General features: G+C 45.2%; 4 protein-coding genes and 1 pseudogene across 7 annotated transcripts; 3 read left to right on the top strand and 2 right to left on the bottom strand.

The window, feature by feature from the left end:
- The first annotated feature begins 11956 nt into the window (after positions 1 to 11956).
- Positions 11957 to 181483, top strand: LDLRAD4 (low density lipoprotein receptor class A domain containing 4). Its single transcript, XM_043443878.1, is given in 8 exon segments — positions 11957 to 12092; positions 45915 to 46012; positions 117915 to 118365; positions 127335 to 127475; positions 161887 to 162041; positions 173898 to 173948; positions 175265 to 175733; positions 175736 to 181483. Coding segments are annotated over 6 exon segments (915 nt in total). The 5' UTR covers positions 11957 to 12092; positions 45915 to 46012; positions 117915 to 118325; the 3' UTR covers positions 175795 to 181483.
- LOC122425469 lies at positions 156628 to 157326 on the bottom strand (annotated as a pseudogene).
- Positions 181484 to 183771: 2288 nt separating the features above from the next.
- Positions 183772 to 198119, bottom strand: FAM210A (family with sequence similarity 210 member A). Of its 2 annotated transcripts, XR_006264858.1 has the most exons (5): positions 197983 to 198119; positions 191934 to 192450; positions 188264 to 188375; positions 185883 to 186180; positions 183772 to 184331 (listed from the first exon to the last, which is right to left on the bottom strand). XR_006264858.1 is itself a non-coding variant. In XM_043443879.1 (4 exons), exons 2-4 carry the CDS (start codon positions 192407 to 192409, stop codon positions 185947 to 185949), a joined length of 822 nt encoding a protein of 273 aa, XP_043299814.1. In that variant the 5' UTR covers positions 192410 to 192450; positions 197983 to 198119; the 3' UTR covers positions 183772 to 185946. The 2 variants fall into 2 exon arrangements, 1 of the variants encoding a protein (XP_043299814.1); XM_043443879.1 differs by having other exon boundaries at positions 183772 to 186180.
- RNMT (RNA guanine-7 methyltransferase) lies at positions 192104 to 222294 on the top strand. Of its 3 annotated transcripts, none has more exons than XM_043443875.1 (11): positions 192104 to 192234; positions 202992 to 203446; positions 205590 to 205725; positions 208349 to 208474; positions 211018 to 211133; positions 212191 to 212372; positions 212852 to 213016; positions 216413 to 216530; positions 217748 to 217849; positions 218876 to 218909; positions 221970 to 222294. In XM_043443875.1, the coding sequence occupies exons 2-11, from the start codon at positions 203033 to 203035 to the stop codon at positions 222005 to 222007; spliced, it is 1431 nt and encodes a 476-aa protein (XP_043299810.1). In that variant the 5' UTR covers positions 192104 to 192234; positions 202992 to 203032; the 3' UTR covers positions 222008 to 222294. The 3 variants fall into 3 exon arrangements, with proteins under 3 accessions (XP_043299810.1, XP_043299809.1, XP_043299811.1); XM_043443874.1 differs by lacking the exon at positions 192104 to 192234 and adding an exon at positions 198171 to 198299; XM_043443876.1 differs by lacking the exon at positions 192104 to 192234 and adding an exon at positions 198999 to 199054.
- An 8346-nt stretch (positions 222295 to 230640) lies between these two features.
- On the top strand, positions 230641 to 239665 carry MC5R (melanocortin 5 receptor). The gene is made up of 2 exons (XM_043443877.1): positions 230641 to 235404; positions 236354 to 239665. Exon 2 carries the CDS (start codon positions 236379 to 236381, stop codon positions 237354 to 237356), a length of 978 nt encoding a protein of 325 aa, XP_043299812.1. The 5' UTR covers positions 230641 to 235404; positions 236354 to 236378; the 3' UTR covers positions 237357 to 239665.
- The last annotated feature ends 15321 nt before the right edge of the window (positions 239666 to 254986 follow it).

Genomic DNA, 254986 nt, shown 5'->3' with positions numbered 1-254986 from the left:
TGATGGAATTCCAGTTGAGCTCTTTCAGATCCTAAAAGATGCTGTGAAAGTGTTGCACTCAGTATGCCAGCAAAGATGGGAAACTCACCAGTAGCCACAGGACTGGGAAAGGTCTGTTTTCATTCCAATGCCAAAGAATGTACAAACTACTGCACAATTGCATTCATTTCACACGCTAGCAAAGGAATGCTCAAAATTCTCCAAGCTAGGCTTCAACAGTAACTGAACCGAGAACTTCCAGATGCTCAAGCTGGATTTAGAAAAGGCAGAGGAACCAGAGATCAAATTGCTAGCATTTGTTGGATCATAGAAAAAGCAAGAGAATTCCAGAAAGCCATCTACTTCTGCTTCATTGACTATGCTAAAGCCTTTGACTGTGTGGATCACAACAAACTGGAAAATTCTTAGAGACGGAAATACCCTATCACCTTACCTGTTTCCTCAGAAACCTGTATGCAGGTCAAGAAGCAACAGTTAGAACTAGACATGGAACAATGGGGTTCCAAATTGGGAAAGGAATACATTGTCATTCTGCTTATTTAACTTACATGCAGAGTACATCATGCAAAATGCTGGGCTGGATGACTCACAAACTGGAATCAAGGTTGCCGGGAGAAATATCAATAACCGCAGATATGCAGATGGCAGCACCCTTACAGCAGAAAGCGAAGAAGAACTAAAGAGCCTCTTGATGAAGGTGAAGGAGGAGAGTGAAAGAGCTGGCTTAAAACTCAACATTCAAAAAACAAAGATCATGGCATCTGGTCCCATCACTTCATGGCAAATAAGTAAACAACGGAAACAGTGACAGACTTTATTTTCTTAGGCTCGAAAATCACTGCAGATGGTGACTGCAGCCATGAAATTAAAAGATGCTTGCTCCTTGGAAGAAAAGCTATGACAAACTTAACATATTAAAAAGCAGAGACATTACTTTGCTGACAAAGGTCCGTCTAGTCAAAGCTATGGTTTTTCCAGTAGTCATGTACAGACAAGAGTTGGACCATAAAGATAGCTGAATGCTGAAGAATTGATGCTTTCAACTGTGGTGTTGGAGAAGACTTTTGAGAGTCCCCGGGACTGCAAGGAGATCCAACCAGTCAATCCTAAACGAAATCAATCCTGAATATTCATTGGAAGGACTGAAGCTGAAGCTCCAATACTATGGCCATCCGATGGGAAGAGCCGACTCATTGGAAAAGACTCTGATGCTGGGAAAGATTGAAGGCAGGAAGAGAAGGCGATGACAGAGAACTAGATGGTTGGATGCCATCACTGACTCAATGGACATGAGTTTGAGCAAGGTCCTGGAGATAGTGAAGGACAGGGAAGCTTGATGCGCCATAGTCCATGGGGTTGCAAAAAGCTGGACACAACTGAGTGACTGAACAACAACAAAGTAGACATCTGAAAATGAGAAAATGCAAATGAAAACAAGAATGAAATACTATTTTTTTAACCCATGAGACTGAAAATTAAAATGCATCCCTACATCACTGGTGAGTGTGAATTGCTCGAAATTGGTGTGAGAAATGCAAATTGTAGCAATAGAAAGATACTTTTTAAAAAAAAATTAAAACTCATTAAATTGACAAAAAGGAAATGAGAAACATCCTTACATTGCTGGTAGGAGTGCAACTGCTTAAACGTTGGGATGTAAAATAATGGCTAAAAATTAAAGTCTTTTGGCCCAGAAATCAACCTCTGTGAGTCTATTTTTAGTCTTATCTGGGAGTCTAAAAAAGAAAACACCATTTTGTATAGCTATATGTATGTATACATATACATGTATGTATGTACGTTAATACCATGTAAGAGATGGAAATACAGTATCCTGAAAACATCATACTGTGAGATGCTCTGGAGGTTAAAAGCCATGTTGGGAGAGGCTGCAGAGGGTGTGGCGCCAGCTGGCGAGCAGGAAACGTCCATACACCTGGGTCATCCTGGCTGAGTGCTCCCCAGAGTCCTGGCCCATGCTAATGTGCACAAAACAGTGTTTTAGTTCCTTTGTTATACAGTAATGTTGGTTTCTATAGGGAAAAAAGCCTCATTCCACTATTCCCTCACATCATTGAGTTCCTTTTTTATAGAACACATTAAGGTACTTTACTTTTAGGGTGTTTTTTAACCAAAAATCTATCTACTAATAGAGTCAAAGAAGCAATTTATATTAGGATACAATATACGTTTTATGTAAACGTATATTGTATATTATGTATAAATGTATATTATGTATATTAGGATAAAACTTATGTTTTATGTAAAAAGCATTGTAGTATTGATATTTGGGAAAAAAACTCATAATCAGAAGCAACAATCTTCTTTTTGTAAAATAAGCTACATTGTGTAGAATTTGGTAGGCAGTGCATTGTGATTGCTTTGTTTTTATTCCTTTTACATGTTTTAAAACTTTGACAGCAAAGCTTTACTAATAGTGCTGAAGAGATGTTTTTCCTGCTTACTTGGCAATGTTTGTCTCTGAATTTAAAAAAAAATGGCAAAAGTTGCAGTTACATTTGTTCTCCTCTCTCCTCTGATCCTTACTCTGTTTCTTTTTTTCCTCCTTCCCTCTCTTCATGCCCAAGAATGAGGATTTTTCCTCCTTCCCTCTCTTCATGCCCAAGAATAGAGGATGTCTCGGGCGCCTTTGTCACCCTGCGGGTGTTTAGGTATTGCACATCTTCAGGTTCTCCAGGCACTCACATGGCTTGCAGATTCTGGACTACACACTCAAGAACTGTGCCTCTGAGTTGGGCTTTCTCCTCTTTTCCCGTACCATGGTCATCATCATCTTTGCCACTGTTATGTTTTATGCCAAGAAAGGCACAAACAAGACTCACTTTATTAGCATCCCTGCAGCCTTCTGGTATACCATTGTCACCATGACCACACTTGAGTGAGTGCAGACCCTGTGTGGGGAGCTGCCCAGTCAGTCAATTACACTCATCTTTTCTGTAAAATTTAAAAAGGTTAGTCAATGATCTTTCTCTATTTGAGCTCCCGTCTGTCATCTGTGGGCTTCCCTGATGGCTCAGATGGTAAAGAATTTGCCTGCAATGCAGCAGACCTGGGTTCAATCCCTGGGTCAGGAAGATTCCCTCGAGAAGGGAATGGCAACCCACTCCAGTATTCTTGCCTAGAGAATCCCATGGACAGAGGAGCCTGGTGGACTACAGTCCATGGTGTAGCAGAGTCGGACACGACTGAGTGATTAACACTTTCACACTTTCTCTGTCATCTGTAAAAAGTGAGGGAGGTGGATTAATTTCCAAATCCCTTCCACCTCTGATAATGCCTGATTTTCCCTGTCAGGATACTTGGGTTCCAGGATGGTCTTAGCTGCACTGTTTCTGTTGAAATTTTTTCCCTCTGGGCCAGTTCTCCCCTCTGCAAAATGAGAAATGATGACCCCTTCAGCATGCAGATGGGCTTCCCTGGTGGCTCAGTTGGTAAAGTGTCTGCCTGCAACATGGGCGACCTGGGTTTGATCCCTGGGTCAGGAAGATCCCCTGAAGAAGGAAATGGAAACCAACTCCAGTATTCTTGCCTGGAAAATCTCATGGACAGAGGAGCCTAGTAGGCTACAGTCCGTGGGGTTGCAAAGAGTCGGACAAGACTGAGCGACTTCACTTTCTTTCTTTCTTTTCTCTGCTTCCCTATAATCCATCAACCAGCATTCTCATCTGCCAGCAGCAGGACTTGAAGCCCCACTCTCAGTGCGAGGGGATTTTGCTGCACGTTCTCAGTGCCAGAGAAAGAAATAGGCTTGGACACAGATGGGGGGCCTGGGCACAGGAACACAGCTGGGGCCCAGCAGACATGCCCCTTCTGTGGACTGGACATCCAGTTGTGTCCACATCCTTCAACTCACACGTAAGCTCTGTGGGAGTAAGTGTCACCCCTGTGGTGAGTAGGGTGGGAGGGGAAGGTCTCCAGCAAGCAGGCATGATGAAAGATTGTCTAAAGAGGAGGTGAGGTTGCCAGTAGCAGGGCACACAGACAGCCACTAAAAATCCAATTCCATCAAATTTCTGCTTAGAACAGAAGCAGCCAAAAATTGAAGATGAACAAACCTTAAGACCCAGCAGTCCCATTCTAAATGTGTGTACTGAGTGTCTAAACACTGAGAAAAAGTCTTACACCTCTGTATGGAGACGTAAGCAAAGATGGTCATGTTGCAATGGAGTAAGAGTGGGGAAGATGGGAACTCTAAATGTCCTCAAGAAGAGAAGATCTAGTCACATAGTGCAACACTATTACCAGTTAAATGAACTAAAACTACGTGTCAACTTGAATAAATTTTGACTGTGTAATGAGTGAAAAGGTCAAATGTACCATGTAATAACATTTATATAAAGTTTAGAAACACACAAAGTGATATAAGTATGTATATGGTCTCAGAGTATGTTCATATGCAGCATAGATATAAAAGCCTGGATGCAGAGGAACGTTCTCGTGTCTGGAGACAATTTTCTGTTTACACATCAGTCGACTTGCAGGAGAGGCCCTGCCTGCCTTGTGTTCTGCTGTCTTTAGAAGAATGTTCCTGTGGGCCAGACTTGGGAGATGACCAAGACTAAAGTGTACATAGGTGGTTTCAGCAGCAATTCAGTTATTTTATTGGTTTTAACTGCTTTTTCATCTAGTAACATGATGCTACGTGTGTGTGTGTGAGGAGAAAGTGATGCCCCTGCGTTAGAGAAACCAGCATGGGCGGCCACTGTGAGCAACTGACTTTTAGCCATGGCATGGCAGGAGGACCCGGTTCAGGCCCACGAACACAGTGGTTGCGTGGTTTGACACACTACATATATGTGAGACAGGTTTGCTTTTAAGGATGAAATTAGTATTAATATGTAACTTCTGGTAGAGGTATCTCTGTGCTCAGTAGCTGGCAGCCCACACAGAATTATTTTAACATAATTGACCTATTTCTTCATCTTGTACATCAGAGACTTTCACCAGAATTCCCAACTTCTACTTTGATTTCCCACTGATACTTGGATATCCTATAAATAATATGCCATCAGCCACTCAGCCTCAGCCTACCAGTCACTCTGTCCTGGGTGCTCACAGGACTGAGGCCTCATAAGGGCAGCTGCTCACACCCAGTGATGGCTGGAACATGGGGAAGTTAGCTCAAGAATCTTTCCAAGCAGTTTACTGATGCCTGAGAGGTCAGAAGGAGGGCTTAACTTAGTTAACCTTGTTTCCCATTAATTTCTCTCCTTGGATTAAACTCTGCGGTCATTTAAAACCATTCATTATGGCTTTAATATACATTTCCCTAAGAAGTAGAGACATCACTTTGCCACCAAAGGTCTGTATGGTCAAAGCTATGGTTTTTCTAGTAGTCATGTACAGATGTGAGAGTTGGACCATAAAGAAGGCTGACCACCAAAGAACTGATGCTTTCGAATTGTGGTGCTGGAGAAGACACTTGAGAGTCCCTTGGACACCAAGGAGATCAAACCAGTCAAACCTAAAGGAAATCAATCATGAATATTCATTGGAAGGACTGACGCTAAAGCTGAAGCTCCAATACTTTGGCCACCTGACGGGAAAAAACCCTGATGCTAGGAAAGATTGAAGGCAGAAGAAGGTGGTGACAGAGGATGAGATGGTTGGATGGCATCACTAGCTCAGTGGACATGAATCTGAGCAAACTCTGGAAGATAGTGAAGAACAGGGAATCCTGGTGTGCTACAGTCCATGGAATCACACAGAGTCAGACACTACTGAGCGACTGAACAACAAAAATGAGTGAGTACCTTTTCATGTGTTTGCTGGCTATTTCGTATCTTCTTTTGTAAAGGACCTTTTCAAGCAGTTTGATTGTTTTGGGGGAACACCTTTCCTAAAGAAGCTAGATTGGGAGGGTATTGTTCTCCACAAACAGTTGACCTCTGGCTGGGGGGCAGAGATACCCTGGCCCATGGCTCTGTATCATCAGGGTTGGATCACAAAAGCAGAACCTTAGAAAGGGGTATGGAGCCGAGATTTACTACAGGCAGTAGTGAGCAGCGTACTAAATGGCATTGATTTGGGTCCGGGCAGTATGACTGAATGTGAAGGGGTGGGTGGGGGGCAGACTGGTACTCACAGGCCCCCTGGGCCCACAGAGCAAACAAACCCCATCCATCTTTTGTCCCTTCAGCCTAAATGACCCAGGTGACCAGCAGAAGATGCTGGCATCCTTCTGCACGGGGCTGTGCATGCACCCCCGACCCAAGACAAGGGGACAGGATGAGAAGAGAGCAGGTCAGGGGTATGAAGCTACTGTGTACCTGGACGCCACATCCTCAGGAGTTTCCGCCACTGCTTAACGCCTCCTTCCACGTCACCCACAACTCTCTCTCTGGCATTTCTAACGTGTCTGAGAAAGACTAAAGAAAACAATTCAGGTGATAAATATATTAATGTTTCATGAAGCAGACCTTTCAACCTGCAAAGTGGGGCAGACGGCAAGAAGCTTTCTCAGGAGTAGAGAACGAAGACGAGACAGAGAGGAAGCCTGCGAGGGCCTGGGCCCATGTAGCCTGCTTGTAGGGCGAGAAGGCCCAGAGCTGGCTGTGGTCCGAGGACTGCTGGCTGGATGCCCTGCGTTTCTGGTCAAACGAGCACTGACATGAAAGTCATCTACGTTTCGGTGTGCTGATGGGAACCCCACGAGTAGCTCCATCTTGGGGCCAGAAAGTTATTTCAACACCTGGAACTCGAGGAAGGGAATTCCAGGGAGCACAGACCCCACCGCCTGTGGCTAAGCTGACCCAGTCCAAAGTCAGAGAGCCTGTCCCTGCTGGCAAGGATGAGAAAGGGTGAAGGAAGCTGATATTTACTGAGGATATTTTGGGCCAGGTTCTGTGTTGAATGCAACTCACTAACTGTTTGTACACAGCTGACTGACCATGTGTCGGAAAGCAGTGGGCGAGGGTGGGGCTGCAGTGGCCACTTTTCACCCAGCTGCTGGTCACTGCAGCAGAGAACAGGCACCAAACCAGGAGGAGTCAGCCCACCCTGAGGGGCTCTGCTGAATGTGGGGAAGTGGGTGGGGGCCACTTGGGCACCAAAGGAGGCAGAGATGTGAAGAGCTGTGGTCTCAACAGACAGAGGAGACTGGACTTTACCACTGGCAGGAGTTGCATCCTTTTGATAACTGATGTACAGAAACCATACATCTAAGTGTGGATGGACAGTCTTTGAGGTGACCGTTTACATCTTTTCTGCTATATTTTTCCTTTTCTTCTCCCTGCTTCCCTTCAAGGAGAGAGAGCAGATGTTTTTCATTTGGCCCAAGGAAAGTATTGCACAAGGCTAGAAGCAGAGGTTGCCTGCAGAATATTTTCCTTCTTGTCTTTGGTGATTTTGAATCTGTACCCCTAGAGCAAGGAGTGAAGTTTGAAGGTCCTGGAACAGTGGGGGGCAGCCAAATCCCAGAGTAGGTGTTTGCATGGAGGTGGTGTTGTGTCGCCAACCCACCACAGATCACATGAGGTGGGAATTGTCTCCATTTTACAGACCAGACACTGAGACGGTTTGATGGTGCAGATGGCATGAGGAAGCATGCCTATGACGCCGCCAAGACACACGGGACAGAGGCCTCCCTCCTGGCACTGAGTTCATCCTGTCCTTTCCCTGTATACCTGTCCGAATGGGGGTGCTTACTTCCGAGCAGAGTTGCCCTCTATCAAACTTCTCTTGATCCTTTTCCATTTGGGGTGGATCTTTTTGGATGGTTTAAGTTTCATTCAAATGTTATACGTGACAGTTAAATAACTGAATTGTTTCACACTCATCTTGTGGTTCGTTCGGGCCCTCAGAATCTTTTTTTTTTAAATCATTTTTAAAATCATGTTTACACTTCTGTCTTTGTCTCCTCAGATGACTGACCTTCTTCTGTGGACTAAATATGGCTGAGATTTAATGGACACCAGATAAACTGCAGTGGATTTATACTGAAAAAGATTGTTTCCTACATCTCATTCCTCGAAATCATTTTCAGTTGATTTCCACCCAGTTTAGTGAGGTTTTACCTCTGTATTATTTACTCGTCCATCACAATACGAGACTCCATTCATTCCTTTGATCTCTCTGGAGCCCTTTGTGAATGTCAAGTAGACTTACATGCTCCGCTGTTTGGAACAGAATGAAGTCCTGCTCTCTTGGCCTCTGCCTGGGCCCTCAAAGTGAAGGTGAGAGGTCACTGACCACCAGGTGAGCTGACGGATGGTCGGGTCATGCTAGATTTACAGAGGACAAACATGTCTGATGCCTCTGGTTCTGTCCTTGCTGTGACGAGTGTGTGTGTGCAGGGCTGTGGGAGGAAGCAGTTAAAATGCAGAACATGTACAAGGACAGAGTTCCTCCCCTAGCTACTCTTTAGAAATAGAGATCTGCAGTTTCTAGTGATAACTGAGGGAAGACTGCAAGAAAAGGGAAAGCAAGATGAACTAAGATTCTCATAAAAGGTAAAGCTAAGGGCAAGATTTAAAATTCAGGTCTCAAGAGGATGAAATCATATACACGGAAATGATCCACAAGTGAAATATTGCACAATAGGAGAACAAACTGTTTCCTGTTCTTGGAAAAAACATTTTCCTCACTGCCCATGGACAGTGTCAGGTTTAGAAGGAAAATGCCATTCCTCTGTTGACCTCAGAAGGGCAAGACCAGTTTCTACAACCCCACAGCTGTTGTTAACATGGAACATTTAACAAGCTAGCAAGTAGATGCTTGTCAGATTCAGATTACCTCTATTAAACACGTCTCAGCTCAATGGCATTTAAAGAGGTTTCCCCCGGCAATCAGAGTCTAAACTGTCCCACAGGTGTAGACGGAGGTCCTCCATCGGGACTTGCTAGGAGCTGGGCTGAGCTGAGCCAAGGGATGTCAGCTCGCCAGCAGGTGGCAGTGTGGTTCAGCTCCTGAACTGTGCCTACCAAGATTTTCACTCACCTCTTTGCGGTCTCATCCTCTGCTGGCAGAGGATGTGATGGTTGGATAGCATCACTGATTCAATGGACATGAACTCGGGTGAACTCCAGGGGATGGCGAGGGACAGGGAAGCTGGTATGCTGCAGTCCATGAGGTCGCAAAGTGTTGGACACGACTTAGCAACAACTTTGAACAACTTTGTGGTCTAGAGACAAGTTAATCTTTCATAGCCTCAACTTTCTTAACTGTAAAATGGGGATGTTCTAGCTGCCACAGTTCCCCTGAAGATTAAATTAGATAATCTATGTGAAGTTCCTAGTACAGGGCTTGGCACATGGCTTCCAATAACTGGCAGTTAATGTTAAACGGCTGAATTGAACTGAACTGAACTGAACTGAATGTTAAACAGTATCACCTATGAGCACTGATCAGCTTCTACCCGGAAGTTACCATCTTGGTTGAGGACTGCTGAGGACTTTTTAAAGGAAGTTGAATTAAGCTAACATTTCACTAACTATAAAGTCACTGGTCAATTATTGTAGATTTCAAAAGATTCCTTTCTCTGATATTATGAAGTATGAGCTGGTCAACTTTTGGCAGGGGGTGGAGACATTGAAAATGAGCTGTTCTAATTAGCTACCCCTCTGTTAGACCCTGCCTGAAATCCCAGGTTGGTATATTTTGATATGTCCACAGGGTTTAACTTTGGCAGTTGTTGTTCAGTCACTAAGTCATGTCTAACTCTTTGTGATACCATGGATTGCAGCATGCCAGGATTCCTTATCCTTCACTGTCTTCACTTCACGGAGTTTGCTCAAACTCATGTCCCTTGAGTTGGTGATGCCATCCAACCATCTCATCCTCTGTTGGTCCCCTTCTCCTTCTGCCCTCAGTCTTTTCCAGCATTAGGTCTTTTCCAATGAGTCAGTTCTTTGTATCAGGTGGCCAAAAGACTGGAGCTTCAGCTTCAGCATCAGTCCTTCCAATGAATATTAAGGGTTGATTTCTTTAAGGATTGACTAGTTTGATCTCCTTGCTGTCCAAGGGATTCTCAAGAGATTTCTGCAGCAACTACAGCTCGAAAGTCTCAATTCTTCAGGGCTCAGCCTTCTTTATGGTCCAACTTTCACATCTGTACATGACTACCAGAAAAACCATGGCTTTGACTATATGGACCTTTGTTGGTAAAGTGATGTCTCTGCTTTTTAATATGCTGTCTAGGTTCATCATAGCTTTTCTTCCAAGGAGCAAGCATCTTTTAATTTTATGGTTGCAGTCACCATATACAGTGATTTTGGAATCCAAGAAAATAAATTCTGCCACAGTCTCCATTGTTTCTCCATCTATTTGCCATAAAGTGATGGAACCAGATGCCATGATCTTAGTTTTCTGAATGTTGAGTTTTAAGCCAGCTTTTTCACTCTCCTCTTTCACCTTCATCAAGAGGCTCTTTAGTTCCTCTTTACTTTCTGCCATAAGGGTGATATCATCTGTGCATCTGAGGTTATTGATAATTCTCCTGGCAATCTTGATTCCAGCTTGTGCTTCATCCAGTCTGGCATTTCGCATGATGTACTCTGCATAGAAGTTAAATAAGCAGAGTGACAATATACAGCCTTGACGTACTCCTATCCCAATTTGGAACCAGTCTGTTGTTCCATGTCTAGTTCTAACTGTTGCTTCTTGACCTGCACACAGGTTTCTGAGGAGGCAGGTAAGGTGGTCCGGTATTCCTATCCCTTTAAGAATTCTCCACAGTTTGTTGTGATCTACAAAGTCAAAGGCTTTCGTGTAGGTCAATGAAGCAGAAGTAGATGTTTTTCTGGAATTCCCTTGCTTTTCCTATGATCCAGCAGATGTTGGCAATTTGATCTCTGGTTCCTCTGCCTTTTCTAAATCCAGCTTGAACATCTGGAAGTTCTCAGTTCATGTACTGTTGAAGCCTAGCTTGGAGAATTTTGAGCATTACTTTGCTAGCGTGTGAAATGAATGCAATTGTGCAGTAGTTTGTACATTCTTTGGCATTGCCCATCTTTGGGATTGGAATGAAAACGGACCTTTCCCAGTCCTGTGGCCACTGCTGAGTTTTCTAAATTTGCCAGTATATTGATTGCAGCTCTTTCACAGCATCATCTTTTAGGATTTGAAACAGCTCAGCTGGAATTCCATCACCTCCACTAGCTTAGTTCCTAATAATGTTTCCTAAGGCCCACTTGACTTCACAGTCCAGGATGTCTGACTCTAGGTGAGTGGCTAATTTTGGTGGCTGTAATAAAGCTGGGTTAAAATGCCCCGGTGCTGTGGCAATAACCAAATCTCGGTCAAACATGGGTCAGGTTAGTGGGTGTGAAAGCTGGTACTTCTGAAAGACAGCACCTATGCTGTCCGCACTCAGGTGGAGTTCAAGTCCCAAAGGCCTTCAGAGGAGGAGAAATGTAGGCCCTCCAAGGAGAAAGGGTTGCCGTGGGAAGAATCCATCTGACCTTCCTGTCTGCGAACGGGTCGACCGGGGGAACAGGAGGATTTATCAGCCCTAGAAGGGTCCTGCAGCCCTGCTGTGCGTCTGGGCCTGTGTGGGGTAACAGGTTACCAAGGGCGTGCGCGGCCCCCGCCGCCGTCTCCGGCTCCGGGATGGAGTTCCCCGTCCGGCCGGCGGTGGGCGCGCGCCCCGGCAGGCCGAGGCGAGCCTCGTGCGCAGCCGGGGGTCCCGCGGCCTGGCCGCCAGCTCTCCCTGCTCTGTGGCCGCGGTCCGCGGAGGTCCGCACTGCCCGCTCGGGGTCCGGACGGCCCACCCCGCCCCCGCCCCGCCTGGCCGCCGCCGGTCCCGCTTGGAGGGGGATGGGGAGGGTGGAGAGGCCGGCGGACCGCGAGGCAGACGCGGCCGCGGCGAGCGGGCCGGCGGGAGACAGACGGCGCGGAGGCGGAGACGGCACTGTCTCCCGCTTCCCCGCCCGGCGTTGCGGACCGGCCAGCGAGGCCGGGGATCCTCTGCGGATCGGGGAGGAGCCGCCGCCGCCAGGCCGACTGCGCGTCCCGGGAGCGTTGAAGGGGGCGGGGAACGCGGGGAGCCCGGGCCGATCCGGGCCCTTAAAGCATCCCGCCCTCCCCCGTCGACCCCGGGCGCTCGCCGCCTCACTCCAAAGCCGCGGCCGCAGGTAAAGGCTGACCGGGTGCTGCGGCGTCCGGCGAAGTTCGGGGCGGGGGCGCGGGCGGGAGGACGGGACGCTGGAACGGGATGTCCTCGATCCCCGCCGTCGGCGCCCTCTCCAGGGTCGCGCTGGGCACTGCGGCGCCCGGCGCTCCCGGGGGCGGGCGCGGGACGGCGGCCCCCACCGAGCCGTCGGCTTCCTGGTGCCCCACGCGGTTGTGCGCCGCCGCGGCGCGGTGCGGGAGGCGGGGTCCGCGGGCAGGTTGTGCGGGACCTGCCCGAGTTTGCGGGGTGGGAGGACCCTGGACCCCGCGCTTCAGGGTGTTGCGCGCGCTGCGCTGGGCAGGGGCTGCAGGGGCTCCCGCTGGTCCGGGCGCCGCTGGCCCTTAGACTGCGCCCCGAGCCCGAAAAAAAAGCGGGCGTGGGCAGGATTTCTGTGACCCTCGCGGAGGAATAAACAGGAAGCGACGAGCACCCAGCCCGGCCGCCCCGCTTTGTCGTGCGGTCTGCGGGGCGCCGTGCGCGGGATGCCTCCCGGGACCTCGCCGGCTGCCTGGGGGCTGGGCGCGCCGGGTAAGCTGGGTGCTGGGCCGCTCGCCGTGCCGGCCCCCAGGGCATCAGCTTGGGTTTAAACTTTTTTCCTAATTGGAAAAGGAGGAGGCTTCCGATGAGGCGGGGGGCGAGGGGGTTTAGGAAGACAACGAGGACCGCGACAGGTGGGGGGCACCTGGAGAAGGTAGGGGTTCGGGGCCGCTTGCCGAGTGAACCTGGGCGGGTTGGCACAGCCGGAAACTCACCAGGCGAGGAGTGTCCGTGAGTGCGGTGGATTCAATAGATTAAGTTTTGTTTTCCCCGTAGACTCTTTTAATTAGTTGAAATTGGATATTTTTGATTTGCTTATTTCTCTTCCTCTGTGTCCCATCTATTTTCTTCTCTTTCTCTCTTATTACTTTGGCAGCTTCACATCTCTGGACCCCTGGCTGTAGTTCGGTGCTGTGTTCTAAATGTGGGTTATGACTGTGATGAGTATTTTTGGATGCCCTACTGTGTGTGGGCATTTTGGGACGAGGGAAGTGAGCTGCACGGAGCTGGTCCCTGGAGCTGCTGTTAATAGGCTTCTTGCAGTGGAGGTGGCTGGCCTGAAGATTGGTGCATCTCTTCCTTTAAAAGGAAGATTCCTTTGAAAATGGCTCTTCTGCCTGTTGGGCTGACCCTAAGGGTGATCTCCAGTCCGTGTCCCCTGGAGTGGCACAATGGTCCTGGTGACCCTGCACGGAGAAACTGCCAGGGGTGTCCAGTTAGGTCTACGTTTTCATAGGAGAGTTTATTCTTTCTAGGGCTTATGCTGTGTGTGCTGTCTCCTCTGCACAGCTGCCCTTGGACTCTGCACAGTAATATTGGAACATGTTCTTTATGTTCAGTAAAGGGTCGTAATGTCAAATTTGAGTCACTCCATGGGCGAAGGAGTGGATCTTATCCATGTACATGTATTGAATTATAATATTTGGTTTCCTGTCAACCCTTGGATGGGCGCCCTTTAATGGTCCTTGCAAAGAAGTGCTTTTTGGAACATGGGGTATATTCCTCATGATCTTTTAGAGCTTAATTCTTTTAAGAGCTTCCCTTTGCTATTGACATTGAACACACTGTTAGCAAAGAAGTGCTTTTTGAAACATGGGGTATATTCCTCATGATCTTTTAGAGCTTAATTATTTTAAGAGCTTCCCTTTGCTATTGACATTGAACACACTGTTAGGAAGTTCGGCTGAGACTGTAAATGCCAGTGAGGGATTTGCTGCTGCAGACTTGGAGCTGCCTTCCTCCCTTGTTTTAAAAGCCGCCCACCCCTTGCCCCCGCCCCCAATTTCTTCATATTTTGCTGTTACCCTGGAAGAGTCTTGGCTGTTGGTAGAGTCTTCTAGTTGGTGGAGGATTGTATTTACGATGGAGAAAACTGTCCCCAGCAGGCTTTTAGGGCTGTCTCTCGAATCCTCTCTGGGGCTATTTGCATGACTACGGTCTTGCAGAGGAACCTGGCCTGTGGCCCCTGTTTACTAAAGGATTTCGTGCCAATTTGGTGGCCTATCATTTGAGAGTCAGAGTCTCCCGCCCCCACTTGCCAGAGTATATACATACACAGACAAATTTCATTACCCCCCAACTCCCCCGCCCCCCACCCCCCAGATTGCTGACAGTGCTCTAAGAATAGTTTTCTTGCCTGGCCCTGAGAGCAGTATCCACCTGCCAGCAGAGGTGTTTACAGTCCTGGGCTGCAGTCACGGTTGACTTAGCGGCCTGGCAGAGTGGCCAGTGGCTCATGGGATGCGATCAGCTGTTCCTTGGGGCTGCTGGAGGGGCACCTCCCAGCCGGACAGGGGAGCCTAGGGAAGTGACAGTGACTTAGCATCCTGGGCTCTGTGGTTCCTGGCCTGTGGTCCAGCAGAGACCCCTGAACTTGTCTAGATTCCTGTGCAGTCACCCTCATGGTCTGGGCAGGAGGTACTCAGGGCGTGGGGCATGGTCAGTGGCACCCGTGACTGCTGGGTCTTCCTGGTGGCCCTTGCAAGTTTCTTTTCATCTTTCTTCTGTGTCTGGGCTTATGGTTTCTGTGAGGTGTCTGTTCTTTGAGGTGAGAGTTAATACAGAAGAAAGAAATGAAATGATCTTTCCATGTTAAGCTGGACAATTTTTAGAAACAATTGATGCACTTCATATGGATTATGGCTGTTAAATGTGAGCAGTGCAGAATGGTGTGGAGTGCCCCCCAGTGGCCCTCTGTCCCTGCTTCCACCCCCTACTTTTAGAGATTTCAGGACATTCTCCCGAAAGCCAGTCTTCTGATGTCAGAGTGACTTTCTGCCTTCATGGTATGTGTTAGTCTGGAGTTATACTGTGACCTTGTACCCTGGGTGTGAAAGAAAGTAAAGCTTCAGTTTTTAATAGCAATGTATAGCTTCTGCCTCCATCTGAAACTTTAGGCCATGAGACTTGCCACATCTTAGGGAAATTTTGGTGACATTATTAGTTTCATTTTTAGGCAAGTCAAGTAGGGGACACAAGTGAGCACCTGTATTAATTGCTGTAGAAATAATTGGGTTTGTAATTCAAAGTAATACTGTTTTTCTCGCTACCATAGGAGGATGTGAAAATAATGCTTGTGTTGTGTCCTATCCATGTGATTTGAGTATGCATTGCTTTTCTTTGAATTTCCACTAAAAATGGTACTTTGGCCTTTTAAGCTGTTTTTGTAAGAACTTTTCTTTCCCCCAAGCTTGTTTTCCAGATAAGTCTTGGAAATTACGAATAACATAGCTATAATTTCTCCCTTGATTGGCAGCGGAGAGCTTTCCCGGACAAAAATAAGGCTGCTCTGTGCCAAATGGTTGACTTTTCTAGAATAAAAACTCTAAAGGGTTTGCAGAGAGTCCTGGTTAATATATTGGCATTCCCAGAACCCACTAAAACCCGGCAGCCTGCCAGACACCACTTAATGAGGACGCGGAGTGTCTGGCTCAAATCCCCAAGAGCAGAAGCGGGTGGGGGCTGCTGTCCACACCCTTTATTCATTTTTAATGACCGTCCTTTTGTTTTGCAGATTTTGTTCTGCACCCCTCAAGACCCACAGCCGTGGTGCCGCCCCTCCCCCATTAATTTATCCGCTCGTTCACTTGGCATTGGAAAAGTGTGGAGACTTTCAAGGTTAAGGATCCTGGTGAGGGATCCTTTCTGTTTGCGGGAGTTCTTTTGTGGTTGGCTTTCTGTTTTCTCATTCTTCCTCCCACCCCCCAAACCCGGTCTTTATTTTGGAAGAGGAAGAGAGAAAAGGAACAGAAAAGGAGATGACAACTTTTTTTTTTAATAATGCTTTATTGTCTCCTGGAAAAGCGAAGCGTTTATAAAACTTTAAGTTTGTCAGACAGTTTATATGACAGTGCAAGTTGGTGCTTGCCAAGCTCCAGACAGATTGCTAATGTTACATGACAGGGGAAAAGAAATTACCGCTGTCTGCGAGCGGTGGGCGGGTCCGGGCACCGGGAGCCTGCAGGCTCTGCAGTGCGTGGGGTGCGTGGGGTGCGTGGGGGTGCGTGAACAGCCTCCGCCCGCTGCCTGGAATTCTTCGACTCTCTTTGGAAGGAAGAAGGGTGTGTCTCTTGCTTTTATTTTCGGCAGGGCTGCAGGGCGGCAGGAGCCAGGGAGCAGCTCTGTATTTTTTCTGACCCGGTGACGCTTTGCCTCGCGGGCACCTCCGGGCCGCACGACTTTCCTCCTTCGCATCAGGGGACATGATTCCTCATCTTCCTCCCGGGGTCCAGCTTCCGATGACACTGAACTGCGTTCTTAGCCGCTCAGGTCCTCAGGTGTCTCGAAGCCAGGTTTACGGCTGCATTGTTTCTGCAGCTGCAGACGTTGAGAATCGGTTGCCTGAGATAAGGTTGGGAGCTGCCGCGGGGAGGGGGCTGGTGGCACTCCTTAGGCACAGTGTACTTTCATCCCTGGCATGTGGAGAGTCAGCTGGCAGCGTGACAGGTGTAATGAACTTAATGGACTTGCTCTAGTTGTTGGTGGGGACACTGCTCGTATTACAAAGCCAGCTCCTAAGTCGGGACTCTGCCAAAGGACTCGCAGGACCTTCTCTGTGCAGACGGGATCCAAGGCCTGGCCTGGCTGAGAACTGGGTGCGTGTGAGCCACACGGTCCCTAAATGCACCCAGACTTTCTCTTCAAAGGAAGGCTGCTCTGTCTAATCTCCCCACCCCTATCCTTCTATCCATATGGTGGGGTGTGGCCCTGCTCCTGGGATTGCAGAGTGCAGGCTCCCAGTGCTGCCTCCTTGGTTCCCCAGGAATGGCTGGACCCCTGGTGGCTGGTCAGTGGCCCTGGGGCCAGCAGCCTCTGCACAGAGTTGAGAGGGAATTTCCAGAGTGAAATCCCCTGTTCTGAAGGCGGGAGGCCAGGCTGTGCTTGGAAGGGCTCCCGCGGCCAGGGGTCAAAGTGGTGGGGGAGGCAGCAGCGCCTCGGTGCCAAGCCGTCCTTAGCGTCCTGAGAGCTCCTGTTAGCTGATTTCATCCCCTAGCAGCCCTAGGATATGGGCACTGCCATCCCTCAACCCCCCACAGGCACACAGGCAGCAAGAAGGCCTGAGATGCTGGAGTGAAGAAACGCTGTGCCTTCTTTGGGGACCAGTCTTGGCAGTCGGAGTGGAGCAGGGCCCAGTGCTCCTCCTTCCTGCCTGCCTTCCTCCATGGATCCAACTCACGCCTCTCCTCCTAGCCTCACTCTTCTTTCTTTTTTAAAAAAATATTTCTTATTTATTTATTTGGCTGCACCAGGTCTTAGTTGTGGCAGGTGGGATCTGGTTCCCTGATTGATTGCATTGGAGCGTGGAGTCCTAGCCACTGGACCAACCGGGATGTCCCTCCCCACCCCTCATCTGTAATCCCAGCTCCTATGCCTGTCCTCCTGTGGTCACAGCCTCAGCTTTGAGAGTTGGGGTTGGGTGGGGCTCCCATGGGACTGCCTCTCTGATGTTCTCTGGCTGGGTTTGTTGGGGGCTGGTCCTATTTTCCTGGCCCCCAAAGCCTTCGGGCTGGGCTGAGGTGGCCCAGGCCCTCCCTGTGCAGCAGAACTCAGCCAGTCCCCAAATGTGGGGTGAAGCAAAAAGATAATCACAGCTCTCAGATTCTCTGTCGTGCCTTGTGGGGGGTTGGGTTAATCAACCACACGTGTCTGCATGCAGTTCTTGTGTCCATCCTGGATAGACCCAAGTGTTTGAGCTTATGGGGCCTGAAGTGAGACCCCAGGAGGTGCGGGTGTCTGGAGCCTGTAGGATGACCCCCAGCCCTTGGTAGACTTTTCCGAGGCCGAAGGCAGGACTAGACCTTTTATACCCCTGAGTGGCTGGGTGGTACTGTTCCCCACGAAGGTACTGTGGTGCCCACAAGCTGTGGGCGCTGTTGGGCCTCAGTCTAGTGTGGTCCCTGGGCTGGGGGTGGATGGGTATCCGTTTGTGGTGGAGGCCACGCCTGTCTGGAGGAGTTCCTGTCTGTTCCTCCTGTCAGGTGGTGGGGGGCCCAAGGGCCCTAGACCAGACTCCACACTTTGTTTGAACCTGACTTTTTATTCCAGAGATTCTTTCAGGCCTGCCTGAAATCAGTGTCACAGACCTAGTCTCTGAAATCCGTTTTTTTCCCTGATTAAAAAACAAGAAGAAAATAAAAATGACTAAAATTACCTATAACTCCACTACCTGTAAAGATGACCTCTATTAACAGTTTTGTAGATTCTTTCCAGGCTTATTTATTGATTATAAAATCATGCTCGAACTTACATACTTTTTATAAACTTTAACATTCTGTCCTGAACATATTTTCATGTAATTTAAATATTCTCCAAAAATACCACTGCTGGTGAGTATTAAATTCCACCCTGTGGTTATATTGTTATTTTCTTAAGCCTGTTTTGGGACACTGAGTCTGCTGGCAGTTTTCCGTATTATAAATAATTCTGCACCAGACATTCCGGTTACATTCCGGTTACATCCTCTGGACAGATGCCTCAAGGAGGAGCTGGTGAGTGTGAGAACTTTCAGAGGGGCCCCCAGAAAGGATGGGACACTGCACACGGACATGGGGGTGACTGCAGCCTTGCCAGTGCTGAATATAGTTTTAAAAAAAGATCTTTGCAAGTTTGGCAATGAAATGGTATGTTTAAATTCTCCATCCTATCATCCTGTTGTGAAAAATCAGTGTAACATCCGGTGACCCACAGGTGAAGAGAGTTTGCTGTCATCAGGGCTTTGCTGTGGGCAGATGCGGTGATGTTAGTGGGTGCTCCACACAGGGGGATAAAACCTTTGTACTATTTTAAATTCGAATTAAACTTAGGCAGACAGGTTAAGGGCAGTAAACAATCTAATAATACATTTTAAAGAGAAAATTAGGGATTTTATGGCCAAAGACCATGTCTGATCTTTCCCTGCCCCCCCTCACCCTAACCGGGGCGGGGGGGGGGCAGTGTGGACTTGGGGGTGGAGGGAGGAGGCCAGGGCCGGGGTGGCTCCGTTAGCAGGTGCCTGAGGACCTGAGTGACGTCCCCCTCAGTCATCCCATTCGCTCTCAGCCCTTGCCTTCCGAGATCAGACTCTTCCTTGGTCTTTCCCCCAAGGATGCCAGCATGAAACTCATCTTCTTACTGTTTCACTTCATGGCTGATGCTAGACCTCTGGCCTGGGTGTCCTCTGTGGGGTTGGGGGCCTCGCCGTGGCCCCTCTTGCTACACTTCTGTAGATTTCTGCTTCTAGCCAAGGCTGGAGCCCGTCCTGAGTGCAGACTCCAGAGGGTGTCAGTGCTCTGGAAGCCCCAGACAAGGGAAACCATCTCAGTACGTCGCAGTTAACTGAAGCCCGTTTTGTTTTCCTCCAAAGGCAGCCTGTTTGGTTGAAAGGTTGGGACCAGCTGGAGGGAGCAAGTCATGACACCTGCGTCTTGGGGTAATTGGGCCCCAGCGAGCTTGTTCTGGTCTCAGGCACCTTTGTGCAGTGGTGTGGGGGCAGGTGTGGGTGCTTGGGAGTGCTGGCAGGTGAGCCCAGTGAGCGGAGAGCAAAGGCCACAGGCCCACGGGGCGCTGATGCTCTAGTGAGTGACTGCGGCCCTCTGGGCGCAGCCTGTGGGAGCCCCCTTGGCTGTTGTCTTGCCTGCTTGGCACCCCCACCCCCACCCTGCTGGCCACGTGGGCAGCCACACCCCACTTTCCAGGTGGAAACGTACCCTGGACAAGGCCTGGGGAGGGGGGCAGATGAGGCCTTGGAGATGTAGCGAGCCAGAGGACCCCAGGAAGTGAGAGGGCTAGCTGGTGGCCACCCTGCTCTCTGACTGTTGGGGGTGGGGGTGGCTGGGGGAGCAGCCCTGTGGGGTCTTGAGGACCAGCAGTTAGTACCAGCAGTTCGCTGACCAGGCTGATGGTCCCTGTGTGTGGGGCTGGCTGCTCCTCAGTTGGAAAGGAAGGCCTTTTGGACAGAATTCAGCGTGATTTCAAGGGTGGCTAAGTTGGGCGGCTTGGCTGGGTGATTGTATTTCTGTGACTTGGGATCTTAAGATAAACACTGAAGCCTTCAGAACTGAGCTTCCATCGTACTGGCATTTAAATATGAGCACCAGTCTTTTACTGCCAAACCAGAGGTCCTGGGATTTATTTATTTTCATCTGAAGAGTAATGTAAAAATAGTAAGTATATACACACAGTGTCAGTTAGGTAGTAAATTTAGTCCAGAGAAATGATAGCCTTTGTTTCCGATAAGTGAAGCTGGCCCCTCTGTGGCTTGGAGCATATGTTATTTGATGGACTCCCTTGTGCTGAGCATGGAGCGTGAACGTTCACCCTTTTCCTGTTCTGACGTGGCTCACTTTCTGGAGTTTAGGAATCGGGACTCACTTATGTGCCTGAGCGAGCGGCTTCCGCGGAGGCCCCCGGGCTCCAGTGTGGGCCGGAGCCGCTCGAGGGACGCATCACCGCATAGTATGGAAGGAAGTTTGGTGGTGAGGAGGTTGCTTTCCTCTGCTGCCGGCCATGCCCTTGCCCTTCCCTGAAACAGCCGTCTGCCTGCTTCTTAGGTTCGAAGGGGATCAAACGAGGTATAAAGCTCACGCAGACCAGCTGGGAGAGTCCAGCCTCGGTGAGCCTCGATGAAGCGCGGCTGCTTCCAGTGAACCGAATATCTGGAGCACGCACGCAGCCTGTGCGGTGGGGATCCCGCTCCTGCCCCCGGACCAGAGACCCAGGAGCCTGAGTCTGGGCACCGGAAGCGGCCGCTGTGACCACGCTCCGGGTCTGAGCCGTTAGTCTGGGAGGAGCGTGTACCGGGGGCAGGGGCGAGGCTTCTGGCTTGCAGCTCTGACCGCTGGCCGCCGCACGCGCCCTCCCTCTCCTCTGCTCCGTGGGGCCCCGCGATGTCTGAGCGCTTGGTCTGCACCGGACAACGGGGGGAGACTTCAGGGAGAGGCTGGCTTTAGGCTGGGAGGTGGCCGGACAGTGGTTTGCAGGGCGAATGGAAGGGAGAGGGGCCTCTGTCCCAGGCCTCCGGAACCCTGTGCTCTGAGTCCGGACGGCGCAGACCGGAGCGTGACCTCCGTGCGCTGTGAGCACGGGCTCCGCTCTCACGGTCACGTGTGTGGGTTATAGGTCAGTTCGCTTGTGCAGTGTGTGCTGCCCACTCTTGCTCACAGCGGGATGTGTGTGAACACTGTTGGCCGTGGGACCGCATGTCCAGGCAGCTGTGGCAGGAGGGCAGGTCCACAGTGACTGCGTGGCTCCTGCATTTCCGGCTCTGCCGCACCTGGTGGAGGGGGAGAGCACAGGGAAACACTAGCGGAGCAAGCCTGGGTCGGATCCTGCCAGCGCAGAATGTGTGTGGGTCGAGCTTCAAGGGTCAGATCCAGTCTGCCTGGATGGTGGACGGCGTTGCTGGGGAGGGGACACAGGTGCTGGGAGGAAGTGGCAGTTGATCCGTGACGTGACCTGCATGGTAGAGGGAGGAGGGGGGCTCAGGGGACGAGTATGAGTGGAGGTGGGACTCGGAGGCAGGAGGCACGGTCCTTGTTGGAGGTGGAGAGTTCGGTGGTTCTAACTTCATGGCGCTGGGTGGAGGTCTGCAGACTGAGTCTCTTGCGGAGCTTCTGCCCATCTTTGCTGAAAACCAAATCAACCAGCAGTGATGGTAAAATGGGGCTGTGGGGACACCTGCCTTCCACTTGTTTTCACACCTGGTTGTTTGCCCTGGAGGCTCTGTCCCCAACTCAGGGCTCCAAGACTTGGAACTTGTTCACGTTTCACAAAATGCTTAAATGTTCGTACTCCAAACAGCTCATACCAGGGAGTTAGGCTTGTCACTTTCACGTGGTGACAGTAGTGGCTTCTGTTTGCAAAACACTTGTAACTTTTTCAAGCTCTTCGAAAACAGTATTTAATCTCATGATCCGTGGCTTTAAGGAACAAATAATGAGATGTACGTGGAAATGTAATTAATTTCTAATGCAGCTGTTAGCTGAATATGGGATTCAGATCACAGTTTATTTTAATGTACAAAACCTGATGGGAAGAGGCGCCCTCCAGTCATCTAGGCCTCACGGTGGGTGGTTTTCTGAAGGAACCCAGGCTTTGCAGCTTGCTGTCTGGACAGGCATAATTTTGGGGGGTTAGGGCAAATGCTAGTCAAATTCAGAAGCACAAGGCAACTTGAGGGCTGATCTGAATGGTCATTTCCCTGTGGTTGTGCAGAAAGAGATGTGGGGTGCGGCAGGGTCCGTGGGACAGTGCTCTCACCACCCTTGTTAGAGGACGCTGTGCCGGCAGCCCTCTGTGGCACTTAAATCACAGCAGGTCCTGGCACACCTGGAGTATCACCTAGTGGTCACGATGGAGCTGACGTCCCCCTGTTTGTCCTGTGTCCTTCAGACCGGCTGGTTTTCCCCTTGTGGCTTGGATGCTGTCTTGGTGTCTGTCTGTTCAGCTGTGGGTGTGGGTTACTGCCGGTCTGCCTCCCCTTTTAACAAAGGAGTGTTTGAGCCACTGGGGGTGGGGGGGCCCTGTCTGGTGACATCAGGCTGCCCCAGCTCTCACGGTGCCTGGCCACCCCTGCACCTCGACCTTGGCAGCTCCTCCTCCTTGGGTTCTCCTCTTCTGTGGCCACCATGTGTCCCTTCGCCTTCTTGGGCCACGAACAGAGTCAGGCTTGCTCTGCGGCATTCTGCTGTCTCCTTTGCAGGCCCCAGAGGTGCTGTTTCTCCCCAAGTCCAGGTGTGTCCTGAGCTGGTGATGGAGGCAGAGGCCAAAGGGTCCCTTGTGTCCCCTGCTTGGGCATCCACTAAACCGCCAGTGTGGGCTAGGTGTCCCTTGGAGGTTTTGGTGCAAAGGAAGTGCTTTCTGCCCTCTTGGGCTGTGGATCAGTACCTATCTTGGAGGGTCAGTGGCATTTGGGGGTGGCCCGACCCTGAAGGGCAGTGTGGGGAAATGGTCCCTCCTTGCTGAGCAGAGTGCTTGTCTTCTGTGTTGCTGGGATGTTCCCTGCTGTTGTTGGAGTGGGGACTATGGCAAGGAGGGGCAGGTGATCGGTGAGCTGGTGGGGGGACCGAGCACCCCTTACCTGAGCTTCCTTCCTGTGGTTCTTTGTCACTGGCAAGGTTTTATTGACAGCCTCCTCATGATGAGACGTGGTTGGGTACTCGGTGACATGGCCTGGGGGTCTGGCCGTGTCTGAGAGGCCTGGCCCTCTGTCAGTGGGGAAGGTTTCTGACTACTGAGCCTCCCACCCACGCCTGGAAAGCATAGAATTCCGTTGCGTGGATTGAAATGGGCTCTGTATTTACATGGAGGCCTTCGCCCCTGACTCCACACTCAGGCCTGACTGGCCAGTGGTCCTCCCCAAGCCTGTGACTAGAGCCGTGTCCTGATCCCCTCTCTCCGCCCAGTGATTCAGACACACAGCCAGGAGCTCCCTGGGGCTCCCCCTCCCCCCTGAGGGGCTTGTTCTGCCTTCAGAATCTGCCCTACATCTGGTCACTTGTCTCCGTCACCAGTAGCTTGTGTGTGTCCCTCCCCTGGGCTCATGCAGGGGTCTCTGACCAGCCACTCACCTCCCTTCCCCATAGTCTGGTTTCAGCCCAGTGGCTGAGTGAACCAGGCCTGGTGATTGGGCTGCTGTGCCCAGCCTGGGGGCATGACTGCTGTCCTCTGGGGCTCCCCACTGTCCAGCTCCACCCCCGAGGCTTTGTGGTTGCTACTGAGACCTCTCCCCAGGGCTGTGCGTCCGTCACTCACTTCACTCAGGCCTCGGTTGGGTGTCCTGCCCAGAGCCTGTCCCCGTTTCCTCCGCTGCCCGGGACAGCGAGCATAGGACCTGGGGAGCACAGGACCCAGGGGGCATAGGCCGGAGCCAGGATGCAGCAGGACAGCCACTCCTGGGGTGGGGGAGGGGTGGGGTGCTGGGGGTCCCACCACAGTCCCCAGGGGTCAGGCCAGGCCTCTGCATGAACAGACGGTACTACCTATCAGAAAGGCTGAAGCAGACAGCCCAGGCTAGGGCCCGAGGGGGGGCTGGCACAGCTCAACTCTACACCACCCCGCCTCACCCCCAGGTGTTTCCTCATCTACATTAACTTTCATTTGACTGTTTTCCCTCCAATGACCTGCTCTTGCCCTTTCTCCCCCTCTCCCAGTTTAACCCACTTGCCAAATAAACTGCTGGTGAATGAAAAATTATCTGTTTCAGGCAAATCCAACTGTGGAAGATCATCAGATTTGTTAGTGTTCTTAAAATCATCATAGGTAGAGATTTTTCCCTTTAGACCAAGTGTCTGTTATAACCTTGGTTCTCAGCTGTTTTCTTCTGTCCTTGGGATCAGGAAAAGTTCAAAGTAGAGAAAGTTACGACCTGTGAGTCATTTTCCCATCTTGTTAAAGAAGACTAAGCCCTGAACAGATCCCTGGGAGCTTGACTCATCCTCCAGACACCTCACTGTGCTTTTGTTCTGGTGTTAGATTCGTCTTCTTGAGTTGTGTGGCCTCCCAGGCGGCACTAGCAGTAAAGAACCCACTTGTCAACACAGGAGACACAAGAGACCCCGGTTTGATCCCTGAGTTGGGAAGCTCCCCTGGGGGAGGGCATGGCATCCCACTCCAGTGTACTTGCCTGGAGAATCCCATGGACAGAGGAGTGTGGTGGGCTGTAGTCCATAGGGTCATAAAGAGTCAGACACAACTGAAGTGACTTAGCACACACAGCAAACCTTAGTTTCAAATGCATGAGGATATGAAAATTACTGAGTGGGACAAGGAAAAAACTTGAATAAGACAAATTCCAGTTAGTGGCAAGTAACACAGTGATTCATTTCCAGTGATGGATTTCAGCCTGTGTGTTGTGTCACAGACACTAGGGGTGTTTGCGGGTGAGGTGGGAGTCTCCCTATGTCCGGGGGACACATGTGTGGTCCTGCCCCCTCCAGCGGTGGCGGGCTGTCTCAGGGCTGAGTTCCACTCTGCCTCCATCAGAAGTCTGTTGGAACGAGGCAGGCACTGCACTTCCCTGGAGAATACCTGCAGGGGATGGGCCAGGACCTTAAGTATGGACGTCTCCAGCATGGCCCAAGGATGATTTTTGAAATCCTGTCTTTTTACCCTTTCCTTGTGTGCTACAGTGATCACTTTTATAACAAGAAAATCACCAGTGAACTTGATTTCTTCAGGCCATGGAACAAAAAGTCAGTTTCTGAAAAACTGTGGAAGACAACGTGATATGTGTCTGTTTTTAAGCATCATGGAAGCAGGAAGGAGTTGCTATGGTGAGGTTTACCCTGCACGGAGAGCTGTGCCCCGAGCGTCCCATGTACACAGACTTTCTCCTCAGATGTGGAACCAGTCACACGCAGGATCACGATTCCGTCTTTTTCCCTCAAATTGCCATTTGACTTTGAGCTAAAAGCATGAACAATCCTGCATGCTCTCTGCAGCCTCTGCCTCTCAGTCTGAGGTCACCTGGGGTTGCCTGTGAGCCCACCTTGCATGTTGTCTGAGGCTCCACCCTTGCCCACTGAGAGCAGACTGTTCAGAAAGCTGGCCCAGGGACCTTCAATTTCCACATCCATGTGTTTCTGCAGCCTTGTGTTGGAATGTGTGCGGGTTCTCTGATGCCCTCGTCTGAACCACTTGCAGAAATCCATGGTCACATGTCCGTAAGGTGTTCCCTTCAGTCTGTCCATGGTGCAGAACACAGATGCTGCAGCCCCTCTGTGTGACTGGCCACTGTTGACCTGCTGGCGTAGGTATAGGAGTGGGTGCAGTTCTGTGAAGAAACGTGGCCCATGGAGATGGAATCCCCATTTCTGTTGGCGTCTCGAGCTGGGCTGGAGAGCCACTGTGCTAGGGGCTGTCTTCTCCCAGTGTGGCGTTAGGCCAGCTTGTTCGGAGGCCCCGGTACTCTGCACCTCTGACATCCTGTTAGTCACACTTGGAAATGAGAACATTTGGACTTAACCTTGGGGCTTCCCAGGTAGCATTAGTGGTAAAGAACCCGCCTGCCAATGCAGGAGATATAAGAGATGTGGGTTCAGTCCCCGGGTCGGGAAGATCCCCTGGGGGAGAAAGTGGCAACCCACTCCCATATTCTTGCCTGGAGAATCCTATGGACAGAGGAACCTGGTGGGCTACAGTCCATGGGGTCGAAAAGAGTCGGACATGACCGAAGCGACTTAGCACGCATGTGCTTAGCCTTAGGATTGAACATTCCTGCAGGTAGGTCACAAATGATGTCAAGATTTTAAAAGTTAGGTTACCTACTGAGGAAACCAGATCTGAAAGAGACACGTGCACCCCAGTGTTCATCGCAGCACTGTTTATAATAGCCAGGACATGGAAGCAACCTAGATGCCCGTCAGCAGATGAATGGATAAGGAAGCTGTGGTACATATACACCATGGAATATTACTCAGCCGTTAAAAAGAATTCATTTGAATTTGTTCTAATGAGATAGATGAAACTGGAGCCCATTATACAGAGTGAAGTAAGCCAGAAAGATGAAGAACATTACAGCATACTAACACATATATATGGAATTTAGAAAGATGGTAATGATAACCCTATATGCAAAACAGAAAAAGAGACACAGAAGTACAGAACAGACTTTTGAACTCTGTGGGAGAAGGTGAGGGTGGGATGTTTCGAAAGAACAACATGTATATTATCTATGGTGAAACAGATCACCAGCCCAGGTGGGATGCATGAGACAAGTGCTCGGGCCTGGGGCACTGGGAAGACCCAAAGAAATCGGGTGGAGAGGGAGGTGGGAGGAGGGATCGGGATGGGGAATACGTGTAACTCCATGGCTGATTCATGTCAATGTATGACAAAACCCACTGAAATGTTGTAATTAGCCTCCAACTAATAAAAAAAAAATAAAATAAAAGTTAGGTTACCTTTGTTCCTGAAAGTTTATAATGTCTTTTTATCTACAGGTTCTTAATGATTTTTCCTAACAGCAACTGCTTATTCATTGATGGTAGACCAAGGAGGAGAAAGACCCAGGCAAACCCAGGTCTCCAAACACATCCATTCCTACCACACAGGCTTTCAGGTTCCAACCTGGGCAGCTTTTTAGTTGCCAGGAGGTAGTGAGAATTATGGGTTGTGTTTTCAGGGTGGCTGCAGGGTTTTAAAATCCACATCCCCGCTCCTTTGTACGATTATGCTTCAGCTTTTTAAAACAAACTTTCTATTAGTGCCATTGCAGTGACTGTGTTTACACAGAGTCCTCCTGCCCTTCACCCAGCTTCCCTGACTTTGGTGCCGCATCAAAAGAAACACCGCATCAGCTCACGGTGACTGCATCCCAGGTGCAATGCACACAGACTTGCTGGGTCTCACCACTGCTCCTACTAAACCCTCTCTGTTTCCAGTGCTTAGTCATTCAGTCGTGTCCCACTCTTTTTGACGCCATGGGCTCTAGCCCGCCAGGGTCCTCTATCCATGGGATTTCTCCAGGCAAGAATACTGGAGTGGGTTGCCATTTCCTACTCCAGAGGATCTTCCCAACCCAGGGGTCTAACCAGGGTCTCCTGCATTGCAGGCAGATTCTTTACTGTCTGAGTCACCAGGGAAGCCTAGAGCCAGTCCTGTATTTGTGTTGCATTCAGCCACTGCTATGTTTATTCTCCTGCTTATCTTCATCCTCTTATTATGGTAAAATTTCAAATGATGAACGTAGAGAAGAGCAGAGCATCTGAGGTGGTTCCCTTTCTCGACTGTGACCAGCCTGTGGCTCGCTCGCTCCTGTCCCCACTGGAACTCACCTCCTGCTGATGAGCCGACCTTGAGCAGTGCCTGCGGCCTCAGCGGTGCCCTTCCCACGTGTGCCTGGGGGCCCTGTGAGGTCCCTAAGGATCTGATGCTCTGCAGTTGCTCCTGTAACACCCTGAAGCGAGAACCGGGTTGGGTCTTTTCTTGCCGCCTTCCACAGTTTCCAGGAAAAGTGCCCTGAGTGGGAAGTCGAGCAGAAGGGTTTGCGGGCAGGTGCCCTCACTCCAGGACCCTCGCCACACTCAGTTCATGTTTCTTATTCAGCCTGAGCCCCTCCAGCTCTGCCTGACCTCTGAACAGAGCCTGACTTCTGTGTCCACCTTCTCCAGGTGCTTAGATGTCCCTGATCCAACATGCCCCTCTCCCTCCAAGAGCTGTCTGTGGGTGCTTTTCCCCAGTCATGGCTGGTACCTAACACAGACATCCCCCCAGGGTGTTCTCTGGCACTTGTTAGTTGAGTGAGTGAATGAACCACCAGCATATGCTAGTAAGCTGCTTTGCCCCAAGGTGGGGATAGCTAGATAGGTTTCAGTGTTGGTCCCTTGGGGTTATTACATTTTAAGATGTTACAGTTGCTTCACTGAGTTGTGGAGCTTCAGGCTGTGGAGGAGGTGGGGTGCTTTTCTTACTGGTCTTCAAGTTAAGTTAGTGTTTGTATGAAAACTTAACCCTGGTGATCAAATAAGGGAAATTGAAAAGAATGCTTCCTCTGGGCTTCCCTGGAAATGGGACCGTCTGAGGGGACATGGGTCTTCCAGCGGGAACCGTGTGTGTGGATGGAGTAAGTCTACTCCCCGTGAATGAAGCTTGATGAAACCTGATGTGATTGCTGAAGCTCAGCTGCAGATGTGCGTTCGTCCCCCTGTGGCTGTTTACTGTGCTGGGGACCCCGGCAGCACCCCAGCCCTGTGCCGGCCGGAGGACTGGCCTCGGGAGGCCTGTGGCGCCCACCTTGCACTTCTGCAGACCCTGGCGGTGTTGCAGCTGTGGGCGGAAACTCGGCCTGGTGGGTCCCGGCGATGAGGCCCGGCCTTTTCCCTCAATCATCTGAAGCATCAGGACTGGATGCAGCATCGCGGGTGGATGCTGACGCCTGTGTGTGCTCCTGTCACACTGTCCTCGGGACTCAGTCCACACCCTGCAGGGCAGAGCCTGGGGTGATGGTGAGGCGTGTGGCAACCACTGAGTCATGTGGAGACAGAAGCTGCGATGCGGGGGCTGGTGTGTGAGTCAGCCTGGGGGCGCTCTGGAAGGAAGGGTCTGCGGGGGGCCGTCCTTGCTCCTGGCACCCTCTCTGTGCAGTTGCATCAGGCTCTTCTGTTGATTTTGTATCTTGGCATTTTGCTCACTTTCTAAACTGCTGCCTGGGCTGTTAGCACTTGCCTCTTAATGGGGTCCTGGGGACGGAGGGACCAGCCGGCATCTCCCCAGGGGCCCTGGGCTTGAACCCTTGGACAGCAGCAAGTCTGTGGGGTGGCTGTGAGCAGGGTCCCACCCGCCTCAATCATCTCCAGTGGCCTGGCACCTGCAGGCACTTCTCTAGGGAGCTGGATGAGCTGGGGTGTGCCCTGGCACACAGCAGGGAGCCTCTCTCCTCAATGGAAAGTCACGAGAGGGGCTGCCTGGGTGGGGAGCCTGGGTATCACACCTGTGCTGCAGTGCACCTGCTGGGGTGAGAAAGTTGCTGAGACACACAGCTGTTTGCCATGTGTACTTACTTGGAAACATCGCCCATAGATCTCAGAGCTGTTTGTTGTGTTTTCCTTAAACATTTCTCTTGTCAGAATGATGAGAAAATTGCCTGTGTGGGAACTCAGAAGTGCAAATTTGTTAATACCTCCTTTGACGACGGTTTGTGTTCAGAGCAGTTTATGAACTGTCACAAGTCACTTCCCGTTAAAAGTGCTGCCGCCAAGTGGGGAGGGGGGTGGTGGGGGGACCTGCCGAGCAGGCCCGGAGGCCCAGTGGGCACAGGCCGCTAAGGGTCTTCAGCCGGTGAATTAAATGGTAAAGGGTGAGGTGGCCCGGTTCCTGTGGAAAAGCTGTTTTGGAAGTCTTCTCCCTTTTAGCAATCCCCAGAAGCCTGGTGTGAAGGTGCTAGCTGATGTAGCCCTTCTTTTGACGGCCAGAGAGGGTCCCTCGGCGGCCTTTGCTCCTTTATGGCCCCGTTCGTCAGCTTGGCCTCCTGGTGGTGGACTTGCTCCAACCCACACCACCTGTCTGTCCATGGCAGGCAACTGCAGGATGGTGTTCTGGGGTCCAGAGTGCAGCCTGGGCCCTCGATTTGTGAGAAATCAGCCACTGCATGGGGTGTTTTCTAGCACAGGTTCTCCATGGAGGTGATTTTCCCCACAGGCCACACCTGACAGTGTGGGGAAGACATCTTTGGTTGTCGTAAATGGGAGGCAGGGGTGGGGCTGGTGTTGGGTGGGTAGAGACCAGGGAGCCTACAGCTGTCCTCCAGGGCAGGGATAGTCACCCAGCCCTAGGTGTCAGCACTGCTGAGGCCAGGAGCCTTGCCGCAGATGACAAGTGACGACAGTGGGTCACAGTTAGCACATATGCCAGGTGGGCAGCTGCTGGCAAGACGTGAAAGCTCCGGTGTCTGCTGCTATTCCTTGTTGTTCACTTAATATCCAGAAAAGAAACTCCATTGTCCCAAACCATCTTTTGCTTTTATTTTAAAATTTCTTATATAATTTTTAAAGGGTACACTCCATTTATAGTTATTATAAAATACTGGCTGTGTTCCTTGTGCTATAAATACATCCTTGTAGCCAGTAGTTTTTACCTCCCACCCCCACCCCTATGTTGCCCCTGATAACAGACCACTAGTTTGTTTTCTGTATCGGTGATCCTGCTTTTTTTTTTGTTATATTCACTCGTTTGTTGTATTTTTTAGATTTCACATGTGAGGTCATATAGTGTTTGTCTTCCTCTGTCTGACTTCAAACAGATGTTTAAACATGAAGAGGGACATTCAGGATATGGACTTGTCCGTTGTGCCCTGAAGGTTAAATTCTTTCTCACAGTTGCCTTTCCTTTCTTTTAATAGGTCTCTCAAAAGCATTTGTGATCTAATTACACCTTATAGAAGTCTGCTGTTGATACATTTGTTGTTCATTAATTCAGTGTTTAGGCCAATCGTCTTTCCTTCTGGCCTTTTTCTGAGGCTGTGGTTTGGTCTCTCGAGAGAAGTGTTCCTCTTTCCTTAGCTGGCTGGGCACAGTGGTGTTCCAAGGCGGGCAGAGAAAGGACTGGGCCAGAACAGTGGCCTTTTGACCTTTACACTGTAACACAAGGTCCCGGAAAATGCCCTCTGAAGGAGACTCATAATTTGTGCAGAAAGGGCAGGTCTGTGGTGTTCACCTCCAGACAGACCCAGGACCCTGGAAGGGTAGCAGTTCCTCATTTTATCCTCAGATCAGGATGACCGCGTGTTCCTGAAACTCGCTGCTGTTTTCCTGGAGAGCTTGTGTTACACAATCCTGTAACATCTCCTTCAACGAAAGAGTTTGCATAGTCTATGGCAACTTCCTACTTTCTGACTATTGGGTAAAATGAAGTTTAGTTGTGAATGTCCCACAGTTGTAGCTCTGAGTAAGGGCCTTGGTAAAAGGAGTTGCAAGCCTTAGTATGTTCTGTGTATCCTATGTCGTTACATGCTTTTCATTCATTTTTTCCCCAGTGTTTCTTTATTGTTTTCTGACTTTATATCTACATTATCTTTATTATCTATTTATATCAACCTTCTTTCTATCAATCATCTCTGTCATCTTTATCTGTCATTTATTTCTGTCCACTTATCCTGTCTGTGTGCCGCTCACACAACTCAAGGGGTGTTCATTCTGTCTTCCCTTCTAAGAGAAAAGGCTATACTTTATTTTCAGATACCTCCTAAGAGCACATGCTGATTTTGATCAAAGGTCACTGGTTGGCTGTTGAGTGGCCCCTGCTGCCTCAGCTTCTTTCAAGCCCAACAGCAGACAAGTCCTCCTAGCTGGCGGCCCTTGATACCTGTGTATGGGCATGTCCTCAGTTCTTCTTTGCCCAGGACCCTGGCTGGGTGATAAAGTTTTACATCAACTTGACCACATTTGTTCACAGCTGGGGTGTAGGGGTGCATGATGCAAGGCAGATGCGAGGTTCTCCGTGTAGCATCTTGGACTTCAGCTGAATATTTGCTGCTGCTGTTCTTTCTCCAACGATTTCTTTCCCTCTGCGAAGATGTCTTTCTCTCCAGGACTTGCTCTGTTTTTTTTTTTTTTTTTGACCTTCTTTCTCAGTGCACAGGAGTGGTCACCTGCCCACTGGCGTGAAGTCCCTCTGTCTTGTCACTTGACTGAGGAGAGCCCTTCATCTGTGGATGGAATCTCCCTGGGGACCAGGAGCTCATCACCTTGAACACAGCCCCTTCGAGGCCCGTGTGGACAGGGTGAAATGTACCCGTGCTTCCGAGTAGGCTGGCCTTCCTTCCACGTGGGCCATTTGCAGGCACCTCTGAGGCCACAATGGGCCTCCTCTTCCAGGCCAGACAGCTGATCCTCCCCTGAGCTGTGAGGGAAGGACCCAGGTTGAAGACTGGACAGCTTCCTCACTCCCTGGAGCCACATCCTCAGAGTGGGCGTTGCTGCTCTTTAAAGAGAGAATATTCAGAACATGAGACACACCTGAATTTAATGAGTATAAAAACATTCTGTAAAGATAGAAATGAATATGTATTTATCATTGTTCAATTACACAGTGTCCTTCATGAGTGTAGCTAATTAAGAATGGAGATCCAACCAGTCCATCCTAAAGGAGATCAATCCTGGGTGTTCATTGGAAGGACTGCTGTTGAAGCTGAAACTCCAATACTTTGGCCACCTGATGCGAAGACCTGACTCATTTGAAAAGACCTTGGTGCTGGGAAAGATTGAGGGCAGGAGGAGAAGGGGACGACAGAGGATGAGATGGTTGAATGGCATCACCGACTCAATGGACATGAGTTTGGGTAAACTCCGGGAGTTGGTGATGGACGGGGAGGCCTGGCGTGCTGCGGTTCATGGGGTTGCAAAGAGTCAGACACGACTGAGTGACTGAACTGAACTGAATTAAGAATGGACCTTTCTGTGCATATCCTGAGTCCAATAACTTGGGTAAATGACACTCTTAGGCAGAGAAGCCTTTAACACTTGTTTTGTATTAGACCTTGTGCTGTTTCCTTTCTATTAAAAATTGGGGTGAGCATTAAGCATCGTTTCATACTTTTCTCTGCAGATGGCTACATTTGGATTGTGTGAAGTAATTTCTCTTAAGCCTTTCTCTTCGTCCAATGAATCTGGATTGATTGCTGTTTATAAAGCTTCTCAAGATCCTTGCTGGAGACTGTAGCTGGAGAAGGCACAGGAGTGCCTTTCACACCTGTGCTGTTGTAGAAAAGCATTTAAAGTAAAATCTTCCTGAATCGGGAGCATCCCAAGGTAGCTTGTAACAGAATTTGAGGCAGACATTGGCAGAGTTGTCTGTACAGTGATGTAAAAGCCCTCTTTTCCTGACCTAAAACTGGGTCCCGAAGCCAGAAACAGACTTCTCCTGGCTCTGCCTCCTCCTCCCTGATCCTCTGATCCATCTCGGGGCCATTGAGTCCTGTGGTTGTACTTCAGAGTATTCTCTCACTGGCCATTTCCGTTCTTACTCGTAGTTACTGCGTTTGATTCCCGGTGTTTCTTGCTTGGATTCTGCAGCAGCGTGGGGACAGACTGCTGTGCCTTTGACCTTTGGTTTTTCCTCCCCTACCCTTGTGTCTTTTATGTGCTTTAGAGAGAGGGTCTCAGACTTCAGTGTGTGTAAGAGTCATTGGGAGGGCTCCTTAAAATGCAGTTTATGAGCTGTCAGGTGTTCTCATATGTTCCCTGGTCTGGGACTCCAGAACGACTCGCAGCTGGCCACGTGATCCCAGTGACCTGACCTGAGACTCTGTCTCCTGGCCCCCTCCCACTGCTCCCCATGGTACCCTGTTTCTCTGGCATCACCCAACAGACCTCGCCCTTCCTGGCCCCTCTGCCTGGAGGCTGCCCTTGTCGTCTGCTACATGGCTGGGTATCTCCCGGAGAGGAGAGTACTCCTCTGGGCACATCTTCAGCTGCTGGAAGGTGTAGCAGGAATGAGCTTCTTGGGAAATGACACACTTGGGGCAGGGCAGGCCTTTGCTCTGCTTCTCCAGAGCAGTTGCATCATTGGGAAAGGTAAGAGGGCCTCCGTCAGTCGTTTGGGGGACGGCTTGTGTACCTGCTCAGTTGTGGGTTCTGCGGCGGCCCCCCTGGGCAGGGTGGCCTGGTGTCAGCCTTGCTCAGCTGCCCAGGGCCCCCATCTCCTCCAGCTTCTGACCGCCAAGCTGCCTGCCTCCCTCCCTCCCTCACATAGGTCTGTTTCATTTGGGTTTAAATCTTGGTTTCCAAATGTCAGTAATGTTCAAGAATTACTTAGGGGGCTTGTTCAAATGCAGATTCCTAGATCCCACCCCCAGATAGTCTGACCTGGGGAGCTGAGACCTGCCGGGTGCCCAGGAGGCCTGATCTAGGCCCCAGCGAGTGGCCCTTGCGCAGACCCGCCCCTTTCTTCCTTAGAACCCAGAAGCACAAAAGCCTGCTTTGCTACAAAGAGACTGGAGAGGCTCTCTGAAGGCAGGACGTTTGCTCTGTTCTTCTGCTCAGATAGTCTTGGGGACAAGTGCCTGCCGCAAACGGAAAAGAGACTCTAGTTTTCGCCTTTGTTGTGTCCAGTGGCCGAGAGAGGTGAGGTGGAGTCACCTCATCTTCCATGTCCCGCTGAGGTCTTGGTGAGAATCTGCAGGGTGTCCATGGCAAGGGGGAGGCAAATAGCAGCTCCTCAAGCTGCAGTTCCCAGTCATGGAAGTCATGGCTTCTGGAATAGCAGTCTTCAGTTATACCTGTACTTGCAAAGAGCCCCAACAATTAAATGTATTTGAAACATTTTCTGCATGTGATTATGTAGAGTCATGCACTTTCATTTATTTGATTTTTTTTTTTTTTTTTTGCTGTGGTGTGTCTTTGTTGCTGCTCATTGGCTTTTTCTTTTTTTTTCCCCCCCACTGGCTTTTTCTAGTTGGTGAGTAGTGGCTACTCTCTAGCTGCTGTGGTTGGGCTTCTCATCGCAGTGGCTTCTCTTGTTGCAGAGCACGAGCTTCAGTAGTTGTAGTACATGGGCTTACTTGTCCCATGGCATGTGGGATCTTCCCAAACCAGGGATTGAACCCGTGTCCCCTGTATTGGCAGGTGGATTTTTATACAATGAACCACCAGGAAAGTCCATGGACTTTTAAATTATCAAGGAATGCTTGTTACTTTTGAAAACTGTACTTGCAGTCCCTGGAAGCATGTGTGTGTGTGTGCGTGCGCGCGTACACGCGCGCACACGCGGCCTTGCCACACGGCTGTCACCAAAAGGCGCTCTGTCTCTCTTATTTGGAGGCAGCAGCACTGGGTCTACCCCATCACACAGGATGGGATTTGAGAGGAACAAGGACAGTTTTCTGAGGATCGTAAGAGTTTCCAAGGCTGGCCTACGCATGATAATTCACTTTCTAAAAACAACCTGTGCAGCTCGCGTGCCTCTGACGCTGCTTCTGTGCTTAGACCTGGCTCCTGCTGTCTGCAGCTCGAGACGAGCACCCTCCCTTGACACTCGGTGCCCCTCAGCCTCGGCCCCTTCTTCCTTGGGGTCGGCTCTGGGGAGGTTGGGGTCAGGTCCCCCCTACCCCTTGCGAGTGGCAGTGTCCTGCGGCTGTGCTGGGGCCCCAGGAACGGCTTGCCTTGGACTGTGAGTCACTCTCCCTTATTAAGCATTAAAGTGTAGTTGATTTACAATATTGTGTTAGTTTCAGATGTACAGCATAGTCTTTTGGTTTTTTGTTTGTTTGTCTTTGCAGATTATTTTCCATAGAGGTTCTTACAAGACTGTGGCTTTAATTCCCCTTGCTATATAGTAAATCCTTGTTGTCTACCTACTTTTTGTATAGTATGTAACAAATTTATGGTTATCAAAGGGAAAGGGGAACTGTGGAAGGGACAGATGAGGAGTACGAGATACAAACTAACTGTCCTTTCTGAGCTTGGGTTTAGGTCAGGTGCAGATCAGGGCATTCTTTCCTCAGACTTTGTATTCTTTTTTTTTTTTTTCTCTTCTGACTCTTGCGACCCCATGGACTGTAGCCTGCCAGCCTCCTCTGTTTGTGGGATTTTCCAGGCAAGAATACTGGAGTGGGTTGCCATTTCCTTCTCCAGACTTTGTATTCTTATACTTTTCAAGCTGAGCCCACTGCCACGGTGATTTCTGTCATCTTCTTTGTCAGTGGCAGGGTGTTCTGTGGCTCTGTGAACAGACTGCAGGCCGGGATGGCTCCCCACCCTTCCACTCAGTCTGTTCCTCTCCTTGTGCCCCAGTCTCCTCCAGGTGGGGGCATCTGGTCCCTTCCTCTGGCTTTCTGCTCCTGCCTCGGCTTTTCTCCCTTCCTCTCCCCTCCCCCTCCTGGTCCTGGCACCACTGTAACCGGGAAGGTGGCTGATTGTTTTTTGTATTAGGTCTTTTGGTTGTAATAATTTCCCTTCTCACAAAAATTCCAGTTATTTGAATTTTCCAACTGTTCGGGCTCTGGCTAAGTGGGGCTTAATTTCATCTGAGGATCTGAAAACTTGGTGCTTATCGACTATACTGTTGAAGATGCTGAGGAAGGGAGATATTTTGATAAGTCAGTGGATGCAAAATATTATGCTTTCAAAATGACTCTTCCTTCTGGTCCTTCGAGGCTGAAGCATCCTGCCCACATCGCATTCTGCCCTGGGCTTCATTCTCTGTGACTAGCCTTGTGGGCTGAAGTCACTTCCTGATCTGTCTCCCCTCTCTTTATCTGTATCATTCATCTTAGCTTTTACTGCTTTGTTAAAGGCAAAAGTAATGCACAGAGTGTAACTCTAAAATGTTTGGAAGCTATGCAGTATTGTAAACCTGTATAAATTCTTAACAAAGTTAGTGGTTTGGAAGGATTTTCGGGAGAACTCCATCTAAAAGGTAGTAAATTCCTTAAAATAACTGAACTTCGGCTTATAACAAGGTCATTGTTTGGCAGCATTCATGTTTTTAAAGCTTTCCAGAACTTGGAGGAGGAAATTATTCTCAGACAATGTAGTGATTGAAAAATAAAACTAATAAATTAACATTTTCATTGTTTGCCAATGATCGATTTCCTTTCTTCCAATGTTTTACCCCACATTCTGAATAAATTAAACCATGTGAAGAACTAGAAGATTAGCTTTACTTTTTTTTCTGGTTGAAATTGGTTTTGCAGAAGTGGAAATTTGGCAGCAAGTATGGAAACTAGCAAATCAGTTTACAGTGTTCTCTGCTTTCTTTAATGAAACCTGAAAGAATGAGGAAAGACTCCATGGCGTCAAACAAGAGAAGACTAAATTGTGTATGTTTTCTGAAATTTTATTTTTACCCTTAATTATTCAGTAGCATGTAGAACAATATGTCCAGACTCTAGTTGGCTAGTAGTTGCCTCCCAGTGTGTAGAATTTCAACTTCAGTAGTTATTTTTTGCTGATTTCATGGAGATGTTGGGAAATATATTTTCTAAGAATAGTCTAAAATGAAGAGGAATGTGGTAATTTAAGAAAAAACTGTGACCTAATGGCATATAAGCAGTTGGCTGATGTCCAACCAAGATGTTGACCTCTAATGAACTTGACCTCTAATGAGGTGGTGGAACCATGGATGTATTTTCAGTTAAAATGACTAATTAACATGGGATTGTTGACAGCATCTGTATTTCTTTCACATGAAGTGGGGCAGATGGATGTTTCTTTGAACAATGGTTTCCTCATCAATATACGTTTTCCAGCCTGCTGCAGCTCTCGTGAGCGCATCTGATGGAACATGGCTTGCGTATAGTATATCCGAGTTGCAGTGTCAGATAAACAACATGTTTTATTGACTTTTAAATAACATGTCTCTCTTCATCCTTGGACAGTTTATAGGTTTCTACACCGGGCCTGGTCCTGCCTTTGAGTTGATCTCCCTGTGTTCTTTCACTCCCTCACTTGGGTGCTGATCTCCCCTTTGCCCAGGTGGCCCTTCCATTACCCCAATGGTGGCTCCTGTCACCTGAAGCCAACGTGAACATGCTGCAGTGTTACCTGAATACCTGCTGTCAAGAAAGTGCTCTCTGCTGAGGGGTCTGCTGATAGACTTAAATGTTGAGAATTCCATGAGGCATAGTCAAGACTAAAATGATCTTGAATTTAGTTTGCTTCTTCATGCTGGTTTGGATACCTTTAGGATTTCCTGTATCTCTGGTTGCTATGGCAGAGGCTCAGCATCTGTGTGAATAAAGGTGGGGAGAAGCCCACAGGATGATGGCTCCCAGGCCCCCACTACTTAGTCCACTGATGGAGACTGTGGCCACCACTGAGGGTGAAAGAGTCTGGTTTTGCCTCTTCCCATGGCTTCAGCATCTGGCACAGGGCCCAGGTGTTGGAGTCTGGAAGCCCATGTGGAATGAAAGCTCCTCCTTCCGCTTGAGTCAAAGCCAGTCACTGCGAATGTGCAGAAGCCCTGGGCCCACCACCTCTCTGACCTTGTTTCTGGGACCTTTGCCCATGTTCACTGTGTCCAGCACCTGTCCTTATTCTGGAACCTACCCCAAGAAACTCCTGTCAAATCCTGGCCTCCTTCCAGACTCAGGGGGATGTGCTGGCTCACCCTGTCTGCTGGCACAGGTGCCTCCATGGCACCTGCGGGCTGGATGCTGGTCCAGGGGTCAGGGGTTCGGGTGGGCTTGGATGCTCTTGGGTTGCTGCCTCCTGCCTCCAGTCTCTTCCCAGTGTTGAGTGTTCACTTCCTCCCAGGACCAGGCACTTGGCTAGTAGGAACAGCTCTCTACCAAGAACTGGGTCTCTATTGGATGTTAACTATTAATATAGGTTGGTAAAAAACTGAGGACAGTTTTCATCTTTGGCTTCTGAAAACTGGTCTTGACATTGATGGGCTTGCTCGTGTCTGTCCTGCTTCCCCTGTTACATTTTGGGTTTTCAGGGAACTAACAACCTAGGTCCTCCTTATTTTCTGAAAGTACATGGCAGGAAGTTTGGGATGTTATAACGGGTCTTCAAAATGCCGCTGCTTCTCCAGCCTGCGTTGAACCTGTGCGCTTGCCCGCCCTCCCCCAGCCTTTGAGGGTCAGGACTTTGGCACCCACACGGCCCATAGCATCTGCATTTGAATGTGAGTGAGGCTGCTGCATGGAGGTCACTGGATGAGAGGCCCTTCCAGGAGGCCTCATCCACCGACAGGGAGGCTCTGAGGCAGAGAAGGGCCTTGATGTCCTGCAGTCCTCATCACACTTGGGGATCTTTTCTGGAGGCGTCGGGCTTTGCCTTTTTTCCCTCCCTTGAGTTTGGAAATCAAGCTGCTGAGGCTGGGGTGCCAACCTACGAACTGCCCCCAGGAACAAGGGGATGAAGGGCCAAAGGCAGGAAGATGAACGGTTTGGGTGGAAACAGGACTCAGACCCTTCTCCTTTCAATTTCTTATGCTGTGACCTCTACTCCAGCACACTTTGTGATCTTAAAGATCTGTAAAGTGAAAATTGGAAAAAGTCTGCATTTGAGGGGGTCCGCTGCTCAAAGTCATTGTTCAAGGGTCAGGTCAGTTGTAGCAGTAAACTCCCCACCTTGGACCAGAACACCACTTAAAAGAAGCCAGTATCTTTTTTGATGTTTCCTTAAGGTGCTTTTACTAGTTTTGCCAAAAACTCATGTTCTCCTCAGTTCAGTCCTCAGTTTGGGTCGACTCTTTGCCACCCAATGGACTGTAATATGCCAGGCTTCCCTGTCCATCACCAATTCCTGGAGTTTGCTCAAACTCAAGTCCATCAAGTTGGTGATCCATCCAACCATCTCATCCTCTGTCCCCTTCTCCTCCTGCCTTCAGTTTTCCCCAGCATCAGGGTCTTTTCTAATGAGTCGGGTCTTTGCATCAGGAGGCCAAAGGATTGGAGTTTCAGCTTCAGCATCAGTCCTTCCAATGAATATTCAGGACTAATTTCCTTTAGAATTGACTGGTTTGATCTTGCAATCCAAGGGACTCTCAGAGTCTTCTCCAGCTCCACAGTTCAAAAGCACCCATTCTTCTACGCTTAGCTTTCTTTATAATCCAACTCTTACATCCATACATGACTGCTGGAAAAACCATAGCTTTCACTATACGAACCTTTGTCGATAATACCTCTGCTTTTTAATAGACTGTCTAGGTTTGTGTGTTGCTGCTAGATTTGAAACATTACATCTCTGTCTAGGCCCCAGAAGCTTCCATCTTAATGGCCTTTAAGCCTTGGCTGCACGTCAGCAAATACGTGCGCACCTACGTGTGCGTCATATGCATGCGCGCGCCCTTGTGTGCGTGCGTGCTTTCCTGAGTGCCTGCGTACGTACTGTGTGCGTGCCTGTGTGCACGTCTCAGAAGCTCAGCCCGGCCGCCATGTTGGCTGTTGCGCGACCTCGCAGTACAGCGGTGCCCCGCGGCTCTTTGGCCTGGTTTCCTCACAGGTGGTTCTGGCCTGTGTAAAGTTGAACGAAGGAGCTTCTGAATGTTGCGGCCCCAGACAGTCAGGCCAGAGCAGAGTGGAAAACTGTCCGGTTTCCTGTCAGGCCAGAGGCCGTTCACTTGGCGAGGCCCGACCTTCCTCAGGAGTTGGTGTTGGCCGTGGGCCCGGCCTGTGCAGGGGCCACCTGGGCTGGACTTGTCGGTGGTGGCAGTGGGCGATGAGCTGCACCACCCTGGGCCATTTGCGCTGGAACAGCTCAGCCCCGGGGAGAAGGCGACCATCGCTGGGTCCTGGCACCGGAAACCTGGTCCTGCGTCAGTTCGTCCAGCTGCCCGTGGGCTCCTCTGCGGCCCGAGCAGCTGGGAAAGGAGTAGTCTTCTGCTTCCCTAGTCCCTCCGTAACGAGCCCGCAGCTACTGCTGATGGCGAAACACTGCCCACGCACGGGAGTCGTCCTGTTCTCAGGGGCCTCTGTTCCAGAGGACCCGCTGCCAGGCCTCATACCAGCCTCAGCCTTCCATTACGTTAAAGAGAATTCACCGAGGTTGTGCAAGTTAAGAATGGCTGTGGCTCTGCATTCACCGGTTGCCCAGTGGTTAAGAATTCATCTTCCAACGCAGAGGATGCCTGTTCAATCCCTAGTGAGGGGGTACGAAGATCCCATATGTGCGAGGGCAGCTAATTCCGTGTGCCGCAATGAATGGTACCCGCACACAGCAGTGAAGATCCCACATGCTGCAACTAACGCCTGACCCAGCCAAACAGATATTAAAAAGGACATGGCCCGTTCCTCGATTTCTCCCATGACCTGAACCTTGTGCCCTTCTGTGCGCCCTTCATGTACGAGGGGCCCCCGGCGGCCTGCTCCTCTGCAGGGCTGCCTAAGCCCTGCTTTGCACCGGCTCCTCGCGCCTCCAGCCGCAGCCTCTGATTGCTAAAAATCAGAGGTCAGGAGGTGGACCCATCCTCAGGTGCTCAGCATCGGGGGTGGTTCAGGAGGACCGCTGCCAGACCTTGTGTGAGCACCTGTGCTTATTAATTCTCTTGAGTGAACCGCCCCTCCCGAGGCTTAGTTTCCTGGGTTGGGGCATGTTATTCATTCTCAGCCTTCTTTCTCCGAAGCATTGAGCTTGGTGTGGAGCTGTGCTTTGTGGGAAGAAGGAAAAGACCTGCACTTATAGAGCTCAGGGTGGAGGGAGCTGGGTGTGTTCTGTCTTCTGGGCCTGGTACTTCCTCTGCCTGAGTGGGGAGGATGGTTTGGTAACCCCTCGAGTTCCCTGCTGTGGGTCACTGGCTATTTTCACATGTAGAAATAAGCCCAAGAGAGCTAGTTATGCTGAGAAGTGATGAGTTTATTGAAATTCTCTGCCTTGTTTGTCATGGAACTGGTGTTTTGAGTTTTTCTTGGCTTTAGTGTGCGCAGTCTGCTGCCTAAGAGGTTGAGCACCAGGGATAAATCTTGGAAATAATTTTCAGATTTATTGAGTGGTTTATGAGGGAGTAAGAATATATAATAAGATCCTGAATATAGATTTTGGAAGAGTATGGTGTGTTTCTGTGATGAAAGAAGTTTTAATTTTGTACTTTCTTTAGTAATTTAACTGACTTGAATGTTTTAAAATCTCTCGTTTTTATACTAGTCCTTTCAAAATGTAAAATAGATACAACTTGAGTAACAATATTCTTTGTAATAAAAAAACTAATTTTAATCTTAAGGATAGAAACTGGATGATTTATGCATTCAACTTTTAAACAGCTTAATGTCTTGCTTAAAAATTACAAATCATTGTTAAAATGATGATCTTAAAATCAGTTAAAAAATGATCTTAAAGAACCTTTGAAGTAGGTTGTCAGGAAGTTGACAGTAGCATTTTGTTTCAGATTTAGAGTCAGGGCATTTGACCTACACAGGTTTTTCCATTTTGGTTGGGAATGAATATGTATACAAATGGAAAGTTAAGAATGATTCTGACTTTGGAAATTTTCTTAGGGATTTTGTGTTGTTGTTGTTTAACATTCAGCTAATAGCTACATGCCCAAGAATTGGCAAGGATATTTGGCAAAAGTGGTAACTGTGGAGAAGAACTACTAAGCAGTGACTCAGGTTCACAGGTAAAATGACATAACCAGTCCCAAAGAAATTGTCCATTCATCATTTGGAGATAAGACAAGATGCTCAGTGTCTTCCACCTATTTTGAAATTAATTTTGAGGCTCAGTTCTGCTTTGAAGGATTGCACAAATTCTATTGCTTTGGCCTTATTGTAGTAACCGGAGATTGACAAATCATAGCCCTTTTAATTTGGCTTACAGTTAGTCCCCTATATAAAAATGAGTTTCATTCTGAGAGCATACTCTCTAAGTCTCATTTGTTTGTAAGTCCAATGAAGTTAGCCTAGGTCCCCACCAATTAGCTATATAGAACTGTACTGTAATAGGTTTACAATACTTTTCGCACAAGTAATATACAAAAAACAAGCACAAAAACAAAACATTTTAAATCTTACAGTACGGTACCTTGAAGAGTACAGTAGTACATTACAACAGCTAGCATACAGAGGCTGGCATCGAGTGAAAGGGCAACAAGAGTTACTGGCTGGAGGGAGATGGTAGAGCTGAAGGATCATTGGCAATGGGAGATGGAGGGCAAGCTGCAGTTTCACACCTGATGTTGCTGGAACGCGAACTTGAAGGTTTTTATGTAGGGGACTTAACTCTATTTTTAAAAAAATGTTAAGGGCCTCCCATGTACTACATATTCTTCACAAGCATGATGATACCAGGGTGATGGTGATTTGCATTCTTGCCCACAGAAAGCTCATACTCAAATAGGAGAAATGAGTTTTTGTTTATGGACGGATGAGGCAGGTATGGAGAGCTGTTTTGATGTGGTAGTGTGTGCATTTAACATATGCATGTATTATAGACTCCTGTGTTTAATTAGCAAATTAAATATATTTACTGTTGCTGCAAAACAAATGACTGTAAACTTAATAGCTTAAATTGACACCCGCATATAATTTCATGATTTCCATTGGTTGGGAGTCTGGGAATGGCTGCTTAGCTGGTTTTATACTAAGGATCTCAGAGGTTGCAAACAAGCTTCAGCCTAGCTGTGTTCTCTTCTGGAGGTGTGAGTGGGGCAAGAATCCACTTCTAAACTCATTTAAGTGAACAGGATTCGATCCCTTGTAGCTGTAGGTCTGATGTTCCTGTTTCTTTGCTGGTTGTCAGCTGGCGACTGTCCTCAGTGCCTAGAGGCCCCTGTGGTTCCTTGCTGTGTGGCCCCTTCACAGGCCCTTCAGAGATGATTATGCACTTCTTGAGAGCTGCAAAGGGAGTCCCTCACTTTCTATTAATAGTAGGCTGACATGGAGTCTTAAATAGTGAAACCAGTTCAAGGGAATGACATCTCATTGCTTTTGTCATGTTCTGTTGGTTAGAAGCAAGTCACAGATTCTTCCAACACTTATGAGGAGGGAATTATGCAAAGGTGTGACCTCACTGGCAGTCACCTTAGAATTGTATCCACCGTATACATTTCTGGTTATTCCACTGACTTGTGTTCCCAGGAAATCAGCATTTGAATCCCAGGAAGACTGACAGGAGCAGTCTCAGTTGAGGAATAAAACCATCTTCAGGAAAGTCAGAAGTTGGTTGTTTTCTTCTCTCAGTGAGTAGAAGGCAGGAGGGAGTGTCTGTAGGTTCACAGTATTGGTAGGAAGGAGTTACATAAAAATAGAGGGGTATTTGGCTTGTGTGTTCAGGGTGAATGTCCACAGGAATCTCACAGGGTCCTTTGGCTGGATACAGTCATTTTTTATTTGAATGTCTTAGTCTTGACTGATCACTCAGGAGTGACATATGGCAGGAACATGCTTCAGGGGGCAGGTCTCCTGCTGCAGCACACAAGCTAGACAGATGGTGGCTTATTCACCCTTGGACAGGAATGTAATCCCACACGTTGGCAGGCTGGGTGCTGAGAGGTGCCTGTGCCATTTGAGACAGAGCTGACTGAGTTGACCTGGAACTGCTTTGTCAGGCATTAGGTAGTCACCTGATGTGACCTGGAATGGTGTGAAGGACAGTGTGCTCATCAAACTGGGAGGAGGATGCTGGTGACAGATCGTGTGAACTGAAACTAGACAGTCAGGAGTCTGTCCTACCAGCAGGGTGGAGGGCAGAGGTGAAGACAGCCTTGCAGACCCAGATCTTGAAAGTAAGCACTTTAGCTAGGTCTAAGCATGGGTCATTGTTGCTTCCACAAAATTAAACGTGTTTCAGGGGAGGAAAAACGTGCAATCTGTTTCCTTCACAATTAAGGATTAGTGATCAGTGTGGATGACAGATACTTTGGGTTCATAAGCTACAGCCATATTTAGGATCTCTGCAGTTAAAACCTAGTCCAATAGAGATGTTGTCTATTATATATGTTTGCCACCCATCATTGAAGAAAAGGCCTGTGACTTTGACGAAACAAGTCTGTGTCCTTTGATTGGAGACTGAGAGCCTGGTCGCCCTGTGGCTGCTGAAGAGCTGTTTGGGGGAGTTTATCCCCAGTTCATGCCGTGTACCCCAGATTGTGTGCTGGGGGCTTCTCTCTTCCTTCTCTCTATTATTTGATGCTAGTTTTATTCATTTTGGTGTTTGTGCCTTTTATTGTGACAGTCCTCTAGTATTTTTTAAAATATATTTAAAAAATAATTTTATTTACTTCTGGCTGTGCTGGGTCTTTGTTGCTACGCAGGCTTTTCTCTAGTTTCAGCGAGCAGGGCCTGTTCTCGAGTTGCATTGCATGGGCTTCTCATTGAGGGGGGTTTCTCTTGTTGTGGAGCATGTGTTCTAGGGTGCACGGGCTTCAGTAGTTGTGGCATGTGGGCCAGTAGTTGTGGCTCCCAGGCTTTAGAGCTCGGGCTCAATAGTTGTGGCGGGTGCATGGCCTTAGTTGGTCCGTGGCACGTGGGATCTTCCTGGGTCAGGGATTGAACCCATGTCTCCTGCATTGGCAGGCGGATTCTTTACCAGTTAGTCCCAGGGAAGCCTCTAAATGGGCATCTTTTAAAAAAAATTTATTTGGCTGCCTTGAGTCTCAGTTGTGGCACGTGGGATCTTGGTTGCAGTGCGTAGACTCTCTAGTTGTGGCAGGCAGGCTCCAGAGTATGGGAGCTCAGTAGTTGCATTGTGCAGGCTTAGTTGCTCTGCAGCATGTGGGACCTTAGTTCCCTGACCAGAGATTAAGCCCGTGTCCCCTGCATTGAACGGCAGCTTCTTAACCACTGGACCACCAGGGAAGTCCTCTCTAATATTTTTTGGAATTTGGGGAAGGGGATGGTTCACTAAGGGAAGCCAAGAAATGTTTCACTGGAATTCTTTATTTTTCCTTTCAGCAGTTCAAGCTCCATGTCGGTAACATCAAAGTGCTCTCTCCTCATTGGACTGTTTTCAGGAACTGACATCAGTTTTCATATAGCTTATGCTTAAAAAGGTGAGTAGAGCTTGAGACTCTTCTCTTTGATACTGTTTGTGAAGCAGAGCTTGCTACACTACTGACTGTTATGAGATGGTGTCCCTCTCAAGAATGTGGTCCCAACTCCGAGGTACAAAAACTATTAATATCTTCCCAGTGTAACTGGGATTGAAGGAAAGTTGCATGGTATCAGATTAAATGGGACTTTTTCTTTTTTAATACCCAAGTATTACCAAGTATTATTCACAGTGGGCTGTGAATGTATATAGAATGTTTCTAGATTTACTAGAATATCTGAAGAAAAATAATAATCTTGCTATTCAATTTGTCTTTATTGCTCCGCCTGAGCATTTAATACCCAGATGTTTAAAAACATTTAAGATTGGTGAGAAGTGGGATTTTTTCTTTCTCATTCTGAATTCTTTGTTTTGCTTGGTTTCCAACTTTGTAAAATGGAAGTAATACTGGGATTGCTGTGGGACGTGAGGAGCCACCGTGCTTCCTATGGCACCTGGCGTGTAGTGCACTCAAAACGGCTACTGTAGCAGCCAGTGGGCAGGTTTTCCTTTCTCTGTGTTGATGTGATCTGTACCATAATGGGATGTTGGCCTCCTAATCTGCTGTGTTTGTTCCAGTGTTACTTCTTAAGGGCGGGGTATGAGTGGCCTGACCTTGGTGCATCTGGAAGTAGGGGCTTAGATGCCTCCTCAGAGCCAGCCCTCATGGGGGACAGTCAGTGAAGGTACTGGGGAGAGGGGACTGTGGTGCCAGGAGCAGCCTACCTGCCTTAGTCTGCCTCTTCACCTTTGTGTGCCTCTGTTTCATCAACTCTTAAGTATTTTAATGATTCATCTTCTCCCTAGTTCCCAAGCTGTGGAGAACTTCAAATGAAGAAATATGAGACTCTTTAGGAAAGTAAAAAAATTCTATAAAACATAAGATTTTTTTCCCCCTAAATTTTTATGTGCCAGGCATGACTCATTGTTTATGCCGTATTCCTTACTAGAATGTAAGCTTTCGAAGGGCAAGAATTTCCCTCCCTTCCACTTGTTTTTTCCTCCAGGACTGGAAGTGGTGCCTGCTAGCTTGGAGTAGTTCAGTGAGCCTTTTGTCAGATGGAATGATTGATGGAGAGGCTCTCAGAGCTCATGCAAGCCTTCTTATTCATGGTGGTTGTTGGAAGTAGATGAGGCAATTGGAGAATCGGGAAGGATTTAGTGTGCTTCCTTACTGAGGCACACAGACCCTTCGATTTACATGGACTTTTCACAAGTTGGAAGCTTCCTGAAATTGAAGGTGCTCAGAAGCATGCTGTACTTAACAGACACTCTGAGTCAGTGTGGCTTGCAGTTCCTATGTAGTTCTTTGCTGAGTGGATTTCACCATCAGGGATCTGCAAACATGGAGCCCATTTGGTAGTCTCTCCCAGGGCAGGGTACGCTTCCATAGGGGCACTCAGGCCAAGGGCCTTGTGGGTGGTCAGTCACCGATGGAGCACTTCTTGTTCCTGAAGTTCTCATTACCTGCCAGGGCAGTGTGATGTTGGCAAATCCCTTACCTTCCCTGACATGGGGAGTGTTGCTGAGGTGCACTGTTTTTCTTCTACAATGTGGCACACTGACCACCAGCCTGAGGTGGAACATCGCAGCTCATTTCCAGCAGAGCCGTAGAGGGTGTGGGCACAGTGTAGTTTCTTGTTGTCATCTCAGATGTAGGCCTCTTTGACTTCACCCACCAAAACCTGAAACTGTTTTTAAGTAGAATTTTGCTGGGTAACTGAACACACCACTGGACTGATTCCCTAAGGAGTGTGATTCTGTGATTGATTTACAGAATTTTGACAGAAGTAGAAATAATTCTTGCAAACTACATAAGTACCCAGTTCTCTCCCATATATGGAGTTACCTCATTCTGTCAGCTATTTTAAGCAACTTTCAGAATTGGTAATGGAAAACTTTTTCTTGACTACATTACTGTATATGGATTTTAATTAAAAGTAAAGCTGTATTGCTCCTTCTGACTACGACAGGAGTTAAGAGCAGATTCCCATCTGCAGAGCTGCATGTTGCCTGGTGCAGTGTGGCAGCAGGTTGGTGCAGTGCAGGTCATTTTTAGGCACATACTTGGATTCTGAGGTGGTGTAAGAGCTTTTATCCCTAAGATAGGTTCTCACAGCTGACTGTTCTGGAGTTTATTCTTGCTCTGTCACTTGTAAAATTCTGTCCCTTGAAGCTCACAGCTGGACTGGGACACATTCCTGCATGCTGATGGAATGGACTGGTGGCATTACCACAGTGCTCTGTCTGCTGGGCTGGGAAGGCCCAGGGAGGTCTGGGCTTTTCATTAACTACAAAATGTGCTTGTTTTACTGTACAGTGCAATTTTTTGGACTTGGTTTTAGAATCAGGTTGAGCTCCCATGTCTGGGTTGTTATTAAACGTGTTTTAAAATTTAGACCTCCTTGATAAATCTGAACACAGGTGCCTCTTTGCCATATCACGTCTATAAGGTATAGTTGGAAACACGACCTTTGGCCCAAATTCTGTGCTTGCTGCTTTCACTCACTTTGTTACTCTGGGAAACCCTAACCTCCTCTGGGTCTAAGGTCTTCTCATCTTTATGTAGGATATTAATTGTTTTGTGGAATTACTGTGAAGATGCTTAATTCAGCATTCAGTGCATAGTCAGAGCTCGATGAAACGTCAGCTCTTGTTTTTCATCCAAATGCTAGCTCTTACCCAAGGACCATGGCTGTTTGGGTCAGAGAAAGAGAGTGGAGGTGGATCTTCCCATTCAATTTCAGGAGTAAGAGGTGTGCTGAAGAGTTCCATGAGGTGTCTTGCTGGAGTCAGGAGGGTGAAGTGCTGAAGCCCTGGCTGAGGACAGAGCTGCTGGGATGGGGGTGAACAGGTCATGAATTGCAGCTTCTTGTACCTTCTCCTGTCCTCTTCATGAGACGTAGACATGGTCAGCTTTCAGCACTGAGTGGATTGTGCTGAGTGGAATGTGAAGTGGATGATGAGGACCAGGGAGCCAAGTGGAAGTTCCAGTGTGAGATGTGTGGTCCCAGTGGGGAGGTGCTCCAGCAGTCAGAACATGACTGTAGATACAGGTGATGCAGCCTTACCTGAGCTTCTGTTTTTGTGTTACATTTAAACTTTCAGGCTACATCAGAGAAGATGAGTAGTGTTGGGAGAAGCATCACCTCCGAGTACAGGTCTCTGCTGTTCACACTGTCTGAAGGAATGCTTACTTTCTCCAGATGTGTTTTTGCCAGTGTCCAGTAAAACAGATTAAACTGTGGAAGGTTTATGCTGGGGGTTCCCTAACTTGAAGGAGGATTTAAACTCTGCCTCACAGTTAGGTTGGGGTCATTCAGAAGCTGCACCAAGATGTCCTGGCACTGTGAGAAGCCAGGCAGTGTTGGCCGTCAGGTTGGGGTCATTCGGTGCCTCTCTGGCCTTCGAGGTTGTCATCAGGGGAGGTGACACCAAGATTCCCAGTCGGGGGTGCGTGTCCTGGGACAGATCCCAGGTAGACTTGGTCCAGGGTCCCTCTTGGCTTGTGAGAGTTTCCTGGTTCTCCAGGTCTCATTCAGGCTCTCCCACCTTCTGTGTTCTTCCTTCCTCCCTACCCGCCCTCCCCCCGCCAAGCCATGTGTGCAGCATCAGGGGACTCAGATTTGAGTCCCATCTCACTGCTTTCCCCTCATTCTTCCACTTTAAGGTGAAGAGTGGCATGGAGAAAAGCTACTAGAGTTCATCAAGGGCATCAGGGATGCTTTATGGTAAGGAGGAAGACCCAGCAAGGCAAAGGGGAAGGCCAGCAGGCAGACACCACTTCTAGAAACTGGGAGGAGAGTCCTGTTGCTTCAGCCATCTCTGCCTGTGGCCTGGGAGATTGAGCATTTACTCTGCCTGGGCATTGGGTGCTGTTCTTGTGTTGTTAAACTAGACTGTTTTCTCATCAAGTAGACATTCAGAGACACTTAGAAAAACACCTTTATGTTTCTTGTTAAATCAAAACACACAACAACCTCGTCAGTCGATGCCTAGCACAGTGTCAAACTGCTAAAAAGCTAGCAAATGTTACACCTAAATTTTTTGTGGGGGAGGTAAAGGTGGGGGGGGGTGTGGAGGAGAGTATAAAAATAAATCTTTTAGAGAATCTGGGTTGCTTGGTGGCATGTGTATTTTTCCATGGTGGAGGAGGTTAGAAATAGCATTACTTTTTATGGGTTTCTCAGCAGCAGCTCAAAGATTTGGCTTTGTGGGCTTGGTCTGTGTGTGTGGGTGAGGCGGCTCCAGCAGCCTTGCAGGGTAGAGGCAGTGCCTGTCTGTCTGCACCCCCCACCAACCCGCCTGCCTGCCCCCCCTCCCACCTCCCCCCGCAGCTATCACCCGGGTGAACAGTGCTCATGTGTGAATGTGATCTCCAAGGTTAGGCTATTGTGGGGACCTGCCTGTGGCAGCAGATGCCGCTGGAGCAGATGGAGCCTCAGCGGTTCCACAGAGTCACACGGGTGCTTGTGCGAGGGTAGGTGCCAGGCGTGGGTGCTGTGATCTGGGAGACATCCTCTGGGGTTGCTGTGTGTCTGCTGGCTGGACCTCCTGGTCCCTGTGAGCTGGCCTCTCCTTTGAGTCTTTTTTTTTTCCTTTTTTTAGGTCCCAGGCTTTCCTTTGAGTCTTAATCTCAGCGGGGTGGGGAGGCCACTCCTTCAGAAGGGGCCCTCAGGGATTTTTGAAATTTGTTAGTTATGTAATTCTTACAGATGGAGGTGGGTCTCCCAGTGTTTCTCAGGGTCAATGCAGGAAGGAAATGGAAAGAGGTAGCCACTGGGACAGAGATTTTTAACCCCAGGGGACCCAGGAATTTGAGTTCTTTGAAATTGTGCCTGTTACTGTAGAGAAGGCCAGGGCTTTGATGGGATTCTCAGTAAGATTTTGATCTCCGTAAAGGTGAGGTAAAGTTCAGTTAACTTGGAAAAGTCATTTTGGAAATGTGGTGAGTGTGGGGAGAGGAGGTGTTGGCAGGATGTCCGCTTATAAGTTATGTGGCAACACAAGAGGGGACCTGCATCTGCTGGGGTTTTTCTTTGTGGGCTTTTTTCTTGAATTTTCTGTAACATTGTATTGGGAGTGGTTCCTGCCAAAGGCCAGTTGCCAGTGCTTGATTACCTTTGCAAGGTTGGCACTTGGGAGGGGGCCTGGCTGCTTGCACATTTTTGGGGGTCTGTGACTTCATCCTGACATTAAAAAAAAAACCACAAAAAACTTTTACTGATTTTTTTTTTTTTCCTTTCTTGGCTGTGCTGGGTCTTTGCTGCTGCACGTGGGCTTTCTCTAGTTGCAGTGGGCAGGGACAACTCTCTAGTTGCAGTGTGTGGGCTTTTCATTGTGCTGGCTTCTCTTGTGGAGCACATGCAGGCTTCAGTAGGTGTGCCTCCCGGCTCTGGAGCATGGGCTCAGTAGTTGTGGCACACAGGCTTAGTTGCCCCTTGGCATCTGGGATCTTTCCGAACCAGGGATTGAACCTGTGTTCCCTGTGTTGCAAGGTGGATTCTTAACCACTGTACTACCAGGGAAGCCCCTCAGTCTGACATTTAATCAGCAGTTTTCCCCTCTTTCGCTGGGTCTGTTGTACCATGTTCTCTACAGTTTTTCTGGAGACTCTCAGGGGTGATTATGATAGGCCAGCAGCTGTCAGAGGGCATGGAGGAAACCTTAGGCGACAGGTACTTCACCTGCACTTCCACTGCTCGCCGTAGCTTTGGCACTGCTCAGAGGTGCCCGCTTCTGCATGTTTTTTCTGAGTGGCCAGTCACCTTGAGGGGACAGGATCACTGGGGAATCATGCCGATGACTTGCAAACACAAAGTGTTACAGCTGCCCTAGGACAAGGTGGGTGAGAGTGCCTCAGCCAGGATGGGAGTGGTACCCATGCTGCCTGGGCCGCACTGTCCACTGGGAGCAGAAGTGTTTGTGTGGAGTCTGTGAGTGGAGCTGGAGGAGCCAGGAATGTTACTTGGGCACCTCTCTTCCAGAGCAGAATGTCGGGGTGCCCTGGAGCCAGGGCAAATTAGAGCAGGCAGGACTTGTCCCAAACATGACCTGCTTCTGTGCTTGCTTTTTAAAAGTTCCACAGCTGCTACTTGAGATGGAAGTTCTATTCTGTTGTCATAGTTTACCTGAGCAGTTACATTCTGAGAATAATAATGATGTAGGCTCTCTTGAGTTCTCTGCGTGAGTTGATTCCCGAATGCCCAGGGCAGTGACTGGGCAGGCAGTTCTGCTTCCCTGGTGCCAGTCGGGCAGCTGCCATGCCCTGTCACCTCACTCCTCATCTCTTTGTTACCCCTGTGGACTTTGTAAAGATAAGGGAATCTGCTCAGGTTCTTAAGTCATTTGAGAAAAGTTGTTTTAAGGGTCCGGGTGGGTATGGGAAGTATTTTTTAGTGCTTTGCAAGATATGAGAGTGCTTTCGAGTTGTCATTAAGAACTTGTTACCACTTAGTATTGTGGTATTTAAGTCAGTTACCGAATTTTTGATCTTTAGCTGGTTTTCAAACATTCTTCTGCTCCCTTTTTTCAAAAAATATGGTAGAAAATATATAACAGTTTGAAACACTGTGCACTGCTAGTGGTAATGAGAAATGGTCGTGCTACTGGGGAAAACAGTATGTTTTAACCACTTTAAAGTGTATAGTTGAGTGGCGTTCACACATTCACATAGTTGTGCAGCTCCATCCTCAGAATTGTCTTCATCTTGAAAACCTTGAGCTCTGTTTCCATCAACCACTGACTGCTTTCCCCGACCCCAGCCCCTAGCATCCAGTGTTCTGCTCTTTGGCTCTAGGAACTTGACTGCTGTAGATCTGGTACTGGTGGGATCATGGAGTATTTGTCATTTTGTGACTGGTTCACTTCACTTAGCATAGTGTTCTCAAGGCTCATGTTACTGCAAGTGTCAGAATTTCATTCCTTTTAAAGACTGAATAATATTCTATGGTATGTATAGAGCACATTTTGTTCATCTGTTTGTCGATGGACGCTTGGGTAGCTTCCGTCTTTTGACTGTTGGAAATAGTGCTTCTGTGACCATAAACACCTCTTCAAGTCCTTGCTTTCAGTTCTTTGGGTATCCTCATTTAAAAATAAAGTCCCCAAATTATTTTTTCCAAAATTTATTTTTAAAAGCACACTCTCAATTAGATGCTATTGTTATGAAATTGCTAAGTTGTGTCCGACTTTGCCATCCTATGGACTGCAGCACTCTAGGCTTCCCTGTCCTTTGCTGTCTCCTGGAGTTTGCGCAAACTCATGTCCATTGAGTTGGTAAATCCATCCAACCGTCTCATTCTCTGTCACCTCCTTCTCTTCCTGCCCTGAATCTTTACCAGCATCAGGGTCTTTTCCAAAGAATCGGCTCTTTGCATCAGGTAGCCAAAGTATTAGAGCTTTGGTTTCAGCATCAGTCCTTCCATTGAATATTTGGGGTTGATTTCCTTTAGGATTGACTGATTTGATCTCCTTGCTGTCCAAGGAACTCTCAAGTGTCTTCTCCAGCACACAGTTCGAAGGGAATGGCAAACCACTCTAGTATTCTTGCTTCAAGAAGCCCATGAACAGTATGAAAAGGCAAAAAGACACCATTAGGAATCCAAAAGAAAGATATACTTAAGTATGGAGGTGATCTTCTTAAAATTAGCTTCCCAGGTGGCACTAGTGGTAAAGAACTCATCTGCCAGTGCAGGAGACATAATAGACTCAGGTTTGATCCCTGGGTTAGAAAGATCCCTTGGAGGAGGGCACAGCCCCCCATGCCAGTATTCTCGCCTGGAGAATCCTGTGGCCAGAGCAGCCTGGCAGGCAGCAGTCCATAGTGTTGCACAGAGTCGAACATGACTGAAGTGACTTAACACCCACAAATAAACAAGAGTTGGGAGTGGTCCTTTATTATCCTATAATATTTTAGAGGTAATATCATTTAATAATGATAATATCAGCAGGCCTCTCATACATGTTCTGAGTGAAGCATTATTCTTTAGACAAGACTCCAGGTAGGGCCAACTTCCAGGAAAAACCCACCTGGCCTACAAGTTGCTCTTGTGTTGTCAGGGCTGCTGATAAGGGAAACTGACAAAAAATGTGAAGAAAATGGAAAAATTGCAGAATTTTCTGGTCAGACTCTTTGTTTTTCCTGAAGATTGGAAGCATGTAAAATTGTGGTCTTTTATGGATAACAGTGCATTAAGAATTCCATGAGCTCTTTACTGTAATGATTTACAGCGATCTTGTGCAGTAGGAAGGCTTTCGTGTGGCAGTAGCAGTGCCCGCCCTCAGGAGCCTGTCTTCAGGGCAGGGGACACCCGGGCAGATCAAGGGTGATGCTCATGGTGAAGTACAGGGAGTTGTCTCCGTCTCGGCAGACCTGGGCTTCACAAGGGTGCGAAGATGCTCTGTCACCAAGACAGAAAGCTGCTGTTGGAAGAGGAGCAGTGGGACGTGAGCAGGATGACGAGCAGTGTTGGTGATAAAGTTCATCTTGAGCCCACTTCAGAGCTCCAGCTGTGTGTTGGGCCCTCTGGGGGGCTTGGGCTCAGAGATGGCTGGGAAACAGGCCCTGCAGCACAGGGGGTCTGATGGAAGAGACCTGCAGTCATGTCCCTGGTTGCAGTCCACGTTGCTGTGTGCTCAGCATGTGCTACCCAAGGGGCCCAGGCACAGAAGCCTGTGCACACCCCTCACGGAGATGGTGACACGTGAAGTGGGGCCTACAGCACGCTGTGTGTCTGCAGGTGGACACGTGGAAGGAGAGAGCCGTCTGGGCACAGGCGGAGGCTCAGCGAGAGGCACAGCCATGAGAGGGTGAATATGCCTGGGGCTGAGGTGGATTGGGAAGGAAGGTGAGAAACAGAAGGCTGAATAAGAAAGTGAGGGCCAGACCCCAAGTATCTAAATGTTGTGTGTAGGTTGTTATGTGGTAGGGGAGACCTTTTGGGGAAGAAGGTGTCATTAGTTGAGGAAGTTGGGTCTGGGAGCCGTGGGAGGGGTGAGTGGAGGAAGAGACAGAGGCTGAGAAGAGCAGCCCGGAGAAGAGCGAGGAGGCTTCTCAAGGCAGAGACGCTGAGCAGGCTCTGGTGACAGGAGAGGGCCCTGTGGCAAGAGGCCGTGAGTGTCCAGTGAGAGACACAGGATGACTTCGAGGCTTGGGTAAGTGGGAGACAAGTGAGCAGAGACAGGTGGGCTAGGAGGTGGGGATCGCAGCATGAAACTCCGCTGACAGGCCTGGAGGACCTGGTGTGAGAGGCTGGAGGTCAGTCAGACCACAGGCTGAGGCTGGGTTGGAAGAGGGATCTGGGGTTGTCAGCATGAGGCGCAATCACCCCAGAGACACCGGACAAATCCAAGGGTTGGCCTCCTGGAACAGGTGTAAAGGCAACAGATACATAACTTGCTTTGTATTGTTACGGTGATGAAGGTCGATTCTGTTGTCAGGTTTTTGTCTGTTTCTCATGAGCTATCAGAAAACAGACATCAAGCTTTAACATTTAGTGCTGTGTATCATTTTAACTAGTCATAGTCAGCACAGCCTTAGAAACTGTCCCCTTGGCATGCCCATTATCCCTAGTATTTCCTGTCTATACCTGGACACCTTAGGCCTGTTGCAACTCACAGTCACCCTTGTATAGATCATCTCAGAAATCACCTGAGACAGTGCACAGTATCATCAGCCTTCAATTTGGATGATTTTGGCCAATGAACTCCGAGTTTCAAAATTCCCTTAGTATCTTGCTTTCTCTCTAAAACTACTCAGAAGTACTTTTAAGAATTTCACCCCGTTTATCAATGAGAGCTCAGTAAAACTGGAAGAAAAAGAAACGCACCTCATCTCTAAATGTAATTGGAAAGACTTCACTGTTGATGTTCTAACATTGGAAATTGAGAATACTCAGGAACTTTGCAATAACTCTTCTTTCACAAATGCGTTTTTTTTTCCCCATTTATTTTTATTAGTTGGAGGCTAATTACTTTACAATATTGTAGTGGTTTTTGCCATACATTGACATGAATCAGCCATGGATTTACATGTATTCCCCATCCTGATCCCTACTCCCACTTCCCTCTCCACCCGATCCCTCTGGGTCTTCCCAGTGCACCAGGCCTGAGCACTTGTCTCATGCATCCAACCTGGGCTGGTGATGTGTTTCACCCTTGATAATATACATGTTTCGATGCTGTTCTCTCGAAACATCCCACCCTCGCCTTCTCCCACAGGGTCCAAAAGTCTGTTCTGTATATCTATGTCTCTTTTTCTGTTTTGCATATAGGGTTATCATTACCATCTTTCTAAATTCCATATATATGCGTTAGTATACTGTATTGGTGTTTATCTTTCTGGCTTACTTCACTCTGTATAATGGGCTCCAGTTTCATCCATCTCATTAGAACTGATTCAAATGAATTCTTTTTAATGGCTGAATAATATTCTATGGTGTATATGTACCACAGCTTCCTTTTCCATATGTCTGCTGATGGACATATAGGTTGCTTCCATTTTAATGAACATACTTTATTAATGTGCTACCAAAGGTAAGGATAAAATGGGGCTTGTGTTCTGTATCTCCTGGGTTGGGTCTCATAAATAAAGATGTGAGAAAGGAGCCCTTGCTTATCTTAGGAAGGTGGGTGAGGGAGTGGGGACATCTTTTGGATAAAGAAGCATGCTTATTACTTGCTTGTCTCAAGTCCCGACTGTGAAGACTTGACTTTATTGAGTGAGCTCTTACATTTTCTATACCATCTGCCCTCACATTGTGGAAGGGGCACCCAAATTCTTACTACTGTTTTTATTTTGATCTCGTGTGAAACTGAGAAATGTGTATTATGAGGAGTGGACATAACTCCAGGTTAAAATCAGATGATTGAATATTTATTTCAGAGGAAATGCTAGTAATTAATATAAACCTCTTGCAATTAAGAAAAATTCAAAGGAGATCAGTTAAGTAATACTGTTGTCATTGGTTCAGTGCAGAGAATATGGTAAAAACCTGTATCAAAGGAGGCAGAGAGTTTAAGAAAAAATGTACCTGTATAGCTAATATCAGTTTAATCGGTTGAGTTTCTAGAAAATCTGATATAGACCAAGAAACCAGTTATATCAGATAAATATCAGATTTATATTTATATCAGATAAATAACTAGTTACTATCACTGTTATCTCCAAAATGTTTACTCTGTTCTGTGAAGGGGGTGGAAAGGGAATGATGATCAGTTTATATTTCTCTCACATTTTGAAGTGAAGATTTGCTTCTGTAGCAATTTGAATTTTTTATAGATGAATCATATTGAGTTTTACAATTCCTCAATTGTATGTAAGTAGAATATACCCCAGAATAAAATGGGCAAGTGCCCTGACCTCAATTTCCGATGACGAAAAAGATTTTTTTTAAACCATCTCCTGTCATTAGCCGAAATCACATCAATAAAGGTCTACTCCATTTCTGTTTAAAGGACAAGAGATTATTGAAATGGAAAGATTTATGTGGCCATCCATATTAGCATTTGTTTACACTAAAACTGTCTTGAGTTTCTAGCAGAGGAAAGTTTAATTGATGCTAGTAGGATCAGTTATACAACTTTGTCTATTTCACACTAAAATATTGCAGAAATAGTAACAGTTTTAATAATCTAAAAAAAGGATCTATAAAGGAATCAGTCAGTACTGTGACTACCCATGAAAAGTGCTTTAGAAACCATTGCTACAAGGTGAATTGAAGGTCATAATAACACTTCTGGCAACCATGGTGACAGTAACAAAGCACTAAGACTCGCTGACATAACTGTCCTGCATAGAAGCAGTTAAGACACCAGCTAGGAAAAAGTGAACAAGTATGGCATTTTGGCAGGAGAACTGAAGCGCTGGAGACAGCAGCCACCACTTTGGCATTTTGGCAGGTGGGGGCTGCTAAAAACACAGTCAGACCTCATGAGGAACTTGGGCTCTGTTCTGCTTTGCGGCAACTCAGGATGCTGTGCTGCCTGGTGTTTTCTACATTGTAGTGAGGGTCCCAACACCTGAACTGTTTAGTAGTTGTTTTAAGTACACTCTGAGCTTGCACTATATTATATATTGTATATATACAGGAACTCCATTCCAGAGGCATATTGATAACTTCTCATAGGGACTTAAATTATATCCTGTTGGGACTTCCCTGGTGGTCCAGTGGTTGAGAATCCACCTTCCAAAGCAGAGGACAAGTTGGATTCCTGGTTGGGGAACTAAGGTCCCCATACTGAGGAGAGCCCATTTACCATAATGCAGACCCAGCATAGCCACAAACAATCACATTCTGTTCATTTTCTCCTTTGTCGATGTCATATGGCTGGGTAAACTGAGAGGATGGGAGAGGACATGAGGCGTGTCCTGCTGTCTGTGATGATTCTTACAGTGTTAAAAAGGATCATAGGTTGCAGCACATTGAACTGTTCAAGGATTCATAAATGTGTAAATATATGTAAGACTTAGTACTGTTATTTGTCTAGTTCTCTAATCACTTAACTTCAAACCCTCTTCAGGAATGTTATCTTTGATTTACAGTTGAATGAAAAACATTGACTCCATCTTTTGGGAACTTGAGTTGTCAGTGGAGAAAGCATAAATAAGACCGGGATTGAGAGTTAGTCGTCCACTGTAACACTTTGCAAAGGGAAAGACAGATGAGGTGAAACCATTTGGGGTCCATCTGTCTCTGTCCTGGAGAGTGCTGCTTACCTGCAGACCTACCCAGTCCTGAGCTGCGGGAATGGCTGCAGAGATAGAGTTACAGAAAGAACGGGTCTTGTGGCTTGACCACAAGATGAAAACTCTTCCTTAGGAAGTTTGGTGCTTGAGCTACTCGGGGTGAAGAATCATGCTCAAGAACAGGCTTCCTGTCACCTCAGGAAGAAACACACTCTGTCTAGCCTTTTATGAGAGTGTTGGGGGTCTTGGTGGAGGTGCAGCCTCCTCTGGGTGAACCACAGTGACATTCTCTGTGTTCAGTTTAGGACCACAAGATTGGCTCTTGGCCCTGTGTGTGTCCAGTCGTGCGGTTCTTACGCACTGGTAGATGTGATGGGCTCATGAACTGGGTGGGACTGTGCCCCAGGGGAATCCTCGTCACTGTGTGTGGCTGTAGGAGTGAGTGAGGTCCTGACAGTTGTGATGGAGGAGTCCATTTCTTCCACCGATCATCAGACCGCGGGAGTTTGTTTCCTCATGATTCTCAGCAGCCTTAGTCCCATGATCCTCACAGAGTTAGAGGAGCTGGGCTTCCTTCCTGTCCATGGTTCTCCATAGAAAAGTGTTAATACTTGGAGTGCTTAACGTGTTTAGCTTGTAGTCAGTGTGACTGGGCCAAGGGGTGCTCACATTAAATATTTCTGGATGTGTCTGTGAGAGTATTTCCAGATGAGTCAGACTCAGTAGATGGCCTCCCTGCTGTGGGTGGACGTTGTCCAGTCCATTGAAGGCCTGCAGAGAGCAGAAGGCAGAGGAAGGGGGAATTTCGCCCCTTTGCTTCCTGCCTGCCTGCTTCAGGTGTGATATCCTGCTCTGGGCTGGCGTTGACATTAATGGCTCTCAGGTCTTTGACTCTACCTGTTCTCAAGCCTCTGACAATCTTGGTTTCCCTGGGTCTGCAGCTTGCAGATGGCAGAGGGAGGAACTTCTTCATAATTGTGGAACCAGTTCCTCATAATAAATCTTTCTCCTCTCTGTGTGTGTGTGTCCTATTGGTCCCATTTCCCTGGAGAATTTGTAGCAGCAAGCTTTTCATTAACCTGATTGTGTTTATAGTCTGTGTTCTCCTATCTCAGCATCTACTTATTTGTGGGCAGCAGCAAAACAGTGAGATATAAAACTAATTTGAAGTCAAATGCTGTATCTATTTGAAGAAGTTACAGTAGGCCACAAAAAGGAAACAGTCTGCATAAGGACTGTCAACTGCCAGCACCAGTGGGCACATCAGAGGCCTTGCTCTGCATCTCGGCCCCTGAGAGTCCACCCACACAGGGATTTTAATTTCCTGAGGCTAACTAAACTCTGAGATATTTTCTCAGTTTCTAGGCAGTGGACTGTGTATCAAGCCTGGATGGAGTTTGGATCCCTCTGGAGAGTACGTGTGAGCAGTGGCGTGAACACTCTTGTTCCTCCTTCTCCGTCAGCCAGTTTGTGTTCACAGATGTCCTCACACCTCTTGACTCAGGCTCAGTCTCATGTGCTCCAGGAAACAGAACGATAAACAGTACTGTCAGCAGCAAAGCACCTTGTCCACCAGGAGGGGCATTCAAAAGCAAAATCAGTTGTTGGTTTTTTTCGTTCTTTTTGTTCATTCACTCAACAAATATTACTGAGAACTTGATTAGTCATGGCAAAGGCCTTTACAGATGGAGCGAAGTGGTTGGATAGGCCGTGACTTGGGCAGCTGCAGGCTTGCTTGGGCATGCAAGTGGCGGGAGCTATAGGGACCCGGCTCATATCTGTGGGGCCTTGGCACCTGTTGCCTCACCTTAGGTCCAGCCCTTCTTTCTCCCAGGGCAGCCCTGGCAGACTGGCCTAGTCTCAGTCACAGCTGCTCTGTTCCAGACCGCAGCAGCTCATATCTTAGGATTCCTGAGCAGTGAGCATCACATTAAGTGTAAATGTGGTTTATCTTTAAGAATCCTGGATTTTAGCAAAGCAGTGTTTCTGAGGAATACAAATGTGTCATCTCATGACCAATTTAATTTTCTCTTCCATTCTTTTTTTAAAAATGTTTATTTTAATTATTTATCTGGCCATGCCAGGTCTTTTTTTTTTTTTTTCATGCCAGGTCTTAATGGTGGCATGTGGGATCTTTGATCTTCATTGCAGTGCACAGAATCTTCAGTTGTGGCATGTGGGATCTAGTTCCCTGACCAGGGATGGAACCTGGCCCAGTGCATTGGGAGGACACTCTTAGCCCTTGTACCACCAGGGAAGTCCCTTTCTTGCATCCTTAAGCTTACAGTTTTATTTTTGAACACTGTGTTTGTTACGCTTGAGGTGGAGACACGGTGTCCCAAGGAGAGGCTGCGTCTTAGGGTGTTTCCTGTTTACCAGGGATATATTGCCCCAAAGTCTGTTGGCCTAACTGATTAGGGTACTTTTTAGCCAGTGAGATAAAATTTTGGAAAATGTTCAGTAAAACAAAATTTTCCCTTATAGGCTACCAAAAAAGAAGTGCTCGACGTTGAGTGTTTTAGTTCAGACAGTCCTCATGTATTTGTTGTGTGCCATTAAGGGCTCAACTAGAGACAAGGAAGTGCGGTGGGGTTCAGAAGTTTCCTGGCCTCAGGGGACTGGATGGTGGAGTGGATGGAGAGAATAATAAGGCGTTTCTGAAGTCTGATGTTTTGCTTGGCTTGCGTCTTAGGCGTTTCACAAAATATGGCAAACGGTAACAGCAGTGTTGGGTGTGAATACAAGTGACCTGGGGGTTGACTGGTGACATTATCCCTGGATGTGTTCTGTGTGTGTTTGAGATTCTATGACCCATGCTCTCTTCCTGTTGCTTTTGCCAGTCCCCTCGGGGGATCATATGGCTTGAGATGAGTATAGATGATGGAAACTTGAGTTATAAAACATTTTTAGCATCTAGAAATGTCTAGGTTGCTGCTGGGAGGCTCTTGCCATGTGGACAAACCGTAGCTGATCCTGTGTGTTGGTGTGTGTGCGTATTGTGTCTCAGTCAGCAGTAGTTTGAATGTGGTATTCTATGGCTTGTGTTTCCTCTCCTCCATCTCCGAAGAGATATAGAAATTAAATACATTTAGACGTGTGAAGAGAACTACTCATGCAGAAGTTGTGCAAATGCTCAGTATGATTGGAATACTGTTTCACACCAGTCCCTCATTGTGTCACAGAAGAAGAAATGGGAATACAGTTATCTTATGGTTCACTTTCGGATTAAGTCATAACTTTAGGATAATTTTTTCTTTTAAAAAGTGACTGCTTCACTAAGAAGTTTTAGATGAATGTCACCTTCCTTCTTTATTTTTTCACGTTGCAAGTGAATTTTCAGGTGTCAGTATTACCTCACTCAGTTCAGTTCAGTTCAGTCGCTCAGTTGTATCCAACTCTTTTCGACCCCATGAACTGCAGCACGCCAGGCCTCCCTGTCCATTGCCAACTCCCAGAGTTTACTCAGACTCATGTCCATTGAGTCAGTGATGCCATCCAACCATCTCATCCTCTGTCATCTCCTTCTCCTCCTGCCTTTAACCTTTCCCAGCATCAGGGTCTTTTCAAATGAGGCAGTTCTTCACATCAGGTGGCCAAAGTATTGGAGTGTCAGCTTCAACATCAGTCCTTCCAATGAATATTCAGGACTGATTTCCTTTAGGACGGACTGGTTGGATCTCCTTGCAGTCCAAGGGACTCTCAAGAGTCTTCTCCAACACCACAGTTCAAAAGCATAATTCGGTGCTCAGCTTTCTTTATGGTCCAACTCTCACATCCATACATGACTACTGAAAAAAACCATAGCTTTGACTAGATGGACCATTTCTTTGTCAGCAAATTAATGTCTTTGCTTTTTAATATGCTGTCTAGCTTGGTCATAGCTTTTCTTCCAAGGAGCAAGCATCTTTTAATTTCATGGCTGCAGTCACCATTTTTAGAGATTTTGGAGCCCAAGAAAATAAAGTCTGTCACTGTTTCCATTGTTTCCCCATCTGTTTGCCATGAAGTAATGGGATTGAATGCCATGATCTCAGTTTTTTGAATGTTGAGTTTTAAGCCAGCTTTTTTACTCTCCTCTTTTACCTTCATCAAGAGGCTCTTTAGTTCCTCTTCGCTTTCTGCCATAAGGGTGGTGCCGTCTGCTTATCTGAGGTTATTGATATTTCTCTTGGCAGTCTTGATTCCAGCTTGTGCTTCATCCAGCCCAGTGTTTCTCATGATGTACTCTGCATATAAGTTAAGTAAGCAAGGTGACAATATACAGCCTTGATGAACTCCTTTTCCTATTTGGAACCAGTCTGTTGTTCCATGTCCAGTTCTGACTGTTGCTTCCTGACCTGCATACAGATTTCTCAGGAGGCAGGTCAGGTGGTCTGGTATTCCCCTCTCTTAAGGATTTTCCAGAGTCTGTTGTGGTCCACACAGTCAAAGGCTTTGGCATACTCAATAAAGCAGAAGTAGATATTTTATTAGTCATTGTCATTTCTCCTGATCACCCTTTGAAGCCTTTTTAAAAATTTACTCTTAAACTTTTTTTTTTTTTTTTTAGTTTTTTTTTTTTTATTATTATTATTTTTTCCGGTGGGTTTGTCATACATTGATATGAATCAGCCATGGATTTACATGTATTCCCAATCCCGATCCCCCCTCCCACCTCCCTCTCCACCCGATTCCTCTGGGTCTTCCCAGTGCACCAGGCCGGAGCACTTGTCTCATGCATCCCACCTGGGCTGGTGATCTGTTTCACCATAGATAGTATACATGCTGTTCTTTTGAAATATCCCACCCTCACCTTCTCCCACAGAGTTCAAAAGTCTGTTCTGTATTTCTGTGTCTCTTTTTCTGTTTTGCATATAGGGTTATCGTTATCACCTTTCTAAATTCCATATATATGTGTTAGTATGCTGTAATGTTCTTTATCTTTCTGGCTTACTTCACTCTGTATAATGGGCTCCAGTTTCATCCATCTCATTAGAACTGATTCAAATGAATTCTTTTTAATGGCTGAGTAATATTCCATGGTGTATATGTACCACAGCTTCCTTATCCATTCATCTGCTGATGGGCATCTAGGTTGCTTCCATGTCCTGGCTATTATAAACAGTGCTGCGATGAACATTGGGGTGCACGTGTCTCTTTCAGATCTGGTTTCCTCAGTGTGTATGCCCAGAAGTGGGATTGCTGGGTCATATGGCAGTTCTATTTCCAGTTTTTTAAGAAATCTCCACACTGTTTTCCATAGTGGCTGTACTAGTTTGCATTCCCACCAACAGTGTAAGAGGGTTCCCTTTTCTCCACACCCTCTCCAGCATTTATTGCTTGTAGACTTTTGGATAGCAGCCATCCTGACTGGCGTGTAATGGTACCTCATTGTGGTTTTGATTTGCATTTCTCTCATAATGAGTGATGTTGAGCATCTTTTCATGTGTTTGTTAGCCATCTGTATGTCTTCTTTGGAGAAATGTCTGTTTAGTTCTTTGGCCCATTTTTTGATTGGGTCATTTATTTTTCTGGAATTGAGCTGCAGGAGTTGCTTGTATATTTTTGAGATTAATCCTTTGTCTGTTTCTTCATTTGCTATTATTTTCTCCCAATCTGAGGGCTGTCTTTTCACCTTACTTATAGTTTCCTTTGTAGTGCAAAAGCTTTTAAGTTTCATTAGGTCCCATTTGTTTAGTTTTGCTTTTATTTCCAATATTCTGGGAGGTGGGTCATAGAGGATCTTGCTGTGATTTATGTCGGAGAGTGTTTTGCCTATGTTCTCCTCTAGGAGTTTTATAGTTTCTGGTCTTACATTTAGATCTTTAATCCATTTTGAGTTTATTTTTGTGTATGGTGTTAGAAAGTGTTCTAGTTTCATTCTTTTACAAGTGGTTGACCAGTTTTCCCAGCACCACTTGTTAAAGAGGTTGTCTTTTTTCCATTGTATATCCTTGCCTCCTTTGTCAAAGATAAGGTGTCCATAGGTGCGTGGATTTATCTCTGGGCTTTCTATTCTGTTCCATTGATCTATATTTCTGTCTTTGTGCCAATACCATACTGTCTTGATGACTGTGGCTTTGTAGTAGAGTCTGAAGTCAGGCAGGTTGATTCCTCCAGTTCCATTCTTCTTTCTCAAGATTACTTTGGCTATTCGAGGTTTTTTGTATTTCCATACAAATTGTGAAATTCTTTGGTCTAGTTCTGTGAAAAATACCATTGGTAACTTGATAGGGATTGCATTGAATCTATAAACTGCTTTTAAACTTTTAAAAAGCATTGCATTTTACCTTGCTTTCAGTCCCGGAAAATGATATGTAAATGGCACTGTTTGAAGGTTGTCCCATCCTCCCTAGGGATCTTGGAGGAGTCAGGCCCACAGGCTGGGGGCTGGCAGAGTCCTTTAGTACAAGTTCAGTGCTAGCTCTTCCTCAGTTCATGCTGAATTATTTCTGAGGTTTTAGTGACAGATTTGTCCTAGTGGCTCTCCTTTTAACCTCTGGCTATTTAATTCTGTATAGTAACTGAGGAATATACATATTAAATGCTAGTTTCTGCCCATCCTGAAAGGGCTGATGTTGGTCAAGGTGACTGTCAATTTGAGGCTGTCAGCTGGGAGCACATCAGGACTGGACCAGAAGTGGCTTAAATAGGAAATAATTATGACAAATGGTCTCCTCTTAAAAAGTTAATCACTCAATCTGAATACTTAGCAAGAGATTTTTGTCATCAGAAGGATATCTGTGGTAGTGTTATTAACTCGAGAGGAAGTTATGTTTTTTTCTTTAGAACTGAGAGACCACAGCTATTGCATATACTCAGAAACTTCCATTACAAGTAAGGAAATGGAAGTCAGACCTTAGTGATTTGCCTAAGGTCAGACCCTTATTAAGTGGTGGAGTGAACCTGGAAGTGAGAGCCTTCACTGCAGCCTGTGCCCTTGCAGACCTTGTCTGACACTGGAAGATGTGGATGAAGGATGTTACCGGGCCAGGTGAAAATGATATTTTTAATGATTGCTGGGAAAATTCTGGTTGCACACTTTTTACATCATATTGGTGTAAGAACAGCCTGCCTACTTATTTGCCTGCCAGCCCTTTGTTTAGTAAAAAAATGTGTATCTTTTTAGTTTGGTCTTATGTGGAATAGCCATTAAATTGTCAGTACTCTCAACACGATATAGAAGTGAATTCTGGGGTTTTCCTGGTTGCTCAGTGGTAAAGAATCCGCTTTCCAATGCAGGAGACATGGTTTGATCTCTGATCTGGGAAGATCCCACATGCCTCGGAGCAGCTAAGCTTGTGTGTCACAACTGTTGAGCCTGCTTTCTAGAGCCTGGGAGCTGCAACTACTGTAGCCCGTGCACACTAGAGCCCATGCTCAGAAACAAGAGACGCCACCATGGTGAGAAACCCACTTACCGCAACTGGAGAGTAGCCCCCACTCACCACAACTAGAGAAAAGCCTACGGAGCAACGAAGACCCAGCACAGCCAAATAAATTAATTTTTTTAAAAAAGTGAATTCTGTCAGATTTGTTGATTCGTTAGTAGAAAATGCTTAAGAACAAAGAACATTTTGGTAACTGGAGGGTCAGATTTTAGGGATATGCATAAAAACACTATATATTGTAGTAATCAGGCACAGTGACAATGAAGCATTTGACTTGTAGGTGAACCCTTCTTCTCTTAAAGAAATGAGCTGTGCCATCTTGGTCTGCAGCTGAGGAATCCAACACCAGTGCTTTCCAAAGGAAGTGGCTCCAGCAGACACATCAGGAGTAGTGAAGCCCCCTGGCATCTGGACTCTGTAGAAGTGCAACACGTTTACTCTCCTGCCCTCAACACCCATGACCTTGCATGGTATGCCCAATATCCTGGGAAGCTGTGGTGGACCTGGTGGCTGGGGAGACCTAGAGTTTGATCCTTTTGTAGACTCATCCCCACCAATGTGCCTGAGCCCGACCCAGGAAAAACCAGCCCCTCCTGTGAATCCTGGGTTTGGGTATAGGGCCGCCTGTAACTGAATTTTACTTAACCTGAAACACAGCTTCCTCTGTCCAGATGGCCTGTGGGTGAGCTTATACCTGTAGATGTAGAATGAATTTAAAGGATCAGGTGGCACCTGGAAGGGGTTGGCCCTGTCTACTTAGTGCATTGGGAGTGGGGTGCGCTGACTTCCAGGTGTGTTAAGAATCTTTGCATTGTGTTTCAGGTGATACCTGTTCTTCAGTATCTGAAACAAAGGGCATAGCCACTGTTGTATTTTTGTTTTTGTTTTCTAATATGTGAATTTCGGTGAGGCTGAAAGACTTCCCCAATAGGAGTGAACTCTAATATATAGTTTGGTATGTGTCCTTCTCATGATTGTACAGAAAGAGTTTAATTTATGTTTGTGTGAAAGACTGAGCACTACACACGCTGACAAAGGCAGAAGTAATAAAGTCAGTTTTAGAACTTCAAGTAACTGTGAAGGCCACTGATTTCACTTTTTGCATTGTATAAAGAGGAAAACCTGAGGCCTAGAGAGGCTGAGTGACTGCAGGGTCTTGTAGCCACCAGTCTTGAGGGAGGAGCAGACACAGCTCTCTCCTCCCAGTCCAGGGCTCCTGGTGTCCCTGAGGGGCTGTCCCCCCACACCGCATCTTGCCATCCCTGTGATTCAGCTCACAGTGGGGGGAGTGGGAGGAGGGGCATTGTGCTGAGGTGAAGGTGGCCTGCCCCAGTGCGTTATGGCAGTGTTATAGCCACGCTTTCCGGGAAACAGACTCACTCAGAAGGACAATGCAGATAGTGGAGTGCAGTTTATTACGCCGGCGGGCCCAAGGCAGAGTCTCCTCTTAGCCAAGGACCCCGTCCAGCATTTGTGAAAATCTTTTATACCCCATGCGTACGTGTCTAAACCCACCTCCTATCCCATGTGTACGTGTCTAAACCCACCACTTGCCCCATGTGTACGTGTCTTAACCCACCACTTGCCCCATGTGTACGTGTCTTAAACAGTCAATAGTCAATAAGCCCGCAGTTACATTCCAACCAGTTAATAATCGATAAGCCTGTGATTACATCTTGACAGATACGAAAAAAAAGTTTATGACCTGTCCGGAGACAGGTGTGATTACGGTATGCTTCCTCTTAGGCAATGAGTAGCCTGGATGTGATCTTCAGGATTCCTCTGTCTGGAGGGGGTCTTATCCTTCCATTGTCGTCCTCACAGGCACTAAGCAGAGAGTTCAGAGTCCACTGGAGAGGCAGTCGAGCACAGCCAGCACGGACAGGCCTGAGATCGAGTTCAGGCCCTATGAATTCCTTCTTCATTCCCCCCTCTTGATGCTCTTAGTTTCCATAAGGAGCATCACTCATTGAGATATATTGTACCTTAGCCCTCCTGCCACCCACATGAGAGAATGCTATCAACCTCTGGGTTACAAAATTCACAAGGCATTGTAGGAAGCAGGGCCCACAGAGCAGTGTGATTAAGATTACTATAACAACAGTTACAATGGTTTTCCACCAGTCTCCCTTTACCCAGGAGAGAACTGAAGTCCAAAAGGGAATATTTTCATTAGACATGGCTTTCACTTGATTTTGCGTATCCTTCAAGGCAGTAGATACATTTCCAGACAGGTCAGGGATGTACACACAACATTCGACTTTAATTACGGCGCAAGTCCCTCCTTGGGCTGCTGTGAGTATGTCTAATGCCATCTTATTTTGAATTACTGCCTTCCTCATCTGAATTTGTTCTTCGTTCAAAGCTTGAATGGCTTTTGTACTGTCTAAGAGGGCCTGTTTAGTGAAATTAGTTAAGGCCTCTACCTTAACCATGATATCTGTTGTTCCTACAGAGGGTACAAACAAGGCAGCAAGATAGTCATACCATTGGAACACAGATCGTGTCCATCTTGCATGCAGATAAGGCAGGTTTACTGGAGGCTGGTGTAGGCCAGGCTTAACACTGCCATGGGCGAAAGCAAATCCTAATGTGCAATGCCCCACCCAGCCAACTGGTAACCATGGCCATAAGTTAAGCCCACAGAGCCACTGGGTCCCATTGGGGGCTACCCAGCGGATTCCAGGATTATATTTCCAGTCAGAACCGGGCCACTGAGCAGACTGATTGGGGTGATAGGTAACTTCCAAGATTTGTTTACATTTTTCAGGGGGCAAATAACCCATATATTTTAATTCTTTTGGGTCTAGGGGTGGTCCCCAAATCCAACTTTCTGTTCTTTTTGTTCCCAGCAAATAGTAGCAGGGGTAATCAACTGTCCTTTCTCAGGTGTCATCCAGAAATATTCATCCCAGACCTGGTAGTATTGCTCAAGGTACTGGGAGGCCTGTCCCCCTTTTGTTAAGGGAGCCCTTTTCCTCTTTAATTTTCATATATGAGGTATAAGCCTTCATTATCTCCATAAGGCTGGTGTTCATGTTAAATGTAACCCTATGTCCCTGGCCCATTGATGGCTTCTTCTTACACCAGGAGAGCAAAGAAAGGTTATGATTGGTGAGAGAGAGAAAAGTTCCTTTCTGTTGCTCTAAGAAGGAACACAGTGGTATAAAGTCCCCATAACGGAGTGGCGATACCCACAAGGGGAGTCCGTCCATTACTGACAGGGGCATGGCCCCACATACCCAACAGTTGGAGGAGTTGTGGAAGTTCGCATAAGAATGTGCCCATGAGATGAAGACGTTGTCCTGTGCAGGAACACTGGTCAGGTTCAGGATTGCGTTGAAGAGGCCGAGCAGCAGGAGTCATTTACCCAGCTCCATCCTGTAGAGGGCTCGTCCGGGATCTCATTCTTTTCTTCCTCTTCAGAATGATCTTGGTTCCCCGTGGGTCGGTGGGGTCCTTCTGGGTGGTCCACTCAGCGTCTTCCGGGTCAGTGTTGTATGCCTTCTTCGCTCTGGTGTGATGGATCCAAGGGGCAATGCCTGCAACTTTAACTGCAGTAGGGGTAGTTAGAATAACATAAGGGCCCTTTCACCAAAGGGCTAGCAAATCATGTTCCCAATCTTTGACCCATACTTGGTCACCAAGTGTAAACTCATGAATCTGTTCCCCAAGGGGGAACGGCACCCTTTCTTGTACAAACTTAGTTACCCGATTTATTACCTTACCCAGTTCCATCTGCTGTGAAATCCTATCCCCCCTTACCTGAGGCAAATTTGTTGACACCTGTTTTATTATGGGAGGAGGCCTCCCATACACAATTTCGTATGGAGAATAGCCTTGGGACTGTGGGGTCATCCTGAGTCTGAGCAGAGCCATCGGAAGCAAGTCCACTCAGGAGCAGTCAGTCTCTGTGATCCACTTGGAGAGTCTCTTTAAGTGTCCAGTAGGTTCATTCCACCATCTCAGAACTCTGGGCCTATATGCAGTGTGCAGTTTCCATTTGATGTTTAAAGTTTTGCTTACTTGTTGTACTAAATCAGCTGCAAAAGCCGGGCCATTGCCTGATCCAATGCTGGTAGGAAATCCAAATCTGGGAACCATTTCCCTAAGCAGGCACCGGGCTACTTCTGATGCTCTTTCAGTCCAGGTAGGAAAAGCTTTTACCTATCTCAAGAATGCACATATCATGACCAGCAGGTAATGGTAGTGTCAGTGAGGTTTCATTTCAGTGAAGTCCACTCCCAGGTGTTCAAGGGGCAGTGTGCCTTTTAGCTGAATACCCAGAGGATTTTGTCTGAATACCCGAGAGGCAGCATTAACCTGAGAGCAGGCAGCATGGCCTAGGTGGGTCGCTTGGTGTGTTTGGCTTACCAGAGTGTGTGCCAGCTCCTCCGGTACCAATAATTTGTCACTTGACAATTCCCACCATCTCTTTTCAGTCTTGATGGCCCCTTCTGCTCTGGCTAACCCAACAGCTGTTGTCCTTGTTTTATCAGGCTAGTGCCATCAGTATGTAGGACCCAATTAGGGTCTGGAACCTTGAGCCCTTCTTTAAAACAAACCCCAGATACCTTACCTCCTCTTTGTAGATTGTGCCTTCTTTTTCAACACCCGGTAACCTGGTAACCTGCTTCCATCAACAGCTGGAGCAGTGCATTTGTCCCTTTCCAGCATTTTTCCTTGGTCTCAGGCAGCCAGCAGCAGGTCATCCCCGTATTGTAGGAGCTGACATCCATACTCTTCCGGACGGAATGAGTCCAGATCAGAAGCCAAGGCTTCCCCAAAGATGGCTGTGGAGTTAGCCTTTGTTATCTGGTGCTCCCGACTGGATCTTCCCATTCAAAGGCAACGATGGCTGTGATGCTGGGGCGAGGTATATGCAGAAGAAGGCATCCTTGAGATCTAGGCAAGTGTAAACTTTAGTCCTCGGCGGGAGGAGGCTAAGCAAGGTATAGGGGTTTGGAACAGTGGGATGTAAAGTCACAGTAGCCTGGTTGACTAGCCTGAGATCTTGTACAGGCCTATAGTCCTGTCCTCCTTCCCTTTTGACTGGCAGGATTGGCGTATTCCAAGCCGATTGGCACTCTACTAGAATGCCTGTTTGTTTCAATCTATTGATGTGGGGCAATATGCCGGTTCAGGCTCCATCCATAGCGGGTACCAGCACCCTCTAACCGGGATGGTGCCTGGTTTGAGTTCCATTATCACTGGGGCGTGATGTTTAGCCAGCCTGGGGGGAGGAGGGGTTGTCTTCCACCCAGACCTCAGGGAATAATTGAGTTAGCTCCCTCATGCTCTTCTGGCCCACCCGGTTCTGCCTTCAGAGGCTCATGCAACCTCCACTCATCTTGGGTTGGCACTGAGAGAGAGGGCAAATAAGTCATAGAGTCCATCCAGAAGGTGGGCCTCTCCTCAGGGGAGAAAGTCACCTGTGCTCCTAGTTTGGAGAGCAAGTCTCCTCCCAACAAGGGTACTGGGCACTCAGGAATGTCACTTGGTGCCCCCCCCATCTGACATTTTCTGGGCTGGCAAAACGATTTAGTCATCTCTTCTCCCGATACCCCAGTAACAGCGGCAGTCTTTGTGGACAGTGGTGCCACAGGTTTTGTTACTACCGACAGTTCTCCTGTATCCACCATGAAGTCAATGTTTTGGTCCCCCACTTTTAAGGTCACCGTGGGCTCTCAGGGACCTAATATCTCTGAGCCCTAGCAGCCCTAGTCAATTTCCAAGTCAGCAAGCCCCACAACTGCGGGAGCTTCCTCTTCCTTCCTTGCCTTAGGGCATTCATTCTTCCAGTGGCCAAAAGCTCGGCACCGGTCACACTGGTTTGGCTGTAACTGGCCCAGGGCTTCCCTTGGGACAGGCTGAAGGACTGTCCTGTCCCTGGGGCAGATGAGGTTTTCTGGAGGGCCCGAGTTAGACTTTCCCAGAGCAGCAGCTTGCACTGTAAGTCTCTTGTCTGTTCTCTTTCATTCCCTCCAGCTCTCTGGCAGAGCGCGGTCTCTGCTTAATTCCAACGTCTCCCTCCCCTTCTTGTCAGTACTCACCGGGAGAGGCGGGTATAGCTTGGGCGATTCGGTTGGAGCGGGATCCTGGAAGTGTTGGCCAGAGGCTTCTGTCACCGGGATCGGAGCCTGCCCAAACGGCGGCTCTACGAACTCCGGGAAAGCTGGCGGAGGAGCAGCGGTGCTGCAGAAACTTCACCTGGCCCTGGATCGGGCAGTAAGGAGGCCTCCGGTCCTGGTGAAGCACTGGGAGGCAGGCGTGTCATTATCCAGCATGGGGGAGGGGTCAGGTCATCCCCGTCCAAATCCTGTAGAATTTCCTTTTTTATCATCAGTCAATTTTTGTGCCCTTAATATTTTTCCCTTTCCCTTCTGGATACAGAACCTTGTCCAAGTAGGAGGGTCTCAAGCTAACCCTAGCCATGAGTCAATAGATGGATATTGATCCAGGTGTCCTGGCTCTCCTGTGACTTTAAGTTCACGGTGTTCTCTGGTGGCCATCCTGCTCCCATAGGGGTCCATTCGACCTCACAGAGTATGTGGAGGCAGTTAGGCTTCATCTTCACCCCATAGTCTCCTCCTAATCCCTTCTTAAAATTTTTAATCATGCACTCCGATACAGTTGCCTTAGATTCACTTTCCCCCATCTTGCTTACCTTCTCAGACCTTCTTCTACTTTTTCTTTTCGTTCTGTCTACGAAGTTCTCAGTACCCTATGTACTTCTGATATTTCCACTCAGTGACACTTAAATTGCCATTCTGCCTCCTTCCTAATTGGGGTGAGAAGAGCCTTACCTGCCATATCCCAGAGCGAGAAGGGGGATCAGCGTGTCTTCACCTGCTGGTCAGCACAGCTGAACCAGAACATCACATGGTCCGAGACTGTTTCTCCCTTAAAGTCCATTCTGCCTTGGTGGGCTTGATCAGGTGCGGATGAAAACACAGATGGGTTAAATATCTCATGTTCCAGGCCATCTCCGGAAAAGCCAATTCATACTCACTTCTGTTTCCCCCTCCTTCTAGCCTAACAATTCCGGGGTGGGGGTCAAGAATTTCACAGCAGACGGGACACCTCCTGGGGGAGGGCAGAATACGAGCATACAAGGACCAGTTTCCTATCCTAAAAATCCCCTGGTGATCGCTTGGTAATAATTTTCCCTGAGACGGCGTGGACACACCTCCTAAAGGTTCTTCACAAATTTCCTTCCTAAACCCCAGCACGCTCGTCGACCTATGTACCAAGCAATCGCTGCCTGCCTATTCCAGGCTCCTGTGGGTCCCCGCTCCTTCTAGTCCCTCCCAGGGGGGTGATCAGGCCCCCTCTTCCACCCTGCTGGGTGGGCTCCTCCTCACCTGAGCGCTCAGTTCCCCTGCTGCCGTCCACTACCTGCCAAAGCGAAGAAACCGGGCTTTGAAAGGCTGAATTCTTCCAGAGGGGCGAGGCGCCTTCCCCCCTCTAGGAGATTCAAGCCACAAAGCCTCGGGGTGGCCTCAAATGAGACCTGTCTCCTCAAAGTGAGGAGTTTCCCGGCCAATGCACCAAATGTTATAGCCACGCTTTCCGGGAAACAGACTCACTCAGAAGGACAATGCAGATAGTGGAGTGCAGTTTATTACGCCGGCGGGCCCAAGGCAGAGTCTCCTCTTAGCCAAGGACCCCGTCCAGCATTTGTGAAAATCTTTTATACCCCATGCGTACGTGTCTAAACCCACCTCCTATCCCATGTGTACGTGTCTAAACCCACCACTTGCCCCATGTGTACGTGTCTTAACCCACCACTTGCCCCATGTGTACGTGTCTTAAACAGTCAATAGTCAATAAGCCCGCAGTTACATTCCAACCAGTTAATAATCGATAAGCCTGTGATTACATCTTGACAGATACGAAAAAAAGTTTATGACCTGTCCGGAGACAGGTGTGATTACGGTATGCTTCCTCTTAGGCAATGAGTAGCCTGGATGTGATCTTCAGGATTCCTCTGTCTGGAGGGGGTCTTATCCTTCCATTGTCGTCCTCACAGGCACTAAGCAGAGAGTTCAGAGTCCACTGGAGAGGCAGTCGAGCACAGCCAGCACGGACAGGCCTGAGATCGAGTTCAGGCCCTATGAATTCCTTCTTCAGCAGGAATAGGATGCAGTCAGTTACTTTCACTTAGCAGGGTGGTCTCAAAATGAATCTTTGAAATTCTTAAAGATCAGCTTGCATGAAACAGGGAGCGGGAGCTCTGGAAAGTCTTGTCCCAGCAAGTCCAGGCTCTGGTCCAGAAGTGATGTATAAGCATAGAGGCTAGAGTCTTTGCCTCCATGTGCCTATCTGGGAGTGGCACTGACTAGTGACAGGTCCTCCTTTGTTTTGATTTAAGAAATCGTGATATAACTAATGGAAAATACCCTTTCACTCATAAACACATAGTTTTTATTTGTAAATAGCATTTTATCTTTTTAACATTTAGAATAATAAAAGCAAGAAAATTTAGATACAAAGGAAAGGGCAGATTTCATTATTGGGCCATTATTCATATAAGGGCCATTATTTCATTATTGTCACATAACCACTATTTTCATGCTTTTCAGTTTTTTAATATTTCAGAGTCTTATAATACATGCTTTCTACAAGGTCATAGTCATGGCCTTCAGAAGAGTTAATGGTCTTTGGAGGCAGAAATACATGGGTTGGATTATGCAGCCAGTCACTTCCTGGTTCAGCGACCTTGGGCAGGTCCCTTCATTTTTCCATTTCAGTTTCTCCATCTGTAGAATGAGGCAAACCTTGAACTCACAGGATTCTTGTAAAGTCGAGAGGGGTTATAGAGGAAGTGCCTGGCATTTGTGGCCTGTCATGGTGTGCCTTTCACTACTTAATGTCCTCCTTTTGCATGTGTTTTTTGCTGCCTGGTCTGAAAGGAAATGACCACCTTCTTTATGAGATGAGTCCCAACTTCCTGTGGCTGGCCATAGAGAATGTTCACACAGGGGGTTGGGACTGAGTGACTTAGGGCCCTGAGGGTCTGTGCATTTTGGAGGGGCCTTTGCTTTGCTGACCTTTGTGGGGGAGCAGGGGGTGCTATATCCTTTGGTGTTTTCTAGCCCATGGAAGTCATCCAGCCTTTTCTCTAGCATCCTGTGGAGGACTGAGATGAGTCAGCCCTGGTAAACACAGGGGCCAGATTGAAAGGAAATACGTGTTCTAGTTACCGGCACATAGTTTCCTGAGCTCCCGAGCCACGTGTTGGTGCTTGAACTTCAAGTCTGGTGTCAGGTCTTTACCAGGCCTGTCTGCTGTGTCCAAGGTGATGGACAAGCCTTTCCTTGATTACTCAGACAAGAAGATATATGGTGTGGGGTCAGGATTTGGAACCTGGAAGTAGAGTGCGACATGTCCTATTTATAGGTGCTGACCAGGAGGGCGCCCTGGAGCAGGCATGCAGTGGGCCGCACAGGGCACTGTGGTGCCAGAGCCCTGGCATAGCCATGGGGAAGCCCAGGTGCTGTGGAGGGGAACCTCCTGCTCCTGTTCGTGAGGGAGGCCTCTGGTCCCCAGGTGAGGTGGTGCAGGAGTGGCTTAGCTTTTACAGACAAGACTTGCAGCATTTGTTAACAGGAAGCTGGCATCATGTAAACTCTGGGAGAAGTTCTGGGGAGCTTAGACAAAACCGTGCTGTGTTCAGAGCAGTGTCAGTTCTCTCCTGGGGACTCGCTGCTGAGCTGTGGGTCCCTCTTGCTGCTGCCAAACACTGTGTTGAGGCCTGGCTGGGCACAGCTGGGGCACAGGCTGGCAAGTCACATGTGATATGAACATGTGTTGTCCGAAATTACGCTGTTATTGAAATTCTGGGGGGAATTTCCTTCTCAAATTCTAGGATGGAATGCTCAGAGTGATGATTTTATATAGCATGTTGGCATTTTAAGTGGTTTGTAGTTTAAAAGAAGGTGGAGCTTGATTTCTTCAGAAAAGTGAAGATCAGTTTTCCAAACCCACTCCAGTGAGTGTGAGAACATCCGAGTTGCCCTCATCACCTGCTGTACTCCTGCCGTGGGTGTGGAGGTGGGTGTGTGGCTGTGGGAGAGGAATGTTGGGTCAGATCCTCTTGCTGGAAGTTAATCAGATTTCAGTAGAAGTTGTGGAGCTTTCACATTTAGGGTGTGCCTGTTTGATATCTTAAGGCAAAAACATTAAAATTTTTTTCTTCAGAATTTTGGTTTTAGAACACCTGTTTCATACATTGACATGAATCACAAAACCCACTACAATATTGTAATTAGCCTCCAACTAATAAAAATAAATGGAAAAAAAAAAGAACACCTGTTTCTTCCTTTCATCATCAAGTTAAGTGGCAGCTGCCCCTCAAAACCTCCATGCTTCAGAGGAAGAGAAAGGCCCTGTAACTGACTTCTTGGGCCAAGGTGTGTAGGACAGGGACTGGAGCACTCTTGAAGCAGACCTGGATTTGAGACTAAAGCCCTCTGTGATACCACTTTCAGTTTTTAGTGGGGAGGCCAGGCTGATGTGATAATTACAAGTGAATTCCAATGAGACATTACAACTTAGGGACTCCAGTGGATGCTGTCGGTGATGTCTGTATGTTTTAGGGTCCCAGTGAATGGTGTAGAAACAAAGGAAAGTCCAGTGCCTCTGGGACCTGGGGGGTGGTGTTCCCCTGGGAGGGGTGGGTTGAAGGACTGCCTGTCTGTGTTCACCTGGTGCCTCCATGTTCAAATAGCTGGCTATGTCTGGAGAGAGGCGCCCGCCTTGCCGGAGTGCATGGAAATAGGAACAGCTGGTGGCAGCCTGTCTGGCTGCTCTGGAGGAATTCTGCCCTCCCAAGGCCTGGCTTCAGGCCCTGGCTTGTCTCAGGAGAGCCAGCAGGTGCCTTCTTCCGGGTGGGGCTTGTTGGGGTAGAACGCAGACTGGTGCTTCTCTTGCCATGCCATCCGCCTTCCTTGCCTGCCGAGCTTCTCGAGGGGGACTCGTGGTTTTGGTGGGGACCTACCTGAGAGCCAGAGGGGCGGCTCTGCTCTGATGACTTTTTGTCCTGAGGACGTGTCTCTGGAGTCACCCACTAGCCCCATCTAGAGACAGGGCCGTGACATAGGGGCCGGGCCCTGTCCTGGGTGGCTGCTGCATGCTCTGGGCAGCTCCCTCCAGACCTGTCCCAGTGAAGGTGCTTAGGACCATCTCTGCTTATTTTTGGTGGACATATTTGAGAACTGGCCATGAGGTGAAAGCTCAGGTGATAGCAGGTGTGAATTTGGTATCATGATTTAATCTTTATATTATCGACCACTATACCCTAGGATTCTCTTGTCATAGTAACGCTAAGCAGGGTTGTTCAAATAAGTGAAGCAGATGCGGTGTGTCCTGTTTTAACGGGGGATCTTGGCTGCTGCGGAGTCTCTCTGGAGAACTCCATCTGATCACACCACAGCTGAACACCTCTTCCAGTCAGAGCTGGGTGTACACGGGTGTGGTGAACTGGGAGCTGGCCGCTAGTTGGAGCTCGGAGACCATCCAGTAATAAGCCGCATGGCTTTGAGCAGCTCACTCCCCAGAGTCTCGCAGTGAGCACCTGGAGGCCTCTGTATCTTCTCTATTTTTGCGTCCTCAGCAGCCAGTGTGTGCCTGACTGGAGTGGGTATTCAGCCAGACCTCTGCCAGGCAGTGGGGAAGGTGGCCAGAGCCCAGAGTGTGGCACTCAGAGGTGTCTGGTCTCAGGAGGGGGCAGGAGAAAAGATTTCTAGTCGATCAGATTTGTAAGTGTTCCCTGTCAGACCACCTTCTTGGAGATTCTTAATGTACCTTTAGCATACTAGAGGCTCTGAGAAGTTTGGCAGCAGAGAAAACTGTAGTGTTGTTTAACCCAGAATCTCCTTAAACGTGTTTGACCCAAGAACTGTCTCCATTTGACTCTGCTAAGCCTGGGGGAGCTTTTGCTAGACCATGTGACCTTGAGGGAGACTACCTTCTGGAACATTCTGGAATTTGAGAGCAGGGGTGGGCGGATGGGATGTATTTAGAGGGGTAATGAGGTGGCAGAAGGTTTGGGGCATGCGTGGGGGGTGGTGGGTTAGTCTCTACACAGGGCTCAGACCTCAAATCCACAGTTAAATCTGGTAGGCTCTGCATCCACAGCACAAACGGGGATCTGGGGCAAGGTGTGTATCCCTGGAGCTGAACTCATGTCGGGGAGGTGTGTATCTTGTCCTTAGTGAACCAAAGGGTGGTGGACAGAGTGACCACGTTTCTGCTGTACTCGTGTCCTTTCTCCTGTTTTCAACAGATTGTGAGTTTCTTGAAGGGAGGATTTTAAACTCTAAAACTTGCCAGGCACAGTTGCTGCTTATCCACCTGCCATGGAGTAAATGGTGAAGGTGCTGAGATGCTGTGTGGAGACTTGGCCTCCCTGGCCCCTCCTTTCTCCACTAGAGGGCAAGTGGGAGGGTCCCCCTCCGTCAGCTACACTGAGTGGGCTTGGTGATCCCCCACTGCTGTTTCTGGGGATCCATGCCCCCAGATCCCAAGGTTTGTCTCCACCTACTCCCCCTTCCAGATAAGAACATATAAATGTGATTATGTTGAGAAACTGAAGCATTTGAATAAATCAGATGCTTTTGCCCAGCCCTAGAATAAAGGCTGTAGTTATTTTAACAACAACAGCAAAAATCCTGCAGTCTTCAGCTATTTCTGGAAGTAACTGGTAATTAGCATGCCATTTGTAATTCATTGCCGTCTCCGGCTGTTTGTTTCCTTGTTCCAAAGCAGCCCAGTTTGGGAGACTGGGTTTATTTCATTTGGAAATATGATTTTGTGGCGATCTCCAGAATGGCATCGCGAGATTAATGGTTTTCTGGAGCTGTAGTTTGCCAAACCTGGGGACTCATTTCCAGCAGCCCTGTGGAGGGGAGTGACGACTTGCTTGGGTGGTGTTGACTTTCCAAGAAAAGCGCTAGAAGCAACTGCTTCAGGATGGTTTGATGCTACCTGATTTTCCAGGAGGAGAACAGGTAATTGGGGGCAGGTTTAAGAGGCTTAATCATTGAACTTGTTGCAGATATTCTCTTATGAAAGGAATGCACGTGTATTGTTCTGTGCATCTCTTGAGAAAAGGGTTTAGTTATATGAGTGCTAGGCTCTAATAGTAAAAGAATTAAATGGTCGTAGTTGTTCTGTAAGATACGGTGATAAGAACTAACTTAGATTGTACAGAGGCCAAGTAGTTTTGCAAAAACTATGGCCTGAACGTGTAGTCAGCAGTGAGAGTTGTTTCTGAGGTTTTAGGTGAAGGTGAACAGTTGAAAGGGTTTGGGTGCAGTTCTGTACTATGGGAGTGGAAATGTAGGCACCTGTATCCAGGTGGTCATTGTGGACTCCAGTGCAGAGGTTCTCCCACCAGGGCTCTGGGCGGCTTCCAGGTTTCCGTGTTCAGCCCCAGTCTTGGTTATCGACGGCAACTGATCTGAGGTGTTGCAGAGGTCTGGCACAGTGCAGGTTGTGGGCTGGAGTGATGGGAAGCGGTTGGGAAGTGGGTGTCTCCCAAAGTTGCTTGGTGTAGGGAGGTCAGCCAGCTTCTCTGATTAACCCAAGAGGGTTCAGCCCTTTTAGGTTTGCCTGGTGCACACTTAGGAAGAAGTATTCCTTCTTAGTTTCGAAGTATGATATTCAAGAATAATTTATGTTTTCTGAAACTTCTTGTCATGGAAACAGACTTGAGGATAGAGGACTGGCAAACCAAGTACTGTGAGGGGATATTAAGGGTCCCCTGAAGATGAGGTGTAAACGATGATGAGGGTGTAAACGATGTGGGAGACAGGATCGTCTAAGCTGCAGCTGATATGGAGTTTAAAAACTATTATTATTATCGCTTTAATTAGACAGTATCATCACATGGTTCAAAAATCAAATGAGTTGTCAAAAAGTATTGGCTCAAAAGCCTACTCTGTCCACTCTGTGCCTGTCCCGTCTTGAAATCATGGCCATTAGTTTCTTGTGTGTCTTTCTAGAATCATTTCATTCACTCATGACAGACTTGAAAATGTGTTAACCACCACCACCTCTGTGTGTCTAGAAGGTGTCACCCCCGTTTTCCTGAACCGCTTTTTATATTTGACGTGGTTTGGAGATCCTTCACGTGAGCACACAGAGAGCTTCCTTCTCTCCCCTCCCCTCGTGTTTACAGCGTCTTGTGTCCCATTTAATAGATGCTCTATCATTTATTGAACCATTTTTCCATTGATGGACCTGTGGCTTAATTTCATTGTATTGAATTGCGTGTGAAGTGTGCCTTCAGGATAAGTTTACGGAACTGGAGTTGTCAAGTCAAAGAGCACGTGCATGTGTGGTTTTGGCTGACACTGCCTGTCGCTCTCCGTGGGGGTGGCACCAGCCATGGGTGAGGGCGCCTGTTTGCCACGTCCTCAGAAATAGACCGTGTCGCCACACGGTTTTGGAGCTTACCAACCTGGTAGGTGGAAAATGGTATCTAAATGTAGTTTTAATTTATATTTCTATTATGAGTCAGATTGTGTATCTTTCATATGAGTTTTGGTGCCCTCTGTGTATGTAGGCTGTTGCACTTTTTTTTTTCTCTTGGATTTCTACGAGCATTTTATATGTTTGAGAAGTAGATTTTGTGATAAAACTTGCACCTACTGTTTCCAAATTTTTGTCATTTGCCGTTAAACTTTGATTTTTACCAGGCTGAAGTTTTTGATGTTTATGTGGTTATATTATCAATCTTTTCTTTTGTGGCTTCTGGATTTTGTGTTCTCGTTTGGAAGGAATTGACACCACAGCTGTAGAACCACTCTATTGTTTAGGATTAACTGGTTTTAGAGATTCTGTTGGTTTCCCCCAAGTAACACAGGTTATTCGAGTTGTATTTGCCTTTTGTTCCCTGTATACTTTGCTTTTATCCTCTCTGCTCCACTTTATTTAATATAATAAGAGATCCTTACTGCATTTTTCCAGCTCCCATAATTGGAAAGATACTGTAGTTGCCACCTGGAGCAGATATGCTCTCAGTCTGGTGGGTCCAGCTTGTTGGTGTACTGACCTGGAGGTCTCTGAGTGACTGGCCTTGCCCTGCCTTGTGCCCTGGTGTGCACGGGCCGTGTCAATGAGCAGATACCGAGCTCTGCTGGGAAGCCGGCTCTGAATGTGGCTCCAGGGCCTCAGAATGCTGGGAGAGGCTGCCTTGTCCATGAAAATCCAATTCCTAGTAGGTTATTCTCTGTGCATTCTGGTTTCAATTTTCTTGCCCATAATTTTTAGATGTGCCAAATCTTTTATGTTTATTACTTATAATTTTATTTTTCTCTGTGTGAGTTTACTGAGGATTTGGAAGCTGGTTTGTGGACATGAAGCGCATAGGACATAGCCCCCCCCATCTCCAGCAGGCTCTCTGCACTCTTACTTTGAAGATGTTGTTGTTATTGTTCAGTTGCTAAGTTGTGTCTGACTCTTTGTGACCCCATGGACTGTAGCATGCCAGGCTCCTATGTCCTCCACTGTCTCCCGGAGTTTGCTCAAACTCATGTCCATTGAGTGGGTGATGCTGTCTAACCATCTCATCCTCTGTCATCCCCTTCTCCTTTTGCCCTCAATCTTTCCTAGCATCAGGGTCTTTTCCAGTGAGTCAGCTCTTCTCATCAGGTGACCAAAGTATTGCAGCTTCAGCTTCAGCAACAGTCCTTCCAATGAATATTTAGGACCTATTTCCTTTAGGATTGACTGGTTGGATCTCTTTGCAATCCAAGGGACTCTCAAGAGTCTTCTCCAGCAGCACAATTCAAAACCATCAATTCTTCAGCACTCAGACTTATTTATGGTCCAACTCTCACATCCATACATGAGTGCTGAAAAAAACTATGGCTTTGACTATATGGACCTTTGTTGGCAAAGTGATGTCTCTGCTTTTTAATACATTGTCTAGGTTTGTCAGAGCTTTTCTTCCGCGGACCAAGCGTCTTTTAATTTCCTGGCTGCCATCACCATTCTCAGTGATTTTGGAGCCCAAGGAAATAAAGTCTGTCTCTGTTTCCATTTTTTCCCCATCTGTTTGCCCTGAAGTGATGGGACCGGATGCTTCGTTTTTGAATGTTGATCTTAGTTTTTGAATGTGGAGTTTTAAGCGAGCTTTTTCACTCTCCTGTTTACCTTCATCAAGAGGCTCTTTAGTTCCTCTTCACTTTCTGTCATTAGTGGTCTCATCTGCATATTTGTGGTATTTGGTATTTCTCCCTGCAATCTTGATTCCAGCTTGTGAGTAATTCAGCCCGGCATTTCACATAATGTACTCCGCATGTAAGTTAAATAAGCAGGGTGAGAGTATACAGCCTTGACGTACTCCTTTCCTAATTTTGAACCAGTCCATTGTTTAATGTCCAGTTCTAACTATTGCTTCTTGAACCCATGTACAGGTTTCTCAAGAGACAGGTAAGGTGGTCTGGTACTCCCATCTCTGTAAGAATTCTCCACAATTTGTTATGATCCAGGGGCTTCCTTGGTGGCTCAGATGGTAAAGAATCTGCCTGCAGTGTGTGATACCCGGGTTTGATCCCTGGGTTGGGAAGATCACCTGGAGAAGGAAATGGCAACCCACTCCAGTATTCTTGCCTGAAGAATCCTTGGTGGGATACAGTCCAGGGGATTGCGAAGAGTCGGACATGACTGAGCGACCAACACACAGTCAAAAGCTTTAGCTTAGGCAATGAATCAGAAGTAGATACTTTTCTGGAATTCCCTTGCTTTCTCCATGATGCAACAAATATTGGTAGTTTTGATCTCTGGTTCCTCTGCCTTTTCTAAATCGAACTTGTATATCTAGAAGTTCTCAGTTCACATACAACTGAAGCCTAGCTTGAAGGATTTTGCGCATAACCTTGCAAGCATGTGAAATGAGGCCAATTGTACTGTAGTTTGAACATTTTTTTTTTTTTTGAACATTTTTTGACACTGCTTTTGTTGGGGATTGGAATGAAAACTGACCTTTTCCAGTCCTGTGGCCACTGCTGAGTTTTCCAAATTTGCTGGCATATTGAGAGCAGCACTTTAACAGCATCATCTTTTTGGATTTGAAATAGCTCGGCTGGAATTCTGTCACCTCTGCTAGCTTTGTTTGTAGTAATGCCTCGCAAGGCCCACCTGACTTCATACTCCAGGATGTCTGGCTCTCGTTGAGTGACTACTCTATGGTGGTTATCCGCATCATTAAGACCTTTTTTTTAATCTAGTTCTGTGTATTCTTGACACGTTTTCTTAATCTCTTCTGCTTCTGTTAGGTCTTTACCACTTCTCTTCTTTACTGTGTCCATCCTTGCATGAAATGTTCCCTCGATATCTTCAATTTTCTTGAAGAGATCTCTAGTCTTTCCCACTCTCTTGTTTTCCTCTGTTTCTTTGCACTGTACTTTTTGGGAAGGCCTTTTTATCTCTCCTTGTGATTCTCTGGAACCCTGCATTCAGTTGGGTGTATCTTTTCCTATCTTCCTCGTCTTTCGCTTCTCTTCTTTCCTCAGCTATAATCAGAAAACTGTTTAGACCTTGACCAGTTATACGGTCTTATGTGGTATCCATCTTTGTGGAGTAAGCATTTTCTGGGACTGGAAGATGGGATGAGAATGGATCTGAGAGATTCAGGGAGTGATGTGGGAGAGGTGGACTTTGAGATGATTATATTTTAAGACTGATAAACACTGGTTGGTCTGGTGCCTGCCTTTCTGAAGAATGATCTGTTGAGGACTCAGCCTGTTCTCCTGGCCTCCTGCCGGCCTGTCCTGGGTGCTGTCATGTCAGTCATAGTGAGGCTCATGTTGTAGCTGTCTGTTAGCCTGTAGCCATTTTAACTGTGTATCATTTAAACAGATACAACGATAAAGCAACTGAAGGTTGTTTCTCAGTGTTGAGCCCCGAATTCTGCCATAGGACAGTCAAAAGGAAATCTGTACATGGTTGAATGTGTGGTGCAGTTATCGGGGTGTAGTGAGCAAACCCATGGTCCATCTTCTTCTGGTTCCTCCTCCTCACACTCCCTTTTTCCAGCTGTCCAGGTAGCATTTCTCCAGTGGAGGAAGAGGTGCTGGTGAGGGTGTCAGAGCCGTGTATGGTCAGAGGGAGACGGGACATGGAGGGCCGGGCAGTGGTGTTAGCGCATGACATACTTTCTGAGAGGGCACATGGTGGGGACCTGATGAGACTTGTCGGGTTTGGAACTTAGGAGGGCGCTGAGAGCTTTGCCAGAGCACTTCCAGCAGCCTGGCTGTGGGATGCAGGCAGAGTTCCTGCCTCACAGACACTGTTGGAAGGAAAGGCTGACCTGTGGAGGCTGTTGTTGGACAAGTGCCCGTGCTTTGAACTATTCTATAAATGCTCACAGAGCTGTCCTTGGACCTCCTGGTGAGATGTACAATTCCCATGTGACCCACCTCCAACCGACTGCCAAACATCAAGTTAAAAAAAAATAGTTTCTACTTGAGATTTATGAGGACACCCAGGCGTGAATTTGGGGGGATCGTTGCCCTTTGTCGTGGCCTCCACTCCAAGGGTACACCTACTTCAAAGCATCCCATCACCAAACTTCAGACAATCATTGGAGGGACGACAGGATCACCAAATGATGCATCAGCACTCGTCACTGGATGAATGGCCAAGATGCCTGGCCTTGTGGTTTGCATTGCTGGCCTTACCTATTTCTTTCCTATCAGAACCAAGAGGAGTTGCTGGCATGTCTGCTTGGGCTTGCAGGCAGGGAAGAGGGAGGCACAGGACTGTGTTTGCTCCCAATAACCCCAGAGAAGCATAACCTTTTCTGTTACCAGGGAGCACCTCAGTTTTTTCTTGCTTTTACTTTATTCACTTTGCTTACAGAGTTCACTATTTGTTTATTCACTTGCTAATTCTAATCCAGCTGTTTTTGAACCTTTATGGTATATACAGTGTGGTGATAGATCTGGTCAGAAAAAATATGTAAGTAGAAGACACAGTTCCTTCAGAGAGGCCCTGGCATGGCATGGAACAGTGGTAGACCCTTCCTTGGGGGAAGGGTTGTGTGCTTTTCCTTCTCACCCCCCCCGGACGCCTCCTCTTCATTCACCTGGACCTGAGCTCTTCCTCACGGGGCCAGAGGTTTCGGGGCTTCAGTTGCTGTTTGGGTCCATTTAGTTTTGTGTTTTGATGTTTTTTGGTTTGTATTATTTATAGTGGACAGTATGAGAAATATTTTTTAATTCTGAAATTAGCATATTTACTTTTGCTTATTCTTTTGATTTACTTGGGAAGCTTTAGAGAGGCAAACTTTTATTAAGAAGATGATTTGGTATGTTGGAAAGGTTTTGGAACTAGAGATACATAAATTCACATTTGTGCTCTACTCGTAGTATTACTGAGGTCTTAGATAATTGATTTAACTCACTAAACCTGGGTCCCTCCTCCGCACAATGTGGAGAGCAGTGCCTACTGGAGGGCTTTTGTAAAGATGAGAACAGATGAAAAGCTAGGACTATATTATTGGGGTAGGCTGGGGGTCCACATGACCTTTTCTATTTACATTTCAGAATCGTTCATTCATCTGTTCAGTTTACTGTTTAGTCAGTTTATGAGGTGCTTCCTCTATGCCAGGATCTGGGATGGGTGGGATTCAGACACAGATAAGATTCTGTCCCCCTGACAAGAAGCTGCCCAGGGGCCCACTCCAGTCTTGTCAGTGTGGGGCAGTGGGTGATAACTTGACCTGCAGAGGCATCCTTTGTGGGAGAGGTGCCAGTGTGTCCTGGTGGCAGCGCTGGGCAGAGTGGTAGTGGTGGCAGGACCATCTGATGTCCATCAGATCTTGTCGCTCTCCTGGTTATAGGGGCACCCCTCGCTTTGCCAGCAGAGTCGACTTTGACTCCAGTGTCGTCCTCAAAAATGCTAACTATACTGAAGGGAATGCTGTTTTCAGTTGGTAATTACAGTTTTCTCAGGGAGGATTTCAAAATCACCTTTCTGGAGGTCTTCAAACGCTGACGGTGTTGGCACAGTGACAACTTGGCAGTGCCTCTGGCTTCCTTGTCACCCTCTTAGGGAAGGTGGCGGGTTAACCTGGTGGTGGAGGAAGCTCTCCAGGCCTGCCCAGAGGGGGTCTTTCAGGGTGCCCTGGCCAACCTGACGATAAAAGTCCATAGGAGTAGCTGTGTACCTAGAGGAGCTATAGGACAGCATCGTTAAGAAAGTGATTTCAAGGTTAAAATAACACTGGATAATTTTCCTCTTATGTTTATACGAATGAGAAATCTCAGATAATCATAATCATAAAACCACCGGCGAAACTCTTAAGCCTCCATTGCATTGTGTGTGTCTTAAAAGACATATTTTGGACTATTTAAGCCTGGAGCTTGAAAAACATGGTAATAATATAACAATCTTAATCATATACAATATAATCATCTTTTTACTAACTTGGTTAAGAATAGGAGGGAGGTGATCTGCTTTGCATTCAGCTATGGGACTTGATCTACGTATGGAAGGAGTTTTGAGGACCAAGGGCTAAAGAGGGCCATGTGCTTCATAGAATTTTGGAGCTACTGGAAAGGATCTGTTATTTGGTTCATTTCACACTACCTCTGGTCTTTGGAAGGACAAGCTTGCAAAACTTTTTGTGTCCTTATTTGCACAGAGGCCCATGTGAGTCAGCGAGAGAGGTCTGGCCAGCCTGTTGGGGTTAGGATGCTCTGCTAGCCTGGCAGCAGACGCTGGAGTCAGTTATTCCTGATTCTGACTGTGCCACAAAGAGCCAGTTAGCAGACAGCATGCTGATTTCCCTGGGCCTCAGCTGAGCAGTGAAAAGGGGATGGACGTGGGCTGCCAGGACTACTCAGACTTGACCTTGAGCTGTTTTTTTCCTGTGTCAAGAGTGCAAGTTTGGGGTGTTTGCATAGCTGAGTGACACCGATTTCCCTGAGGTAAATAGTTGTTTAAAGGACTGCCTTCCTCCCATTGGGAAGCATGAGGTTAGTCTCCTTGGCACTCCTGTGTGCATTTCATTTGAACAGGAACATTTTGCACCTGTTGATGTGCTGCTTTTTAATTGTTCACCGTTGTTTTCTTTGAAATGTTTCCTCTTGTAAACCACAAGGATGTTGAGGACAGTGACAGTTTGTGACGGTTTCATGCCAGTCTGCACGGCCATGTTCTCAACCCAGCTGCATGCTGGGGTGGCTTGCTCCTCTCCTTCCTCCATATTTCAGTGTGTTGGTTCAGGAGAGTTCTTTTTTTCTCCCAGTTTTTATATTGTAGAAATCAGAAAGCAGGAGAAATCCTTGTTTTATTATGAACTAAATGCAACAAAAAATGTCTTTCCATTGATCTCCACCTATACCTTAGTAATGTGGCCAGAAGAGATTCAGCCCAAAGTCAGTGTTTAGACATCTGTTTTCAGGTGAAGAAGCAATACCTTCTTATCTTCTTGGTAATGAGTTTGAGAGGTGGGGCTGGAGGGAAAAAACCTTGGTATGATTTATGGTGGTTTTGTTGCATTTTCCAATGGCTTGGGATTTCTCCATTGCCAAGTGATTTGTCTAAAGGGACATTTTAAAGGAGACTGTTTTGACCCGAGTCAATGAAATGGTCTATGTATTAGAGGTAGCAAGGGGCTGTGAGTTGTGTTTTTGCAAGAGTTTTAAGTAGTTGTTTTTATAGTTCAGTTCAGTTCAGTCGCTCAGTCGTGTCCGACTCTTTGCCAACCCATGAACCGCAGCACGCCAGACCTCCCTGTCCATCACCAACTCCCGGAGATTACTCAAACTCATGTCCATCGAATTGGTGATGCTATCCAGCCATCTCATCCTCTGCCGTCCCCTTCTCCTCCTGCCCCCAATCCCTCCCAGCATCAGGGTCTTTTCCAATGAGTCAACTCTTCGCATGAGGTGGCCAAAGTACTGGAGTTTCAGCTTCAGCATCAGTCCTTCCAGTTAGTTATACCATGCCAAATAATTTAGTTTAAAAGTGCTCTCTTAATTTCAACAGTTTCGTGATATGGCTGTTAACCTTAGAATAATAAGCATGTGTGTATGAGAAATAAAAATGACTTAACTGTTTTTAAAAAATTAACATGAAAACTCACACATTTGTTGGGAAGGTGTCATCAGCTAGAGTTCTCTAGTAGTCCCATAGGCTCAGCACACCTCAGAACTGCTTGGGCCGTAGCTCAGCATGTTGGCTGCATGTTACGGGGATGACCGTGAAACCAGATGTTTGACTTCCCGTCAGAAGCCTGTGACTGTGCATCCAGTCAGCAGACCTCTGCCAGGTCGCGCACAGGTTGGCTCTGTGTGACCCGCAGAGCTGATCCCTTTCCTAGGTGTGCTTCATGGCGTCTTGGGTCACTGGCTTGAGAAAGCATGCTCCACTGACTTTTCCCTGTGTATTTCCATCAGGCCATAAGAGATAGTAATGAGTCAACAAGCCTTCAGAACACCAGATTGCTGACTCCCCAGGTCCCTTGGAACTCCCCCTTTTTTTTGATGTGTAAGGCAGGCTTTGCAGCCAGCGGTGTGTGCTAGCGTATATAGTACAGTGGGTTCACTAGCAGAAGACATGGTGATTGGAGCAGTGAACCATGGGCTTGTGTGCTGTAGAGTCTGTGGAGAGGAAGAGACCTGCTTAAGGGATGTAAGTAGGTAGCTGCCCTCTCCCCCCGCAAGAATAAATTCACTGAACCCATTCCTGAGGCTTCAGAGGTGGGTAGCCAGAGTCTGGAGTGGCGAGGAGGCCCTTGGAGCGGCTGTGGACCCTGGAGCCCCCAAACTCTGAGATATTTCTCTTCCTGGAAGCTTTGTTACCTAGACAGAATGAACTTGGATTTGTATTCAGTTTTCGTTAGTCCCTGTCTTGTTCCAAATGTGAATGTGGACCGGGAAATGCATTAAATAATTCTCACCATTGTCTTGTGTCTCACGACTCCCCCACATCTTTCTTTGGAATTCTGTCTCTTTCGCTTTTTGAGCAACTTCAGAACTAGGCATATCTGGAGCTGATGGTTAAACTTTGATTTGGGATTGATGTAGCTTTAATGGTATGGCTGTCAGGAGGTTCTAAATGATGTTCAGATGGCGTTTTGCTGTTTGTCCAGCCAGCTTGGCCTTCAGCCATCTGGGCCTTCAAATAATCCAGTGGCTTTCATCTTCCAGATCCCTTGCATTTTTACCCTCTCAATGGGTAATATTCGTTTCCCTTTGGAGTTATCTTGGTACATACATCTTTTAAGTGGAGGGTATTGATTCACCTACCACATAAATGGTGACTTGAGTACCGTAGGTGTCAGGGTAGCAGTTGTGTGTACTGATTTATAGAAAGTAAACACTGTCAAAGCCTTAAGGAGAGTGTCCTCAGGAATATTTCATAGATAAATAGACAGCGAGGTGCTTAAAGTGATAAGAACAGTGATAACTGCCGAGCACACCTTGGTGATCAGAAAGACCTGTACTGGAGTCAGAATTCAGCGGAGGTTCTTATCTCTGACTAAATTTTTTCAGCCCTTAGCTGACCAGCCAGTGCCATTGTGTTGGGGGGTGAAGTAGGATGTGTCTTAGTGCATTGTCTGTCAGGAGCCTTTCTTGTTAAATTTGAATTGTGGTCTTTGGAGAAATAGGAAAGTGTTTTATTTTACCCAAACCTCAATCCACAGGACCTGGTAAAATAATGATATACTGTGATTCCATTTTTAAAGGTGTTTACACTGATTGCAGAGCTAAGTCAACCACAAACAAATCGCTCATCTTATAATAGGATCGCCTTGTTCATGTTATACAATGAGTACCTTTGAGTATATGCACCTTACTGCAAGGGATTTTTGTGCACACAGAAGGAACCTTTGTATGTCAGGCTAAGATGCAGATTGTGAGTGAGGGGTACATTCTCTTCTGCCTGTGGCCATCTGCATTTTCAGGCATGGAGCTTTGATTCATGGTGGATCTTAAGTGTGTCCTCAAAAATTAGCATAAGTGTCCATCAATAAGACTAAAAGTTCTTGTTTTTCCTTCATCTGTCTGTTAAATGGGCCTGGATGACAATGGGAAGCTTTATGCAACTTTTAATATGATATTAGGTGTTGCAACAGTTACAAACCAGTGTGTTGGTGTGGTGCCACAAAGGCCACAGACCCACGGAGGACGCTGGAGCTGTTGATGGAGTTGTGTCCCTTGGGCTTGTGGGTGAAGGTGTGCAGTGCATATGCACCAGGTTAGAAAAGCCCTCTTGCTTTAGACTACTTCATGTTTCCTTCCCATCAAGGATAGCGGGCTCCTCTTTTCTCTTGACTCAGTGACCCCTTTTTTTTCTGAGGGGCCTCAGAATCTTGTTTTTCCTGGTTCTGGTTACTGGCTGGGGGCACAGCTCTCCTGCAGTTACCTCTCCTGGGGCAGTTCCTCCTGTCTTCTGTGAAACTCACTTTGCATGGAGATAGGATAGCTGCAGGCACATCACTTCATTTGCAAATTGACAACTTCTTTGATTCCCTAGCCTGGCCCTGGCTCTGGCCCTAATATGCACTCATTTTGGCTTGAAAGTGGAGGAGGACTTGACTATTGCATAAACAACTCAGGGTTTAAATGAGGAAAGCCCAGAGCTAAAAGGGAGAAATCAGTGCTAGCAGGAATTGTTGGTGAACTCAGGTCCCATTGCATCTGTAACACATCAAGCTGGTTAGTATGTGAGGTCATTCACTGAATTTTTAGAAATGCTCTTATTCTTCATAAAGTCCTTTGTATTGGTTTAATACTTTACTTGTATCGATTAATTTACTGCTGTTCTTCTCGGGCTTCCATGGTGGCTCAGCTGGTAAAGAATCCGCCTGCAATGCGGGAGACCAGGGTTTGAACCCTGGGTTGGGAAGGTCACCTGGAGAAGGAAACGGCTACCCACTCCAGTATTCTGACCTGGAGAATTCCAAGAACTGTCTAGTCCATGGGGTTGCAAAGAGTCGGACATGACTGAGTGACTTTCACTTCACTTCCTCTCTATAGTACCACTTTTTTGGTGTGGGCTTACTTAACAGTTTATAAAAGCATGAATTGATCCTCATAGTGAACAACAGTCCTGTAAAATAGCCACAGGAGGTGGTGTTAGTCCCAGTTCACTGGCAAGAATCAGGTGTGTGGAGGTAGAGTGGCCTGCGCAGGGCCCTGCAGCTTCTGAGCGGGAGTAGGGGTAGTGCTGAGTTTTCTTGCTTTGATCTGGTGGTACTTTGTGGCTACGCCTCTGGACCTCTGGTGGATTGAGGGAGCTGAAGTTTTAGAGGCTGAGGGCAGCAAGAATTGAATGCTCTCCCTGCAGAGAAGCTAAGTGCATTATTCATTTGAGACACTTGTTAATAGTTTAAATGTTTTTTCCTTAAAGTTATTTCTGGATTATTTTTTTTTTCATTGTTATCTCTTTTTAGGTTTGCTTTTAGTTTGATTGGTATACTAGAATTCTGTTTATGTACAGATAAACATCTTTTTTTTGGTACTGCAGTCAAGATCTTTAACAGAAACTAAATGAGGGAAATGTCTCCCCATTCGTTCCCTGCCCTCCCTGGGTTTAGTGGTTGGTGAGGTTTGTTCTGAGCAATCATCACGTCACGTGCAAACCCAGAGGTCACTGCTTCTCTGCTTCTGGCATGGAAAGCTCTTGGGGTTTGGCTGGAAGAGCTTTCCTTCCTGTGTGGGCTCAAAGCTGTACTTCTTCAGGAGCTCAGCATCAGAAGTCCTCTACTTGATGTCCTTCTCAGAGCAGATGCAGCTGCTTTTGAAGGATGTTCAGCCTTCATGGTTGCATCTGTGCTTACTGGGGCAGTAATTCACACAGGGCTTGATCCTGGAACCAAACAGCTAGGGCACCTCTAGCTCTGGGACCAAGAACTCTCCTTTTGCATAATCTTATTTTCAGCCCCAAAGCAATCAGGTTGATAGTAACTAGTACAGTTGGTCTGTAACTATTGTTAGAAAAAAGGGCACCCAAGTGACTGAAATATTCGGAACTCTGAATGAAATGATCTCTAAATATGTGTATTTCAAGACATGGTTGGCTTCTGGCTCTAAAACTGACTGGTTTAATGCTCAGATCAGGAGACGTTAGGATCACTTTGTTGAATTGTTTTTAATGATGCTTTTACAAATAAAAGAATTCTTGACTTTTATTTCCAAATGAAAGAAGGGATGAAGAAGAAAGTAAGACCAAAACAACCGTGGTTAGTTCACAGGCCATAATTAGGCTGTGCTGTGTCGTTTGCAGGATCTTAGTTCCCTGACCAAGGATTGAACTCACACCCTCAGCAGTAAAAGTGCAGAGTCCTAACTATTGGACCATTAGCTAAGTCTTGAAATATTTTTGGTTTGACTCAGAACAGTGTTGTTCTCATTGTTCAGAATCAGAGTTACTTCTTATGCTGTTCTGGGATTTCCTGTCAGTGACCCGTAATTCCTAACTAAAGTCCTTAGTTTACAGTGTGGCCCACTCTTGGTTTTTTTGCATTCTATGGGTTTTGATAAATATATCCACCATTATAGTACCTCACAGAATAGTTTTACTTCCCTAAAAATGCTCTGTGCTCTGCCTGTTCGTTCATTCCTCCCCTAACCCTTGGTAGCCACTCTTTTTTTCTTTCTTTTTTCACTCTTTCTTTCATTGTCGCCATAGTTTTGTCTTTTCCAGAAAGTCATAAAATTAGAATCATACAATATGGATGTTTAGTTGTTACAGCACTATTTGTTGAAAAGAGTATTTTTTCCCCTTTATTGTATTGCATTTGCTGCTTTGTCAAAGATCGGCTAACTGTATTTATGTGGGTCTGTCTGGGCTCTTTAGTCTGTCCTGTATATCTGTCTGTTCTTCCATCAGTATCATACTGTCTTGAATACTGTAGCTTTATAATAAATCTTCAAGTCAGGTAGTGTCTAATTCTCTTTGTTTTTCTCCTTTAGTATTGTGTTGGTTAGGAACTTTTATTTTTGTACTTTGGGTTTTTTAAAACAATTATTTTTTAATTGAAGGATAATTGCTTTGCAGAATTTTGTTGTTTTCTGTCAAACATCAACATGAATCATCCATAGGTGTCCATATGTCCCTTCCCTCTTGAACCTCCCTTCCATCTCCTTCCCCATCCCACCCCTCTAGGTTTGATACAGAGCCCTGTTTGAGTTCCCTGAGACATTAAGATTTAATTGAATCCATAAATTGAGTTGGAAAGAAATGACATCTTGACAACATTAAGTCTTTCTTTCCAGGAATATGGACTTCTCTCCTGTCTTCAATCTTTCCCAGCATCAGGGTCTTTTCCAGTGGGTCAGTTCTTTGCATCAGGTGGCCTAAGTGTTGGAACTTCAGCTTCAGCGTTAGTCCTTCCAGTGAATATTCAGAGTTGATTTCCCTTAGGATGGACTGGTTGGATCCCCTTGCAGTCCAAGGGACTCTGAAGAGTCTTCTCCAACACCACAGTTCAAAAGCATGATTCGGAGCTCAGCTTTCTTTATGGTCCAACTCTCACATCCATACATGACTACTGAAAAAAACCATAGCTTTGACTAGATGGACCATTACTTTGTCAGCAAAGTAATGTCTCTGCTTTTTAATACGCTGTCTAGGTTGGTCATAGCTTTTCTTCCAAGGAGCAAGCGCCTTTTAATTTCATGGCTGCAGTCACCATTTTTAGAGATTGTGGAGCCCGAGAAAATAAAGTCTGTCACTGTTGCCATTGTTTCCCCATCTGTTTGCCAGGAAGTGATGGGATTGAATGCCGTGATCTCAGTTTTTTGAACTTTGAGTTTTAAACTAGCTTTTTCACTCTCCTCTTTTACCTTCTTTAAGAGGCTCTTTAATTCCTCTTCGCTTTCTGCGGTAAGGGTGGTGTCATCTGCATATCTGAGGTTATTGATATTTCTCCCGGCAGTCTTGATTCCAGCTTGTGCTTTATCCAGCCCAGCGTTTCTCATGATGTACTCTGCATATAAGTTAAATAAGCAGGGTGACAATATACAGCCTTGATGTACTCTGAAGATATTGATAATGATATTGCTAATCTAAATAATATTGTTTTTAATTTCAAATTCTACTTGCTTATTGCTGGTACTGGGAAAGTAACTGACTCTTTTATATTAACCTTATGTCCTTCCACCTTGCTATAATCGCTTATTTGTTTCAAGAGTTTTTCATCTTTCTTAAAATTTTCTACATAGACAATGTCCTCTGCAAAGACAGTTTTATTTCTTCTGTCCCAGTCTGTTTACCTTCCCCGGCCCCCTTTTTTCGGGTCTTGCTAAATTAGCTAGAACTTCCAGTACAGTTTTGGAAGGGAGTGTTGAGAGAAGACACCCTTGCCTTGTTCCTGATATTAGCAGGAAGGGCAGTTTATCACCATTAAGTATGATGTTAGCTGTAAATCTCCTGTAGATGTTCTGTATTAAATTGAGGAAGTTCCCCTCTATTCCTAGTGTGGTGAGAATGAGTTGAATTTTGCCTCATGGCCTCATCTGAAAATATTTTAAATTGATGAATTAAGTTACTGAACTTTATATTTAAGTTCATTATTGATTTGATAGATATATTTTGTCTAAATCTGTTCCATTACATATTTTATGTTTTCTTTAAGTCTTTTTCGTTATGTGACATGTTTATTTATGCTTATATGTTTGGCTTAAGTTCTGTCATGCTGTTTTATGTTTTATGTTAAAAAATTTCAAGTCTCTTACTATGGGGTCTTTTTAAAAATTTGATTTTTTTTTTTTTTGATACTTCAGATTGTACCTTTTTTGGTACAATCGATATCTTTTGATTCTCAGCCACTGGGCAGTGGCATTACCCTGTCCCCTGCCATCTTTTTCCGCTCTCTTACATAGTTGTCATTTTTGACAGTTGTATCATTTTTATATTATCACACACTTTATTATAAAATTTACATTTGGCTTATCACTTTCATCTTTATATTTATTGTAATCTTAGTTCTACAGTGAAATGAATTCAGTTGCCAGTTCTTTTGGCTTTACTTGCCCAGTTGTCTTTTGGATTTAAAGGGACCATAGTTTCTGAGTTCCAGTGTGTTCAGAAATATTAGTCTGTGGTCATTATTCTTGAAGGAATGCCAGACTGGATATGAAATCCTTTACTCACACTTTGCTTAAATATTGTAAGAATTTTGAAGTCTTATTCCACTGATACATGGCATTGCATATTACTGTGAAAAAATATGAGGCCAGATTAATGCTTTTTACCTCTGATATGTGACTTGATTTCTTTCTTTTTGCCCAGCTCAAGGAGTTGTTTATTATTTTGAAAGTCCAAACTTAGTAAGTCCAATTTTACTAGATTTTACTGCATGCTGATCATTCTGGGTCAGTTTCCTTGTCACATGGGGTGCCCTGTGTAGCCTTTCATTACAGAGATTTAAGTCTCATAGTTCCATTGAAAATGGAGTTTGAAATTCCATACAACTTGTTTTCATTGTCTTTTTGATATCCAGACGAGATAGGAAGTCATTCTGTTGTTTATTTGATTCTGGGTAAGGAAAGTAGTTTCCCAAAGGTTAAGTAACTTGATCCTTGTCAGCCAGCAAAATGCAGAGTGAGGATTCAAAACCAAGTTTAAAAGCTTATGTTCTGTTACTTATACATACCATGGTGTTTCTTCAGGGCTGGGAATAGAGTCACAGAAGATTGTAGTTGTATGATCAAAGGAACCTTGGTCTCACTGATATTTATCATAGAGGTGGGTACATCTTAAGCAGCAAGTGATGTCCAGAAACATTTTTCAAATTTCGCGTTATGGACCACTAGAACTTCATGATCTTTTACAGCTTCCAAGTTTCCTTGCTTCTTACTGCCTCCCACCCTTTTCTTTCATTTTTTCCTTTCTTCTGTGTGACCCAAAAAGGAGACTATAGGTAGGTAAAGTTTCTATTCTCATTTTTTCTTTTGATTTTTCCTGTTTAGAACTGGACTCATTAATGTAATATGTGTTCTCCCTTTGTTTTGTTAAAGGGGACCTCTAGTCAGATTTCCTGTGAAGCTGATGGATAAGTGGGTAAAATCAAGTTTCTTTTCTTACCTGTTTTCACAAGTTTAGAGCGGTTGAGTTTCCTGAAACAGAGAGATCTAAAACCAGTAACTGCTGCTGTTGACTCTGACAGCCTCCTCAGCCCTGAACATTGCTGTGCCCTTCTTGAATACAGTGTTGGTGGATTTGTTTGTGAATGTTTCTGAGAGTGTAAAGGTTACTCTCACACATATGTTTACTCTGTGAAGATAAGATTCTGGTGAAAATAGAATTGAACTGTGCCATGTTCTCCATCTTAGTATTTCTGTGAAGAACAGTCTAGTTTTCAGAGATTATTGGTAGTTGTTACTCTACTTAAAAAAAAAAAAAAAGAAAGGCTTGATTGCTAACAGTTAAGGTCATTGTGGGTCAGATTTAGTCACTTATACATACAGGTCTTGTATATAAATTCTGACTTGTGTGTTTTTCTGGTTTTGCCTGGGAAGATTTGTGAGAGACTCAGGGTGGAGAGTAGACAGGGAAAATGATGGTGCTTCAGAATGATGTATCCCATTGACTATTTCCTCTGAAGAGGACAACGGTGAGTCTAAGGGATTATTATTAATATTATTTTTGTGAATATGTGTTTGGGATTGGATGAGGGAGAAGACACATTTTTTTAAAGAATTCATAAGATAATTTAAAGTTTTGTTTATGTTTAATTTATAATACCTGTGGCAAGGCTGTGACATAGCTCCGTATATCTGTAGGCAAGAGGGAGTCATTTGAAATTTTATTTTCCATATTTCAGGGACTATTTTCTATTGCAGCTGAGAATAACATTCACTGATTAAAATGATGGCTTTTAAAAAATTAATGGCATTATATAATGAACATTCCATCTCTTTAAATCTGTTTTCCTTTTATATGTCTGTTTCTTAAGTCTTGTGTCCTTTTCACATGTAAAGGTAAAAAGTTAGCATTAAAAACACAAATAAAACTATATATAGCTAGAATGGAGTGCCAAAGTGTAATGCTGATATTCTTTTTTGAAAAGTAATGAAACAAGAAGGTTTTTTCTTTATCACTAAGGTGATAATAAAAGTTTATGAAAATACTTTGAAAATAAAGTTTTAAAAAGGAAATAAAGATCACTCAATCTTAATGTGTTTTAAATTGTTAATTTTTAACATTGTGATTACATATGCATAATAGAATTTACCATTTTAACTAATTTTGATTATATAATTTCATGACATTAAGTACATCCACAGAGTTGTGCAACTGTCCCTCTGCAGAACTTTTCTTCTTCCCATGAGACACAGTTTCCATTCAACATTAAGTCCTCCTTCCCTCCTCCACTAACCTCTTGGCAACCACCATTGTGCTTTTGTTTTTTGAATTTGACTACTCATCTGAGTGGAATCTTAGTATTTGTCGTGTGTTTGGTTTGTTTTATTTAGTATAATGTCTTCAAGGTTTATCCGTGTTGTACTAAATGTTAGAATTTCCTTCTTTTTTAAGGCTGAATATACTCTGCTGTGTGTATATCCTGTTTTGTTTATCCATTCATCCTTTGAGGGACACTTGAGTTGTTTCTACCTTTTGGTTACTGTGAATAGTGCTGCTGTGAACATTGCTGTAAATATATTTGTTCAAGTTACTGCTTATACCCAGAAGTCAAATTGCTGGAGGATATGGTAATTTTGTTTAATTCTTTGAAGGAAAAAAATCTGTTTTCCAAAGCAGCTATGCCATTATTTATTCCTACCAGCCTATTTCTACATGTCCTTGCTAACACTTGTTACTTTCTATTTCATTGTTTCTTTTTGATAATAATCAGTCCATGGATGGTGCATTAGTGTCTCATCATGGTTTTGATTTGCATTTTCTGAATGATTTGTGACATTGAACATCTTTTTATGTGCTTATTTGCTCTCTCTTTTGAAGAAATGTCTCTTCAAGTGCATTGTTCATATTTTAATCAGGTTGTTTGCTTTTTAAATTTTTGAGTTGTAGGTATTCTTTTAAAATATATATTTTGAATATTGTTAAAAAAGAAACAACTTTTCTAAAGTGGAGTCACTTGTGCTAAGTTCACATCACCAAACCAAAACCAAGACCTAATACCTAACTTTATTATAGTTTCATCCTGTCCCACCTGTGGAATCTAGTCAGTTTGGAATTATTTGAGGTAATCTGACCAATAGACCCCTGAACCCCTAAAGGAAGGTGGCCTTGTCGCAGACAGTCCACTCTGCTGTAGCTTCCTTGCTCCATCCCATTCTGCATGTAAATGTCTTTCTTAGTGTGTAGCTTGTCTGAGCTCCTTTCTGTCTGTTAGATGGGGTATTTCCCAATTCATGAGTTCTTGAATAGAGCCCATAAGACATTTTAAAATTTACTCTGTTGAATTTTGTTCTTACTATAAATCTCTTATCAGATAGGTTATTTGCAGTGTTTTTGCCAGTTCTGTGGGTTACCTTTTCATTTGTTTGATAGTGTATTTTGATGCACTCTTTTGTCATTGAATGTGATAGTATCTGTGAGTTTTTCATAAATGGCCTTTATAATGTGATATTTTCCTTCTATTCCTAGGTTTGTTGATTTTTTTTTTTAATCATAGATGAGTATTGAATTTTGTTAAATTATTTTTCCTGCATTTAGTTGAAATGATCATGTGTTTTTTTTCCCCTTCATTTTGTTAATCTGTTGTATCACATTAATTTTTTAAATCAATTATGTGAATAATCGTTACATTCAGGGCATAATCCTACTTTGTCATGTTGTATAATTTTTTAATATGCTGTTGAATTTGTGTTTGCTAGTATTTTGTTGAGGATTTTTGCATCAGTGTTCATAATGGATATTAGTCTGTAGTTTCCTTTTCCCCTCCCTTTATAGTGTCTTTATCTGGCTTTGGTGTCAGTAATTTTGGTCTCGCAGAATGAGTTAAGAAAGTATTCCTTCATCTTCAATATTTTAGAAGGATTTGGGAGAGACTGGTATTAATTCTTTAAATGTTTGGTAGAACTCACCAGTGTAGCCATCTAATTTGGGGCTTTTATTAATGGAAGTTTTTTTGGATTGCTGATTCAGTTGGCTTACTGGTTAAATGTCTGTTTAGATTGTTCATTTCTTCCATGATTCAGTCTTGGTAGGTTATATGTTTTGAGGAGTTTGTGCATTTCTTCTTTGTATCCAATATGTGGCATTTAATTGTTCGTAGGTGGTGCTAGTGGTAAAGAACTTGTCTGCCAATGAAGGAGACATAGGAGACACTGGTTCAATTCCTGGGTTGGGAAGATCCCCTGGAGGAGAGCATGGCATCCCACTCCAGTATTCTTGGCTGAAGAATCTCATGGACAGAGGAGCCTGGAGGGCTATAGTCCATTGGGTCGCAAAGAGTTGAACATAACTGAAGGGACTTAGCACGCACACACGCACTCTCTTATGATCCTTATTTTTCTAAAATTGGTAGTAATGTCTCCATTTTCATTTTTTAGTTTATTATTTTGAATCTTTTTTTTCTTGGGTAGTCTAGCTAAAAGTTCGACAATCTTCTTGATCTTTTTAAATAACCCAGTTTCATTGACTTTTTTCCCCCCGTTTTTCTATTCTCTATTTCATTTATCTCTACTTTAATCTGTTTCTATCATTATAGCTTTTGGTTTATTTTGTCCTTTATTTCTAGTTCTTAAGGTGTAAAGCCAGGTTGTTGACTTGAGATTTAAAAAATATATATGTATATATATATATATATCTGTAGATTTCTCTTTTAGCACTGCTTTGCTGCATTTCACAAGTTTTGATATGTTGCTTTTTTTTTTTGATATGTTGCTTTTTTATTGTCATTTGTCTCAAGTTATTTTCTAATTCCCCTATGATTTCTTCTCTGACCCATTGGTTGTCTAATAGCATGCTATTTAGATTCCTTAGGTTTGTGAATTTTCCACTTCTGCTATTGATTTCTAGTGTTTTCCCATTGTGATCAGAAAAATACCTTGCATGATTTCAATCTTTTAAAATTCATTACCTTGTTTTGTGGCCCAACAAATACTCTGTCCTGAAGAATATTCCTTGTGCATTTGGAAAGATGTGTATTTTGCTGTTGTTGGGTGGCGTGTTTGTTCTGTATGTGTTTGCTAGGGTACAGCTGGTGTGTAGGGTTGTTTAAATCTGTATTTCCTTATTGACTTCCTTGCATCCATTATTGAAAGTGGGGTATTGAAGTCTTCTATTATTGATAGAGCTAGTTCTTTAATTCTGTCAATATAGATATATATTTTTAATCTTTGGTCCACTTATGTTTATAATTGTTATATCTTCTTAACTTATCAACCCTTTTATCATATGTAATGTTCTTTGTCTCTTGTAATTGTTTTTGACTTAATGTCTATTTTGTGTGATATAGCCACTTCTGTTCTCTTTTCGTCTGTATTTGCATGGAATATCTTTTTCTATTGTTTCATTTTCAACCTGTGTGTGTCATTATATTTGAAGTAAGTCTCCTATAGAAAGAATATAGTTGGATTTTTTAATTATTTTTTTTACATTCCAAACTCTGCCAATCTATGTCTTTTTACAGGGGATTTTAATCCATTTGCAGTAAGGAAGGACTATTTTTGTTTTTTAAATTTCTGTATGTCTTATAGCATTTTTGTCCATTATTTCCCTTTGTATAAATATTCTATGAATTTTTTTGTCAGTATGGAGATTATAGAAGATATCCTGCAGTTATAGTGATTCCTTTTAAATTGATACTAATTTAACATCAATTTCATATAAATACTACTGTTCCCCACTTAGTTGTGTTTATTTTTTATATTTATTTATTTATTTAGTTGGCTGCACTGGGTCTTAGTTGTGGCATGTGGAATGTAGTTCCCCCACCAGAGATTGAACCTGGGCCCCCTTCATTGAGAGCATGGAGTCTTAGCTACTGGACCACACCTTTGTATGTTGTATCCATTCACATAGAATTAGAAGTATTTTTTATGCATTTATTTTTTACCTGGGTCTCCTGTGTTGCAGACAGATTATTTACTGTCTGAGCCACCAGGGGCCCTTTTAAATCCTGTAGAAATACTAAAAGTGGAATTAAAAACCAAAATTAGGGTGTTAATGATTTTTATATTTGTTCATGTATTTGCCTGTTTGCCTTTCCTGGAAGACTTCCTGTTTTTCAGCAGCTTTGTGTTGTCTAGTGTCCTTTCTTTCATTTCTACTTTAAGTACTCCCTTTAGCATTTCTTGTATGGTGGGTCTAGTGATAATAAACTCCCTTAGCTCTGTTTATCAAGGAATGTCTTAATTTTCCCTCCCTTAACAAGGCTGTTTTGCCTGGTACAGTTTCTTAGTTCACAGCTTTCTCCCCTTTCAGCATTTTCAATTCATCTTTGTACTCTTTTAGCCTTCTAGGTTTCTGTTGACAAATTCACTGACACGCTGATTGAGTATCTGTTGCATGTGTTAGGATGCTTCTCCCTTGCTACTTTCACAGTTCTCTTTGTCTTTCAGCAGTTTGATTATAATGTGTCTTGGTGTGGGTCTCTGTGTTTATCCTGCTTGTAGTTTGTTGAACTACTTGGAGTTGTAGATCTATGTCTTTCCTCAGATTTGGGGATTTTTTGGCTTTTATTTCTTCAAGTAGTATCTGTCTTTTCTGTCTTCGTCTTCTGGGACTTCTGTGTGTATACATTAGTCCATTTGATGGTACACCATAAGTTCTTTTCAGATTCCATAATTTCAGATAACCTATCTTCAGGTTCTCTGATTCATTTTTCTACCTTTTGGAGTCTACTGTTAAGCCACTCTAGTGAGCTTTTCATTTCAGTTAATGTGTTTTTCTGCCCTAGAATTTGGTTTTAAAATATCTTTTTATAGTTGCCATTTTACAATGTCTATCTCTCTGTTTGATATTCTCATTTTGTTGCTGTATAATTTTTCTGATTACCTTTGTGAGTGAAAGTTGCTCAGTCCTGTCCGACTCTTTGCAACCCCAAGGACTATATAGTACCTGGAATTCTCCAGGCCAGAACACTGGAGTGGGTAGCCTTTCCCTTCTCCAGGGGATCTTCCCAACCCAGGGATCGAACCCAGGTCTCCTGCATTGCAGGCAGATTCTTTACCAGCTGAGCCACAGGGGAAGCCCAAGAATATTTGAGTGGGTAGCCTATCCCTTCTCCAGCTGATCTTCCTGACCCAGGAATTGATTTGGGGTCTCCTGCATCGCAGGCAGATTCTTTACCAACTGAACTATGAGGATTACCTTTAGGTCTTTTTTTAGTGTTTTTCTTTAGCTGTTTGAGCATACTTAAGACAATTATGTTAAATTCTTTGTCTAGTATGTCTTATACCTTTGTTTCTTTGGAAAGTTTGCCATTTTTTTTTTCTTTCCTTGAATAAGCCATGTTTTCCTGGGGTTTTTTGTTGTTTGCTTGTAGTTTTATTGTGTTATTATTGACATACATACTGTAGGCCCTGTTTTTTTGCATGCCTTATTTTTTTTTGTTGAAAACGATGCATTTGGAAAAAACACAGTCACTCTCCCTTTCTTTTCAGAGTTGCTGCTTCCTAGGGAAGACCCTCATGTGTTGTGGGATCAACCATTTGTGAGGGCTTAATGTCTTCTTAGGCCTTTTCTGGATGTGTGTCTTGCTGGCCATGTGTATGTGCTCTCTTGATGTCCCCTTATGCATGGCTGCTTATACATGTCTTAATTCCCAAGAATCTTACCTTGGATTTTTCCTCTGGGCCTTACGTATTCTGTTGTATTCCTCTCTTTTGTAATCTCTTGCCACAGGCATCTGTGGGTCTTGTAGTTTCCCTGCAGCTTTTACTGTTCTTCTTGTTTCCTCAGGCTTGTCCTCACATTAGCTTTGAGCTGTGTTGCTCTTTTGCTGTGTGAGCTCTCAGTTAGGGTGACACTGAGACCAGTCCCTCAGGCAGCCCTGCAGATTGCTCTACTCCCTCTGGTTCAAGGGAAGGAACTGGGAACTGGGCTCCCATTTCTTCCAGGTCAGGGCTGTACTTGGCTGGGAATGGCTTGGTAAGGGTGAATTTAAAAAACCAGAAGTTCCTGCTGTTCTGAATGTGGTTTCTTGATTGGACATTTGCTTGGTTTTTGTAGACCCTTGTTTCCATAGTGCCTGTGAAGTTCGTGTAGCCAATATGAACTTGCTTTTTAAATGTTTCTGTGGCTGAACGAGGGCCTGGAGCCTCTTGGTCTGCTGTACTGCTGACATCACTTCTCCAGATAATATTCGTTTTTGCTAAACTAATACATCAGTGATTTAACTCAAAGGACTGAAAGCATTTAAAGTTAAATTTACTCAACTATCAATACTTTGGGAAATGCAGTATGAAGTTGTCAGTTTTTTACACTAAAATTTCTCATACTGAAATCTTCATTCTGCTGATTTAGCTGCAACATTTCTTTTTATTCAAGAAAAGGCAATTGTTCTTAGAAATGGTATGAATTTCTGTCTGATTTGGGGGACAAACAGCATGGAATGGACATAAGTCAGGACTATTCTTTCACTGCTGTTGGATGCTATGATTTAGGACTTATATTTAGTTGTGTGATGGAAGATGAGAACTTAGGGCAGTCCAAACTAATTTGTGGCTCCAGTAAATCAAGGTGCAGACAGAACCGGGTGCTGACTTCGTACTGTCTGGGAGGAAGGGGAATGTGGAAATAACCATTGAAGCCTCTGGTTGTGTGATTCAGAGATTATTCAGCTGGTGTTCTGAACCCAGAATCTGTTAATGGATCTAAAGCAGACTTTCTTGTAAAATAGATTGTGTAGTCATTTTGTGGAGGTTTTGCTAAAGTCTTCCTCAGTGTGCATCTCGTCAGTGTTGAGAGATAGGGAATCATCATGTGGTTAGAGAATGATTGTTTAAAATTAAAAATGAGTTCTCTTCTGATGAAAAAAATTGTGTTTTTATTGTGAAATAAACAGGTAAACATGTAAAACAGGCAAATAGTTAAGTAAAATGTTCTCTGGTGAAAATGCCTGTGACCACGTCTGAAGTCAATGGTAGAGGAGCTTTGCCCTCTGCCCAAGAGTTCCCATCACATCCCATTCCTCCCTTTTTCCTTCCAAAAGCAGCCGCTAGTGACTTTAATAAGTTTAATCTTTCCTGATTAAAAAAAAGCCTCCTATGTCTTTTAAATTTCTTTTAGTATACAGGTCCTCTGTCCTTTTGTTTTCCTTGAAGATTATTTGTTAAAAATCTGGGGCCTGTTCACCCATAGTTTCCTTCACTCAGAGTTGTGCCCCTGCACATGTTTGTCCTTCCTGTAATTCCTGTAAGTTGTAGCAGTGTCCAGAAGCTTGATCAGAATTTGCTCTCTTTGGCATGATAGAAGCTATGAGTGATAGTATCTCATTGCAGCCGTGTTGAATGAAGAGTATATTTTTATTTATGAGGGAAGATTTGTTATAGGATTCCTTAAGACAGCAGGAATTTCTGTACAGGCATACCTGGGAGATATTGCAAATTTGGTTCTAGGCCACCACAATAAAGCAAATATCATAATAAAGCAAGTTGCATGAATATTTTGGTTTCACATATAAGAGTTATGTTTATACTAGACTGTAGTCTATTAAGAATGCAGTAGCATTATGTCTAAAGAAAAAAGTTATAAACTTAATTTAAAAATACTTTATTTCTAAAAAAATGCTAACCATTATCTGAGCCTTCAGTGAGTCCCAATTTTTTTGCTGTTGGAGGGTCTTATCTCAGTGTTGCTGGCTGCCAACTGATCAGGGCAGTGGTGGTTGGAGAGTTGGGTGACTCCGGCAGATTCTTAAAACAAGACAGTAAAGTGTGTTGCGTTGATTGACTCTTCCTTTCAGGAATTACTTTTCTGTAGCATGCAGTGCTGTTTGACAGTGTTTTACCCACAGTCAAATTTCTTTCAAAATTGGAGTCAGTTCTCTCAAACCCTGCTGCTCCTGTATCAGCTGAGCTTACGGAATATTCTAAATGCTTTGTTGTCATGTCAACAGTCTTCACAGCATCTTCACCAGGAGTAGAGTCTATTTTAAGAAACCACTTTCTTTACTTATCCATAAGAAGGAACTCCTCATCTGTTCAAGTTTTATCATGAGATTGAAGCAATTCAGTCACATTTATCAGGCTACCCTTCTACTATTTTGCTGTTTCTACCACATCTGTATTTACTTCCTCCACCAAAGTTTTGAACCCCTCAAAATAGTCTACAAGGGCTGGAATCCACTTCTTCCAAACTCCTGTTACTGTTGGTATTTGGACCTCTTCCCACGCGTCATGTGTGTTCTTAGTGGCTTCTCGAAGGATGGATCCTTTCCAGAAGACTTTCAGTTGACTGTGATGAGATTCATCAGAGGAGTTACTGTCAGTGCAGTGTTGGCTTATGAAATGTATTTCTTAAATAATGAGACTTGAAAGTGGAAATGATTGCTTGACCCATAGGCTGCAGAGTGCATGTTGTGTCAGCAGGCTTGGAGACATGAATCCCATTGTCCATCTCCCCCAGAGCTCTCAGGTGACCAGGTTCATTGTTGATGAGCAGTCATATTTTTGAAAGGAACCTTTTTTTCAACAGAGGGCTTAAAACATTAGGTAGGTAAATCATGTTGTAAACAGATCAGCTGTCATCCTGGCTGGCAGACTTAGCATCCTTCTTAGGGGCCTAGGATTTTCAGATGGTGAATAAACACTAGCTTCACCTTAGTCACCAGCTGCACTACGTGCTAATGAGAGAGTCAGCCTGCCCTTTGAAGCCAGTGACTTTTCCTCTCTAGCTGTGAAAACCCTATCCTCTTCCAGTAGAGGCCTGTTTCATCTGCACTGAAAATCTACTGTTTAGTGTAGCATCTTCATTAATGATCTGAGCTAGATCTTCTGAATAGCTTGTGATGGCTTCTCCATCAGCACTTGCTGCTTCTCCTTGCACTTGTATGTCATGCAGACAGCTTCTTTCCTTCCAAGTCATGGGCCAGCCTCTGCTAACTTCACGTTTATCTTCTACAGCATGCTCACCTATCAGCCTTCACAGAATTGAACAGAGTTAGGATCTTACTCTGGATTATGTTTGGCTGAAGGGAATAATATGGCTGGTTTGGTCTTTTATCCAGACCTCTAACACTTTCTCTGTATCAGCAGTAAGGCTGTTTTGCTTTCTTATCATTCCTGTGTTCTCTGGAGCAGTACTTTCAATTTCCTTCAAGAGCTTTACTTTTGCATTCACAACGTGGCTGGCTGTTTGGAGCAGGAGGCCTAGCTTTTGGGCTCTCTCGGCTTTCTCACTGAGCTTAATCATGTCGAGCTTTTGATTTAAAGTGAGATATGTGTGACTCTTCCTTTTACTTGAATGCTTCATGGCCATTTCAGGGTTTCTCACCAACCTAATTCTAATCCTGTTGTGTCTCAGGAATTAGACCCGACTGCGGAGGGGGATGTGGGAGCAGTCAGAACACATACAGCATTTGCCAGTTAAGCTCGGCATCTTACATGGCTGTGGTTCATGGCACCCCAAAATAATTGTAATAATAATATCAAAGGTCATGGAAACAAGCATAATAGTAATGAGAAGATTGAAATGTTTCAAGAATTATGAAAATGTAACGCAGAGACACGAAGTGAGCAGATGCTGTTGGAAAAATGGTGCTGATAGACTTACTTGAAGCAGAATTGCCACAAACCTTTGATTTATTTAAAAAAAAAATACAATATCTGCAAAAGCTCAGTACAGCAGCATACCATAAAACGAGATATGCTTGTGTTATGTCTAAAAGGGTGTTGGATTTAGCCCGTTTTATACTCCTTTCTCGGCCTAGCTCTGTATGACTTGTGATAACTGAGCCGTAATTTCTACTTATTGGGGAGGATGAGTTGAAATGGATGATAGCTTGGAGCATTTCCTGTTCCCAAACCCCAGGTTAGTTCACCAGGCAGTTCCTCATCCATGGGTGTGTTGTTGAGCTCAAGGTGTTTCCATGAGCAGGATCTTTGCCGTTGTCCTCTCTGCTGCAGGTGTGTGGGGTCACCGTCGAAGGCAGTGGTTTTTCTGTTTAGCCGCATTTTTACCTGCCTCTTGAGAAGGAGGGAGGATTTTGCTTTTGCTGTATCTTTTGCTGAACACTATGTTAAATTCAGAGGGAAAAGGCAAATAAAATGGTTTTGTCCTTGGGACCATTAGAATCTGTGAAGGAGACGTGATGAATGAAGAAGCACAGGACACAGCAGACCGTCGAAAGTTTGTCAGTAGTGGCTGCTCAGGGCTGGGGTCCAGGTGCCGGGAAGCACTGGGTCACTGGGTTCCTGAGAGCCCAGGGCTCCTGGGACTATGGAACCAGATCTGGGGTAGATCCAGCGGCCCACCCACCCTCCCCATCCCTGAAGCTGTGGAGAGAAGCTGAGTGAGACACTATTCTAGGCCCGTGGTGGTAAGTCAGGGCTCGGAGGCTTCTGTCGTCTGTGTGAAGTGAAGTCCTTGTTACATGTCATGCTTGGCCATGTGGTCTGTGCTGTGAGGACAGTGTGGGGCATGGGGACAGAAGTTCAGGCCCTGCGGAGCCACCTGCCATCCAGCCTTTCACAGGAAGAATTGCTTCTTCATGTCAACCCGGAGTGGACTCATGGACACAGTGGACACCCCACTGCTGACCCTCCAGACAGGACCGCAGACTCTGGGCTCTCGTTGCTGCTTGTGTGCCGACTAATCACAGAATGGGTTTCTTTCCCTTTTTTGTGTTTAGAATTAGAAGATTATCTTTCAAATAAGCTACAGCATAATTCAGTGATTTATAGTTGGATTCTTTGCTCATATTTTAATTTTCAAAGATTGATATATGTTAGGCGTTTTGAAGAGAGATGTAAAGTATATGTAATGAAAGACTGAAATAGCTCCCTTTTTATACATAAGCAAAATGGAGGTTTCTTAAAATAGAAAATCAGTAACTTGCTTTTGAGTAACACACTGGCATTTTACGTGTTTTAAACTATTTTGCGGGTTCAGTATTGAAGTAAATGTTACTTTTAGCTGAAATGTGAAGGCTGTCTTATTTACTCTGTGAGTTTTTTTTTTTTTTTAAGAGCAGGGATTTTTAAGGCTAGCTGAGCTACTTCCTTATAATAATTAGAGAGTTTTTCCAAAATTTTTACATCTTTTACAGTGATACATGAACAGTTCCATTCTTCTTTGACAATACATCTATATTAATAAATATCCTAACCATCTAAACATTTTCCACCACTAGTTTAATGCTCAACTATGCAGAATTTACTTTTATTTTTCTTAGAGTAATCAGAATTGGAAGAGGCAGTCATGTTTTCCCTGATGATTATATGAAGAATCCAACTATCTGTTAACCTTATCCAGAAAGGATTGTCTCCAGAGGCTGAGAAAACAGAAAACAGGCAGAGGGAGGGTAATGTGAACCATGACTCAACTCCTCTGCAGGCGCTGACCCCAGAGCCTTTGTGACCCAGCATGGAATGGACTGCTGGCTGAAGATGGAATAGGCTGCCCCGTGGGAATGGTTAGAGTCTCTGTCTGGGTCTCTGAGAAGGTTCAAGGGCCAAACTCATTGGATTCTAGATCTTACTACTCACATGTCCAGGGACCAGCAGCAACAGCACGATCTGGGAGCTGGTTAGAAATGCAGGGTCTCAGGCCTCCCAGACCTGCTGGTCTAAAACCTGTGTCCCATCAGGCTCGTCAGGGTGCACAAGCACCTTCAACTTCAGGGAGCTCAGGTCCAGGTCATTGGTTTCCCAGATGGCTGAGCATCACAGTCATCTGTGGAGCTGGTTAAAACCGTAGGATCCTGACCCAGTTTCCTGACAGACTGATGACTAGTTCTGGGGTTACCTGGCCAGCCGTGTGACTGCTGGTCTGAGGTGGGTCACCCCTGGCTTGTGGGGGCCTTTTAGAGAGAGGGGATGTCACCTGCTGAATATGTCAAGAGGGCCTACGTCTAGCCTGCTGTGAGTATCCTTGTCTTTTGGCCTCCGTCCCTGAGTGGACGTGGCACTCCTGAAGAGGCCTGCAGACCCCCAGCCCAGGGTGCCAGCCTGTCTGCGGCTCCAGCTGATGGAGATGCACGTCTCAGACAGTCCCGCTGCCCAGCCTCCATCCCCTCTCTTCCAGTTCCCATGGAAACAGATTGCAGGGAAACTGGGCACGGTGCTGTCTTTACTCTGTTCTAGGGATCTGAGGCCTCTGTGTTACCATGGGAACTGGGAAGGAAACGATGGTAGTGGAGCAGCTAGACTGCTTTCCAGTCTCAGTGGCACCCCCGTCCTCACACACAACCCTCTTCTGCCCAGTGTACCTCTGAGCTCAGGATGCAAGCTGCTGAGTGTGGCTGGGACTCGCCCTGGAGACGGTGTGTATGGGAGGGGAGAAAGGCGGGGCTGCTAGAGCACCCTTGAAGGTGCCAATCACCGCCTTTTCCCCCGGCCGCCGTTTCTGGGTGTTGGATTAAGTTATTGAGATGTCACCCTTTGTTATTATTTCTTTTATGATTTTGTTGAATGTAATAACATGTTTTTATTCAAAGGAGGTGAAGATATGAATCACTTTAATAGAAGTGTTTTCTCTGATGTAGGGATTACCTACGGCTGGTGGGTGAGTGGTGAGCCTGGCTCATGTGTTGGGCAGGACAAGGGCCTTGTGGGGTGAACAGCAGGGCTGAGGGGGGTTGCCAAGTCAGATGGACATTTGGCCCGTGGTAAGGAAAAAGAAGTGTACCTGATGGTGACCCATTTAAGTAATTGAAGATGAGAATATTAAATTCCAGTCTAGGAGACCCTGGATTGGAACTGAGTATTTGTTCATCCACAGAGTGATGTTCAGTGGACCCCACCCACTCACAGCCCAGTCGACTTACCACACCATCCTCATTGCACCCAAGGATCTGACAACCAGGCAGTGTTGTCTGTGCCCTTCTTCCCTACTCCCCATTCCTGTCTTGGCTGTGTTTTGTGGGGCCTCTTAGGTGTTCTGAGGCTACATGCATGCCATCATATATTTTCTCAGCATTGCTGCCTTATGGTTCCATTAACACCCCCCTTAATAGATGAGGAAACTGAGGCTCAGAGAGGCTGTGTGGCCTGCCCGGGTGGAGTGGTGGATGTTCGGCAGAATGGTTATTCTGAGCCCTGTCTGTTTGACCCCAGAGCATGCTTGCTCCTCTGAGCACAGCACCTCCATGCGTGAGTGGCTGTGTCAAAGCCAAAGCTGGGTTTGATCCCCACCTTCATCCTCTGTCGTGGCCTCTGACCCCGACCCAAATGAACAGGCAGCTCCTTGCTCTTTGACATTAGCCTTGCATATTTACTTACAGTTATTTTTGTATTTCCAATGTATTTATCAGTATATCCAATTTTTCAGTCAAAACAGACAAAATTTAGTTTTAATGATTTCATGCTTTCTCTTGGGATATTTGGGGGAACACCAGCCTAGAAGCTGTTTGGGTAAAAAGCAGTAGAGCTTGCCCTCCTGTGAGGAATGCGATCAAGCCGCCGCTGCCTCGCTGTGGAGTGGGTGGGGGATGACGATGCTGCTGTGACCCTCCTGTCCCCTCAGGAGGGCTCCCATCTGGAGGAAGAGGCTCTGGAGAAGAAGGGAATAGAAAAGGGCTGGTTTTAGAGGGAAAGACGACGACACCTTTCTCAGTGTGGAGAAGGTCGCCCGTCAGGCTGTCAGTGCAGTGGTGGGGGAGGGGCCCTCAGTCCTGGGGCCGCCAGACCATGGCCCACTGTGGCGAGTGGTGGGAGCAGGGGCAGTGATGTCAGGCTCCAGACTCGGTGCTTACAGTCTCCTCCTGCTGCCAGAGCCCTGTGGTTTTCTTGGTTGGATTCCTAGAATTCTCTTGTCCAGATCTGATGGTGGCTGCATAAGACAGGCAGCTTCACTCAGTGCCGTGAGCACCAAAGCAGGCTGAGTGCACTGTTGAGGACGCAGTGGTTTCTGTAGTGTGGTGTGTGCTCTGAAGCCGTGGAAGCTCAGCAACGGTAGGCACACTGGCCCAGCTGCTGCAGGACAGCGCCGCCCACCCCTGGGTGGTGGGAACGCCCGTCCTGTGTTACAGGAGGTCTGTCTCCCCTGCTGGGGACGCTTGATGGGACTCACGGTACCCACAGTGGTGCTTCCCTTGTGGATAACACTCGTTTGCTTCTGGTGTGATGAGCACACATGCTGGCCTTTGTTACCAAGGTAGGGGAAACTGGATCTGATGAGCCCTGTTTGCTTGGCCAGAGGCCTCTAGGTGCACGGCAATGGGTTGTGTAGCCCCATTAGTCAGATACCACGCAGCCTTTCCCCTGAATTCTCTGCCCCTTCAGCAGCTGCTCTTCAGGACAGGTGCATTGTCCCATCCAGCCTTCCAGGGAGCCAGGAAACTCTCTGTGTTTCCGTAATGGCTGACTCTGCTTTTTGTCATTAAAAAAAAAAAATATATATATATATATATATATATATATTTCTTCGGCTGCCTGGGTCTTAGTTGTGGCATGTGGGATCTTCGTTCTTTGTTGTGGCATGTGAGATCTTTTAGTTGCAGCCTGTGGGATCTGGTTCCCTGACGAGGGATCGAACCGGGGCCCCCTGCATTGGGAGCATGGAGTCTAAGGCACTAGGCCACCAGGGAAGTTCTGTACTGTTTCTTTAGCATTGACTGGCAGTGTGTTTTATACGTGGCTTCTTATTAAATGAGCAGCAGTCCTCTGAGGGTGGTGCCATCTACTTGACAGATGAGGAAGCTGAGGTTCAGGGTTAAGTAACGGCAGAGCTGCAGGAGGGCTACACCGGGGTAAATCCCGGGCTGTCTGCCTCAGAGCCTGGCCTTTTGCCCTCTGGCCTGTCAGTATGGACAGCTCTCCTTCCAGTGTGTTTTGAGTGGAGGAGAGTTGGCCCTACCTGTGCTCCAGATGCCCAGACTGACCCTCCCACGGGGAGCACCCTCTTGGTGTGCGTACCTTGTGGCCAGAGCCTCCTTGGGTCCTAGACCCTTGGCGCTTTGTGCAGCTGAGGCAGGGCAGAGGGAGTAGAGTGACAAATGGGTGACTGACCGAAGCCCCAAAGCGATCAGTGCAGTAGAACTAGCATTTATTTGGTACCTGCTGTATGCTAGTCCGTGTAGTCAGTGCTGTGACTGCAAAGATAAGCAAGAAAAGTTTCCATTAGAAACACCTCCACAGAGATAGGGGCAGGTGCCATGGGGATAGGAACTGGGTTTCCTTTGCTCACTGCTGTCTCCCCTGCACCTTAAAACAGTGCCATGCAAGAGTCGGGACCCTACAAGTTACTGAACGAGAAGATGCAGCCTATGAGGTGTTCTGTAGGCCAGAGTGTGAGGAGGTCATGGGGGAGACACAGGGGTGCAAGCGTTGGCCCAGTGGCCGTGACGGGTGGCAGGGGTGTGGGAGTGTGTGTGGGGGGTGGACTCTGTGGCCCATGTTCTCTTCTGCTCCCAGCCGCCTTCCCTTGCTTCTCACACTTGTTACTCCTGTGGGGCCCCCTTTTCTTGGCCTATCGTGCCCATTGTAAGCTGATTTTATCTGTGGAAAAGTGGGATGAGGGAGAGTGCTAGGTGAGGAGCTGGCCTGCCCCCTCACTCCAGGCTGGGAGAGGTGACCTTGGCTGGCGTCTACTCTTGAGGTGACCTGACATGCTCAGCCTAGATCAGGGGCCCTTTGATCAGAGTATGTGCGCCCAAGGACTCTGGCTGTGCATCAAGGCCCTGGCCCTTCTGCACCTTCCCCTTGGGCGAGTGGCTGTTGTGGGCCTGGCCTGAGCTGGGCCCGGGACAGTGGGATTGTCTCAGGGTCCCTCAGCCCCACAGGCGGGGGGTCCGTGTGTGCACTCTGCCCCTCCTCAGCCTCTTGCTGCGGCCGGTTTGTGTCTGTGGGAGAACCTGCAGCTCAGGTCCAGACTGACACCCCGTTCTGGTCCGGCTTTGTCCTCGTCCCGCATCCCCTGAGTGTGTGCTCTCCTCCTGGGCCTCCTTGTCCTTCTCCCTGGAATGAAGGGAAGATGGTGACACCATGGGCAGCAACCCCCCCCCCCCCGCCCCCAGCTCTTAGATGGCATGAGCAGGTGGTGGTATCTATGCTGACTTATTAGGGGCAATTTTCCTGCTTAAGTATCTGGGAAGTGTTCTCCAGCTTAGTTTGGGTAGAGCTCAGACTGTAGGTCCTTTAGGTTTTATCAAGTGTTTGGATTAGCTGAGGTGACATTTTAAAGGATGGTCTAATGGAATTGCTGCCTTCCCTGTTTGCATCTTGTGTGCATATTTGAAGAGTGTTTTACCTCTTGAGTGCCTGGAGCCCATCGAGCTGCCCAGAGCTCGATGGCTTTGAGGTTGTGTTTTAACAGCTGCAGATTCAGTTCAGTTCAGTCGCTCAGGCGTGTCCGACTCTTTGTGACCCCATGAATCGCAGCACGCAGGCCTCCCCATCCATCACAAACTGCCGGAGTTTACTCAAACTCATGCCCATCAAGTCGGTGATGCCATCCAGCCATCTCATCCTCTGTCGTCCCCTTCTCCTCCTGCCCCCAATCCCTCCCAGCATCAGGGTCTTTTCCAATGAGTCAACTCTTCGCATGAAGTGGCCAAAGTATTGGAGTTTCAGCTTCAGCATCAGCTCAGATTATCGTATACTCAAATCCCAGAGATGAAGAACAGTGAGAAAGACCTATACTGTCATGCAGACAGCCCTTTGTCTCAGACTTGGTTCTGTGCAGATTTTCTGGGCCCGTTTGCTGTGTCCTTTTTGTGCACATCTGTCCTATCTCCCTTGACCAGAGACATGGCCACTGGGGCCTCCTTGGATCAGAAGGGACCTTTAGCTCTGCCGCTTCAGGGTGTGCAAGGATGCTGTAGCCTGGCTGAGCCTGACCCAGGGCAGGATGGTGGCTCCTGTGAGCAAGTCCTAGATGGACCGGCACTGCCCAGGTCTGTGTGTCTGTCCATGGGGTGGAGGCTTCAGGCTTGGGCCAGAAGCAGACCCTCAGGTTTCTTGTCCTTCTTTTTCTCAGCTCTGTCTCGCTCAGGGTCCGTTGCCACTCTGACCTTTGATGACCCAGCCAGTGAAGTGAAAGTTGCGTGTGACTCTTGGCAGCCCCATGGGCTGTACAGCCCATGGAATTCTCCAGGCCAGAATCCTGGAGTGGGTAGCCTTTCCTTTCTCCAGGGGATCTTCCCAACCCAGGGATCAAATCCAGGGATCGAACCCAGGTCTCCCGCATTGCAGGTGGATTTTTTTATCAGCTCAGCCACAAGGGCAGCCCAACCAGTCAGTAGTTGAGTTTTTTTTCCCTCTGGTAAGCAGTGTGGTACGCTGCTACAGTGCTTTGATTTGTTGAGGGTGGGACCATCCCTTCACCCCTCGGTGCTGCTTACTCTGAGGGTCAGGCAGTGTGGGGCCTCAGGCGGGGCTGCTTTGACCCAGAGCCTGCGGCTGCTGTTTGGCTGTCACCCAGGTAACCGGCACGCCAAAGAGGCCAGCAGTCCATGGTGTGCGGAAATCAGAAACGAAACTGAGGTGCTGATCCTTGATGCACTGCACTTGTACTCATGTTGCTAGGTTTTTAGAAAAGGAGGTTTGACTTCTTTGTTGACTTTGGCCTCTATGCCCAGTGTGTGACCTTGTGTTGCCTGAACCTTGTGTCTCCGCAGTTGAGCTTTCATGATAGGGTTCATCTGTGGAATGCAGTTCTTTTCTCTCCCCAGTGATTCTAGGGACACTGCGTTTTATATGAATTTTTGTGAACAAGTGGTAAACATATTCTGCAGCTTACTTAGTTAGGTTTTGTGGGTGTTCACGTTTTTAAAAAAAGTCTCTTCCTGTGGGAGTGTTTTTCCATCTTGCGTGCTCTATTTCCTTAGTAACTGTTGCTCTGTTATGGGAGGGACTTAACCATATATTTCAAGTGCAGTGTTGAAGTTATTTATTTCCTGGTTAGTCCTGCCCTTCTTCTTGGTGTAAACAGCACATATGTGTGTGAGTGTGTCCATGACAGGGCAATGATAGTGTGCTTGTGTAGAGGGGGCTCTTGAATGAGTCCAGGTTACTCTGTGACCTTGCATCCTGGGTAAGTTGCCTCTTTCTCTCTTTATTCTTCCTCTTCCCTCCAGGTTTTCCTAATTTGAGTGTTACCAGGGTGTTGGAGATAACCTGAGACTCAGAAGTAGCATGGGAAGAACAGTGGTTGGAAGGGTCAGAGACCAGACGCTGATCCCGACTCCTGAGCACTCGTTTCAGGGCAGAGTCTGTGACCTCTGTAGGGTTAGAGTCGTCCCTGTGGTTCGAGAAGGTTCAGAGCAGTGAGCTCCAGTGGGCCTGTGTGGGCACTCTGCTGTGTGGTGACCGTGGGGTGGTCACAGAGGCCCTGCCCCTTCAGAGATCAGAACCAGAGGAGAACAGCCTATCAGCCCGGATGCCATCTCTCAGCTCCGCTCATGGAGGCAGGCTGGTTTGTAGGGTCAGCTGAGCCTCTCTACTCTTCCTCCCAGCACTAGTGGCCTTGGTCCACTCACCCGTCGTTCAGTAGACCTCCCAGCACCAGCAGCCTTGGTCCAGTCACCTGTTGTTCAGTAGACCAGTGGCCTTGGTCCACTCCTCTGTCGTTCAATGGGCTCATCCTACTGATGCCCGCCAGGCAACCCCTTAGGTGCTCAAGGGAAACATCCCTGTGGGGCTTGTTGCCCCACGGAGAGATGGCTGAGCCGTCAGCACCTTGCAGGCAGCCACAGCTCTTCTAGGGCCCTGAGCCAGATCACCTGGCTCTGTCTGCCTTTAGCCCCAGGGGTGGGCGAGGGGCCATCTCTGAGACCGGAAGGTAAGCAGGGCCTGTAATGGTGGGAGGCACGCAGGACTGAGACGTGTTCGGCTTCTGCACCTTTTTCCTGATTTTTGACTGGTTGCTGCACTGGTTGTGAAAATGGACATGTGGTGCCTCTGCTGACCCTGGGTCCCAGTCACCCCTGCCTTGTTTCCCAGCCCAGTGGAGACCCACCCCTCTTTCTGTGTGTTTTTAGAAAGGGCATCTTATCTGTGTTGTTAGTGGTTAGGAAGAAAACATTTTATGGCACTTACAGTTTCATTTTCACTTGAAAATGCTTATAAGGAGACTTCAAATGCATGTAGGAATATGCCCGTCATCAGTCAGTCAAGATAATCGAAATAAATGCTGTCCCTTCAGCCTGTGTTGGGAATCACACATGTCATTCCCTAAACATCCCGGCCAAGACCATCTATGCCCAAAGACCTCAGGGAGTTGCCACACACCTGTCTCCATCTCTCTTTTTTGAAGAAGCAAAGTTAAGCATTAGTGACTGTGACAGACTGGAAGAGAAAAGAAAGGAAGAGTGTGTTGTTTCTTCTGTTTCAGTCCATATCGGCCTCAGTCTTTCCCACAGCCAAAAAAAAACCTTTTTTTTTTTTTTTTTTTAAATTGAGGTAGCATGCCTTTTGCAACAAAACAGGATAGTTAAACAAAACTCCTCAGTAAAGCAGCAAAAGCCTCACCACACTTGTGTTTCTCTTTGAGATCAGAGAAAGAGAGCAAATACAGTCTGGTATTCCTGTGCATTGAAAACTTCCTAGACTAGAGTGAAGGTTATCAGGGTTGCAGGGCAGGTGGACTTTCCTGTTTATCTGGCAGCTCTGTTCCCTGAGGCGGACGGCTCCAGTGCACGTGGCACTTCAGACGCTGGTGTCGGCGTGCGGGATGCTGATAGCTATGGGTATTGGTCATTCAGTATGGAATGTTTAAATTCAGAGAAGGAACATTTTCTCACATTTTTCAAGCACTTGAGACCCACCAGTTACATAAATGATTTTGAATTAATTTTTAACCTATTCATTAAATTTGAGGACTCCTACTGGGCTGCACTTCATTAACCGAGATTATTACTGCAAGTACATGAGGGCAATGCAGTTAAATTTCTTTTGTAATATAATTAAGGTGCTTCATTAATATATAAGGCCTTCCTTCCGGTGCATCTGTATGAGTGATATTTTACTTTATTACCTTATATTTATAGCAGGAGGGTTTTAACAGAGGGCTTCTTTCTGTTATGTGCTGGTTTCCTAAATTTTTTTCTTTTCTCTAGTTTGAAAAAGAGGAATAAAGTTATATTTTTTATAAATTGATTAGCATGAAGTGATAATAATGGGAAAAAAGGTTCCTTTTCTCCAATACCAGAGATTCATATTTGGGATTCTGTTTTAAAAGTCTGGTCCTTTGGGCTTCTAACATTCTTGTTGTTGATGTTGCTTCTTATATAGTCTAACAGCATTAAAATAGCTGATAAGTACTTATAAAGTACTTTTATTATCATGTTCTATGTAATATATATTAAACAGTTTATAGGTTAAATTTGCTTTTCCTTCATATTCTTTCAATAAATTTATCACTGGCCTTTGTTTTCCCCCTGAGGGTCACTTTTTGAAGCAGCTTTACCCCCGTCTCTTCTGATGTTCCGGTAGCAGTGGGTGTGGACCTCAGATCCATTTCCAAGACTTCAGGAACCTGCTGAGGAAATGGGTTTCTCCTCCAGGTGTCTGTGTTGGATGCGTGTGACCTTTGTCACTGTTCTTAGAGCTGCTCGGAGCCTCCAGTTTCGTCTTGTTCCGGGGACAGGACACCCTCATCCGGCCCCTCACAGTAGCAGGAGAGGTTGCCCCACTGTCCCCGCAGTGTGGTTTCAGGCATGGCTCTGGGGGTGTCTTCGTTTTCTTTCTTGGCCTCTGTGGTCTACTGAATTCAGGCTTTACAGATCATCAGGAAAGTGATCTCTTTCTTTTTAATTTCAGCAAGGGGAGAGGCAAAGCACAGAGAACTGCAGATCAGACCTTCCTGAGCCCCCCTGCCTGGAGCAGCTAAGACCTCTGGAGAATGCTGGCTGCCAGGCCCTCCCTCTGAGGTGGGAAGGCCAGTGTCCATGGGACAGCTTCCTTGCTCGTGGGTCCACCATGGCCTCCACTCTTTGACTGGACAGCTGGCGTGACCAGCGCCCCCAGCGTGCGTGCTGCTGGACTGGGTGCTGTGCCAGGTACCACCTGCGCTCGGGCTGGGAGCCAGGCTGGTCAGCGTCAGATGCTCCCAGAAGCCAGGCAGCAGCAGATGGTCTCAAGCAAGCTGAGATGGAGGTGACCTGAGGCCTCCTGGACGTTCCTGGGGACAGGACAGCTGAGGAGCTGGAGCCAGGCCTGCTGGGGAGCAGTATGCAGGAAGCTGGCTTTCAGGCCACGAATGCTTTCACAGGTGAGAATCCTCCATGCTGAACTGAGCATGTTATTTCACTTTTAGTAGGTAACGAGACACTGAGCAGTTGTAGGAGTTGAATGTATGTCTGTGTTTAGGAGCTGAAGCCGCACAGTGTCTGGGGCCTCAGGCTGCCACGGGGAATGATTTTGGCAAAACTATGGTGTTTTATCCTTTTTTGTAGCGAGGAATTTGAAACAGCATCAGACATTTTATGATTCTGCTTTGTTAAGTCGTAGGGCACAGTGTCCCACGAGCCACTGCCCCTGAAAAAAATCCATCCTTTGCAGTGCATATGTCAGGGGATCTGTCTGCCCAGAGCTGGGGGACTTGGAGGGAACAGTCATGGCTGATGAGTACGTTCTCCCTCTGAGCCTCACCCGCATGCAGGCAGTAGTGGGTAGCAACTCTGAGCGCTGAGCTGCTCCTGTAAGGACTTGTGGACATGCCCCTCTCTGCACCATCTGGTCTGCACCCCTTGAAGGGAACCACTCTGTCTGGATGGTGCACAGAGCCAGGGCATGATCAAGGGCTTTTGAGTTGGGTCTTGGTTCTTTGTCTGAATCACTTAACATCCCAGGAAGCCACCAATTCTTGTGGGCCTTTGACTCCTCGTTTATAAAATGGGGATCTTGAAGCTGAAGAAAGTCATGGAATCCAGGGAAAACAGTTTTACATAAAATAGGTTTTTCCCTATTAAGGTAGGGATGGTGGGGAAATTACAAGAAGTGACTGTGTTTCTCACTCTGAGAGCCCCACAAGTTTGCAGGTTTCCCCGTTGTGTATAGCAGACAGGTTGGGATGTCAGATGCCTGGAGAGAGCTTGAGGCTCGGCCCCCCTGCCTGCCCTGCTCGTGGACGCTCACCAGGGTCAGCCCTGCTCCCTTTGCTGGTTTGACAGCCAACAAGGCCACGTGCAGCTCTCACAGGAGAACCACGACTGTAGCAGCCAAGCATGTGAAACATGGGAGCCCCCTCCTGGGGGCCCAGCTGGGGGAGGGCCCGTGGGTGGTCAGGGCCCAGGAAGTCGAGTGTGGTGGCTGCTTCAGAGGAGCATGTGGAGCTCAGCTCTCCAGAACCCTCCTCAGCCGCCCAGCCTGGCCTGGAAACCTGTTCTCCAATTGATCGCTGGGTAGTCAGAAGCACAGGTGACCGCCTGGTCCTGGGACTCGTGTCTGAAGGGGCAGTGCCGTGGGTCCAGGCAGACAAGGTCAGAACTGACAAGCTACTGCTCTGGTTCCAGGACTTGCTGCTGTGGCCTGAATCATGCTTTCATATGAACATCTGTTTCTAAAAGCTCATGGCTTGGCAGTGGAAGTTGCCCAGTAGCTAATTCTTGAATTAAAAGATTTTTATCTCTAGTGACTTAAACAATTTTAACCATCTCAATGTGTTTCCCAAACAGTTTCTGGCATTGCAGGGATTTTTTTTTTTCTAATTAAAAAGAAGTTTATGAAATATTTTAAAGTTTTTTTGATTTTTAAGTGAAAAACAATTTTTGGAATGCCATATCTAGGTACTTTTTTGTGAACAGGAGTCATAAAAGTTCTCATTTATGTAAGTATTCCTAACTCTTTGCAGACATTTTTATAGCTCCTTTGTCAGTGCTGCTTATAATACATTTAATACATATAGTGAATTGAGGAAACACTGAATATTTGTCATGACTGGGAGACTCGTGAATAACTAGAGTTTCCATTTGGTGATCTCAAAGCATGTCGATGAATGAGTAGCATCAGCCAGGTAGGGACTCTAATGGCTGTGTCTCCAGGCTTTCTTGTCAAGCACTTGGGCGAAGGTGATTAAAAAAACATGCTTATCAGATTTGCAGATGATAGGAGACTAAAGGGAATTGCTGACCCTGGTGGTAGAATTGAAATTTAGAAATACAGCAATATTAAAATATAATGGGAAAGTCTCTGGTAGTTCAGTGGTTAGGACTCCACGCTGTCACTGCCGAGGGCCTGGGTTCAATCACTGGTTGGGGAACTAATATCTCACAAGCCTTGTGGCATGGTAAAAAAAAAAAAAAAAAAGATAAATAGAGTGAACTGGTCCCAGAATGAAGTGAAGTGAAGTGAAGTCTCTCAGTCGTGTCCGACTCTTTGCAACTCCATGAACTGTAGCTTACAAGGCTCCTCTGTCGGTGGAATTTTCTAGGCAAGAGAACTGGAGTGAGTTGCCATTTTCTTCTCCAAGTCCCAGAATAACACATGGCTAAGTAACAATGGTATATCATTGTGATGAAATTCCCTGCAGCTACTACAAAGGATATTTTAGTGTTTCATGTTCTGGAGAAATGCTTATATTTTTAAGTGAAAAAAGTAGGTCATAAAGCAATAGGAAGAAGGCTATCCTTTTATTTTGATACTCAAAGAACAAAGACAGTATAGGTAGATGTGCACCAAAATGTTACTAGTGGCTACCTCCAAGTGATAGCAATACATAATGAAGTTTCCTTTCTTACATTTATTTATCCATATCTTACAATTTTTCTTTTTTTAAGTAAAATTGAAAGTATAAAGATAATGAACTCAAAATTACTGTTCCTTTGTGATAAAAAGGAACAATTATTTGTATGTGTCCAGTATATTTTAATATTACTGCTTTATAATATTAAAAGAGTGCATCTGAGAACAGACACTAAATCCCTGGCCATTCGCTTTGTTACCAGAGGTTGATGAGGGGGTATGTTACTATTTCTTTCCTTACTTAGTTGTGTGACCTTGGGTGAGTTACCTAACTTCTCTGGGCTTCAGTTTCTCTGTGAAGTCAGGAATTAATATGATGGTCACCTGTGTGATTTGATGACTCTGTACCACTGGGTTCCAACCTTCTGTAGTTGTCTTTGGTTGGAGGGTGTCTTTGTAGAAACCTCACGGTTGTGTCTTTGAAAGACCTGGAGTGTAAACAACAGACTTCAGACTGGTCCTCATAGGTTTCATCTCTACAAGAAAGGCATGGGAAGTCTGTGGCCTTAAGGTGGGTGTTTTCCTGTTGCGTATAGGTCCCAGGAGGAAGGGAGAGTGGCAGGGCCTGGGAGGAGGACAGGGACCATCTTGGTGAAAGAGACTGGCCAGCTTCAGAGCCACGTGCAGGCTATGGGCCAGGGTTTTTGTTGGTAAAGGAAAAAATTCTTCTGTTTTCTGTGTCTACACACAGCACACACAGTGCTGGCCACCAGACACGTGGGTGTTTCCCACACCAGGCAACTGTGACACAGCTTGATGTCCTGCAGCTTTGTTAGTTTTGACCCTTTCTGCCTGAAATGGCCCAGACCCCGAGGCACTGCCCTCTTCAGACACGAGTCCCAAGTCCAGGTGGTCACCTGTGCTTCTGACTAGCTGGCTGATCAATTGGAGGTTCTTGTGGTCCCTCCTGAGATTTGGTAGACTTGCTGGAGTGGCTCACAGAACTCAGGGAAGCAGTTGAGGTATAATGTTACTGGTCAAGAAAGGCCAGGGCACAATGGCGTAAGGAAAGGGTGTGGAGCCTGACATCCTCTCAGGTACCACCTCCCCCGGACCTCCCATGGTCACCAGCCTGGAAGCCCTCTGACCCTGTCCTCTGGGGTGTTATGGATGTCTCATCATCCTGGCAGGAGTGGTGAGCTTACTGGCCATTGGGACTGGCTCAGTCTCCAGCCTTTCTCCCCCAACAGAGGCCTGAGGGTGGGGCTGAAAGTGCCAGCCTTCTGATCCCATGGGCGGTTCCCTTGGCAACCAGTCCTATCCTTTGGGGCTTCCCAAAGTCACCTCATTAACCAGGGCCTTGGCATGAATAACAGAAGACACCTTCATGGCTCTTACCATTTAGGAAATTCCAAGGGTTTTAGGAGCCCTGGGTCAGAAACTGTGACTGAGACCAAATATATATTTCTTATGATAAATCTCAATGTCATGGTCCCATCTCCCACCCCCATGGTTAGTGTGGCCTGGAAAATGACTTTTACTTCCTCTTTTAAGTATATTTTACTAAAAAGCCAGAGATTTAAAATTCTGTTATTTCTTGATCAGTATGCTATAGGGCCAAGACATGCTTTGAAAACTGGAATCCTTTCTTGAACATTGCAAATGTGTGATTTTGCACTGTGAACCCTTCTTGTCAGAGGTACATGCTGTGTCTCAAGCAGCTTTGCTGTCACTTTGCATCTGTGCCATTTGCTGTGCTCCTGATGCTGTGTCCAGAAGTCTGAGGGCATGGGGTGCAGTGACCTGTGACCTCGGATCTGGGCTCAACCTTGGAACCCTCTCTGGCCTGGACTGCTCACCTCGAGCGTCCACTGTGCCAGGTGTGGAGCTGTTCACAGTGTGAGTCAGCTGTCAGAGCATGGTCCACAGGAACTATTGCTCTATAAAACTTTCGTCCCCCAAACTATGTTTAGTTGTTATTTTAAATTTGCATTTAGATTTTTAAAAAGTAATTATACAAATTCAGGTCTGGAGAAGGGCATGACAACCCACTCCAGTATTCTTGCTTGGGAATCCCATGGACAGAGGAGCCTGGCAGGCTACAGTCCATTGGGTTGCAAAGAGTTGGACTTGACTGTATCGACTGAGCCTGCATGCATACATATTCAGGAACTATTTTAATGTTCACTTCAATTGTAATATTTTAGAAATGCATGCAAAGAATGGAAATCATTAATATGTGGGTTATAAAAGTAATAAAAGAAAAATATAGTTTTGAGAGAAACCTGGTGAAGACATACTTTGGTTTGATATAAAAGTAGCTGTGACGTGGCAGCCTCATTCATGAGGGTCAGACGTGCCAACCCTGATGCAAGGGGGCCCCTGCGGAGATCACGTGGACGTCATAACTGTGGCTCCCAATCTGTTTTTTTTATGATTGTTACCTATTTAGCTTTGGAAAAGTTTTAAAGTTCACATCTGCACTGGTCAAATCCAGAAGTACTTCCATGACCCCAGGTCTGTTTTTTGAGGTGCTGATAATGATTATAATATCAGATGTGTTGTTAGCTTCCGTTTGGTTGTATATGTGCCATGAGTCAGACACTATATTGAGCACTGCATGTACGGCATCTGTTCAGTCTCACAGCAGGTATTTTATATGTGAAAAAACTGAGGCTGAAGGAGACCTTGCAGTGCACCTGGTTGATGGCAGAGCTGGAGTTTGTGACTAGACTGGTAGCCTTGACGAGAATGTGTGATCTGAGAATGGAGGCGGTGAGCTCACAAGAGTGTATCACCACCTCTCTGAAGACAGTGCTGGCATGATAACTCAATCTCAGCCACAAGTCTTGTTCTCTATCTCAGACGTCAGTACCACAGGCATGGAGGTTATGTCGAATGAGAGGGTGTCGGTATGCAGGTGTGTGGGTGTCTCACTGGAGACCTGTTGGCCTTGGGCCCCCTGGCAGGGTGGGTGTGAGGACCCTGTGCTCCTGGACCCTGTCCCGCTGACACCTCTGCCCTCTGCAGTGGACAGTTCGCTTAGTGTGAGAGACGGCTCCTCCCTTATTAATCCTTTCCCCTGGCCGGAGTGAAGTTTTGTGATGATCCTTATATAGCTTTCAAAACACCAATTTCCTATTTCTTTATGGCAGCTGGTAAAGTTGTGTCTGGTTGTGCGGCACGTTTCTTGCTGTGGTGTCATTGGGACTCAGACCGCCCACCTAACTGCTGACACATGTTGAGTCCCCAGCCCTCAGGTGACCTCGACCCCCAGCTGGTGAGGATCAGGTGTCTCGACTGGGAAGTGTTGCTGAGGTCTTGTGGCTTCCTGAGATGACAAAGCCATCTATAAACCATCTTGATTAAGTGGTGACATGAGTGATGTGACCAATGCCAGCGAGACATTTTCTTTGTCTCGGAGATGACAGAGGCTCTGGCATCCTCAGGACCCAGACAGGACAGGATGTTGAGGGACTAGTCTGTTGTTCATCCCAGCCATGCCAGGGAGCCTGCTCTCTGTAGTGCTGGACCCGCCCACTCTGGAGTCCCAGCGTATTCAGCCATCCTGCCTGCCCTTGACTGGGAGCCTGGTGTGGGCCGGGGTAGAGCGTAACCCTAACTCTCCCCAGCGCTCAGACCCACCCCTGCTCACTGTGGGAGCTCGGGGTGTGGCTCCCTGGTGCACTGGTAGGGGACATGCAGGGTGGGTCACAGGGTGCAGTGCGTGTACTCCAGGCGGAAGGTCCATGAGGTGAGTTAGGATCATGACAATGCTCAGATCAGTGTGTGATGATTGAAGGTGGATTTGAGTCCTTGACCTTTGGAGCCCAGACACTGATTCAGCAATAAAAGCAAATGACTGTTTGTTAATGGCAGTTTTAGGCCAGGACTGTTGGCCTCTTCTCTTGCATGTGGCCCATAAATTTAATGTGGTCTGATGCACTATGGAGGATAATAAAACACATGGTGCTGCGGATTTTAAGATTTTTCTCTAGGAGTTTTCCTTCAGCTTTTCCTCTGAAGAGTGTTTGGGACAGAGCTCTGTGGTCAGCACCCGGACTTGTTTCAGATGCACGTGTTACTGTGCCTCACTGCTGGACAGCACCTGCTTACCATGCAGGCGACCTGAGTGTGCTGCCATGGCTGCTCCACTTCCACGTTTATCAGAAACATACATGCAGTCTTGTTCAGTCACTGTGTCGCATCTGACTCTGACCCTGTGGATGAGATGCGGCCTAGGTGCTGCACTGGAGTTGATGTGGAGGGTGTCCATGGCCTGGTGTGCAGTGCCGGGGCCAAAGCCTGACCAGATTTGCTGGGAAGAAACAGAGGCCCGAGCCCTGGGAGTGGAAACATGTGAGTGCGGCCCAGAACATTGTATTTTAAAGATGGGGAGGTTACAGCGCTTTTGTGATGCTGCTGCGAAGGATCCCGTGGAGGTGGTATTGATGATCACTGTGTCCAGTTCTGATCAATGTGTCCAGTCACTGTATTGATCACTGTGTCCAGTTCTGATCAATGTGTCCAGTCACTGTATTGATCACTGTGTCCACTGGTGATCAGTGTGATCCCTGTCCAGAGTTCAGCACCTGTCATTAGGATAATCATTAGAATAATGAAGAGTGAGCACCAGAAGTACCTTTGGTACTCAAGGTACTGAAGGGCTCAAGTAGAGTGTCATTCTTTAACATTTCTTTCTTAAAACTGTGGAATTGTGGTTTTTAAGAACTGGAAGGACTTTTAGAATGTAAGGCAGTAGGTAGCTGTCAGATTTTTCAGCTGGGTGATGCTGTCTTGCAGAGCAATCTCGAGGGAATCTACCTGCTCACAGATTTAGCAATCCTGTGGGGACACTCACTGACCCCAAACCTCATATCCTCCGGGCCCTGGGTTGTCAGAGGAGGATGCAGAGTAACTGCTTTAATCCCAGCACCACGTTGACCAGGAAGCGGTTGAGAGGCTAAGAGTCTTGTTCTTGCCTGAGGAAAACAGTATTTAGTTTTAGAGCTGAAGGAGAAACTCTTAGATGGACCTGTTTGTTCGGTCCTTGGCACCTGTGGCCACGCTTCTTGCCAGAGTAGTGAGGACTCTTGAAAGAATGAATGAGTGACTTGAGGGAAAGAGTCCTGAGGCTCAGTGGTCACAATACCTGAGGGTCACTGCTGCACTTTCAACCCTGTTTCCCCCGTTGGGGCCTAGGTTTGTTCTGTGAATGCCTGTGCAGCCATCTAGTGGGTCCTGCAGGTTGGGTATTGTCCTCAGGGACGTGTGCACATGTCAGTGGGCAGTTCAGAACTCTTGTTGCTCCTCCGTGGAGCTGTTGTGAGTGGGGTGTGCAGGGTTAGTCTTCACGGATGTGCATTAAATGCTCAGGGCTGTGCGGTTAGATCCTTTTTAGAGGCCCTTATTAAAGCCTATAGATACAGTACCAGCCTGGTCGTCAGCACGCCAGCCGGCCCTCAACATTACTCCCGCACTGCGGGCTGTGGCTCTGCAGGATTTTCTCCCCCCCACCCCCCTCCAAGCGCTCTGCAGCGAGTCCTCAGGAGGGAACTGCCAGCTGGTGTCTGTGCTTTTACTGCTGCTCTTTCTGGGGGTGCCCCCGTGAGGTCTGTGCCTTACAGTGTGATTGGGACGGTGGGGCTGGAACTGTGTGTGTAGACTTCTGTTTGTATGATGTTATAGGTACTTCATTATGGTGGGTTTAGAATTCTATGAACATGTGATTTCAGAGATTTTTCTCACTTTAAAATAGGCTTTATATTTTCCTGATTATAAAATGGTACATAAAAGTCACAAGGAACTACAGATTACCAATGATCCCAGCACCCAGAAGTGTCACTGTTTGTGTTTTGGCGAGCATCCTTTCAGACTATTTCCCATGTATTTGATACCTTGCATGTACTGTTGCACCTTTTGTTTGCAGAGAATGTTAAGGCATTCTTATCTGCTTCCATGGGTGCTTCTATTACTGTTCTAAGAAGCTAATGAGAACACCTCTGCACATTCTGTACACAGGAAAACACAGAAAAGCATTCATTCATTCATTCAGTGCTTTTGAACGTAGAAGAGAAATAGTGCTATTTGCCAGTTCCAGTTCTGAAGGACTTTTAAAATACCTGATGGTGTTCTGATGACAGTTGGGTAATTTTTTCAGGCTGCTCTGAAGGTTACTTGGACTGGAAGTCTGAGGCAGAGTGCCTTGGACTGTTCAGAGCACATTTTTCACTGCTGCTGCACTGACTCCTCCTTCCTTGGTGGCGGTAAAGACTGACAAGGATTTTTTTTCAAGCAAAGAGCTCCATAACTGTGACTTTTGCTGGGCATGTTGTGTAAAGAAAGCACCTGTGCTATTATTTTGTGGGTCAGAGGTAGGGGGTGAGTGAGGTCCAGCAGGCCTGGGTGCTCCTGGGCCCTGTCTGAGCTCAGTTCCCTGGGTTCTCTAGGTAGATGGGTTCCAGACCATCACAGCATACAGATGGGGGAGCAGAAGTGGCAGCTGGGGAGCCTCAGGCTGGCATTGATAACCACATGCTTTGTTTTGTGATTTTTCAGAGTGCAAATTCACCTGCACCAGTGGGCAGTGCTTGTATCTGGGTTCCCTGGTCTGTAACCAGCAGAACGACTGTGGGGACAACAGTGACGAAGAAAACTGTCTCCTGGTGACCGAGCACCCACCTCCTGGCATCTTCAGCTGTAAGTCCTTCCTACCCACCTTGCGTCATTCTGCTGTGGTGTGTTTGCAAATGGTAGGCGGCCCTGACCCTGGGATGTGCAAAATATGTTGTTTCTGGTTAAAAGAAGAGGTTTGTGTTGTCACAAAGGCAATGTTTTCTTTTAGGATAGAAAGAGGGTGTGTCTGAGAGTCAGAAGTTCCTTCCACTTTGAGTGACCTGTGTTTTGGGAGAGGCTTTCTGCTGTGTATCTGAGAAGCACTGACTGATCCCAAGAAATAATTATTGACCTAGTATTCTTCATACTGGTTTTAGAGAATTTTTTGAAGTAATTTTAAGTCACTATTTTAAAATAATTTTAAATAAAGAAGGATATATAGAGTCTGTGTTCAGGCATGTAATTAAAACAAGAAAATAGAAAAAACAGTTTGTTGGGAGTTTAAAAAGGTTGTAATTGTGTGTTTTTCTGTTTGGTACTGGAGTGGGTTGTTTCTCGGGTAAAGCCCCAGGTTGAGGCTGTGAGCATTTCTTGAGCTGGAAGAAGGTGAAGTCGAAGTATGAAGTTCATTGACTGATCTTGTGGCTTTTGTGAAGAGGAAGGAGAGAGAAGGCACCTGGAAATATGGCTGGGTGACTCTTAGAGTGGCTTGTTGTGTCATATGTTTCATTGTGTCCTGTTTCCTGAGCCTCAGGAAGTGTGTCGAGGTCAAGGATGCTTCATAGCACTGACCCTCGCCAGGGGTTTTTCTCCCTGCTTCAGGTCCCTTCCTCCCTGCCTCTCCCCCTTTCTCATCAATATTTCCTGCTGTTTAAAGCAGGATTTCCAAATATCTTTTCATTTTAAAAATATGAACTCTTTAGTTTTGTTTAGAAGCCAAGTGAAGCTTCCTCCATCTGTAAATTGCTCAGCATTGCCCTAAGACCTCCGAGAATATGTCCAAAGAGAAGAATCTCTTTTTTAACTTGAAATATAGTTGAGTTACAATGTTGTCTTAATTTCTGCTGTACGATAGTGGTTCAGTTATATATATATATTTTCTTTTTCCTCCTCTTCTCCATGTTGGTTTATCACAGGATATTGAATACAGGTCTCTGTGCTCTACAGGAGGACCTTGTTGTCTGTCTTACATATGCTGTATTAGTTTGTATCCCAACAGAGGAATCTTAAGATCCTGTTGGCAAACTGTTGGTCCCTACTGTTCAGGTGTAACTAGGCTTGTTCCCTTGTAGCCAAAATGGGAGGTTGTTGACAACATGCTGTCTTTCAAGAAGATGGGAGAGTCGGGAGACAGAACGACAAAGGGCAGGATGAGGCCTCTGGCTTCATGTGAACCTGGGTTCAAGCTCTTGCTTAAGGAAGGCAGCTGAACCCCCTAAGGCTTAGTGTCTCTGTCCATGAAATGGGAATGATTCCTGCCGTGTACAGCTGCTCTGGGGGTTCACGTGAAGAGTGCGGTCTGCATCATCATCTTGCTGCCTGCTTTGTGCCTGCTGCTCTCTGTCTGCACGGCGGGGCTTCCTTCACTTGAAGCATGGGCTCAGGTGTCCAAAGGCGAGTTCATCCTCAGAGGTGCTGGGTATTTCCCACCTCCTCTGCCCCTTGGGGAAGACCTGCTGGGGGCTGCCTGCTGAAGGGTTTCGCTCACAGGCAGCTGGGCTGCTTGTTACATTTGGGTTTGCCATGGCTGGTCTGTTCTTTGTGGTACTAAGGGTGATCTGGTATCAGATCAGTGCACTATTCTCCCCTTGGTCTGTAGCCAAGAGCAGAGAGTGTCTGCTTCCACCCTCAGCTGCACAGTGAGGCTTGGGGGAGGGAGTCTGTAGGCCCCACCAGCCTGTGTCTGCAGCAGGTGGGCAGTGTCCCTAGGGGGATTGCTTGTGGGGGTGCCACTTCCTCTCCGCCTTCAGAACTTGGAATATCACAGGACTTCTTGTCTCTAAGTCAGTGTAGTCCAGGGGAACAAAGCATGCTTTCTCCTTACTCCAGCATAAGAGTCAACTTACTCAATCTGCTTTGTGTCTGCATAGAGGAAACTCGCCGTGTTCTACTCTTGGATTGCACTTAGGGTCAAGCACGGTGGAATCGGTTTTCTGCCTGTGTTGTTGGCTGTGGGCATGTGCCCTGACTCAGGTGTCTTGATTATCTCTCTCATTTTGTATTTGCTAAAATTTAGCAAGGTTAGAAAGAAAATGTCACTGTCATTTGTGAGGCAACAGTGCTAATGATAGTAGAAGCCCTTACAGTAACAGCTCTAAGAAACTTTTCCTTCTGAAAACGATTTTGGAACCTAGACTGTGTGTCTCACCTGCTCCTCTGCCTCGTTGACCAGTGGACCGAGGCACGTCCCTGGGTCTGAGCCCCATGCTCTGCACATGTGGGTGTGGGACTGTTTTGAGTATCTTGCAGGGAGAGTGGTTGGTATATCTTTTCAAGGAAGAGGGCTATACTGTCTCAGTGTTAGCTTTTCCGTGTCTTCCTCTATCAAAACATTGTATTCCTGAGCACTGCAAATACAAATCAAACAAATAAAATTATTATTTATAAAAATAAAATTTTACAATACAAATGATTATATTTACAGGTATATGTATTAAGTGCCTTCTTTGGTCATTGTACCCAGCATTCTAGGGAATGAAGGACAACAGATTTCATTAGCAAGGTGCCGACAGACAGATTGGGGAACTGAAAGACTTGTGCAAAGATGACTCAGCATGGACACAGGGTACTGGGCTGAGCGGTCCCAGTGACTGTGGTCCAGGAGTCCACAGAGAACCATTTTGCCAGGACTTGGTCATGGTTGCTTCATGGCGGAGGCGAGTCGGGTGTCAGGGCCAAGGATGGCAGGGTGGCTGGAGGGAGAGGGCAAACTGGTCACGCCATCCCTCTGCCCTTGTCACTGAAGAGACGGCCTGCGGGTCCCCAGCTGCACGGCCTGCCTGTTGCCCTCGATGCTGGCCCTGCGCACTGGGCTCTGGCTCTGTGAACCTGCACTTTGAAGCCCCTGTGTTCCACAGCTTGTGGAGCTGGGCATGCTCCACAGCCGGGCTTCTGAGAAACAGGATTTGAGGAGTGTGGAAAGTGCTGTGTGCTTTGATGGCATTGGTGAGGGTAGGCTTTCCTCAGTCCCCCTCAGACCTCAGAGTAGGGGACTGAGGGTCCCTGCGACAGCCTTGCCTCCAGTGAATGATGGGGTCCTGGTCAAGGGCGGTGGCACTTCAGCCCATACTGGGGTCTTGATTGGTGGCCTTGGAAGTCTCAAAGTGAAATGAGCCGAGGTTGATCAGGTTCCTGGATTCAGCCAGGATGTTAATTTCAGGACTTTTCAGAAGGAAACTGTTTTTTTTGCCCAGGGTCATTTAGGGTAATAACAAACAAATAAGATAAATTCAGCACATTAAATTCTGAGCTAGATGTCCTTCTTTCCACCTTTCTCAGTTTTTTTTCAAAGGGACTAGCTCCCTCCCTGTCACCAGGCTGTTCCCCCCTGTGCCCCAGTCTGGGAGACAAGTCTTGTGGTGCTCAGGAAGGGTTGACTCCTATGGGCCCCAGAGGAAACATGACCAAATGAGGCAGACACGCTGCCTGTCGCATCAGTGACCTGGTCAGTCTCCCAGCACAGGTTCCACCTCCTACCAGAATGTCCCTGGCACCGCCTTCATACTGTTACTAGCTTCTGGGGACAACCCCGCAGTTTGTTTTAACTATAGAGTCCAGGGTGAGGCCCTGAGTTGGCAGTCTTCAGTCTCCCCTCACTGGTTGTGGCTTTTGGCAAGTTGCTCACCCTCCTCATGTCTTGATTTTCTCCTCTCTGAAATGAAGACAATGCTAGTTTTGGTATCTCCCTCAGAGGATTGCTCTGAGGATTTACTAAAATAGTTCAGGTAAAGCAGTTAGAATAATGCCTGGCACATAGGAAGTTGCACCCACTCTTTACCTGACAGTACTTCAATGTGTATTTCCTAAGAAAAAGACATTCTGATCCATAACCATAGTATAGTTACCAGCGGCCAGAAAACGTAATGTGGACACAGTCCTGCTTTCTGACAGGCGGCCCCCTTAAACTCTTGCTGGTGGCCCCAGTCTTGTCTTTCTAAGTAGTTGTTGTCTTTTCAGCAGAGGGCCTAGGATGAGTAGCGGAACAGGGCTGTGGAGGGCATGGTGTTGGGAGAGCCCTCCTCCTACTCTCTCCTTGTCTTAAATGTTGATGGCCAGGTGTGGGGCCTTCCCTCACTGCTGCTTTCCCTGAGTCTCATTCTCACTTACTAGAGGAGACGCAGCCCCGTTTCTTTGGCAATTAGTCTTGCGAGTTTACCTGAAGGCCTGTATCCAGGCTTCTTAGGCTAGGGATGAGGTGGGCAGAGAACTGCCATTTGCTGAGTGCTGGCTGTTTACATGCATCTTGTCATTTATGTCAAAACCTGCAAATCTACAAAGGTTTCCTAGGAAACATTGCCCAGATAGGTTAAATAATTTTTTCAGGGTCACATAGCTCTTGCGTATTGGAACAAGAAACTGAACTCAGGCTGTGGGTTTTTTGGTTTTAGCTTCTAGGTATTTGTTTTTTTTCATGATTTTTTAAAATAAGAATTTATACTTCAGTTTTTAAAGGTTTGTAGGGTGAAGATCAAACAATGCATTATTATGAAAGACTATATAAGTGAGTGCCCCACGATCAATTGTTAGTTTGTGTGTGTATGTGTGTGTGTTACTTGCTCAGTTGTGTCCGACTCTTTGCGGACTGATGGACAGTAGCCCTCCAGGCGCCTCTGTCCATGGGATTCTCTAGGCAAGAGTACTAGAGTGGATTACCACTTCCTTCTCCAGGGGATCTTCTCCACCCAGGGAATAAACCCTATCTCCCACATTGCAGGTGGATTCTTAACTGTCGGAGTCACCAGGGAAGACTGTTGTTTATGTGGCAGTTTTTGATTGATACATAGACAATAGTATTCTTGGATTCCTCCTGGATTTTCAAATAGATTCTGAAAACTGAACCCAGGAGCCCTCAGATATCAAGGGTCAATGGTTTTGTTGAGATGGAGTGCTGAATCCGTCCTTCAGTTCTGCCCGGCTATGTCCTGTTTACATGTCCTGCAGGAAGTCCATTCCCCTTTCCGCTCTCCTTTCTTGTCAGGAGGTGAGAATGTGAACACTGATCTGGTGGGATCCAGTGAGCAGAACGTGTGCATTTCTGCCACTGTTCACCCCTCTTGGCTGTGTGCACAGGGCCCCTTAGCCAGACGCTGGCCGTTAGCTCTGGTCCCCTGATGCCCCTTCAGACGCCCTGTGGTCAGATTGATGCGGCCTCCACAGGGAGGGTGGGAGGTCTCCCAAAGTGCCCTGTTGCCCCAGGCAGGGAAGCTGGGGGTGGTCCTGCCTCAGTCAAGGCCAGTAGGAGAAGCCGCTGGCCTTGAGCCATGCTGTCCTTGCAGCACTGTGTGTTCTTTTCACAGGGCTGCCCACCCCAGTGTCAAGTTAAAGGAAAAAGAATCCATGGCAAAACCCTTACCTGGATTGTGTAAATGACCCAAGATGGCATTTAAAGAAAATTGGGTCGGGAAGGGCAGGCTTACCCCACTCCCCAGCCAAGAGGGCCCCTTCACCTGCCCCTTTGGTTTGTGCCTCTGTTTCTCCAGATGGATTTCTGATCAATTAAAATCTTGTAAGGTCTTGAAAGGCAACTCTGCGTTTACAAGTAAACAAAGGCAGAGAGCAAAGGAAGGGGTTTCAGTAAACCCAGGCACCCTTTCTTCCTGCTGTGACACTAAATTTACTGGATGAAAACAACCTTTTAAGATTCACGTTTTGATTCTGTTACTGCTTTCCTGTGTGCGGGCTGTCCCACTTCAGATGAGATTTATCCACTTCTTTAAATATTTAGTAGTCTAGCGTGGATGTTAATGACAGTCTGGCAGTGCTATTTTGAGAACTGCAACAATGATAGTAATTTTCAGTGTCAGATTCCTGCTTTGCAAGGGGAGAGCGGGCGGGGGAGGGGCGGAGGCGGAGACGCGGCTGCAGTCCTAATGGAGTTGCCGGCCGTCCGCGGGCCTGCCAGACAGATGGGTCATGAATACTGTCTAGACGCCCTGCCTGCGGAGCCCGGTCTCTGAGGACACGCACCGAGACGGCGGCTCGAGTAACGGGAAAGTCAGGGCAGGCTCTGTGTAATCAGACAGAAATCAATGCGCGCCGGCTTCCTGGGGGAGGGGGATGCGGGCGTGCCGTGGGGGAGAGAAGATGCTCTCTTTTCCAGGTCAGTTTTGTGCAAACTCGGCTAGTATGGGTGTTAGGGGTTTGAGCTGGGAGAGGTGCAGAGGATGGCACTTGTGGACTTGGGCTGTCCTCTGTCGCCGGATGCGGTGTAACCGCCCCAAGACAGACCCGGCCCTGGACAGCAGGCCGCAGGTGCGGGACCTGTGGGTCGTGTATGTTGCTGAGCCCCATGCTGCTCCGGTTGACACTGTCTGCCCTGACTGTTGGTTTCTAGAGTTTAGTCTCTTAATTATAGAAGGTTTTAGAGACTCAACTGTCTGGCTTTCTTTTTGTGAATCTCTGAGCACTTTGCAGAGCTAGATCTTGTCATGGCAGCTCTGATAAAGGCAGGGAGGTTGAGCCTTCAGGAGAGTGCGCTTGGCCTCGCAGGGACACGGGCACCTTCCGAGGGTCACTTCACTCAGGGCCATGTGTGGGGCTTACAGGATGGAAGTAGTGCGTTTCTACCCAGAAAACACGTGGTCTGAGTGTGGTTGAGTGGGATGGGGCATCACAGCAGGAGCCCACTCTGCTCCACTGGGAGAGAGAGGCCCGGGTGCTGGACTTTAAGTCTATAGCCATGCATCAATATTTGCCTCAAAAAAATTACCCAGAAGGGTCTGCCGTAAACCTTGGAAGGGGCCCTCTTTGAGGAATTGCAGAAATCTGAAATTCAGTCATCACAGCGTGTGTCCTGTCCTGCAGAGATGCAGTGACCCTGTGGGCCTGACCCCAGAGTCAGTCACCTGGGCTCTTTCATTAATAGTTACATCTCAGTGCAGACACCCGGGAAGGCTTTTAATTTGGAAAAAATCTTCCAGCAACCTAAATTTAGCAATAATTGTTTTTTCGCTCCTTCATCTGTTCTTCTTATGTCCTGAGAGTGAACAATAGAGGGGAAACTAGATGGTTTGTGCATCTTCCTGCCTGGAAAGGAAAAGATCAGAAATGAAAACATCTTTTAGCACAGGATCCCTGGAGAAGGAGGAATCGGAGCTCCAGGCAGTGAGTGGGCTGGCCTCCCAGAGCTGCTCTCAGAAGATCTTCCTAGGCGTCCCCAAGGCACAGCTGTCTCTCAGAAAGTCTTGTCTTTCCCTGAACCTCTTGCCTATGTCCTGTCAGCTCCATGGAGAGTGTGAATCTCCCCACTTTGGGCAAGCTGAAGGGAGCGATGCCAGCTGACCACAGCCTGGACGTCTGGAGGGTGAACCCCAACACAGTGGTTCTGTCCACATCAGCAGATGTGGGGTACCTGAGTCAGCCCCCCTGGGATTTCCTGGGGGGATGGGCTGGGATGGGGGTGTGGCCCCCTCCCTGGGGAGAGGCCCTGCCTCAGGTAGGCAACACCTGTTCTGAAGGGGTGCCAGGGCGTGTTGCTTCCTTTCTTCATCTCTCCATCTTCACTGTAGTTTCTGTGCTTCCTTTACTCACTTATTCTAAAAAATGGGAGAAAAAGGAACTTGATCTAAACCTCTGAGCCTTTTCTCCTTAGATCCCCAAGAAGGGGGGAAGCACACGTTGCAGGGAGGTGGGGGAGACACAGGTACTGTTCCTGGGAAGGCGCTCAGACTGGCAGGCTCTCCTGCCATCTGGACTGGAAGCAAGCGGCTCTCCATGTGGCTGGAGGTGGGTGTGGCTGAGCGAGGCCGAGACAGTGATGTCCCTTCTTGAATTTGACATAGTTTCCACAGGACAACCAAGAAAATGCAACCCTTTCCTGTTACATGTGCTTGGGAGATAGAAATGCCAAGTCTGCTCCTTGGGGAGGGGACTGGCCTGAATCTAAGTTCTCAAAGGCCAGTCTGACCTTAGAAGACATCCTGGGGCACCTTCAGCCCCATGAGGCTGCAGAAGCCATGGTGGCTGCCTCTTTAGGCCCTTGTGGTTTGGTGTTTGCTCTCATGTCAGGACCTTTAAGCTTGAGTGACAGGGACAGTGGACAGTGCAGCTAGCTTCTCCCAGAAAAACCAGGTGCCAGAAATGATTCATGTTCAGACTGTTGAAAAGAACAGGACAGGGAGCTGGAGAGTGCTGTAGAGAAAATGTGTTTGGGTGGTTACCTGTAGAAAATGGTGTCCTGAGTAATAGCACACCCTTTGGGGCTATTTTGTGGAGAGTATTTCTGTGAGTGTTGGGTTTGTGAGGAGTATAGGATGCAGCGTATGCAGGGAAGGTGGTGTGGGTGTGGGGGTGCAGTATGGTCTCCATCTAATGCTAACCCACTGGCCTTGAGAAGATCCTCAAGGTATGGCAGTTTCTCCAGGGCTGGGTGTGGGACAGCACCGGTGGGTGGTGCCCAGGGCAGACCCTGTTGTTGGGATGGGGATGTCTTGGAGAACTGTTTTTCCCAAGCAGCCTGACAGGTGGGGGAATTGGGAATTGGTCACAAAAAGCCAGCTTACTTGGAGATAAAGGCTAATTTTAAGGAACATTACTGGAGAGGTAAATTGGGGTCAGATTCTAGAAAATCAGGATGTAAGGCCAAACAGTTTTTATTCTCTTTTCTGAAGGAACTCATTGAAGACTTTTTAAAAAAATTTATTTATTTATTTGATTTTTGGCTTCACCAGGTCTTCTTTGCAGCAAGGTCTTTCTCTAGTTGTGATGTGCGGGCTTCTCACTGCAGTGGCTTCTCTTGTTATGGAGCATGGGCTCAGTAGTTGTGGCTCCCAGGCTCTCGAGTGCAGGTTCAGTAATTGAGGCACATGGTCTTAGTTGCCCAAAGACATGTGGAATCTTCCCAGACCAGGGATCGAACTGGTGTCCCCTGCACTGGCAGGCAGACTCTTAACCACTGGACCACCAGGAAGCCCTATTGAAGATTTTTGAGGAGGCAAGTGAGGCTGTGAGACGAGGCAATTAATGTGAGCAAGTGCTAGCGAGCACCAGCCCTGAGCCTGTTTTACAGGCAGGGGAACATTATGGAGGGGTAGCCCCTGGAAGGACCAGCCTTGTCCATGGAGCAGGTGGGCTTTAGGTGAACTTGCAGCTGCCTAAGGAGACATAGCAGTGGTGGGGAGGGATTGGCTTTTCAACAGATTTTGAAAAGAGTCTTATTGCTGTGATGATTATCACAAATATGTTTAAAAAATTTTTGAAAGGAATGTGTGAAAGCACATCAGAAGATGGGTAGATGGGTAGTGAGAGCTGCCCCAGCTGGGGCGAGCCCTCTGCCTGCCCCTGGCAGTCTACGAGGCTTCCACATACTACAGCTGCCAAGGCAGCTTGAAGTGGGCTTCACGGCCCCTTCCTGTTCTTGGTGAGAGGATGGCATGGAGGAAACCCCAGCAGTTTACAGATTTACAGCCACCAGGACAGGCTGATAGCGGCGGTCTGTGTGTGACCCGGGATATGTGAAGGGGCGCAGGAGGCCAGTGCTGCTGCCCTCATGGTTCAGGGAGGAGGGGTGGGGAGCGGGGCGAGAGATGGACTCTCTTTCTCCCAAACCTGGTAACATGGTTTCAGCGAAACCCTGACTTTCCCATCTTCAGCCTTAACCAGGTACGATGGACTAAGTGTAAATATTAATGAGCATAACAACAATAAAACTGGCAGCAGCGCGAATGAATGTGGTCTCCTGCAGTAGAAATATTTACCCGATATGTCCTGCCAGTGAGAGAGATTTTGGCATTAAACCTAGACATTACCTCACTCTCCTGGGCAGACAGCCGACTTCAGTGCTAAGCAAGTCTGCAGAGTGAAGAGCTCGTGTACCTGCCTGATTGGCTGCATAGCCCAGACCCTGGTGGGAAGTGATTTCTTTGAGTGTGTCTGTCTGTCTGTCTGTCTGGGTCTTGCCCTTAGTTCCTTTCTTTGTTTCTTTAGCTCTCCATAGGGTTGTCATTGTCTATTTTCAAATTGCTGGGTTTTTGTGTTTGTTTTTTTTAATCTTGAAGGGCACATTGTGAAAAGGTTTGCCAGCCAGGTGGGCAAGTATTAATACACACAGAAACCTGAAAGGTCAGAATTATCAGGAGGAAAAGTGAGGTACCTCTGTGCATGTGTGTGTGCAAATGTCCCCACACACAGGCACACATGCCCCTCTTGTTAAAAGTCAGGAACTGGTGAATGAAACAGGTTTCTTGTTTTGTTGTGGTTTGTTTTAATTCATGATAAGTACAAGGGGATGTTCCACAGTAAAGGATGTTTTAGTTCAAGATTAATAGCAACTAAAATAATATTTTGAAACATTTGAAATTATACTAAAAATGTGGTTTTTGATGCTTCTAACCTAAGAAAACATACTTGAAACCATCTATTCCACTGGCCTCAGATCTCTTTGAAATTAGTACTACATAGAGGGTAGAAGTTCTGGGTCAGCACAGGAGACAAACCTGGGCTGGAAAGTAAAGTCTTTGAGTTGAAAGTACTGGGAAGGCTTTGAGTTGTCACTTAAAGTACCAAATATTCTTCCATAAGTTTCCATACAGGTTGTGGAGAACCATGCTGTCTGTCTACTGCTCAGACCAAGTCACCCTTTATTTTCCTTAGATCTTGACTCTCAGTTTCATGTTGTTTAGGTTTTGTGCTGTTACTACTGAGTGACTTAGTTATCAGTTGGTTTAAAGTAAGAAGTGCTTCCGTTTTCCTGTCTAATCTGTTCTTGAGCACTGGCTGTACCAGGCTAATCCTTGCTCCCAGGATCAGCTTATTTGGTAGCCTTGCTGTGATGCAGAACAAATGGGCCTCTGGTGCCACCACCAGGCAGCCCCTCAAGATGGAACATTATCCACAAAAGGTAGAAAGTCTCAACACCAGACCAGTTTCATACCGTGTAGATGATACTGTGCTTAACAGCGTGTCTGCACTTGATGGCCCTGAAGACTGAATTCCACCTAAGAAATCACTGTGTGTGTGTCCTGTGGTGCTGGGGGCTGGGTACTGGCTGGAAGTCCTTGCCGGTCCTTGTCTACATCATTCAGGGGAGGCTTACCCACAGTGGAATGGGGTGGTGATGTGATGTCAGCCCAAAGCCATAGCCAACTTCTTTATTGGGGGCAGATAGCTTTACTTCTTTGAATGAGCCCAATTTCATAAAAACCCAGCATTGAATCCCAGGGTGCTTTTGGTTTTAGTTTTGGAGTTTCAGTAATTTCAGGGTCCCCAGGAAAACATACTCCCGTAAACTTCACTGGTCATAGAGAAATGTTACCAATGCCACTGAATGTTAATGTTCAGGGCTGAAGAATTGTGAAGGAGGCAGGTGGATGGGAGTGGAATAAGGACATTTGTCCAAGGAATGCAGTGGTCAAGCAACCAGATGACCTTGGTAAACTGGGCTGATCTCACCCCAGATTTTGATGCTTATCACTTGGAGAGTGGTTTTATGTTCATGGAGAAGACTTGGCTGCCGGCAGGCTTGGCAGAAGCAGGGCAGAGGCATGTTCATTGGTGTAACAACTTTAATAGCAGGAGTACTTGTGAACATCCTGGCTTCTTAGTGACTCAGCGAAGCCCTCTTTGTTCCTGGGTTCTTACCAGGCAGGGCACGCTTGGCCCTAGGCGAGGGCCAGTGGAACCCATCCAGTGTGGGGACAGCAGAAGGAGTCCTTGATCAGGAGCTCTGAGACCCCCTGTCAAGTCTGTTGGCTGGAAAGCAAAACAAAACAGTGAAATAGAAATGAGCTTCACTTGGCCAAATTAGTGTGCATCATGCTTTTCTTGGTTTTGGTTAATAACAGCTATTAATTCATCCATATTTTCTGAGCACCTGCTATGTGTTGGGGGTTCAGGGATAAGCTGGTGAACAGGTCCTCTCTGACATTCTTTGTTGTAGTTACGGGCTCAAGTGTAGTGTCAGCCTGAAGATCCTCTGACTGAATTATGTACATTAATCTGCAGAGAGGGGATATTTTTCTTACCAAAGTTGTTATTTCAGACTGATAATCCATCAGTCCACTTGGATATATTTTTGGTCTCCAACTATTGTCAAACATGTCATTGCTTAACTTTCCATGATTTCTTTGAAAAAGTAAGAAGGGAGGATAAAACAACATTGAGACTAGTAGATTTGGGGATTGTAGAACATCTCAAGGAAAAAGGCTTAATGGGAAAGAAAGTAGAAGGAATTAAGGATTTACATATAGCTTATGATCTTAATTTTTCACATTTTGGGGGGGGGGGGCGCGGGGCGCACACTGACTGAAACCACCCACCCTGGCCAGGCACCATAGTAACCATTTGCAGGAGTTACTTTCTGACAGGAGGTCCTGGTAAGGAACTTGGAACTAATAAGCCACCACCAACCAGAAGAGTTTGGGAAATGTCAAAAGGAGACACCACGTGTCTGACCACCTCTCAGAATCCTTCTCACCGGCATCCATCTTGGCTGAGTGGTGCGTGTGCCACCAGGAAGGACCCTGAGTCAGAATGATTGGCCAAAGACAACCCGGAAACTAATCCTATCACCACAAAATCTGAGAGTGCAAGCCATGTGGCGGAGCAGTCCTCCTGGATTTCCTTACCCTACTGCTCTCTGCCCGGATGCCCCTTCCCAATAAAATCTCTTGCTTTGTCAGCGTGTGTCTCCTTGGGCAGTTCATTTCCAATGTTAGACAAGAGCCCACTTTCAGGCCCTGGAAGGAGTTTCCCTTCCTGCAACAAAATCAGAGCATTTCCCCTCTATGCCTAGCAAGGTTTTACGAATCTGGGTTTAGTTCGAATATTGACTTTATTTATGAGTGGTACCCCAGTTACCCGGGACTGTTGATGATTTGTTATTGTGCTATAATCCTTACCATGGAGTAGCATTCAGTATGTCTGAATTTATGTGATAAAGGTTTGAAAGTGTCTATGTCTATAGCTGGAAGGAGGGAGAAAGAAGTGGGCTTTTTTAAAAAATTCAGTTTAATGACTCACCTCAGTAGGTGAGTGATGTTCCATGTTGGGAATTAAAAGGACTTCTCCATTTTTCTCTTGAACATCTTGTATCTTTCCCTGAACTGAGGGAGGCCTGAGGAAATGTGCTCATCTCTCTTGACTCTTAAGAGGCAAAGCACAATGATGTTGTGAAAACTATGCAACAGTTCTTTAAAATGCAAGATTATTTAAAATTCATTTGATTTGAATGGTGCATGGGGTTGCTGCATTCCTGTTTGTGTATAGTTCCCTGTAAGAGCTTCCGGTGCATCTCCTGACTCTCGTGTGGCCCGCCTTCCTTGCTTCCTGTGGGTTGTCAGAACCAGTCATTTCCTTCTGGTTTCTGCCACTGAAACGCCTCGTGGTTTTACACTTTGCTGCCTTCTTCACATTTTACGGGTGCTTATTTCAAGGCAGTTCTTACCTGCGCTTTCCTATAACTCTCTTTTCTTCCTAATGTAGTGTCCGCATGAATATATCAGTGCTTTTTAAAATCATAGGGTGATTGCCTCACTGCAGGTCTGGGGATGTTTGGTAATTGGGTTTCCTGATGATGCTCCACATGTGTCAAACTTATTTTCAGAAAGCTGGTTAAATTTTTAATGCAGCTCATAGTTAAATCCTCCTGTAAACAGAAATTTTACCTTTTTTTTTTTTTAATAAAGAAGAATGTTATTTACTTGTTTAATCTAAATAAATGAGAAGGTTTGCTTATTTTCCCTTGTAGTTTGGAGGGAAAAATACCTTGAAATAGGGAGGACTTGAAGAAAGAGGCCTAGAAGTTTTATAATCTTTCTTGAAGAAGAGCAGAAATGCTCTAGCAGCACCTCCAGTGGTGGAGGCTGGAGTCAGATCCCTTCTCACGGGTCTTTCGAGCCACACTGCTCACACTCTCCATGGAGGGGTCGGGCATCTGGGTCCTTATCCTTTTTAGTTACATGTCAGTTGGCTCCTTTAAAGGGAGGAAAGGTAGGCAGAGAGACAAACATAGAAGTCTCTCTGATGAGGGTTGAGAAGCCACCCTGTCCACTGAACACTCTGGAAACTTCCCCAGAAGATTACTGCCTTTGCCCTTGACCACAGAGACTGTCACTGAGCAGATGAGTTTTAACCCTAAACCTGGCCCAGGAACAAGGAAATAAAATGAAATGACCAGCTGCCAGTGGAGGTTATGTAAAACAGGGTTGGTTTTTGCTTTGGTTTGATTTTTTAAGTTTTTGCACCAGATCTTTTTGATTTATCTGTATTTGTTTTTGTTTTTGTTTTTTGGGAAAAGATGTAAGTTCAAGAAAAACTGGTAAGAGACTGGGGCCAAGAAACTGAGGATTCTGTAATTCTTTGTTTAGTTTGTGACCCCATGGACTCTGCCAGGCTCCTCTGTCCATGGGATTTTCCAGGCAAGAAATACTGGAGTGGGTTGCCATTTCCTTCTTCAGGGGTTCTTTCCAATCTAGGGACCAAACCCTAGTCTCCTGTGTATCCTGCATTGGCAGGAGGATTCTTTGCCACTTGCAGCACCTGGGAAGCCAAGTGAATCTGTATATAAAATTGAGTCGATGTTAAGTAAACTCAGGCTTCCCTGGTATCTCAGCTGGTAAAGAATCTGCCTCATAATGCAGGAGACATAGGTTCAATCCTTCGGTTGGGAAAATCCCCTGGAGAATGAAATGTCAGTCCACTCCAGAATTCTTGCCTGGAGATTTCCATGGACAGAGGAGCCTGGCATGCTACAGTCCAAGGAATTCTCCAGGCTAGAATACTGGAGTGGGTAGCCTTTCCCTTCTTGAGGGGATCTTCCCAACCCAGGAATCAAACCCAGGTCTCCTGCATTGCAGGTGGATCCCTTACCAGCTAATCTATAAGGGAATTCTGAAGTGACTAAACAACAAATTGGCATCTGGAGCAAAAATGCTAACCCTCTATGCCACCTGTAGGGGCCTGGTCTGGGGCTGTTGAGGGCTGGCCCACCCCACTGCTCACCTGACCTGCAGAGGGGCAGAGGGAGTGCAGGGCTGCGTGCTGGTGGGTCCCAGGATTAGAAACCCCAGGAAAGGAGCATGGAAGGAGCTGGGACTCCATTTCTCTTGATGCGGGCATCCCCTTCTCTTGAATTTATGCCACTTTGAATGGTTTCATTTGAAATTCTGGTTGGTGAGTATAGCTGTGCACTTTTGTGACTGTTTTTGTTATCTTGAAATGTGCTGGTGCTGGTAAGATTGCAAGATGATGACAGCACACATAGACATCTCTCAGCTACCATGTCTCCCTTGATTAATCTCCTTTCTGTACTGACTTAGCTTCAGTTAAATCATCCTCTGAGGTAAAAAGGAAGGAAGTATGTAGGATTTTGTTATTTACTTGACTGGCATCCATTTAAAACGCAGTGTGCTTTATACCTTAAAGTTGGAATTGCAGATTCTGGTCTTATTTGAAAGCTAGAACTATTTGAAAAATTAACTTCCTGCATAAGCTGCTTGAGTGCAAGAGCAGGGTCTTACTTAGGCTTGTTGGAAAATCCATCACTGTCCAGCAGTGGGTCCATGCTAAGTCCTGGGTGGCATCCTGGACAGAGTACTGAGCGCTGCCTCTGCTGTAGCCACCCCCCCCCGCCCCCCCCCGCCCCCCTCCCCGCCCCCCGCCGGGCCCCACGCCCCAGGCTAGAGCAACTTCCTGCATGTCCCCAGAGTAGGCAGCTACCTAATCGAATTTGACTGTCATTGTAATGGGCTCCTGAGGCCGTCACCTTTGGGAGATGCCTGGTTGGGACAGCACAGTGGTGCCTCAGAAAAGCTGAGTTGAGAGGGGAAACGTTTGCCTTGAGGTGTAGAGGGAGGCACCATGCAAGCATTTAAAGACTAAGTTTCCTGCTGGCAGTTTTTAATGACCTGCTGATTTTGTTAAATGTTTATAGTAAGAAGTTGGAGTTTGGGGCACTGAAGGGCAGGAGGTTTTGTGAGTAAGATTCAGAAAGATCAATATTTCTGTTAAATTTATTTTACTCACAGAGGCATTTGCGTTGAATAGCAAACATTGATACCTAATTGTGTTTTTATGTGTCTGAGCAAAGGAAACAGAATTGTTAATGGGTCCATGGCCTGTGGGATCTTAGTTCCCTGTTCAGGCATTGAGCTCATGTCCCGTGCATTGCAAGGCAGATTTTTAGCCACTGAACCATCGTAAAAGTCTCTTTTTTATTTACTTTATCATGTGGGTCAGTTAGGACTTCCCCCATTTTTAAAATATTCTTAGGAAAGGATTGAAAAATGATAAAAGGTTAGTATTTTGTTATTACATATTTTTAGTAAATGTGCTGTTCTAGTTGAGTCTAAATATTTGTAGACCTGAAACAGTGTTAAAATTGTTTATGAATGGGAAATAGATGGAAGTAAAGATTCATAGTTGGTGATTTGTTCAGTATCATTTAGCAGCATCAGTATTTTTGTCCACAAATTAAGGTTTCCTGTTTTGTGCACATTGAAAATATTTGTCCACTGAAGTGTTTATGACCTTGTGTACACACAAAGGCACTAGGACATTTTGATCATTGCTGGGTTCACGGTACTTAATTTGGGTGTCTAGTGACAGAAAAGCATCTGAAGATGTGAGAAAAAGTGAAAGTCTCTCAGTTGTGTCCAACTCTGCGACCCCATGGACTATACCCAGGCCAGAATACTGGAGTGGGTAGCCTAACCCAGGAATCAAACTGGGGTCTGCTGCATTGCAGGTGGTTTCTTCACCAGCTGAGCTATCAGGGAAGCCCTGAAGATGTGAGACAAGAATTTAAACTTCAAATCATGCAAATAATTACTTTCCAAGAAAGGACTCCTTTTAAGATTTAAATCAGTAGTTTATTTCTGTGTTAAGAGGGCAGTTTGCAGACATAGTTGAAGAGTATCATTCTTTAAAGTCTTTGAAGTTGTGAGACAAGACATGCTCCTCCGGCAACGGGGAGCCCTGCAGAGAACACTCCTGATATGTGACAGACATGATGCTGGGCCTTTGTGGTCTTCCTCCCCCAGACCCAGACCTGCAATCTCATCACATGGGGAAAAAGCAGACAAATCCCAGTCAAGGGGAATTCAACAAAATGCCTGACCATCCCTCCTCAAGACCGCCAAGGTCATGAAAAACAAGGAAGTCTGAGAAACTCTCACAGCAGGGAACCTAAGGAGATGCGTGACTGCATGTAATGTGGTGTCCTGGGTGAGGTACTAGAACAGAAAGGGGACATTATGTAAGAAAGCAAATACAAATACACTGTGGACTGCAGGGTATTTTTCTTTGAATTACAATCCATAAGAGGAAGGTTGACCTCAGTTGAGTCTTGCTGCCTTTCTGAGCTCAGCATAGCATCCAGAGCAGCTATGATGGGATCTGCTGTGACCCGCCACCGCAGCCTCATCTCCTTCTCCTCCTCACCTCCTCTTCTCCTTCTCCTCCATATCATCTTCATCTCCTCCTCATCTCCTCTGCTCCTCTTCTGTGTTTTTAAATTGTTCTGCTAGATTACTTGTGATGAAATGTCTTGGTCTTTTCTTACCTGAGAGATGAAATATTAGATAAATAGCTGATTTTGGGGTTGCTGTTTGCATTTGAAGTGGATTGGAAGATAGCAGCCTTAAGTATCTAAATTTTGTTGTATGTCTCAGTAAGGTGAATAGCAGTTGTTACCTTAGGACACAAAGAAATGTAAATAAGTCGTATTTGAGTTGAAAAATTACTTGGTCTGTCCTAATAAGCAAGCCAGGCATGCCTCAGAGAAACTAACTGTCTTCATACAAAGACACAGAATTACAAGTTGAGAGAGGAGCTTATAGGGTATATATATTATCTTACTTTATAGATGGAGTGAATCAAGACTTAGATGATGACTCAGAGCTTGTTTGACAGTTGTATTGTTTACTAAGAAGGTGGGTAAGTAGTTTTTTCTGTGTGGATTAGTCTCTTCCATTTTGGTAGGTTCATCAGTGTCTTCCTTGTGACTTCGTAATTTTAGAGAGAACATAAGTCTGTGTTGAGCATTAGATTTATTACTCATCTGGCTTGAGGCTGATGGTCATTTTGGAAAGCATTCCTGCCCTACCTGGCCAGTTTCTGAGAGTGACAATTTGCATAAATTACCACAAATAGGGTAAAAACACCTGTTTTTCTTTAGCATTAATGGACGTTGTTTTTTTTATCATTCATCATGTCCGGAAGCTGGATTTAAGTATGAGTTATTTATTGTCACTCTGAGTTTCTGAGACTACTGGCTATCATTTCTGGGCAGTCAGGGAACATTTTTAGTGAGCAGCATTTTCCTTCTTATGGTGGGTCCTCATTCTTTTCACATGTGGGCCTCGCTGAAGTGAGTGTGTCTGAACTGGCAGAAATGAGATAGGTATAAACTCTGCTCTCAAGAACTTTGCTGTCCAGATAAGCTTGTGGTTACTTGTGCTGTACATCTCTTGAGTCGTGTGAAATACAGAGGACAGGGGTAACGAGGATGCTCTGGGAGAGGTGGGCATGGTGCTTGGCTTTGCCTGAACAGATGAGCTTTTCATAAGAGGAGTTACAGGCCCAGATCAGATGGCCATGTAGGGACTTGTAACTGAGAGCAAGGATGGCTCCATGGAGCCAGTTTCCTGGAGGCTTGGTCTTCAGTGTCAGGAGGTTTCCAGAGGTGTGAGATGCCTTTGGGGAGAAAGGAATTTCAGCTGTTAAAGAAAGACATGCCAGTGGGAAAAGTTGAAATATATTTGGAAAATTCCATGATGGGGGATTGACTGTTGCTGAATCCTAGCCTTTGTAATAGATGAAGGGTGATACTGTTGATGTGATTTATGCCTGTTTATGGGACCCTCACCCTGACTGAGGTCACGTGTGTCAGTCAGCTCTCTTCACTGTAAAGTTACTCTCTTCCCGTTATTCAAAGAGAGCCAACCTTTAAGGGGTGACTGATGCTGTATAAAATATAGGTATTATCAACATATTGCGATGAAAACCAATCCATGAAAATGATGGGTATTCCAGACCAGTTATCAGGCCTAAGAAAATGGCAAATGCTAGACTTTACCTGCGTTTTGAAAAAGATCCTCATCTAAAGTTGACCTTCTCCAAAACTGGTACCTAATGGTGGTTTCCTTTAGATAAGGTTTTAATAGGGAGGCAAGAAGTAGTTAAGAAGTGAGTTTAGAGGTAACACTTGTCTTAGTGTCTGGTGTGAAGTCCTCACTCTGTAAATGTCAGGCAGCACTTCCATCATCATCATCTTCCTTGTCCTTGAATCACTGAAGAGCCTGTACACTGGACACCAGTGCATCCAGATTCTTAACAACCGGTCTCATCATTTCCACATTTATTTGAATTTCTAAAAAAGTTTTAAGACAAAAAATTTAATCATTTTTCAAGGTATAACAAATTTCATTATTGAAATATAATGAATGGTTTTTGCGAACTTTGATTGTCTCTTTAAGAGGTGGCGTGGGCTACTTAGGGAGATCGCCTCTTGACTGCAATGTTGCAGTTCCTAAGCAACCACTGCCAAATTTGTCTGCACGTCACACACACTTGTTTGTTATCCAAGATGTTTGGAATTCTTACCCTTGTACCAAAATAGACCAGGGAGGATGGAGCAGGACTGTACCGTGTCAATGGGCTGCACTCAAGCATCCCTTCCAGAGGCATCTCTCTGGCAGGAGAAAACAAGAAGCAGTGAGTCCTCACGAGGAGGAAGACTCCTGGAAGACCAGCCCAGGATGGGGCCTATCTGTGGCCCTGCTTCTCCATCCTCCCTGGCTGCTCTGGCCAGCAGGGCGGGCTGTTGAAGCAGGTCAGAGGTGCTGCTGCTGGAGAATGTGATCGCCTCCATGGTTGCCAAGGCCACTGAGGGTTATTACTGTGGATGAAAGGAACACTTGAGTCTTGACTGTGATCCCCTGTCATTAGTGACTCTAAAGGTCTCTTGAAAGAAAGAGAGAATCCTTACTATGATTTTTCCTCAATAAATAATTGTTGACTAATCACAAACTGTTTTTCCAGCCCAATTAGAACAACATCTGCTTCGTAACAGGACTCTGAAGCATTGCCGCTTGCTTCTGGGACTCACCCCCTGACCTGTGAAGGAATGAAGGAACAGCAGGGACCTGGGAATGGCACCTGCCTTGAAACAGCATTCATGGAGAATGTCTGGATGCTCCAGCCGAGTAGTTTTTATGAACTGTTAATTACATAGTGTACTGCGACCCAGTCCACTAAAACTGCAATGAGCATGTTAGTCTCTTGAGAATTTATAAATATATGTGTGTGCATATCATGTTTGTGTGTGAATATACACATATGTATAAACACATCTATATATATATATATGCATATATGTATATATGTACAAAGTCTGGATTTCTTCAGAGTCTGGATTATTTCTTCAAAGTCTGGATACCAAGGTCACACTACTTGAGAGTGGGGAAACTGAATTCTCGTAGAAGCTACACAATTTACTTCTTCAGTGACCTTGGCCAAATCATTCCTTTTCCTGGCTTCAAATTCCTTGTCTCAGGAGCTGGTTAGTTAGGCCTCTTCAAGCTCCAAGATATTCACGTGGTTTTCGAGATTACTGCTGCATCTGGACAGAGCCCTAGCACCCTCAGACCAGGGCAGTGCATCAGCTTCTGCCTGTGAAATGCCCAGTCTGCCATTCAGAATAGACTGGGTTGGGTGTTAAAACCAAGGATCCCCTTGATTGGTCTCTCTGTCTGCTTGGCACTTTCTAGATTTTAGCTTAAGTGTTAGCAGAAAGAGTGAAAGTGTTGTGTTAGTTGCTCAGTCATGTCCAACTCTTTGTGAGCCCACCAGGCTCCTTCATCCATGGGATTCTGCAGACAAGAATACTGGAGTGGGTTGGCATTTCCTTTTCCAGGTGATCTTCCTGACCCAGGGATCGAATCCTAGTCTCCCACATTGCAGACAGACTCTTTACCATCTGAGCTACCAGGGAAGCAGAAAGAGTAGAACTCCTCAGTTCCTGGTTTGCTTTTATTTTTTCTTTCCAAAATTATGTTGTTCAAATAGAGGAGTCAGGGAAGATTTTCAAGGATTTGAAACCCGCAGTGGGTGAGGTAATGGCAAGAGTGCCCCTTTGCTTTGTAGGCAAGGCAACTGCAGGAAGAACTCAGATCACTGGTTTTCCCTCTGTGGCTTTTGGGCAGGTGTTTGGAGTGATAGGTAACACAGCACCATCTCAGAACCCAAAGGAGTTGGGCTCTTGCTTCCTGGGCCAGGACTCTGCTTCGCTAGCCCCCAGAGAGCTGGCATCTTTTAGTATCTCCAGGCTGGCAGGAAGAAGTGGGGCTCACTCCTCTTCCAGGGACCCCTGAGCAGGTGCATTTCACATGACCCAGCAGTCTGAGTAGGTCACTGAAGTGATAGGATTTTTAAAACAGAAAAATTTTCTCCTCGTCCATGAGTTTTGAATTTAATCTTTTTTCCACAAGACGAGAAATCAGACAGTTTATCTTAGCTTGTCTGTGAAAGGGTCTTCATGCGATCAAGCCTCTGTTTTCATTCTTGACTTTTATCGTGAGAATAATTTTTAAAGACTCCAATATCAGTATCAATGTTCAGGATGCAGCAGCTCCTATTGATGTGGTTGATGAGACATAGGACCTGGAATGCAGAGCTGGAGTCGAAATTACCACGAAGAGTCCGCAGGTGATCCATGAGCTGTTTGGTGCTGTAACCGGCTCTTTTGTCACATCCTTCAAGTATGTGTGGAATAAAGGAAAACCATGATTCTAGTCCTGTGTTTCCACATGACCACTGTGACCTTAGGAGAGTGTCTGTGCTTCTGTTTTTGCACTTGTAAACCGGCCTTGATTGTGTCCCGTGTCAGGGGTGTGTAAAACCTCCCAGTTTGCAGATCTTACATCTCAGGGGACAACCCAAGTTGGTATTAGAGGCCATATCTTGTAGCTGTTCTTCAGGTTCTGTGTTTGAAAAGCTGAAAGATTTGGGGGCTTTTAACTGGACATGAACTGATACAGTTATTTGGGTGACATCACCCAAATAATGAGTCTTGTTGGTCCTTTTGAAATGGGCCTCAGTCAGTGTAGCTGTTGCAGTTTTATCCTTTCCTTAGGGCACCACCCACTTACGTTTCCTCAGGTCATAAAATTTGGAATTTTGAAAATTTCAAAGAAATAGATGCACACTTTACAGCTCCTTAAGATCGTGTGCTTGTAGTTAAATTGTTGAGCACTATTTCTGAGTAAATGAGATAATTAAGATTTTTCAAGAAATACATGAGAGGATAAACCATTTCTGCCAGCGATTAAACACCACAGCTGAGGAACCTGATGAGTGGAGGAGGTGTTTGTGGGAGTGCTCTTCATCATCCCGAGGACTATCCTGACTCTAGTGCAGGAAATCTGTCCAGAGGCACGTAGCATGGTGACACTCATTCAGAGCTCATGCACTGAACCTTACCACATCTGCAGTTAACTTTCTCCATTGAAATCTTGAACCTGTCAAAGTCATCCATGAAGGTTGGAAGCAACTTCTTTCAAACTCCTATTAATGTTGGTCTTTTGAGCTCTTTTCATGGTTCATGAGTATTCTTAATGGCATCTGGAGTGTGAATCTCTTCAAGAAGGCTTTCAGTTTGCTGTGCCCAGATCCATTAGAGGAATCACCATGGTAGCTATCATCTTATGAAATGTATTTCTTAAATGTTGAGACTTGAAATCAAAACTTATTCCTTGACCCATGGGCTGCAGAATGTATATTGTGTTAGCAGGCATGAAAACAACACTGCAGAGCTCAGTGGTCACCTGTGGGTGAGGCCAGTGAGACTCAACAGCACTCTGTATTGTCTGCCGCTTACTATGCACGCGTGGCTTTGTTGGACCTTTGACACTCTTAGGGCATCAAGGGGTGATGAGGAAGAAGGTGGTGTGACTGATGCAGGTCAGACCTTCATCAGTGTGTTTCTAGTATGTTCCCATGACGATGGAGCTTTGGGGAAGAAGATGACTTACCTTGTTTAATTGGGAGAAATGAAATACTTGAATAGTCAGTTACTTTTTCAGTGGGTGTCTTTCTGACTTTTTTTTTTTTTTAACTCAACATTTAACTTTTAATTGTGGTAAAATGAACAGAACATCAAATTCACTATCTTAACCATTTTTACATGCACAATTCAGTAGAATTAAGTACATTCACACTGTTGAACAATAAGCATCCAGGATTCTTTTCATCTTGCAAAACTGAAACCCGTTGAACACCTCTCAGTTCTCTCCTCCCCCAGTCCCTACAACCATCTTTCACTTTCTTTTTTTTTTTTTGAGGCTAATTACTTCACAACATTGCAGTGGGTTTTGTCATACATTGACATGAATCAGCCATGGAGTTACATGTATTCCCCATCCCGATCCCCCCTCCCACCTCCCTCTCCACCCAATTCCTCTGGGGTCTTCCCAGTGCACCAGGCCCGAGCACTTGTCTCGTGTGTCCCACCTGGGCTGGTGATCTGTTTCACTATAGATAATATACATGCTCTTCTCTCGAAACATCCCACCCTCGCCTTCTCCCACAGAGTCCAAAAGTCTGTTCTGTACATCTGTGTCTCTTTTTCTGTTTTGCATATAGGGTTATCATTACCATCTTTCTAAATTCCATATATATGTGTTAGTATGCTGTAATGTTCTTCATCTTTCTGGCTTACTTCACTCTGTATAATGGGCTCCAGTTTCATCCACCTCATTAGAACTGATTCAAATGAATTCTTTTTAACGGCTGAGTAATATTCCATGGTGTATATGTACCCACAGCTTTCTGTATCCATTCATCTGCTGATGGGCATCTAGGTTGCTTCCATGTCCTGGCTATTAAAACAGTGCTGTGATGAACATTGGGTGCACGTGTCTCTTTCAGATCTGGGTTTCCTCAGTGTTTATGCCCAGAAGTGGTATTGCTGGGTCATATGGCAGAAGGAGGCAAGGATATACAATGGAAAAAAGACAACCTCTTTAACAAGTGGTGCTGGGAAAACTGGTCAACCACTTGTAAAAGAATGAAACTAGAACACTTTCTAACACCATACACAAAAATAAACTCAAAATGGATTAAAGATCTAAATGTAAGACCAGAAACTATAAAACTCCTAGAGGAGAACATAGGCAAAACACTCTCCGACATAAATCACAGCAGGATCCTCTATGACCCACCTCCCAGAATATTGGAAATAAAAGCAAAAATAAACAAATGGGACCTAATGAAACTTAAAAGCTTTTGCACTACAAAGGAAACTATAAGTAAGGTGAAAAGACAGCCTTCAGATTGGGAGAAAATAATAGCAAATGAAGCAACAGACAAAGGATTAATCTCAAAAATATACAAGCAACTCCTGCAGCTCAATTCCAGAAAAATAAATGACCCAATCAAAAAATGGGCCGAAGAACTAAACAGACATTTCTCCAAAGAAGACATGCAGATGGCTAACAAACACATGAAAAGATGCTCAACATCACTCATTATCAGAGAAATGCAAATCAAAACCACAATGAGATACCATTACACGCCAGTCGGGATGGCTGCTATCCAAAAGTCTACAAGCAATAAATGCTGGAGAGGGTGTGGAGAAAAGGGAACCCTCTTACGCTGTTGGTGGGAATGCAAACTAGTACAGCCACTATGGAGAACAGTGTGGAGATTTCTGACTTTTTAAACCCTGACCTAGAGTGAGAAATACATCTGTTATCCCAACCCAGTACAAACACGGACCCATACATGCAGAGCCCAAGCACACCTTCACTATTGCACTCACTGCCTTGTGGATTGTGAGTCTGGGCTTAAAATCAATGTTTAGTTTCCTTTCTCTCTGAAGGCCAGAAGGGTAAACCCATGGTTAGGGAAGGGAATGAGCTGTCACAGCCACATGGAGATGTGCTGTGGGCTGAAGCATGAGTAGTGTTTGGTAGAGTGTATAAGACATATTGTCATTTGTATGCTTGATGGACTTGTCACTGGGTAGTCAGCCTGGCTTTTAACCCTTTTAAGGAAAATTCTTACACAGTAAAGAGCGTAGGTATGATTTTTCCATGGTGGGGTGATTAGTGGTGTGATCCCTTCAGTTTTTAATGTTGTATTTCACTCTTGGAATTCTGAGATGAGAAACAAGGCCATGAAAAAGAAAATTTATCATCTACAAGTAGTTTAACAGGAAGTCGTGGTTCCAAGTTGGAGTATAGAAGGAAACCAGAACTTGGTGAAGTAATCCAAGTTCTAGGTGTTTCTTAGGAGTTTATTATCTGAGTTGCATAGGTGAAACTGGTTTTATGAGTCAGCATTTACATGTAGAGGTGTTTTTAAACTTACAAAGTGCTATTTGCAGAATACTTTCATTTCATAGTTCTTTTTATTATATCGGCATTATTGAGATATTTCACATATGCAGTACAATTCCCCTATTTAAAGTATGTAATTAAGTAGTTTTTAGTATATTCACAGAATTGCAACACCATCACCATGATCTAAATTTAGAACATTTCTGTCAGTCTAAACAGAAACTTAAAGCCCATTACTAGCCATCCACCTTTTCTCCCAAGCTCCCAGCTTTAGCCCACCACTCATCTCCTACTAGTCTCTGAATCTGCCTACTTGGGATATTTCACATCATTGTCTTTTGTGAAATATCTTTCTTTCACATAGCATGGTATCTTCAAGGTTCTCTTATGTGGTAGCATGTATTAGTGCTTCATTTTGAGCTAGTTTGAAAGCCAGCTTTTCACCACAAGTATGATATTAGCTGTGAGCTTTGGTAGATGCCTTTCTGTTCCCGGTTTGTTGAGTGTTTTTATAATAAAAAAGTGTTGGGTTTTTGCCAAATACTTTCTCCATTTTTCTTTTTTTTCCCCTAAGTTTTAAGCCAGCTTTTTTTCATTTGTCTACTTATAATAGTGTATCACTTTAAATGATTTTTGGATGTTAAGCCAACCTTGCAGTCCTGGAATAAATCCCAATTGGTCATGATACATTATTGTTGTTCAGTTGCTAAGTCATGTCTGACCCTTTGTGACCCCATGGACTGCAGCTTGCCAGGCTTTCCTGTCCTTCATTATCTCCTGGAGTTTGTTCAGACTCATGTCCATTGAGATATCAATAGCCTCAGATATGCAGATGACACCACTCATCTGGCAGAAAGTGAAGAGGAACTAAAGAGCCTCTTGATGAAGGTAAAAGAGGAGAGTGAAAAAGCTGGCCTAAAACTCAACATTCAAAAAACTGAGATGGCATCCGGTCCCATCACTTCATGGCAAATAGAAGGGGAAATAGTGGAAACAGTGACAGACTTTATTTTCTTGGGCTCCAAAATCACTGCAGATGGTGAATGCAGCCATGAAATTAAAAGACACTTGCTCCTTGGAAGAAAAGCTCTGACCAACCTAGACAGCATATTAAAAAGCAGAGACATTACTGACAAAGGTCCATCTAGTCAAAGCTATGGTTTTTCCAGTAGTCATGTATGGATGTGAGAGTTGGACTATAAAGAAAGCTGAGTGCCAAAGAATTGATGCTTTTGAACTGTGGTGTTGGAGAAGACTCTTGAGAGTCCCTGGGACAGCAAGGAGATCAAACCAGTCAATCCTAAGGGAAATCAACCCTGAATATTCATTGGAAGGACTGATGCTGAAACAGAAGCTTCAATACTTTGGCCACCTAATATGAAGAGCCAGTTCATTAGAAAAGACCCTAATGCTGGGAAAGATTGAAGTCAGGAGGAGAAGAGGATGACAGAGGATAAGATGGTTGGATGGCATCACCGACTCAATGGACGTGAGTTTGAGCAAGCTTTAGGAGATGGTGAAGGACAGGGAAGCCTGGTGTGCTGCAGTCCATGGGGTCTCAAAGAGTCAGACAAGACTGAATGACTGAAAAAACAATATGTCCATTGAGTTAGTGATGCTATCCAGCCATCTCATTCTCTGCCTCCCCCTTCTCCTCCTGCCCCCAATCTTTCCCAGCCTCAGGGCCTTTTGTGATGAGTCGGCTCTTCACATCAGTTGACCAAAGTTATTGGAGCTTCAGCAACAGTCCTCCCAGTGAATATTCAGGGTTGATTACCTTACGATTGACTGGTTTGATTTCCGTGCTTTCCATGGGATTCTCAAGAGTCTTTTCCAGCACCACAATTTGAAAGCATCAGTTCTTCAGTGCTCAGCCTTCTTAATGGTCCAACTCTTAGTTCATACATGAGTACTGGAAAAACCATAGCTTTGACTATATGGGCCTTTGTCAGCAAAGTCATGTTTCTCCTTTTTAATATGCTGTCTAGGTTTGTCATAGCTTTCCTTCCAAGGAGTAAGTATAATTTCATGGCTGCAGTCACCATCCGCAGTGATTTTGGAGCCCACGAAAATAAAATCTGTCACTGCTTCCACTTTTCCCCTTTCTATTTGCCATGAAGTGATGGGACCAGCTGCCTTGATCTTAGTTTTTTGAATGCTGGGTTTTAGCCAGCTTTTTCATCCTCCTCTTTCACCCTCATCAAGAGACTCTTTAGTTCCTCTTCAGTTTCTGCCATTAGAGTGGTGTCATCTGCATACCTTAGGTAGTTGATTTTTCTCCTGACAATCTTGATTCCCGCTTATGATTGATCTAGCCTGGCATTTTGCATGATGTACTCTGCATATAAGTTAAATAAGCAGGGTGACAGTATACAGCTTTGATGTACTCCTTTCCCAATTTCGGGGCTTCCCTCATAGCTCAGTTGGTAAAAAAAATTCCGCCTGCAATGCAGGAGATCCTGGTTTGATTCCTGGTTTGGGAAGATCTGCTTGAGAAGGGATAGCCTACCCACTCCAGCATCTTGGGCTTCCATTGTGGCTCAGCTGATAAAGAATCCGCCTACAGTGCGGGAGACCTGGGTTCAATCTCTGGGTTGGGAAGATCCCCTGGAGAAGGGAAAGTCTACCCACTCCAGTATTCTGGCCTGGAGAACTCCAGGCCATGGGATTACAGTCCATGGGATCGCAAAGAGTTGGACACGACTGAGCGACTTTCACTTTCACTTTCCCAATTTTGAACCAGTCAGTGGTTCCATGTCCGATTCTAACTGTTGCTTCTTGACCCACATGCAGGTTTCTTAGGAGAAGGTAAGGTAGTCTGGTATTCCCATCTCTTTAAGAATTTTCCACAGTGTGTTGTGATCCACACAGTCAAAAGCTTTAGTGTAGTAAATGAAGCCGAAGTAGATATTTTTCTGGAATTCCCTTGCTTTTTCTATGAACCAGTGGATGCTGGCAATTTGATCTCTGGTTCCTCTGCTTTTTCTAAATCCAGCTTGTACATTTGAAAATTCTCGGTTCAAATACTGCTGAAGCCTAGCTTGAAGGATTTTGAACATAACTTGCTAGCATGTGAAATGAGCATAATTTTACAGAAGTTTGAACATTCTTTGGCATTGCTCTTCTTTAGGATCGGAATGAAAACTGACCTTTTCCAGTCCTGAACCCACTGCTGAGTTTTCCAAATTTGCTGACATATTGAGTGCAGCATCACCTTTTAGGATTTGAAATAGCTCAGCTAGAATTCCATCACCTCCGCTAGCTTTTGTTCATAGTAATGCTTCCTAAGGCCCACTTGATCTCATACTCCAGGGTATCAAGCTCTAGGTACGTGATCACACTATCATGGTTGTCCAAGCCATTAAGACCTTTTTTTTTTTGTATGGTTCTCCTGTGTGTTCTTGCCACCTCTTTTTTATCTCTTATGCTTCTGTTAGGTCCTTATCGGTTCTGTCCTTTATTGTGCCCATTCTTTCATGAAATGTTCCCTTGATACCTCTAGTTTTCTTTAAGAGAGCTCTACTCTTGAAAGTCGTGTTGAGTAGCAATCGTGGGCCCTGGTTCCACCTTGTTTCTTCTATATGATGCACAGGTCACAGGTTTTCTGAACTCCAGTTTGCTTGTTTAATCCAGATGAGGACTCTGGATTAGTCCAAAGTTTCAGAAGCCACCTAGGGGTTTTGTTAAAATGCAGGCTCTGGTTGAGCCAGTGTAGGGTGGCACCCAATTTCTTTCTTTCTTTCTTTTTTTTTTTTTTTGATGGTTTAATATGGTTTATTAAGCTGTGCCTTAGTACAGACGCTGGGGCTTGCCCATGGTGCTCTTAATGTACAAGGCTGTGACATTCTGCCAATTTTTCTTGAGCAATGACACCAGGAAGTTGACAGCTAAGTGGATGTTGTACACAAGCTCATCATCTGTCATCTTCACATGGCCAGCAGCCACTGCCAGACAAAACACCTTCTTCATCTGGAACTTGATCATGGACTTCACTTCATCAACTTTGGCCACGATGTTCTCATTATGGGTCAGCAAGGAAGGGAACTTGCCAGCCTTGTTCAGGCCTGGGCCCAGGATTTGGGGGATTTGCTTGATCAGAGACTCTGAAGCCAAAAAGGCATCGTATTTCTTGGCCAGCTTCTTGACCAGTTTCTTATTCTTGTTGAATTTCTTCAGCGCCTCAATGTCCATGTGGGGGTTATCCACAGCCTTGGCCTCATCACAATGCTGCTGGTCCCCCAAGACACACACGGAGAACTTGGGGCGGGGAGTGGACTTAAGCCTGACGGTGCCCGAGAAGCGTTTGTCTTTTTGAGGGTCATAGTTCTTCAGGCTGATCTGAAGCTCCAGTTTCCAAAAACCTTCCTGCGCTTGCGCTGGTTCCCATGCAGGACTTCCCACACTGCCTTGTAGAGGGTGTCACGGGAGACTTTGCTGCTCATGGGTCCCTACACGGCGAAACCGGAAAAGAGAGGGTGGCACCCAATTTCCTGTGTTTCTAACCATCTCTCTGGACCACACTTTTGAGTAGACAGTTTCGAGGGGTTATTTTATTTCATGCTCCCACTGGCCATACAGTGGAGGACTTGACTTTGTTTTACACATGAGGAAACAGCTTTTGCAGCTGATGGAGTCAGATGGCAGAACTGGAACCAGACTGGGGTCTAACTGGCCCTGAATTTATCCACGTGAAGTATAAACTTCATACTGCTTTCCATTTTCTCCTGGGTTTGCAAGAGCAACTGTGGTTCTCAAAGCTGTAAAAGCCACTTAGTAGGGAGAAGCTTAACTGTTGTGAAAATAAATATTGAGACAAACACAGAATAATAATAATTCTTTTTTTCAATAGAAGGAGAAAGTACTGTCATGGTATCAGTAGTGTTCAGGTAAATCCCATAGTGCGTTAACACAGGGACTTCATTGCTGTTATGCAGCTGTTTTAGGGTTATTTAACTTAGACTGATTTATTTAAGAAATCTTTAATCTGCTGTCAGCTTGGTAGCTGAGTCAAAAATCATGTTAACATTTTTACAAAATGATGGGGCGTGAGGCACTGTGTATTGGAACACATACAGGGCATTGAACATTTCTAGATAAATAGCTCTCTGTGTTGCAGTTTTTTAAACACTAAGAATACATTAGTGAATTATTCCTTGCTATAGGCTGATGTCCACAAATATCAAATAAACTACTACTATGTTTTGAGTCTGTAGGAATGTAAAGTTCATGTTCTTTTAAAATCCTTGTTCATGACTTTAAGTGTAGCAAACTTACTAAAATGTACTATTTTATTTTTTAAAGGCCAAATTCTAGGGTATAAGTTTTATGTGGAAAATTTCATCTCAGGGCAGAATTTTATAGCATAGTCATAAACCTCAAAGAATGGGAATCTGTAATGGACAGAGCCATCACCTCTGACCAGAGTCACCCTATTAGGCACACAAGACACATAAATGTCTCCAGAAGCCTCTGGCTCATGTAGAGCCACAGAGTCTACAGATTTTGAGAGTTAGTGTCTCAGTGGAATGCTCATAGTTCTCACGGGACCCACTGACTTACTTGCTTTGGTTAGTTTCAGGGCCCTTTGTTTGCAGACAGAACCCAGGATGAGTCCCGCCCAACTGTGAATGCTTGTAGGTCAGTCATGCTCAAGGTCTGTGCATTTTCTCCAGGACTATGTGTGTCACACAGGTCAGTGAACAGAGGGCCTTCACTGAGGGAACCTTGGGGCCGGAGGTGGGGGCTCAGCCCTGGTGGCCACCACAGCCCCTGTGAAAGGAAGAACAGACAAGAATCACTCACCTGTCATGGTTAGCCACACATCCTGTGGGTGCAGGTGAAGCCGCTGGGGGGGCGTGTTGGGGGCGGGCGTAGGGAGTAGCGATGCGCATGGTGTTAAGTGAGATGGCACCGGGAAGTTATTCTGTTACTTGTGTTAACATGTGGTGAGTTTATTTTTAATGAATAAATATTTAACATCTTTGGTTTTAATCTCAAATATGGTAAATGCTGGTAGATGTCATCCACATAGAGCTCTTTGGGGTAATGAGTCATGTTTAAGGGTACAGCGGGACCAGGGCCCTGGAGGGCCGCCGGCCTCAGCAGTGCAGGAGGGAGGGCCCGGGAGGGAGCACACTGGCCAGAGAGCTGGCTCAGGACGGCCTGAGAGCAGGTGTTGTTTGAAGATGGTTCTTCCCTTCTGAATGAAAGGCGAAGGCTTCTGTGCAGCCCCCATAGCTGAAGACTGTCTCCCCTTGCTTGTACTGAACTTTTTAGTGTGATATTAGGTCAGAAGAGTCAGATAATACATAAGGTTCTAGGTGCTGTTGTCCTGTTCAGACCAAAAGAAATAAAGATCCAGAGCAAGTAAAAAAACAAGCCATAAAAATCTTAGAAGAAAAATATTTTTAGAGTATTGGAGAGAAGACCTTTCTAATCAATGAGAAGCTTTGAAGTCATAAAGGAAAAAGATTATAACAATATTTGATGGCATAAAAATTTATATTATCTATAAATCCACGGAAAAGTTTCAAGAAGTGACAGACCAGGAGAAAATATTTGTAACAGGTGTAGCAGATAAGATGTGTAGCCATAATATGTAAAGACTGCTTACACATGAGAAAGCTACAAGTAAAGTGAACTTTACTTGTACTTATGAACATATGTACATATGAACCTACTTGAACATATGGACTAATATGAAGAAAAATACAAATTACCACTAATCATAGGGAAAGATCACAATCACTAGTAACTAGGGAAATGCAAATGACAAGAAGATACATGTTTTTGCCCCCCTCCCCAAATTAGTACAAATGGAAAGGGCCCAGCATCTGGGGCCACGAGGCAGGAGATTCCCTTCCCTCTCCCTGAGAAGAGCAAGTGTACAGGTCGTGTCAGCGTTTGGAATCTCTGCTTAGGGGTGCTCACAAGTGTGGGTCACACAAAATCTTTTTGATCATGGTAGAAAAAAGAAATCCAACCAAGTAAAGAGCAGTTGCCTAGAGAATGCAAGGTCCAGTGTTTCGTGTTAGGAACTGGGGAATGAGGTCTTGTTTAAAGATGTTTGTGATGTATTGAGTGGAAAAAAAGAACAATATATTTGTACAGCGATTCCATTCATTGAAAAGTAGAAAGCCCTTATTCAAGAGGTGAAAGACAGATACACACAATGGCTGAATTGTGCCCTGGATGACGTGGGCATCACAGTGAGAGCTGCCAGCTTGTGTAGGGGAACTTGTATATTATACACTATTTCCATATATGTTCTTTAAATTTTAAAGGAGTCTTCATTATTTTTTTATAATAAAAATACGTTTCAGATGAAACCAATGCATATCCCCAAATGTCCATAGAAGTATGACAATGTAATTTGATTGATTTGCTGCAAATGGTCATCTGCATAGCCTTCCATATTCAGAACAAGATGACATGGGCTGACAGCTTCCAAGTGAAGCCTTAACGCATGTAGAGGCGTGTAAGGCCCCTCACTGAAGTAATCCAAAAAGCAGTACAGTTTTCTTGAGAAGAGAAAACATTTGTCAATTCCAGGGCACAGGGCAACCTGAAAGGCAAGTTTTGAATACTCTGCTGTTCATTCACAAAATAGAAATAAAAGTCGGTAAAACAAGGCATTTTCTTAGGTTCAGTCTCTGTGCCGCATTGGCTGCCCTTGATTCCGTGCTTCCTGTCTGCCTGTCCCTGGAACTGTGGTCCCCTCCTAAGATGCCCACCTTGGGCTTGGTGGCCAGGGTGGGCCTCACCCCCTCCTGCAGGAGCGATCCTCCAGGTGGGCACCTGTGCCGTGGGTGCCCCAGAACCCAGCTTGGGCTCTAGAGTCTGTCCTCAGTCCACCACTTTGCCTGCCGTCAGGAACACAAAATGATGGAGGTGGGCTCCTCATTGCTCACGCAGCCTCATCTGTGTCCTCGGGGATGGGGTTTGGGGTCCAGTCACATGGGCAACACTGTGTCCTAGACACAGACAGTTGTGTGCAGGCAGAGCGTTGTAAAGAAGTGTTTTCTGCCTCACAAGTGTGTCACGCCCACAGCGTGTGAGGATAGACAAGGTCACGCGGGTGTCTGCAGCCGAGCTGCAGAGTCCCAGCCCTTGCCCTCGGACAGGCAGTGATTTCAGTTTCCTGGAGTTGCTGCCATGATGATTCTGATAGTGCTTTGTAGCTTCTGGGGGCTTCCTCCCCAAGGACGTACAAGTGCAGACAAGCCCCTGCCCACCAGCCATGAGGCCTTGGGTGTCCAGAGCACAGCAGAGCTGAGTGGACAGCTACCGTAGGGAGCCCAGTCATGGGCCAGGGGTGCGTCCAGCCCACCCGCCTGGGCCCTGCCGCTGCCCCATCCCTTGCCTGGCCTAGCAGGCCCATTTGTCAGTCTCTGTCCCTCAGGTGTGAAGTGGGGGCCAAGGGTGGGGTGGAGGATGGTGCCACAGGATGGGACTCGTGGGTTCAAGAAGACCCTCCTTCTAACTCCACAGGATGACGTAGGGCTGGTCCTGGGCTCTGCTTCCCACAGAAGCACTGGCACCCACACCCCCACACACACTGCTGGTGAATGCATGTGTGGGGAGTGTGTGGTTTCTGTAACAGCGCAGTGGGAACCCAGTGGAGACATGTCCCGTCCTTTCCCTGGGTGGTGCCTCTTCCCTCCAGGGTGCTGTGCGGCCTTGGGGAAATGCTTTGGGAATCATAGTTTCAACCTCTAGGGGCAGGGGGGTCTGGCAGGGACCGGGCCCTGAGCCTCTCATGTCCCTGGAGATGGAACCCAGGAGCCGCCTGCCCTGGAAGTTCCCCGAGTGGTGGCTGCCTGTCCCATGTGACATGGGTCCGTCTCAGGATAGAACCTGTCCAAGCAGCTGGGGCTTTCTTCCCTCACCTGTTAGCCACATGGCGATACCCTCAGGCAGCAGGCCCAGGGAAGTTTCTGTCCCTGGAGGGTCTGGGAGGGGGTGGCACCATGCCCGGCTGACGGCTCTCCTCTTCGTCACAGCGGAGCTGGAGTTCGCCCAGGTGGTCGTGGTGGTGGTGGTGGTCACAGTGATGGTCGTGGTTGTCTTCTGCCTGCTGAACCACTACAGAGCATCCACCCGGTCTTTCATCCACCGCCCGGGGCAGGGCCAGAGGCAGGAGGACAGGCCGCAGCTGGTAAGTATGGGCTGGGGCTGGGTCTCCCCGGGGGTGAGACTGGGGCTGGGAGCACTGGCACTGGGCTCAGCTCATAAATCCACCGCAAGGAATGCCCAGTTCAGGGCGCGATGGTCAGCGATGCATCCTGCATCCCTGCCTGCACTGTGAGCCGGCCCCTCAGCAGGGCAGGGCTGTGAGGGTACCAGCCGCCAGGGCATGAGGGCCGGCGGGTTGTGTGGGCCTCAGGTCTGTTGTCCCTGTGAGTGGAACTGAGGTTTCTCCAGTGTCCTGTGTCCCTGGCAGCCAGAGCCTGGGAAAGAGTGGGACTGCTGGGTGTTGCCCCCAGACCCACAGGGACAGTGTGGGTGCCTCCAGACCCACAGGGACAGGGGCCTGCAGGTCAGCCCTGAGGGAGGCTTCTCCCCCGCTTTCCCTTGTCCTCCGCCTCCCCTTCCTGCTGTATTTCCTCCCTGAATCCCCGTGCCGGGCAGGAGCGTCCCAGGGCTTGGATTTTTCTTTGATAAAACCAGGGAGGTGTGAATACCGCTCCCAGAGGTTTCACAAACTCATGATGCACATTTATACAGTGACCAGAAACTGTTCAGCTCAGGCCAGAGCTCCATTTCATGTCTAGTCAGGACATGGACACAGATGGGATCCTGGAGTGCTAGGGGTCGCTGCCCAGGAACGTGTCCCCCTCCTGGCAGCACTTCTTTCCCCTAATTTACCGCCTCTTCCCTTAGGGCTCCTGAGAGGTGCCACCTCCCTTCACGTGGCTCTGGGAGAACAGTGTGACCCGCTCACAGTCAGGGTCCCACCGGGGATGATCTGTGGCTGTCACGGTGTGGGGACGCTGCTGTAGTGATGCTCTAGGCCTGAGCGCACCCCCTCCACCCCGCCCCATCCTGCCTAGGGGCCCTTTGGTAGTCCCACTGATGCTGCTAATACACGTGGGTCTCATGACTGCTTCGGGGACGACAGCAGTGACCAGAGCCTTTGCCTGCAGTTCCCCAAGCTAGGAGTGTCCACAGGGAGCTTGCCTCATCAGAGGGTCTTGGTGTGGGCTCTGCCTGCCTTCGATCCCTAGGTCATTGAGTGGACGTGGGCCTGGTACCCACCAGTCGAAGAAACGTCACGGCGAACCCCAGAATCCCCTCATCAGCAGTGCTGTGGCTATTCTTGGTGGTATTTTCTGTCTTGGGGGAGGCTGGGGCTCTCCGAGGCCATTTGTGTGTGGGGAGGGGTGCACAGCAGGAGGCTGAGAACTGTAGGAGGGTGTGGGGTGAGGCAGCTTCAAGGTGCCCTTCTGAATGCCCAACATCCAGCCAGGCTCCCCACAAGGGGCCTAGAGGGGCCGGGCTCCCCGTGGCCTGGTGTGGTTTGTGCTGCTTTGGAGGTGGCCAGGGTTCGGAGGTGCAGTGTCTGCTGTCTGCATCCCAGAAGCCCCCATGCCTGCTGTTGGCAGCTGGTGGGTGTGGTGCGCCCCCTGCTGGCCTCCCTGTACGTGAGCATCCAGGGCTCTGAGCCAGCGCGTTGCCTGGACTCCTGCACTTCTGTGGGCCTTTTGGCCCATTTGTTCTGGAACCGTGTGAGGTCTCCACAACCATGTTAGTAAAGAGTGTGTTTATTTTAAAGTGGTGTGAGAAGGGCTGGGCATGTAATTTATCAGCTTCTAGGAAGTTTGGTTTAACACTGTTGGTTAATGTTATTTTTACATATTTCTTGGGGGAAGAGTTGATAGTCAAGGTGGAACAATGAAGCCCAATAGTCAGGTTTTGTTTTTGAGGAGAGGCTGAACATGTAGATGTTCTGATGTGGTTGAGGAAACTTGACTCCTTTTCTGCACTAATAGACTTTCCCTTCATCCAGAAGGGAAAGGCAAGCTGGGCCCTCAGTAGCTGTGACAGCCCTCTGGGAAAAGGTGGGTTGGATCAGTGGCCCCTTTGGGCCCAGCTTACTCAGTTTTGGAGGCTTTGCTTTGTGCAGTCATAGCCCTTTCCTCATGTGGCCCCTTGCTGCCCCCACAACCTGTGGAAGTGTCGACATACTTCTTTGCCAAGAGAGGGACAGATGGAGGCTGTTTTGGCAAGGCTAGTGAGCCTGCATCACCACAGTGTCCCTGAAACGCCATTTCAGGGGGCCAGAGCAGTAGGAGGGACCAGCACTAAATTTGGTGGAAGCAGCCATTTCTGGATGAAAATGAAAAAGAGCTATCAATCAATTGGCTGCAGTTAAGTTACAAGAAAAGGAAATGCTTCAGTAGTGGTAGCAGCAGTAAGTGGGTTTGTGATAAAAAGCCATGTGTTCTTTCTGAGGGAGTCTGCTCTTAGTATTTAGAACCTTTTTTTTTTTTTTTAATTTAGTTATTTTTGGCTGCAACACTGGATCTTTGTTGCTGTGCAGTGGGCTTTCTCTAGTTGTGGTGCATGGGTTTCTCATTGCAGTGGCTTCTCCTGTTGTGAAACACTGGCTTTAGTTGCTCCAGCTTCAGTGGTTGCAGCTTGTGGGCTCTAGAGGAGCTGAGTAGTTGTGGCACATGGGCTTAGTTGCTTCATGGCATGTGGAATCTTCCTGAACCAGGGATCGAACCCATGTCCCCTGCTTTGGCAGGCAGATTATTATCCACTGCTCCATCAGGGAATCCCTATAGAGCCTGGTTTATGTGAGTTTGGAATTTTCTTATTTGTTCTCTGAGGATGGACTTGATTTTTGGTACCAGCCAAAATCCATTTAGAGTTAAATCTCAAGATGCAGTTGATCAGGTTACTGATACGATTTTGCTGCAAAGTCAGATGTGACTATTAGTAAGCCTGATGTTGTTCAGGCTACAGGCTGGTGCTGCAGAGAAAGGCCAGGAAGGACCCAGGAGGGGGTGGTGGACAGAAGCCTGGTCCCTGTTGTTAAGGCTCTTGTGATAAGGCTATGTTCATGTGTTCTGCTCATCTGCTGGTAAAGTTTGCTTTTACTTAGTCCTTAAAAATTGATGTGGTTTGTTCTGGGGAAGAAAAGTATTCTCTGAATTATCTTGATTCTAAGTGGCCCTTGTTGGGGTGGCTGACCTGGGCATCTAAGGGAGGTGGCTAGGATGGCTCTGCTCCTCCCCCACCAGCTCCACCATGGGAAGGCACGTGCCCTGAAAGGAGGCTCACAGTGTTTGGTCCTGAGCTCTCTGGTTCCCAGGCTGCTTCTTCTAGAAGCCCGACTGCTCACCAGCCTTGCCTCCAGCCCAGGAGGCCTCACAGTCCTCCTCTTGGGTTTGATTCTGGGCCTGTAGGCTTCCTCTAGCTGTTGATTGTTCTGAACAATAAAGGAGTCCCTTTGTTTTCCTCCCAGGAGAACTTCCTTCATTGTTTGTCTTTCTCTTAAGGGATATGCTCTACATTGAATCAAGTTGGGAGGAAAGTAGTCTTTGAGAAGTCTGATGATGGATAGGATGCCCAAGGTGGATAAGAGGAAGTGCTGGAAAGGACAGTCACCAGCGCCTAAGCTGTTAGTGTCGCCTGGGTGGAAAAGTCAGTACGACTGAGGAATCTGTCTGGGAAAAGGGAAGAAACAAGAGAAAATGGACTTTTGTTGTTGTTCGGTCGCTAAGTTGTGTCCGACTCTTTGCGACCCCATGAATGCCACGCCATGCTTCTCTGTCCATCAGTATCTCCCTGAGTTTGCTCAAACTCATGTCCATTGAGTCGGTGATGCCATCCAACCATCTCATCCTCTGTTGTCCTTCTTCTCCTGCCCTCAGTCTTTCCCAGCATCAGGGTCTTTTTCAGTGAGTCAGCTCTTGGCATCAGATGGCCAAAGTATTGGAGCTTCAGCTTCAGCATCAGTCCTTCCAATGAATATTCAGGGTTGATTTGCTTTAGGTTTGACTGGTTTGATCTCCTTGCTGTCCAAGGGCCTCTCAAGAGTCCTCCAGCACCACAGCTCGAAAGCATCAATTCTTTGGCACTCAGCCTTCTTTATCAGATGGCAAAGGTGTTGCTAAATACCCAAACATCAGCTTTAGCTGTGCTTTTCATCCTGGAACAGGGAGTAGAATAAAATTTCAAATATTTGAGGCCATATGATAATGTTCATTCGCTGTGAGGAACCCTTGGGTAGAAACTGAAATATCCAGCAGTGATCTTGCTTTATACAAACTGGCTGTGTCACCTCCAGCAAGTCATGTACCCTCCTTGGGCCTCAGTTTCCTCCCATCCAAAATGAGTGAGAATTGGCTCAGATCAGAGACCTTTAGATTGTCTGACCACTTTAACCAAATGTGTAGGAAAGACATGCCACGTAAATTGATACCACTTAACACTTCAAGAGGCTGCAACTCACAGTATGGAAAACACTGTACTGGGTGTATCCAGTGCCCAAATCTGATAATCCCTGTGATCCTCTGTGTATTGGAAGGAGAGTTTAGCTGAGAGCTACACCAAGAACGTTCGGTGCATGGGGTGGTCTCATGTGGTCACAGTGCCCATGGCCCCAAGGCAGCAAGTGGGCTTCAGCCACAGCTCATAGCACGAGCCAGTGAGCCATGGGCACAGATGGCTCTCTTTCAGTGCTATAAGGATGGTATCCTTTGGGTGCAAAAAAATCTAAGAGATACAGACAAAAAAAGAGTATTAGTACTCTAAGCACTTGTATATCAACATATTGAATAAAAATAATAACCCATATGAAATGGACAGATTCCTAGAAACTCCCTCCTAAGACTGAGTCCTGAAGAAAGAGATAATATGAATTGATCTATAACTAGTAAGGAGATTGAATCAATAATCAAAGACCTCCCAACAAAGAAATTTCCTAGACTAAATGGCTTAGCTGGTGAATTTTACAAAACATTCAAAGAATTGACACCAGTCCTCAGATTCCTCCCCCAAAATTGAAAAGGATGGAACACTTTTGAACTCATTTTATAGGCCAGCATTGCCCCAGTACCAAAACCAGACAAAGACACAACAGGAAAAGAAACCAATGGCCAACATCCCAAATAAACATTGATGCAAAAATCTTCAATGGCACTAACAAACAAGAATTCAGCAGCATAATAAAAGGATTATATCACCATGACCGAGTGGGGTTTATTTCTGGAATGCATGGAGGGTTCCACATTATGAAATCAATCTATGTAATTCACCTCATTAACAGAGTGAAAGGAAAAAAACTACATGATTGTCTCATTGATACAAAAAAAAACATCTAACATAATTCAACACTCTTTCATAATAAAAACATTCAGCAAACTAAGATCCAAGGAAACTACCTCAGCATAATAAAGTCATCTGTGTAAAGCCCACAGTGAACATAATACACAACAGTGAATGACTGATAGCTTCCCTCTCAGATCTGGAACAAGGAAAGGATGCATGTGTGCTTTTACCACTTCTATCCAACATAGTATTTAAGTTTTAGCTGGAGCAACAAGGCAAGAAAAGAAATAAAAGGTATCTCAGTAAGAAAGGAAAAAGTAAACATACCTCTCTTTGTAGATGACATGATATCTACATGCTTAAGAAATGCTTAAGAAAATGTTCAAGAAATCCCTGAGCATTCCAATTAATAATAAACACTAGAACTAATAAGTTCAGCAAAGTTGCAGGACACAAAATCAGCCCCCTAAAATCAGTTGTGTTTGTTTACACTAACAACGAACAATTCAAAAAGAAATTAAGAAAACAGTTCAGTTTATAATAGCATCAAACAGAATACAATACTTAGGAGTAAACTTAACCAAGAATATGAAGGGTTTGTACTGAGAACTATATAGTGTTGCTGAAAGAAAATTACTCTCAAGTAAATGGAAAGGTATCTTGGGTTCATGGACCGAAAGACTTGATACTGTTAAGACGTCATTACTACTGAGAGCAAACCACAGAGTCAGTATGATCCTTGTCAAAATCACAGCGGTGTTTTTCTGCAGAAATAGAAAAGCCCATCCTGAAATTCATGTGCTGTCACAAGGGACTCCCACCCCTGCCTATAGCCAAAATATTATTGAAAAAGAGTAACGAAGTTGGAAATTGCATACTTCTTGATTTCAAAAATTACCAGAAAGCAATAAAGACAGACATTTAGACCAACAGGATAGAATAAAGAGCCCGGAAATAAACTCCCCCATGTATGGTCAGAGGGGCTTCCCTTGTAGCTCAGTCGGTAAAAGGTTCCGCTGGCAATGCAGGAATCCGCCTGCAATGTAGGAGACCCTGGTTTGATTCCTGGATCCGGAAGATTCCCTGGAGAAGGAAATTGCAACCCACTCCAGTATTCTTGCCTGGAAAATTCCATGGACAGAGGAGCCTGGTGGGCTACAGTCCATAGGGTCGCAAATTCGTCGGACATGACTTAGCAACTACCATGTATGGTCAGATGATTTCCAACAAGGGTTCCAAAGACCATTCAAGGAGAACGGACACTCTTAAAAAATGGTGTTGGGAAAACTGGATGTTCATTGCAAAATAATGACATTGAACCCTTATCTGCTACCATATACAAATAATTTAAAATGTATCAAAACTTAAATGTATAAGTTAAAACTATTAAACTCTTAAAACAATAGGGAAAAAGCTTCATGACATTGTATTTGGCAATGGTATCTTGGATCTGACACCAAAAGCACAGGCAACTGAAGGAAAAAAATTGGTAAATTGGACTTCAAAAATTAAAATCTTAAACTTATCACAGGACACTATCAAGAGATTGAAAGGCAACTCACAGAATGGGAGAAAATATTTGCAAATCACGTATCGATATTCAAAAAGTCTAAAGAGCTTTTATAACAACAAAGTAAGTCAACATAATTTTAATTTAGGCAAATTTAAAATAGGCAAAGAACCTGAATAGATACTTCTCCAAGAAAGATAATACAGATAGCCAACAAGCACATGAGAAGAACTCAGGATCACTAAATGTGATGGTTAATTTTATGTGTCAGCCTGATGGAGCTAAGGAGAAAAGGAAAGATATACCCATTTGAATGCAGAGTTCCAAAGAATAGCAAGGAAAGATAAGAAAGCCTTCCTCAGCGATCAATGCAAAGAAATAGAGGAAAACAACAAAAAGAATATTAGAGATACCATGGGAACATTTCATGCAAAGATGGGCTCAATAAAGGACAGAAAATGGTATGGACCTAACAGAAGCAGAAGATATCAAGAAGGGGTGGCAAGAATACACAGAACTATACAAAAAAGATCTTCACGACCCAGATAATCACGATGGTGTGATCACTCACCTAGAGCCAGACATCCTGAAATGTGAAGTCAAGTGGGCCTTAGGAAGCATCACTACGAACAAAGCTAGTGGAGGTGATGGAATTCCAGTTGAGCTATTTCAAATCCTGAAAGATGTTGCTGTGGAAGTGCTGCACTCAATATATCAGCAAATTTGGAAAACTCATCAGTGGCCACAGGACTGGAAAAGGTTAGTCTTCATTCCAGTCCCAAAGAAAGGCAATGCCAAAGAATGCTCAGACTACCACACAATTGCACTCATCTCACATGCTAGTAAAGTAATGCTCAAAACTCTCGAAGCCAGGCTTCAGCAATATGTGAACCATGAACTTCCAGATGTTCAAGCTGGTTTTAGAAAAGGCAGAAGAACCAGAGATCAAATTGCCAACATCTGCTGGATCATCAAAAAAGCAAGAGAGTTCCAGAAAAACATCTATTTCTGCTTTATTGGCTATGCCAAAGCCTTTGACTGTGTGGATCACAATAAACTGGAAAATTCTTCAAGAGATAGGAATATCAGACCACCTGACCTGCCTCTTGAGAAATCTGTATGCAGGTCAGGAAGCAACAGTTAGAACTGGACATGGAACAACAGACTGGTTCCAAATAGGAAAAGGAGTATGTCAAGGCTGTATACTGTCACCGTGTTTATTTAACTTATATGCAGAGTACATCATGAGAAACGCTGGGCTGGATGAAGCACAAGCTGGAATTATGATTGCCAGGAGAAATATCAATAACCTCAGATATGCAGATGACACCATCCTTATGGCAGAAAGTGAAGAAAACTAAAGAGCCTCTTGATGAAAGTGAAAGAGGAGAGTGAAAAAGTTGGCTTAAAGCTCAACGTTCAGAAAACTAAGATCATGGCATCTGGTCCCATCACTTCATGGCAAAGAGATGGGTAAACAGTGGAAACAGTGGCTGACTTTATTTTTCTGGGCTCCAGAATCACTGCAGATGGTGATTGCAGCCATGAAATTAAAAGACACTTACTCCTTGGAAGGAAAGTTATGATTAACCTAGACAGCATATTAAAAAGCAGAGGCATTACTTTGCCAACAAAGATCCATCTAGTCAAGGCTGTGGTTTTTCTAGTAGTCATGTATGGATGTGCGAGTTGAACTATAAAGAAAGCTGAGCACCGAAGAATTGATGCTTTTGACCTGTGGTGTTGGAGAAGACTCTTGAGAGTCCCTTGGACTGCAAGGAGATCCAACCAGTCCATCCTAAAGGAGATCAGTCCTGGGTGTTCATTGGAAGGACTGATGTTGAAGCTGAAATTCCAATACTTTGGCCACCTGATGCTAAAAGCTGACTCATTTAAAAAGACCCTGATGCTGGGAAAGATTGAGGGCAGGAGGAGAAGGGGACAACAAGAGGATGAGATGGTTGGATGGCATCACTGACTCAGTGGACATGGGTTTGGTTGGACTCCAGCAGTTGGAGATAGACAGGGAGGCCTGGTGTGCTGCGGTTCATGGGGTCGTGAAGAGTTGGACATGATTGAGCTACTGAACTGAACTGAACTGACTGAGCTAAGCAATGCCTGGATAAAACATTACTTTTGGGTGTGTCTGTCGGAGTCATTCCAGAAGAGATAACCATTTGACTCAGTGGACGGAATGAAGAAAATCTGCCCTCACCAGTGTGGGTGAGCATCATCCAATCCCTGAGGGCCTGGGTAAAACAAGAAGGTGGAGGACAGGCAAGTTCTTTCTTCCTCTCTCTTCTTGAGCTGGGATGTTGATTTTCTCCTGCCCTTGGACATCAGAGCTCCTCGTTTGGGGGCCTTGGAAATCCAAGACATATACCAGTGGCCCCCCCGGTTCTCAGTCCTTCATTATTTGGACTGAATTATACCACTGGCTTTTCTGGTTTTCCATCTTACACATTGCAAATGTGGGACCTCTCTGCCTCCATGAACATGTGGCCAATGCCTATAATCAGTCTGTCTCCTGTTTCTCTGGAGAACCCTGACTTAACACACTAACCATACACAGGCCCAAACCAGAGTGAGATGCCACATCACACCCACTTGGACTGGTTATCAAGAAACTAGAAGATCAGGATTGGCAAGAAATTGGAACCCTGTGCTCGTTGGTGAGAATGTGAAATGGTACCACCGCTATGGGAAACAGTAGTGGTTCCCTCTGCCCCTCCACATTAAACATGGAGTTACCACATGACCCAAAAGTTCTCCTCCATGAAAAGCAGAGATTCAGAGAGAGATTTGTACACCCCCATTTACAGTAGCATTATTCATGATGGTCAAAAGGTGGACATAACCAAGGTACCTATGAATAACAAAATACAGTATGTCCCTGCAATGGATTATTACTCATCCTTAAAAAGGAAGGAAATGCTGACATTGGCTGTACCATGGATAAGTCATAAAGTCATTATGCTCAGTGAAATAAGGACAGTATTGTATGATTCCACTTGGATGAGGTCCTTAGAACAGTCAGATTTCATAGAGACGGGGGGTAGACTGCTGGTCACCAGGGCTTCGGTGGAAAGAATACAGAGTTGGTGTTTAGTGAGTGTGGTGTCTCAGTTTGGGAAGAAGACAAATTCTGGAGATGGATGGGGCAGTCAGTGCATGGCAAATGGATGGACTTAATGCCACAGAACCGTATGCTTTCAAATGATTAAAATAGTAAATGTTACATGTAACTTACCACAACTTTAAAAAAGACAGTTTTGATTTTCCACTCACCATCCAGCCCAAAAAAGGTGTGAGATTTAAAAGGAAGAAATGCAGTCATTGTGTTCCACCAGGTCTGCAGCCAGCATATCTGGATCATTGGGATGGTAAAGACAATCACTTGGAAGAGCACGTGATTTTTTAATCTTTAATACAGGTGTTTTAGTGTCAGGTTCAACTTATGGGAAAGTTTTCTGTCAATGTGGCTGGAGGAGTAAAACACAAAGCAGATTCCTCAGGGTAAAGGGTATCTGAAAACACACATCTTCAGCCTGTGAGATCCAGAGCTGTCCTGTCCCTTCTCCACAACATGCAGATTCCCTGGAGCCCCTCGTGGTGGACCAAGGCCATTGTGGGCCTGGGTCCTGGTGGCCCTGCTCCCTGCGGCACCCACGGGGGCATCTTTAGGTCACCAAGAGGTGCTCTGTGGATACAGCTTGAGTGAACAGTTCTCACAGGCACACAGCTAGGAGAGACGCAGTGCACATGGGCCTGGGTGGTGGTGCTGGCTTGATTCCATTCCTGTTGCTGTAAATTCTGTAAACTGCTAACATTTCTCAGCTTACTCCACCGTGGCCAGAGGACCTGGCTCCCCAGGGCGTTTGCCGCGGTCTGCTGTGGCAGTGGTGATGCAGACGCGTCCCCAGGGGTAGCAGGCTGAGTGGCCAGAGAAGCAGGGGGAGGGGAGGTCTGGAGGGGTGGGGTTGACAGGAGGGACTGTGAGAGGGGGGCTGGGAAGCAAGTGGGTTTAGAAACAGAGGTTGATGTGAATTTGGTGAAATACAGGACTGAGTGTGTACAGGGTTTGGTGTGGATGTTTTTCAGGCATTTTTCCAGTTTTGCTAATTTCTAGGGAAATAAAACCATTGAGAATGGTTACTGCCATTTTCAGAAAATGTGCTACCCTTTTCCTGGGTCCTTCCTCACCTGCTTCATTTGGCACTGTGAGTTCTGGCCATCAGGCTGTTCCCTGTGCTTTAATCTACTGCTGTTGTCACCAAGAGTGGAATTCTGACTCCTGGAAACAGTGGAAGGTGTTCTGTGCTGTTCTCAATGCCTGGGGCCTGGACACCTGGTTAGTCACTCTGTGGCCTGTCGCCATTATATGGTTGTATAGTCAGACCTAAGGATGCCACCTGCTTGCAGTGAGGGGGGCTGTGCTGGACGCTGGCCTGCAGGGAGCAGGGAAGGTTACCTTTGCCTTGGAAGGTCACCTTCGCCTCCTAGGTCTGCCTGTGGTCACTTTCAGGTCACAGGAGGCTATGATGGCAGATCATGTGTGTGTGTATTCTTTTGGAATCCAAAAATGTGGGCACTACCCTCGCTCTGATTCAGTTCTTATCAGTCACAACAGCCCAGCAGACCCTGCTGTAGCCAACAATGAGTTCAGAAGGGATACCATATGGAAACACTCTGTTGACAAGTTCATGGTCTTAGAAATGATCCTTAGTCATGCCTCTTGTTTGCTTGTCACCTTGTCAGTCTGGCCAAACATTTGTGAAAAAAGATACTACAACTCAATCTCAGGTTCTGCGTACCTTGTGAATATTTGTACTGAAGAATCAGTTCATTGGAAGATGCCCAGAGGGCTCTTAGGTTTGGGAAACTCAATTTTCAGTTTGAAAGCCCACTGGTGTGGATGGGCAGTGCTTTCCTTCTGCCGCTGTTAACACAGGGCAGCCCCAGCTCAGAAGAAGGCTTGATACCAGAGTTGCACACATACATGTGTAGATTGAGACTACAGACCTGTCTCAAGGCTACAGTGGGGAGATCTGTTGTACTTGTGGCCACAGCTTTCCTCTAGGTACAGATTAAGGGCTGGGGCTTTGTAGTCCTGGGTGTTAAACAGCCTCTGTTCAGCGGAGTGTGTGTGATCCTTTGGCTTCGGGTGCTGCTGCGTGAAACTAATTATCTTCCTGTGATGTCCACTCCCTGCTCCCCACCCAGGAACGGCGCCTGTGGCCTTCAGACGGCTCTGAACCTCGGCCCACCTCAGAGGTAAGTGATTGGACACTGGCGAGGTGTGGGTGGCAGGAGATGAACAAGATTGGTGGAAGGGTTGAATGTGACGGCACAAAGACTAAGATGTGTGCCAATAACCTGGTTTAAGAGGTGGAGGAGGGACTTCCCTGGTGGCCCAGTGGTTTTAAGACTTCACCTTCCAATGCAAGGGGTTTGATCCCCAGCCAGGGAGCTAGGATCCCACATGCCTGGAGGCCAGTATAACCCAAACATCAAAGTGTTGTAACAGATTCAATAAAGACTTGGTATGATTGGGAAGGGGCCTTCTAGTTGGTGCAGTGGTTAAGAATCTGCCTGCTAATGCAGGTTCGATCCCTGGATGGGGAAGATCCCCTTGAGTAGGTAATGCCAACCCACTCCAGTATTCCTCCTTGAAAAATTCCATGGACAGAGGAGTCTGGTGGACCACAGTCCATGGGGCTGCAAAGAGTTGGACACGATTGTGCACGCACACACATACAATTGGGAAAATAAGTTTTTTGCCTTTAAGTTGAAAATATGGTATGAGAGAAGTTGATGGATGAATATATATATCTTTATACGTATGTCTTTCCTCTAGAAGAAAGTCGAATGGTGAATAAGTTAAGAAATGTCGATTCTTTTGGGGAAAAAAATCTATAATCATCTTTACTTTGGAATATAAAACATTTTTCATGTTGGTTGCTAAAAATTACAGGAAATTTTATCCAAAATAACTGGAAAACTCTAGAAGCCAGAAAGAAAAAGTCACTTGTTTCATATTTTAAAGTAACTGATAGGGCAACAAGTTCCTATAAATAAGTCATAAGTTGTCCCAGCCTTGTATCTGCTCCAAGTACAGGCCTGTGGAGTTGTCAATTACAAAGGAAATTCTGTACCCTTCTCCACTCCTCTGAATCACAGGACTAGAAGCTAGAAGGGGCTTGAGAAAGCAAGGGGGCTGTCCTTTCTATAAAAAAGAGTGGGACCTGGAGCAGGTCATGTGGGGGGCTGGCCTGGGGTTGGGGGCTCCTGTATTCTTCTTAACCCAGTGGGAAATGTACACATAGCACATACAATAACTCCATTAAACCTACATTTTCAGGTAACTGCAATTATCCGTTGCTGAACCATCCTGGGTTTGGCAAGGTGAGTGATGTAAGTCATTAGGAATGAGAAAACTTTTTTTCTGGAATAGTCTTTACTTGTTTTTTTGGTGGGGGAAGTTTTCAGACGGGTGAGAACAGACCAGGCGTGAATTTCCCTGCGGCCGTCACGTCCGTGGTCATCACTGTGCTGAGAACATCTCGCAGCCGTTCCTCTCTTCCCTGCAGACCATGTATGCCCCGCGGTCCAGGGATGGGGTGACTGCCCCGCCTTTTCTCCAGAGGGATCGGTTCAGCCGCTTCCAGCCCACCTACCCCTACGTGCAGCACGAGATTGACCTTCCCCCCACCATCTCCCTGTCGGACGGGGAGGAGCCGCCTCCTTACCAGGGGCCCTGCACCCTGCAGCTCCGGGACCCTGAGCAGCAGATGGAACTCAACCGAGAGTCGGTGCGGGCACCGCCCAACCGAACTGTATTTGACAGCGACTTGATAGGCGTGTCCGTGTACAGTGGGGGCCCTTGCCCACCCAGCAGCAATTCAGGCATCAGTGCCAGCACCTGCAGTAGTACTGGGAGGATGGCGGGGCCGCCCCCGGCCTACAGTGAGGCGATGGGTCACTACCCGGGCGCCACTCCCTCCCACCCCCAGCACAGCAGTGCGCACAGGGGGAGCAGACTGCTGCTCCAGCGGGAAGGCCCCGGAGCACGGAGCTGCCCATCCAGGGCACGGACAGGAAGCCCAGGGAGTGCGTCTGACCTGCGAGCACACCTGATGTGAGAAAAGAAATGGGGGAGTCGCAGCACAGCAGAATTCAGTAAAACAGAACAATTTTTTTCAGGGGAGCCACACGCAGAAGGGAATAGTGCAAACCTCCAGTCTGGCCACAACAGTATTCACCTGCGGCAGAGATGGGACAGGGCTGGTTTTGGCAAAGTGTGGGCATGAGAACACAAAAGGGTGCTTTGAAGACACCATGAAATAAAACCCACGAGGTGTTTGACTTAACTGTGAAAGCAGAGGCCAGAATGCCTGTTTTACAATTAACTGAATACAGAGGAAAGTTATACATTATGGGGAAGACTCACTAGTTTGCTTTCCCCCTGAACTGTGGAACTTTTGTTTTAAAAATATGATTCTAAGTTCCTGGTTTGTGTGCCAAGGTATAAAGTGAAGTCAGATGAATGCAAGGAGTTAAATCTGTGTTGTGATGCTGTGTTTTTAAAAATTGCACTATCTTCATTGTTTTAACATGAGGAAGCTTTATGTGAAGTCCTGTATGTTGTTTTCTCACCTGTGCATCATTATTAGGCCCCATAATAATGTTCTCCCCGTAATTATGCAGGAAAGGGTGTTTGGGGAGGTAGCCTAACATACTGCTAACTTACACTTGTGAAGAGAGTCATCACAGGGCATGCATCACCAAGGCACCTGCAGACTGGATGGAGCAGAGGAAACTCCCGCATCCGTGGTGGGTCGAGTCCCTCCAGCTGTGTTTTACGCCTGCATTCACACATCATGCAGTGCTGCCCTAGTCCTCCAGCAGTGCAGTTTCTGCAGTAATTGATTTTTTTTTCACTGTAGCATGAAATATACTCAGATAATACACTATTTTATGCAATAAATTGTTTAAAATGCAAGGTGGTTATTTTTATACTGTTGAAACATGTGATTTCCTGTGGCTTGTCTTCCCCTGGATAGTTGAGTTCAGGCCTGGATGGCTGATGAGTGAGACTCGGCAGTGGCTCCCATGTGCCTGCTGCCCCAGTGTTGCCCGACGCTGGCTGCAGGTTCTCTGTGTGTAGAAACTCCTGGGTTGAGGAAGAGAACCAGCCCCATATGGGAACCAGCGCCTGGGAGAGACGCAGGGCTCAGAACCAGCCACGCTCCTGGGTCACTCAGCCTCTCCTGGAGACCAGAGCTGGGCAGGGAGTGACTCAGAGCCTTGGGTGAAAATGAAAAGCACAACCTGCTGCTAAACTCAGCTAGAAGACTTAAATCTTGTAACGTTCGTTCTCACCTAACACAGTAACTTCCTTCTGCAGGGCATCTGCCTTTTCTGCACCCGAGTGGGGGCTTCTGTGCAGCCCCCGCCTGGTCTCTGACCTGTAGGTCCGAGTGTCCACTCAGTTCCAAGTGTTGTCATCTTGGGTATGGTTGTCTGGCGAGGTGCCCTTGTGCCACTGGCAGAGCACTGTCAACCTCAGATCCTGTCTGCTACCCTTTCTGAGGCCCCTCTTGGCCGGTAAGTCCTGGGTTTTGTCTGGAGGATTGGAATCCTCATCCAGTGACATCCACACAAGTAGTTGTCTCTCTCAGAAGGAGAAAATGGTCAGTGGTTGTCACTCATGCTTCAGATCCTTTTGGGCAGTGTGTCTGCTGAGGGCCACAGTGGGAGCTCTAGGACAGGCAGAGCTCTGGGGGCCCTGACCAGAGGAACTCTTCATCCCCCCATGAGGTCAGACGACCTTGACCACGAGCCTGCGCTTGGTTGATGGAGGCTTCACCTAGAGTTGGCAGTGAATTTGGGGAAGTGTCTGTCCTCCTCGTCTGCGGCAGATTGTCAGTCAGGCATCCTCCCAGGTGCAGAACGAGGAGGTTGCCTGATGGTGTCGTCATTCCAAACTTCGCCAGCACTTTTGGGAGAGTGGGTGAGCCCAGTCTACAGTTCTAGCTCAAAATGGTGAGTTACGCTCAGAAATTAGTAATTCTGCAAGTACCTGAACATCTAGCACCTGTCCACGGTACTGGCAAAACAATTGTTTAATTCAAATGACTTTAATTGTCCTTTAAAACAAATGTTGCTCTCTTTCAGCCACCCTATTAGATAACTGCCTCTAATGTAAATAGTTAAAGATGTCTGCATCTGTAACTATTCAAAGCATGACTTAAATGGTCTCTGAGGCTGGGCCTCTTTAATGAATTAGTTTAAAAGCTGAGGTCCTAAACTGAATTAGGTCAGTCTCCCTTCCATACAGGGAGGTGATTTAGGTCTCGACTCTCTGGGAGGTTGTGTGGCCTGGCATGGATAGGAGACGTGGCTCTGAAGTTGCAGCCTAGTCAGTGGGGCCTGAGGGTCCAGGTTAGATGCCAGAGTCAGGTGACCAGGGAGCAGTGGGTGGAGGCTGGGCTCCACCATCTCAGCAACACCCTGGGTGTGAGCCTTGAGCAGGCCCACCTACAGGAAGATTCCCACATCTGTTGACTTTTTCAGCAAGCCTGGTGTTCCTCAGACACTGAGGTTGTCCTTTCCTACAAAAGAGATTTTGCTAAACAAGCCACGCGTTTACAAAGTTCTTGTGACCAAAATTCAGTGTTTAAAAAGCTTGACAGGCCTCCTCTCTGTCCTCCACACCACAAATACACTTGGATACACAGCCCAAACAGCAGAGGAAAACATGCAAAACACAGGCAGGTTTGTTCTGAGAAGGACACTTAAATCCACTAACTGCAGCTGGGAGAGGACAGGGGCTAGTAGGAAGGGGCCAGCAGGAAACTGCAGGCCTTTCACCCCAGCACAGGGATCTGTGCTCAGATAAGCATGTCTCCAACTTCGAGTTACTGCTCTTTACCTTATTTTAACGTCTTAAGAAGGGCTCAAAGGCCAGCACTTTTCAGAAATGCTCAGACCTGGCAGAATCCATTCCAGTCTCTGCCTTCCTCAGAGCCAGAGGCTGCATCCTGACAGGCAGGCCGGGGCCTTACCTCCGCCTGCTCTCTGGCAGGGGTGTCCCTGCAGACACTGGCGGGGGCTCCAAAGCAGCTTCCGTCTGCTGCTGGCCACATGACTTATGTGTGGGTCAGCCTGGCTGAGACATGGCAGCTGGGGGCTGCTCCCCAAGCCTTGTGTTTGTGGTGCTGAGGCTGCTGCTTAGAATGACAACACGTTGGTGTACCCTGCTACCCTGCATTTTTCTTAAAATTTCCAAACCTCAGCAGTGTCTATGAGGAAAAACTTGGGAAGGATACTGGTGCTGGGTGTGTGGCCTTGTGTTGGCAGACACCTGTTTCCCTTCTGCATGGTCGCCTTGGTTACCATGGCTTTGGTGAAGTGGAAATGCATTGGCAAGTCCCCCCAGTGTGAGGACACTGTGTCTAAAGGGGCCCAACAAAGGCAGATGAAACACCTACTCTCACCCCAACCATGAAAGGGTCCCAGCGGCTCACCTGCCTTACACAGATTCCTTAGAAATCAGGATCTCAGCTTAGGTTATTTTACTCCCCAAGTGCTGCATCTTGGGTCTGTATTCATGGTCAGGGTTAGACGGTCATGTGCTGCTACTGCCTTCGGGTTGGCTCAGGGAGGGAGGCCTTGTGAGCAGTGCTGTCCTCAGCGTGCAAGGTGCTGGGTGAGAACTGTCCAGAGATGCAGGTGATGAAGATCCTCATCCTTCCACAGAGCTCAGAGTACAGCAGTTCTAGAGTGACTGAAGTACATGTTCTAACTTCAGCTGATGCGTCGTCATGCGTCACTCATAACGGTGCTTTCAGTGTCTGTCATGTATTCATTTTGTAAGGTGCTGTATATGTAACTTGACTATATTATGCACATGTCCTACCCGATGGGTGGAACAAAAACATTGGCACTGCAATACAATGTACAGGTACCAGATTTAACAGAAATGGCAGAGAATTTGTGAATGCCTATGTGCTTTGTCGTCTTTTGTAAGGAAATCTGCGAGTGGATGCATACAGATAAAAGTCTATGTCATTTATTTTCTTATTAAATATTGATATTATAACAAGGGAAATAAGTGTGAACAAGCTAGCGCAGCCTATGTACAGCAATCAGAGTTGCATCTTTGTTGTGAAAACACTTTTTAAGAAATAAGTTTTTAAAATTCTGTAGCCTTCTGGGGCCACCAGATGCTTATTTTTAATCCCTTCAAGTTCAGTTGGACCAATATTACAGTCAGAAAAAATGCTGATTTTTCAACTTGCTTTATGAAAACATATTCTATCGTACGTTATAGAATGAAGAGGGCAGACCCAGTGAAGAATGCACTTTTCATTAAAATTGCAAAACTTAGATCAGAGTAAGAATAGTGGCCTGCAGCAAGGATTGTGCAGTCTAGATGCATTTGTGACCATCTGTCTCTCTGTGCCTTTTTGACAAATGGAAGCTGTGAATCATTCAATGAGCAGTAGTGTTTGCAGAAAAGTAACTCTGGACAAACTAGTCCACTTGAGAAGACCCTATTCTCAGAAAAATGTCTGTTACGGGTTATAGTGAGCAGACTGGCAGTTAGTCATCTGAGTAAAGTCTTATATCCCTTCCCTTTGCTGTCTCCTGGTGATAACTACCCCAGAACCAAACTAGGCTTTGCCATTGACCAGGGACCACGTCATTTCCCCTGACAAATGCTGGAAGTAGACTTCCAGCTCTGGCGATTCTGACACTGACCTTTGTGTTTATCTTCAGATATTCTAATAGTCAAAAAAGAAAGAAGTGACAACATTTACTAAAACCACTGATGAAACTGTGGCTATGGGCCTCCTTCCGAGTTCTGTCCATGGAGGTCATTGGTGAAATTCTGCCCATCTGATCCATACTTCCAGTTTAGTCTGTTATCAAAGGATGTCAATTCTAGTTGTTATTTGTTCTGCGGTATGTGTTCTGATTTGAAAATCACGATGGAATCATACTCTTGTCCACAAAATAAGTACTGACTCTCCTTAAACTGAAAGTGCCTCTGCAGCTCTTGATGCTAACAGACCAGAGGTCAGTCCTTCAGCTCTCCTTTTCAGGGGCCACAAGATGATGAGGGTCTGTGTTTTCTGCACCCACAGCCGCTGTGTCTGCTCACTGCTAGTGGCAGGGTCCTGGTAGTGCAAGTCAAGGGTGGAGGCTCCTCCTTGTCAGAACCCACCCCCCCAAGGCTCTGCCTTTGGGAGGATGCTGAGCAGGATGTTGTGCGAAGCACTAAACCTGGTACACAGCATGGCTTCCTTTCTACAAGACTAATTGAGGCTTAAACTTTACTGTTTAATGATGCTGGTTCATTTTAATGTGCTTGCTCCTGTATTGATATTCTTCATGGCTTTCAAAAATCACAAAATATGTGTAATACTATTAATAGCATTTAGTTCACTTTCACTAGGCTGCTTTATAATGACAAGTACAGCTGTATTTGACCTTTTCAGTAGTCATAGGTTCAATATCATAGTTCACATGACCTGTGATAATCCAACATCATGAAGTCTTTTTTAAACAGCCGTTTGTGCTTACTGTTCAACATAATTTCCAGTTATACAGAGAAAGATTTCCAGCTGTTTTGTACCTGCCTTTCTAACTGAGCAATGATACAGTTCCTAGACCCAGGGTCTGTAATCACAATCCTTAAAGGACAATGATGCTCTAGTGCTGTGTGTTACAAAATCAGCCCTTTCTGTTTTTAATGCTGTGGTTAAATTGCAGCTTAAAATCATTAAAAATAATCAGTAATACATGTGTCTCCTGTTTTTGCTTTTTTTTTTTTTTTACAAAAAATCTTTCACAATATATATTGGCCGGGGGTGGTGGGGACTGTAAGCACTTAAAAAATCGTCTCAGATATGTTTCTTATGCTTCCCACGTAACCATCTTATTCGGTTCTTATTCTGACTTTTCAGAAACCATTACATTCTGCTATAAACAACACTGGCAGATCACATCATACAGTTCTGGTTTCTACACAGAACATTCAGGGATTGTCACCTGACAGGTGTCACTTCAGGCTTCTGGACGCTCTCATAAACTGGAGTTAATTCAGCAGAACACGTGAATGAAACTAATAGGAACTGTCCAGCAGATGCCCTTAGAGGCTGAGGTTGTTTGTATCAGAAGTTTTCAGTTCGTGATGATGGAGCAAAAGGAATTCAAGATTCCTTCATTGAGAGATGAGAATGATAACTCTAAGCTCCAAGTACACAGATTCACAGATCACATGATTGAGAATGTACAAAACCTCATACAATCCATCAAAAGTGAAGTGTAAATGTTAGTCGTTCAGCTGTGTCCAACTTTTTGCGACACATGGACTGTGGCCCACCAGACTCCTCTGTCTATAGACTTATTCCAGCAAGAATATTTAAGTGCATATAACTGAGTTTAGTTTGATTGCAGGGAAACAAATTAATATAAAAAACTATTTTTGCATTTCTATACATTAGTAAATGAACTTTGGAAAATGAAATCTTAAAATACCACTTAAATAACTGCCTGGGCACAAATCTCTAGTTATAAACCCATTTTTGTTTTGGTCACACCATGTGGGTTGCAGGATCTTCGTGCTATTGAATACATTTTATAATCTCTTACTCAGCAGTTATTTAAGAAAATTTAAAGACTCTTCCCCAAACTTATATCCCTCAGTGAAGTAAGACCAGTATATAAACTTTCCTCACAGTTGGGCTTGATTCCTACTGGGTTGGGTTCAGTAAACCCATTTCTATGTGAGGTTGCCTGGGTCTAAGGTGCAGGGAGGTTACCTCGAGCTGCTCCAGAGGTGGCAGGAGACGGTCAGAGTGGGCCCACTGGTGTCCATCTAGGCAGCAGGGCTCTGCGTAGCCCTGAGGAATGAGGGGCTGTGCTGGAGGATAGCAGGCGGGACGTTGATCTCCATCGTCAGGGGCCTGTGGTACCCCTTCCTGCAGCCCTGGCTGGCTATGCATTGGAAGACTGAAGATTACAGAAGCCCCAGGCCGAAAGCAGACAAGAGGATGGGAAACTGCTAGGGGCCCAGGAGCTGTCTGTCGGGCTGGAGCTGAAGCACTGGGGGCCAAGGAACCCCACATGGGTTCTCCAAAGCCCAGGTACTGCCTGCTGCCTGGCCAGGGAAGGAAATGCCAAGGTCTGGACATGCCATCTTCCGCTTGGGCTACACTTAGCATAAGATGTGACAAGCCCAACACCTCCCTCCTTGGTGGGCAATGGGCTCCTTCCCCCCTTCCCCCCCCACACATGGGGAGCTCCCACTGCACTTTGGGGGCTGTACTGGACCCCAGACCCACCCCCACCCCCCAGTCCCTGGCTTTCTTGGACCGACTTCTGTTCATTGGATCGTTTGTGAAACAGCAGAGCTGCCAACTGCTAAGCAAATGGACTGGCAACTCAGGCAGCCCTCTCACTGCACCTTCGGGAGACATCTTTAAAAAAAAAAAAAAAAAGGTGTGCTTGAGAAACCTCCAGAACCTTCAGCGATCCACTCACGGTGGCCTTGGAACAGGCACTCTCTGACTCTCCATAATGACACTTGCACATAACAGTTTATAACAAACCTGTTACTTAAAACATCATCGTTAAAGATCTTTCATTATAGTGTTTTGACATTTTGCTTTGAAAGAGCTAGATGTATCTAATATACAACTTGTCTCTTTTCTTTATATACCTCTTCTACCCAAACTGTTAAGATCTTTGTAAAATTCCTGGAATTACCTCCTAACATTACTGAAATAAGACAGCTAATAGCTTCATATCTTACTGGAGCATAAAGGACTAGAGTAACATCTTCCGTCCGTAAATAAACAGAAGGTAGATTCTAAAACAAACTAAAGACTATATTTGAAGGCATAGTCTTCTTATTTTCACTAGTGGCAGGAAGGTGACCTTAATACATGTACTCTTCCCTTTGTTGGAAGCTGCAAACAGCACCCCACTATATGCAAAATGTTGATTCAGTTAAAAAAAATAAAATTGTTTTGATACTTTAAAAGGTTGGTTTCACTATTTTTCTTGAATGGTCTCTTTCTTTTAACCTAATCTGTTTTTTGTTTCAATTGTTAATTTGTTGAGCACTTTTTTCCATTTTGTAGATGTTAAGTCTCAGCCATGACTCCTTCTTTACCTTGTCAGCAATCCTACTTAAAAACAGATGCACACACCAGACACAGCAAGTTTAAGGCTTACTGTAAATGAAATGGGTCGTGATACTTACCCCACATACACATTCTGGATAATTTAACTCAGTGCCCACTATGTGCTACTGGCCTGCTACAAACACTCCATATAGACACTCCAGGGGTCCCCCTTTCGGCTCTCTGTAGCTTCCCTTAAGGACTAGGTTGGCAAGATAAGAGCAGAAGTGTTTGAAAAGATCAAGTAATCCTGATACCAAATATGATAAAAGAACTTCTTATACCTTCAGAGAACATTTTACTAGAGAATTTCAAAGCACTCCCCAGCATCTCACTTTCTGTAATTGAACAAACACAACAGAGTTATGAAACTGGATGGCAGCAGATCTCCAATGGACTGAACCAAAGGTGGAAACGCAGCTTCTTAGACCCACGATTTATCCTCATTGGAAAACATGCCCTATGCAGCGTGAAAAGTAAAAAGAAAGTTTCATTTAACACATGATTTTTAAACCAGGCAGTCTCAGTGACTAAAAATAAACAAGAAATTTGTTAATATCTATCTCAGCATTTAAGATATGAATTATTTAGTAAGTTAAAACAGGTTCACTGTTTCTGGATTTGAAAAAAGGCTATGAATTTTGAATCACACGTTTGATCTGCATTAGCAGATAAATCATCCTGCCTGATGAACCCTGCGTGTGGCAGAGTGAGTTCTGCCCCTTCATACTCTGCCCTCCCCGACCAAGAAGAGAGTCACCACAGCATATCCAACACAAGAGACATATCAAATGTGAGACATATCAAATGTAAACATTTTTTTTCCCTTCAAAATATTCTCTAAATTTGGCCACTTTGGCACACAAAGTGACGGTGATGCCTGTGGGACTATTTCTGGCAGTCCCTCTGGCATCCTCTTACTGAATCAGATCACTCACAACAGACAAGCTACAAAAGAGGCCGTTCCCACTTTCAATTCTAAGGTTAGAACTGGAGTAAAGGCAGTCAGGGCAAAAGGAATCACACTCACTTAGATGTGACAACTTTCTCATCTGACCATGACTGAATTTCATTTGAAGCTGGTTTTAATGATAGCTTTGCTATTTAAAAAAAATTAAGTAAAATGTTCAAGTAAGAATGTTTCAATGCAAGGAGCAAACAGCGTTTACAATCTTAAATGATACTCCATAATGGAATCAAGCCCGACTCTGGCAGGTGGAGACCAGATGGCAGGGACAGGAAGGTCCCACACTCCCAGAACTGCACTGCTGAGAACACAAGCTCCAGGCACTGCTGTGGGCATTTGATTCCCACTGTAAACTTCAGGTATAATGATTTCTCTTTTCCTCTGAGAGATCAGCTGGAGAGGACATGATGTAGGAATAACAAGAATTTTATGTGCTGGGTGACAAAGTGCTATGGCCACATAGATTTGCTTAAAAATTTGATTATGACAAGCTTCAGGTAAAAGTCATTTTTAAAGGGTCAATTTTTCATTTACATGTAACCATACATCTTATTTACATATATATATATATATATATATATATATGACTCAACTTTCATTCAGCTTTCTTCATTTGAAGTCTACATTTTAACTGGTATGTAACCATTATATAGTCTTCACAGAAGAACTACATATCCTCTTAGTCACAGGCAGTTCTGATGATATAATCCTTTGTCTCCATATTGAGAACTGAACACAGTTAAAGCCTCAGTGAATAATAAAGATGAAGATCCAGTGTTAAATCTGCTTACAGCCACACCAGCTATTCAAGGAGTCAGCAGCTGCAACTAAGTCCAAAGCAAGGATGACTGAAGACACGGACCACTGCTTAATGCTGCTACTGCCATGAATTCTTATAGTGCTTCTTATACTGGGTTCATTTTTTCTTTTCAAAAAACTGATTTTTCTAGTAATGTTTAAAGTTATCTCAGTTCTTTAACTCAAGAGAACTGCTATATTTAGGCCGCTAACAAAAAAAAAAAAAAAAAAATCAAGAGCATGTACCTTTGTCCATAGTCTCCAAAGGTTCAAGTGCAAGAGCTGTCTAAAACCTGGTATATAAGGCACCCTATTCCACTTTTTTCTTAAGAGAAACCTTTCCTTTGGTTTCTTGCAGTTTTTCCGTGAGTCTGTCCTTTGTCTCCTCCATCTTCTCTGTGAGGAGCTCCTTTGTTTCCTCCATCTTGTCTTGCAGGTACTCCTTCACGGGGGGTGGCGTCGACATGTAGCCCCGGCTACGCAGATACTTCACAGTGAAGGAGGTCCCCCCCAGGGTTACAGTGTACCGCGCAGGCGTTGCAATCTGCAGGAAAACAAGACAGTTTAGTACTGATTATAACTACCATCTTAAGCAAAAACTGGCTGGCTCAGTGGTAAAGACTCCGCCTGCAGTGCAGGTGACGCAGGTTCCACATCTCTGTGTCAGGAAGATCCCCTGGAGGAGGAAATGGCAACCCACTCCAGTATTCTTGCTGAGACAATCCCACGGACAGAGGTGCCTGGCGGGCCACAGAGTCCATGGGGTCGCAAAGAGTTGGACACTATTGAGCACACATAAGCAAAAAACAGTGTGAAATTAAAACTCTTGGTAGTAACTATCAATTACTTTATTGCTTCACAAGGCTAACATAGTTAGTTACATGCTATACGGTTTTCCCTAACATTCCATAAGTATTTGTCACCTAGACACTGACCCAGGATCAGAGAACGTACATAGTAGCAGCACCGAAGTTTGTACTCACATGTTAATGAACCTGGGGGACAGGAGCCCTGAAAATCAGTGAGGGCTCAGGACCCTCCGACAACAAAGGCATATGCACTTCCAGTCTCAGGAACCCTGTCAACCTGCACACACTATACCAAACTGAGGGGCAATCACGAGCCAAATGTTTGTTCTTCACGGGGTTTAGTTTCACTTGTAAATCTCTTTTCTTTAACTTTTCCAGGCTTTATGATACTTTATCATTACAGTCCACACTGAGTCTGGAATCCCAACCAGGAACTTCGTGAGGCGAACAAATGGTAAAATGGCACACATGTAGGAGACAGGTACAGGTCAACTGACCAGAGGTTAGTTAGTCCCGAACTAACTAGTAGACTAATTGGCTCAAAGGGAGAACTGTAACAGCAGAGGCTGCATCACATTCTGAGGCAAGGAACCTCCCTATCTGATGTTCTACCTGAGAAGTCAGGTTACAGGAAACACCCAAGTAGACAATTGACACCTCCCTCCTCCCAGAGGAACGTGAGTAGAGCCATTGCTGACATCAGCCCACCTGCGTGCCAGCCTCGTGTTTCAATTCTAAGCAGACCAACAGGCACTGAGCACTGATGTTCCTTCAGAGCACAGCACTAGCACAGTGGAAATGCAGAGGAAGAAGACAGAACTCTGAATTCCTAGGCACTCATGAGCAAAAACAACAGACATTCAGAAAAGAAGAAATAAACAGACTGTGATACTAGAGTATGGGATAAGAAAGAGTTGTAATTAGGGAAATGGTTTAAACCATCAGGACAGCTGCATTTATTAAGGTTAAACTACACAAACTGCAAATTCATACAAATTTAGTAAGTTTTAATGTTGAAAAACTCAGCAATTACGCTTTAGGCCTCTAGTCAAAATTATCATATAAGAAATCTAGTATTTCAGAGGACTTTAATGAGGATTAAAGTACTACTATAAACCCATAATTCTAGGTATTTTTTATAACAAAGATAAATTAACATCTAGTTTCCCAATGTTTTCTACCTGGTTTCCTAGAATAAAGCTCTGAAAAAACCTCATAATTTTTTGTCAATTGAGAAAAATTAGATTAATATAGCTAAACTCCACAATTTACAATGAGTCTTCCAAAATAACCACAAGTATAAAAACTATCTATTTACAAAGATGTCATTGTCTGAATCTAGACAACAGCTGTAAAGATAATGAACAAATGAAATATATGTAACATCAACAACTAAGTCTAAGGTTTATCACATAAATCAGTTTGATTTAAACTTTACTATTTTACTTTTTAGGAAGATGAACTATTATAAACAGTAAAATAAATGCTAAATTTCACTAATATGTCAGGTGGCATATGGATCTCTGAATAAGGAAAATTAATGTACTGTCAATAGGAGAAATGTCAGAGATGACCTGCTTGCTAGAAACTCAGAAGTCTCACATGTGTCTCAGCAGAGCAGGCTATGAACAACCTACCTATTCTTAGGGCACTTCTTCTTAAGCCATTTTATTTACCCTTAAAAAATGTATACTTTACTTTTAGTCATTAGACATGTAAGAGATGAAATACACTAGGTTATAAAGGTAAGCCTGGGAACAGGCAGGGAGTGTTACGGAGGTTCAGTGTGAGGAGCCATCCACCCACAGCAGTACCTACCTTAAACAGGGCATATGCTGTTAGTGCATTTCCACTCTGGGAATTTTTCAGAATGTTCACTATACTGTCAGGTAACCCAATAAGTTCTAGAAAAGGAACGACATTCACTCCTCTAAGAAAGAAACAGAAAGTGATTTATATGTATATAAACTTTTGGGGGTAATTATTTTCAAAAGATTACCTGAAAACATCAAAACCAAATTTTGTTTAAAAGTCAGTTCTGCATCACCAAGCACACACTAACTTCACTCTAAGGAACAACGTGCATGAAGACCAGCATCCCACTGCCCACAGCTTCTGCTCAGGGACATCCCTCATTAGCACACTGAGAAAAGTAGAATCATTTATCAGAGCAACATTAATAGCACTAGGTAACATGAGGAAAAAGGATCAGAATAATTCACCTGATTTTGGAATCTTTAGTTCCTTAGAATGATCCAACTTTTAAGGCCTAATATTTTTATCTCTAAAATTACATGTCAGATGATACTATTACCATAAAAGCAAGGGATATTATAACATCACTTACTGTGTTATTAGGCAAAGAATAAATGATTCTATGGATTTGATAAAACTTCAATGATTCTAAAAAGATGCTTCTGCTATCAGGCTCAAAAGACACCTGAAGAAGCAATTGCCATGAACTGCAAGAAATTTTTGAAGGGAGGCAGAGAAGGCAGATACAGTCTCTCATCTAGCTGGTAAACCCTAACTGCTTTTTAGTTTCCCTGAGTGTGGAGTCTGCCACGCTGACATATTTGTGCTCTCCTGCTCTCTCCCTCACTATCCATACTGGGTTGGCCAAATGTTTCCAAAACATTGCAGAAAAACCCAAATGAACTTTCCGGTCAACCCAACAGTTTCGCTTTCACCCCTAAATCACAAGATTCTCATTCTGTGCTTCTCCTTCATAAGCACAATCATCACAAGAAACTTAACATATAGGATAGTATATAGTTAATACAACAGTACGTTATTTAATGTTAAAATTCCCTGTATTGTCCCATGTCCCTTGTCACTATCTTCTCCATGTTTTCCAGTTTTTCACCAGAAGTGCTACCCAGCATATTCTGTTGAGGAGGAAGGCAGGATGTCTTTTTTTGACGCTGAGACTTTTGAAGCTCCTGGGCCAGTTGTGTGGTACAACAGCCCCTTCCACTTGAATTTGCCTGATTGTTTCCTCATGATTAGATTTGGAGTAAATGTTTCCTGACAAGAAAGCTGCAGAGCTGATTCTGTGCCATCAGAGCATCACAGCAGGAGCCCTAGGATCAGTCAGTCCCATCACTGATGTGAGTCTGACTTGTGGTTAAGGTCTGGTCCACAGGTTACTCCTCTGTACAAGTACTCTTGCTCTTTATAGTAAAGAAAGGGAATAGCCTGGATTCATTATTGTTATAGTGGTTATAATCTCCTAGTTTATTTTTAACATTAAACATTAATTTGATTAACTGGGAAGTTGTCCCTCTCTGATCTCACTATATAATACTAGGAGATCAGAGAACTTTTCCCAGCTATAATCAAATCAGATAAACCCAGCATCTAGTTGATTGAATTGAAAACTTATATTTAACACAACTCCAACATTACAATAAAATCATCTCACAGTCAAAGATTACATAGTAAGATTTACTGCCATTCCAACATACACTAATATTTTCTAAGTATGACTTCCCTTAGAACAAACTGACTTTTAATTTCTCAAGTGTTAAGGATCTAACAAAAACATTAGGGACTGTTCTGGAAAGCAACATATCCTACCTAATATAACTGAGCTATGTGATGCTGTAACAGAACTGGACCAGCAGTCATGGCTGGGCAATAGAGCTGGGTCTGGCAACCAAATTTCCATGCTGACAGAAAGCCAAAGGTAGGTGGTGGTGGATAAGGCATAGGACTTTAAAGCCTAATTAATTAACAACACTAGATTATTTGAGGGTCTAATTTTTTGGTTACAGAACTCCGTTACAGAAGGCAAGGAAAAATAAATGGAAAAAAAGTACTCTTAATAGTCCAAATAAGAATCTCATATTCAATTAATTAAAAATTGAACTTTCCCCTCCTCAGGTCAGGAGGCTGCATGCTTACTGAAAACAACCTAGGGAAGGCAAAAGAAACAAGGAAGAAACTCATTATCAGTCACAAAACCAAATCAGAAAAATCCTCAATGGCTCCAAAAAGAAAATTTGGTATGTAGAAAGCCATTCATTAAATAGAAGAAATGAATGTCTATGAAATTTTTATGTAAAATGGTACACAATTTTAGGCTCCATTAAAAAACTAACAGCAGTTCTTAAGATTTCTATATTACACATGTCCAGAAAATGTCATTAATAAACAAAAAACGTAACTCCATAAAATGCACATACAAAACCTCTGCAAAGAAAGGAACAATTCTTAAAGAAAATGATACATAATGAAGGAAGTAACTGAGTAACAAGAACAGAATGCAGAGAAAGATAGGAAAAGAAACAAAACAGCATCAATCACACAGGTTAAAAATAATCCTTTTTAGAACACTGGCAAAGAAACATTTCTAGACTTGTGTTTCCTAAGAATAGTCTCCATTCCATCATCTTTTAATTTAGTAAAGTATAAGCTCTTTCCAACAAGTGAGCTTTATATTATAATACTTAATACCTATCAAACATTAACTATAACCCAAAACTGAAAAATCAGCAGTCTTTTGGAAAGTATAGAATAATTCTAAACCCACTAGGGGAGTTCACGAAAACATCAAAATCTTCACTGTGCATCTCGTCACCTGCAGGATGATGAGCATCCTGCCCGCTTGGTCACACCCAGGCCACAGCAAGAAAAGCCACACAGCACTCAGGGAACAGGCATACATTGGCACACCCAGTTCTGCTGGTGGCAGATACAAACTGGAAATCATAGGGAATCTGGTTGTACGTGAAACTCCTGCTCCTAAAACAGTGTGAATATCACAACTCACTTTAAAAGAAAGGAAAGGTATTTATCAAGAAAGGTATATTTAGAAATTCTATATTTTAAGTGCACAACAAATCAACTTCTGATCAGAACAAAAGACCTTACCTTGACATTCATCAGATGTAACATTAAGGTATAAGTCTATAACTTGTTCATTTTTGTGTCTATGACAGATACAAGTCAAGCTTCGTAAAAATCTTACTAATTTCCAACCAAAATCATACACGTGGCAAAATAAGTTCTTTTCACAGTGATTAGCACTTTTAGCAATATCTTATTTAAGTACAAAGCTAACTTATGGTGCTGTCAAATTTCTGGAATCGGTTATTGTATTTCTGTGCTATCCTAGATGCTGATGTGTCACAAGCACAGTGATTAAGATTTGAAATCAGACTGAATTACTTTGGGGAAAAACTACGGTATTTTGACTTATTCTTGTTTAATCTGCTCTCTCCTTAATAAGAGGAATAATTACATTACCTACTTCATATGGTTGCTATGAGAATTAAGATGATACAGTTACAAAAATTTTTGTATAATATCTGCTGTACATAGTAAGCAAATGTTAGCTATTGTTATTAAAATGTGGAAAACAGCTATGAAAAACAAGCATCCCCTTATCAGTTGAAGATATTAAAGCATTTAAAAACCTATTTAAAGGTTTTCATTAGTATAATTAACATTCTGACAAAACATGCTCAATCAAGCAAAAACTTACTTTATGGCTGCATAGTAAAATGTTCCAAACCAAACAGCAGAAGTTACTAGATGCACTGGAATCAAAACTTTTCCATACTGTCTAAATGTTTTCTTAAATCGTTGATAAAGACTAATAGATCTGTCTTGTAACGGATCAGGTTCTTCCTTTTTTTCAGAGGGATGTCCTGAGGATGTGGCACTGGATGACAGAACTCTCTTGGATAAGATATCCTGCTCCCACTGTTTATGGTGAAAGACCCCTGGTTGGGATGGAACAGTAATGAATGGCTTCCTTTCTTTTGCAACACACTGGGCAGTGGGTAAGTGCAGCCACCGTTTCTGAGGGCCCTGTACCACAACCACTCTGGATTCCGGGGTATACAAAAGTAATGGTCCCTTTATGTTTTGACAGTGTCCCAAAAGACCGGCTTTATGTGGTTCCATGCACGTCCTATGTGCCAGTCGGAATACAGTCTTTGGTACATTCCATTGCATTTTGAAGAATGGAGATTGATGGACCTCAGCTTCTATAGACACTAGATTAAAAAAAAAATAGATTATACATAGATTTCCATTGTAAACCAATCCACTTAAACATAAATTGTTAACTCTTAGGAAGTTAAAAGACAGACACTATTACCAAATCCATAGAAATTAATTTTAACGTATATAGTTCTAATATATCACAATTTTTAAATTTCATTAAAACACATCATTTAAATATGATACAGTAAACCACTGCAGCAGACATCATGAAGAGTAAGGTTTCAGGGCTGTTTTATTGCTACAAAAGGGGTATCTGTAGGGCTTCTCTCATTCTACAAAGAAGTAGTGTAATATAACGGGACAATAATATCTGGAAGTAAAAGAGCTGGGCTGTAATGTTTTGGGGTCATAATTCTGTGCAATTATCTCTTAGACTGGACTTGAGATGGGAATTTCAAGACCTGAATTCATCACTCTCCACATCCCCCTTCTCTGAAAACGGAAGAACCAATCAGTCTCATTATACTTGTTTATTTGGCAAAAATGCTTTAAATCTTCAAATACATGGTCATCCAGAACCTGGTCTTTTGTTAAATATCTGAGTAGTGGTATCCAGTGGTGATATCTTGCATATCTCTATTGTCACATCACATCATAAGCTACAGTGCCCTCTTTACCACTGAAAACAGTGAAGAGTGCTTTTAAGTCTAATCAGATTAGAGCACCAATTCCAGGAACACCATTACCAATTCAGAAAATTCATCCTTACAATTCTGTTCCTTTAGAACCACTCTTAGTACCAAAATTTGAATCAGAAGGGTTCTCCAGAGATATTGAAGCAACAGGAAAAAAACACAGATGTTTATCTACCTATCTCTATAGGGCTTCCCAGGTGGCGCTAGTGGTAAAGAACCTGCCTGCCAATGCAGGAGACATAGAGATGTAGGTTCGATCCCTGGGTTGGGAAGGTCCCCTGAAGGAGGAAATGGCAACCCAGTCCAGTATTCTTGCCTGGAGAATCCCACGGACAGAGAAACCTGGTAGGCTTCAGTCCATAGGGTCACACAGAGACATGACTGAAGCGACTTAACAGGCATGCACCTATCTCTTGGCTTATCTCTATCTAGATAGATATTTCTATCTATTGGGTATCTATTATAAGGTTGTTTAAATAGATACATGTTTATGTTAAGGAACTGGCTCACACAATTGTGGGGCTACACATTTGATGTGTGTCAGGTAGATTTGCAGGCTGGAAACTCGGACAGGAACTGATGCCACAGTCTTGAGACATTTTTTCTTCTTGAGATGCCTCAGTTTGAAATTTAGACTGAATGAGGCCCACCCACATTATGGAGGGTAATCTCCTTTACTTAAAGACAGTTGATTAGATGTTAACAGATTTTCAAAATACCATCAAAATAACACCTATATTAGTGTTTGATTAAATAACTATGCTTTTGAACTGTGGTCTTAGAGAAGATTCTTAGAATCCCTTGGACTGCAAGGAGATCCAACCAGTCAATCCTAAAGGAAATCAGTCCTGAATATTCATTAGAAGGACTGATGCTGAAGCTGAAACTCCAGGGATCAAAGCCACGTCTACCTGCCTTGGCAGGCAGATTCTTTACTAATGAACCACCAGGGAAGCCATCCATAGCCAGGTCTAGTTGACAAAGCTACTCATCACACATACAAGCTTATAGATTTCTCAACCAAATCTTTACTTTCTACTATAGTAAAAACCTTTTAAACAATGATATCTTATGTGCTCAAAAAAAGGCAATAAAATTTCAGTAGGGACACTTTGGTTGAGTGAACTGGAGGAATGAACAGTTCTTCCAAAACTGTTTAGAGAAACACACCTTCCACAACCACCTCTTTTTCCTACCCCAAGAATAGTATCATTCCTGGGAAACTGTAACATTGTATCTACATTTTAAAAACAATTTTTATGTTTAAAAAAATGTGATCTTCAACCCTACAATAGAAATGACACCTTAAAATTACACACCTCTGAGTGCTCTCACTTTAAGGGATGGTATCTACGGAATTTGTTGCTTGCCTTTGACCAGAAAACTTACAAGTTACCACTACATTTTTCTCTCATCAGAAAAAGTGAAAGTGAAGCCACTCAGTCGTGTCTGACTCTTTGCGACCCCATGGACTGTAGCCTACCAAGCTCCTCTGTCCATGGGATTTTCCAGGCAAGAGTACTGGAGTGGGCTTCCATTTCCTTCTCCAGAGGATCTTCCCGTGGGCATCCCTTGTGGTTCAGGTGGTAAAGAATCCCCCTGCAATGTGGGAGACCTGGGTTCGATCCCCGGGTTGGGAAGATCCCCTGGAGAAGGGAAAAGCTACCCACTCCAGTATTCTGGCCTAGAGAATTCAGTCCATGGGTTCACAAAGAGTCAGCGGACAAAAGTCTAATACAAAACAGGAGAATTCCAAACCAGTCTGGGTGAATGGACCAAATAATCAAAACAGCACATAAAGAAATGTTATAAATGGGTTGAAATAAATCCTGTATGTCCTTTCAAAAAAAAAAATGAGATTTTGAAAAATCTTTCTAGGTGATTCATACATCCATAGCCATCCCACTATGTGCCAGGCACTGTTCAAGGCACCTGGGTTAAATCACTGAACAAAATGGTGATCCCTGTTTTGCTAGAGTTCACATGCTAGCAAGACAACATCTATCCAGCTATTTTCTCTCTGAACATAATAACCCAAGCAGTAAGAAGTATCAAAACATTTTCTGAAAATCTACTATGTGCCAGGTAACTTCCAGTTCTGAGTCTGGCCTTAAATAGGCACTGTTTCATTATTAGCACAGTACAGTCTCTGGGCTTTCCACGTGGCTCAGTGATAAAAGAATCTGTCTGCCAAGGTAGGAGTTGCAAGAGACCCTGGTTCCACCCCTGGGTCTGGAAGATCCCCTGGAAAAGGAAAGGGCAATCCAATCCACTCCAGTATTCTTGCCTGGAGAATCCCATGAATAGAGGAGCCTGGTGGGTTTCAGTCCAAGTGTCGCAAAGAGTGGAACATGACTGAGCATGCACAGACCATGGTCTCTGGAGTCAGGCTGCTTGGATCCAAAACCTAGCCCACTACTACTTCCCAGCTGCATGACCTTGGGCAAGTTACTTACCACTCATATATAAAACAAAATAATCATAACAACTATCCCACTGGATCATGTACAAGTTAAAAATGAATGCAAATATATAAAAGTACTAAAAGGTACTACTAGACTATCAGCTATTACTATTTTAATTCAATTTCCAGAAAAGCAGTTATTACTCAGGCAATAGTAGGGAAAAATAACATCAATGGTAACTTTTTTTTAATCTAGCTCATTTACTCCTTCCCTGGAGTAGGAAATGCCAGCTCATTCCAGTATTCTTGCCTGGGAAATCCCATGGATAGAGAAGCCTGGTGGGCTGCAATCCATGGGGTCACAAAAGAGTCAGACATGACTAAGTGACTAAACAATAATTTACTCCCTCCATCTCTACTATCCTCAAGAGTTCTTCCTGTTCTTGAAACCAATGGGTAATTGTTAAATTCATTTCACCTATAACCTGCCTTACACCACTTTCCAGTCACCTTTCTCTACACTCCCCCTGCCATCTCAGAGTGCCCTACTTCTTTATTCTTTATCCTATAAACACCCGGAGCCCTTCACCTCACGGTGAAAAGTTAAAGTCGCTCAGTTGTGTCCAACTCTTCGACCCCATTAACTGTAGCCTGCCAGGCTCCTCTGTCCATGGAATTCTCCAGGCAGGAATACTGGAGGGGGAGCCATTGCCTTCTCCAGGGGGATCTTCCCAACCCAGGAATTGAACCCAGGTCTCCTGCACTGCAGGCAGATTCTTTATTGTCTGAGCCACCAGGTAGGCCCCTATATATCTTATGCACAACAATTCTAGATTGTGTTGTAAAGTCTAGATAATATAGTTAGGAGGCTTTTAATCTAATGAGAAAATTTCTTAAGTCAAAATTAGACTCATTTTCTGTAAAATTACAGTAGCAATTCTCTTAAGAAACTTTAGCATCAGAACCCGCAAATATGGATATGTAATTACACAGTTCTAAATGCATGAATATGTAGATAGCACAATCTCCAGCACTATACCTTTGCTTTAGGTGGAGAGCAAATGAACTTTAGGTGGAGAGCAAAAAATCTACTATAAAAATAAGGATCAAAAAAATAAGGATCAAAGTAAGAATACGCCATGTGGAAAAACCTATTTCCCCAATGTGTTGTGCAAAGTAACAAGTACTTTTTAAATCACAGTTTAAGTGAAAAAGTGAAAGTGTTATTTGCTCAGTCATGTCGGATTCTTTGTGACTCCTTTGAGTGTAGGCCAGACTCCTCTGTCCACGGAGTTCTCCAGGCAACAAAAGACACATTTTGTTTGTCATAGTGATTTTTTACAGATGTCAGCGGTGGCAGGCCATTAATTTATGTTTAGAAAAATAAGCAAGATGTTTAGTTGAATTTTTAGGTTTGATGCTTAAACTCTTGGAAGGATCACTGTATTTTTTATGCATGGAGTATTAAAAAACATACTCAAAGTAACCTTGTGATATAAGGACAGTAATGATCTAAAAGGTGCATGCATCACTACAGTAATAAAAACAACTTCGAAAAAAAAATGAACTGAAGTTAATTTTCAACTTCGCTCACTGCATATAATAATAAAAAAAATACAAGTACAGTCATCGGAAATTGATGGCTCATCCTCATTTGTTAAAAACAGGCTTCGTTCTTGGGCCAAAGTTTATAGAGTCAACAACCTCAGAAAGGTTAAAGCCCACAATTTAGAAGTGACTGGATTCTAAAGTACATGCTGCAGACACTGCTTGCTTTCCCCCAAGCGAAGTCTACCGGCTGCTGTAACTGCGCCTACTGACAGGTATGCAGGCTAGCACACCTATTTCCACAGCTGCTTTTAAAGGGTTCAAGTTTGGTAACGAAGAATAGAAGACATATTTCTGATCACGTCTTTACACCATCTCGGTGGAAGGTGCTGAGGCGCAACGCGTCAACCATCTTAGTTCACAGGCACAGTTTTGACCCTAGCGTAGGGGGTGGAAAGCAGGAACGTGCGACACTCCGGTGGAAATTTGGGGGGAGAGGATGAACCAAAAGAGCTGACTCCCCAGCCACCCCATACCAAAGTCCAGCCAACAGATACTGTCACTGAAGCGTTTCTCAAAAAACTGTATGGGCTGTCCCGCTCCTCCAGAGGCTGACCGAGCACGGCCCTCTCGAGGGAGGTCTGGCCAGAACTTCCAAGTGCGGCGGAACGGAGCGACCCGCGAGGTAGCGAGAAGCAGGACGCCGCGCGCTTCCGAGGCAAGTCCGAGCTCGGGGGCTCCCGGCCCCTCCCAGCCGGCATCCAAGGAAGGGCAGACCAAAGGCTGGAAAACCGCCCCACGGACAGGGTTAGCAGGACACCGGGCCACTGCGAAGGGCGGGGTGACCTCTGTCCGCCCAGGGGCGCTCGCGCCGCGCATCACGCTGAAGAGGCCCCGCCGACCGCCCCGCCCCCAGAGGCCTCGACCCCTGTTACCTCAGGACCTGAGGCCGCCGTGCAGCCCGGAGGAGCCGCTCGGAGACCCCTCCGCGTCACTCCTCAGAGCGACCAGCAGAACGTGGGTCTGGCCGCCGGAAGCCGTGGGCTCAGGCGACCAGCCTCCCACCCGCCCGCCACGCCGTCCCTCCAACCAGGTTCTTGCGTCCCTTCGAGCCGTCGCCCTCCGCACGCCGCGCGCGGCACGCCGGGACTCGGGATTCCGGGCCAAGCGACCCGCGCTCTCCGGAAGTGGCGTCATAGCGCGCGCGTGGCGTCGCGCCGCTTCCGCAAACAGAGTCGCGGATGGCTGGAAGGTAAGTGTGAGGTCGCAGCGCTGGGCTCCGTCTTCTTTGTGTGTAGCCGTGGCTGCTGGGGTGGAATGGGCATTCCAACCACTGGCTGTGCCGCTTCGGCGGGTGCTGACGCTCCTCTGCTCGGAGCCAGCCCGGGTTCTAGAGGTCCGAGAGCCGCTTCAGGCCCGGCCGTCTGTCAGAGCGGCCGGCCGCCTGCTTTGCGTGGTGGACCGGAACCTCAGCCGGGCCGCGCCGGGGCGGCTCAGTGCGTCCTCGGGCCCGAGGACACCACCGCCCCACCGGTGGGTCCGGCGTGGAGCTCACCTGCTTGAGTTCCAGCCCTCGGCCGGGTGATTCCTGAGAAACCTCGGGTGTGACTGCTTCGCAGATCACCAAGATGCAGGTTTGGTCGTTTATGCGCCTTCTTGTACCTGTCGGCCCAGTCCTTCCCTGAGGGTTCCGAGAGGCAACCCTCTTGTGTCGGGACCTAACTCATTACTCAGCTTGGACTCTCACGCTCAGTCTTATCCATCTGTGGGGTCGTTTGGAAATCTGTCATTTATTCTGACCGAATTGTCTGTGGGACGTTTCATTGGTGGAAATGTCTCAGATAAATATAAATTAACTTTTATTCTCAATGGTGAATTTAGATATTACATTAGCTAGGGAAAAGTTACATCGTTTTATTTGAAATTAAAGCCAATTTTATTTCCTTATTAGGAAAATAATTACTCGATAATCATTTTAAACAGTTATTTAGAAAACTGCATTTCTGGGTAAGTTTTTTCCTCTTTGATTCAATTCTTATTTTGACAGTTACTGATATTTTGTTACTTTGGATAGTGAAAGTTAATAGCCTTTGAAACCCTTCCTGATTTAGAGTGTCTTGTTTTTACCCATTCCATTAAACAAATTTATTTCTTATTCTGTTTCTTTATATGGAACACTTCGTAACTTTCAGGTTCTGAATTTGCGGAATCTCACTAATTTTCCGACTTTTTCTTTTCTGGTTTGACTAATTCAGCCTAACATGTTAAGTGTTGTGTCAATTGTAAACTTCTTGAAGACTGGCCTTCCCTGGTGGCTCAGTGGTAAAGAATTCGCTTGCCAATGCAGGAGACATGAGTTCCATCCCTGATCTGGGAATATCTGTCATACCATAAAGTGGCTAAGCCCCTGTGCCACAACTATTGAGCCTGTACTCTGGAGCCAGGGAACCAAAACTGATGAGCCCATGTGCCTCAGCTACTGAAGCCTGGGCACCCAGAAGCCCATGCTCCACAACAAGAGAAGCCACTGCAATGAGAAGCCGGTCAACCACAACTAGAGAGTAGCCCCTACTCCCTGCAAAAAAAAAAAAAAAAAAAGCCAGGGGTCCTGGGGGAAACAACTTCTTGAGGACTAATTCACACAGTGCCTTATTGAGCTTCTCTGTAGTACTTCACTGAACTTGTTGAGTGGCTTAATAAATTCTTGTCCAGTAAATAGCTCATTTATTTTTTCCCCTCCTGTTTCATACACAAGCGTGAGAACGTTTGAAAGAGACTAAACAGAGGCCTTACAAATAGCTGAAAAAAGAAGAGAAGCGAAAAGCAAAGGAGAAAGGGAAAGATGTACCTAACTGAATACAGTGTCCCAAACAATAGTAAGGAGAGATAAGAAAACCTTCGGAAGTGAACAAAGAAATAGAGGAAGACAATAGAATGGGAAAGACTAGAGATCTCTTCAAGAAAATTAGAGATTCCAAGGGAACACTTCATGGAAAGATGGGCACAGTAAAGGACAGAAACGGTAAGGACGTAGCAGAGGCACCTAATTAAAAAGAAGTGGCAAGAATACACAGAACTGTATAAAAAAGATGTTAATGACTCAGATAACCACAGTGATGTGGTTACTAACCTAAAGCCAGACATCCTGGAGCATGAAGTCAGATAGGCCTTAGGGAAGCATTACTAGGGACAAAGCTAGTGGAGGTGATGGAATTCCAGCTGAGCTCTTTAAAAGATGATGCTGTTAAAGTGTTGCCCTCAATATGCCAGCAAATTTGGAAAACTCAGCAGTGGCCACAGGACTGAAAAAGGTCAGTTTTCATTCCAGTCCCAAAGAATGGCAATGTGAAAGAATGTTCAAACTACTGCTCAGTTGCTACTCACATGCTAGCAAAGTAGTACTCAAAGTCCTTCAGGCTAGGCTTCAACAGTTTGTGAACCGAGAACTTCCAGATGTACAAGCTGAATTGAAAAGGCAAAGGAGCCAGAGATCAAATTGCCAACATCCATTGGATCATAGAAAAAAGCAAGAGAATTCTGGAAAAATACCTACTTCTGCTTTATTGACTAGGTTAAAGCCTTTGACTGTGTGGATCGAAACAAACTGGAAAATTCTTAAAGAGATGGGAATACCAGGCTACCTTACCTGCCTTTCAAGAAACCTGTATGCAGGTCAAGAGGCAACAGTTAAAACTGGACATGAACAATGGACTGGGTCAAAATTGGAACATGAGTACGTCAAGGCTGTATATTGTCACCCTAATTTAACTGCTATGCAGTGTACCTCAAGCAAAATGCCAGACTAGGTGACTCACAAGCTGGAATCAAGATTGCCAGGAGAAATATCAACAACCTCAGATATGCAGATGATACCCTGATAATGGCAGAAAGCAAAGAGAAGCTAAAAAGCCTCTTGATGAAGGTGAAAGAGGGGAATGAAAAAGCTGGCTTAAAACTAAACATTAAAAAAACCAAGATCATGACATCTGGTCCCATCACTTCATGGCAAGTGGGGAAAAAATGGAAACAGTGACAGACTTTATTTTCTTAGGCTCCAAAATCATTGCAGATGGTGACTGCAGCCATGAAATTAAAAGACACACCAGAAAGATAAAGACCAATACAGTATACTAACACATATATATGGAATTTAGAAAGATGGTAACGATAACCCTATATGCAAAACAGAAAAAGAGACACAGATGTACAGAACAGAATTTTGGACTCTGTGGGAGAAAGCGAGAGTGGGATGTTTTGAGAGAACAGCATCGAAACATGTATATTATCTAGGGTGAAACAGATCACCAGCCCAGGCTGGATGCATGAGACAAGTGCTCGGGCCTGGTGCACTGGGAAGACCCAGAGGAATCGGTGGAGAGGGAGGTGGGAGGGGGGATTGGGATGGGGAATACATGTAAATCCATGGCTGATTCATGTCAATGTTTGACAAAAACCACTACAATATTGTAATTAGCCTCCAACTAATAAAAATAAATGGAAATAAAAAATAAAAGACACTTGCTCCTTGGAAGAAAAGCTATAACAAACCTAGACAGCATATTAAAAAGCAGACACATCACTCTGCTGACAAAGGTTCGTCTGGTCAAAGCTATGATTTTTCCAGTAGTCGTGTATAGATGTGAAAGTTGGACCATAAAGAAGGCTGAGTGGCGAAGAATTGATGCTTTTGAACTGTGGTGCTGCAGAAGACTCTGGAGAGTTCCTTGGACAGCAAGGAAATCAAACCAGTCATTTCTAAAGGAAATCAACCCTGAATATTCATTGAAAGGACTGATGCTGAAGCTCCGATACTTTGACCACCTAATGTGAAGAGCCCACTCATTGGAAAAGACCCTGATGCTGGGAAAGATGCAGGAGGAGAAGGAGATGACAGAGAATGAGATGGTTGGATGGCATCATCTACTCAATGAACATGAGTTTGAACTCTGGAAGATGGTGAAGGACAGGGAAGCCTGTCCATGGGGTTGCAGAGTTGGACACGACTTAGCGACTGAACAGCAAAAATGGTCTTTAGGTAGCAGGCTGGGTCTTGAAACTTCTTTCTACTCTCTTCACTTTCTGCCTGATTCTAACATCCATTGCAAACTAAGGATTTTACTAGTCCCAGACTTTTCCTGCTCTTGGTTTTCAGTGTCCCTAGGCCAAAAGAAATACCTAACAGTTTCCCTAAGTGGTTTAGTCCAAACAATTTAAGTGTGTCCTAACAACTTTATTTTAAAAAATAATACACAGATTGAAAGAAATAGGGTTTAGTTCTTAGTTACCACAAATGCATAGTAGTGGAATGTGTACATCTGTTGAGTACTGGACTTCTCAAGCCTTGAGATTAGATTTGACACCAACTGCATTTCTTGTTTTACATTGATTTTCTGTGGTACCACCAAAGTCTTAGCTTCACAAGGTTCTGTTGTCATTTAAAGAAAAATATAGTACAAGCTACTCAGTTAAAACTGTGCTCTACTTGATGGTGTATCTGTGATATCTTCCAGGTGTCAGGTATCACTAGGTTTATCTTCCAGGTGTCAGGTATCACTAGGTTTTCATTAAACTTTAAAATACCCTGCTGTGCCCATATGAATTTGTTATCGTGTCCACCACACATTTTGGGACCCAAGGCTGTAGAGTAAGGGTCAGGATAGAAATGGAACTGACTTCATTTACTGTGATGACTTACGTCAGCTTTAATGTCAGTGGTGACTTTTATGGATTAGATTGTGGAAGTGTTGGGGATTATAATTAGTACTTCATTAGCATTTTTAGAAATTCATATGCAATATATATCAGTATTGCTTTCAGTATTCTCTAATGAGTTTTTTAAAATTCTTAGTTGATCACTGAAATTAAATGGCCAACTTCTGATTTAAATTGCTTTTAAAGTCTCAACATTATGTTTACAAGTAATATCAAATTTTTACCATTCCAGTGTCAGTTCATGAAGTTTGACCATCATTTAAGTAATCAAAAATGGAAAATTCTGCAAAAGCAGAAGAACATGAAAAAATCTTTCATAAAGACGTACAAACATCATTAGATTCAGAAACAGAGTCATTCATTATTGATGAAAATACAACCTCTCCTGGGACTGATCTTTCTGCAAAGGCTTCTACTTGTGGGCAAGTAAACACACCAAAAAAGAGAAAAATGGAGTTTGAGGATGATCTTGTAAAGGAAAGTTCTAGTTGTGGGGAAGACACTCCACCCAAGAAAAGAAAACTTGATGTTGAAATTGCCCCAGAGGAAAAAGGTTCTGGTGATGATGAAGGCATTTCAAGGAGAAGAAGAATAGAAACTGATGGTTTTCCAAAAGATGAACCTACTGGAGATGGCACTCAGAAAAGGAGAAAAATAGAACTTGAAGATGTTCCTGAAAAGCAAAAGGTATTTTGAATGCATTTTTTAAGATTCATAATAGAATATGTCAGATTGAAATGTGGAGCAGTTATGAAATACCTTTTTTTAAAAACATTAATAAGGGTTCTGTTTTTTAAATTTTTATTTAAAAAATAAAATTTTTTATTTTTAATTTAAAATAAAAAATTTTTAATTTTTATTTTATATTGGGGTATTGTTGATTTGCAATATTGTGTTTCAGGTGTACAGCAGCGTGATTCAGTTATACATATATCTATTCTTTTCCCGTATAGGTTATTGCAGAATGTTGAGTAGAGTCCCCTGTGTAGCAGGGAACTTGCAAGGTCCTTGTTGATTGACTATTTTATATACAGTAGTGTGTATATGTTAATCCCAGAGTCCTAATTTACCACTTCCCCCGCCTTTCCCCTACCTTTCCCCTTTGGTAACCATAAGTTTGTTTTCAAAGTCTATGAGTTTGTGTCTGTGTTGTAAATGAGTTCAGTTGTATCATTTTTTTTAGATTCCACCTTTAAGTGATATCATATGTTTGTCTTTCTCTGACTGATTTCTCTTAGTATAATAATCTCTAGCTCCATCCACATTACTGTAGATGGCATTATTCAGTCTTTTTGTGGCTGCATAATATTCCATTGTGTACATCTTCTTGACCCATTCTTGTGTCAGTAGACATTTAGGTTGCTTCCCCATCTTTACTATTGTAAAGAGTGCTGCAGTGAACATTGGGGATCATGTATCTTTTCGAATTCTGGTTTTCTTCTGATACATGCCCAGGAGTGGGATTGCTGGATCATATAGGAGCTCTATTTTTAGTTTTTTAAGGAACCTCCATACTGTTCTCCACAGTGGTTGTACCAGTTCACACTCCCACCAACAATGTACAGGGTTCCCTTTTCGCCACACCCTCTCCAGCATTTATATTTGTAGACTTTTTGATAATGGCCATTTTGACCTGTGTGAGGTGATACCTCATTGTACTTTTGATTTTCATTTCTCTTTTATTTAGATAAAACTTCTGCTAATGAGATAATTTTCTTATTTTGGAAATCTTGACTAAACACTAGAAAGAGAGTTTTTATAGTTTGCTTTTTTCTTGGTGTTTTCAAAAAGACCAGTGTAAGTTTCAGATGATTTACCTTTTTCCTTTTTAACTAGGTGTTTATCTCTTTTTTGTGTCTGAAGTATTTGAGATTATCACTTAAAATGATAAATTTCTAGATGATACCCAGTTTTACATTTCTTTCTTAATGTAATTCCTTAAACTGTGTTTTTTCCGCTTCTTATTAGGGTAGTTACGTAAAGCCTGGTATTTAACAAGAGTATTATAAAGCAAGGGATAGCAAATCATTTTCATCCGGGAATACTATTTTGTGATGGGACCTGAGATGGAGTCTGCACTACACAATGAATGAGTAAAATTCTGTTATCACTCCTCAGGAAGAAAGTGGCAGATAAGCCAGGTGTTTGTCATTGGTGGATTGCAAACCTTTGTAATAGAAACTTACAAACATAGTTTTCAAACTTTTACTAGCAGTGGAAACCTTTTTTCAAAGGAAAATCTTCAACCTTTTACCTATTTTACATACCAGATGAAACACTTTGGTTGAACAGCAAGTGGGGGAATCTGAGGCCCTTTACTTATCTGGCATTTTTGCAGAATGCTTAAGGTCTTAGAGAGTACAAGTTGAAATTTGAGTTAGGTTAATAGCAGATAATAGAAATCACTGACACCAAACATAGACTGTTGCGTTCCCATCTCTCTGTGAATATTAGTTCATGTAATGCCCACAATAATTTTATAATAATATAGTAAGTATATTATTTCCATTCTATTTTCTTGTAGGAACTTCATTCACTACTGACATTTACTGAACTGAATAAATCAGAACTCTGGAAATATACTGGTTTTATTAACACATTAACACCAAAATTCTATAGATGAAAATTTCTTAAGAGATGTTTTTTAAAATAGGGAGCAGGGGAAAATCTTTCATGTGATTATAATTAGTGGAATTTCTGTGATTCTACTCCAGCTTAATGAAATATACCAATCTCAGTAGTATTTTATCCATATATAGGTCAGATGCTCTTTTAGATTTATTTGTTTCATGTTCAGCTTCTTAATTTTGTGCCATTCTTATATTTTCAGAACTTGGAAGAAGGACACAGCTCAGCAGTGGCTGCTCACTACAATGAACTCCAGGAAGTTGGTTTGGAGAAGCGTAGCCAAAGTAGAATTTTTTACCTAAGAAATTTTAATAATTGGATGAAAAGTGTCCTGATTGGTGTGTTTGTTTTTTGATTTACAGTTTTGAATTTTTAATTTCAGCTTATGTTTCATTTTTTTCTCCCTAAGTGATTAATCATACACAAAGTGACAAAGTCTTTAGTTACTGTTCATTTAATCATCAAACCTTGGCTTTATAAAACTGGAGCCAAAACTGAAATTAGGCCTTTGAGATAAATTGTTTTCATATTTACTAATGGTTGACTATATAAGATATTAATTTTGAGTTATTTAGGTTTTCAGAAGGCAGTGTGCTTTTATATTTAGAATTAAGGTTACCTAGTGCTATTAAATAATCTGTTTTACTGTAGTAGTTTTGGAGCAATCCTATATTATTGAATGAAACATTTGGGTTCCATTAAGTTAAGAAGATGGGCAGTGGCATGATATTTTATCTCTGGGCCTTTAATGAGTTGGTAAAGGTCATCATTTGTATTGATTGTCCATTGAACTTGTTCTTTTCTTCTGGGGAGAAATAAAGTTTATTTTGAGGATTGATGAAGACATTCAGCTTTTTGGACATCATTTTTGTCTATGAAAACTCATTTTTGAATTTAAAATGGAAGTCAGTAGAGGAAATTTAATTCTGAAAATATTTATTGCTTTCTGTATCAAATATATTAGTGAGCCACTTACCTGAGATTAGAGGATTTATAAAAGCCAGTAAATGTTGAAGTTTTTCCCAAAAAGCTTTTTCAGTTTTGGTTTCTGTTTTGTTTTTTTAAAAGCCAGCCTCAGAAAAAGTGAGAATGCTTTCATAGTTAAACTGAAAAGAGTAAAGTGCCGTTTATGACTACTTTCTACTCGTTTTGACAATATTTTAGTAATTTTAAAAAATAAATTCTCCATCCTGAAAAGTGTTAGGAATGGGAACTAGACTCATTTCAGATACATTTTAATATTCTTCTTTCTCACTTTTGTTTTTAATGTTCGTGTTTTATTACAGAAATAAGGCTTATTTGACTGTGTTACTTGTCATCTAGGGTAAATGAATAAACTCTTTAAAAAAAGATTTTTTTTAGGGTTACTATTATGGCATTTTAAAATCTGTACTCATTAAGTAATCTTTGGACCCTATTCCTAATTTCTCAATTTTTTTCTTCCTTTCTTCATCATCCTTAGTAATGTAGATGACTTATTGAGTATTTTTCCTTAGGTGTCACTTACTCATTATTTATTCATTGAATAAATATTTTAACATTCAGTCGTATTTTTCACATCATTAGTTGTATTATTTTTATAAACAGGGAAATAGGTAGTTTTTATTATAAAAACACTATGTCAGGCAAAAATGTATCTCTCAGCATATTCCTGATGGTGGTTTCTTCTTCAGCTATTCCAGCAGCTTTCTCAATGGGCGCTTTGCTGTCTGTACCTGTCTTTCTGGTCTTGCTGTAATCGATGTGCTCTATGCCAGATTCCTTTGCTGTCTTTTTTTTTTGGTCTTCTCAGCACCCATTTTTTGCCATTCATTTTCTCTTCCTTGCTGTTTATAGCTAGTGATAGTTGAGTGTGATGCTTGAATGTGATAAAGGTAACTTAAATAATGTTTCATGAAGATTTCCCCTCATTAATCTTATTTTGTGGAAATAAAGAGGTTTTATCATTCTTGCTGTTTTCTACTCTTTGCATATTACATATTATGCTTTTTTTTTAAGATTCAGAGCAGATAGGTAAATATTGAACACTTGTACATCTGTTGAAATCACTTAAAAATCCCATGGACGGTGAAAGCAGAAGTATTTATATAGAATATTCTAGCAGGCAAAATATTACATAGGAAGTAAAAAGCATTAAGCTCAGAATGTTAAAGATAGAGTAGATCTAGGATTCAGTATTTTATCCAGTGTTAGAATTGCTGAGTATTTCATTGTCTTAAGAATATTAATATGCCTTTAACCGATATTTGAACCATTTGGCTATTGATGTAGGGGACCTACTAATATCATCCATTGATTATTAATGTGATTTGGTAGATTGAGATAAAAGATTCCATTTTTACTTCAGAGTTTTAAGAATTCTGATGACAGTAAAGAGGTTTATATAGTTTTTTGACTAGTTCTTGTGTTTCTTTTGGAGGTAAGCTTGGCATCTTTTATCAAAGTCACGCTCTCATGATTCCATAATTATTTTCATCTTATTAAGTGTATAAGAAGCCAAACACTTAGCTTTGGAAAGAGAACTACAACAAATTATGAATTAATTTTTCTCTTACCGGGAACAAGTGTTGGGTATTCTTGTATTAATTAGAATTTAAAATGTTTGCTATCGACCTGCCAAGATCATGCAGCTTTTCTATACTGTTAAACTTCTGTTTAATCAAATGAGAGAGACAAAATGTTTGCTATATAATGTTGAATCAAATTCTGAAAATAACCTTCAAAAACCTGTCTTAGTTTCTAACATAACAGAGACATATTCTTTCTTCTTTAATGCTGAAGAAGAGTCAAGTTAATTCTTAGTCAAATTTGAAATATTTCCCAAAGGTTATGAATTAATTACGTAAATGAATGTGTTTATATTACACATCATGCAGAAGTTAGTAGATTATTAAGGGTAACAGTTTATGCTTTAGTGAAAATGGAGAAGAGCATTAATTATAACTTATTTCTCTCTTTTAGGGGAATTTTTAGAAAAGGTGAGACAGAAAAAGAAACGTGACATCACTGTTTTGGACCTAGGATGTGGTAAAGGTGGAGATTTGCTCAAGTGGAAAAAAGGAAGAATTGACAAGCTAGTTTGTACTGGTAAGAGAGATAATGACATGGGAAAGAATGCTTTGTGGTCATCCAGGTAAATGGAAATGAGAAAGATCTATTATGGGCATAACACTGAAATACCGTGCCACGAGATGTCTGGGGGCTGCACATGAGACAGGTGTTTTTTAAACGAGGAATGCGAATTCACTGATGGTGTTAAGACCACAGATGATTGAAGTCATGTTGGACTCCATGTTTGAAGCACAAACTTGGAAAGGCTTCACTGGTCACAGATAGGACAGTTTCTTAAATTAAAAAAACAGTAATTATAGTGGATTGAAACACATGAAATAAAAGGGAAAAATCTCATTGTTCAGACTTGGAGGGAGCAAGGAAACTTACTCAGTTATTCTGAAATGTATAAACAAAGGCAGAGGGTATTTATCTTTTCTAACCCTATATGAACCATGCATAACCAAATGGTTGAAAAGACCAATTCCTGTTTATTGAAAAATCATGATGAATAAATTTTTCCACCCTTGATGAAATAATGGCTCTAAGCTGCAGTCATTAATAGCTGAAGCTATTAGGAGAAAAGATGAAAGGAACTTAACTGGATTAATCAAGCATCTGAACCTCCCAGTCAGTCTTAACCCGGATGAGGGGCAGGCAGACGACATGTTCCTTCCCGTCTGGAGTCATGGACACGCATGGCACTGCCTGTGGAGTCATGTTGCCTAAATCGGCACTTCTCACAGTTTCTGGTTTATGACCTCAGTACACTCTTAAAAATGATTAAGGACCTCAGAAAGCTTTTGTGCATGTAGTTAAAGCTATTGATTATGGAAATTAAAACCAACAATTTTAAAAATAGCTTTAATTTATTACAAATAAAATTTAGTGAGAAAACTAGCATTTTAAAAATATTTTTGCAATTTCTTTTAAAGTCTGTAATAATAAAAGACAGCTGAATTTGCACCCCTGTTTCTGCATCAGTATGTTGTGATGTGTTATTTGATGAGCAGTGAAATGGAATTATTTGATGGGAAGCTCCATTAAATCTATCTTGCACTTTGCCCTGTGAGGTTTTGTTCACTAAAATTATGCAAATCTTCTAAAAGTTGGCATCAAGAAATCACATTGGTTTAATATCACCATCAATCAGAAAAGTTTTTAATATTGGGACAATACCCAGCCCATCGTGATAGAAGCAGTCTTTTCAGAGCTGTAGTTTTCAGTTGAAAGCTCAGGTTTATCATTGGTAAGAAATACCATCTGTGGTTTTCACTTTTTTCATTTTGAAGAAAAGGTCTGCCAGATTACCAGGTCTGAATAACCAGTTTGTCTCTCTGTGGTTCTTCAAGTGAAAACAATTTTTGTATGAAACAATTGGCCAGTACAGCTCGCAAACAGTCACACCAGTCCTGTTCAGATAGACTTCGTTATGTAGCAGAAATGTTTTGAAGATTTTATAAGATTAATTTTTACTGCTTTATCACGAACATTCCTAAATGAAATTGGCTTCCCCCTTTCCCCTTTTTTTCTTTCTGAGCTGGTTTATAGCAGTGAAAAATATATCAAGAATTACCAGTATCATTGGTGCTCCTACCTTATATTCATGACACGGTATCAACTGTTATTTCTTTGTGTTAGTCACTCAGTCATGTCCGACTCTGCAACTCCATGGATTGCACCCCACCAGACCCCTCTTTCCATGGAATTCTCCAGACAAGAATATGGGAGTGGGTAACTATTCTCTTCTCCAGGGGATCTTCCTGACCCAGGGTTTGAATCTGGGTCTCCTGCACTGTAGCCAGATTCTTTACCACTGAACCACCAGACTAGTACTTAGACTGCAAGGAGATCAAACCAGTGAATTCTAAAGGAAGTCAACCCTGAATATTCATTGGAAGGACTGATGCTGAAGCTGAAGCTCCAACATTTTGGCCACCTGATGCAAAGAGCTGACTCATTGGAAAAGACTCTGATGCTGGGAAAGATTGAGGGCAAGAGGGGAAGGGGGCGACAGAGGATGAGATGGTTGGATAGCATCACTGACTCAGTGGATATGAATTTGAGCAAACTCCAGGAGATGGTGAAGGACAGGGAAGCCTGGTGTGTTGCAGTCCATGGGGTCGCAAACAGACAGGACTGAGCGACTGAACAGCAGCATCCACTGGTGCTTCTGTACCTGCAGTGCAAGTCTCAACACGGAAAAAAAGAAATAGCATTGAATTAGGAAAATATAAAGAGCTGAGTGTACAGAGTTAGGTTTTATAATTCAAATTGGAATCTAAACTTTCTGCTTTAAACTTTGAATAAGCATTTAAAAATCGTGATAGAACTTCTCTGTTGTCAGTACTTATTGAGAAAGTGTTTAATTCATTCTGAAAAATAGTGGTCATTTGCATTGGTACAGAAGACTTTCTTCTCCCTTGTTTTGAAGGAAATAGAACCTTTTTGCTTTTCTAAGGCTAGATTTCTTGCCAGAGTTTAACAGTTGAGATGAAATCTAAATTGTGCCAGTTTTGTGTTTCTTATGTAACTCTGTGGACCTCTGCTGACGTCACTGATGCCCCTTCCCCTTCCAGATATCGCTGATGTTTCTGTCAGACAGTGTCAGCAGCGGTATGAGGACATGAAAAATCGTTGTCGTGATAATGAGTATATTTTCAGTGCAGAATTTATAACTGCTGATTGTTCAAAGGTATGTGTTTTTTTAGAAGTATGTCTTTTTATATTTTTAGTTTTAATAAGTGATTTGTTTTAAAAATCAGCTCATTTTTTAAAAATGTGCTTTGAAACATTAAAATTCTTAGGACATGCATTTTTTATTTCAGCTAGAAATTCCATTAATGATACATTTCCTTAAATGACCCACCGAAAATTCTTCTGGTAATTTTTAGCTTTTAATACTTTTACTTTGGAAATAGTTTGTTGCTTTTCTGTTTGGACACTGTTTTCTCATATTTTGAAATAGATCTGCGCTTAGGTTTTGTTTACCCTGTAATTTGTTTGGCCAGCTTCTCAGCATGTCACAGTCTGGTGACACCTATTTCTGGATCTCTTTGACAGCTGAAGTTCAAGACTACAGAGGCACTTGAAATGCTGAAAATCTCCCCCTTGAACTTTATCTCTCTTTTCTGACTTGTTAGCTCTTTAAATTATTATAGATACCTTTAACTACACATTTTGTTGGCAGTTGTGAAGGTGGAAAGAGGTAATAGTATACTGCTAGAAAGTTAGAAACCTTTAAAAAACATTTTGCATTTTTCAGAATTTCCCAGGGAGTTCTCTGGCAGTCCGGTGATTAGGATTTGGCACTTTCACTGCTGTAGCCCAGGTTCAATCCCTGATTGGGGAATTAAGAGCCTGTTAGCTGCATGGCAAAACCTAAAAAATAAAAAAATGTCTCAAAGGCTGGCTTTGTGTTTTCATAAACCCAAGTATATAGGTCAACATCATTTTACTTTAGTTTTCCAGTAAAGCCAATTAAAGAATCAATTCCTTTAAATGTCATGTTTGTTTGATGTATTTTTAGTATGATTCCAGAATCTCTAGTTTTTGAAATTACTCTGAAAGTGGGAATCAAATTCTCTTGAACCAGAAAGAACATTTTTATTATGATCCTTAAGATACATAATGATAGAGGACAGGTTGGTTGGAGGGCATGTCAACTTTTATTTTAGGGATCCTAATATTAGAAATTCACTAATTATGTTGCAGCCAACTTCAAAATCTTGACCCATTATAATTTGTCTCAGGAACTCCTGACTGATAAGTTTCGTGACCGAGAAATGTGCTTTGACATCTGCAGTTGTCAGTTTGTCTGTCATTACTCATTTGAGTCCTATGAGCAGGCTGACGTCATGCTCAGAAATGCGTGTGAAAGACTGAGCCCTGGAGGCTATTTTATTGGTACCACTCCCAATAGCTTTGAATTGATGTAAGTACTTTCATATATTGTGGTTTATAAAATATTAAAAATTAAGCTTATTTTAGAGCAGCAGATGTTTATCAGAAATAGAGTTCATAGAAGGGCTGAGCACTTTGATGATGTATTTATGTAGTTAATTCGGTTTTAAGTTAAAAACTCAAACTTACAGATGAACCTTTAAAACATTTTTGTGTATTAGTTGGGGAGTGATGTTGCATTGAGCCAAAAAGCCAGAGGTGGTATTGCTAGATAAACTCCAGATCAGATGAGACTTAACCAGCTGTCATGATAATGAAGCCTACTTCTAGCATAATTTTGTTAGTGATATTGTTAATGATATTTTAGCATATTGCTTCTTAAAAGTAGCTCAGACCCACTTCACAGCTACAAATTGCATCATGTGTGTTCCTCCCCATATTTAATCTGATCAAAATAAATTTGACCTAATAATAGACTTGATTTTTTTGGGGTGGGGGGATAACTTACAGAAGACGCCTTGAAGCTTCAGAAACAGAATCATTTGGAAATGAAATATATACTGTGAAATTTCAGAAGAAAGGAGATTATCCTTTATTTGGCTGCAAATATGACTTCAACTTGGAAGGTGTTGTGGATGTCCCTGAATTCTTGGTCTATTTTCCATTGCTAAATGAGTAAGAATGTCATTCATCTGTTACTGTTCTCATTTGGGGGCTTCCCAGGTGGGTCTAGTGGTAAAGAACTCACCTGCCAATGCAGTAGATGTTAAAGTTGAGGGTTTGATCTCTGGGTCAGGAAGATTCCCCTGGAAGAGAGCATGGTAAGCTACTCCAGTGTTCTTGCCTGGAGAATCCCATGGACAGAGGAGCCTGGCAGACTACAGTCCATGGGGTCACAAAGAGTCAGACACGACTGAAGTGAGTTAGCACATAGCACATTCTCTTTTTGCGTAAGAATGAAGGTAAAGGGGGAAAAATCAGTATTTCTATTTGTCTCTTATTTTAAGTGGGATCTTAAGAAGTATAGCCTGAATAATGACAAAACTAAGACTCAACGGTTGGTGCCATAGGTCACTTACAGGCTTATTCATTTAGTTTCTTTTATTCCTGAAACTGTTTTATCCTGTAGGCAAGAAAAGGGGCCTGTTGCGTACAACTTGTGGCATGAAATAACTGACAACTAGAAATAGCAAAGATTTGTTTTTTGTTTTTTTTTTTTATACTCAGCTTCTTCCCAAGGGCCTCAACTGGGCAGACTTGTTTTTGGTATTTTGTGATAAGAAATAGTAAAATGCTTAAGAGCATGTACTTGGAGTCAGACGTCTGGGTCAGAATCAAGACTCTGAAATGTTCCTAAGTGATGTGACTTAGGCAGGTTACATAACCGCTTGTGCCTCAGTCTCCTCACCTGGACCGTGAAATGATCATACTACCTACCTCACTACATTCTATGAGGACTAAACGAATTACTGTGTGAAAAGTGTTTAGAATGGAGCCTGGCACTTATTAATTACTATGTAGTTTTAGCTAGCATGATTAAAATAGCATTTTTTTTTCCCTTTTTTTTTTAGTTCTACCACTTTATTGCTACCAACCCATCTCCCTCCACCCTTGTGTACACATGCTCAGTCATGTAACCCCATGGACTGCAGCCCGCCAGGCTCCTCTGTCCATCGACTTTTCCAGGCAAGAATACTGGAGTGGGTTGCCATTTCCTTCTCCACAAAGATTTGTTTTTAAGTAACTACTGGTACTTGGGTAACTGAAATTAGTCGTCTCAAAGTAGGGATCCCCCTTTTGACACGAATAGGTATATTAAAAGTTGTTTTATATTTCACTATAGCTTATGAAACTATGACTCATAGCAGTGGTGATAGTAAAATCCTGATTCAGGAATGTATTCATGAACCTGAATTCCTGGGAGTCCTGGCAAACCATAGGCCCAGGGAAAGCTGAGGTTTCAGGCTATACAGGTAGGGCACCAAGGCATAATGAGACACCTTGGTCTTGGGGGTTTCCCGGAGAGGAGGTATGGATGAGTCAAGTTATATGTGGGCCATGTCACAGCTGACCAAAGTGTATTTCCTTCTTTTTATTTTTTCTTCTTTTTAAAACAAAGCCTTCATTAACTGAGGAAAAGGATGAGCTTTATTCTTTTGCTTATTTTTAGATGGTGATTATTTATTTGAATTGTGTCTCAGTCAGCTTGTAAAATTATGGGTGTAGGAGTTTCAGGAGTTCTACAGTGTATAAAACTTTTAAAGAAAATGAAAATGAAGAAAATGAAAGAAAATAAGAAAATGAAGTAGCATGTGATTAAACATGGAAAATAGTATGCACAATTTATAAAATGAAAGTTAAAAAATTTGTATCACATTTTCCTTATAATTAGCAAACTTTGGGGAAATTAAAACGTTTTTAGTATGTTATTTTATATGTTTGGTATGTTAGCTTGGTGCTTTTGGTTGAGAGTTGGTGATTTGAGTATACCCCAAAAGATAAAGAATGAAACAAAAGTGTTTGTTTTTTTTTTAAATGGCTAAGCAAACATTAGCAATCTTTTCTGTTTGTATTGTTAATGATGATAAACATATCAAGTAGTAAATTGTCACTTTAATTTTCAAATTTTTATAAATTATTTATTGAGATAGGTATTCGTTCAGAGAGATGATCTGAAAATGCATAGGGATCCAAGCTGCCTTTGCTGTCTTGTTAGCTTTCATATGCAGACCTATTCAAATCGGTCAGATTGAGTCTCTGTTCTTTGTAATTATATTTGTAGATGTAAAGCTCGGTTTCCCTTGTAAAGGTTTATTTTGGATATTTTTTGATAGAAAATGAATGCCTGGAATAGAAGAGGCTTTATATTGACTTGTGTTGTCTTCTCAAGGGGTCTGATGCAAGTGGCAGGGACTCCTGCTGTACACGCGGCCCTTGCGTGCAAAGCTGAACAGCCCTCTGATGTTCCCTTCACTCTGTCCCCTCATCCGTCACCTCAGGGGTCCCCTTTCAGGGTTTTTCCTCTTCCTCCTGTCCTCTTTTATCTGCTGCTTGAAACCATCCTCAGGTTCCCTTTTGTTGTCTACAGATGTGTAGTAATCTGCTTTGGCAATTGAGTTGGGAAAGATAGACCTAATTAGACTTGAGGAAGCCACTGGGAGAAAGTGACATCTAAGGGAGAAAGTGATATCTAACTCAACATCTAAAGGGTGTCTAGTTGGCCAGTTTTGCCCTAAGTGTGCTGGGGAGCCATCGAGGGTTTTAAAAGGACATGACCTGTGTGCTTATGAAGCATCATCTGACTGCAGTTGGAAAATTGGTTGAGGGAGAGTAAGAATAAAAGCAGGGAAACAAGCAAACGAAGTGGTACCACATTGAATGGTGGTGGTGAAAGAGCAGGCTGGTGGCCAGTGTCGGGACTGGAAGTGGGCCTGTTCCAAGTACGTTTTGCAGGTTAATGGAGAGGATGCAGTGGCGTGCTGAACGCTGGGCACAGGGTGGGCTGGCAAGGAGCATTAGATGGTTTACTGAAATGGCAAAGACTGGCAGGAGAACAGGCTGGTGGGATTCAGCCCTGCACGCCTGGGATCATCCTGGTGGAGATTTCTAGAGAACATGGAGTGAATGTGACAAAAGCCAGGACTGAGCTGCCACCGCTGCTGGCAAGCTGTGTACATCAGGGAGTGACATTGAGCAAGGATCTGGGCCACTGTCTTCAGAACCGTGACATCCAGAATTTGGGAAGAGACCTGTAGAAAACATACTGTGGAGACGCAGTTCAAGATGTAGGATAAAAATTAATAGTTTGTCTTGCCAGGGAATCCAGTAGATGAAAGGGAATATTTTCATTTCACTTCCTGGCCTGTTTGTTAGGTTACTGGAGTTCCCTGTGACCCAGGGAGATCTAACTGCATGTTTCCTTCAGGTCACTAGGGTGTTGCCCTTCACTTATTTTGCATGGTCCTCTTGTGAATTTGTAAGGTTTTTAGTTAAGCCCAGAAGATGTTACTGTTGCGTAAAGAATTACAAATATTTTGGAAGCCTTTTCATGAAAGAATCTTTTTTGGACAGAATGGCAAAGAAGTACAATATGAAATTAGTCTACAAAAAAACATTTCTGGAGTTCTATGAGGAAAAGATTAAGAACAATGAAAATAAAATGCTGTTAAAACGAATGCAGGCCCTGGAGGTGAGTATTTAGAAATTGTATAAAAATCCCAGGTTATCACAGACTTGTTTGGTTGTTTCTGAGATTCCTTTCAAGGCCATGGACACACTCAGTATTTATATAAATTGCACAGATAACTGGTGCCAGTGCTAGACTGTTCAGCACCTAGGACAGAGCTTTAACACTGGCTGTCAGGACTGTCGGCATTTGGGGCTGCTCTGTATCTGAAGCATGAATTTTTTTTTTTATTTTTTATTTTTTTTTTATTAGTTGGAGGCTAATTACTTCACAACATTTCAGTGGGTTTTGTCATACATTGATATGAATCAGCCATAGATTTACACGTATTCCCCATCCCGATCCCCCCTCCCACCTCCCTCTCCACCCGATTCCTCTGGGTCTTCCCAGTGCACCAGGCCCGAGCACTTGTCTCATGAAGCATGAATTTTTACACTACAGGAATAAGCAAATTTATTTTTCATTGGCAAAAATGTGTTGATTGTAATGGTTCCAAAATGGTTTTTTGATTAATAAAGATGTGTTTGAGCCTAGTTATAATGATTTAAAATTCACGGTCTGAAACTGCAATTACGTTTGCACCAACCTAATACTTAAAATGGATTAAAAATAATGCTTGAAGTAATTTGAATATCAGAAATTTGGTCACCATATCTTTAAAAACACAGCATTTTTTTGAGACCCTTCTTCATATTCTTTGTAATTGTGGAGACGATCTATATTGGAGGCTGGATGTTTTCCTTCTCTTCTGAAACTCCCAAGGTTCTGTTGACTGAACATTTTATTTGTATTATTTCCAGTTGCCGTTCGTACTTCCGTGGCAGTTAAGTCACTGTAACATTCAGATGAATGTTTAACTCTTCTGTTGATAACTTCCTTCAGAGTTGAGTTGTGGCAGGAAAAACCTTTGCCCGGGAGTCACGGAGATACAGGTGTTTGCTGCCAAGTGGTCTTGGTGGCAGTTCAGGACACATTCAGTCCCTCTGTGACACTCTGTAATTGTAGGTGCTCCGGCCGTGCTCGTTGTTGACCACAGCAGCTGCTTTGTTCAGAGAGGATTCCCTCCATTCCTTTTTTTTATATTTCAAAAGTATGTGTAGTTTTTATTTCTGAAGTAATACTTAAAGATTATTATCTCATTTCAGTGATTTAGGGTGTATCATTCTGAATTGTAAATTTCAATGTAACGACTCAACTAGGAATTTCCCTTGATTCCTTAGCCATATCCTGCAAACGAGAATTCCAGACTTGCCTCTGAGAAGGTGGGTGACTATGAACATGCCGTGAAGTACATGAAGAACGGTCAAGTGAAGCTACCTTTGGTAAGGTTTCATTCTTTAACAAGTCTTATAGAAAAATGGAAACTTAAATTATTTCACTGGTTTACAATACTTGGGTTCACTGACTTATAAATCAGATATACTTTAGCCTGTTTCTCCTAAGTTATGACTTTATAATTGTAGAATACTGAATAAAATGTACTTTAATGCTGAGAAATGTGGTGCAGTATTTGAGAGAGTAAGGATGGGAGGAATGTTCTTGGCTTGGCTTGAGAGTTCTCTTGCTGTATCATTGTATCTTAGCCTGGACACTTCTGACTAGCAGTGTTCCATAGATATAATTCAGGGGCTTGAACTTAGATGGGGAAAAATTACATCTTCACAGACTTCTATGTGGAAGTTCACATTTTCCTTAATTATGAATGCTCCACAACCATAGTGGTATTACTAGTTGTAGCTGTGACTTTGTTATCAATAGAAATTATAGATATTTGTGTAACACATTTTTGCTGACATCTTATAGTATTGATGTTTATTTATCACTTCTTCAATATTTATCACTTCTTCATTTCCTTAGTTATTAGACTTGTCACTGTATCTTGTTACTCAGTGTCTTTGCAAAATAGCAAGTATGTTACTAAATGCAGTTTATTTCCTTTGTATGGTAGATACTTTGTGATTTCCTTTGTAAAAACACAAAAGTCCTATTCCCTCCTGCAGTATTATTTGATGTTTCAAGATAGGCCTTTTATCTCCCAAGTTAAAAATGTAAGCTCAGTACTTTTTCCAGTTACAAATGAATACCCTGTTTATGCAGATTCACCCTTTGATTGAGAATCAGTGGTTTAGAGAATTGGCAGGAGCACAAAAGTGATAAGAAGATGGCATTAAGAGTTAATCTCATTGATTTATTTTATATTCAGATCACAGAAATATTAACAGTAAATTGTATGTATATTTACAATGAAGTTAGGGTTTTGGGGCACCTCTGACCATTATTGAAAAATAAGTAGACGTGTACTTCTATATTCAATCTGAAATTTTCTTCCTTATTTTTTTAAATTTTAGGGGACCTTAAGTAAATCAGAATGGGAAGCTACAAGTGAGTATATCGTCAGTGTAGATTTACTGACATTTGCAAAGATTGCTTCAAAGTGATTGTTAAAATTGGAAGACTTTAGAAATTTTTCTGACACAGATTGTGAGGGGATGATTGTGTTCACACAAAATTCCTATAAATGTTTAGTTCCCCTTGTCTTGCAAGGCTGTTCAGTGCCAAAAGAAAGCATATGCAGGGTGTTCCTTAACGTAAACTTTGAGCGTTCTTAAATATTTCCATTGTCTGCTCGTTACTGCAAAGCCATCTGTATTTTACATCTTTACCTCACATTTCTGTTGGGAATTTTGGCTTATGGACCACTTCCTTGTGTTTCACTTTTTTGTGGCCTCTCTGATGTTGACAGTGAAGGCTTAGTAAATGCTAAGATGTTCAGTTAAGCAGCACTGAGCAGGATGTCTCGGAGGATGTGCGGTTGGGAACAACCATGATGTGGAGGCATTCTGGAGTGAGGCACTCGTCTCTGGATGAGCAGTTAGAGCCCAGCCAGTTCTCAAGGTCCCAGAGCCTCCCTGCCGGAGTGATGGTGGTGCTGCATATGGTCACCCTGAGGACTTAGAAGGTAGTTCCCATTCTTCGCTTATGTATTTGTTGATTATATTGAAGAGAAAATCAGAGGTAATCAGAGATGAATACTTTGAATATTGAGTTACATAAAGATCTATGAAAGGGCTTTGGGGGATACAAAAAAAATTACTACCTCTCTGCTGCACAGTGGAAGAAACATAAATAAGTGACTTCTAGGCAAATTGTTCCACACACTGAAGTTCCTATAATGAGGAAAACAGATGAAGGAGTGCTCAGTGAAAACTATAGAAATTGGAAAATAATAACAGATGGTGTTATGGAATGTTTAGCCTGGGCCTGGTCGCTGTTGGAAGCTTTCATGTGTTATGCCTCATTCCATCCTCACAGCTTCATGAGTAGACTACTGTTAATCATGTCTTCTTTTCACAGATAATCAGGCAGATAGCTTGGCTAAGGTCAGAGAGCTAATCCAGGTGCTTCACACTCGCAGCCTTCGCCTCACAGAAGCCCACGTGAAAGGAAGAGTGTTGAGACTTGCTGAATGGAAAGAAAGGAAAAGGGAAGACAAGGGCTAACACTTTGAGCTTGTTTGTCTCAGAATATTGTTTCCTGTAGTAGAAATGGGATTGGAAGACATTAGAGACATCATCTCTGTTGAATGTGGGAATGTGTGCAGAAACGGACACATTTCTTTGGCTTCCCTGGAGTGCAGATTCGCAGCTGCCTTAGCTGGCCTGTCACTGCCAAAGGGCGGTACAGCAGGATAACCTTGGGCAAAGGTCGTGGTGGTGGTGCTGGCTGCAGATCAGGACTGTTTTTTTATACTAAATGTGGACTTTAGTGATACTATGCAGATGAATTAGATGCCTCCAGACAGTTGAAGAAGATGGGGGTTAGAGATGAGAAGAGCAATAAGAAAGGAGCAGTGGCCACAGGGCAGCCAGGATCAGCGTGTCAGGGCCGTCCTGTCTGTAACGAGTTACACTCTTACAACCTAGAGGGCTTTGGGTTGTGCCACAGTCTGAGAAGCTGTGTTTTAAACTCCTACTGATCTAATCATTGAGCTCGTATTTCCAGAGCTTGCTATTCCTCTAGAAGATGCTTTAAATGTGTTGCTGACAAATCAGAAGTGGTTCAGGTTTTGTTTGTTTAAATCCCAATTGAAATGCTGGCACAGAAGGCATTTTATATATAATTAGTGAGACTTCCAGAATTTTTGAGTTAGAAAAGAGAGAAAGTTACTCATTGCTGATCTGAAATCGGGCATTAGTTTTCAGTGACCCTACGTCAGAGCAGCTCAGGACTGCCAGATTACCTGCAGTAGGTGCAGAAGTGTTTGGGGTGGGTTTGGCAGGGTTGGTTGTAGAGAGAACACTTGGAGTGCAGGGCAGGCTCAGATGCTGAACTGTCCTGAGCCTCAGGACTTGCTCGTGAGAGCTTTAGGTTGCTCCGCTATCTGACCCTCTAGAGGAATTTACAGTGTTGATGATCACTCTGCCTTTTTTCTGCCAGTCTGTCTGCTTTGCTGCCAGCCATCTTTCATTTCTCCTAAAAGGCTCGGGAGGTAGTAGATGAGGAGTAAAGAGCAGCATGGGTCAGAGAGACTGTTATGGGAGACTGCATTGGTGCTTCTGTGCAGACTGGATTGGGGGGCAGAGAGCTTGAGGATTGGGAGGCCCTTACTTGGTCTGCCATCCTTCATCTGTCACCTGTTCCACAGTTGACCCAAGGGGCAAGGCTTCCTTGTCACATGGCTTCTTATCTTGACTTGCTGGTTGAATGTCCTAGTGAACATCCTGAACATTCTTGTGATATCGAGACTTTGTCATCTCTGTTGTTTTCATAACTGTAACGTCTGTCAGTCTCTTAGAAGAAGATATGTTTGAACCTCAGTGATTCAGGATGAGGAGCTACAGGTGCATTTGGATGTCTGAGTGAACGCATGTGGAGCAGGAGGCCTGGTTTCAGGGAGCATGCTCTTGAGGCTGGGTGTGTCTCTTCACGGGTCGCGAGTCATCAGGTAGCCTTGGCCCACTTTTTTTTACCATGCCCTTAGCACTGCAGCTGAGTAATTGGATGAACTTCAACGTACACGTTATATTCCTTTACAGTTTTTTTTAGGGTTCACCTACCCCCAAGTAGCAAACTTAAGAGTACCCCTGCACTCACAGTAGTGTAGTTATTCCAGGTAAAAATAATTAAATCATAAAGTTTCCAGTTTTCATTTTATACTTTTTTCTCCTCAAACTGTCAGTAGGGATTTTAGAGCTGTTAAGTTGGATTGCTCCATGGCTTTGATGTCAGAGTATTACAGTAGGTGGATATTTGTTTTCACATAAATATGATCTTGTATCTACCTAACTATGACTCACAATTATTGAAGAACTCTTAGAAATAAATAATGGAACTTTCTTTCAAAAGCTGCTTGAGAATTTTCACCAAATTATGAATGAGACCAAGACTGTTGCCCTGAGGATATGAGAAACCAACCTCTAATTTTATTTGTTTTCTTTTTAGGTATTTACTTGGTTTTTGCATTTGAGAAGCAGCAATGAGCACATCACACGTGCAGTGGCACCAAAACAACTGTGTTCTGTCTTATACAGATTTGAACGGTCTACCTTCCATAGATCTGACACCCTTATTAAATGTAACTATTCTCAGTGGGCAGGATGCTGCTGGAAACGTCAGTGTATAAATGGAACTTTTGCTGTCTGTGACAGATGAACTTTGTGTGTGTATATAAGAATGAGATGGGACCTTTGTCTTTAAAAATCTATTTTTAACGTTCTAAGAATTCCATTTGCTTCCACTCCCGTAGCTCATAAAAATTATAAAATGACGTGTTAAAGCCTGAGTTCTTTCACCAGTGCTCTGCTTCGTCCAGTGTTTATTTACAGTATTAAACTTTTGCAGTTGTAGAATTGGTGGGAGTGTACTAATTCACAGGGATGTGTGCTCATTTCCAAAGTTTTGTTAGTGTTTTTCAGGATTAAAATAATTGCTGTCTGTACAGCTGAATGTCAGTGTTCAGTATAAGTTTAAAACTAAAATTTACATGGTGATAAAAGTTAATTAACTTTAACTTAGGATTATAGCCAGTTATTAAATTTCATTTTAAATAGCAACTAGTTCATTTGCTAACATGACTGAGTTCTAGAACTGGACAGAACATTTCAGATTCCAGCATAAAATTGTTTTGCATTTGGGGGGGCTTTCTCATAGGAGTTCCCGTTGATAGCAGTTAATGTTTCTAGTTATCAAGGATGTAATTAATTTCTCTACTGAACCAAAATGCCGTGGGTATTTTTCTCAAGATTTAGTGGATGTCTCCCATGTGAACCTGTTTGCACATTTTCCTCAGATTTATATAAGGAACCGGGTTGGGGGGGAGTGGATGGCGGGGCAGGGGCAAGGATCCGCAGGGGTGGAGGTATGGGGGTGGGCCAGTGGGCAGTGTGTGGCTGTGAAGGGAGCTGACAGAGAGGCTTGAGGGATCCACCTGATGGAGGTCTGGGCTGCGGTGCTCCATTCTGTCGATCTGTTCCCCTCTTTGGCCCAGAAAGAACCAGTACATGTTCCTTCATCACAGCGTTGTGCTTGACGCAGTAGGATCTGGTGTCTCATCCCCACTTGGAGTTTTCATTTGCCATTTCAGAACCCTTAAGAGTTGTCGGCCCTGGCTTCTTGCATGACTCTTCTGAAACTGACACCAAAGTGAACTGTTGTCCTTGATTTATCACCATTTACAAAACTAACCAGTTTTGATATATAGAAAAAAATTTAAAGAGCAAAGCAGAGAATTTATACATACTCTTAAAAATCATTTCTTTCATGCATGGTTTTAAAAGACATTTCTTTCTGTAATTATCCAGAGTACTTGTTAAGAAACTGTTGTCTCTTAGTTTGTTTACATGTGTTGATTGTTCATTGTGTTAGAATAGCAGACATTTCAGCTATTAGGTAACACAGATTACCTAATTTCTGTTCCTTCCACAATCTGTGCATCTCCAGCTGTTACCAGTTTATAAAAATGTGGTGATCCACCATAAGTTGTTAGAGGAAATAAATAATAGCACTTCTGACTGGTGGCTGCCATTCACCAGCTGAGGTTTGGTGACGGTGCTGGGAGGTGGGCTTGTGAGCTCTTAGTATTACATCAGTTCTGGGGGAAAGTGCTAGGAAGTACTGTGATAGTTTGGTATAGAATGCAAAGCTTCTATGTTATCACTGTTCTCATGTAGTGATCTTAGTGTATATATTCCAAGCAAGTAATAAGACATATTGTTAGCCTCCTCCTGCTCTTTCCACTCCATGGAAAATTTGGGTGGAATAATTTGTGGTGGCAAAGCCAAGTGGAAAAGGAGGATAAAAAGGAGCAGAGAGAGCTGGGTGGGCTCTAGGATCTGAGTGAGCTGATGTGTGCTCGGAGGTGCTCAGAGCCTCCCCGGAAGGTGTGGCGTCCTGTACGTTGCACTTTGCACATTTATGACGTTGTTGCCTTCCCTGCTCTTCCTCCCTGACGTCTCCTGCTGCAGCTAGTGGTGGGCAGTGACTCAAGAACTCCCATCACCAGGGTAAAAGCTGATGGGACCTCCCACACACATCTGCAGTCTAAATATTTGATGATTTTCCATCCAAGACCTGGGGAGACTTAAGGAGAGTGGGCTTTTCATTATCAGGCCAGTGATGTCAGGCGCTCATGGGAGTGACTGAAGGGCACTTTCAGACCTGCCATTAAGTTTGTCCCCTGAGAATGGAAGTAGAAATGAGGATCAGATACAGCCTCTGTGGGAAAAAGTTGGGAGGAGTGGGCTGGGAACCTGGCTGTTTGTGTGTAACTAAGAGCAATCAAATGGAATTCTTTGGGCCTGGAATCTTAGTAAAGCAAGGGCACTGCATGGCTGGTGTTTAGGGGGAGAAACTGGCCATTTCCCACTGCACCGAAAGGAAAGTGTCCTGACCTGCCGGCCGCAGCAGCCTACAGGTGGCAACTATGCCCTGAGGCCACCAGGCCTCCACTCCAGTGTGACTCCCCAGAGAAATCTGCATCCAGGGAGAGAAGAATTGATTAGAGGCTATGATGACTCTTGAGAGGTAGATTGTCAGTGCAGGGTTTCCTACTCACCCCTCACCAAACTTGGAATTCTGAGAAGTACGATTGCCATCTACGTTCATGTTAATGGTGTTTTTAGAGCATCCGAACAAAGAGATACAAGTGAGAAGGGCCTGGAGGCAGGGGTGTGATAACGGGTCAGCACAGGAGAGATCACAGGAGCATTGTTGGCTGACCAGCTCTGCAGTCCCTTTAGCTCTTCTGGGAACTGATTCGGCCTGTCTTAGCTCATTGTCATTGTGTTGTTTGGTAAGTCTTCCAAGTATCCTTCTAATGAGTATTTGGCTTCCTGTGCAAATCTTTGCATGGGGAAGAACTGCCAGTGTAAATATTCAAGCTACTGAACATGACTTTTATGAACTGACTTTCTGTTGTCTACCTCCACCTGAGGCCAGACCCAGGGACCATGGCCCTGTAATCACAGTACCATAATGCTTGTGACACCTATTGGCCCTTTGATCAAACAGGAAGCATGGGTGTATAATATCACTACCTCCCTGGTCAACATCAAATGCTGCACATCTGATAGGAAGCTTCTTCGTTTCCCGCCCTCTGACAACATTATTCCTGATTCTTTGAAGGTAGCTGATACAGTGGCTGCTGCACTCATTTATTTAGTGATAGACTTATTTCAGCAGATATACACGGGACTGGAGCTGGGTAACAGCCAGCTCTTCACCTCACATCCATCTCTGTTCCCGTTTAGCCTGGGGCATGTGTGCCTGCTTCTCACTGCACTACTGAACAAGTATGGGGCACCCAGCAGTACTCTCCCAAGCTGGCCTGGCAAGCCCCAGATTGAAAACATGCATACAGTCAGGACCCATATCAAACAATGTTCCCAGCACCCCAGAAGTCCCTCTTTCTCCCTTTTAGTTGCTGCCTCCCATGGGTAACCACTGTCTGGACTTCCAAGAGCATGGGATAGTTTTGTCTGTTTTGGGACATTTTATGAATAGAATCAAACAATATGTTTTCCTTTGTATTGGCTTACTTGCTCAACAGTATGTGAGATTTCTCACATGTATTTGTTGCATGTATTTGTACATGGTTGGTTTTCATGACTGCGTAGTATTCCGTCATGTGAATAAACCACATGTTATTTATCTAATGGATGTTTGGTTCATTTGGTTCATTCCCAGTTTGGAAATACTATTAACTCATTATTGACTGGGGGATTTTTGCAGAAGCTAATGCCTGTGGCTGGCCAAAAATTAATTCTGTTATTTGACTAACACTTTATGGGTTATCACATTCAATAGTTAAGCCTGACGTACCTGTAAAGCCTTCTCCAGTATGGTGAGTTTTTTTTTTTCCACTTTCTGTATCAGAGTCAGTCACTAAGGTTTTTTGTCTTTTTGTTGGTATAATAATCACATCATGTAAGTCAGAACTATATTCTGAAGAACTGTTATCTTCTGAGATACCAGTGTATATGTCTCTTGAATAATCAAGCAAAGTATCTGCATAAACTTCACCAAAAAATTCTTCACTCAAAATTTAGCCACATGTCATTTTTTAAAATTTTCCCGGTAATAAACTTACATTTATAGTACAAGGTTGAAACAAAAACCTGATGGAGCAAAATGTGAATGATAATGACAATCATAAGTTGTATGATGAACCCTTGATCAATTTTGAGCTCTGAAACTTTGCATGGTGATGTTAATTGTATCATTGTCTTAAAAACTTACTGATACGTCCAAGTGAAAAGCTCTGGGTCAATAATGTTCGGGTAACAAAAGACATATTAATAAGTTCTGGTCATTAATGTGTTAATAGTACTGCTTCAGGTATTCTAGTCTGTGAACTTTAGAGCATGGGTACTCTTCGTTGCCTCGGAGTGGAATTGCAGGGTCACTGTACAGACATTGTGCTCAGCTTTATTGGACTTGCCCCAGCAGGTTTTCTGAGTTCCAGTTGTTCCACTTTTTCACCAACACTCAGTAGTGTCAGTCTTTTTCATTTTATTCTGGCAGGCACATAGTGGTATGTTACTGGCTTTAGGTTTCATTTTAATGCTTCTTAATGAGATTGTGTATGGATTCATTACATATTCTAATGTATTGTCTATAGATCAAGCAAAAGGTAGATCTATAGATCAGCTAAGATAAAGTCAAGCATGTATCTGCTGATACTTTCTTAAGTCGACCTGTCTTTATACTTAGAAATGTCTGTTTTAATAAGCTTCCCTGGTGGCTCAAATGGTAAAGAATCTGCCTGCAATACAGGAGACCTGTGTTCGATCCCTGTGTTGGGAGGATCCCCTGGTGAAGGAAATGGCAACCGACTCCAGTATTCTTGGCTGGAAAACTTCATGGACAGAGGAGCCTGGCAGGCTACAGTCCATGGAGTCACAAAGAGTTGGACACAGCTGAGCGACTATCACTCACACCACACACTCAATGAGACTGAGCACTTTTCATATGCTTATTGGCCTTTGTCCTCTTGTGAAATGTCTGTTCAAGTTTTGCCTGTTTTTCTATTGGGTGGACTGTCTTTTTGTATATTCTGGATACAAGTTATTTGTTGAGTGTATTGTGAGAACATATTTGGCGAAAATATTTTTTGTTTTTGAATTGTGATATATACCTTTACATCGAACACCACTTTCAGAGCTCATGTAGTATTTCATTTTATTCATCCATTTCATAATTGTTCATTTGTCTATTTTATGTATATTCTTTCACTATCCAGGTTACAGGCAAGGGGCTGGAGGTGCAGCACAGATTAAGGTAGACCATCACTGCTTGCATGGAGTGGACACTCAGGCCAGCTTCACGCTCCCCATGACATTCCTTGATCTCGCTTGTGGATGCTACTTCCACTTCTGCTGGTGCCTCCCACTGACCAAACTAACTAGCAGTCCAAGTGCATGAGAGCCCATCAGTGTGATTCACACGTGTCTACCTCCTGATAGAGCAGCTGGAGCAGGGGCTGAGTGGATCTGCTCGTGTTGGAAGGTCTCATGTGGGGGTGTGAATCGGCGGTGGCTCAACACAGGGACAGTGCCACTGGCAGAAGCAGTCCTGGGAGACACCCCTTGGCAAGTAAGCCCTGGAGGTCGCCATTAACCCCACCGCAGAGCCTGTATATTCCAAGTGAAAAGCTCTGAGTTTTAATATACAATTTACTGATGTTCTTTATAGTTGGCATCTTTTAAGAAATCTTTGTCTCCTCCAAGATGGTGAAGATGTCTACTCCATGATGTTCTGTGTTTTCACCTAGTCTTTTTTGTTTTACCTTTCACTTTTAAATCAGAAATCTTATTGAGTTGATTTTTGCTAATAGTGTGAATTAGGATTTAGAGTATAAGTTTTCTCTCAGATTTCTGGCTGACCCAGCATCATTGATTGAGAAAAACCATCCTTATGACACCAGTTTTCCACCTTTTTTATGTAATAGGTGATCATATATGTGTGAGTTTGTTTTTGGACTCTCTTCTGTTTCACTGGTCAGTTTATATCTTTATAATGGTCTTAATAACAGGATAGGAGTTTGCTGGTGGCACAGTGGATAAGAATCTGCCTGCTGATGCAGGGGACATGGGCCAGGAAGATTCCACATGCCATGGAGCAACTTAGCCCATGAGCCGCAGCTCTTGAGCTCATGAGCTGCAACTAAGTGTGGGTGCCACATTTCCAGGAGGCTGACTCTGGTGCTCCAAGGAGTTGGCTAGGCCCTGAGTTGCCTCAAGGGCACCTCCCCTAGCATGCTTGTACCAAGTCACTTCAGTTGTAACCAACTCTTTGCAACCCCATGAACTGTACCCAACCTGCTCCTCTGTCCATGGGATTCTCCAGGCATGAATACTGGAATAGGTTGCCATTTTAGGGACCAAACCCAGATCTGCATTGTAGGCAGATTCTTTACCATCTGAGCTACCAGGAAAGCCCTAGCCCTAGCCCTAACCCCTAGTCTCCCCAGCCTGCAGCCCAGACTCCTGCAGCCTCCACCCTGCAATGATGCCTCTTGTGGGGCCCGGGGTTTGCAGTGTGCAACACAGAAGAATCCCACGAGCCTGACTCACACTCCCCAGGGACGTGGTGGGGCTTCCTCATCCCTGTGCCCCTCCTACAGCCCAGCACCAGGCTTTGGGCAGGACCTCCCATTTGCTGAGAAAGTGAAGATCTTGAAATAGAGGATAAGACATAGATGTCTGTACTTTTATGGATCGCCCATGAGACATACTCTACTCCAGGGATGCAGAGGTTTTAACATGAGGGAACGTTTGCTAAATGGTATGCTTTTCTTCTTTCCTCCACTTCATCTCTATTTTCTGAAAATAGAAATTCATGTCAAGATGCTTCCTTGTTTAATTGTTTTATCTCAAGGTCATTTTACTCCACTAAAGGCTCAGTCACTTCATTTCAGTGGAGAAGGGCTGTCATTTTAAATCCCATTCACATGAATTAGAAGCTATTTATACACAGAGGTCGCTGCCTCTGCTTCTTAGAAACACGGAATTCCATTGAAAACAGATTGTTCAGAATAGCATAAATAAAACATTTGAAGGAGAGAAGGAAGATCTCAGTTCATCCCATTTACCTTTTCGTTACTAGAACCGAGTTTCTTCCATAAGCGACTTTGGAGTTAGACTTCGAGAATTCTAGTGCCACCACTTGCTAGTTGTGTGACCTTGGCCTATGAGTGGATCATACTGAACCTCAGCTTCCACACCTGTAAAATGAGGTAACACCTGTCTTACAGATATTACACATAAGAACACATACATGGCAAATAACATGTATTCAATACACAGTTATTCCCAAATTTGACTGAGCCTAAGGCTAGAAGCTAATTAAAACTACAAAATCCTTCTCCCAGAAGTTCTGATTCAGGTGCCTGCAACCTGTCCATAAGAAACTCCATGGTAAATCTGATGCCGATGGTTCATAGACTGCTCTTTAGAAATTCTGTTGTAGATCCTAAGTTCCTTGAATAATAAGTCTTCAACTCCTCTTCTCCACTTGGCTAGACTCCCTACCCTGTGCCCTCATCATATCCTATTTCTAAGGACTGTTTCTTTATATATAAAAAATTTTCATTTCCCTCCCTACATCCTTAACTAAATTTCTTCAGGTTTAGAAAGGGGATAAGGAAGAAATGTCAGCATGGTGTCTTCAGCATCCAGGTTATAAATAGGAGGATTTTACTACTTTTATTTGGCAGCTGATTTCAGACCTCATTTTCTGAAACTGGACTTTTCTGAGAAGGAACTTACACAATGGCAGAGATTACTATGAAACATTTAAAGAATTAGCTTCTTATTAGTGATTGAGCAGGATTCTGAAGTACTCATGGCCCACAGGGGATACCTGCGCCAGGCAGTTCACAGTCAACCAGGAAAGTGTCAGGCAGACATCACATAGGTTGGAGGGCACAGCACCTGGTCCCAAAGGTTCCCAGCAAGAGGTGCTGGCCTGGATCTAAAAGGATGAATAGGCGTTGAGTGGCCATGGAGGAGAGAAGGGAGGAATTTGGGGTAGCTGCTGCTTAGTTGCTTCAGTCGTGTCTGACTGTGTGACCCTATGGACTGTAGCCTGCCAGGCTCCTCTGTCAATGGAATTCTCCAGGCAACAGTACTAGAGTGGGTTGCCATGCCCTCCTACTCCAATACTGTTGCCTGCATCTAAACGGATGAATAAGAGTTCAGTGGCCACAGGAGGAGAAAAGGGAGGAATTTGGGGTAGTTCAGTTCAGTCGCTCAGTCCTGTCCGACTCTGCAACCCCATGAATCGCAGCATGCCAGGCCTTCCTGTCCATCACCAACTCCCGGAGTTTACTCAACCTCATGTCCATTGAGTCGGTGATGCCATCCAGACATCTCATCCTTTGTCGTCCCCTTCTCCTCTTGCCCCCAATCCCTCCCAGCATCAGGGTCTTTTCGAATGAGTCAACTTTTCGCATGAGGTGGTCAAAGTACTGGAGTTTCAGCTTCAGCATCAGTCCTTCCAATGAACACCCAAGACTGATCTCCTTTAGGATGGACTGGTTGGATCTCCTTGCAGTCCAAGGGACTCTCAAGAGTGTTCTCCAACACCACAGTTCAAAAGCATCAATTTTTCGGTGCTCAGCTTTCTTCACAGTCCAACTCTCACATCCATACATGACCACTGGAAAAACCATAGCCTTAACCAGATGGACCTTTGTTGGCAAAGTAGAGGGAACCCCAAATTTCGTGTTAATGAAACAGTAATCCTATTGTGAAACCTGAAGTAGCAGGCAGTGAAGAAGACCTTCCTGAACAAAGCTGGTGGGGCAACCACATGAACAGGAAGGCAAGATTTAAAACCTGCAGAGACCCCCTCCTAGAGCTTGTGGCTAATGTCCCAACAATCATCCAAGTGCCAGGCTGAGAATATTGGAGAGATGTAACTAATGCCTCTGATAGGAACACAGTGAGTTCAACCTGCTTATGAGGCTTTATACACTTCTAGAAGGAAAGGACTGTCTCAATTCAGATTTCTGCTAAGATTCTTAGCTTTATACTGAATCAAAGGATGATTATTGAGTCCTTTTCAAAGAAGAAAAGTGCATAGGATTTGAAAAATAAGCTTCCCAAGAACTAACAGAACCTCGACTCACACGCGGAATGTGAGAACTCACAGACCCTGTCCTGGCAGCCCAAACAAACCTGAGACACAACAAATAAAATTACCCCCCAACCCCAGCCCCATGTTGAATCCCTGAGCCCCAAGCTATCCCTTTCTTAACTGTGGACACACATGGGTGGGTGTGGCATTTTAAGTGTCTGGGCTTTGTAAGCTGTTGGCTCAGGGCTGCCTTGGTCTTCAGGCTTGATATTCAGGGGAGCTTGAGCATGAATCAACCAGATCACAGGATCCTGGGTGATAAAACAAATTCCGCCCAGGGATTTAAACACCTCACCATGAGGCACTGCTGTCAACTCGCAGCGCTCTCACCTCCTGACTCCTATTTCCTCACTGCGGCTGCTTCCATCTTCTGCTTAAACCCTGCAGGCCTTCCCACTGCTCTTAGAACCAGGCCCAAACCTTCCAGCCAACCACAGGGCATGTTGTGACTGGCCCATGCTGGCCCTGGGGCTGGGGATCACCCCTCAAGTAACAGCCTGCAGACCTTAGCACCCCAGCCAAGGGTTCCCCCGTGGCCCCATGGCTGGGCCCTGCCCCCCGCCCTCAGTGCCCCCTCTGCCCCTTGGCTTCATGTTCTCCCTGCTCCTCTCCCATGGCCTCTGCAGTTCTGTCGCACCCCAGTTTCCACCTATGGCATGTGACTGAGTCACGAGAAGACACCAGACTCTGTATGAAGCATAGATGCGGCGAAAAGCCTGAATTCGGGTCCTGCTTTCATCAATAACTAAGTCACAGTCTCCTCTGAGCCTCGGTTTTGTTGTATGGAAGCCTGTGCTAAAGGTTTTGACTCTATATGTTGCTGGAGGATTTGCTGAGATTCTAGACCTGTGGACCAGTCGCAGGCATTGTAGGCTCTCAACAAATGTTCATAGGCGATTTGGTGCTTGTTTAGGACTCCACTGTCTAGTGCTCAGACCTAGTGTACAGGGCTTGTATGTATTTATAAACCTGGACTTCAGAATAAGAAGATCTGGGCTTAACAACTGGTGGCATCACTTCTCAGCCCAGCAGTGTCAGAAAATCCACTCAGCTTCTCGGAGCCTCCAAGTCTGCATCTTGCAGAGAGGGTGACACACAAACTGTTTCCCAGGGCTGCTGGGAGGATCAGGTGAGTTGATATACGAAAATGTTTTATACACCTTGGAGTTAAAAAAAAAAATCTGTAACCAAACTTCTGTGAATACATGCTGCTGTCTCTTGTTTCTCACCCAGGTAAGCTGCCTCTATGGCTGGACCCACAATGGCATCTAGGGAGCCTCAGCACAGAGATGGCACGAAGAAGAGTTTGCTGAAAATCAAACCCACAGTGAGCTATCCCTTCACACCTGTTAGGGTGACTGTCATCAAAAAGAAGATAAATGCTGGCAAGGGTGTGGAGAAAAGGAACCCTTTGTTCACACTTGGTGGGAATATAAATTGAGGTAGCCATTGGGGAAAACAATGGAGATTCCTCAAAATATTGAAAAACAGAACTACCATCTGATCCAGCTTGCGAACTGTGGTGCTGAAGCCTCCTGAGAGTCCCTTGGACTGCAAGGATATCAAATCAGTCAATTCTAAAGGAAATCAAACCTGAATATTCACTGGAAGGAATGTAGACTAAGCTCTTGCCTCCTGGCTCCTCCCTCATAACAGCATACAGACCACAGACAGGGCACCCCGAGAGCACCAACTCCACCTGGGTGGGGGGAGCTCCTCTGTGAAGGATCCTGTGTCCTTCTGTTTTGTTGCCCAAGCAGGGACGACGCAACAACTGTCAATTCAAAGGCACAGGGGAGACGCTTGGGTGGTCCGTGAGGCCCAAGGGTGGGACCTGCTGGACCCCCTGCTGCACAGCTGGTTACCAGATGCTGACTCGGGGTTTACTCCACAGGGTCCATCAGGAAGCACCTGGGCTCAGAACCTGGGGGAATGGGAGCACTGGGGCAGGTGGGCAACAGAGCGGGCCCACAGCTCAGTCAACCCTACTCAGAGCTCTGAGAGGTGAGTGAGACAGCCTTTCTGCTCTGCCTGGAGGGGTCATCAGAAGCCTCCCCCCGCCCCAGGGAGGTATGAGGTCTGGCAGGCACAATGGAGGGAACGACACAGCACAGGCTGTTGACCACCCCTGCAGCTGGGCAGCATGGCCTCCCTTGAAGGGGTCTAGGCAGCATGCATCCATCTTCATGGCTCTCAGCATCAGTCTTTGCTTCCCCAGCTTTACTGAAATATTGTCACATGACTTACGTAGACTTAAAGCATACAAGGTGATGATTTGATACGTGTAGATATTGCAAAATGATGACCATAGAAATATTAACACATCCATCAAGTCATTTAATTGCCTTTTGATAACACTGAAGATCTTATCCTCTTAACAACTTTCAAGTATACAGTACAGTGTTGTAAACAACAGCCACGCTCAGCCCTGTTGGCATCGATGGGATCTCTCTCCTGCAAGAAAATGATAAGTCCCACCTCATTCAAACTGGCTCAGAATAGGAAATAATTGAAATCTGTTCCCAGTTTACTTAACCAAGCCAGGGTAACCTGAATACCGAAACCTGATAAAGACGGAACAAAACAAGAATGCCACATACCAAATTTAGCAGCATTAAAACAGTAGGAAACCAGTGACCACTGGGGCTGGTGCAGAGTGAGTCCCATGACTACAAGGGCCCCTCTGGTGGCAGTTTCATGCCCAGTCAGTTTGAGCCCCAACTGTGCTCCTTTCCAGCCCTGGGACCTTGGGTTTGCTGCTTTGTGAAATGGGGTGATGGGAGCACCCACTTCCTAAGGCTCCTGTTATGATGAAGGTAATTCATGTATGTGTGTTATTTGCTCAGTCATGTCTGACCCATTGTGACCTATGGACTGTAGCCTGCCAGGATCCTCTGTCCATGGGATTTTCCAGGCAAGAATACTGAAATGGGTTGCCATTTCCTTCTCCAGGGGATCTTCCCAACCCAGGGATCAAACCCACATCTCCTGTGTTTCCTGCATTGCAGGCAGACTCTTTACCCCCTGAGACATCGGGGAAGCCAATTCATGTACAGCACACACAGAGTCACCAGCCTGCAAGCTGGGAGGGCTGCACCCATGGCGGCTGTGCTGTGTCATCTGGATGGTTAATGATCTTTAACAGAAGTCTCCACTTTTACCACTTTACTGGGAAACCAGATTCTCCTGTAGAGCCCAAGCTGATGGAGCATGTAAGGGAGGTTTGAATCATCCGTTTTCTGTCAACCGTCCCTTTGTGTGTACATAGCACCATTCTTACCATTCCATCCTGCAACCCTTGGCACAGCCCTAGGACACCAGTGTGTTGGTTCCAATGACTTGGTTGGAAAGGCCATCTGGTCACATCTCTGACAGCAAAGCAGCCCTGGGTATTTCTATCAGGCCTGGTCCAGCAGGGCTGCAGGTCAGTGTTCTAAGTCCCAGAGAAATGGGAGATCCAGAAGTTCTTGCCCAAGGCCAGGGTGTTCAGCCAAAGGAAACTCTCTTTTCCCTTTTTACTTGAGTAACAAAGAGGATGAGATGGTTGGATGGTGTCACCAATGCAATGGACATGAACTTGGGCAAACTTCAGGATATGGTGAGGAACAGGGAAGCCTGGTGTGCTACAGTCCATGGGGTTGTGAAGAGTCGGTCACAACTTGGTGACTGAACAACAACAAAATTACATTTGTTGTCTTGGACCTGACCTGGCAGAGTCCTTGCCAAAGGGCTAATCGGTCCCACAAGGGGTGGATCAGGCTCACAGCTGAGGGTCGCCACCGTCAGTTCCAGAGAACAGCCATCAGGGAACCAGTGACTGGTGTCCTGGGCTGTCACAGGATCCCATAGTATTTCCATAGTTCAAAGAGGAAGAGACAAGAAGCAGAGTCAGAAAGAACAACCTGCTGGAGAATACGTTTGAACACACTTTGGGGGAAGGATTTTCTACAAACAGAAGGTGCAGGTGTCGGCCAGGAGAGGAAGGGCCCTGCTCTGACCACTAGGTGGTACCTCAGGCCGTGACTGGAGAGCGGGGACAGAAGGAGTGGCGGCGGGCAGGAGGCGGTCCTGCGAAGCTGCATAAAGGACGAGCCGCAGGGAGGCTGCAGCGCCTCTGCCACCCAGTCCTCATCCTGCGGGGATGGCACTTCCCCCAGGTGCCCAGGCCAAGCTCCGGTCCCGAGTGCAGCCTGACAGCTGCTGTGCAAGAGGAGCCGCGCCAGGGCGACAAGGGAGACGGGTAAATAGCCACGCTTTCTATTCGCTTCAAGTTGGCTTGAATGGATGCAAACTGTGCCTGACCTGCGTGTGGAAAAGAGCTGGCTGGGGATGTCAGTGTGGTGGCCGTTATCCCTGAAACCGAACTAGACAAATCACACACAGTGACTCTTGACGATGGAGGTGATGACAGAAATTGTGACCCTCTCCCTAAATATGCTCTGAGTTTGAGGGCAAAGAGAGTTTTGAACATAAATCACGGGAGAGGAATTGGGCAACAGAGGAGGAAAGTATCTTGCTCTAGTTCTTGGTAAATCTAAATGCCTCATTTGTTTGTACTTCATTTCTGTGAAACTTATACAACTGTCTGTTAATCTGACTCCATGGAATTTCAAACATAGAATTTAGGGAAATTTTAATTGAGGGCTTCAATTTTAGTGTGTATGTGAAACCTAAACTTATGAATTGAAGGCGATAAGTTTTATTTGTGATTATGCTCAAGTTAGTCGATCACCTTGGTTACAATCTTAGTGACAACTGTAGGGATGAATCCTTGGGGCTTCAGGATGAACAGAAGGCACCTGTCTCCCTCTCTTGAGACCTGCAGGTCCTTCGGGACTCAGAGTCCACTCAGGAAAAGTGGGGCAGTCACCATGTGTATGGAACCAGGAGACTGGAGAGGTTCTGCAGGTTGTGAGCTGGGGCACTTTTGAGAGTAAGCATGGACACCAAGATGACAAGAATAAGACTGAAAGTGTCTTGTGCATGCTGAGGTGTCTGATGACTGTGCTAGGAGGTCTGTGGAAGGAGGGGAGAAGGGCAGAGGGGCCTTCACATCAGAGGAACTCTATTCCGGGATCCAGGACCCAGGCACACAGGGCACGTTGCTCACAGTGTGGTTGCTCTCCACACGCATGTACTTCTATAGACTGCTAACCCCTCTGGATCATGAATTAAAACCTGTTTTACAGTGATCTGCTGCTCAGAAGAGGAGCGATGAACTCCTCATTCCACCTGCACTTCTTGGATCTTGGGCTGAATGCCACGGAAGGCAACCTCTCAGGACTGAGTGTCCGGAATGCATCCTCACCATGTGAGGACATGGGCATCGCGGTGGAGGTGTTCCTGGCCCTGGGCCTCATCAGCCTGCTGGAGAACATCCTGGTCATTGGGGCCATCGTGAGGAACCGGAACCTGCATACCCCCATGTACTTCTTCGTGGGCAGTTTGGCAGTGGCCGACATGCTGGTGAGTTTGTCCAACTCCTGGGAGACCATCACCATCTATCTGCTCACCAACAAGCATCTGGTGATGGCCGATGCCTCTGTGCGGCACCTGGACAACGTGTTCGACTCCATGATCTGCATCTCCGTGGTGGCCTCCATGTGCAGCCTGCTGGCGATCGCTGTGGACCGCTATGTCACCATCTTCTACGCCCTGCGCTACCAGCGCATCATGACGGGGCGGCGCTCGGGGGCCATCATCGCTGGCATCTGGGCCTTCTGCACCAGCTGCGGCACCGTCTTCATCGTGTACTACGAGTCCACGTATGTGGTCATCTGCCTCATCGCCATGTTCCTCACTATGCTGCTCCTCATGGCGTCTCTGTACACCCACATGTTCCTCCTGGCTCGAACCCACGTCCGGCGCATCGCCGCCCTGCCAGGGCACAGCTCCGTGCGGCAGAGGACTGGCGTGAAGGGCGCCGTCACCCTGGCCATGCTGCTGGGCGTCTTCATCGTGTGCTGGGCCCCCTTCTTCCTCCACCTCATCCTGATGATTTCGTGTCCTCAGAACCTCTACTGCTCTTGCTTCATGTCTCACTTCAACATGTACCTCATCCTCATCATGTGCAACTCTGTGATTGACCCTCTGATATACGCCTTCCGCAGCCAAGAGATGCGGAAGACCTTTAAGGAGATTATTTGTTTTCAGGGCTTCAGAACCCCCTGTAGGTTCCCGAGTAGGTACTAAACTAAAAGTCCTTCTCTCTGCAGCTCTTCTCTCCATCGCTCTTATGACAAGGTGGGTTAGGAAGAGTCAGAACTGGAAATTACGCCATGCATTCCCTTCATCTTTTCTCCACCTCGAATCTGTGTCTAAGAGGCAGCTTTTCCCCGACCGGCAGTTGATGGGTCAAAGGTGCACGTGCCATTTCTCTGCCTTGAGAATGCCCATGACAGTTTCTTACTGACTGCTTTCCTCCTGCATTTTCTCCCGCTCCCACCCAGTTCTGGGGTCCCCAGCACCCTCCATCTTCTGAGTGTGTGCTCAGGGGAGGTGACACTCAGTGAGCAAGTCTAAGCATGATGAGCGTGGCTGGACCTGGGAGAAAAGCTGTGAACACACCACAGTGCGTGATCACTTTCTGCCCCAGAAGCAGTTCCCTAACTTTCTGTGATGCCCCTGGGAGTTTGGCATGCTTTTTGGGGCAGAGTAGAGCGATTAGATTCTTTCCATTTGAAATCTCCTGTCTATTTGCTATGGGAATTTTCCACAGCTCTCCTTTCCTGAACTCCTGGTTTCATGGCTTGTGTCCATGATTGTACAGGGATGACATTTCTTTAATTATATTTCTGTCAGTCATGTTTTTGCACTAATGCAAAACATTTCTGTCTGGACAGAAAACCTCTTGCCACAAACTTTCCCTTACATGGCATGAACATCTTTGTGACTGTTTCTTACTGTCTTATTCTGACTCGGTCCAGAGTTTCCAAGTGAGCGTTTTGGGGGCATGGGGGGCCCCCCAAGTACCTGCCATGAACACAACCTGCAGGCAAGCTATCTTTGACCTTCTCTGACGGGGTCTGTCTTGGAGTCTGAAGCTCTGTCACTGTACAGTCTGCAGTTTGCAGTCTGACTCCAGAAGTCAAGGTACCCGGCGCTAGCCCCCTGAGTCAAATCTTTTCCAGTGCAGAATGGACTGGGAAAGTAGAGTTCAGTCCTAACTCTTCCCCTAATGGGCAGTGTTTCCTTAATCATCTCATTTCAGGTTGCGTCTGTGCTGACCCCACAGGGCAAGGCATGGGAAAGCATGAGAACACTTGAAACTTGGAAAGCACCCTAGAGATTGTCTATTTATTTTAAAGGAAGGTTGCAGATGGGTGGTGCTAGGAGAGGATGCAGAGGGCTGTCAAAGCAGTGGCGTGGAAGCCAGGAGGCCTGCCTGGCCATGGAGCAGGTATGGGCCTTGGGCATGGCTCTAACCTCTGTGTCCCAGGGCTCTCATCTGAAGGGCTTGGTTCTTATGGCTCTGAATTCCATTCTCTTGTCTTTGATGTTAACAGCTTCTCTTTTGTTGTGAATATTCATGTCTAGACTGCCCCTAATGAAGGAATATATGTAAACAAGCAGTGGCCCACTAGGGTCACTAGATGGTGAGTGTGAGGGTCTATTGACCAGAAGACCTCCCTGGGCGCCAGGCACAAGCAAAACCTATAGACATGACCCCCACTCAGCAGCTCAGAGTCCAGAGAAAAATGGTGCTGGCTCAAGCAGGAAAGTGCATAAAACATACAAATCTTCTGGAAAGGGCAAATTAGCAGGTTATTGACAGTTGAGGTTTGAGGAGGCAACTAACCCTTCAAATGCATCCTGTCCTTTTAGCTGACATTCCCATGTGTACCCATGGGCATGAGTGAGTTCTACATGACTGTGCTGGGAACCACCAGTCCGAGTTATGTGGGTCGTGTCAGGATCCCTGGCTCCAGGAGCATGGGCTTCTCGCTGCCCAACTCGCCTCGGGGGCCCTGTTGCCACAGCAGTTTCTGGTGCTCGGCTGTTGTTTGTCGTCGTTGCTAACCAAATGTGTACTTAGCCCGCTGCCCGCCAGCACTCTCGGAGTGCTAACCGAGGTCATCAGGGCCGCGATCCCATAGGCAGATCACACTTCAGCCCTCGTGGTTTGCCCTGTGGCTCTTCTGGGGACTCACTCTCATCAGGCTGATTTACTGCTCCGGGTGGATACTGGCTGCAGACAAGGTCTGATCTTCTCTACAAAGGTCCTTGAGGAAATGCTCAAAGGTCTTATAATCTCTGTATAAGTAGTGCAGAAATAGCCGAATGTTCTGATGAGTCTTCACTTGGAAGAAGTAACCGGAATGCAGAGACTCAGTAAATATCTGTAAATGAGCCTGGAATCCCAGCCCACAGCCCCCAGACCAAAAAAAAAATCCACAGAACTGTTGTACGCTATTGTATATTAACTATTTCTGCCTTTGTAGCAATTTTTTTGGTGTAAAAACATGTGTTCAAAAAAAGGTTAATAAAACAGAAGGACCAGACCACCCGTTTTAACTGGCCATTCTAACTTCTGATAATCAGAGGGTTTTGGGTCTTCTGTTTGTCAGCAGCTGCTGCAAAATGAGGAGGGACGTTCACTGATGAGGTGTGATGGTATTTTCTTGATGGTATTTATCACCTATAGGATGGTCATTTATCAGTTCAAAATGATTTAACTCCTGGTAATAAAATTGTACACGTAAAAAAAAAAAAGAAAAAAAATTGTACACGTGACATTATATGCTGTCCAGAATTCTGTCTTTCAGGAAGTATTTTGGTGTTATTATCTGTTCTCAGTAGGGGGGTAGAGAAAGTGCCATTCAGGGATCTCTGCCATTACAGTTTGGGGGACATGACTTATCTCAAGACGTGTGGAAGAAGTGTGCAAAGCCCAAGGTGCTACCTACAACTAAATGTGAATTCAGGAGGCATGGATTGTGTGCGCTGTGGAACGAGGGCTGTGGCTGAGTTCTCACAGGTGGGTAGCGGGTGTGTGTTGAGACTTCCAGGGAGGGAATCTCCCTGGAATTTCCAGTAGGTAGTCTCTACATCAGGCTCAGATGTGGCTCCTCTTGATCTGGAGACCAATAAACTGAAAGGCCACCTTATCTGATATTTTTCCCAATGTAATGATGGTGGCAGAGGGGCCACACAGACATGAACCCCTTCCAGGAGCAGTGAGTAGGAGACTTGGCCTCACCCACCCAGGGCTCAGCGGCAGCCTGTGGCCAGTGCAACCCTGTTGTTCAGGACCCACCTTGGCCTGTTTATTTCCCAGGCTTGCTGTACATCTCTCCTTTTTGCTCCCAAGACTTGTTCTTGCTCTCATCTTAAATATGTATGCTTGAGTCTCTCCGACTCAGAGGGAGTCATGCTTTTAATTTCTTTTTCCTGAACCATTTTGCCCAGCTGAAAGACTTACTGGATCTTTCTGACAAACTCTGAGGACTTTACACTGACAGCTTCCTTGGAACCACTCAGAGGATTTGTGATGGTGGTGAAAGCCACCCCCTTGATTTAATCCTGTGCCATATCTGAGATTTAACTGATCTACTTATTCAACTTGCTTACTTTTACTTATTGAGTCCAAAGACTTTTATCTCCAAAGAGCTTTATCTCCCCATTCTCAAGCCCCTGACTCCAGATTCTCATGAAAAAAATTTTTTTAAAGATGGTTTTAGATGCATCATTGATGAGTCATATTTGTTTATTTATACACTTGTGGTAAAATACACATGACATAAAACCTATCATCTTAACTATTTTTAGGTCGGCAGTTATGGGATGTTAGGTGCAATCACATTGTTGTGCTCCCATCTTGAGTCCCTTTCACTCCTGCTGGTATTCAGGTCACTGTCTCCATAGCTCATTTCCTTGGAGGATCTCATCAAATGCAGCCAACTGTAGTAGATTATCCATCAGCCAAGCTCTCTTCTTCTACATCACAGGTACTGTCCTCCATGCTCTCTGAGCATCCATTTTTGGTTTTCATTCAGCTACTTTGAAGTAACAATTTCCATACTTATCTGGTGGGCCTGGAGCAGGAACTGAGATTTCACCTTTTGAATAACCTCTTAGATGCTGTTGGTCAAAGATTCCCACTTAGAGAACCAAGGTTATTCTGTAGAAGAAACAACTCCCAAGTCTCAGCATCTTAACAAAGGTTTAATTTTCATCATGTCATGTATTAAGCACAAATTAGCAAGGAGTCTCCTAGCTTCTTGGGACACAGGACCGATAGAAGCCCCGTCCTGATACACACATGTGAGTTCCTATTTCCGATCACATGTTCACCATGACCCAACATCAAAGTGAGCTGGAGAAATCAACCCTACTATGGCCCTGGAAGGGGTGAGCTGAACGGAGGTAAGCGGTACTTCTCATGAGGCCAGGAGTGTGGCTGATCAGTGCCTTGTCCTCCAGAAGCTGACAGGGCAAGAACCACTCTAACAGGCACTTGCGAGGGCAAGTGCACTCTGTGTAACTACAAATGAACTTGTGTAGCACAAAGTTACACTGTGATGTATAACAGGAAATATGTATCTGGTTTTTTGTCACCATCCCAGGCACAGGGCTCTTGGAACTCTCGGAATTTACTAAGCCTTGAGATCAATTAAGGTGTCTTTTGTTATGTTGATGGGGGACCTTTGAAATGCCCTCTAAAGGAGCTGGAATCACTTAAGAGGAATCAGTCACAGGTTAGAAGTTAGGACTTTCAGTCCCATCCCTACCCCCTCTCCCACCGTCAGGGAGGGGAAATCAGCGGCTGAGGGCCAAGGTTTAAATCAGTCACTCCTGTGTCGGGAGCCTCTATAAGCCCCCTAACGGACAGGGTTCCGAGAGCTTCTGGGATGGAGAACACCTGGAGACCTGGCGGCACCTGGAGGGCATGGGAGCTCCACCCGCCTCCCACACACCTTGCCCTCCTCATCTCTTCCAGCTGCTGCTCCTGAGTCGTAAGTGCACACTCTAGTATGTAAAATGTGTCTGAGTTCTGTGTGACTTTCTAGAAAGGACAGCTGGAGTTCCAGCTAGTGTGTGACACGGGAGGGGTGCCATCTCGGCTCAGAGGCTGCCCCCAGGCCTGTTGTGTCAGAAGTGGGCTGGCACCCGGGATCCGCAGGGTGCTGTGTGGAAACACATCCATCTGTGGGGCCAGGCTGTGCTCTCCTCTTGGCAGGACTGACTCCCACAGGTAGGTGTGGGGCCTTCGGGCACGCGAGGGCCGAGGCTGGAAGAGCCCCCGAGGGTTAGCGTCCTTCCACCTTCTGTTGTGTAACAATTGAGGGAGGAAACACGAGAGCTGGTAAAGTCAGGGAAGGTGATCTGTGCGCAGGCATGTTCTGTAAGGCCTTGCAGGATGGGGCGGGTCTGCACCGCTGTGGAGGAGAGGGGACAAGGGATCGGGAGCTACTTGGGTTTGTGGTGAAACAGCCTGACTAGAGCCGAGGGGCTTCCCTGGTGGCTCAGGTGATAAAGAGTCTGCCTGCCATGCGGGAGACCCAGGTTCGATCCCTGTTGGGAAGATCCTATGGAGAAGGAAATGGCAACCCACTCCAGTATTCTTGCCTGGGAAATCCCATGGATAGAGGAGCCTGATGGCTTACAATCCATGGGGTTGAAAAGAGTCGGACACCACTGAGCGACTAAGAAGAAGAAAAAAGAGCCGAGGGAATAAGTTGGGGTAGAAGTGGAAAGCCACTCAAGTGTGCTGGAAATTATAGAGGGGGGATTATGTGGGGCTTGAGGACCAGGAAGAATCTGTTTTACACTTGTCTTCCTAGGGAGACACTGAAAGTTGTTCTTTCTTTTCTCTCTTTAAAAACACATGGCTTGTCAATGAGTTTGACGGCAAATTCAAGTGACAGCCAGGGGCAGCGGGGCGGAGGGGAGGAGGCTGTCACAGTTGGGTGGGTGCAGGCCCGAGGGCCTGAACTAGGTGTGAGCAGGAAGTCAGGCTGAAGGAGGGGGCTCTTTGTCTACCAACTAACTACCAAGATTTACATAGAGTTCCATACATCGAATACATACATCGAATTCCAGTTTGCCATTATTGCTCCTATTGCCCACCATAGGTTCCTTGAGATTTTGGCAAGGTTTATGGCTTCTGGGCTTCCCTGGGGGCTCAGACAGTAAAGAATCCACCTGCAGTGCAGGAGACCTGGGTTTGATCACTAGTTTGGAAGATCCCCTGGAGAAGGGAACGGCTACCCACTCCAGTATTCTGGCCTGGAGAATTCCATGGACTGTATAGCCCATGGGCTTAGAAAGAGTTGGACACGACTGAGCGACTTTCACTGTCTGGCCTCTGAGTGGGAGCAACTCTTAACTGTCCTTTTCCGGAGACCTTTCAGATTCCAGCGTCCTGCATCTGTCCCTTCCCTTCTTATTCACCCTCCCTTCCTTTTTTCCTTGCATCCTGGGCTCACTTGGAGAACAAATGAACTTTCTAGTTAAAAGGAAAAGACAACTGTGTTTCCCACATGTGGGCTTTGTCCTTGGTAGTCATGTGTGCATTGAAGTGGAGGGTGTGATTCATGGAGGGAGCCTTGTCCACAAGGGGCTTCTTTGCTTCACTCTACAGCAGCCCTGACCACGTGGGCAGAGCTGGACACAATCACTGGAAATGACAGGGTAGAAAGCAGACCTTACAGAAACATCCTCTCCCAACCGGTTCTCAGTACCTTTGTGAATTCCTTCCCCTCTATACTTTTGGTGGTCATTTCCATGGATTTTCAGGAAGAAATGGAGATAGATACTTGAATGAGAAATTGATTCGAGCTGCATTTGGGGCTAGCAGGACTAGCTTCCTGTGCAAAGCAGAAAGGCATGACATTGCCCAACTGTGATTCTAGCACAAGCGCATGGCCATTCCCTGGATGAGAGTTTTGCCACCATGAGGGGGGGCAGGAACCTTGCCTCACCCTGGCACCTTGATCATGGTTCTGTTTTTACTGTCTTTTTCTTGTCTTTACTCCTGACTAGAGTGAGCAAAACCATGGTCAGTTCAAAGACCATAGCCCAGGGCAGAGGAGAGGGCAGGGTCCCTGAGGTGTCCCCCCTCACATAGGTTCAGCGGTTAGTGGCCCTTCGAAAGTCAGACTTTTCTTTCTGCCAGCAGGTGGCAGTGAACATGTCTCAGAATTACAGTTCCACTTTCCATCCCACCCTCTGACCAGCCGGTCAAGGAGCTAAAGTAAACCCCAGCGGAGTTCTTTGGAGGCCTCAGTGCTCCAAAGATGCTCAAAAATACTTTGAGTGCAAATGGCAGTGCTGTTTGTATTTTAAAGGATTGTCTTTTTTTAAATCCCCAATCACCTTAAATAAGAGTTAAACATTACCATTCTTACCCAAAAGGAGGCAGAAGCCCAGAGAGAGATATAAAAGCTGAAGCAGGAGTGGGATAGGTGACGGCCAAGGGCAGAGCCAGGCAGCAGGTACGCTAGGAAGGGGGAGGGCTGCCCTGGGACCCTGGGTTGGAAGCTGACGAAGGAGCTCCTGGTCTCCTCTGACAAATGCTTGCCCTCTTCTCTTGCACTTGTGTCTCTCCTCCTTCTTCCTTAGAGCTTGAGGCTGAGTGTGGGAGAGGGGGTCCGTGGTGCGCGTCCTGGTGGCCCCCTTGGGGATACTTGGGGTTGGGGGGGGTGCTTCGGGAAATTCACAGCCACCCACCAACTGGACGCAGGGGACTGGCTGGCTGCAGCGGGGAGTCAGGCTGCGGCCTCATGTTTTGCAGAGATAGTGGTCCAGGATATTCTTCCACTCCTCGTTCACCCCACTGGTAACAAACTGGCTCTGACATTTCTTGCTTTCCTGCCTCCAAACGGCTCACCCCACAGGAGCACACCAGCAGGTCCCAGAAACCTTCCCATGTACCCCAGAAATCCTCACCCGGATTCCGTGGCAGTTCATGGTGCCACCTCTCCCCCCTCGGTCATGTCCCTCTGTCCCTGGACTTTGGGCTCTTGGTCCTGGGCTGGAATTGCGCTTTCTGTCCCTGGCCTCCAGGCTTTTGATTCCTTGGGACATCCACGTTCCACCCTCTCTGCCTGGTGGAGACCTGTACATCCTCAGTGTTTCCTAGGATTATTTTCTGTTAAACTAATCTTGTACTTGAATGCTCAGTTGTGTCCGACTCTTCGTGACCCCATGGGCTGTAGCCCATGGGATTTTCCAGGCAAAAATCCTGGAGTGGGTTGCCATTTCCTTCTCCAGGGGATTTTCCAGACCCAGGGATCGAACCCACCTCTCCTGCATCTCCTGCATTGGCAGGCAGATTCTTTACCACTGAAGATTGGGAAGCCCCAATCTTCTTGCTGACCTCATAAATTCTGAGTCAGGTCGATTAAATCTGTGGCCCAGGAGGACCTCACCAACATTAGTGCCACCATCGTGATCCCTGGGTTGGGCAGGCCAGGTAGGGGGAACCTTAGGCCTTGAACAAGTAGGATCTTCTCCTGTTTCCTGGTGGCTCAGGAGGTAAAGAATCTGCCTGCAATGATGGAGACCCAGGTTCAATCTCTGGGTTGGGAAGATCCCCTGAAGAAGGGAACAGCTACCCATTCCACTCGCCTGGAGAATCCCATGGACAGAGGAGCCTGGTGGGCTATAGTCCATAGGGTCGCAAAGAGCCAGAGGGGACTAACAGACTAGCACTTTTCCCTTTCCTATTTAAGAGGGAGACTCTGTACATGTTTTCACTACATGTTATTACAGTATTTGCTTTCTGAAGCATTTAATGACTTAGAAAAACTCTCAAGATATTTTAGATAAAAAGGAATGAAGGCTATGAATCATTTTTTATGGGAAGAATCTACCTTACACACCCCCGTAAGCATATTCATGCCTGCACCTACATTGTTCCCACACTACACAGGCATGTCCCAGCCATCTGGCCTGTACCACACCTACATCCACATCCCTTCCCGCACCCCCATCTACACTCACATCAGCACCCACACTGCTGTCCACACCTCTTTGTAGAACTAGTAGGTGCTGCCCAAGCTGCCCCCATTCCCTGTTGGACACACTTTTCTAGCTTCCTCTGCATGTGGAAGCAGCCATGTGTCCTGTATAGCCAGTGACATGTGGGCAGGTTACCTACAAGCTTACTTCTCAGAACCTCTTTCTTCTCTTCTCAGAACCTCTTTCTTCTCTTCTCAGATGCCAAACGCTGAGGAACCAGGGAAGGACTCCAAGTCCCAGGGTGTGATGGAGCCACTGGATTGGAAGGCTGGGTTCTAGAATGACCTGCTTGGGTGCGGCAGGTGAGTTGAGGGGGGTGTGCACGTGTCTGCTCCCCACGTGGCTCTGACGTGAAGTTCTGAGGCTCCTCTGTGTAGAAAACCGCCCCCGAGTTGCTCCACAGACGTGAAGGATGGTGGAGGCGTCAAGGGACAGAGATGCTGCTAGCGCGGCTGGTGTCTCTTCCCGCGGCCTCCCACTCTACCTCCCTAGCTGGTGCCAGTGCCGCAGGGAAAGGAGGCGGCAGAGCGGCCGGCCCACCAAAGCCACGCACCCTGTTCTTGGGACCTGGGCCCAGCGCAGACACCCTGGTTGCGGGTGCGGACCGGCGCGCCTGGACCCAGGTGATCAAGCGCCAGCGCGTGGCCGGGCCCCCGGAGGGGCCTCCCACTCGCCGGACAAGCAGCCGGTTGTTCCCGGAAGAGCCCGGAGATACTCAGAGAACTACTATTTTCTGGTTTTTTTATGTTTACTTAAAGACTTCTGGGTTGGTTTCATCCGGAAACATGCTTGATATGTTTGGACACCTGAAGGTAAGATGAAGCGGCTGGGAACTTTCTACCAGTGCGGATGAACTAAGTTGTTTTCATCGCTGTGACTCACCAGCTACGTACTGAGCGCTTGCTTCTCTGCTCCGCTTGTTTCTTGCTTTCTATGTTCTCTGCTAGAGCTGAAAATGGAGAACGAGAGAGAGGTGCCAAAGCACTGATTCTTAGGCAACTCTTTGTTATTATTATTGGTTCACTCTCAGACTTCTAGCTTATAGTGGGTAAAGAATCTGCCTGCAATGCAGGAGAACCGGGTTCGATTCCGGGGTCGGCAAGATGCCCTGGCGGAGGAAATGACAAGCCACTCCCGTATTCTTGCCTGGAGAATCCCATGGACAGAGGAGCCTGGCGGGCTACAGTCTGTGGGGTCGCAAGAGTCGGAAACGACTTAGACTAAACTACTCCTCCTTCTCCTCAGACTTTGAAGTTAGAACATTGATTAAGAAGATCCTGAATCACCTGTTTTCTTTCACGCCGACTATCCCCGCCTTCCCCCCACCCCCACCTCGTCCTTAAAGTGGTAGAAACCTTTCTTTCACAGGAAATAAGTGAGAAGTCAATACACCAGACCAGGAGAGTAGTATTCCTGCCTGTCCCCCTCCCCTATGCCAAGTTCCTGGGTGAGGAGAACACAGTTTTTTAAAATGTGACAAAGAAGGTCAAAAATTGAATATACTCCCTTGAATTTATAGGAAAAAAAAAAAAACAATAGCAAAAAAGCAATCCAGAGAAAGCTGGTCTCCCTGGGGTCCAAATGCCGCTGAGAGGAGACCCGGGCTGGACGACAGGACTCCACACCTGTCGCCCACCAACCCTAAGCCCTCATTTGCTCAGCAACGGTTCCCTGAGCTTCAATATTCTCATCTGTAAGGTAAATGCAGTTTCTTACGCTGTAAAATAGTTTCTCCTCTGTCAGTGTGCTGCTGCTGCTGCTGCTAAGTCGCTTCAGTCGTGTCCGACTCTATGTGACCCCATAGACGGCAGCCCACCAGGCTCCCCCGTCCCTGGGATTCTCCAGGCAAGAACACTGGAGTGGGTTGCCATTTGCTTCTCCAGTGCATGAAAGTGAAAAGTGAAACTGAAGTTGCTCAGTCATGTCAGACTCTTAGCTACCCCATGGACTGCAGCCCACCAGGCTTCTCCATCCATGGGATTTTCCAGGCAAGGGTACTGGAGTGGGGTGCCATTGCCTTCTCCTTCTGTCAGTGTAGGTGTGTAAATACAGTAAAACCTGAAAGAATTTGTTACATAGAAAACTCTGAAGTGATGGATATTATAGCAAGGATTCCAGACACAGCTGTTCATCAGCAAATGATCTGGTGAGGTCCAGTTAGCCAAGGTTTGGCATTCAGGGAGCAGGAAGGCAGGGACAGACAGACAATGTGTGTCCCAGGGAAAGCCAGTGGCTTTCTTCCCAGTTCTGAGCAGTCTGTGGGTTTTAAGCAGACATTTCTCCTCCTGGGTCCAGTGTAGTGAGTGGGTGGGATGAATTGGTGATTGTGACCGGCTGCTTTCCCTGCAGAGAGCAGAGCAAGCAGCCTGGGGAGGGAAGAGCGTCTGCAGTGGGCCTCACACAGGGTCTAGGGATAAGGGATAATTGCAGCTGGTGTTTAGGTGAGTCATCCAAGGGGCAAAGCCGAAGAGACGAGGTACAGAAGACAGCCTGCTCACTGGATGACCTTTGCTGTAAATGTCAGCCAGAAAATTCTATCAGATCAATAGTGGTGGTAATAATGGCTTTTGAAAGGAATGAGAAGGGATTTCATTGCCAGAAGTGGCTTGCCTGTCTTGTTTGAATGGGAGGCCTTGAGACCCAGAGGTTGATGAAGGGGTGTTGTGGCTTCGATGTGGGCCTGGGTGCCTGTCCTCTGGCCTCACAGGTGGCAAGGGAGGGGAACACCATCACAGCTTCCTGGCAGAGGCGGGATCCCAAGCCCCTTTGGGTCACTCTGCTGAGGCTTCTGGGAAATGATGGCTGATTCTCAGTGAGAGTGAAGTAGGTTGCCAGGGGCTGAGCAGGGAACAGAATCAGACGCAGGTGTCCTGCAGGGACTGACAACTGAAGTTGTGGGCAAGCCACAGGGACACAGACCAGAGGGCCCAGGATGTCAGTTGGCTCTAGCTAAGCTCGGTGGGCAGATGCCCTCCTCCATGATTCCCTGAAACCTGCTGGGAGGAGGCAGGGCCCAGGCATGAACCCAAAGGGTCTGATGGTGCAATGATGGATAAAGCAGTGAACTGAAACAAATTTGTCTGCAAAGAACCAGATTAAATGGTTACACTGGGTATATTAGACAGTACGCATGGTAATCATGCAATTAGACATTAAAGTTAGTTAAAAAAATAAAATTATAATTTCGACATCTGAGCATTGTGAAATATAACTGTGAAATACTGGATCCATGAGGCAGAAAACTCTAGAGGAGAAGGAAAATCTATTGTATATATCCCTATTTTTACTCCTTCCATTTTTCTTCCTTCTAGATTTCCAGGATTCCCTATTTTATCATTTCCTTCTGTTTAGAGCACTTCAGCCATTATGCCAGATTTACAAATTGTCTTAGTTTTCCTTAGACGGAGACTGTGTTGATTTTGCCTTCATTCCTAAAGGATATTTTTGCTGGATGTAGGGTTCTGGGCTGAGAGTTTCTCCCCTCCCTCCCCCAACCCCAACAGTTAAAAATTATTGTGCTGTTCCTTTTGACCTCTAACTTTTTCTGGTTAGTAATTCTTATCACTCAAATTGGTTTTTTTCCTAATAGGTGAAATATTTCTCCCTTGCTGCTTTCAAGACCTTCCTCTTTTTCTTTTCTTCTTCCTTCCTTCCGTCTCCTTCCCTCCTCCTTCCCTCCCTTCCTTCCGCTTTTAGTTTTATAGAAGATTGACTGTGATTTGTCTTGGTGTGGGTTTCTTTAGGTTTATCTTGTTTGGGATTTGCTCTACTTCTTGAATCTGTTGGCTTATGTGTTTTGTTACATAGGGAGTTTTCATCCATTATTTTTCAAGCACTTCTCAGCCCCCCCTTTTTTCCTCCTTTTCCAGTTCTTTGACATGAATTTTAGATCTTTAACTATGGTCCCACAAGTCTCTGAGGCTCTGTTCACTTATTTTCAGTCTATTTTTCTCTCTTGTTCAGATTGGGTAATTTCTATTTTTCTATATTAAAGTTATCAGGTTGTTTCTCCTATCTCTTAGAGTCTACTGTTGGGTTCATCATGTTGCGCTTTTAAAAAATTTGGTTATTTTACTTTTCAGTTCTAAAAATTTCATATGATTCTTTACATATTTTTTTGTGTGTGTGTGGAATTTTTTTTCATTTGTTTCAAATGTATTTGCAATTCATTATTGAAGTATTTTTATGACTGCTTTAATATATTTAAAAAATAATGCTAACATCTCTTAACATCTGTTGATTACCTTTTTTCACTCAAATTGAGATTTCATGGTTCTTGGGATGATGAGTGATTGGAATTGAAACCTGGATATTTTGGGTATTATTTTATGTGATTTTTAAAATTTTATGTAAACCTTCTGGCGTAAATAAGTATTGAGCTTGAATATCTGGTTTTCTCTAACGCTGCCACCAAGGAAAGAGGAGAGGCCCTGCCTCCAGGTGATGGTAGAATTCCAGGTTCTTCACTTAGCTTCCCCTGACCTAAGGAGAGCCTTCTATTTATTCTGGGTGTGGGTAAGAGTTTTGATTCAAATGATGCCACCCTGGGATGTATGTGTAGAGTGTCTCATTAGTGCCGCTTACGTGGTATCTGAGAATACCAGGTTATGGGGGAGGTTGCCTCATTACTGATGGGCAGTGGTGAATGTCTACAGTAGGCCTACTCTGACGCCACTTTCCTGATGCTTGATGAGGAGTAGTCCAGGATGCCTGTGTGATCACAGGGGAGAGGACGGAGGGTCTTTATTGCCTGGTAGGGATAAAATCTCTGACTCATACGTTTTTTTTTTCTGTTTTTTTGCTTGAGTAGACCAGATATTACCTAAATTTCCCTTCATGCTAACCTGTCCTCTTCCTTGTCCTTTGACTAGAGAGATCAGGCCTTTGTGGATATGTATGTGTATGTTGGTCCTGTGACCACTGGAACTTTCAAGTTGCTAGCTTCAGCTCACATCTGGGAATTTCAGGGCAGAGAGAACGACCTGGGAACCCATCATTGTGCTGTTCATTGGGTCCCAACAATATCTAGTTGATTTGTTTTCTCACCATCTTTCAGAATTGTATGTTTGTATCATGCCTCACTTCTAGTGGTTTTAGTTGTAGTTAGCAGAAGGAATGAGGAAAAGTACATCTACTCTATCTTCCCAGAATGAGAACTCTACAGCATGCTCATTTCTATGGCATCTCACTTTTTATCTTGTAATATTTTTTCTTATGGTTTGTTTTTATAGTTTGATTGCTCCTTTCTATGCTTATTCTTTACATGGTATGTTTCTATCCATCTTCTTTTAACATACATGTATTTGTAAATTAAAGAGATTCTCTTCTTATTAGACTATAATTGTGTTTTACTTTTTGTATGTTCTGATCACCTCTGCCTTTTAATTGATATGGCTAGTTCATTAATATTTAGTATAATTACTGAAATGTTTTTAATCAATATTACCATTTAAAGATTTTATATTCATTCTTTTTGTTTTCTTCCACTGCTCTTCCTTTTGCATCTTCTTTTGGAATATTGAGTATTTTTAAATGAATTTCATTTTAATTTCTTTATTCACTTTTTAGCTCTATTTGCATTATTTTTTCAGTAGTTGACTTAGGAATTAAATACACGTCTTTAGCTTCTAACAATATATTTAGAGCTAATGTCGGAGAAGGCAATGGCAACCCACTCCAGTACTCTTGCCTGGAAAATCCCATGGACAGAGGAGCCTGGTGGGCTGCAGTCCATGGGGTCGTGAAGAGTCGGACACGACTGAGCGACTTCACTTTCACTTTTCACTTTCATGCATTGGAGAAGGAAATGGTAACCCACTCTAGTGTTCTTGCCTGGAGAATCCCAGGGGCGGGGGAGCCTGGTGGGCTGCCATCTATGGGGTCGCACAGAGTCGGACACGACTGAAGCGACTTAGCAGCAGCAGCAGCAGAGCTAATGTAGTATCATTTTAGAGAAATGTAGCAGCCTTGCAACTGTAGAAGTCCATCTACCACCCCAATCCTTTATGTCATAGCTATCCTATGTATTCTATTCATATATAAGTCTGGCAGAGAAAATGTTATGTAAGTTTTCCTCTAAACAGTCATGTATATATTAAGGAAACTAAGAGAAAGTTGTTATTTATATTGACTCACACATTTACAATTGCAAATGTTCTTCATTCCTTCTTGAAGCAATGTACTCTCTCTGATATAATTTCCCTGTACTCTGAAGAATTTCTTTTGGCAATTCTTATAGTGCATTTCTGTTGTTGAAAAATTCTCTAAAGTTTGTTTTACTTGAAAATGTCTGTGTTTTTCCTTCATTTTTTTTTTTTTGAAACTGTGTCAGACTTTATTTTTTATTTTTATTTTTTTTAATTTGCAGTCCCACATTTATTTATTTATTTTTTCATTTATTTTTATTAGTTGGAGGCTAATTACTTTACATTTCCTTCATTTTTAAAAGAAATTATTTACTTTTATTTTATTTTTGGCTGTGCTGAATCTTTGGTGCTGCGTGCAGGATTTCTCTGGTTGCGGTGAGAGGGAGCTACTCTTGGATGTGGTGTGCGGGCTTCTCACTGCAGTGGCTTCTTTTGTTGTGAAGCATGGGTTTAGTTGCTCCTTGGCATCTGGAATCTTCCCGGGCCAATCCCTGGACCCATGTTCCCTGCATTGACAGATAGATTCTTTTTTTTTAATTTTTGAACTTTAATTGGAGGATAATTGCTTTGCAATGTTGTGTTGGTTTCTGCCATTCATCAACACGAATCAGCCACAGGTATATATATGCTCCCTTCCTCTTGAACCTCCCTCCCATCTCCCATCCCATCTCTAGGTTGTCACAGAACACTGGGTTGAGCTCCCCGCATCACACAGTAAATTTCCACTGGCTATCTAACTTTACATATGGTAATGTATATGTCTCTATGCTACTCCCTCAATTTGTCCCACCCTCTCCTTCCCCCGCTGTGTGCACAAGCCTGGCAGGCCAATTCTTATCCACTGTACCACCAGGGAAGTCCCCTTCATTCTTAAAGAATATTTTTACTGGATATACACTACTGCATTGGCAGGTTTTTCTTTCGGCAGTTATAGGACGTTGTGCAGCTGTCTTCCTGCTTTTGTTGTTTCTGATGGTGAGTGTATTGTTATTTGACTCATTGTTCCTCTCTGTGTAATGTGTTCTTTTACTCTGTCTCCTTTGGAGAGTTGTCTCTTCATCTTTACTTTTCAACAGTGTGACTAGGATGCAACTAGATATGGTTTTCTTAATATCTCTTGTTTGGGTGTGCTGAGCCTCTTGGACATTTAAATTGATGCCTTTCTCCAACTTTGAAAAGTTTTTGGCTATTATTCAGGGTTTTTTTTTTTTTTTTTTTTGTCTACCCAGTTCTCTTTCCTCCTCTTGTGGTATTTGAATTACCTATTCTAGACCTTTGGATGTTGTATAACAGGTTCCTAAAGCTCTATTCATGGTTTTACAAACATTTTTTTTCTTTCTCTTTCTAAATTGGATGATTTCTATTGACACAGTTGTTTTTTCCTGAAATAATTAATTTGTTTGTGACTATGCTGGGTCTTTGTTGCTGTGCATGTGTTTTCACTATTTGCTATATGAGTTGGGGCTACTCTATCACACTTGTGGTGCATGGGCTTCTTACTGTGGTGGCTTCTCTTGTTTCGGAGCAAGGCTCTAGAGTGAGCATGCAGGCTTCAGTAGTTGCAGCATGTGGACTCAGTAGTTGTGACTCATGGACTCTAGAATGTAGGCTCAGTAGTTGCAGCACATGGGTTTAGTTGCCCCAAAGCATGTGGAATCTTCCCAGATCAGGGATCAAACCCATGTCACCTGCATTGGCGAGTGGATTCTTAACTGCTGGACAACCAGGGAAGTCCTGACATCGTTTCAAGTTTATAAGCTCTTCTGCTGTCATCTCCACTCTACTGCTGAGCCCATCCAGTGAATGTTTCACTTTAGATTTTGTATGTTTCATTTCTGAAACTTCATTTTTATTTTTAAAATTGCTATTTCTCTAATGATATTTTCTACCTTTTCATTCATTCATTGTGCATATATATTTTCCCTTACCTCATTGAACATTGTTTCAGTAGCAGTTATAATGTTTTTGTTGATATTGACAACATCTGAGTCATCAGGGTTTGCTTCTGTTGGTTGAATTTTTCCTTGAGTGAGGATAAACTTTCCTAGTATATATATTGATTAATTTTGAATTCAATTCTAGAAATTTTAAGTATTATGTTGTAGAAACTCTGATTTTTTTTATATGCCTCTAAGAATTTTGATGGTTTTGTGTAGTATGCAATTGACTTACAAACCCTTTATCACCTATAATGCTGAGAGCTCAAATGCCAATTTAGTTCTTTAAACCTTAATGCAAGCTGTGTTGAGTCTGCTGTCTGCATGCTTGGTTCCGGAGTCAGCCAGAAACTTGGGCAATGTTTGTCCACAAGATTAATGCCTCCTTTTTTCTGGCTTATCCTTTCCAAGACACCTCCCTTCATTTTCTGGCAGCTTTGGTGGCCTTGTACCTCAGGCAAGAAAGATGGTGGACTTTATCAGAGAATTTTAATCACCTTGCACTGCACTGAGGCTCTCCCCTTTCAGCTCAAAACTAAAAAAATAGAGACTCATCTATGTCTGTCCCTTCCTTTAAGATGTAACTCTTCTCTAAAACTTCCCTGCTTTTGTTTACTTTTTAGAGCACTGAGTATTTAAAATTGTGTCCAGAATTTATACTGCTAAAGGGTTGGTTTCTATGAGCCTGCTCCAGCATACCTGTGGAAGTCAAGGCTTTATTTAAAATATGTCTTCGGATGTTTGAAATATTTTTTATTTTTATAAATAAATAAAA

This window comes from Cervus canadensis, chromosome 23 (genome assembly GCF_019320065.1).
Source record: "Cervus canadensis isolate Bull #8, Minnesota chromosome 23, ASM1932006v1, whole genome shotgun sequence".
In the NCBI taxonomy this organism is placed as follows: Eukaryota; Metazoa; Chordata; class Mammalia; order Artiodactyla; family Cervidae; genus Cervus; species Cervus canadensis.
The sequence above is the reverse complement of the archived record's forward strand: the minus strand, read 5'-3'. Positions and strand labels throughout refer to the sequence as shown.

Coding starts and splice junctions, on each gene's coding strand:
- FAM210A (XM_043443879.1), bottom strand. CDS start 192,409: ATGCAATGGAATGTACCAAAGACTGTATTCCGACTGGCACATAGGACG. Junction 188,376..191,933: donor TTTTACTATGCAGCCATAAA/GTAAGTTTTTGC, acceptor TTTCTTTCTTAG/AGGAGTGAATGTCGTTCCTT. Junction 186,181..188,263: donor CAGCATATGCCCTGTTTAAG/GTAGGTACTGCT, acceptor GTTTTCCTGCAG/ATTGCAACGCCTGCGCGGTA.
- RNMT (XM_043443875.1), top strand. CDS start 203,033: ATGGAAAATTCTGCAAAAGCAGAAGAACATGAAAAAATCTTTCATAAA. Junction 211,134..212,190: donor TAACTGCTGATTGTTCAAAG/GTATGTGTTTTT, acceptor AATTTGTCTCAG/GAACTCCTGACTGATAAGTT. Junction 218,910..221,969: donor ATCAGAATGGGAAGCTACAA/GTGAGTATATCG, acceptor TTTTCTTTTTAG/GTATTTACTTGGTTTTTGCA.
- MC5R (XM_043443877.1), top strand. CDS start 236,379: ATGAACTCCTCATTCCACCTGCACTTCTTGGATCTTGGGCTGAATGCC.